The 283,192-nt window shown below is 35.6% G+C and overlaps 3 protein-coding genes across 5 annotated transcripts; 2 read left to right on the forward strand and 1 right to left on the reverse strand.

Annotated features, from left to right (window-relative positions):
* Positions 1-49,343: 49,343 nt before the first annotated feature.
* LOC142349520 (cell division cycle protein 27 homolog) lies at positions 49,344-216,640 on the reverse strand. 2 transcript variants are annotated; one of them, XM_075401138.1, is made up of 17 exons: positions 216,511-216,640; positions 198,159-198,234; positions 197,657-197,807; positions 181,223-181,354; positions 165,447-165,705; positions 149,957-150,335; positions 132,329-132,569; positions 128,569-128,659; positions 127,981-128,251; positions 119,766-119,923; positions 119,095-119,467; positions 113,425-113,606; positions 98,924-99,148; positions 98,347-98,592; positions 97,723-97,851; positions 62,153-62,384; positions 49,344-49,949 (listed from the first exon to the last, which is right to left on the reverse strand). In XM_075401138.1, exons 1-17 carry the CDS (start codon positions 216,541-216,543, stop codon positions 49,891-49,893), a joined length of 3,237 nt encoding a protein of 1,078 aa, XP_075257253.1. In that variant the 5' UTR covers positions 216,544-216,640; the 3' UTR covers positions 49,344-49,890. The 2 variants fall into 2 exon arrangements, with proteins under 2 accessions (XP_075257253.1, XP_075257252.1); XM_075401137.1 differs by having other exon boundaries at positions 119,766-119,938.
* On the forward strand, positions 182,023-192,802 carry LOC142349522 (uncharacterized). Of its 2 annotated transcripts, none has more exons than XM_075401140.1 (9): positions 182,023-182,304; positions 188,938-189,100; positions 189,580-189,703; positions 189,965-190,140; positions 190,509-190,734; positions 191,163-191,264; positions 191,486-191,636; positions 191,941-192,061; positions 192,340-192,802. In XM_075401140.1, exons 1-9 carry the CDS (start codon positions 182,170-182,172, stop codon positions 192,567-192,569), a joined length of 1,428 nt encoding a protein of 475 aa, XP_075257255.1. In that variant the 5' UTR covers positions 182,023-182,169; the 3' UTR covers positions 192,570-192,802. The 2 variants fall into 2 exon arrangements, with proteins under 2 accessions (XP_075257255.1, XP_075257254.1); XM_075401139.1 differs by having other exon boundaries at positions 182,024-182,304; positions 191,163-191,288.
* Positions 216,641-238,413: 21,773 nt separating the features above from the next.
* On the forward strand, positions 238,414-268,340 carry LOC142349523 (uncharacterized). The gene is made up of 9 exons (XM_075401141.1): positions 238,414-238,449; positions 240,421-240,549; positions 240,798-240,864; positions 241,243-241,366; positions 241,685-241,844; positions 257,363-257,526; positions 257,806-257,957; positions 267,024-267,460; positions 267,984-268,340. The coding sequence occupies exons 2-9, from the start codon at positions 240,433-240,435 to the stop codon at positions 267,987-267,989; spliced, it is 1,227 nt and encodes a 408-aa protein (XP_075257256.1). The 5' UTR covers positions 238,414-238,449; positions 240,421-240,432; the 3' UTR covers positions 267,990-268,340.
* Positions 268,341-283,192: the final 14,852 nt, after the last annotated feature.

Raw genomic sequence — 283,192 nt, forward strand, 5'->3', positions numbered from 1 at the left:
GTTGATGTTTTTCTGATTGAGCATAACCAACATTGCCTAATCAAGTACATACATAGTTTATGTAATTGTTGTCGTAAAAGTTTTCGGTTGCTTAGTGAAGTTTTGATACCATATTTTGCGGCCTTGACATCCAAGTTTTTCACTACAACAAAGAACGGTGCAACAGTTTTTAATTGTAATTAAAAGCAAGTGTTTTTGAAAAACAATAAATTGGAGAAAGCTATAATTTGCCCGAAAAGTTTTCATTCTTTGAAATCATAAATAATTAATTTGCTTTTGGTCTCCGGCTTGATGCGTATGTTAAAATGAACTTTTGCCTCTTTTGTTTGTATTAGAATCCATAACTTGATTAAAAAAAATTGCTTTAGAATTGAGTTGTAACTTTTGAGAAAAAGTTCGTAATAGAGATGTAAAAATTTTCGCAAATGGTACCTCCGATGAGTGTATTCGGCTTGTTTGGATGACTTCCTTAAAAAACGGCACCCCTCTTCTGCTCCATTGATTAGAAAAGAGCTTTATTGGAATTTTGTTTAATTTTAAAATTTTCGTTTCTATTTTATTCTAACTCTTTGATGGCAAAATAATTCTCATTTAAATGATTCAAAGTAGCAACCACAAACTCTCAAAGGAATAGTAGACTCAAACAGTTCAATATCTGTCCAAAATGGTCGAATTAGCAAGGGCTGAAAATGTGATCCTTCCAAGTCAATTAGTTCAAACTGTTTTATTTTTTTAGTTAGCAAATTAAATTGAAAAATTAAATTACTGAAACATGTTCAACACAATTTAATGTTTCCTCACTTTTCCTTATGCGTATTAGTAGTTGCAGTGCGATTCGTGAGAATTTATACAGCAGACACAATCTTTCTGAAAAAGGTAATGATGCGGTGGTAATACACGCACACATAGCAGAAAAAATAATTCCAACTTAAGGGCCTTAAGAAAACAAAATTTTTCTTTTCAGAAAGTAGTAAGGCATTCCTCATTCCTGGCAGCATTAATTGTTGCCAGTATTTGTGTTTCAGTTTTAGTCATACGATTGATTCGGAATTTCGCATTGAAAGCAAAAATACAAAAAACAACATTTAACAGCTCATCAGAAAAATGGTAAGCATGCTTAATTTCTGTTCCAATTCTTTGTAAGCACAGTAAGTATAGACAGAAGCAAAAAAATCAAAATCAAAAAGCTCTGCCTAAAATTTTTACAACAATAAAATTGTTCACCTCAACCAGCCATCTTAGAGGTAGTATAATACAAAATTTAGAAGCAAAGCAATATGGTAATGAACAATAATTGAAGACAAGAGACAGACAACGTTACAAAAAAAACGAAAAGCAAATGAACCGAAAAATTATTTGATGAAAAAAGGGATCAACTAAAGTATGCATGAGTCACAATTGCAGTACTTACATTATTGACATTGGTGCTAGACCTCAATCAGCAGTTAGATGAGGTTTCAAATGGCATGGTGAGTACTTTGCCTACTGTGTTTTCTGCCGAAGTGAACACAATTGTTGTCGTCGTATTTTGCTATAACATAACCAATTTTTTGCTTGAACTTTTACTTGTTTGATGCTTTTGTTCCGGAAATCAATTAAATTTTTTAAACCTCGGACATCCAAAAGGGTCAATATTTCACTAACAACTAGTCATCTGCTTACATGCAAAAAAATAGAATGCATTGAAACAGAAACAGCTCTTTTTATTTTTTTTGTTTCAATTACAGAGCTGGTTTGATTTTTTTCATTTTATTTAAGTTTTAATTACTTTCTACCAAGAGTACCAAAAACTGATAATATATTATGGTAGGTAGTATTGAAAGCAAACAGCCTATAATAGATACTAAAGATCGTGACTTTAAGAGAATTGAGAATTAACTTTGATCCAATATAGACTCGATAGCTTAACGATAGCTTCTCGCAAAAAATTCTAATGAAACAATTGCGGTTCTATATTGGAATATTATTAAACTTTACTGTAAACTAAGAAGCAGTATAACGTAAATAAAAGTTGCATTTCAATTATTAAATGCTATCATATATAATATTTTGATGACGTCTTGGTATGGTTAGAATCTATTTTAGGAAATGAGACATCAATAACAACCACAACCCTGACTGCTGCGGCCACCACTACTGACCCACTTCTCGTTTGGCCAGTTGGTAAGATAAATCAAAATTTTGTCGAAAATGCATCTCGTGTATTTCTGCATGCGAAAGTTTTTCTCGTGTGACGATCAATAACACAATCTTTCGTGCGATTCAACGTATGAGGAAAACAACCAGTTTTATTCGGAAATTTTATCTGCATCTTAATTTTTAGTTGTTCTCAAAAACAATTAAATCAAAACCAGCAAAAACAATTCTATTAAGGCTTATACGGTTTGAGTCTAGACACTCAAGGTACGTAACTCGAGATTAGGTTTGTCCTTTTTTCTCTTAAGATCAGCTATTATTTCAAAAATTTTTTTGTTTCGTTACTTAAGAAATATGAATTATAGAATAATAAATAAACATTTTAGAACAGTTTTTGCGAGTTGTAGAAAATTTTGCAACTTGCGTATTTTGCTCATTAATTTTTGACAGTTGTTTTACAGTTATTCGTACCAGATATTCGTACTTACGAGAAATTTTGTGCATATAAATTAGACATTTGTGCGTTCATGTCCAGACTTTCGTGTTTTGAAGTTAGACAAACTGAAATAACTACACATAACTTGTGTAATTGATTAGCATCAAGTATTAATCTCGCATAACTGTCCTCAAAACAATTAACTGGTCATTACGTTTTTAAAAAAACAATTTATTTGGAAGTAAATTATTTAAACCAATTATAGATTGCAGATTGTTTTTTAAATATGATATACCTCAGCATGTAAAGCATAAATTGAATTTTTGTCATTTTCGTCTCTTTCTCATATTTAAAAAGGTAATAATTTTAAATACAACCCAAAATACTGAGTATAATTCTTTCTACATTTGACAATGTGCTATTTATTTTGATCTCAAATGAGTTTCGATGTTCTGCTTTGAAAGCTGTCAATTGGGTGGGCGCTCTGGAGTAAGAGTGACATAACTCAACCGACAGGTATTAGTCTGTTATGAAGGCTGGAAAAAATGAATAATGCCTTCATGACACAACTATTTCAAACAAAAAATGTTAGCGCGTCGGTTTCGAGACTTTTGTGTGCGTTTATGTCCAGAGTTATGTACGATCATTTCAAGACTTTCGTTGAATCATGTTCAGATTTTCTTGCATATTTTGGTGTTCCCAAACAATGTTCTTTGAACGCACGACGACTTCGTTATGTTTGGGCTATCCTTGATTCCACCTGTGACCTCAACCTTGGCATTTCTTTTATATTGACTATAAGGATATTCCCGTTTATCAACACTCCACCAAATAAAAAAACTAGTGTAGTTGAAATTCAGTTAACGCCATATTGTCTCATGGTAACGCAAGAAGTTAGAAACGAGTGCTTGCAATATAATTTGTGAAAAACAAAATGGGACGTTACTGGTATTCTTTTAGTTTAATAAATATTCAAAAAAGTAAAATTTTCCGGTTCACTTTTCGCGAAGGCGAAAAAAGCAGATGTATAATTTTGAACTAAAGAACGATATTTCTTTATAATTTATCCGACACGGCGAAAATTTAATTAGGCGAATCGAATTGTAGTAGCTAGCACGAAAACGTTTTAAAATAAAATATTGTGGAACATAGACAAAAATCAGATCAAACACTTGAATTTGGTACTGCAATACTACATTGTCTTCAAGTTATTGTAAATTTCACTAGCAAGATTCGATTATCTTAATATCAGCAATTATTTCGAACTTTTTTGTTTCGTTACTTAAGAAATATGAATTACAGAATAATAAACAAACATTATAGAACAGTTCTTGCGAGTTAAGGAAAGTTTTGCAACTTGATTTTTTTGTTCTTTAATTTTTGACGGTTGTTTTCCAGATATTCGTACTTACGAGAAATTTTGCGCATTTAAATTAGACTTTTCTGCGTTCATAACCAGACTTTCGTGTTTTAAAGTTAGAGAAATTGAAACAACTACACACAACTTGTTTAATTTATTAGCATCAAGTATTAATCTCGCATAACTGTCCTCAAAACAATTAACTGGTCATTACGGATTTAAAAAACAATTTCAACGGAAGTAAATTATTTAAACCAATTATAGATTGCAGATTGTTTTTTAAACAATATGATATACCTCAGCATGTAAAGCATAAATTGAATATTTGTCATTTTGATCTCTTTCTCATACTCAAAGAAGTAATAATTTTAAATACAACCCAAGATACTGAGTACAATTTTTTGTACATTCGACAATGTGCTATTTATTTTGATCTCAAATGAGTTTCGATGTTCTGCTTTGAAAGCTGTCAATTGGGTGGGCGCTCTAGATTAAGAGTGACATTACTCAACTAACAGGTATTAGTTTCTTTTGAAGGCTGAAAAAATGAATGCCTTCATGACACAACTTTTTAAATTAAAAAATGTTAGCGCGTCCGTTTCGAGATTTTTGTGTGCGTTTATGTCCAGACTTATGTAAGATCATTTCAAGACTTTCGCGGAATCATGTTCAGATTTTCTTTCATTTTTTGGTGTTCCCAAACAAAGTTTTTTGAACGCAGCACGACTTCTTCATTTTTGGGCTATCCTTGATTCCGCCTGGGACCCCAACCTGGCATTTATTTTAAATTGATAATAAGGATATTTCCGTTTGTCAACAATCCACCAAATCGAAAATATTAGTGTAGTTAAAATTCAAGTAACACCATATTGTCTCATGGTAACGCAGGAAGTTAGAAACGTGTGCTTGCAAAATAATTTGTGAAAAAAATGGGACGTTACTGGTTTTCTTGTTTATTAACAAATTTTCAAACAAGTCAAAGTTTCCGGTTCTTTTTTCGCGGAGGCGAAAAAAAAACAGTTGTATAAAATTGAATTTAAGAACGAAATTTCATTCTAATTTATCCGCCACGGCGGAAACTTAATTAGGCGAATCGAATTGTAGTAGCCAGCAGGAAAACATCAAAAAAAATTTTGTGGAAAATAAACAAAAATGAGATCAAACACTGAAAGTAGGTACTGCAATATTACATTGTATTTCAGTTATTGTAAATTTTATTAGCAAGATTCGGTCAACTTAAGATCAGCAATTATTTCAAACTTTTTGTTTCGTTACGTAAGAAATATGAATTACAGAATAATAAATAAACAATTTAGAACAGTTTTTGCGAGTTGGGGAAAGTTTTGCAACTTGGTTAATATTTGACAGTTGTTTTCCAGATTTTCTTACTTACGAGAAATTTTGGGCTTTTAATTTAGACTTTTGTGCGTTCATGTCCAGACTTTCGTGTTTCAAAGTTAGACAAACTGAAATAACTACACATAACTTGTGTAATTGATTAGCATCAAGTATTAATCTCGCATAACTGTACTCAAAACAATTAACTGGTCATTACGGATTTAAAAAACAATTTCAATGGAAGTAAATTATTTACACCAATTATAGATTGCAGATTGTTTTGTAAACAATATGATATACCTCAGCATGTAAAACATAAATTGAATTTTTGTCATTTTGATCTCTTTCTCATACTTAAAGAAGTAATAATTTTAAATACAACCCAAGATACTGAGTACATTTCTTTGTACATTCGAAATTGTGCTATTTATTGTGATCTTAAATGAGTTTCGATGTTCTGCTATGAAACTTGTCAATTGGTTTGGCGCTCTGGCGTAAGAGTGACATAACTCAACTGACAGGTATTAGTTTTTTTTGAAGGCTGAAAAAAATGAACGCTTTTATGACACAACTTTTTAAAATAAAAAAAAAGCGCGTCCGTTTGGAGGTTTTTGTGTGCGTTTATGTCCAGACTTATGTAAGATCATTTCAAGACTTTCGTTAAATCATGTTCCGATTTTCTTGCATTTTTTGGTGTTCCCAAACAATGTTCTTTGAACGCAGCACGACTTGTTTATTTTTGGGCTATCCTTGATTCCGCCTGGGACCTCAACCTGGCAATTCTTTTAAATTGATTATAAGGATATTCCCGTTTATCAACACTCCACCAATTAAAAAAACTAGTGTAGTTGAAATTCAGGTAACGCCATATTGTCTCATTGTAACGCAGGAAGTTAGAAACGTGTGCTTGCAATATAATTTGTGAAAAACAGAATGGGACGTTACTGGTATTCTTGTATAATAACAAATTTTCAAACAAGTGAAAGTTTCCGGTTCATTTTTCGCGGAGGCGAAAAAAAACAGTTGTATAAATTTGAATTTAAGAACGAAATTTCATTCTAATTTATCCGCCATGGCGGAAACTTAATTAGGCGGATCGAATTGTAGTAGCCAGCAGGAAAACATTTAAAAAAATATTTTGGAACATAGACAAAAATCAGATCAATCACTGAAAGTAGGTACTGCAATAGTACAATGTATTTCAATTATTGTAAATTTCATTAGCAAGATTCGGTTATCTTAAGATCAGCAATTATTTCAAACTTTTTTTTGTTTCGTTACGTAAGAAATATGAATTACAGAATAATAAATATACATTTTAGAACAGTTTTTGCGAGTTGGGGAAAGTTTTGCAATTTGGTTAATATTTGACAGTTGTTTTCCAGATTTTCGTACTTACGAGAATTTTTGAGCTTTTAATTTAGAATTTTGTGCATTCATGTCCAGAATTTCTTGTTTTAAAGATAGACATACTGAAATAACTACGCATAACTTGTGTAATTGATTAGCATCAAGTATTAATCTCGCATAACTGTCCTCAAAACAATTAACTGGTCATTACGGATTTAAAAAGAAATTTCAACGGAAGTAAATTATTTAAACCAATTATAGATTGCAGATTCTTTTATAAACAATATGATATACCTCAGCATGTAAAGCATAAATTGAAATTTTGTCATTTTGATCTCTTTCTCATACTTAAAGAAGTAATAATTTTAAATACAACCCAAGATACTGAGTACAATTCTTTGTACATTCGACATTGTGCTATTTATTCTGATCTCAAATGAGTTTCGGTGTTCTGCTTGGAAAGCTGTCAATTGGGTGGGCGCTCTGGCGTAAGAGTGACATAACTCAAATAACAGGTATTAGTTTCTTTTGAAGGCTGAAAAAATGAACGCTTTTATGACACAATTTTTTAAAATAAAAAATAATAGCGCGTCCGTTTGGAGGTTTTTGTGTGCGTTTATGACCAGACTTATGTAAGATCATTTCAAGACTTTCGATAAATCATGTTCCAATTTTCTTGCATTTTTTGGTGTTCCCAAACAATGTTCTTTGAACACAGCACGACTTCTTTATTTTTGGGCTATCCTTGATTCCACCTGGGACCTCAACCTGGCAATTCTTTTAAATTGATTATAAGGATATTCCCGTTTATCAACACTCCACCAATTAAAAAAACTAGTGTAGTTGAAATTCAGGTAACGCCATATTGTCTCATGGTAACGCAGGAAGTTAGAAACGTGTGCTTGCAAAATAATTTGTGAAAAACAAAATGGGACGTTACTGGTGTTCTTGTATATTAACAAATTTTCAAACAAGTGAAAGTTTCCGGTTCACTTTTCGCGGAGGCGAAAAAAACAGTTGTATAATTTTGAATTTAAGAACCAAGTTTCATTCTAATTTATCCGCCACGGTGGTAACTTATTTAGGCGAATCGAATTGTAGTAGCCAGCAGGAAATCATTTTAAAAAATATTGTGGAACATAGACAAAAGTCAGATCAAACACTGAAAGTAGGTACTGCAATATTACATTGTATTTCAATTATTGTAAATTTCTTGAGGAAGATTCGGTTATCTTGAGATCAGCAATTATTTCGTTGCAATTCTTTCGTCTTTTTTTGTTTCGTTACTTAAGAAATATGAATTACAGAATATTAGATAAACATTTTAGAACAGGTTTTGCGAGTTGGGGAAAGTTCTGCAACTTGAGTATTTTGTTCGTTAATTTTTGACAGTTGTTTTCCGGACTTTCGTACTTTCGAGAAATTTTGCGCATTTAATTCAGACATTTGTGCGTTCATGTCCAGACTTTCGTGTTTTAAAGTTAGACAAACTGAAATAACTACACATAACTTGTGTAATTGATTAGCATCAAGTACTAATCTCGCATAACTGTCCTCAAAACAATTAACTTGTCATTACGGTTTTAAAAAACAATTTAAGCGGAAGTAAATTATTTAAACCAATTCTAGATTGCAGATTATTTTGTAAACAATATGATATACCTCAGCATGTAAAGCATAAACTGAATATTTGTCATTTTGATCTCTTTCTCATACTTAAAGAAGTAATAATTTTAAATACAACCCAAGATACTGAGTAGAATTCTTTGTACATTCAACATTGTTCTATTTATTGTGATCTCAAATGAGTTTCGATGTTCTGCTTTGAAAGCTGTCAATTGGTTGGGGGCTCTGGAGTGAGAGCGAGATAACTCAACTGACAGGTATTAGTTTCTTTTGAAGGCTGAAAAAAAATGAATGCCTTCATGACACAACTTTTTAAAATAAAAAATGTTAGCGCGTCCGTTTCGAGATTTTTGTGTGCGTTTATGTCCAGAGTTATGTAAGATCATTTCGAGACTTTCGCTGAATCATGTTTAGATTTTCTTGCGTTTTTGGTGTTCCCAAACAATGCTCTTTGAACGCAGCACGACTTCTTTATTTTTGGGCTATCCTTGATTCCGCCTGGGACCTCAACCTGGCATTTCTCTTGAACTGATAATAAGGATATTTCCGTTTATCAACACCCCACCAAATCGAAATTATTAGTGTAGTTGAAATTCAGGTAACACCATATTGTCTCATAGTAACGCAGGAAGTTAGAAACGTGTGCTTGCAATATAATTTGTGAAAAACAGAATGGGACGTCACTGGTGTTCTTGTATATTAACAAATTTTCAATCAAGTGAAAGTTTCCGGTTCACTTTTCTCGGAGGCAAAAAAAAACAGTTGTATAATTTTGAATTAAAGAACGAAATTTCATTTTAATTTATCCGCCACGGCGGAAACTTAATTAGGCGGATCGAATTGTAGTAGCCAGCAGGAAAACATTTAAAAAAATATTGTGGAACATAGACAAAAATTAGATCAATCACTGAAAGTAAGTACTGCAATAGTACATTGTATTTCAATTATTGTAAACTTCAATAGCAAGATTCGGTTATCTTCAGATCAGCAATTATTTCAAACTTTTTTTGTTTCGTTACTTAAGAAATATGAATTACAGAATAATAAATAAACATTCTAGAACAGGTTTTGCGAGTTGGGGAAAATTTTGCAACTTGAGTATTTTGTTAATTTTTGACAGTTGTTTTCCCGATTTTCGTACTTACGAGAAATTTTGCGCATCTAATTTAGACATTTGTGCGTGCATGTTCAGACTTTCGGGTTTTAAAGTTATACAAACTGAAATAACTACACATAACTTGTGTAATTGATTAGCATCAAGTACTAATCTCGCATGACTGTCCTCAAAACAATTAATTGTCATTACGGTTTTAAAAAACAATTTAAACGGAACTAAATTATTTAAACCAATTCTAGATTGCATATTGTTTTTTTAAAAATATGATATACCTCAGCATGTAAAGCATAAAATGAATTTTTGTCATTTTCATCTCTTTCTCATACTTAAAGAAGTAATAATTTTAAATACAACCCAAGATACTGAGTACAATTCTTTGTATATTTGACATTGTGCTATTTATTCTGATCTCAAATGAGTTTCGATGTTCTGCTTTGAAAGCTGTCAATTGGTTGGGGGCTCTGGAGTAAGAGCGACATAACTCAACTGACAGGTATTATCTTTTTTTGAAGGCTGAAAAAAATGAACGCCTTCATGACCCAATTTTTTAAAATGAAAAATATTAGCGCGTCCGATTGGAGGTTTTTGTGTGCGTTTATGTCCAGACTTATGTAAGGTCATTTCAAGACTTTCGCTGAATCATGTTCAGATTTTCTTGCAATTTTTGGTGTTCCCAAACAATGTTCTTTGAACGCAGGACAACTTCTTTATTTTTGGGCTATCCTTGATTCCACCTGGGACCTCAACCTGGCAATTCTTTTAAATTGATTATAAGGATATTCCCGTTTATCAACACTCCACCAATTAAAAAAACTAGTGTAGTTGAAATTCAGGTAACGCCATATTGTCTCATGGTAACGCAGGAAATTAGAAACGTGTGCTTGCAATATAATTTGTGAAAAACAAAATGGGACGTTACTGGTGTTCTTGTATGTTAACAAATTTTCAAACAAGTGAAAGTTTCCGGTTCACTTTTTGCGGAGGCGAAAAAAACAGTTGTATAATTTTGAATTTAAGAACGAAGTTTCATTCTAATTTATCCGCCACGGTGGTAACTTATTTAGGCGAATCGAATTGTAGTAGCCAGCAGGAAATCATTTTAAAAAATATTATGGAACATAGACAAAAGTCAGATCAAACACTGAAAGTAGGTACTGCAATATTACATTGTATTTCAATTATTGTAAATTTCTTGAGCAAGATTCGGTTATCTTGAGATCAGCAATTATTTCGTTGCAATTATTTCGTCTTTTTTTGTTTCGTTACTTAAGAAATATGAATTACAGAATATTAGATAAACATTTTAGAACAGGTTTTGCGAGTTGGGGAAAGTTTTGCAACTTGAGTATTCTTTTCGTTAATTTTTGACAGTTGTTTTCCAGATATTTGTACTTACGGGAAATTTTGCGCATTTAAATTAGACTTTCATGCGTTCAAGTCCAGACTTTCGTGTTTTATAGTCAGATAAACTGAAATAACTAAACATAATTTGTGTAACTGATTAGCATCAAGTATTAATTTTGCATAATTGTCCTCAAAACTATTAACCGGTTTTTACGGTTTTAAAAGACGGTTTAAGCGGAAGTAAATTATTTAGACCAATTGAAGACTGCAGGTTATTTTTTAAAAAATATAGTATACCTCGGCATGTAAAGCATAAAATGAATGTTTGTCATTTTCATCTCTTTCTCGTACTCAAAGAAGTAATAATTTTAAATACAACCTAAGATATTGAGTACAATTATTTCTGCATTCGACATTCTGCTATTTACTTTGATCTCAAATGAGTTTCGATGTTCTGCTTTGAAAGCTGTCAATTGGGTGAGGCTCTGGAGTAAGAGTGACATGTCTCAACTGACAGGTATTAGTTTCTTGTCAAGACTGATGCCTTCAGGACATAAATTTTTAAAATAAAAAATGTTAGCGCCTCCGTTTCGAGACTTTTGTTTGCGTTTGTGTCCAGACTTAAGTACGATCATTTCAAGACTTTCATTGATTTATGTTCAGATTTTCTTGCATTTTTTGGTGTTCCCAAACAATGCATTTTGAACGCACGACGACTTCTTTATGTTTGGGCTATCCTTGGTTCCGTCTGGGACCTCAATCTGGGATTTTTTTTAAATTGGTTATAAGGATATTTCCGTTTATCACCACTCCACCAAATCAAAAAAACTAGTGTAATTGAAATTCAGGTAACGCCATATGGTCTCATGGTAACGCAAGAAGTTAGAAACGAGTGCTTGCAATATAATTTGTGAAAAACGTAATGGGACGTTACTGGTATTCTTGTATCTTAACAATTTTTCAAACAAGTGAAATTTTCCGGTTCACTTTTTGCGGAGGCAAAAAAAACAGTAGTGTAATTTTGAATTTAAGAACGAAATTTCATTCTAATTTATCCGCCACAGCGAAAACTTAATTAGTCGAATCGAATTGTAGTAGCCAGCAGGAAAAAATTTTTAAATAAATTAATGTGGAACATAGGCAAAAATCACATCAAACCCTTAAGGTAGTTACTGCAAAATCTGCATGGTATCATAATGAATTCAAGTGATTTTAAAATTTGACTCGATAAACAAATAGCTTACAAAAACAAAGAAAATACTGAACTTTCTATATTTGAGTTTTTACGATATTGTATAGCAACAACTTCACAATATTTTTAAACTGGTTGTTCTAAATTATTCATATAATTATTAATGATAAGTATTATTAAGCATTCACAATTAATTTCCAGTTACTTTTGTGAATCAAAATTAATGGTCATGATGATTCTGAGTAAATCAGATGCAAAATTTTGAAAAAAAGAACGATACAAATGGTTTGTAATTTTAGTAACTCTTTTTGAATTTTTAGTTTTGGATTTTTGAGTTTTAGTTTAGGATTTTTGCCCAACGGCTACAAAGATTCCAAGATTCCGTTCACCTTATACTGTCCAAAATCAATCCTCTCAAATAATGCTAGCAATCTTACTTCAAGGCATCTTCAGCGTTGGGATTGTTGGGAAAAATTAAAAAGATTGCCTAACAAAAACATGAAATAATGAGTCTGGAAAGCAGGCACTTGTGTTTTGGGTTGGAATACATCCAGATAGATAGAATTTGCTTGTTAGATGACCAAGGAAGCTAAACGCTTTAATGCACTTGAAAATTTGAAACAAAAACTTTACTTTCATGACGTTTTTTCAAGATAATACTCCTGATCAAAAATCAAGGATTGCGAGCAGTTTTTCTAAAAGAGAAAGACTGGGAGGTACTGAAATTGCTGGCAAATAATAGAGATGTGAATACCTTTTGAAATATTGTGGGCGATTTTAAGCTGTAGTCAGGAAAACACAAAGTTTTTCTGGAAAAGTTTGAGGAAAAATGTCTACGTGTTACTAGAGAAGTGAACTGCCGTGAACTTAATATGGTATTCTATTTGATGTTTGTAGCGCTCTTTAAACATTTTTTGATTTACGTAACTTTTTGGTACCATAGTGTATCATTCGACGAGAAGAGTAGAAAAAAACGAAATACACTCATGGTTCTTGCAGAAAAGATATAGAAATGATAACCGGAAAATGGCTCGAGGAGTCACGGCTGGATTCATATAAATCTTTGCTATTAAAATTTTAGTGGTCTAGTGATATGCTATTGCGACGATTAAGCATTTTCATAATGAGCTCGAGATTACTCTTAAGGCAGTTAATAAACTTACCAAATATTTGCGCGAAATGTGCATAATAGTTAATGCAAAAAATATGTTCTTGAGAGCGGTATTAATTTCATAACGGAAATTGAAGATGTTAGTTTTGCAAAATGAAAAATTAACAATGGCCGTATGATGCTTCAACGGTGATTTTTTGTCGGAGCATTTCTCCAAACAGACTGTAAATGTGCTCAACGCCCAATAGGCTGAAAAGCCCTAACTTTTTTTTAACGAATAGTTTATTACTCCTTTACCATTATCTTTTGGGCCTTTTCCAGTAAAGAGCTCTCAAACACGAGTCGGGGGATTTCCGCGTCATCAAAGACCCTCCGAAATTGTCTGTCAGCTACAGTGCAAACTATCACCTAGTGGATGCATGTATGATGAGGCTTTATGGGAATATATTATCAAATTTGGCTGGGCTGCTACAGATCACACAATACGGGATCTCTTTATGTATGCCAGTCAAACTTGACAAAAGATATAACAAATCGAAGGCAAAGATATATGCCTAAGACCTGTCTGTGCTATAAGTCTCAATTTAAAGTAGTTGGGGGGCTGAAAAGTTCAATTAATTAAATAGATAGTTTAAATGAACAAGCTTACACTGAGTAGTATTAAACCGGGTTGAGCTGTTACTCGATTGTGTTGTTGTTAAATGATTGTGTCGTTGAAAACTTCTTCCAGTTGATTTCTCACAAGTATGTTCTGTTGGAAAATTTGCTAAGTTGGAAATCTTTACTAAAATTTCTGTTTAAATTTAGGAATTTATTTTGCTAGAAAAATGAAGCAGTTGTCTGCTGCTCGTCGCTGGCTCTGTTATTTGTCTCTCTAATTTTATTCCGTCCCACTTCGCTGAGAGAAACAATTAATTCCTCTCAGCTCCGTTTGGGCCGATAGGGAGCGAATCACAAACTCACGTTCATAGTGAGGTGCTTCTTAATTTTCCTATTGGCCGAGAAGGCAAGAGAATTAACTCTTTTTTATCTCACGGAAAAATTATTGAAACTCCAAAAAATAATAAAAATCTAAAAAGCTGAGAGCATCAATTATTGATTTCGTAGGCGCCTGTTTTCTGCTTTTCCCCTCTTCTAAAACCGCAACAATTATGGTTTTCTTGGGGGCTTTTTATGAGACTCTATTGTCTTTTCCCCTGAAGCAATCTGCTTCATCTTTATTGAACTTGGGGGGAAAGATCTGCATTGCAACTGTCAAAAGCAGAAGTAATTTAAATCAAAAGAAACTGTGGTTTTACAGGCCGCCTACGTTCAACAATGTACATTTTCTATCCTGGATATAAGCGAGGAGATCCAGGCCTAAAGTTGTGTTATTTAAATAAGTCGAACTGAGTTGTTTAAATACTTGTGTACTGGTAGTCTTAATAAGCGTTAGCTTGTTTAGCGCGCGGCGAAAGAATGGTTAATTAGCGCCTAAATACGTTCGCTCTAATGCGGGATTAATTATCCGCTCTTTTGTAACGGCTCTCGTAATACTACAGCTCACCCCGATTTTTAAGATAAAAGAAAATGATAAAAAAAAGAATTATATTGCATCGTATATAATTTTATTGCGTTTGGAACATATAAATGAGTTACTACAAGTTCAGATAGTTATGAAATTAATCGCAAAGGGCGATAATGGTATGCTATAAAATTAATCGCAAAGGGCGATAATGTTGTGCTGTATTATTCGAAAAATTCTGGGGGCAAAATGACTGGGCTTGGCACTGGACTGTTTCCGTCGTCCATGATATCAACCACTTCCACTACTTCATCTCCGTCTTCATGCTTTTCGGTATTTGATAGTTCCTTGATTATCCTTTTTTGTTTTCGATTCTTCTTCTTGAGTTTCGTCAATTCAGAGTTGAGTTGTTGTACTTTTTTAACTAGTTTTTTGTTCTCCACTCCTAAATTTTGATTGGCTGTAGTAATTTCTAAATGCTTTCTTGCATACACTTTGTTAATTTCTTTAATATTACTTTCCTCCGTTTTTTTTACTTGCTGGGAGACGATGTACTGCCTCCGCCAATAGTCATCGCTTGTTATTTTCTCCTTTTCACTGTTCTGCATTTGTAATTTTTCAAATCTAATTTGTAGCTCCTGCAATTCGGTTTCTTTAACAAATAACTCCTGTCGGAACTTGGAATTCTCCGAAATTAGTGAAGCTTGGGTGACTTCTTCGATGGCGTCCGCAGTCGTCGGGAAGGCAGTTAAGTGGGTATAGGGGAAGTTGACATACGAGTCCAGCTGATTGTTTCTGGCGAGGTAAGTGTTCTTTTGGGTATCTCTGTCTTTTATTCTCCAGACGTTTGTTGTTTCTGGTAATGAGAACTCTTTCAAAATAGGCAGGTTTTCAGTTTTCGCAAGAAATTCTTCGCCGGTTGAAATGTTCTGAACCTTAACTTTGTCAGAGATTCTGAACTTATTGGCTTGCATTTTCAAGGTATACCGCAAGTTCGTCACAAATCTGGGGTTCATGGGATTTACAACGTTTTCCCTAATTTTCTGAATTTTCAAGCAATAGGGGATGTCCTTTCGCTCTTTGTCACTAATGAGGTCATCTATATTTGCCATTTTTCTGATCTTCTCCGCGTGACTGCTTTGTTGATTTCCTGGTGCTGGTCTCTTTCGATCGACTATCCAATTGTTTTGCGGATCATATTGACTGGAAGTTGATGGAGGTGCAATGGTTGTAAATGGAGGCTTTGAGAAGATAGGAGGCTGGGAAGAGTGGGTTTGTGTTTGTTCTTGTTGTGTTGTCACTTGTTGATGTTGATTGGGGATTTCCACGCTTGCGAGTGTGGGTCTGGTAGTCATTCTGAGTGTTTCTTTGTTAATGATCTAAAATATTTTGATTTTGGTTAGCCTGTGTCATCAATATCACACATTATGGCTTCTTTTCAAGTTTGCAATTGTATTGCTAATATAAAATGTATTCTATTGTAAAAATGTTTTTGTAAGGTTTTGTTGCTAACTGCTTTACTTAAAAATTATAATGCTAAATGCATTTGTTATTAAAGTTTGGTAGAAAAGTTTTTGTTTTGCTAAATGCAAAGTTAACTTTAATAAAAGGAGGGGGGCAATAATAAAAAAAATTTTTATACTTATGCCAGGCGGGCAGCCCTGGCACAAGTACGTCTTTCTCCGCTGCCCGGAGGTGTGAGTCTTGGGGCGTGCGTCACACTAACACGGCTGCAACGACCCGTGCAGCTGGGGAGACAACCTTGCTTTAGCTGAAAGAAGGAAATTTTTCGGGTCGTTTTTGGAACTTTCAGTTATCGTGTTAGTGTTCTGAATTATTTAGGTTCAAAAGCCAGGGGGGCAGGCTGGAGAAAGCTGAGGTAACCCCTTCCCGAGGAAAAGTTAAAAGAGAGAAAAAAAGATCGTTTGTACTTGAGTTGTTTTTGGTTTATTAGACAACGTCGTCTAAAAAATTTTTGCAAATGGGACATTTTTTCTGCTTATTTATGCACACTCGACAGAATCGGTGTTCGTCATGTTGGGAAAAATGTGGGTGTTTTGTTACTCCTAATTCTGTTTTCATTTTTTTGCATAAATTGCATCGGAAGTAGGATGTTATCAGGACGGGAAGACAAGGTCGAAGACAGATGGGACATTTAGGGTTTGGGTATCTTTTAAAAAGTGCTTTTCTGCAAGGAATACATACATAGTGGGGGTTTTCTTTGGGGAATTGCTTGTGTAGTTTTTCTACAATAACGGTTTTTCGTGAACATATAGGGCAGATAATGTCCTTATGGGGATAGAACCAACGGAAACCGTCGAATAGGGATTGTGAAAGACCCATCGAGTGACTGTTATTTTATTTTCCTTATACAAAAACAGGAAAACCTCTGAGAAACTGCAGTAGGATGAGGTTAATAAGGAACGATATTGCAAGCAAGGTAATTAGGATTAAGATAAATATTTTTGTGGATAGGTCTAGATTGGTCATTTTCCGTATCTGGAGAAAATGGAAAGGAGGTAGTGATTAATAAAAAGGGATATTGCCAATGCGCATAAGAGGACAAAAAGAAGAATAAACAGTGTTACGGGATGCATTTTGTCAATTCAATGAGTAGTGTAGAACTAGGGTGAAGGAGGTGATTTGCTCCTGGTAAAAACTGAATTGAATTAGGGATATCGAGTGGATCAAAAGTGAAAGCAGGAAAAGAAGTAAAATTTTGGATGTTCTTGAACGCATTTTAGATTATGTGGTTGTTTTTTCGCAATGAGGGCATAATTTATAATCTTCTACGCAAAATTTACAAAAGTTGACGGGCTTATGATCACTGTGATGAAACGTTTTTGCAACAGAGTATTGAAATCTTGTTTGTTTGCAAACATCACATTGAAACCAGTTAAAGATTGAAAAGATAACATTAAATTTAGAGCATTTAGGACAAAAATCGTAGCCCATATCGTTTATAACATATTGGTAACAGAGCAGACACATTACGTGGGGTAGTTCGTTAGGGGGGTTTTCGTGTAATTTCTTGAAAACAATTGTTTCACGTCTGCAGCATAAACAAATTAATGAGACCGGTTTGGATTCTATAGTATTGGTTTCTTTGTCAGTTGTATTCATTTTTGGAAGATTGTTATTGGAGGGAATTATGGGACTGGTATGGTTGGGGGATTTGGTTGTTGATTATTTTGGGATTTTATTGCTTGGTCTATTACTAATATAACTACTAACATCAAAAAATTGAAAGGAATACTTACAACAACGAGGAAAACGGTTAAAACGAAGGAGAAGGCTGCTGCAATAATCATGAGGGCCATTAATAAAAAATCAAGTACTTTGGGGATAAACATTTTGGATAATTTGTGAAGGTAGTTTTGAATCAAGGATTTTACCACGGGTTGTTTGGGTCAATTGTTTGTTTGCATAAGGGGCATTTAGTAGTGGTGAAGGTCATACACTGCAAACAAATTGATTGTTTTGGGTGAAAATCTCTGAAGTGACTGTGGCAGGTGGATAACTTTTTGACTTCTTGACAAGAATCACACTGGAAATAATGGCAATGACTGATTGTATAAATGGGAGTTACGCAAATGGGGCATTTAGGTTGGTTCCAATATTTAAATAATTCGTTTCTACAAGGAATGCAAGCAAAATGGGGGGGGGCTGACCATTTGGGTTTTTGTGCAATTTTTTGAATTGACGGCAAGGGAGATAACAAACAGGGCATTCAACTTTAGGGGTTGTATCAATTTGAGGTTGCTGAGACGATATCTTCAGAATGTTTCCCATTATAAGGACAAATTAGAAAGATCCGGGTATACGAGTTCTAATCCATGGTGTTCAAGTTCGTTGGGGATAGTTACATTTAAATCTGCAATAGCAAAAAAGAAATTCCAGTGTTTCTCGTTTGGATAAATGTAATAATGATTAATGGTACCGGTGCTTAAAAACATATAAGTTATCCTGATACATGCTTTATACTGTGTGAAACAAATATTGAACCATCTTTCTACTTTAACAATTTTAATTTTTTCCTTACCAATAAACAAAATCATTTTAGTTTTAACAATTTGGAAAGAAATGAGGGGAAAAGAACAAATTGATCAGAAAAAAAAGGATAGAATAAAATGAAGAAGAGGAAAGGAGAAAAAAAAATTTTTTGGGGAGCAAATTATGTAAAACAAATTACTTTACTGAAGAGCGCCCAAGTTGACTGGGAAGTGCTCTTCGATATCGATGAGTGCGAGAAAGAATTCCCAGTGCATCATTCCCATGGTGACTCGAGTAGAACCCTCACATCCACGTTCGTAGTCAGTATAATGTATGATTATACAGGGCTTTATTTCTGCAGTGGGAGTTTCAATGAATGATTTCTCGAGGGATTCTACTTTGACTAGTCGCTCACCAAAGTGGAACAGCATTATAGGAGATCTAAATTACAAGGGATCTTGGAACCATTTAAAGCTTGGGATACATTTATGAAGAATGTCCAATAGGGGGAAGATGGTGTTAAGATGGTGGTTCCATCAGTCCAAGTGTTTAAATATTCGAAATGGAGTATTAGTTGTGGTATAACTCTGTTACTTTTTGTTGTCACAAATGATTTTTCAAAAAATTGAATTTGTATAAGGCAATTTTGGTATGAGAATATCATTGCTGTTTTTTAATTGTTAATTGTTTCCAATTCTTTAGTAATGAAATCGTTTTGAGAAGAATCACTTTTCGGCAATTCAAAATAAAGATTGTGAGGTACACAGTTTGGGTTTTCTAGAATAAAGAGGAAGAATTTCCAATGAACTGAAAGAGGATTAATACTTATTAAACAAATTTTTTCACTTTGGATTTCTTTGAGCGTTACTAGCATAGTAGGTACAGGAGTTGGGTATGCATCAAAAGATCGTTGAATTTTTTGTAACTCTACAAATTTATTGTTAACTGCAAATATCATAGTTTAGAATGATACCTAAGCAATGTAGATTGGATGTTGTACTTGAAATACCGAGTTCTCTTTGAATGCTAGAAAAATGGTGAATTCGGCGAACTGAGGATGAGTAATGAAAATAGTTAAAAGTCTGTAAATATTTGTCATGGGTTTTTTTGCGAAAGTCATTATACTTATAGCGGAAACATAGTATACGGCTAATAGCTCAAAATTTTGGTTTCCGATTCTGATTTGTAAGTTTCTATTAGTTAAATGAATCATGTTGCTGATCTAGCTCATTTGGCAGACTATTAGGGTCGAATTGTGCTAAATACACGAAATAATTCCAATACAACGAATGAGGGGTTAAAATCACAGTATCGTTTTCCCAAGTGTCCCAAAACTCAAAATTTATAACGATTTGAGGGAAAATGTCTCCGTGATTTTCTTCAAAAGTTTTCTTTATTTGATAAATTGTAACGAGTCTATCTTGAAACAAAAAGTACATTAATGGAAGCGTTTTAGTTGTTAATTAACTTATTGTTCTTCATTTCAAAACTATGTATAAAAGTATGTAAATGTAAAAAAAGGATAAAAAAAGGGTGTGTCAATTATTTCTGAAAAGAGGATTATTGACAACGATTGATAATTATAGTTAATATATCAATCGGATTCACTGCAGCAAAATCGGAGTAGGGGAAGAGTGCAGGCAATAGCTAGATAGACATAGTTGCGATTACATAGTTGAAAATGGATTATAAGAATTAAAAAGCAAGGAAGGAATCCACACATGTCTCTTACAGGAAAAGTCAAAGTCTAATAATATTTTTCTTCAGACGCTTTGAAACAATTTCGTATTCGACTCCAATGTTTACAAAAGTAATTGTGTCATCAATCAGGGCTCTTAACAATGAGAAGTATTGAAAATTTGAATGCGGTACGTCCAAGTCTATAATGTCACTGAAGTAGAAAGATGCAACTCTAATAGTTACAGTAGATTTTAAATCGGAAAGACTAGAGGATAATATCTGTCCGGTGTATTGTCCAAATCGAATGAATAAAGCGTTAGGCTGTTTTATGAATTTGGGTTGCATAGCATAGCATCCTTGAGGTGTATCTAAACAAGATATTAATTAACTTATAGGGTCTAATACAAATAATGTTTTTTATTTTTGAGACAAATTATTTTTTTATGAAAAAGATGATTTTTTTAACAGCTTTAAGGAGGTGCCACCACACTTCGAATGGTTGCATCATTTTGTGGTTGTGGTTGATGTGACGCCAGATTTGGGTATTCTACTTTATTATTTTCTGTATGACAATGCTCATCAATTTTATTTTCTCTTGGTTGATCCTCAACGCATTTGTAAGTTTTTTCTATTGTGCTGTAAGGTTGGTAATTACTAAGCGGTAAAAAATGATTGTTGTTCTGCGGGGCCGACGGTTTGGTTTCGTTAGAGAATACCGGTGTAAAGAACGATAAGATACAAAGATTATATGTTGCTCCTAATAGAATTTTCCAAAAACCCATTGTTTTGTTGGATATTTTGTGGATTTCGAACGCTCTTATGATTGTTACGATTACATCAGTTAAGAATTTTATGCACAAGAAACAAGCAAAATAAACTCCAACTTTTTCCAGATAAAAAGTGATGATTCCAAAAGTGCCTTTGAACTGGTCTGTAAAAAATGTAGGTGAAAGAAGAGAATCTAGATAAATTTGTCTGTTAATTCCCATTGCCGACGCATAGATATCTTTTTGAGAATAGTCTATGCTTCTTCCTTCTAGAACTTCTCTTGAAATTTTTGTCAAAACAGATTTTGAAGCTTCCGAATGCAAGATATTGTCCCAAAACGATTTAAGTTGATTTGGTGTGTAAATTCCGGCACGTTGCGATTCGTAACCGGTAAATTTTGGAATAGAACTAATAACTCTTGAAGAGAATATTTTTGGCGGTTGTAAAGGAACAGGTGCTGGCATCAAATGGTACCATGAATTTTCATTATCAATATCTAATTGGTAGGCATTTTTGTAGCCTCCAACACAATCTACTTCGTTTGCAAAAGGGTAGGTTTGTCGAGTAATTGGGTCGACGAACATTGTCCTACCATCATAATGAATAGGAATCCTATCATAACACTGTTCAAGAACCTGAAGTGGTGAGTTTCGTTTTGGACAGTGGTACAGCCAACCTATGCTACCATCTGTGTCTAAGAACATCGAGCGGTTGCCGGTTAACATATATCCAGCTAAACGATTGTTTTGGATAGCCTGCATTAGTATCATTTGTTTTTGAGTTCGATCAAGTTCGCATTGCTCTATGACCAAACCTTTCCATGCTTGTTTTATTTGCATGTAATTATGATATATGACAAAATCCATTTTTACCGCAAGGTTAAGATCATAGTCTAACTTGTCTTTGTCTAAGTGTTCCCATGCAACAAAACCGTTGTCGGATGTTCGGATCTGTTCATCTGAAGGCTTCCTATTAAACCCATTTACACTTAGGCTATTGTCAGGTTCAACACGAAGTTTATGAAAAAATTGTTGAGTTTTTGTTTTATAAGGTTTGCCAGTCTTCATATTAAATCCGCCTTTATAAGAAACATATAAAGAATCTAAATTTGTTCTGTAAATAAATTCTGGTTTTCCACACACCTTTTCTTTTTCATCAATTACTCTAATTTTTATGTCCATTTCAGCAGGAGAATACGTTCCTGGTCCTTCATAGGGCGTCTCCGGTTTTTCATCACTCACTATGAAATACTGTACGTTACCAAGTTCGTTTTCATGTTTTAGCATTTTTGCGTTTTGTGAAAATCTTTTAGTAACTATACAATTTTCCGGTGCCTCCCAATTGTATGCAAAGGGGTCGAGTGATGTCGAATGACAACCTCCTTCTGAGAGGGCACAAGGAAGTTTTAGTCCTTGACTGTTATAGACAGTTCTGTCATTAAGATCAATATCGAGTACAGTTTCTTGCATCAGGGTTTCAAAAGAGAAGTGTTTAATTTGACCACGATTATCACAAGATGTTGATGATTCACCTTCAAGATCAACTCCCTGGTTTTTATAGGAGACAGTTTTTATTCCATGTTTTATGTCAATTTCCATGTCATCATCGTCAAATTCAGTAACAGTAATTTTTCCAGTTTTATTGGCATTTAGGCATTGTTCGGGTGAAACAATAATATCGTATGTTATTATTGGAGCGTTGTGTACAATTGACGAATGGGAAAACATACCACAATTATAACGAATGAGCATTGCAGTGACTTTGCACATAAGAGCTTTAACAAAGGTCCGATAGGACCGTTGATAAAGTGTTACATGTGTATCAACCATCTGAATGTTTTCGGGTGTAATTTTGCAAGGAGAAACTTGTGTTAAAGCATACATTTTATTTTCTTTCATTTTAGAGCAGTCATAATGAATGACCCTAAGTTTGTTAGACACGTCATTAATATCCTCAAAAGGAGGTCCAGTAGCGTTAATAACTATAGAAAGAGTACAAAAGTAGAAAAGACTTATAAGTAAATAAGAAAAATAGAGTTTTTCAAAACAAGGATATCTTTTCATCCTGTTCTTTTTTAGCGCTTCAAGTCGGGAATTAAGGCTATGAGTTGTAGTAATAGGCACTGCCAGTAAATGTTGACTGGATTTATTGCTACCTAAAACAAAGTTAAGTAAATCCGGCTTGATAGCGTGATGGCGGCTTGGCCGAGCGACTAGAAGTTCGCCTATTATTATTATTATTTTCTAAAGTTTGTAAATTAGAAGGTCCTTGTTCCGATGTATTAGGGCGGAGAGGACTTAAATTAGGGTCTAGAGGTATTCTAGAATTGTGCTGTGGGCAAGGAGTTGAACTTCTTGTTCGACTACCGCTAGGTAAGTGTGTTTGGACTGGAGGTGGGTTATTACGACCACCTGAACTTGCTTCGTTGAATCCAGAATCGAAATTGGTAGGTGTTCGGTCAGGGTCGAAGTTCTGCACAGGGGAGTCTCTTCGTATGAAATTATCCACGGGGAAATATTCGGTGTTAGTGGGGCTTTGGAAGGAGAATTTAGTCAAAGGACTATTGAGTTTATTCATCTGACTTGTCATTAGATTATTATAAAATGTGTCACAATTATTTTTATCTATACCATACTCTAGGGTTAACTCTGGTATAGTTTCAGTAGCTGGGTAGTACTCGACTAGGTGATTTCTATGAGCGACCTTCCTGGTGGCCGGGTTGCTATCTAGAGTTAATTCATAGTTAACATTGGTTAGTTTTTTTTCTACAGTATAAGGACCTGATCTTAGTTCATGTAGTTTTTTTGACTTTCCTAACTCAATTTGATGGTTTTCCATTAGAACTTTTTGTCCAACCTCAAGTGGCTTGCCTAATTTGTGTTTGTTTCTATGTTTATGTGCGCGGTTATTGTTTTCTAAGCTCTTTTTATAAGCGTTATTGTATATTTGTTTGAATTGGTTTTCTCGCATAAGCAACGAATTGTTAATAGTCGGTTTTAGAAGTTTGTCAATTTCGGTGTTTTTTGAAGTTTGCAAGGTATGCCTGTGAAGAGGCAGGTCTTTGCAAAACTCGGAAGAGCATGTGAGTTGTGAATTTCGTAGGAGTCCTAACTTAAGTGACAGAGGTATCTGTGGTTTTTGTCCGAACACAATTTCATAAGGTGAGATTCCAGTACTAGCATTTGGAACCGTGTTATGAGAAAAAGCAAATTTTGGTGCCAGTTCGTCCCATTTACCTCGAGCTTGTTCTAGAAAAATTCGGAAATGTGCTCCTAGATGTTTGTTTTGGATCTCGACTTTACCATTAGTCCAAGGCGCATAAGCAGTTCGAGGTGCGGGTGTTATACCTAATTCATGAATGTAACTCGCAAAATCTTGGTTCATGAATGCCGAACCCTTATCATAAACAAGTTTTTGTGGTATTCCAAAAGACAAGATGAAATTTTCTAAAGCTTTTATGGTGTCTACTGCGTCTGTGGAACGTACAGGGTATACTTGAATGAAACGCGAAAATGAATCGACAATAACTAAACAATGGTGTTTACCGTTTGATGGAGGATTTAAAGGTCCTTTCTGATCAATGTGGACCGTATGAAAGGGGAATGGGACTGTATCAGTCCACTTTTCGAGAGGTGCTTCGTGGAGGTCTCTCCGTTTTTGCTTATTTTTCTGGCATTCAAGGCAATCAGCAATTAGGTTTTCAATCCATTTATACATTCCGGGCCAATAAAAAAATCGTTTTACGTTAGCAAGTGTTTTATCTAAACCTACGTGACCTGACAGTTCACAATGAGCTAACTGAAAAACTTTAAAGAACAATGACAGTGGTACGCAAATTTTTAAGTATTCAATATCTGGCTCGTCTGTTTGTTGTTGAATACATAAGATGTTGCCTACGAAACTCAGTTTTTCAAAGTTATTAATGTATGACATTATGGCTTTAGATTGTCGGAATTCAATTTTCTTTTCATCTTTGTTATTGTTCGTCCTTAATTGGCGAATTTGTTGTATCACTGGGTCTTTTAATTGTTCTTGACAAATTACCGATGTATTTAAATCAACTTCTTTAGAGAAGATTGTCAGTTTATCGATGAGTTCTCTTGCATCTTGTATTTTTGTATTTTCGGGAAATTTTTTTGCTAATTCGGTTTTGTCTATACAAGTGCTATTTTTTACGAGAAAAACTTTATCGTATTCTAGAGGGAATCTGTACTCCGAGTCTGTGGTATTAGTTTGATCAATGTAGAGTTTGTCAAAATCTAATTCCGGTGACTGGTTCTCATTGAACAATTCAAATTCCGAAATTGGGTCAAAATTTTGTTCGGTTATCCCTTCATCAGGGTAGGAATCAATTTCTGTATAATGATCAGACGTTTCGTCTTCCTCCTGTTCTGATACAGGGGTTATTTCATGTTTGCGGTGACGCCTATAGTGGTTAATTGATGAACCATACGAGAAATCTTCCGAAATATTGTTTATTGAGCAAAGTCTGTTTTGATTATTGTCGTACTTTTGCTTTACCATTTTGTCATTTTTGAAAATGAATTTGTCGATACCCGTTATGCTTTGTTTTAGGATTGGAAAAAAATCATCTGCTGGTCCCTTTTCATTATCACGCAAAATGAAGTATTTTTCCTCATTGCCATGCTCGTCGTAAAAACTAATGTCTTTTGGTATCTTTTTGTGTTTAAGTTGATACTTGTCCAGATCTTTAAGTTTTACATTGCGACTTAGGATGTCGGGAAAAGCTAAGTTTTTTCCTTCAGTCCAAATAATTTTCAAGTTCTGAAATTGAGATATTACTAACTGGTATCTAAAAAACCTGTGAGAGAGTTTTCCTCTTCTACCCCATAGATACATTAAAGCCTTATGGTCGGTGTACACATATACTGGATGGGGAGAACCAATTAGGTAATGCTCATAAGTTTGTAGTGCAGATATTACACCGCAAAGTTCGCGTGCTGTGGTGCTCATTTTTTGTTCCTCTTTAGTGTAAATTCTAGAGTTAAAAGACACTATTCGTTTCCCTTCTGGAAATTCTTGAACGAGAATTGAGCCTACTCCTATAGAAGAAGCTTCTACATGCACGTGGAAAGGGTATTTAGTATCCGGTATTGCTAAGATAGTATCTTCGCTAATTCTGTTTTTAATGTCGTTAAACAGTTTTTCGTGTTCCGTTGTCCAGACAAATTTAGTTTCTGTGCGGGTTAGGTCATAAAATGGTTTGCAGTCAACATGCAAATTTTTGATGTACATGCTGTAGAATCCTAAGCAACCTAGAACTCTCATGACATCACGTTTGTTTTCGGGCGACTTAAGTGCTTTTAAATCTGCTACTCGCTTCTTGACTGGTTGTATCCCATCTTTACCTACTACATGTCCCAAGAACTGTACTTTCCTAAGGAAAAATTTAGTCTTTTCAGGTTGAGCTTTCAACCCAGATTTCCTTAAAAGTTCATGGTACTTGTCAATTATTTCAAACATTTCGGTTTCATCTTGCGCTTGCATGATGGTGTCATCAATGTAGGTTATAGCTTGTTTTTTTCTAATTAATGGTGCAAAATGGATAGTCATTATACGACTGAAGAAGTTAGGTAGACCGCATAGGCCGTAAAATCCGCGTTCAAATGTGTATTGCTTCGGACCAATTACAAAACTTACTAGCTGTTTGGTTTCCTCAGTTAGAGGGACTTGGTAATAGGCTGAACAAAGATCACTGGTTGTGAAGAAATTACCTTTTAATCTAGTTAATAGACTTCCGATTGGTTCGAGTGGCCATGAATATCGACTAAGGTCTGTTATTGAATTCAGATATCGGGCACCTATAACCAGTTTTACTGTGTTCCCCTTGGGTAGGATTATGATTGGATTACTAAATTCTGATCCCATTTCTTTATCATTACCCATTTCCCGGATTATACCTGTTTTACACAGTTGTTCCAAAAGGTTTTCTAGTTTTTCCTGATAATGTAATGGTACTTTGGAAGGTCTCTGTTTGGTTAGAGTTGAATTTGGTAAAAGTTTGACATGAAATTTTTGCTTTATCTTTCCAACATCGTATTTGTGTTGGGAGTAAACGTCTTTATTTTTAGTTAAAGTCCTCAGTAACTTGTCTAAGTTTTCGTCATTGATATCAGCTTGACTGAAATCAAATTCTTTGAGAAACGCTTGATCGGTTTTCTCAAATCTGTTAAGTTTTTCTTTGGGAAGTTCAACGGGTCTGATGTTCTCATCAGTTGTTTCTAATTGTGGCCTAAGATCCTTGAGGTCGTCGCTAAAGTCTGTTTCTAATTCGTAGTTGTTGATAAAATCTTGTTGCCTTTTTCGCTTTTCTGTTTTCTTTTGTTTTTCAGGAGTTTTGCCTGCAAAGAAATTTTGAATTTTTGAAATTTTTGGACCTTGTTTTTCACTAACATGGAATATTTGATCCCAATTAGTGTCACTATTCATTAGGTGGTTTATGAATGCAACGTTGTCAACTACAGAAAATTCTGGGTCTTGTCGAATTTCAATGTCTTCTAAAGTGTGCCCAATAGGACCCTTTTGGATGACAACCTTGTTGTTTTGAGGATTGTTTAGCATTATTGGTAATTCCTTTTCTTTTCTAAAACACTGAACATTGTAAGTATAAATTCCTTGAGCTTGCAGTTCACTTCCAATTACGAAGGAGGTTCCCTTTCTGAAGAATTCATTCGGAGGTCTAATTGATATTACTCGAGTTGATTTTGGTGCTAATGGTAGTTGCTGGTCAAGAGTTACAATTTTGTAAGAGCTAATGTATGGATAGCTTTTCGTTTGGTATCTAGATAATGTGACGGCTACTCCTGGGTAAGTTTTTAAATCAATTTTTGGAGTGGTTAGGTCAATAGATTTTACTGTAGATTCAAGGAAATCCATTCCCAACAAATTCGGCTTGCAACCATCTTTGGCTGAAACCCATGTGGTAACTTCCACTTGATACTTTCCTTCAATGTCGAAAGAAGTTTTGAAAGTAATTTGACCTAGAAGTTTTAGTTTCTCACCATTAACCGCTAAAGTATGATTTTTTGAAGCTTTCATCTCAATGTGTTGTAATTTACATAGTTCAAGATAAGTGTGGTAATTAATTATAGAGCTTGATGCTCCTGTGTCCAATAAAAACTGTGTTTCTAAGCCGTTATTTTTATTTTTGTCTCCGACGGATTGGTATAAATTAATATAAATATGTGAGTAACTTGCTTTGTTATCAGTAGTGTTTATGAACGGAGACCTGTCTAGTTTAAATACTCGTCGTTGTGATTCTCATTATTGTAATAGTCTCTGGAAGTTTCACTGGTAAAGTGAACTCGAGGGCTTCGCCCTTCACTGTTATCTCTTGAATGAGTATTATGGTTTTGTCTAGTAGGTGTCCTATCTCGGTCATGGTCTCTACTCCTATCACGATATCGATTATCTGATCTTGGAGGACCGTTGCTTTGTCTATCCCTACTATTTTGCCTATTGTTATCTCTGTAAGAAATGTTTCGATGGTTATTTTGTCGTTCCTGTGATCGGTTATCGTAGGAAGATGATCGATAATTGTTTGAAGAGTTTGATGGGTACGGTGATCGATGTCGGTAGTCTGATCTCGAGTTGTTTTGATAATTGGATTGATTTTGGTTATAACTATTTCTCTGTCTGTCCCTAGAATTTCGATTGTCATAATTGTTTGATTTGTAATTTTGTTGACCTGGTGAATGGCTCCTACTACGTTTATAATTATCTGTGAACTTTTCTCGTTGTTAAGGTGGGTTTCGGTTTTCGTTTTTAAAGTCCTTGTACTTAAAGCAGAAAGCTATTGTGTGACCTGAACGTTTGCAAAACTTGCAGAATCTAGTCTGGTTTTGTTTGAATCTGGGATTGTCGTTGTTGTATGTGGCGTTTATTTTATGATCTTTCATTAAATTTGCAATTTCTGTGAGTTGGTTTTTTAACCCTTCTATTTCTATTTTATTGTCGATACTACTTGAGGCAGTACCCGTGAATTCACTGCTAACAGAAAAACTTAAGTCTTTAGTTGCTACATGATCCTGTAATTGTTGCCAAGTTGTAGCTGGGTTTTCTATTAACCGCTGATGTGCCTTTTGCTTGAGTGTAGGTGGCGTTAATCCTCTTACAAAGTACTCCATACACTTAGCGTTACGCTGGTCGTTGTTAAAATCTGGATCTGGCCATCCTTTTTCAACTGCTTTTGTTACTCGGTGTGTATAGCTTTTTATCAACTCATCTGGTTGCCTTTTAATACTCTCGACTTCAATTCTTTTCCTATACTTGTCCTTTGCATCAGTAAAACGGGTAATGAACTGATTTCTAACTTCGTTCCATGCTAAACCTGGTGCTAAGGTTTCAAACCATTGAGCTGCGGGCCCACGCAAAACCGAACCAAACAACGCTTTTTGTCTAGCGTCGTATGCTGCTTGCAAATCAGCATCCGCAGGGTCTCTTGTTCCTAGTGAGAATTGGATTTTTCTTTGTATTAAACTAAAGAATTCCTGGGCATCTTCAGATGGGTCTAAACCTGTAAATTTCTCTAACGCTATGTCGGGGTACGCAACAACGTTCGCTGCCATGTTTTATTTTAGTGTACGAAAAGAATATTTTATACGAATGTATTATTAGTTTGGGTAATTAGTGTAGAAAATATTTTTGTTATAACAATTATGTAATAAAACGCTAATACTAAGGTAGAAAGTTGAACTGTTTGTTTTGTGTTATGAATTTTATTTGTTTAGGACCGTTTAATGATTGTATTTTAAATTCAAAGTTTTTGCCGTTATCAGTACTAAAAATTTCAACCCAAGAGTAAATATCGGTTTGCTCAACGGTAAAATTGAATAGCCAAGGATAAGTGCTTTCAGAGTGTCTAAATTCAACAGAGTATTGGTGAAATCTGTTTATTTTTGAAAATCTAATTTGTGTGACAAATTCTGTTTTTATAAGTAATTTAACTCTATCTGGTAAACTCGGATCGTCGGGAGAAACGTTGATGTATTTGGGTTTAATGATTTTTAAGATTTGTAAACCAAACGGAGGAATTTTATTTTGGTGGCTCATCCACACACAAGATGATAACGTTTATGCTAATTCTATCACACTGTTCTGATTTCTTAGAGCACACAAAAGTTCCTTAAAGTTTGGGTTGGTCCACTTGTAAGTTATGTAGATTTCAGTCTCTGTTTCGCTAGAAGAGTGATGGTAAATGCATAAGAAGTTTCTGTTCTGATCAGTTAAATAATATGAAACTTTGCCTATTTTGTTATGTACTTTAATACTTATATTTAGATCTTGAACGTTTACTTTAATATATGACATATAAATAACATAGAACAATTGTTTTTGTTGTTTTATTAATGTATTTTTGTATGAAATTACACAGAAGACAGTATAAAAACGTTTAGTACGGGATGTTTAGTACATCAGTAGTAGTATTTTTGTAGCTATTATTGTGTTTAAATATTGTTTCTTAAGTGCTTGAGTCTGTTAATGACCGTATTTTAACATGAGACAACAACTTTTCTATGATAAATTTGTGTACAAATTGGGTTAAAAAGGCTAGTTTACGCTCTTTTATTTAATTATTGGCTAAATTTTCTGCGGGAATCTCGATCACACTGTTTTTAGTTTTTAACAAAGTTAGTAAATTCTGAAAATTTGGGTTCTCAGATGCATAAGTTATACAAAAATCAGCGGGAGAATTATGTTCAAGCACGTAGAAAATAGCTAAGAAAGTAATTCCGTCAGTAATAAACCGTGTTATTTTACCCCTTCTAGTGTTTTCTATTGCTGTTAGATTAAGATGTTCTACAATAACTATTCCAGTTTGGTCCATGCACTGTTTAAAACCTCTATTGGTGAAATTGTACTTGTGAAACCAGTTAAAATGGGGGAATTTTCATCAATTTATGTTATTTTCAGGCTAAAAATCTATGTTGGGGGGATAAAATTTAGTTTAAAACCCGTTATTCTTTGTTAAATGTGAGCCTTATTGAGATTTATGTGGTCAAAACTTGGTTAATATTTACTAATTTTGTGTAAAAATGACGTTAATATGGCTATTTTCTTGAGTAATATTGGTTAAAATTGGATAAGAATGATGTTTTTAAGGCTTAAATGTGATTAGTATCCGTTAAATTATGATAAAAGTAACGTTAATTTTGTTAAAGTCTGGTTAATATTTTGAGAATTTAGGCCAAAATGATGTTTATTTGGTTAAAATTTGATTAATATTACCCCACCCGGGTCAAGGAATTGATAAAACAGAGTGAATATTCAACTAGGGAAGGCTTAAATTTAACCAAAATTGGGTTAGTTAATGTGAAAATGCAACAACATGCGCTTAAATGTGTAGAAAATTAGATATAAATTACACTAAACACGTATTGGGGGGATGAATTCTGGTTAAATTTACGTTAAATTGTTTGAAAATGCTATATTTTGGTCAAAAATTCAGTAAAAATTAGACATATGTTACTCTAAATATGATTTGGGGGGATGATTTCTGGTTAAAAATCGGCTATTTAGTGTGAAAATGCTAAAATTCTGCTGTGAATTTGGCGAAAATCGGCTAAAGTTTAGTTTAATTAGGTGTTGGGGCGGTGAAATTTGGATAATTTTTGGTAATTTGGAGTGTATATGCTAAAATTTAACCATAAATTTGGTCCAAATTGGATCAGAAATAGTCTAAACAAGTTTTGGGGGGGTGAATTCTGTATAAATTTCGATTATTTAGTGTGAAAATACTAAAATTTAAGCATAAATTTGGTCAAAATCGGGTTAGAAATAGACTAAACAGGTTCTGGGGGAATGAATTTTGTATAATTTTCATTTATTTAGAGTGAAAATACTAAAATTCAACCATAAATTTGGTGAAAATTGGGTTAAAATCAAATTAAATATGTTTTGGGGGGATAGAATCTGGTTGAATTTCGGTTATTTAAGGTGTAAATACTAAAATTTAACCATAAATTTGATGAAAATTGGGTGAAAATTAGGCTAAATAGGTTTTGGGGGGATGATTTTTGGTTAAATTTTGACTATAAAATGTAAAAGTACTTCAATTGTTATATAAATAAACTAAAAATCGGACATAGATTACCCCCACCCGGGTCAGAACAATTTTACAAGAGCAAAGAATCAGTTGCCTGTTACTATTTTAATGTAAATTTACTGTATTTCGGCCGTAAATTTGATATAAATTACTCTATTTGTTTGTCTATTAGTGTGCTTTCACTTCTGTGGTAGTGGTTATTTTACTATTTTAATCCGATCGGATAGAAAAACAAAAATTCAGGCGTGATTCTTTCCTCTGGTCGCACCAGTTATCAAATTTGGCTGGGCTGCTACAGATCACACAATACGGGATCTCTTTATGTATGCCAGTCAAACTTGACAAAAGATATAACAAATCGAAGGCAAAGATATATGCCTAAGACCTGTCTGTGCTATAAGTCTCAATTTAAAGTAGTTGGGGGGCTGAAAAGTTCAATTAATTAAATAGATAGTTTAAATGAACAAGCTTACACTGAGTAGAATTAAACCGGGTTGAGCTGTTACTCGATTGTGTTGTTGTTAAATAATTGTGTCGTTGAAAACTTCTTCCAGTTGATTTATCACCAGTATGTTCTGTTGGAAAATTTGCTAAGTTGGAAATCTTTACTAAAATTTCTGTTTAAATTTAGGAATTTATTTTGCAAGAAAAATGAAGCAGTTGTCTGCTGCTCGTCGCTGGCTCTGTTATTTGTCTCTCTAATTTTATTCCGTCCCACTTCGCTGAGAGAAACAATTAATTCCTCTCAGCTCCGTTTGGGCCGATAGGGAGCGAATCACAAACTCACGTTCATAGTGAGGTGCTTCTTAATTTTCCTATTGGCCGAGAAGGCAAGAGAATTAACTCTTTTTTATCTCACGGAAAAATTATTGAAACACCAAAAAATAATAAAAATCTAAAAAGCTGAGAGCATCAATTATTGATTTCGTAGGCGCCTGTTTTCTGCTTTTCCCCTCTTCTAAAACCGCAACAATTATGGTTTTCTTGGGGGCTTTTTATGAGACTCTATTGTCTTTTCCCCTGAAGCAATCTGCTTCATCTTTATTGAACTTGGGGGGAAAGATCTGCATTGCAACTGTCAAAAGCAGAAGTAATTTAAATCAAAAGAAACTGTGGTTTTACAGGCCGCCTACGTTCAACAACGTACATTTTCTATCCTGGATATAAGCGAGGAGATCCAGGCCTAAAGTTGTGTTATTTAAATAAGTCGAACTGAGTTGTTTAAATACTTGTGTACTGGTAGTCTTAATAAGCGTTAGTTTGTTTAGCGCGCGGCGAAAGAATGGTTAATTAGCGCCTAAATACGTTCGCTCTAATGCGGGATTAATTATCCGTTCATTTGTAACGGCTCTCGTAATACTACAGTATGATCGGACATATTTGGGTAAACAGAGCCAAAATTTGGCCTATGGTGTATACATTTCTTACTACTTGCATAGACTCTCCTCATTATTCCCTGCATTGCATTCCACTTTCTGATTAAAAAACAGACGACAGAGGAAAGTTTAATCTTACAACTTTTTAAATTTTAGTTTTCCTAAGTAGATGTTGTTAATTGATGATTTAGAAACAAAATTTATTGAAGACAACTATTTTTTTTGAATAGTTTAAGACAATTATTTTTCAGAATATTGAAGATAACTATTTTTTTTTCTCTGCTTCCAATTTTAAATTTTAATTTTATACTTTGATTGAAAGCTTGACTCCGCGTTTGGCCTGATTGCCAATTTGGATCTCTTTAACTAGCTTATTCTATTCTTTTGATCGTTTTGTGCTTATTATCCGGCTATAATTTTTTGCTAATTGTATTTGTGTGCAATTTTTGAGGACATTGTGCGCTTTAGAAATGGGATGAAAGGTTAAAACCCGAGGGCTTTAAGTTGCAATGTTTAGTTGGCTAGTTTAGTAGTCTCATCTTTTTTTCTCTTCTTTCATGAGAAGTTGATATGAAGGCCTGATTTTAAGATAAAAGATGAGTTTTGTGAAGTTCTGGAACACACATTCTCATAATTGGTTGTCACTTCATGACTGTCAAAGTTCAATAAAATCTTGTTCAATTACGAACTTCTCTTGATAACTACTTATATGCAATGGCATGTGAAGTTCACCAAAGAGAAAACAACTGTGTTTTTATTTCATTAAAACTGTCCAGTTTTCATGCTTAGAAAAATTTAGAAAATTTATTGCTCTGAAAGTAAACCAGGACCGAAAATAGTTTAATCTTTAATTCTGAAACCCAGGCACAATATAAAAAAATCTGACAAAACAATTATAATAAGTCAAACATGCGGAAAAGGAGCCAGTTAAGGTTCAAAAATTCATCCGTTATTATCAAAATTTTTATTGAAACAAATTTAAATCTGATTGAAAAGTAGGCTGGAATGATTTAAATGAAAGTGGCCGAGACCAATTTTAAGGCCTACGCAGAATTCAAGAAAGCCTATAGAATTCAAGAAAATAATTGCTTTAGTTCGTGGAATTCAAGAAAAAAAAGAGTAAAAACAGATGAATAAATAAGGTGATCTATGGGCGTTTCCAAAAGCTTCCACCTTACCAGATAAAAAGACAAATAGGTCAAACAAAAGCACAAAAAAAATTTAAAAAATAGTAACTCGAAAAAATGGACAACAGATGTTGGCATTAAAATTCAAACTGTCAAAGGATTCGCTCCAAAAGTGTTCAAAACTTAAACAAAATCAGACGTATCCATTACAATGATAGACCCCAGCCGCAATTGAATCCATCATCGGAGTGATGAAACAAAAAATGGAGCATAGAACCCAGGTTGAGGTCCAGACCCAAATTTGCTTCTGATCAGACTTTCCAGACCGAAATTATCTCTGATCAGAATTTCCAGACGGAAATTCACCCTGATCAGACTTTCCAGACCCAAGTGACCTCTGATCAGACTTTCCAGACACAGAAGGTCTCTGACCAGACTCTTCAGACCGAAGGTGTTCTGATCAGACCATCTTCAGACCATGGTCCAGACACAAATTCAGACCATTGCCCAGACCTTAATCAGACTATGATCAGACTCAAATGCGCTCGAAGAGGTTATGGTCAGACCCAGTTGCGCTCGAAGCAGTTATGATCAGACTCAGTTGCGCTTGCAGCTATTTTTGATCAGACTGAAGTGCGCTCCAAACCAGTTCTGATCAGACTCAAGTGCGCTCGAAATAGTCTGATCAGAGACAGATTTTAGTTATGAAAAAATCTTCTAATTTTGCTATAATATATTCATTTCATAAAAAATGATGTTTGCAGTATTTAAAAGTAAAGATCAATTTTAAAAGTGTTGCTAAAGAAAACAAAACCCAACTGTTGAGAATAACTTTTATTTAGTGTACCGATTAGTTTATAATTCTGACTCAATGGATGAGTTAAGACAGCTTTCTATAAGAAACGTCGTGGTCTCCAGCTGATCAAAATTTCTTCTATAGGGGACCAACCTCAGCTATCTGCTGACTCTTTTTTTCTGATCAGTGCTATCGGACTTTAGATGAGTCTCTGATCAGAAAGCTGCTTTTTGGCTGCCTCTTGGCAGAGCCAACATCTTTCAGTAAAAAACAAAAAAAATGAAAAAAATAATGCGCTCGAAATGGTAACTGATCAGACCCAATTGCGTTTGAAGACATTTATTATCAGATCCAATTGCGCTCGAAGTCGCCTCTGATCAGACAAAAGTGCGCTCGAATCCGCCTATGATCAGACCCAATTGCGCTCGAAATTGCCTCTGATCAGACCCAAGTGCGCTCGAATCCGCCTATGATCAGACTTTTCAGACCAAAATGACCTCTGATCAGACCATCTCCAGACCATGATCAGACCGTAGTGCGCTCGAACTTCCGAAAAGACCCTGTAATTTCGGTCTGGGAACACACGGGTGTGCGCTCGACTGGGTCTGATCAGGAGTCAATTTGGGTCTGGACCTCAACCTGGGAAGCCAATGTTTTGGGGCATGCAATATTCTTACTGTACTCTTCAACTAGAGTGGAAAAATAGTTCTTATGAAGAAAATTGTTATCTCGATAGATTTTTTTGTGCACGTGCGGCAATGTAATTTTCATTCTTACTGAGATGTCTTTTCATCTTTACACTTGATTGTCCTGCTGTTTTTTGTTTCACTTCTGTTAGGCTAAAATCACGACGTCAGTTTGAGTTTTGATTAATATCAAAAAGTCGGAGAAAATCGATAGCGTTGGCAGATTGCAAGAAATTAGCTGCGATAGCTTTGCATACCTGCAGTCTCGGGAAGCCAATGGAAAAACATAGCAGAAGAAGTCCTCAAATACAATCCAATAAACTATAGGAAATAGAGACCTAAACACCAACAGTTTTCCGCCCATATCAGACGTTGACTATCAACAAAGAAACGATCCCAACTGATAGTCTTGGGAGAACCGGACAAAAGGGGGCTCAAATTGCCAGGTGAAGGAGCGTAGACGGGGGAGTGTTGGGGGTTGAGAGGTAGGGGGAGTGGTGGCTGAGGGGATCATTGTTAAAGATTAACAGCCGCCCTTCACAACAATAAATTGTATCCTCAAAACAGTTTCAGTGAATCGCTTAAACAGTGACGACGTAAGGAGTCTTTAAGAGAGCTGCTCAGCCACTTACTGCCCTCCTGGATAAACATATTTATCGTTGTGAGGACGAAATGTTAAAGGGGTCAACGAAATTCCATAAAAAAGGAATGCATGACTAATTACTACTTGCTACGAACTTCGTTTGAAAGTAACTAAAAACTGGACTGACCAAGATTACAAATAAAAAGAAGACCAATGAGAACTTTTGATATTGAAAATAACAAGAAAGTTATGAAAAACGGAACAAACAAGATAATGTTCCCGGGATGAAGTCCGCGACCCAAGACAAGAATGGGCCAGACAGATCTAGGTCGCGGACAGGGAGGTCCGGTTCGACCAAGCTCATAACCTGGACAAATTTTCGGTTGCGCCGCTCCGCCTGGCCCATACCGAAATTGGGTCTGTTCTGTCTGGCCCATACTTTAATTGGATATGTTCGGTCTGGCCAATACCCAAACATCGGTCTGTTTCGTCTGGTCCATACCCAATCTTCGGTCTGTTCGGTCTGGCCAATACCCAAACATCGGTCTGTTTCGTCTGGTCCATACCCAATCTTCAGTCTGTTCGGTCTGGCCAATACCCAAACATCGGTCTGTTTCGTCTGGTCCATACCCAATCTTCGGTCTGTTCGGTCTGGCCAATACCCAAACATCGGTCTGTTTTGTCTGGTCCATACCCAATCGTCTGTCTGTTCGGTCTGGCCAATACCCAAACATCGGTCTGTTTGGTCTGGTCCATACCCAATCTTCGGTCTGTTCGGTCTTGCCAATACCCAACCATCGTTCTGTTTCTTCTGGTCCATACCCAATCTTCGGTCTGTTCGGTCAGGCCAATACCCAAACATCGGTCTGTTTCGTCTGGTCCATACCCAATCTTCGGTCTGTTTGGTCTGGCCAATACCCAAACATCGGTCTGTTTCGTCTGGTCCATACCCAATCTTCGGTCTGTTTGGTCTGGCCAATACCCAAACATCGGTCGGTTTCGTCTGGTCCATACCCAATTTTCGGTCTGTTCGGTCTGGCCAATACCCAAACATCGGTCTGTTTCGTCTGGCCCTTATCCAATCTTCGGTCTGTTTCGTCTGGCCCATAACCAGTCGCGGGTCTGTTTGCTCTGGTCCATACCCAATCTTCGGTCTGTTCGGTCTGCCCAATACCCAAACATCGGTCTGTTTCGTCTGGTCCATATCCAATCTTCGGTCTGTTTCGTCTGGCCCATAACCAGTCGCGGGTCTGTTTGCTCTGGCCCATATCCAATCTTCTGTCTGTTTCGTCTAGCCCATACAAAGTCGCCGGTCTGTTCGCTCTGGCCCATTCCCAATCGTCGGTCTGTTGCGTCTGGTCCATACACAGGCTTCGGTCTGTTTGGTCTGGTCCATACCCAATCCTCGGTCTCCTCGGTATGGCCCATACCCGGTCTTCAGTCTTGAACACAAACAGACCGAAAATTAGGTTAGTTAAACGAAAAGTGCTTTCAGTACAACAACTGCCATGACTTCAAGCCATTTATTAGAGTCACTTATGTCTCTATAGCAACAGCTGACACCTGTGATTATTGAGACGAAATGAGCAACAGAATGGGGAAACTAAAAATTCGCTATTGTTTTGAAAACAATTGATCACAGAGTCAACAAATTTTCTACTTCTAAACAGAAGCGACTAATTTCAATTATTTTTGCTCCATTAGCAACCGATGAGAACTGTAATTGATAAATGAGACTAAGTGAGAATACAAATTGAAAAAAATCAACAAAACTGTAAAAACTTAAAAAATTAACATTTTCTGAAAACGATGATTAACAAAGACATAGAAATGATTAGTTCTGAAGTGAAACAATTAATTTTTTGCACATTTGAGTCAAAAGCAAGCGATGAGACCTGTCCTTGAGGCGAGTCCCGAATAAGACAACAGATTTTTTAAACTGAGGAAAAGTGGAAAATTGGTATTTTATTTTAACAAATTTCGTCAAAGTCGTAGAAAGGTTTAGTTGCCCAATGACGGATCAAAAATTGCAAATGCGCACAACTAGAAAGCATGTGCTAAATTTCGATAGCACCCCGGAAGAAAACCAGTCAAAATGCCGCATATGAAAAAAAAGTCTTAACGGAACTCCAAACACACCATGAAACTTTCGCCTGAACATAACATTGGTGAATCCAACTGTTAGACACTGATTAGGCGTACGGCTCTAAGAGAACTTAATGCCCTCCTAGCGTTAGCTGTTCATCCCATTTTTGAAGACAAAAATTCAACTGGGTCGGACGAAATATAGGTCTTGCGAAAAATTGACTGAAAATACGACTGAAAGGCTATTACAATTGCTACCAATTTTGTTTGAGAGCAATAAAAAAAGAAATAATGATTTCTCATTTTTTTAGAGAGAATCGTATGCCATGTGTTTTGTTTCTATTAACTGTATTCAAAAATTAGGAGGAGAAAAGCCGGTTTAAGAGCGCGGTGAATCACCTGAGAACCAAAATTTGAGCGTGCCAATAACAACAAATAGCATACTTGAAGTAAGCGTGACGTCATGTGGCCGTAATAAAAATCTTGATGACGAAAAAAATTAGTGGGACAAGTACTGAGCCACAATCGAAAAGAATTCAAAAAAAAGAATAAATGAAACCTCACTATCAATCGCATCAGAGGGAAAAATCTCGATGGTAATCAAAAAACATAACCGAAGTTGGATAACAAGTTCTATATTCCAGCTCAAAACACGAGTTTTTGAGACACCAATTAGAGCAAAGACAAATTGGCAGGATAAACATAACCGACTGCTGTCGGGCGAATTGCTCTCCAACGACCGGTGAGCAGTTGGCTTCGATAGTTTGGAGATGAAAGCATTGGGAAGGTGTCAGATGATTAGGAGAGTGGTAGGGTCCGGAGAGCTCCAAATCACCAGGTGGAGGAGGTTGAACTCTGGGTTGTGGGGGTGAGTGTTATTGGCCGGATGGTGAGTGGGGAGGGGGTTCAAGATTAAGAACCGCCCTTCAAACCATGAAATGCTTGTCTCAAAACAACATTGGTAAAACGAATTGTTAGACACTGGTTAGGCGTATGTCTCTCAGAGAACTTAAAGCCCCCAAGCGTTATCTGTTTATCCCGTTTCTGTTGGGTGGGGCGGGGTGTTCAAGTTTAAGATCCACCCCTCACACCATGAAACTTTCGCCTGAACATAACATTGGTGAATCGAACTGTTAGACACTGATTAGGCGTACGGCTCTAAAAGAACTTAATGCCCTCAGAGCGTTAGCTGTTTATCCCATTTTTGAAGACGAAAACTTAACTGGGTCGGACGAAATATCGGTCATGCAAAAAATTGACTGAAAGGACGACTGAAAGACTATTAAAATTGCTAGCAAAATTGAGAGCAAAAAAAAAGGAAAATAAAAAATTTGAATTTCGTTAAAACACGTACCATTAAATTATTGAATATCAAATGCAACATTGGAAAACAGATGGGATCTGTAATTTTTGAGTAAACGCGACAAACCCAGAACAAGTAAGTGCTGGGATCTGTGCCCGTCTGAAAACAGATAAAATACATTATTAATGTCATTAAGTGGCAAGACAAAGAGGACCACAAATATTGTCAAAACTGAAAATATCACCTATAATTTTTCAAGAAAAGTAAGGTTAAATTGATTCAAACCAACAGATATTATCTGAGACTTTTTACTTCTTTCCTTTATGTTTAATTAGACAGCCTATACAACTATTCAAAATTGAGTCAAATGACAATAATTAGCTTAGTAGTCATTAAAAACGACTGATTAAAACACCTGCCTAAAGTATAGGGTAACGAAAAACAAAAAATGTTTACTATTTTCTTTTTCCCAGCTCGAATGTCATTAAAAATACTACTGCGATTTGTTCTTTAAATCACAAAAGGATTATTTCATCAGGGGGAACAATCTCGAAGGTAATCAAAACCTATAACCGAACTCGTAGTTCGACAACAAGTTTTACATTCCAGTACACAACACGAGTTTTCAAAACAACAACTAGACCAAAGACAATTTTGAAGGATAAACATAACCGACTGTTGTCGGGCGAAATGCTCTCACGACCAGTGAGTGGTTGGTTTTGGTAGTACCCAGCTGGGGCTCGGAGATGCAAGCATTGGGAAGGGGGTCAACTTATTAGGGAGGGGGTAGGGTCCGAAGAGCTGAACGAGAAGAGCGTCCAAAACACCAGTTGGAGGAAGTTGGACAGTGGGGTGTGGGGAGGAGGTGAGTTTTGGCCGGGTGGTGAGTTGGGTGGGGATTCAAGATTAAGAACCACCCTTCACATCATGAAATATTTGCCTAAAAACAACGTTGGTAAATCGAAATGTTAGACACTGGTTAGGCGTACGGCTCTAAAACGTTTTTGAAGACGAAAACTCAACTGGGTTGGGCGAAATATCCGTCATGCAAATAATTGACTAAAGAAACGACTAAAAGAGTATTATAATTGCTAGAAATTTAGTTTGAGAGGAATGAGAAAATGACAAATGAAGAAACTGAATTTCATTAAAACACGTACCATTAATTTATTGATTATCAAATACATCATTGGAAACCATATGAGACCTGAAATTTTTGAGTCAACGCTACAAAACCAGAACAGGTAAGTGCTGGGATCTGTGCCCGTTTGAAAACAGATAAAATACATTATTAAAGTCATTAAGTGGCAAAACAAAGAGGACCACAAATATTGTCAAAACAGAAAATATCACCTATATTTTCTCAAGAAAAGTAAGGTTAAATTGATTCGAACCAACAGATATTAGCTGAGACTTTTTACTTCTTTCCTTTATGTTTAATTAGACAGCCTATACAACTATTCAAAATTGAGGCAAATGCCAATAATTAGCTTAGTAGTCATGAAAAACTACTTATTAAAACACCTGCCTAAAGTATAGGGTAACGAAAGTTGAAAAAGTGTTTACTATTTTCCTTTTCCCCATCTCGAATATCACTATAATTACTACTGCGATTTGTTCTTTAAATCACAAAAGGATTATCTCATCAGGGGGAACAATCTCGAAGGTAATTAAAACCTATAACCGAACTCGTAGTTGTATAAAAAGTTTTACATTCCAGTACACAACACGAGTCTTCAAAACAACAAATAGACCAAAGACAAATTTGAAGGAAAAACGTAACCGACTGTTGTCGGGCGAAATGCTCTCACAACCAGTGAGTGGTTGGCTTTGGTAGTGCCCAGCTGGGGCTGGGAGATGCAAGCATTGGGAAGGGGGTCAACTGATTAGGGAGGGGGTAGGGTCCGAAGAGCTGAACGATAAGAGCGTCCAAAACACCAGCTGGAGGAAGTTGGACTGTGGGGTGTGGGGGAGGAGATGAGTTTTTGCCGGGTGGTGATATGTGTGGGGATTCAAGATTAAGAACCACCCTTCACATCATGAAATATTTGCCTCAAAACAACATTGGTAAATAGAATTGTTAGACACTGGTTAGGCGTACGGCTCTAAAACGTCTTTGAAGACGAAAACTCAACTGGGTTGGACGAAATATCCTTCATGCAAAAAATTGACTAAAAAGACGACTAAAAGAGTATTATAATTGCTAGAAATTTAGTTTGAGAGTAATAAAAAAATGACAAATGAAGAAACTGAATTTCATTAAAACACGTACCATTAAATTATTGATTATCAAATACAACATTGGAAAACATATGAGACTTGAAATTTTTGAGTCGACGCTACAAAACTAGTTAGTGCTGTGATCTGTGCCCCGTTTGAAAAATGATAAGATATGTCATTAATGACAGACTGACAAGACAAAGAGAACCACAAATACGGTTAAAACTGAAAAAATTCACCTATTTTTTTCAAAGAGAAGTGTTAAAGTCATCCAAACCAACAGATATTAGCCAAAACTATTTATGTCTTTCCTTTATGTTTAATTCACAGCCTATAAGACTAATCAATAATGAGTCAAATGCCAACAAATGCCATTAAAAACTACTGCTTAAAAACTACTGCCTAAAGTATAGGGTAGAAAAAGTTGAAAATCTATTTGCTATTTGTTTTCCCTGCTGGAATGTCACTACAATTACTACAACAATTTGTTCTTTCAAAGACAAAAAGATTATAAAGAATCTGCACAAACCTTTAAAACAAAGCATCCCAAAGTGTTTAGTTCCTTTTGATTAAAACAAAGAGAACGCCAGTAACAGCTCCGTTTAGCTATTGCAATTATTGAACAGATTCCAGGAAAATTGATAACATGAAAGACAGAAGCCAAAACAATATAAAAATTCAGAAATCTGAAAAATAGTAAAAATTACTAATAGTTGCTAAAGTTCTCGACGCTGTCTTCAAAAGCAGATTGCACTGCTAAAAAGATCCATTAAATTACACACAAGCTTCAAAAATTTTTGTTGGGCCACGAATGGACCAATAAGTGGAAATAGCTGGCAGATTGCCAGAAAAAATCTACCACAGCTTTGTAGACCTGGTCTCAAAAAGATAAAAAAAAACGCTGACAAAACGAGAAATTTCTATTCTTTTTTATTAACTTCTTACATGTGATTTTTGTTTATAATCTGTAAAATTTATTGCTGTTTCTGTTATCCTCTCTAATAACCTTCAATTAGTGTGACACACATTGAGTAGACCTTGCCTCCTTGAATTGAGTTGGAGAAACGCAATTTCGATTGTGAGGAAAAAGAGTTACGGCAAGATTTTTGATAGAGACTTAAGGCATGCGTGACCAAAACTCACGCATTTGAAGACAAGCTGCTGAGACCTGAGAGTGCAAAACTCAGTCACGCACGCAGTTCAGTCACAATTGCATTAATGAACAAAAAACAGATTTGGATCTTTTCCGTGTGCCCCCCCCCCCCAGCTTAGTGGGCGCATTTTATCTGCACCCCCCAGACGCACGTGCCATTTTTTTACATTATTGTTTACTATGTAATGACACGTGCTCTATAACTGTGGGGCGGGCGCATAACGTACTGGGGGGCACAAACGGAAAAGATCCGCAGATTTAAACCAATCGCCTCCTCATATGGCTGTAACAAAAATTTTGACACAACAAAAAACCGAGAAGGCCAATAATAGCCCCAACTACTGCTTTGCGGTTGTTCAAAAAATTTGCTTTGTCCTGGACATTAATGATGATATTGTTTTCATGACCTTGATTTGCGACCTCAAATAACCGAATAGTATGTTTTCAGAATTTTTACTTGATAATTCTGAAGTATCACTTCGAGTCCTGAAGATCAACACAATCACAATATAAGAACTTTCTGAATAGCTTCAAAACTACAAAGGTAGTGAAAAAGGGGAAAGTTTTCAGACGGGAAAAAGAAGTCTTTTTAATATGAAAATAATATGATTTTTTTACAAGTGACTGTTGACTTTTCAATCAAATGTTCTTTTTCCTGCTACTGAAGCTCAAAAAACATATCAGAAAAAGAATACAGATACTTTCACCTTGCCAGAGCGTACTAACAACCGTACAATTGCACAAAAAGCTAACTACGCTAAATTTATCAATTTCCAACAATTCGAAACAGAAGTCAGTGCTCGGAAAGAGGTCAAAATTCAAGTCGTGAAAAAACGTGCTTCAGCTCAAGTACCTAATCTGCAGACTCCGTAACCGCAATAAAGTTTTGCACTTTCAAAGAAACATGGCAGGACAGGTCTTGAATTACAATCAAAATGATTTATTGGAAATGTTGAAAACTCTGCACTTGACGAACAGAAGAATTGGATAACACAACCCAAACCAACAAAAAATTTTACACAAATTAAGAAAACATTTTACACAAATTTATCAAAACAGAAATATTTTGTAGAAAATCTGGTTGTTAAAGTTACGAGAAACGATAATAATAATACAGATATCTTTCTGCACAAATGACAAGCAAAAGCGAAAACCAGCGAGTGATGTTTTTGTAAAAGCAAGTTTATAATTATTTTTTTGTATTATTAGTGTTATTGTCCTCAGAATCGTCTTTGTGTTGTTAAATATGCCTCCAGAAATCAGCAGCAAGATACACTTCTGAATTACTGGCAATTAGTACTAAAAACACCTTGACAAATTGCAGTTAAAAACCAAAATGATACAGAAATCTCTAAATTATTATTGAAATCAGTTGAGCCTTTAGTTACGCTCAGAGACACCAATTTCATCAATCAAAACCGACATTCTCGTACCAAAAGTAACCAAATTTCAATCCTGTTGGCTACAGTAAAAGTTAGGGTTATATACGAGCCAAACAGAGGGCAGAAACCGATCCAAAAACAGACAAACTATTCAAAAATAGAAAAAGTGCTACAAAAGAGAGAACAATTTCAATAGACTTTGTAATGATTAGATCTATTCACTACCATAGTTTTAAGTTTTTACAAGATTCTGTTTCCTCCTTGAAATAAAGTAAATTGAAAATGAACAAAAAGTTCTTGAAAAATTGCAAAACTAGTCAGAGTCGCTGAAAATTGTGATGTCTGTATCCTAAAAAAAATAATTGTGGTCATTCAATGTTATCTATTCACCCAAAATTAATCTTGATATTGTTTCATTGTTCACGAAGTAAATAAAACCCGAAAAATTTCGAAATTTAAAAAAATGCGAACAAAAATAGTGGAAATTAATTGAAACTTACAAAAAAATTCTATCCAGAATGTCAAAATCAGTTTTAATTGTTAAAAACATTCCATCAACCCATTCAACCCGTTTGAAAAAAATTGAATAGTAATCAAAATTTTCAAAAACTTGAAAACATTAGCAAAGATATCCGTGACTTTGGTGTTAAAGTTGGCATAAACAACAAAACTAAACCAAAAACAAGTACATTAACAGAAAAATCGCATAGCATAACAGCTATGCTAACTATGACCAACCTTTAAAATAACCAACCAAAAAACAAAAAAAAATCAGAAAATTGACAAACGAGGAAAAATTGCTGCTTTCAGGGCTCAAAAACAGCAAAGCTGACTTTTCACCTTGAATTTAGGCCTCCAAGCAATTTAAGTACACTAAACACCTAAAAAGCTAAGAACTCCAGCCGAGTTCCTCTATAGCAAATTAATGCCCGCCGAGCTTTACCTGTTTATCCCATTTTAAAAGCTCAACGTCATGGAGAAAGGAGTGCAATCATCTTACAAAAAAAAGACAGAGCACCAATAAAATCCAAATTCTTTGATTTGTAACAAGCCTCTTTTACATAATGGTTAAGTAACTCTGTTTGAAGTCACTGAGAACTTCTGGCGCTTATCGAGATCCGCGAAGCGGTTCGATAAAATAAGTAAGAATTTCGAAGTGACTTCTGCTGAGTCACTTAACCATGCTTAAAACACGAAAATCGCACGTTTTAAAAGTCAATGGAAGTCAACATTTTTGCTAAGTAGCAACTTCTGGCATTTTGGCTTCTGGCACTGCAGACTTTCGGCATTTTAAAATGTGCACGTGAGTGTTTTGATGACACTTAAAACACTAAAAAATTTTTTTTTTCACAAATCCAAGATTGTTAGTATCTTTTGCAGAGCCAGTTATTTAAAACAGAAAATTGTACAATACAATTTGTCCTTGGAATAAGCTCATCAACTTCTGCTTTGGTGATCTTCAGACATGTTGAATTTATGACTAATTAATATGGGACTAAACAAAGTTGACGTAATGCTTTTCGATAGAGGTAAGCCACAATGAGACTCATTTGATTTTAACGTCATATACTTGGATAATATGAAAAAAACATACCGGGAAGAACTCGGAAACTAACTTAAGCTTTGTACTCTCTAGAACTTAATTTAATTTTTACGCTAACATTTAAGAAAACTTTGATAGGAAAAATATAATCGCTCACGAAATAAAACGGTCGAAAAATTTCCTGAAAAAACCGTCGAGCCGATTACTCCTGAAATCCATAAGAAAAGAAAAAGCATAAGCATAAATTGACAGCTAATTTTTTGAAGTCAGAAACTGCTAATTCGCATGCACTTGAATGGTCAAAATGAACACCGTGAAATAATCTGAAATAGTGAATCGGAAGCCACATGTTAAAAAGTGATTTTTGTAATTCAAAACATTGCCGGTAGAATACTGGAAACGCGTAGAGGAGTCATGCAATAAAAACTTGTATCTAAGTCAGCCTATTTCAGAAATATGATAGAAACAAAAAAGCATGAGTGAGAAAACGAATCAGTTTTTAGTGAGAAATGTGGGTAGCTATGTGGGGGTTGTGAGGTGGGGGAATTGTGTGTGTTGGGGGGGGGGGGGGGGGGGGGTGGTAGGTGTATGGGGCTAGTTGGGGGAGGGGGTAGGTTAAATAGGTTGTAGAGGAACTTATATGAGAACAAAAATTTTAAAACTGACCTTTTCACCTTGAATATTAGAATCAGTTCGTAATTACTATACATAAAACACTAGGCTATTTTTAAAGTTCATTAATCGAAAACAGAAATCAACGCTCTAAAACAGAAGTCAATGTTCAAAAACAAAAGTCAAAATTTCAAGTCCTGACTTCAGCCTAAAAAAATAGCCGCTAGAATACCGGAAACGACTCGAAGCGTCGTGCAATATAATCTCTAACCTTAACTTGCCAAAATCAGAACATCAAAATAGACACGAGAAAAAAACGAAGTAGCTCAATAAAACACATTAGATGTTTAAAAAACGCAGACATTATTCTAGTTCAGGTGTATGGGTAGGTAAGGGAAGCGGGTAGATAAGCGGGGGGTGAGGTGTGTGTGTGTGTGTGTGTGTGTGTGTGGAAGGGTGCAGGTAGGTAGCGCGGGGGGCATGCAGGTAGGATGGGGGGGTCTGTAGTTTAGATAAGTGGGGTAACTTATAAAGGATCAAAAATCTCAAAATGACTTCTTCACCTTCCATTATTGCCCCTAGCAGCCATTTAACAACATCAAACCCTGGATCAGGTTAACTGGCTACTGAGGCCAGAAAAAAATAAAAGACAAAACATGAAAAAAAATTGCAAATTTTATCAAAAAACTTCTAAAAGTCGAAAAGTTAAATTGTTGAAAACAAATACATTGAAACTAAAAACCATGCAGTAACTTTTTGTCGGAACGTGGAATATGTTTTCTCGCACTTCAGAACGGACGAATATCAAAAATTGACAAAAAATTTAGGAAGCCTTCAAAAAATTGCAGATTTTATCAAAAAATACTTAAATTTGAGACATTAAAATGTTCAAAACCATTTCATTGTTACTAAAAACTATGCAGTGCCCTATTAACAAACCTCAAAAATATTGCCTGGTCCCTGAAGCTGGAAAAACTGAGACGAAAATTTTCAAAAACCTGAAAAATGCGAATTTTGTCAAAATGAAATGCTAAAGTTTGTGATATTCAAAAGTTGAAACCCAATCCACGGCAACTAAAAATTAATCAATAAATTATTATCCAACCCCTGATGAGGGTTTCTGGCCCCTGGGACTCAAACAACTTGAATAATGACAAAAAATTTCAAAAAAATTGCAAGTTTTGTCAAAAAATGCTAAATTTCATGATGGCAAAAACATGAAAACCATTCCATTACCACTAGGAACTCTGCAGTAACCTATCATCAAACCCTAGAGGAGGTTTCTTGACACCTAGGGCAAAAAAACTCAAAAAAGACAAAAATTTTCAAAAACCCTGATAAAAATAGAAAACATTAGTATCATTTTGCGTGTTTGTGTTTGTATTACCAAAACATATAGCTCATAAAATGGTCATAACAAGCAATTTTGTCTCGCGAAAAGGCCTTCATCAAATTTTAAAAACTTCAACCTAAGACTAATCAAAACAAAAATCACAAAAAACATGAAAAATTGCACCATTTTGAGTCCAAAAAGCTTCACCTGTTTATCCCGTTTTGAAAGATCAAAGTCACTGCAAAATGTGTGAACAAATCTTAAAAAAAACACAGCGCACCAATACAATTCAAATTCTTTGAATTGTAAAAAAATAGGAGAGCTATAATAGCCGGCTGAGAAGATGAGGGCGGCTATTAATAACTATACATTACAAACTAAGCTACTCTTCAAAAACAGAAGTCAACAAACAAAAACAGAGGTCACGAACAAACTTGCTCAAGCTAAGAAATCTAGAATACCAATACTCCTTTTTGAGTCTTAAAAAACATGCGCAAAGGGAAATAAAATGGAGAGCGAAAATATAATAGCGGCTATTATCAGCCTTAGAAAATTATAAACGGTACGCAGACTCAATTAGAGAACCCAGGGTACAATTTCATCGGTCACTAAAACTTTGAGGCTGAGAGCTGTTTGAGTTAAAGAAGTGAAAGTCCTATTGGACACTAAGTTCAGGACAAAAAATGAGACTTTCACTTCTGGAATCAAACCGCTATAAATAATCGGCTGCTTTGCTATCAGAGAGGGAATAGTTATGTTTATTTCAACTCCCGTATATTTTTAAGAACATTTTTCTTTCACTTATCTGCAAAATTGTACTCAGTTTCAAATGAAATTCAACATTTCCGTACTCGTTGGTTCGCTAAATACGTTACAAAATTTTGGCGCCCCTCGGGCCTTGTGCCCAGCACTCGGACACATTTTGTTCTAATATATATAAAGAGGTACACAGGACAGTTAATATCTTCGGTCTTTACCAGTTTATCCCAATTCTTATTACGAAAAGTCAAATAGCTCAAGCGAACGAATGAATGTTCTAGAATTATCAAAAATATCAAGCAAAAATTTGCGTAACAATACACAACACGACCAGCGAAACACACTTCCTTGGGGAAAACACGCTTGATTTGAAGTATCAATTAAAACTGGCCGAACATGATCATCAAAGATAACTTTATTAACCATAACAGAGTTCACAAGATCCGTTTCTCATCAGAGGTCTTCGCTCTTCAAAATTGCGAAATGATTCGACAAATGAAAGTTTAGAACGCACCGCAAATTTAATGAAGAGGTTGGGGTCGAATTTTTCAAGGAATAGGTTGGTTTTGATCAATTTCATAGGAGGAAATACAATACAAAATATTAACTAGAGAAAGACAACTGAATACATATACAAGACAAGTGGTAGGGCGGGATTATACTAGTATAAGCAAAATATCTCCAATAATTTACATATAAATTTAAGTTTTCGATTTATGTATAACAATAGTCTAAGATGAACAAAGATACAAAATGAAGTTACAATAGTTTAATTAATTAATTAATTAATTAATTAATTACCTAATCACTTGGATGAAAACAGTACAGTTTGTTGAAAACAATTCTTGTAGAGTTCAGTGTAAGAATGATTTAAGCGAAAAGCAGTTTCTCGAACAAAGCGACACAGTTATTTTAGAACAAGTCTTCGAGAGTTGTGTCGATGTCATTGAACAAGCCATCACCAGGAGTACCTAAACAAAATGATATAACTAATGGAAAATTAAACTAATATTAGAGATAAAACATTGAAGTGCATCAATATGGATATCACAAGGCAGAAATTTAGTTTAATGTAGTTCAGATAACTGAAAAAATATAGCAAGTATTTTTCTTAAAAAAACAACCGACTAATGTCGAAAAGATTTCTCTCTCACGACAGGCACAACTTGATTTTATTTTTTGCAGCTTGAGAAACAAAAGAAGTCGATTTTAGAAAAATTTAGCGTGAGTAGAGGCACTAACTTCACTAAGAGGCAACAACTACTTCACTTAGAATTTAATGTAGACAACACCTATTACGAATTGAAGTGAAAACATAGCTGGCAGATTGCCAGCAAAAAGCTGTGATAACACCAACGAATAGATGCATTCAGACGTTAAAAAACTTTTAAAAAAATTAGTTTCACTATTATTAGGTCTTTAATTGACTAAGATTTGTGCGGTTGAAATGCCCTCAAATAACCTCCAATCAGAGTAAAAATCATTTTAAGCGTTAGCGTCAAGAACTCTCGCAGATATTTTTTAAGCGAATGAACAAAACAAATCAAGGCAGAAATGGGGGAAAAATGTCAAGTAAAAATTCAGACAAAAACATAAAGCGACTAACGTCGGAGGAATTACTCTGGAATGACTGGCGAGGAAAGCAACTTAGAAGGGGCGTATGCTATAGAAACATTTGTGGCGCAACAACTTGCAACTTGGACGAGGTTCGAACCCTCAACCTCTCGGATTAAAGTCATGGACATTACTCACTACGCTACACGTGCTATGTACAGTCTTGGCTCACAATCGTTTGTATTAGCAAAAGACTTAATTTCTGAATGCGCGCAATTGAAATCACTCAAAAATCAAAAAGTCAAACGTGAAAAAGTCAACCGAGCAGTGAAATCGAAAGAATGTTCTAGAATAAAACAATCCAGCAAAATTTTGTGTAAAACATACGTTTACAATAATTGCGTCAAACTTTGTTCGCGAGCAATTACGGATGGTATGAACAAACAAACGCTGATTTGAAATAAGCTGCGATACCTGAGCTCTACTCAGCAATCGCAACTTTCAAAAACAAACGCATGAAGGTTGGACCAATTGCTAATAAAAGTATTAACTGTCCTATCCTACATTCAAACTTGTTTTTGTAACAATTTTTCTGAATAGGAGAAACTAATATCACTCAAAAATCAAGAAATCAAGCGTGAAGAAGTCACCCGAGAAGTGAAAAAGAAATGTTGCTTTAAAAATACACACTTTTATAACTGTTCAAGAGCAATTGAAAACAATCATTGAGCAATTATAAATCAAAAATTGAGACATTTAATTTCAACTTCTTCAACATGTTCCGAAAAGGTTAGAAAATGAATCTAATTCTTTAAATTGTCTCAAAAGTATATCTTGGCCATTCATTAAATTGAAAAAACTCTGACAAAATTTGAAAAAACTTTAAAATTATTTCTCTTGCACTGGCGTTTATGTCCCACTAATATTTCTCAGACTCTTGGCTGCTGTGGTTATTCGCTGTACGACTTGAACTGATGAGCAACATAAAACATCCCAAACTGCACGATACTATGACTAAGGCTAGCAGGGGGTTCGTAGATGTGTGTGTGGGGGGGGGTGCGTAAGTAGTGGGTGGATATAAGTAGGTGAAGCGTGCAAGGTAGGTAGGTGAAGGGTGGTAAGGTAATTAGGAGGAGGAGGAGTGGGGGGGGGGGAAGACAGGGGTTAGTTAGGAGGTAAGGGAGGCGGATGTTGGCAGGTAGAGGTGGAGGGGAGGTAGGTAGGTAAACTGAGGCGAGTCTGTAGTTTAGACAAATAGGAGACTTATGGGATCAACAATTCGCAAAATGACCTATTTTGCTGGAATGTTACCAGCAGTTCCCAAAAACTATATATTACAAATTGAGCTACTGCTAAAATCCTATTTTCAAACAGAGAAGTCAACGTTCAAAAAACGAGGAAAATGGTCAAATAAAGTCAATTTCAGGTACGAACAAACTTGCTTCAGCTAAAAAAACCTGTGTAATACTAACACTCTTTTTCGAGTCATAAAAACACACGCATTTACAAAAATTCCAGAAGCATTCAGGAGCAATTAAAAATCCTAAACCAACAAAAAACAGCAAATACGGTTAAACACGGCAAAATTTTACAAAAGCATTGTGTAAGCATAAAAAATCAATTATCTATAAGCTTTTTTAACCATTAAAAAAGTTTAACTAATTCTCACTAGAAACCCAATAGAGCTTGTCATCAATTGAACTGTAATCAGAGAAGAAGAACAGAAAATACGGCACAACATAGTTTCTTTGAAAATTATAAACATACCCGGCAGATTGCCGGAAAATAGCCGCCGTTGGTACCATAACGACGATGGCGATTGAAAGGGAAAATAATGAAAAAAGATTTTTGTAGGAAAACAATTTTAAAGTGCAAACTATTTTGATGTCATTTTGTAGTTGAACATACTCCTGTTTCATAGTGAGGCAATACAGGAGCTAGTATCAATAGCAAAAAGCATTAAAGATGATAACTAAGACTTATGAGATTAAAGTTCGAGTAGCGGGCATCTAAAACTGGGCTTTGTGGGTTTATTCCGTTTCTATTTATGATTTCGTTGTTTGATACTGTCTAATTGCTTTGCTGCGCAACTGCTGTCTTAAGCACTTTGAGTAGAATGAGCGATGAGTGAAACTAGGCTAGCGAAGTCAAAAAAGATTTCACGCAAAATGTTGAACAAGCTGTGAACTAAGGTAAAGCGAAAATTTTTTGTTCAGCGAAGTAGAAAAACAGGAGCGCTCTAATAGCCTGCTGAGAAGCTGAGGCGGCTATTTTTTACCAACAAAAACCATAAACTACTTTAAGCCCCATTAGAAAAATGAAGAGACTTGTGTTTTCTCATAGTGCCATTTTTGAACAAAATGAAAAACTTAACCTGCGGATTTTACACGAAAAGCCACATTTGACCCGAAAAAAGCCGCCGTTGGGACCAAAACAAAAAATGAAAAAATTAACAACACCCTAAATTTTTCAAAAGAGTCTTCTATCTTAGAACGCATTTTCATTAGATTCGATAAATATGATTAATCAAGCTTCCCAATTGGAGGACAATAAGCTTAATACTTATACCTGTTATCAGCATAAACGAAGGTGTTTAGATAACTCAATGCACTCAGTCTTTTAACATTGTCTTAGTTTAGTGCCCAGGTTTTTTTGGTTCTCCAGTTTCTTTTGATTGTGATTTCTGATCCTGAGCATATTTGCGAAAATTTGATGAAAGAGCTCTAAATTCCAGCCGTTGAAACAGTGAGTTAGGTAAGTCACTCAACCGTGAAATTCGTGAGTGAAGAAAAGGTTTGCAGTTGTTATAGCCCCAAAGGAACCCCAAACAAAACCCAAAAAGTTTCTGAAAAACTTAATAATGTTGAAGTCAGAAACATAGCCGGAAGACAGCCGTCGTTGATGAGCTTGATACAAATTGCGATTGAAAAAGAAAAGAGGCACAAATGGACAGAGTTTTTATCTGAGTGTCAAAAAGTTCGAATCTGGTGTGCAGTTTCAGTTTGATTCTAAAACTATAGTTTACTCAGCTTCTAAAACCAAAGCCATTAAGCTTAAAACTAATGTCAGCTAGCAATCACCCAAATAGCCTTAGATAACCTAATGCGCTATGACATAATGAACACGATTTATCGGTTTATCACGTTTCTTCTGATTTTGCTATTTTGACATTGACCGTTTCAACTACATTGCGTAATTCAACGAGTTGAATAAGTTCAATGAGTCAACCGTGACAAATGTAACTTGTGTAAAACAAAAAACGTTATCAAAAGGTATAGCGAATAAAAAAAGCACAGCACCTAAACAATAGCCGTTGAGAGGCTGATGGAGGCTATCAAAAAACCATTAGCTGTAAATTGAAATTTATTTCTGCCGATGAGACTTGCCATTAACGATACAGTTAACTTTTTTGAAACAGATTGATATTAGAGTGAAAAAAAATATTAGCTGCCAATTGAGGGAACGTAGATGCATCTGTACACTATTAGATCACAGGTATAAACAATGGAAGCATTCAGGGAGAAATATCAGAAAAGAAAGTTCTTTGCAACCAAAACTTCATTGCATTTCTACTAAAAGTGACTATGAGAGTTAGGATTCGATTCAGTCAATATTAAATGCAATTAAAAATGCAGTGGGTAAAATATCGCCTAGAGTCCAAAAAAGAGCAAAACTCCGTCAATTACCAGTAAGCATCGCGGCACTATCAAAACAACCCATTTTTCACTTTACTCTAGAGTAACCTTTAAACAACATTAGAAAATTAAAAATATACCCGGCAGATTAACGAAAAATAGCCGCCGTTTATTCCGATAACCAAGATTGGGATTCAAAAAATACTAATAAAAATGATTTCTGTACACAAAGCTTGTGTCATTTTGGAGCTGAACATACTCCTGTTTCGTAGTGGCAGAGGCGCTAGTATCCATACCAGTAACCATTAGAGATGGCAACTAAGAACAAAGTTCGAGTAACAGGTATCTATAATTGGGCTTTATCCCGCTTCTATTTCAGTTTTGTTTTTTGATACTCACTGTGTTTATTTTGGATTGCTTTGCTGAGCAACTGCTTTCTAAAAATACTTTTAGCAGAATGAGAGAAGAGTGAAACTCGCCTAGAGAAGTAAAAATGATTTCACGCAAAATGATGAATAAGCTGTGAACTAAGTTAAAGCGAAATTTTTATTCGACGAAGTAAAAAAAACATAACAGGACAAATCCTGAAATACAATCCAACGAATTGAATGAGAAACGGAGAACTGATGCACCAACAGAGAACTGCAGCAGACCAACAGAAAAAGTCAACAAACTAAACAAAAAAATAATCATTGCTAAAACTTGAAGCTTTTACACTGCCAAAATGTTAGAATTCAGAATACTCAGACTCACGCACAAGCCTTGAAAAAGGTTTATTTGCCACTAGAAGTAAAAATTTGACAAATGCTTCCAAAAATTGGAAAGTGTAAAATTTAAAGAAATTTTCCAAATTTCGCAAAAAAAAATCCAGAACATTTTTTGTCTCTGAAGTTCCCTCATGCAAGCCATCCACATGACATAAAAAAGATTCGTTGGCCAGTAAAGATTGTTAAACTCAGAAAAGGACTAAAAATTTTTAAAAAATTAAAACAATTGCAAATTTTAACAAAAAGTTGCGAAAATTCGTAATATTAAGACCTTCAGAACCATTTCATTATCTCCAAAAACAATCTAGTTCCCTGTTTCAAGCGTTAAATAATTTCAATGGCTCATAAAGATCGACAAACTTGAAACATGATAATAATTTTCAGAAAAATTGAAAAAAGTTTTTTTTAAAAAAAATGGCTGAAGTTCGTGATTTAAAATCTTGATAAACATTCCATTACATTTATAAACCATGCAATAACCTATTAAAAAACTTAGATGAGGTTCCTTGGCCCTTTAGGATGGCGAAACCTAAAAAATGACAAAAAATGTTCATAAAACTCAAAAAAAAATGGTAAGTTTTATCAAAAATTGCAAACATTTGTGATATTAAAATGTTGAAAACCATTCCATGCCCAGTTAAAATTTTTCAGTAATCTATTTCAATTTCCTAGAGGAGGTTTCGTTGCCCCTGGGGGCCGGAAAAACAATGACAATATATGTCAAAAAATTTGAAAAAAATTGCAAGTTTTATCAAAATAATGTGATTCGTGATATTAAAATGTTAAAACCATTTATGCAGTAGCCTATTTTCAAACCGTAAAGGATGTTCCTTGATACCTAGGGCTGAAAAACTCAAAGAATAACAAAAAATTTTTAAAAAAAATGTAAAAATTAGTATAAATTTGCGCGTTTATGTTGGGTACCAAAACATATAGCTCTTAAAATGGTCATAAGAAGTATTTATATTTTACAAAAGACCTTTATCAACTTTTACAAACCTCAACTTTAGACTGATCCAACAAAAATTTCGAACAAATGACGAAAAGCCGCGAACAATTGCAGCATTTTGGGCTCAAAGCCTCCTAAAAATGACCTTTTAACTTTGAATTGAGGCCCTCCCAGCAGCTTCACCACTCTAACAACTTGAAGCACAACTAAATGTGGCTAAGGGCCTCTAATTAAAATCGATGCCGGCTGAGCTTTACCTGTTTATCCCGTTTTGAAAGCTTAAAGTCATGAAAAGAAGTGAAAACAATTCTTGGATTGTAAAAAATAGGAGCGCTATGATAGCCAGCTGAGAAGCTGAGGTGTCTATTAACTTAGGGAAAAACAGCTTGAAGAAGACGCACTTGAACAAAAAAGTAGATCATTTATCGAAGAAATTCAATTTTTCAACTACATTTCTCGCTCTGTCTTAAAACAAAAAAAAGAAAAACCACTCACTCTTCTCTCCGCTCTTCGAACTTTATCACTAAATCTTTCGTTGTTTGATACTGTCTAATTGCTTTGCTGCGCAACTGCTGTCTTAAGCACTTTGAGTAGAATGAGCGATGAGTGAAACTAGGCTAGCGAAGTCAAAAAAGATTTCACGCAAAATGTTGAACAAGCTGTGAACTAAGGTAAAGCGAAAATTTTTTGTTCAGCGAAGTAGAAAAACAGGAGCGCTCTAATAGCCTGCTGAGAAGCTGAGGCGGCTATTTTTTACCAACAAAAACCATAAACTACTTTAAGCCCCATTAGAAAAATGAAGAGACTTGTGTTTTCTCATAGTGCCATTTTTGAACAAAATGAAAAACTTAACCTGCGGATTTTACACGAAAAGCCACATTTGACCCGAAAAAAGCCGCCGTTGGGACCAAAACAAAAAATGAAAAAATTAACAACACCCTAAATTTTTCAAAAGAGTCTTCTATCTTAGAACGCATTTTCATTAGATTCGATAAATATGATTAATCAAGCTTCCCAATTGGAGGACAATAAGCTTAATACTTATACCTGTTATCAGCATAAACGAAGGTGTTTAGATAACTCAATGCACTCAGTCTTTTAACATTGTCTTAGTTTAGTGCCCAGGTTTTTTTGGTTCTCCAGTTTCTTTTGATTGTGATTTCTGATCCTGAGCATATTTGCGAAAATTTGATGAAAGAGCTCTAAATTCCAGCCGTTGAAACAGTGAGTTAGGTAAGTCACTCAACCGTGAAATTCGTGAGTGAAGAAAAGGTTTGCAGTTGTTATAGCCCCAAAGGAACCCCAAACAAAACCCAAAAAGTTTCTGAAAAACTTAATAATGTTGAAGTCAGAAACATAGCCGGAAGACAGCCGTCGTTGATGAGCTTGATACAAATTGCGATTGAAAAAGAAAAGAGGCACAAATGGACAGAGTTTTTATCTGAGTGTCAAAAAGTTCGAATCTGGTGTGCAGTTTCAGTTTGATTCTAAAACTATAGTTTACTCAGCTTCTAAAACCAAAGCCATTAAGCTTAAAACTAATGTCAGCTAGCAATCACCCAAATAGCCTTAGATAACCTAATGCGCTATGACATAATGAACACGATTTATCGGTTTATCACGTTTCTTCTGATTTTGCTATTTTGACATTGACCGTTTCAACTACATTGCGTAATTCAACGAGTTGAACAAGTTCAATGAGTCAACCGTGACAAATGTAACTTGTGTAAAACAAAAAACGTTATCAAAAGGTATAGCGAATAAAAAAAGCACAGCACCTAAACAATAGCCGTTGAGAGGCTGATGGAGGCTATCAAAAAACCATTAGCTGTAAATTGAAATTTATTTCTGCCGATGAGACTTGCCATTAACGATACAGTTAACTTTTTTGAAACAGATTGATATTAGAGTGAAAAAAAATATTAGCTGCCAATTGAGGGAACGTAGATGCATCTGTACACTATTAGATCACAGGTATAAACAATGGAAGCATTCAGGGAGAAATATCAGAAAAGAAAGTTCTTTGCAACCAAAACTTCATTGCATTTCTACTAAAAGTGACTATGAGAGTTAGGATTCGATTCAGTCAATATTAAATGCAATTAAAAATGCAGTGGGTAAAATATCGCCTAGAGTCCAAAAAAGAGCAAAACTCCGTCAATTACCAGTAAGCATCGCGGCACTATCAAAACAACCCATTTTTCACTTTACTCTAGAGTAACCTTTAAACAACATTAGAAAATTAAAAATATACCCGGCAGATTAACGAAAAATAGCCGCCGTTTATTCCGATAACCAAGATTGGGATTCAAAAAATACTAATAAAAATGATTTCTGTACACAAAGCTTGTGTCATTTTGGAGCTGAACATACTCCTGTTTCGTAGTGGCAGAGGCGCTAGTATCCATACCAGTAACCATTAGAGATGGCAACTAAGAACAAAGTTCGAGTAACAGGTATCTATAATTGGGCTTTATCCCGCTTCTATTTCAGTTTTGTTTTTTGATACTCACTGTGTTTATTTTGGATTGCTTTGCTGAGCAACTGCTTTCTAAAAATACTTTTAGCAGAATGAGAGAAGAGTGAAACTCGCCTAGAGAAGTAAAAATGATTTCACGCAAAATGATGAATAAGCTGTGAACTAAGTTAAAGCGAAATTTTTATTCGACGAAGTAAAAAAAACATAACAGGACAAATCCTGAAATACAATCCAACGAATTGAATGAGAAACGGAGAACTGATGCACCAACAGAGAACTGCAGCAGACCAACAGAAAAAGTCAACAAACTAAACAAAAAAATAATCATTGCTAAAACTTGAAGCTTTTACACTGCCAAAATGTTAGAATTCAGAATACTCAGACTCACGCACAAGCCTTGAAAAAGGTTTATTTGCCACTAGAAGTAAAAATTTGACAAATGCTTCCAAAAATTGGAAAGTGTAAAATTTAAAGAAATTTTCCAAATTTCGCAAAAAAAAATCCAGAACATTTTTTGTCTCTGAAGTTCCCTCATGCAAGCCATCCACATGACATAAAAAAGATTCGTTGGCCAGTAAAGATTGTTAAACTCAGAAAAGGACTAAAAATTTTTAAAAAATTAAAACAATTGCAAATTTTAACAAAAAGTTGCGAAAATTCGTAATATTAAGACCTTCAGAACCATTTCATTATCTCCAAAAACAATCTAGTTCCCTGTTTCAAGCGTTAAATAATTTCAATGGCTCATAAAGATCGACAAACTTGAAACATGATAATAATTTTCAGAAAAATTGAAAAAAGTTTTTTTTAAAAAAAATGGCTGAAGTTCGTGATTTAAAATCTTGATAAACATTCCATTACATTTATAAACCATGCAATAACCTATTAAAAAACTTAGATGAGGTTCCTTGGCCCTTTAGGATGGCGAAACCTAAAAAATGACAAAAAATGTTCATAAAACTCAAAAAAAAATGGTAAGTTTTATCAAAAATTGCAAACATTTGTGATATTAAAATGTTGAAAACCATTCCATGCCCAGTTAAAATTTTTCAGTAATCTATTTCAATTTCCTAGAGGAGGTTTCGTTGCCCCTGGGGGCCGGAAAAACAATGACAATATATGTCAAAAAATTTGAAAAAAATTGCAAGTTTTATCAAAATAATGTGATTCGTGATATTAAAATGTTAAAACCATTTATGCAGTAGCCTATTTTCAAACCGTAAAGGATGTTCCTTGATACCTAGGGCTGAAAAACTCAAAGAATAACAAAAAATTTTTAAAAAAAATGTAAAAATTAGTATAAATTTGCGCGTTTATGTTGGGTACCAAAACATATAGCTCTTAAAATGGTCATAAGAAGTATTTATATTTTACAAAAGACCTTTATCAACTTTTACAAACCTCAACTTTAGACTGATCCAACAAAAATTTCGAACAAATGACGAAAAGCCGCGAACAATTGCAGCATTTTGGGCTCAAAGCCTCCTAAAAATGACCTTTTAACTTTGAATTGAGGCCCTCCCAGCAGCTTCACCACTCTAACAACTTGAAGCACAACTAAATGTGGCTAAGGGCCTCTAATTAAAATCGATGCCGGCTGAGCTTTACCTGTTTATCCCGTTTTGAAAGCTTAAAGTCATGAAAAGAAGTGAAAACAATTCTTGGATTGTAAAAAATAGGAGCGCTATGATAGCCAGCTGAGAAGCTGAGGTGTCTATTAACTTAGGGAAAAACAGCTTGAAGAAGACGCACTTGAACAAAAAAGTAGATCATTTATCGAAGAAATTCAATTTTTCAACTACATTTCTCGCTCTGTCTTAAAACAAAAAAAAGAAAAACCACTCACTCTTCTCTCCGCTCTTCGAACTTTATCACTAAATCTTTCCGCTCTTCGAATTTTATCACTAAAACAAACTTAATTCCCTAAACTTTTGGTTTATGCTCACTCACTTATCAAAAAAAAACAGAACGGAAGAATAGTCGAAAAGAGACAACTCGAAGTCGTCTCCGCCAAATCAAGTTTTCTTTCAAATATCTAGCATGAAAAAAGAGAGAAAGTTACATACGTCAAATAAGGCTAGAAAAATGTCAAAAATTATTAAATCTAAAGATAGGAAAATTTAAAATTTTTATGTCAAAAACACAGAATACTATATCGCCTCCTCGAGTCGTAAAAACAAAACCACAGCGCCTCTTCTAGTCTTAAAAAGACAACGCCTCAATATAATCAAAATCTTTTAGATTGTAAAAATTATAGAGGGCCTAAATATTAGCTTTTGAGAGGCTGACAGCGGCTATTAAAAAAGCCGGCAATTGAAAATACCTTCAAAACAACCATGCTAGTAAAAACATGAAACAGCTTCATCACAAAACGCTTAACACATTGCCGTAAGTTTGCCAAAAAAATGGCTGCTGTTTATAAACTTGAGGCTAACCGGGATTGAAACAGAAAAAGAAAACATAGCCAGCAGATTGCCGGAAAATAGCCGCCGTTGACGCGCTTGATGCACATCGGGATTGAAACAAAAAAAGAATTTTTTTCTATTTTTTTTCCAGTATCAAAAAGTGTTCTAATTTGGAGTGCAGTTTCAGTTGGATTCTAAAATTATACTTAATTCAGCTTCTAAACTGAAAGCCAACAAGCTTAATATCAATGTCAGCTAGCAAACACTCGAATGAACTTTGATAACCTAATTCTCAATGATGACAGGGCTTTATCGGTTTATCCCGTCTCTTTTGATTTTGCTCTTTCGACCTTGACTGTATTCACTATCTTGCGTAATTCATTGCGTGAGTGGATTTAAAAACCATTCAGTTGAAACAGTGAGTGAGGTAAGTCAGAAGTCAAACGTGAAAGTCGTGACTTATGTAAAACGAAAAACGTGATCAAAAGGTAAAGAAAGCGAATTAAAAAAGGAGAGCGCCTAAATAATAGCCGTTTGAGAGGCTGACGGCGGCTATTAAAAAGAACCGAAATGACAAGCACTTCTCTCTAAAAGCCAATCAAAAGTGTTCCAATCTGATGAGCACTTTAACACAGATTACACAATTATACTTATGTTCGGCTTCTCCACTGAGGGCTATCAAGCTTAACAATACGCATGCAAGCTATAAATTATGTCTTATCGGTCAATCCCGTTTCTTTTGATTTTCCTCTTGACAGCATTCAGTATATTTCTAACTTTATTTAAATTAATGCTTGAATGCTAAAATCAGGAAAATAAGCTTAATATTACCAGTTTGCAGTACACTCTAAAATTATCCCGTTTCTTTTTGATTTTGCTCTTTTGACCTTGACCGTATTCACTACATTGGGTAAATCAACGAAGAAATAATTTCAATACCGCTCAGTTGAAACGGCAAGTGAAGTTAGTCAGGAGTGAGAAAAAGGTGTTCGGAGAAAATAAGTTTAAAAAAGCCTAAAAACAAACAACTAAATATCAGTTTTGCGCACTCCCGAAAACCGTGGTATCAACAAAAAATCACTCTCCAACTTTGTTCTACAATCAACCTAATCTATTTTTTTAAGTATTACATTTCCAGATTCAAATTTACTCCGATTATAGTTCGTCTATCATAAGCACTATTTTCAAGTGGGGTTACTGAAACGAATGCGGGCATTTACGTATTGAGCTAATTTTTCCAAAACAGGTTTTTGAACATGGAACCTTTTCTGCACTTAAAGATTCGCAGTATAGATTGACGAGCACGTAAACAAACAATATTGCGTAACGCAAAGCAACCACGATCTGGCAGTGTGTTTTGACATCATACGATACAAAATTCTCACCTATTCTTCCCATAGTATTATTGAGTTCTTTGTCTCTGGGTAAGAAGTTCTTCTCGATAGCCTGTTTGATGAGAGAGGAAGAGCCCTTGGGATCCAGATCCATCGCCCATGCTAAGTTCATCAGTTCCAAATGAGGCTCACCTAGCTTCTTGTAAACCTGTCCTATTGAGAAGTAGAGAAGGCTTTCATTTGGTATTTGCAATTCCAGCTCTTGCAGAAGTTTCAGCGCCTCCTGAAAAAACTTTGAACTGTTGTGATGTTGCGACTCACAGTCACGCATGTCAGGTCATTGCCTCAAATCTCAATTTTCCTCTCGTTCGGCTTATTGAGTCTTCGAATTCTAACAAAACGAAGGTAATTGGAACAAAAAACAATAGCATAATGGTAAACATAGCCGGCAGATTGCCGGAATAGCTGCGGAAAAATAGACCTGTGTGACATATAATAGAGATAGAATCAGATACAGATCTAAATTAAAAAAAAATCGACGCCGCTCGAAAAACTAGGTAAAAAACATTCACCGATAAATTAATAAAGCTCATTAAAATTTATTCCTCAGAAGCCTCTTATAAGGGACCTTTACTGCACAAATGAGTTCCTTTGACCTTAAACAAATTCAAATTAAACTTAAGTTTTAAAGTGCAAAAGTCATTTTATTGAGTGATGTAAGTCACGTAAGATCAAAATCTAATCACGCAATTAACCTAAAAACTTTTGCTAAAGCGAGTGAGAAATGACGTCACGCGCGCAAATGCCGTTAGTGAGAGGAAGAAGTCATTCAGAAAATTTGACTTTTTCAGTTTTGCTGCGTGAACAAATGTAAAACGAAAAAAATGAGCGTCAGACGACGAAACAAAAAAAACCAAGAGCACCGCAATATAGCTTCGCTCAGCTTACAGCTTCGCAGCTATAATAAGCATTACAGATGGGAACGAAGAACAAAGTTCGAGTAACGGGCATCTAAGATTAGACATTATCCCGTTTCTATTTTGACTTCGATTTTTGATACTGACTCTGTTCAATTTGAATTGATTTGCTGAGTAACAGCTATCTAAAGACACTTACTTCTAGCAGAATGAGAGAAGAGTGAAATTAACCTAGAGAAGTCAAAAAGATTTCACGCAACATGTTCAACAAGCTGTGAACTAATTTTTTCTCGAATATATCTCCAAGATGCTAGAACAAATCAATTAGTCTTAACAGACCTTGTGATACAGATTCTGTTCGATGAATGAGCTCCTACACAAGAGACAAACTGAAAAAGCATACGTAGTGAGAAAATTAAACATAGCCGGCAAATCGCAGGAAAATAGCCGCCTTTGACGCAAATCGGGGTTAAAACAAAATGAGAAATTGACAGCATTGTTTTCTTAGTCAAAAATTGTTGCGAAGATTTGAGTCTAAATTTAATATTAATTCAGCTTTTATACTGAAAGCTATAACGATCAAAACTAATATCAGCTAGCAATGGCTCTAAAGAGCGTTCATAACCAAATGCACTATAACTTAATTACTGGGCATTAACAGTTAATCGCGTTTTGTTCGATTATGCTTGACATTGACCGTATTCACTAATTCAATGAGTGAAAGAATTTAAAATCCATTCAGTTGAAACAGCGAGTGAAGTAAGTCAAAAGTCAAGCGTGAAAATCGTGACTTATGTAAAAACGAAAAACGTGATCAAAAGGTGAACCGAATTTAAAACATAGATGGACAAGTCCTGACGTACAATTCAAAGAATTTTCATTGACTAGACAGAAAAACTAGACCTGAAATGGACTATGAGTGAATTGAGAAAACCATTTTAAAAAAATCAGATCAAAAAATAAGAAAAAAACAAAAAATTAATGTCAAAACGCCGCATGTGAACAAAAGAACCACTAGCGCGAAATGAAAATTTAATTCAAACAAAAAACTAGGCCTAGAATGAGCTGTGAATGGATTGGCAAAACCATTTAGAAAAAATCCTATCCAGAAAATCGAAAAAACAGTAAAAATCAGAGTGAAATTGCCGCATGTGAACAAAAAACCACTACCGAGAAACCGAATTTTTGTTCAAACACCATTTTCGCACTCTACTTTAAACTTAGAGCGAGAAAAATTCACGCCGCAAGGCCACTAGCTTTTTTGCTCCAATTCCTGTTTCGGCGTGACCAAAATCACTACTCCAATTTGACTTCAAAAATATTGAAAATGTGTGAACAGATCTTTCAAAAAAGACAGCGCCCCAATACAATTCAAATTCTTTGAATTGTAAAAAACCAAGAGCACCGCAATATAGCTTTGCTCAGCTTACAGCTTCGCAGCTATAAAAACAATATAAGAAATAAACTAAGCAAGACCGAGCAGATTGCCAGAAAATAGCTGCAATAGCTTCATAGACCTGTAGTCTCAACAGTAGTCTCAAAAAACAAAAACGATAACTGTTACGCACTAACTTTTAGAGTGTTCCTCGTAGTGTTATTGAGGTCAATTTTCAGTGTAATTAACTTGATTTATTGGCATTGTACAAGGACTTATTATAGTTGTTTCATAGTGCAAATTTTAGCAGATATATTTCGAATAAAGTGAGCTTGTAATAGCCTTTTACTGAGCGGTTCGATTGCGTGATATATCCACTAGTTGCCTTGTATTTTAATAGTTTTCACGGAGTTATTTTAGCTCTATGGAAGCCTGTTATAACTGAGCGTTATATAAAGATTTTACAGTTCAATCTTTAATTATTTTAACGAAAATTTATTAATAATAATCAATAAGTTTTACATGTTTTAGCAAAGTTTCAAGAGATTGTAATCAACTAATTATCAGGCTGGTTCTCCGGTGTTCTGGTGATCGTAGGTTCCGCAGGGCTCTACCTACAGTTGTACTGGTTTCGCAAATATTTAATGATCTTCAAGTGGGGCAATTTCTGGCTTTTGTAAGTCTCTCGATGTTTGTTAAGTACATATAAAATTTCCGTATTAGCACCTACTTTAACAGAATAATTTTTGCACCAGGTACATACTTTCTCATTAAGTTATTTACCAATTATACAAATTCATCGTGAGGAAACTTAAAGAGGTAAATATTGAGGCTTTTAGGTACTTAATGTTTATATGTAAACTGTCAACCTGCGGTTGTTTTTAGTAAACATAAACAAATAAGGGGTAACATGCCTAGATGACCATACTGGCTAGATATAACCTTGAGATCTATCTGAAAATGACCGAAATTATAGCACTTTATATGGATACTTATAGGAAAAACATCACCTATGAGGCCTGAAATAGGGGCGTGACACGACCGGACTTAATGAAAATTCTCCATGAAAATTTTGAGAAAGAACTGAATTTCACAATTTTTCTATAATACATATATAATCTGCACCCAATTTGCGTTTTCTTAGAAAAGTGGTTTGAACGAAAGCATTTAAGTTATAGACAAATAAAAGAAATAAATTTAAGTTAAGACAAATTAAAATAAAGGTTAAGATGAACAAAGTTTAGACAAGATTTAAGGCTGTTAAGGAACATGAAAGACACTAAGATGGGTTAATTCTTGAGAAGAAGGATAAAACATAAATTAAAGTTAGAAGTGAGAGAAGAGGTTGGAATTAGCACTAGAAATATCAAGGATATTTTTACTGAATGAAGGCTCTAAACTTGAATAGAACATAAGTGTACCGGTTGAATGAATAGGTTAAAGCACTGGTTAGTTTCATGGATTTGAGCACTGGTTACTGTGCTGAAAGCACTTGTAAATCAAACTTAATGAGTGAAATGAAACTTAATTGGGTATAAGATTAATACTTAATTAAAACATAATACTTGTCGAACTATTTCAGACTTTCAAGAACATAAAGTATACTTTCCTCTAGAGCTGAAGCTCCGTGGTCCTTTTCATCTTCCGTATCAAAGCGTTCAATTGTGGCGAGTGCCATGGTGGAGGTTGCTGGCATTGAATTTCGTCTGTGTTGTCGTTTTAGAGTTCCCATGTCTTCTGGTGATATAACTGTTGGAGGCTTCCTGAGTTGTTTTGTAAGGTTGGCCACTACGTCTGCTTTGAGGTGCTTTGGCACGGAAATTATTGGACTGATTGGTGCATTCGTTCCGCCTAATTTCATGAAGTTTGGCACCATTCGTCGTACAAAGGCTACTTTATAAGTAGATGAAGATGATATGTAAGGCTAAATTTCCGATGAAGACAATGATAGTTAGTTAGAGGGAAAGCTTGATTGGTACGTAAGACTCGAGTTCATGAATTAGTGCTGGCTTGAATGATTTCATTTCTGTGGTAATGGGTTTCGCTATTTCGTCAAGTGAATCTGTTGACAACTTTCGATTGGAATAAATGAAACCTGTTTTACCTTTCTTCAATAAATCAAGGTTTGCTTCAGTGCTCGTTGCATATTTTGGTAGTTCGTCAAAGTTGGGTACTGAATCAATTAATTGTGCAAGTGGATCAGGCAATTTAACGTTGATTCTCTTTGCTGGAAGGTACTGACAACTTTGTAAATCAGCTCTAATTTTAATGTGGTCGCTGAACATGGTATGTCCACATTTTAATGTGATCAAACAGATGTTACAACCTTTATCAGGAATGCTGGGTCGACCATTTTTGTCCATACCAATCTCACTAAAATTAGAATCACTTGAAGCTGATGTTAGTAGCCAAATTCCGTATCCGAGATTCTGTGCTCGTTCTGGGTTGGGTAACACAACCTTCTCTGTTTCACACTTTCAGTGCTGTAATTGCATGATGAAACCTGACGGTTGCTAGACACAAGGAGAATCTAAGGTGGGTTTCCATTGTCTCGTGACAGATTCGGTATCGTGGCGATCCAAGGCAGTTGTCATACTGAGACTTCGTCAGTACTGTTGTTTCCATTTGTCCTTCTGAGATTGCTAGGTATTCTCCCTCAACTACTCATTATAAGGCGTCCACAGAGTCCTTCCGGGTCATAGGGATTTCATTTGCACGATTGAATTCGAACCCTGTCGGGCTAGAGGCTAGGGGAAAGGCTAGTGTCAGTTAAAGTCCGTCTTCTACTGTTGAAATCTCTTGTACAAGTTTTGCATCGTAATACGAAAGTATGTCAGTCATGGGTATTGCCAAAGTTCTGGGGCGTTCTTTTGGCTATCATGGACTAAGTCTAGGATCTTTATCAAAGATTTTCTCGGTAATAAAGGAATGGAAGACGTTTATCAAGCAAAGTTGGAATTGCATTTATAGCATTAATTCTGAATGAAGATAAGGCAGCTCGATAAGTCTCGATGTCTGCGTAAAGTGTAAGAAGCAAAGATGCTTCTTTGTGAAAGTTGAAATTGTTTTGTTGAGTTGCTTGTATTTCCATGCATGTTGCTACACCGTTTGAGTTATGGTTTATAATTGCAAGTTGTTCAACTAGTTTCCAGGTCCTGTCCTGGTTTTCTTGTATTTCGTTTTCAACTTTTAAACTTTTGCAAGTTCGTCAGCAACTTGAAAGAATTTCTCATCTGATTGAAAGCTGATTTCCGTGACATAGTCGTTTAGGTTGTTGAAACTATTGGCTAATCTATCGATGTTTTCAAGAATTTCGAGACGTTCGTTGACAAGAGCCGAAAATTCTTGTGATTCCTCCGCTGCTCATAGCAATTCCGGGGCCGAAGAGTCAAATTCCGGCTACTGCTGCTGCTGTTGCGAGGGCACGGCTCTCTTTTGTCGATTTTTTACGTCTTCTGGAGTTTTTCGGTTCCATTACTCAGTTTGTACAACTCGATTTCTGCTTCAACTGTTTCATTGAGGATTTTCGCAAAGAGCCAGTCAACATTGAAGACATCTGTTTTATTCATGTATGTCGTAGTGTACGTAGAGTTACAAAAACATGTATGTAGTAGTGTACGTAGAGAATGTAATCCATTTGGTTGTTGATCCGGTAAGTAGCGTCTCTATTTATTGTCGAACCGTAAAGTTTTAACGGGGAAACGGGACTAAGAACTCAGAACATTTATGATTTTCTCTGTAATGATGATCTTGCCTTCCTTATGGAAGATTATTCCTTGGACTAACGCTTCTTCAGTGTTGATCGATGTCTCAGAAGTAGGGCCAAAAAGTACGAGATTTACAACAAATGTAAGTAAAATTTTCGTGTTTCAATAAAAACAACTGTGTTTCACGACAATCTTCTGCTGATGTGGCTGGCTAATCTGGGCGTTCTACTTGATTCTACTAGGATTTCCGGTAACTATTTGCTCATTTATTTGATGTACTCAGGCTTCTGGTTCTAATATTCTCAATTTGGCGCTTGTTTATGTGATATTTACTTGTTTCAGGTGTACTCTACTTTTAGGTCAGGTGTGTTGATGTGTTGTGTTTATTGATATTACTACCAAATATGGTGTTTCACAGTGTTTGGGTATGTTTGTTTGGTTGCATGGTAGGTCTATGGTTATGGTGGTAGTGGTTGGGGGGTCAAATTATGAAGTGTTTACATATTTTTTTGAGTTTTTCAGATATTCTTCTTAACAATATATGTTTTAATATCACTGTCAGCCCGTTTTATATCACTCTGGATTGCTGCAGGAAAAGGGTTCAGGTATGTATCAAGGGACCAGGTTCACTGGTCCCGGTTAATACACCCCGAGTGTAATATTCATAACAGTACAGTTGCAGTTAATAGTGTAAAGATAGAGGAGAAGGTTGGGACTGGGACACAAAATTATTATCAGTATTCATATTATTATCCATATTATTCGGGATTTTTGGTAAGTGGATGAAGAGAAGGAGAGGAAAATGTTTGAGAAGGAGGGAAGAGAGGGAAGAGATTGAGGGGGAAGAGGAAGACGTTGAAATGATTGAGACGACAGTGTATCTATTTATGTATATTCTATTGATATTTAACTCATTGATTAACTGTAGTTGTAGATGCTTAGTTGTACTACAGGGTAGTTTGTTTTAATATACAGACTAATATACTTGATGCTATTAAAATTTAATAAGGTGCTACTAATATCATAGTATTTACTATCTGGCAAAATTGTTTTTGGAGAGGTATGAGGGCGTAAGTAGGTGATAAAAGGAAGAGTTGAGGCTTAATGAATAAATAAATGTCAGTGAAGGGACTGATTGTTTGTTCACGGCTTTGTTGTGTGTTTTATTGCATTCAAAATTTTCAGACAATGGCATTGAATCAGGGATTTTGCTCAGTATGAAGATTTTCTGTGTTTCGTGCGAAGTTTGCCGTTGCCTCAGACTTAATGGGCGCATCCAGCGTTTGTTAAGTCTGCTGAAGCTCGGAAGGCTTGTCGTGCGAAGGCAGAATTCATGGGACTGGGGACAAAGAACGGGAGGACCTCAGAGCTGGTTGTCAATCGTGAGGTATTTATGTATTTTGGTGGAAGTGAAGATGGATGGCGTGATGGAAGTGCAGGAGAAGGAAATTCCAACTCAGCCGATGGTGAGTCAGGAGTTGGCTCCTCTTCATGTCAGATTCAGTGCTTCTGCACAGCAAACAACTCGTGTGAGTACTCATGTCGATCGCCTGAAGGCTGCTGAGTTTTTCGTTCCTCGCTCTCTGGGTGGTTTGCAGGCCGCTGTTGAAAGGTAAATGTAAAAATAGTCAATAAAAAGATAATTTGTTGTAATAATTGTGATAATTTGTTTGGGTATGTTTGTCGTAGGTTATTGCCATTGCTATCAGTTGTAAAGCTACTGTTGTTTGCTATTTAGATCCAATCGTGAGTGTGTTTCATATTTCGTGAAGAAGATGGGCGGAAAAGAGGTGCATTATACCTTTTTCCGTGCGAATCTTCGCGCAGATGTGTGTGCCGATTTGGGGTACGAGTTTTTCAACGATATTTACGCTGAGCAGGGGGACGTTGTGTCGTTTAAAACTCCGAAGCGGCTTGGTGTGGCTGGTGTGAGGGCCGAAATTGTTGGTCTGTGCTCTCTCAGTGCGTTGTACTACACTAACTGGTCGGAAGTCAGGTATACATCATATTTTATGGCAATTTTCATCATTTCTGAAGCTCTAATTCATGTCTATTGGCTGAATTCAAGATAAGAAGGTGCCCTAGCATAACGTTCGTGCCTTGCGCTTGGCTATCGCGGCCAAGATGCGTTTGCTTTGGTACACTGAGCTGGCTAAAGATCAGTTAGGCTACGTTGAGTACGAAATTGCAGAGAGTGAAGATAATGGATTTTTGGCCAAGTTCTGGGTAAATCTTGACTTTAATACTTGATAAATCTGTTATACTCATGTGTAGCGAGATGTTATCTGAGGTTTTATTGCTTAGTTTGTCGGTATGGCTTATTTCCCCGGATGCAATGTACACATCTATTGGCAGTATGATGGGAAAATGGGGGTGGCTGGACGTGTTACAGGCATTCACTTAATGCTTAAGCCTCCTTTGTTTTTGATGGTGAAACTAATAGCAGTGATGCATTTGACCATATGGTATTGTTTTCGTGAAGGTTCATTGCTGTCTAATGGCTAATTTTCACATGTAATTTTGTCGCAATTTTGGTCATTTTTCCACATCAAGACAGGTAGTACATGTAAATTTTTTAATTTTTATTCAATTTTGAGCAAATTTTTTGGCTTGGCCCACTCGGTAGTCACCGCTGGGAACGTTTATGCTATAAATTCAGGTTTGTGAACGCTTTTTGATTTCGACGTTCGTTTCTGAGGAATTGAAAAATGCGAAATTTCGGGGTGCTCGCCGCCACTCAATTTTTAATTGCTCCAATCGGGCTCAGAATTTGCAGATCGCTTCAGCGGCTCAAAAAACCGTGCAGCGCAAAAATTTGGCATGAAATGAGCATTTTCCATTAAGTCGACTACTTTCGTGATCCGAACCTGGCTATTTTTGAATCGTCAAATTTGAAGTTGAATAAGTTCATCACTGTTCATACAACATCGGTACTGGATGGTTAAAAGGTTACTGTCTGTGCCTAGTACTAATGTATATTACTGAATTATAGGATTTGGAACGGTTTGTCGTGTCAGAAGATTGATTTTTATGTCCAAAATGCTAATTTTTAGGCATGATCTTTCCACTAATCGATCTTTTTCAAGACATGTGTCGGCCTGGTGTGACGCACTAGTGGCCTAAATTGGGTTCTATCAGCTAAGACGGATGTTTGGAGCTATTAGAAGTAGCCTTTGGTAACTTTGAAGATGATTAGCACGTTTTGTTCCGCTTTTTCTGCAAAATTTACTGGAATTTTGATTGTGGCTCGTCATGTTTGACGCATAAGTTGACATAGGTTGCAGAAAATTGACTTTTGGTGATAATTGTGGCTCATTCTAGTGACTACTATGTTGGTGGCAGCTATTGGTGCGTTCCAACATTTTTGAATTTCTAAGGGATTCTATGGGTTTATTAGGCTGGGACAACTACTAGAGAGACTGAATATTGGATATACGCTCATAAATATACGCGGCTATTTGATACTATTTTTCTGGACAAAATCTGGCACTATTTTGGCTAAATTGGGAAGAGTTTGGTAGGCTTCAGTTTTTTTTGCTATTATTTCAATTTTGATAAACTTTCTATTTTTTTTATATTAATTTTCAATATTTTTAAAATGAGCGTGTAGAGCTTGAGCATGCGGATGTTTTGAGCTAATAATATCAGGGTTTTGACCATTATTGTGGATTTTATGGACATGTTCGTGAAATTTCAAAAAGGCTTCAAAATCAGGGTGCTCACCGTCACTCGATTTTCAAAATGCTTAGATCGAGCTCAAACTTTGCCAATCGCTTTATCGGCTCAAAAGACACTGCAGCGCAAAAACTTGGGTGGTTTCAACTATTTTTTGAGAGTTCTAATGTTTTTGCTGCGGTGAACGTGGGTTTTTCGGAAAGGCTCAGCTAGAGGATAGGTTATTGGCTATAGAGCTATGTTAAACTCAGGCAAAATGGTTCGAATGGCTATGGTTGGACTGCTAAAGAGTAGGGCCAACTGAATCAACAATAACATTGGGCATATTACGGTTGTATGACGCATTTTTGATCAATTTTTTTTATTGAACAAAAACTTTCTCAAGTTTTGGTACTTTGACAGTCTTTTCTCAGCTTGTATTGGCAGTAGGGGGCTGGGAGTGGTATATTCAGAGACACATACTCGTGGGAGGACTGATGGTATGGTTAATTTCTGTCAGAAGTCAAAATTTTTGATTCTAGAGGTAAATAACTAAATTTTTGTTGGAAGAATTGGTACAGTTTTTGGGCGTTTTTGAGCTTAAGTCATCATAGCTGGTGGCGTAGGCTAGAGGGGGGTTGTACTAGATTAGTACGGGGTATAGGTGGCATCAATTGGGTCAGGTGGGACATAAAAAGACAAAATTTTTGAGGCAATGAAATGAGGTTGAAGCGCGATTTTTGTTATTTCGTTATTTTTCAACATATACATGGAGCTAACGGGTTCTAATGGTTGTTTGAGGTTGTACTATGTGTGTGGCAGATGGAATTAGCAGTAGGATGCATTTGGGGCAGATCTGGCATGCTTTTGGGGTATCGTTTATACTATATTTTTGATACATTTTGGTAGGGCTCGGTATTTATGTCATAACTCAACTTTTATTATACTAGGATATCAAGCGTGAGCAGTAGAATCGTCTAGGGCTATAAAATGGGTCAACATTGTGGGAGTTGGTGGTGAATTCGAGCGGATTGGAAAAGTCAAATTTCAGGGTGCTCGCCGTCACTCAACTTTCAAAATGCTCCAAATTGCTTCAAAATTTGCAGGTCGAGTCCTCTGCTCAAAAATTTGGAGTGATCGGGGCACCTTTGACAATTTTATGACTGTTTTTCTGAGGTGATACTGGGATTTTTTGAAAGGTCAACTTTGGGCTAAGTATATGGTACCTGGAAGGGTTTTGAATGTGTCGATTATAGCTGGGTTTGAATAGGTCTTTTAGCAATATAATCGCTTCTACTGAGGCTTTTCAGAACACTAGGTTGATCTAGATTTGGACACCTGGTTCTCGAGATATAATAAGTAAATTTATTTTGAGGTAGAAATTTTCCGAATTTTCGGCGATTTTTGGACTTAGGGCCATGTTGCTGGCGCTTGTTGGGCTTTTGGGGCGGATAAAGGGTACTACAAGACTGAATTGGGTCTGTACGTGCTAATGGATGTAGATAATTATGGGTAGAGGGTCGATGACCTACATATAAGCTCAAAAACGATGTTAAAGACCAAGTTATCAAGGCCACTGGCGAGTTTAGGAAGACTAAAGTGTTGAATTCCTGCATTTATAACTATTTCATTCGGGTCATAAAAGCTTGCTAGCACATATTTTTATGTTGGCTTGTTGTAGGATTTAATTTTGGTAACTAGACTGAACACATAACGCTCAAAATAAGGGTCAAAGTATATTAAAACTGAGCTAATATATGGTGGACAACTAAATTTGTTGTAACTTGGTGCTGCTGGGTACCAGCTTTTTGACTTGTCTGGCTAGACCTTTTGCCATTACAATGTCTGCTGATATACAGTATGCAAACAGTGTGAAGATTGAAAGATATCTGTTGGTGAGCTGAGATATGTGGCAATTATTTCTTGCTATCGATATGATTTAAATTTTGATTAGATGGACCTGGTGAAGAGTTTTTTGTTTGTGATCCGGTAACTGGTCTATTTAATGGAATGCTGCCCTTTTTTTGAATACTGTGCTATGCTTGCTCTAACTTGATCCAATTTTGCCTCTACTTTGTATATTCGAATGTTTTGCTGCTTGTGATGATGCTTTTATTGCTTCTCGTTTTTCTTCTTGTTCCAATCTGGCTTGTGCATTTCGCGGTATTGGGCTGCCTGATCTTCTAACTCGGCCAAATTGGTACGGATTTCTTTTGTCTTCTTAATGCAATGAGATTTCTTTTCAATCTGAAGTCACGTACGAGTTTTTATTTTTGCTGCCGGTTGTTCTCCTGTGGTTTAAATAAACTTTTCTGAGGTTTTCGTTTTGGGTGGAACGGTCGAGCTCTTATTTTTCTTTCGTCCAATGCATATTGTTGTTCATATGTTTCTGGAGGTGGCTCAAAATCGAATGGTGCTATTGTTGGCTGGGGCTGTTGAAGAGGTGGAAAAAGATCGTCATCTGATGAGGAGGTTGATACCAGAGGTACACGAACTTCTGGTTGTTGTTGCCGAGTTTTATCAGCAATCAGGGGATCAACCGGTATTCTGACTATTTGTTCTGCATCTAGGTTCAAGTAGGCTAGATTTTCGAACTACTATTTTCTTCAAACAAGTTTGGGACTGATTCGTCTGAACTTGAAGAGTCGTACTTGTAGATGTACTGGAGCTGTTCGTGGTCTAACTGCTGGTACTGCTATGGGCGGAGGTGGTGCAGGTATGTGGAGGTGGTGCTTCTGGTCCTGCTAATGGTCCATCAAGATGAACGTTTATAGTCACTCTGACTGGGTCTGGCATCACTGTTTTTGTTTTCTCTATTTCTTTTTCACTTTCATTAATTAATTCAGAGATGTGTTTATCAAAGAGATCTGGTTCCATGTGCTGTCGTCTTGATGAATCGGGAAGAAAATTTGCTGGGTTGATGACTTGAGGGGTTTCACTTGGTTTAATCGGTTTCGATCTGATACGATGGACACATTGCGTATAATTTGTATTTGGTTTTCTGATGATGTAATTTGAGTCAGTAAGGACTTTTTCCACTTTATAAAGTGGTAGCCATTTCTGAACTTAGAGGCAATTACTGTTGACTGTTCTAACAGCTTAGGGTTCAAAAGTAGACAGAATGATTTTTCTGGAATGGGTTCTGCTTAAGCTTTTGGTCATACTTTTTGAACTTCAAATATGCTGTTGTCAGTTTTTCTTTGCTTTCCCCTAACTTTTGCATCATGGCATCTTGCAGTTCATTTACAAAGTCTGAGTTTACTGCCACAGCATCCATTACTTTTCTTGAGAACCTGATATCGAGGGTTTTATTGGTTTTCTGCCATGGAATAAAGTTGAAGGACAACAATTTATCGCCGAATGATATGACGTATTATGACTGCCGAATGATATGACGTATTACGACTGAATGTTGCTAGAGGAACGTATTTGTGCCAGTCTTTCCATTGTTGTTCAGCATTGAGTTTTAGAATACGTTTTAATGGTCCATGTGATCTTTCTACTGCTCCAATAGTTTGAGGGTAATTTAGTGAGGCATGTTTCAACTTTACTTCTAGTAAACTTGCTAATTCGGATATAAATTCTGAGGTAAAGTTTGTTCCTAAGTCACTACGTATTGTTTGAGGAATGTATCTGTTTTGGAAGAACACCTTTACTAGTTCTCAAGCTACTGTGTCGGCATACCCATTTGTCAATGGGACTGCGAATAGGTATTTTGTAAAAACATCTATTCCACTCAAAACATACTTAAATTGTGTGGACTTAGGGGGGGCTACTAAGTCAATTTGGAGCATATATCCTGTATTTCATTGTAGTGAACTAACTGTTTGTAATTTTGGCGTGATGTGGCTTTTTGGAACTCTGCATACTTGAAGGCAAGTAAGGCAGTTTTTGATGAAACTGATGAAAAACTCAGTGAAGACTGGGTACTAGAATCCCTTTCTAAATTCTTGAATTGTTGTTTTGATGCCTAAATTTCCTGCTATTTGTGAATTATGGAGCCTATATATTGTCTCTGTCAACATATGCTTAGGTACACAGAACTGTTTATGAAGTAATTTTCCTGTATCATCAAAAAATTCTGGTATAAGACATTTCCTTCAACTATTTAAGTGCTTGTGATACTTTTCTAAGTTTGTTGAAGCGTACTTTAAGTCTGTTTGTTGAATGTTTTGCTTAATGCAGTCTATTACTGTTCTACTATCTGCATCTTTTTGTTGCTCTTCTGCTAAATTAAGGCTAATTAAATTGTCTGCGAGCTCCGGAAACTCATCTAATGTATTTGGGTACTGAATTGAATTTATTTCTTGCTTGCGTTTAAGTTTAAATAGCCCATGAACTTATGTTATGGGACATTACTTTGCCGTTTTTTGTAGTCGTCGTAGTATACGAGTTTTTTTAAAGAAAGTTAACTTCATCTTTGTTTATTTCTTCAAGGACACAGTTGCTGTTTTGTCATTCTTCATTCTAGAGAGAAAATCTGTGTGAGGCATTTGTTGTCAGTGAGTATAATTACTTGTTTGATCCCCAAATGTAAAGTGAAAGGTAGTCCAGCGCATAGTACAAAGCTACGAAGCTAGTAAGTTGAGAACTTTAATTGCGTTGGATTAAACAAATGCGAACCAAACGATACGGCCGCGTATGTTTTCTTTTCTTTCTTTCCAGTTTCATTTACATAGTACAAAACCTGCACCGTGGTAACCAGAGTCACAAAAAGTTACATACTGTAGATCGTGTTTTGGTAGTCGCAACGTTACATTTGTTGCTTCCATTGTCCTACTTTATAACTCCTAATGCTATTAAGTATTCTCCTGTAGTTTCTATTACTGCATCCTTCTTCAGCAGCTTGTAAAAGGACATTAGTTTCCCACCTAGATTAGGGATGTCATTACAAAAGAATTGCGTGAAACCTATTAATCGCTTCACTTGCTTTGTTCTTTTCGGCTTTTTGAATTTATCTATGAATTTGGTTATTTTCGACTTTTCTGGCAATATTCCCTCTGCACTAAAGTTATTTTCAAGGAATTTCATTGTATCGGTTGCTATTTCACATTTTTCAGGTGACAGTTTCAGTCACGATTGGCGTATACAAAGATTTCTTGTAAAGATGGTACCAATTGTTCAAAAGTTGTTACTGCATTTCAAATATCATCCATAGACTCGGTACAATTTCCTGAGGCAAAGCACGGGTCAAAATAATGTCTAATCAAAGAACTGAATCCGGTTACTTATTTAGTCCCCGGGCAAGAGATTTATACGCATAGGTACTCGAAGCAAAGTTAAATGCTAGCAGTTGCACTGATAGATCTGAATTCTTTCGTAGTGCAAGAGGGCTGCTATATCTTGATTGGGACAAAGTCGTTATCAGTCTGTAGTAATGCATTAAAGCGAGTTCTACTTGCAGCTCAGTTCTCAAATGGATAGGCGTTGGGGGGCCTTGATTATAAACTGGTATGCTTCTTTCTGGAGATAACTTAATTTTCAAATCTATTGTATCCGACGTCAGATCTGTGCTTTGCAAAGATATCACTAAATCCAACTAAAAGTTCGCCAACTACAGCTGTTTGTTCATCATTGAGGGCCAATTTTCCCACGGAAATTTGCTCAGAAAGGTGATTTTGTCCTGCTGGTTACCTTTTGGATCTAATTTCTCCATTTCTTGCAGTTTTAGCAATTGCTCAATAATTTCTCTCTGCAATGCCGACAAATTTTTCGCATCAGGGCACGTTTCAGGCGTTGGGAACCACAATTTTTCATATTCTGGGGCCGGTTTTGCTGGTTACGCTTTTCTCTTTGGGGTATCTGTAACTTGGCGTATCTATCAGTTATTACAAGTTAAGTAATTTTCGCTCATTTGGGCAACACTTATTAATTGAGGATCTACTTCTAGCAACTTTTCAGCTTGGTCAGACGTTACGAATGAGAATTTGGCTATTTCTTCGCCTTTATTTATGGTGACTGGTTGTTCATTATGTTCAGGACACAGATATAAAGAATATTTCAGCAATTTTACTTATAGAGGAAGTTAATATTACTTCGGTAACTTTTTCAAAGATTTCATTCGGAAATATTACTCCATAAAGATCGGTGAATGATTCTAGTGTCTCCTGGAGCTTGCATTCTAACATTGCTTGTTGATTTGTTTGTAATAATTGCTTTTTCTGGGTGTGAACTTTTTCCGTTTAATTAACCCTTCTGGGCTGCTTTTCTGGCTTTATTTCATTTATTTGTAGGCTTTGATCAGGGAATTTAATGTAGCTTTGTCCGGGGCAGATGCTAACTTTATGTTTAACAAAGAATGCGTTGCCTAATATTCCATGAGTTGTGACAATTAAAACAAGGAAATCTTCAGTGAATGTTTGTGCCCAATTTAAATGTAACTTTAATTGCTTTATCAATTTTAACTATATTTCCGTTTGCCATCTTAACTTTATCTAGATTAGGCTTTTCTAGTTCGGTTTTTGAAATAATAATGGTGTTAATAAGTTCCTTGTAAAAGTCGCGGCTTATCACGTTTGCAAATGCTCCTGTGACAATTAGTGCGCGTCTGTCTAATTCTTTTTTAAATTTAACTTTAATATAGGATAATGTTCTGCCTAAAAGTGGAACAATGCTGAATAATTGCTGAACATGTGCTACTGGCATTGGTGCGGGCTGAGGTACTTGTTTTGCGAAGTGTACAAATTTATTCACTTTGATTTTGTTACTATTTCTTTTGCGTTTTCTACTTTCGTTATAAACTGGTTCTATTACTTTATTTAAACTAGGACTAGACGTGCTTTCTTTATAATAATTAACTGAGTTTTGTGGCTTTTTATAATTTTTGTTTCGGTTTTTACGATTGGGTGGCTGTATTAGTTTTTCTGTTGATTAAATGGGTAATTCATACCTCTCATATTTCTGTTCTGAGGTACACTTGCGAGATTAAACTGATTTGCTTGTTGATTAACACATCGGTTTTGAGCTGGCATTGGGCTATCATAAACTATTCCCTCTCGAAGGAGGTTTGTAGGGGTATTTTTTGTTGGGAACCGGTAAATAGGTCTATTAACATAAGTTGGGTGAACAAATAGGGGCTATCTGAAGGTTCATTCCAATAACTCCGAGTTTGTGGCTGCTCATTATAGTAGAACAGTCTAGGAGCGTTAAATTGAGGTCTAAACTCTCGATATTTATTAGAACGTATATAATGTTGCTGGGGCCGATAGTTTGGTTGAAATTGACGATAATTTGGCTGATATTGACGGTAATTTGGCTGAAAGTTTTGATATTGTGGGCGAAAATTTGGTCAATAACTTTGTCTGTATACTTGTTTGTTGAGGCTAATGTGGTGTGAAAATATTTACTGGGCCTTGTTCTGATGTCTCGTTTTAGGTGCTACTTTCTGGTCTAGTTTCTGCTCAAGTTCTTTTTGATTAGAGATAACATTTATCGCTTTTAACATTTTATCAGTATTTGATTCTGTTATTTCATTAAATCCGTCGTCAAAGTGCTTTTTTCTGTTACAGATCTCCCTAATTGCGATCTGTTTTGTCTGGCTAAGGTACATAACTGATAAATTGTGTCAGTATCTGGCCTTTATAACAACTTAGGCTTGAGCCAATTTGGCATGGACTTATTGAAGAAGCGCTTTATTTGCTCATTTTTACGGTTTTCTGACATTTCAAGGGCAAAATCTCAAGCTACTGTCTCTTTCGAATCTACGGGCTTCAGGGTCACCTGCTCCTGCTGGTGCTACAAATATTTCAGGCGCTGGATATGCTTTATTTGCTTCAGTTGTTAACTTTACAAAGAAATTTTTCACTGCATCCGTCTTTGGATTGAACTTTTGGCTCTGTTACTTTAATATTCTGATCTCTCTCAAGTCGTCTTGCGTGAATCTATTTCTTAGAGCTGCTATACTGTCTGCAGAAACTAATCTAGTAGCCTCTGCTAAGGTTAGGAAGTACTCCTTTCAAGTGTAACTGCAGAGATTTATACGCATAGGTACTCGAAGCAAAGTTAAATGCTAGCAGTTGCACTGATAGATCTGAATTCTTTCGTAGTGCAAGAGGGCTGCTATATCTTGATTGGGACAAAGTCGTTATCAGTCTGTAGTAATGCATTAAAGCGAGTTCTACTTGCAGCTCAGTTCTCAAATGGATAGGCGTTGGGGGGCCTTGATTATAAACTGGTATGCTTCTTTCTGGAGATAACTTAATTTTCAAATCTATTGTATCCGACGTCAGATCTGTGCTTTGCAAAGATATCACTAAATCCAACTAAAAGTTCGCCAACTACAGCTGTTTGTTCATCATTGAGGGCCAATTTTCCCACGGAAATTTGCTCAGAAAGGTGATTTTGTCCTGCTGGTTACCTTTTGGATCTAATTTCTCCATTTCTTGCGGTTTTAGCAATTGCTCAATAATTTCTCTCTGCAATGCCGACAAATTTTTCGCATCAGGGCACGTTTCAGGCGTTGGGAACCACAATTTTTCATATTCTGGGGCCGGTTTTGCTGGTTACGCTTTTCTCTTTGGGGTATCTGTAACTTGGCGTATCTATCAGTTATTACAAGTTAAGTAATTTTCGCTCATTTGGGCAACACTTATTAATTGAGGATCTACTTCTAGCAACTTTTCAGCTTGGTCAGACGTTACGAATGAGAATTTGGCTATTTCTTCGCCTTTATTTATGGTGACTGGTTGTTCATTATGTTCAGGACACAGATATAAAGAATATTTCAGCAATTTTACTTATAGAGGAAGTTAATATTACTTCGGTAACTTTTTCAAAGATTTCATTCGGAATTATTACTCCATAAAGATCGGTGAATGATTCTAGTGTCTCCTGGAGCTTGCATTCTAACATTGCTTGTTGATTTGTTTGTAATAATTGCTTTTTCTGGGTGTGAACTTTTTCCGTTTAATTAACCCTTCTGGGCTGCTTTTCTGGCTTTATTTCATTTATTTGTAGGCTTTGATCAGAGAATTTAATGTAGCTTTGTCCGGGGCAGATGCTAACTTTATGTTTAACAAAGAATGCGTTGCCTAATATTCCATGAGTTGTGACAATTAAAACAAGGAAATCTTCAGTGAATGTTTGTGCCCAATTTAAATGTAACTTTAATTGCTTTATCAATTTTAACTATATTTCCGTTTGCCATTTTAACTTTATCTAGATTAGGCTTTTCTACTTCGATTTTTGAAATAATAATGGTGTTAATAAGTTCCTTGTAAAAGTCGCGGCTTATCACGTTTGCAAATGCTCCTGTGACAATTAGTGCGCGTCTGTCTAATTCTTTTTTAAATTTAACTTTAATATAGGATAATGTTCTGCCTAAAAGTGGGACAATGCTGAATAATTGCTGAACATGTGCTACTGGCATTGGTGCGGGCTGAGGTACTTGTTTTGCGAAGTGTACAAATTTATTCACTTTGATTTTGTTACTATTTCTTTTGCGTTTTCTACTTTCGTTATAAACTGGTTCTATTACTTTATTTAAACTAGGACTAGACGTGCTTTCTTTATAATAATTAACTGAGTTTTGTGGCTTTTTATAATTTTTGTTTCGGTTTTTACGATTGGGTGGCTGTATTAGTTTTTCTGTTGATTAAATGGGTAATTCATACCTCTCATATTTCTGTTCTGAGGTACACTTGCGAGATTAAACTGATTTGCTTGTTGATTAACACATCGGTTTTGAGCTGGCATTGGGCTATCATAAACTATTCCCTCTCGAAGGAGGTTTGTAGAGGTATTTTTTGTTGGGAACCGGTAAATAGGTCTATTAACATAAGTTGGGTGAACAAATAGGGGCTATCTGAAGGTTCATTCCAATAACTCCGAGTTTGAGGCTGCTCATTATAGTAGAACGGTCTAGGAGCGTTAAATTGAGGTCTAAACTCTCGATATTTATTAGAACGTATATAATGTTGCTGGGGCCGATAGCTTGGTTGAAATTGACGATAATTTGGCTGATATTGACGGTAATTTGGCTGAAAGTTTTGATATTGTGGGCGAAAATTTGGTCAATAACTTTGTCTGTATACTTGTTTGTTGAGGCTAATGTGGTGTGAAAATATTTACTGGGCCTTGTTCTGATGTCTCGTTTTTAGGTGCTACTTTCTGGTCTAGTTTCTGCTCAAGTTCTTTTTGATTAGAGATAACATTTATCGCATTTAACATTTTATCAGTATTTGATTCTGTTATTTCATTAAATCCGTCGTCAAAGTGCTTTTTTCTGTTACAGATCTCCCTAATTGCGATCTGTTTTGTCTGGCTAAGGTACATAACTGATAAATTGTGTCAGTATCTGGCCTTTATAACAACTTAGGCTTGAGCCAATTTGGCATGGACTTATTGAAGAAGCGCTTTATTTGCTCATTTTTACGGTTTTCTGACATTTCAAGGGCAAAATCTCAAGCTACTGTCTTTTTCGAATCTACGGGCTTCAGGGTCATCTGCTCCTGCTGGTGCTACAAATATTTCAGGCGCTGGATATGCTTTATTTGCTTCAGTTGTTAACTTTACAAAGAAATTTTTCACTGCATCCGTCTTTGGATTGAACTTTTGGCTCTGTTACTTTAATATTCTGATCTCTCTCAAGTCGTCTTGCGTGAATCTATTTCTTAGAGCTGCTATACTGTCTGCAGAAACTAATCTAGTAGCCTCTGCTAAGGTTAGGAAGTACTCCTTTCAAGTGTAACTGCAGAGATTTATACGCATAGGTACTCGAAGCAAAGTTAAATGCTAGCAGTTGCACTGATAGATCTGAATTCTTTCGTAGTGCAAGAGGGCTGCTATATCTTGATTGGGACAAAGTCGTTATCAGTCTGTAGTAATGCATTAAAGCGAGTTCTACTTGCAGCTCAGTTCTCAAATGGATAGGCGTTGGGGGGCCTTGATTATAAACTGGTATGCTTCTTTCTGGAGATAACTTAATTTTCAAATCTATTGTATCCGACGTCAGATCTGTGCTTTGCAAAGATATCACTAAATCCAACTAAAAGTTCGCCAACTACAGCTGTTTGTTCATCATTGAGGGCCAATTTTCCCACGGAAATTTGCTCAGAAAGGTGATTTTGTCCTGCTGGTTACCTTTTGGATCTAATTTCTCCATTTCTTGCAGTTTTAGCAATTGCTCAATAATTTCTCTCTGCAATGCCGACAAATTTTTCGCATCAGGGCACGTTTCAGGCGTTGGGAACCACAATTTTTCATATTCTGGGGCCGGTTTTGCTGGTTACGCTTTTCTCTTTGGGGTATCTGTAACTTGGCGTATCTATCAGTTATTACAAGTTAAGTAATTTTCGCTCATTTGGGCAACACTTATTAATTGAGGATCTACTTCTAGCAACTTTTCAGCTTGGTCAGACGTTACGAATGAGAATTTGGCTATTTCTTCGCCTTTATTTATGGTGACTGGTTGTTCATTATGTTCAGGACACAGATATAAAGAATATTTCAGCAATTTTACTTATAGAGGAAGTTAATATTGCTTCGGTAACTTTTTCAAAGATTTCATTCGGAATTGTTACTCCATAAAGATCGGTGAATGATTCTAGTGTCTCCTGGAGCTTGCATTCTAACATTGCTTGTTGATTTGTTTGTAATAATTGCTTTTTCTGGGTGTGAACTTTTTCCGTTTAACTAACCCTTCTGGGCTGCTTTTCTGGCTTTATTTCATTTATTTGTAGGCTTTGATCAGGGAATTTAATGTAGCTTTGTCCGGGGCAGATGCTAACTTTATGTTTAACAAAGAATGCGTTGCCTAATATTCCATGAGTTGTGACAATTAAAACAAGGAAATCTTCAGTGAATGTTTGTGCCCAATTTAAATGTAACTTTAATTGCTTTATCAATTTTAACTATATTTCCGTTTGCCATTTTAACTTTATCTAGATTAGGCTTTTCTACTTCGGTTTTTGAAATAATAATGGTGTTAATACGTTCCTTGTAAAAGTCGCGGCTTATCACGTTTGCAAATGCTCCTGTGACAATTAGTGCGCGTCTGTCTAATTCTTTTTTAAATTTAACTTTAATATAGGATAATGTTCTGCCTAAAAGTGGGACAATGCTGAATAATTGCTGAACATGTGCTACTGGCATTGGTGCGGGCTGAGGTACTTGTTTTGCGAAGTGTACAAATTTATTCACTTTGATTTTGTTACTATTTCTTTTGCGTTTTCTACTTTCGTTATAAACTGGTTCTATTACTTTATTTAAACTAGGACTAGACGTGCTTTCTTTATAATAATTAACTGAGTTTTGTGGCTTTTTATAATTTTTGTTTCGGTTTTTACGATTGGGTGGCTGTATTAGTTTTTCTGTTGATTAAATGGGTAATTCATACCTCTCATATTTTTGTTCTGAGGTACACTTGCGAGATTAAACTGATTTGCTTGTTGATTAACACATCGGTTTTGAGCTGGCATTGGGCTATCATAAACTATTCCCTCTCGAAGGAGGTTTGTAGGGGTATTTTTTGTTGGGAACCGGTAAATAGGTCTATTAACATAAGTTGGGTGAACAAATAGGGGCTATCTGAAGGTTCATTCCAATAACTCCGAGTTTGTGGCTGCTCATTATAGTAGAACGGTCTAGGAGCGTTAAATTGAGGTCTAAACTCTCGATATTTATTAGAACGTATATAATGTTGCTGGGGCCGATAGTTTGGTTGAAATTGACGATAATTTGGCTGATATTGACGGTAATTTGGCTGAAAGTTTTGATATTGTGGGCGAAAATTTGGTCAATAACTTTGTCTGTATACTTGTTTGTTGAGGCTAATGTGGTGTGAAAATATTTACTGGGCCTTGTTCTGATGTCTCATTTTTAGGTGCTACTTTCTGGTCTAGTTTCTGCTCAAGTTCTTTTTGATTAGAGATAATAGTTATCGCTTTTAACATTTTATCAGTGTTTGATTCTGTTATTTCATTAAATCCGTCGTCAAAGTGCTCTTTTCTGTTACAGATCTCCCTAATTGCGATCTGTTTTGTCTGGCTAAGGTACATAACTGATAAATTGTGTCAGTATCTGGCCTTTATAACAACTTAGGCTTGAGCCAATTTGGCATGGACTTACTGAAGAAGCGCTTTATTTGCTCATTTTTACGGTTTTCTGACATTTCAAGGGCAACATCTAAAGCTACTGTCTCTTTCGAATCTACGGGCTTCAGGGTCACCTGCTCCTGCTGGTGCTACAAATATTTCAGGCGCTGGATATGCTTTATTTGCTTCAGTTGTTAACTTTACAAAGAAATTTTTCACTGCATCCGTCTTTGGATTGAACTTTTGGCTCTGTTACTTTAATATTCTGATCTCTCTCAAGTCGTCTTGCGTGAATCTATTTTTTAGAGCTGCTATACTGTCTGCAGAAACTAATCTAGTAGCCTCTGCTAAGGTTAGGAAGTACTCCTTTCAAGTGTAACTGCAGAAAATTCAATTTTGGCGCGGCTGCCATTCCTGCAACTCCGATTGCTTCCGTTATTAACTGATTAAACTCGTTAAAATTCTCCGTTTCTGATCCAGAGAAGGGCGTGATGTTGATTTGAGCGAAGGTCATTTTGCTTTTTACCCGTTTAGATTATATGCTTATTGTTCAATCGGTCTTATTTTGTTCTAAAGTATTAAAAAGCACAATTAACTTAACTGAATGAGGAGGTTAATTGGTTTGCACAGATAAATGAAGTGAAAAAAATGTCCTGATTGATTAATGAGTAGTAACAGAAGTCAGAAAAAGAAACTACTTAAACAACTTGCTCGAAAAAGAATAAAGATGGGCTGCTTAAGAAACGAGCGCCTAAAGCTCCGGTCGAATCGTCAGACTGTTAACGTTGAAGCCGTAAGGGCCGCCGAAGTCTCACCATTAAAGAGTGCCCCTTAGTTTAGGAAAGTTCGTGGGGACCACAACCGCACAGGCCTTGTGGAAGCTGCACTCAGATAGGCAACAGCATCGATTAACCTCCAGAGCTGATTTAACAATTTTGGTTTGTTCAACAATTTAGCTTATTCTGAGGTTATCTGATAATCAGTGATGATGTCATCAAGGTTAATATCGATGTTTGATTGCAGTTTGTTTCGAATAAGGCCAAATTTGCGTACCTTTTGATTTAGACTTTTTGCTATCCAATAAATTACAACACGTTTATCGTCATTATCTAGCACATAAATTACAATAGACTTGTGGATTAAAGATGATAAAGCGGTAACAAAATTGACTCACGCTTTATTAGAGAGCTAATGGGAACTGTATTTGATAATCTTTTTCGATAGTCGAAAAAATCTACGAAGACTAAAAAAATTCAGTTAATTTGTTGTACACCAATACGTAAAAAATATAACGATTTTAATCCATTTTTGCTCAAAGGAAAGCCGAGGAGAGTTTTTAACGACACAAAGTGATAGGACAGAATAACAGCAAAATTGGGCAAAACTCAAAAAGTAACTAACAATTTTTGAAAGTACTGTTAACTCACAAAGACCAATAGCCATAAACTAGAGTAAAAAACAGTCGACTAACGTCGCGCGAATAGTTCTCAAACAACCGGCGAGCTGTTGGCTTCGTCAGTAGCTAGCTCCGGTTTAGTGAGGCTAGCTTTAGATTAAATGAAGGGATGTGACGTGAGCGCAGTGGGGCTGAGGGCGTGCAGCGGGGGGTACAGATCGGGGGATTCCATGCAGCAAAATCGGTCAAACGAAAACTCGCATAACATAGCTGGCAGATCTGCAGTCTCAAAAAAACAGTAAGAAAGACAGACCAATAAAATTCGTCTTTTCATTGAAGGGTGATATGTTATAATTTGATTAAAAATCTGTATGAGTTTTTGCTGCCTCTATTAGCTGATCTCAAATAACCTTCATTTAGAGTGACACACACCCATTTGACATTGTCTCTTTGTATTGAAGTTTAGAAGTCATTTTCATAGCGAGAAAGTCATTTTTGTGAGTGAGGTAAGTCAAGTGTGACCAAAAATTTAATCACGCAAAGGAACACAAAAAAACTCACTCCAATAAGAGCGAAAATTACGTCACGCACGCACTTCAGGGGTTGTGACGTCATAGGGTCGTAACAAAAATCGCAACATCGAAAAAAAAATAGCCGGAAGAATTCCGGAAGCCACTCGAAGCTTCAAAACTTCACAAGGAAATCAAAACTGCAGCTGAAGCCGTTAACTTTTGTATTAAACCATTAACTCATTACCTCCCCAGGTCTGATCTAAAAATTGGTGATATTTAAACCACTGTCACCAAGAGAAACAAAATGCAGCAAAATTTTAAACTATTGAAAATGTTTGGTAACGTTAAAGTCCGAAACAATTTGGATGGTCAAAATACTGATAGGTTGAAAAACTGACAGGGCTATCAACTGCCCTAAAATAAATCATGATTCTTATCTCAAAAAGATTGCGAAAGCAAGTGGCAGATAAATCTTAGAAACTGAATTAAACTTTTCAAAAAGAATGCTCAAATTCAAGAATCAGAAAACCACTACAATTAGATTTCTAATCACCGCAATTAACACAAAAACAACACATACTTCTTCCTTGTTGTATAAACTCTAGACATGATTTCATACTAATTCAAAAAATAAATTATTCATAGAAGACATAAGCAACAGAATAAAATTCAAAGGCAAAAAATCGTTTGAAAACAATACCAAGACCGGGAAAAATATTGCAATAAATAGTAAAAAAGGGAAATAACGGAAAAGGCTTTCTAAAAAACTCTCAGTACTAGCCTTATGTTGAATGAAATCAATTGCAAACCAAAGAAATGACAAAAATCTAAAAAAAGTTCAATTTTTAACAACTGAAAAAATCAATATAACGAAAAAAAGTAGGTGCGCCAGGACAAAGCTAGATTGATAGAAACTAGAATGTGAAGAATATGGACACAATGTAAGGAACACCGTACCAAAAAGACTAACTCTCGATATTTGAAAGTTACAAATCAAATTAAAAACTCAAGAAACATAAACCGCCTAATCTCGGAAGAATTGCTCTCGAATGAGCGCGTGTGGAAAAACATTTCACCCCACCGGGATTCGAACCATTAACCTCCCTCTTCATACCCACATGCACTGCCGACTCTGCTATTTGTCCCTTATTTTTGCTATGCTGCAACCGGCTTTATATTAGCAACAAGCTTTATTTCGGCGTGAGAGCAATAGAGATTACTCAAAAATGAAGAACACAAGCGTGAAAAAGTCACTTGAGAAGTCAACGAATGTTCTAGAAGAAAAGTGCAAAATGGTCAAGCGAAAGATTTGCATAAAAAAGACCGAGACGTTTACAATAATTGCTATGAACCTCGTTCAAGAGCAATTAAAAACTAATAATTTCATTGTTCAGCATTCGAGAAATAGAAAAGACGACGATTCATCTGAGACGGCTAAAAGATTGAAAAATGAAGAAATTAATAGAAAAAAAGCCAAAAATTAACTAACATAACCAACTAACGTTGGGCGAATTGCTCTCAAACGACCGGCGAGAAGTTGGTTTTGTCAGTAGCTAGCCACGGTTTAGTGAGGTTGGCTTTAGCTTGATTCGACTCTACTACTTTTAGTTTCTAGCCTTGTTAGTAAATAAATAAAAAAAAAACTGATATTCTAAAACTTGATTATTGCAAAATTTAAAAGAAAAACCTCCAGATTTCGCAGTGAAAACGTTCAAAACTAATTTTAGTCTCTGCAGTTATTTCAAGTAACCCATTTGAAAGAATTGAAGAGCTTCGTTGGCCAGTAATGATCGTTAAACTCGGAAAAGGACCAAAAATATTCATAAATTTTAAAAATAGTCACAAATTTTAATAAAATCTTGCTTAAATTCAAGATATTAAAATCTTCAAAAACATTTCATTGTCTAAAGAGACTATCCATTATCCATATTTCGAGTTTTAAATAGTTTCACTGACTCAAAGTTTCATAATCTTGGAACACGATATTAATTTTCAGAAAATTTGAATTAAAACTTATCAAAAATTCCTAAACCATATCATTAACCCTAGAAACTATGCAACAGCTTATCATCAAACCTTGGAGGAGGTCCCTAAGACCCTGTTGCCGGAAAAATGATAAAATATTCATTTTTAAGAAAGATTCAAAAAACTTGAAAAACTGCAATCATTTTAAAAAATGCTGATATTAAATTCTTGCAAAACATTCCATTACAACTAGAAGCTATGCAGTAAACTATGATTAAACCATACAGGAGGTCTGTTGGCTCTTGAGACTAGATACACCTAGAAAAAGAAAAAATTTCAAAAACTTAAAATTGCCAATTTATCAAAAAATTGCTAAAATTCGTGATATTAAAAAGTTGTAAACTATTTCATGGTCCATAAAAATTTTTCAGTAACTTATTTTTAAACCCTTCACGAGGTTTTTCGTGCCCCTGGGTCTGGAAAGACTTGAATAAAGAAAAATAAATGTCAAAAAATTGAAAAACTTCCAAATTTTGTCAAAAAAATGCTAAAACTTGTAAAGGAAAAATCTTGAAAAAGAATCCATTACATCTAAAAATTTTAAAATCACCTACTATCAAACCGTAGAGGAGTTTTGTTGGCTCTTGAGGCTAGACACACCCAAAAACGACAAAATTTTCAAAAAACATGAAAAAATTGCCAATTTCATCAAAAAATTGCTGAAATTTGTTATATTAAAAAGTTGAAAGTTATTTCTTGGCCTATAAAAATTTTTCAGTAACTTATTTTAAAACCCTAGGGAAGTTTTCTGGCCCCTGGGTCTGGAAAAACTTAGAAAAAAATTGAAAAAAATTGCACATTTTGTCAAAAAAGTGCTAAAAGTCGTGATGTTAAAATGTTGAAACCATTCCACTTTAGAAACTATGCAGTAACCTATTATAAAACCCTAGAGGGGGGGGGGGGGGTTGGACCGGGGTGCTTATAGGGAGGGAGGAGGGTGGGTAACAGTGGCGTGAGGGGTGGGTGGGGGGGGTGGAGCAATATTGGGGGGGGAGGGGGGTCAACAGAGGGGGTGTCTTCCTTCAACCTCTAAGAACCGCCCTTTGCATCATAAGTATAAGTCTCCAAAACAGTTTGAGCTGAAACAGAGCTGAAAGGCTCTAAGAGCACTTAATGCCCGCTGGGCGCTACCTGTTTATCCCGTTTTTGAGGACGAAATTCAGAAGCATCAGACGAAAAATCGGTCAAGCGAAAAATCGCATAAAAAAGACCGACAGGACTAACATATTGCTACAAACTTCGTTGGAGAGCAATTAAAAAATCAGGAAATATGTGCCAATTTTGAACTTCAAACGCTTTTTCAGGCTCTGCAAAGCACTGTTTTATTAATTTCCGAGATTAACATTTCAATATAGCATCGGATAAAAATTATTTCTACAAAAAACGAAATTACAAGCAAAAAAACTAGGCCACTTAGACGAAAAAACGGCTAAAAAGGGTTATCTATATGTACCATTCAGTCAAAAGCAACTTTTCAAAGTCAAAAAAGTCATTCACTAAACGCAGCGCATGATCAAAAAATTTCTCTCGCTCAGAAAAAATTAGTTCACACTGCAATTCTACTCACTTTCGCTTTTAGGTCAAAACATCGTCTGAACGAATAGTACTTCCGGTAAAAAAAAAACCTTAAGAAAACCAATACTCCTCTTCGAGTCGTAAAAAACCAAGAGACGGCCAATAATAGCCCCAGCTATCGCTGTGCGGCTATTAAAAAGAAGACGACAGGACTAATATAATTACTACAAACTTCGTTTGAGAGCAACTAAACGCATCAAAATTTTCAAGTTTACTGAGTACAAATTTTTAGTGCAATTTGTGATGCAAAACAGTGTTTTAAATTTGGACGCACTCACAACACGCCTGAATAAAAAACTTTTCGTTTCCTATATTAAATTTAATGTTATAGATTCAAGATATATATTCGGCTGAATACTAAGTGAATGATTTCAGAAAAGCTACAGTAATCAATCTACAGTCAATAGCACACTACGACAACGGCCAGAGTTGACCCCAATGACAGGCATTGGGATTGAAAGTTGAAAGCGACGACTATCTAATTTTATTTTCTTCTAAGTCAAGTGTTTCAATTTCTTCATATTCATTAGAATAGATCACCTTAATACTAAACATAACCCGCATATTACCGGAAAATAGCCGCCGTTGATTCCCATAAGAAAGATTTGGGTTGAAAGAGAAAAAACTAGAAAAAAATGATTTTTGTACAAACAATTTTAAAGTGTGAACTATTTTGATGTCATTTTGGAGCTGAACTGTTTCGTAGTGAGACGACACAGGGGCTAGTATCAATACCAAACATAGCCGGCAGATTGCCGGAATAGCTGCGAAAGAATAGACCTGCGGGCCATATAATAGAAATAGAAACAGATCTAAATTGAAAAAAAAATCGACGCCGCTCAAAAAACTAGGCTAAAAATCATTCAGCGATAAATTAATAAAGCTTGTTAAAATTCATTCCTCAGAAGCCTCTTATTAGGGACCTTTACAGCACAAATGAGTTCCTTTGACCTTAAACAAAATCAAATTAAACTTAAGTTTTAAAGTGCAAAAGTCATTTTATTGAGTGATGTAAGTCACGTATGATCAAAATCTAATCACGCAATTAACCTAAAAACTTTTGCTAAAGCGAGTGAGAAATGACGTCACGCGTTTTCTATTTTGATTTCGGTTTTTGATACAGACTCTGTTCAATTTGAATTGATTTGCTGAGCAACTGCTGTCTAAAGACACTTCTAACAGAATGAGAGAAGAGTGAAATTAACCGAAAGAAGTCAAAAAGATTTCACGCAACATGTTGAACAAGCTGTGAACTAAGGTAAAGCGAAAATTTTTTATTCGACGAAGCAAAAAAACATAGCAGTACCAGTCCAGACGTACCATTCAAAAAATTTTTTATTGAATTAACAAAAACTAGACCTATAACGGACTATCAGTGAATTGGAAAACCATTTCCAAGAAAATCAGATAAAAACTAAAAAAAAAAAAACTGAAAACCAATGTCAAAATGCCGCATGTGCACAAAAAACCAGATGAGAAGTTTGGTTCAAACAAAAAACTAGTCCTAGAATGAACTATCAATGGATTGGGAAAACCATTTAGAAAAAAATCCAGTCCAGAAAATAAAAAAACGAGAAAAAATCAAAGAGAAATTGCCGCATGTGAAAAAAAATCACTAGCGAGAAAGCAGAATTTTTGTTCAAACAACGTTTTCACACTACTTTAAAATTAGAGTGAAAAAATTCCACGCCGCAAAACCACTCGCCTTTTTTGCTCCACCTCCTGTTTCGGCGCGACCAAAATCTACTCTAACTTGAATTCAAAAATCGTAAAAATGTGTGAACAGATCTTAAAAAAGACATCGCCCCAATACAATTCAAATTCTTTTAATTATAAAAATAGGAGCGCTATAAAAGCCAGCTGAGCTGAGGCGGCTATTAAGAACAGTCAGGAGTATAATCTTAGGAACCTTGATAACTTTAAACTCCCTTTAAACTTTAACTTTTAATAACCGGGTTTTATTGGTTTATCCAGTTTTGTTTGATTTGGCTTTCTGACTTGAAGGTTTTCACAAAAATTTACTGGATGAGTTCTAAATTCGATTCAGTTGAAATAGTGAGTGAGGTAACCCCCCCCCCCCCATTGTTTGATTTGGCTTTTTGACTTGAAGATTTCCAAAAATTTGCTGGATGAGTTCTAAATTCGATTTAGTTGAAATAGTGAGTGACGTAACCCCCCATTGTTTGATTTGGCTTTTTGACTTGAAGATTTACACAAAAATTTGCTGGATTAATTCTAAATTCGATTCAGTTGAAGTCATGGCTTGTGTAAAACCAAAAACGTGATCAAAAGGTAAAACTAATTGAAACATAGATAATCAGAAGACTCCAGTACCGACTCGAAATCAAAAGCGACTTCGAACGCTGCTAACTAACAATTGGAAACAACTATTCATTTAATTAAACCACCTAATTAAACATAGCCGGCAGACTGCCGGAAAATAGCCGCCGTTGACGCGCTTGATGTACATCGGGATTTAAACAGAAAGAAAAAAAGGAGATACATTGACAAAATTTTCTTCTATTTTTTTTCAGTGTCAAAGTGTTCTAATTCGGCGTGCAGTTTCGGTTGGATTCTAAAACTATACTTAATTCGGCTTCTAAAGGTACAGCTAATAAGCTTATTACCGATATCAGCTAACAAACACTCTAATGAATTTTGATAACCTAATTTTCAATGACTTAATAACGGGGCTTTATCGGTTTATCCCGTCTCTTTTGATTTTGCTCTTTTGGCTTTGACTGTATTCAATATCTTGCGTAATTCATTGAGTGAAGGGATTTAAAAACCATTCAGTTGAAACAATGAGTGAGGTAAGTCAGAAGTCAAACGTGAAAGTCGTGACTTTGTAAAACGAAAAACGTGATCAAAAGGTAAAGCGAATTTAAAAAAAACAGAGCAGGACAAGTCCTGAAATACAATTGAAAGAATTGAATGAAAAACTTAGAAAAACTCTACCCGACCAGCAGATCAAATGAACAATGCCAGTCAAAAAACAAATAAATTCATCTCACAACAAACAAAATTGAGAAATTAAAACAATTAAATAAACCAAACAAAAATATATTGCTAAAACTCTTGAAGCTTTCACCCCGAAGGCAAAATTTGATCCCTTTAAATATACCTATTTCAAACAAACATTCAAAACCAATTTTTGCTTCTGAAATCGGTCCAGTATAATATCTGCAAAACCTGAAAAAATTTCATTGGCCCTTGAAGATCGATTAACTCGAAAATGACCACAAAATTTAAAAATGACATCAATTAGAAATTCTAATGAAATGTTGCTAAATATTGTGAAACTAATATCTTCAGAATCATTTCTGTGTCTCTGAAGGCTATCCAATAACCCAATTCGAAGCCTTAAAAAATTCATTGGCTCAAAGATCGATAGGCAATAATTTTTAGAACAAATTTCAAAAAATAGAAATTCGTTCTATTAAAATGTTGAAAACCATTCAATTGCCCCCTAGCAACTATTTAATAATATATTATCGAACCTTGAATGAGGTTACCTGGCTACTGAGGCAAGAAAACTGAATAAAGACAAATGTTTTGAAAAAACATAAAATTGCAAATTTTATCAAAAAATGTCATAAAAATCGAAAGGTTTAATTGTTGAAAACAAATCCATTGAAAACAACCATGCAGTAACTTTTAATCAGATCGTGGAATAGGTTTTCTGGTATTTGAAAATGGACAAATATCAAAAATTGACAAAAAATTGCAGATTTTATCAAAAAAATGCTAAAATTCGAGACATTAAAATGTTGAAAAGCAATCAATTGTTACTAGAAACTATTCAGTGCCCTATTATCAAACCTTAAAGGAGATTCCCTGGCCCCTGAAGCTGGAAAAGCTTTTCATAAAACTTGCAAAAGTAAGTATCAATCTGCGTTTTAGTGTTTGTAGTACCAAAACATATAGATCATAAAATGGTCATAACAAGTAACCTAATACTAATAAAATCTAAGACTAAACAAACAAAAAATCACAAAACATGAAAAATTGCACCATTTTTAGCCCAAAAACTCCTAAAAATGACCTTTTAACCTTAAATTAAGATCATCCCAGCAGCTGCACCACTCTAAGCATTTGAAGGTCTACTAAAGCCCACTTTGGTCCTCTAATGAAACTTAATGTCCGCTGGGTTTTACCTGTTTATATCTTTTTGAAAGATCAAAGTCATTGAAAAAATGTGTGAACACATCTTAAAAAACAGCGCCCCAATACAATTCAAATTCTTTGAATTGTAAAAAGGAGAGCCGCTAAATAATAGCCGTTTGAGAGGCTGACGGCGGCTATTAAAAAAAAAAAACGAAACATAGCTAGTGAAAACCCGCCATTGCGACGCTTGACAGATATCGGGATTGAAACAGAAAAGAGAATGAGATTGACCAATTTTTCAAATTGACCGATCAAGTGTCAAAAAAGTTCTTATTGGTGTGCAGTTTCAGCTAGTTTCTCAAACCATACTTATTTCAACTTCTCTTAGACTAAAAGCTCTTAATTTTAATACTATCTCAGCGAGAAATTGCTGTAATGAACTTTGAGAACTTGACTATGACGTAATGACCGGGCCTAATCGGTTTATCCCGTTTCTTTTTGCTTTTGACAATTCCATTGACACAGTGAGCGAGGCAAGTCACGAGTCAAACGTGAAAATTGTGACTTTAGTAAAAACTGAAAACGATCAAAAAGTAAAGCGAATTTAAAAAAGAAGAGCGCCAATATAATAGCCGTTGAGAGGCTCACAGCGGCCGTTAATATCAAATTCTGAAATTTTTTCTCGAATATATCTCCAAGATGCTAGAACAAATCAATTATTCTCAACAGACCTTGTGATACAGATTCTGTTCGATGAATGACCTCCTACACAATAGACATACTGAAAAAGCACACGTAGCGAGAAAACTAAACATAGGCGGCAAATCGCAGGAAAATAGCCGCCTTTGACGCAAATCGGGGTTAAAACAAAATGAAAAATTGACAGCATTGTTTTCTTAGTCAAAAATTGCTGTGAAGATTTGATTCTAAATTTAATATTAATTCAGCTTTTATACTCAAAGCTATAACGCTCAAAACTAATATCAGCTAGCAATGGCTCTAAAGAGCGTTGATAACCAAATGCACTATAACTTAATTACTGGGCATTACCAGTTCATCGCGTTTTGTTCGATTATGCTTGACATTGACCGTATTCACTAATTCAATGAGTGAAAGAATTTAAAATCCATTCAATTGAAACAGTGAGTGAGGCAAGCCAAGTCAAGCGTGAAAATCTAGAATTATGTAAAACGAAGAACGTGATCAAAAGGTAAGGCGAATTAAAAAAAAGGAGAGCGCCTAAATAATAGCCGAGAGACTGGTGGCAGCTACACACGAGGAAGAATCATCTTGGAAGACAATTTGAAATCTGATTAATTCTTTTTTTTCCTTACCAAACTCTTCACAGAGAGATATAATATAGGGTTTGAAAAGATGTGACATCCCAAAAGTTTTCTTCAAACAATTTCGGATACCATGAGTTCTCAATAGGTGAATAACAACCCAGGACACACTAAACAGCAAAAACAAACATAGCTGGCAGATTGCCAGAAAATAGCCGCAACAGATTCGTAGATCAGCAGTCAGAGACAGAACAGCAGTAAGAAGACAGACCAAAAAAATCGTCTTTTCATTGAAGGCTGATCTGTTATATTTTGATTAAAAATCTGTATAAGTTATTGCTGCCTCTATTAGCTGATCTCAAATAACCTTCATTTAGAGTGACACACACCCATTTGACCTTTTCTCTTTTAATTAAAGTAAATAAAAGACAATTTCAAATTGAGGAAGTCATTTTTGAGAGTGAGGTAAGTCAAGTGTGACCAAAAATTTAATCACGCGCATGAACAAAAAAACTCCCTCCACTAAGAGCGAAAAATGATGTCACACATGCAATTCAAATGAAATTGCATGAACGAATGAACAAAAAGTGGCCGTGACGTCATATGGTCGTAACAAAAATCATGACGAAATAAAAAACATAGCAGGACAAGTCCTGACGTACCATTCAAAGAATTTTCATTGACTTAACAAACAACTAGACCTAGAACGGACAATGAGTGAATTGGGAAAACCATTTCTAAAAAAATCACATGAAAAAAAAACAAAACAAAACAGAAAATCAATGTCAAAATGCCGCATTGGAACAAAAAAACCACTAACGAGAAATGAAAATTTAATTCAAACAAAAAACTAGGCCTAGAATGAGCTGTGAATGGATTGGGAAAACCATTTAGAAAAAAAATCCGATCTAAAAAATTGAAAAAACAGTAAAAATCAGAGTGAAATTGCCGCATGTGAACAAAAAACCACTACCGAGAAACCGAATTTTTGTTCAAACACCATTTTCGCACTCTACTTTAAAATTAGAGCGAAAAAAATTCACGCCGCAAAACCACTCGCTTTTTCGCTCCATTTCCTGTTTCGTCGTGACCAAAATCACCACTCCAATTTGACTTCAAAAATCATGAAAATGTGTAAAAAGATCTTAAAAAAAGACAGCGCCCCAATACAATTCAAATTCTTTGAATTGTAAAAAACCAAGAGAAGGCCAATAATAGCCCCAGCTATCGCTGTGCGGCTATTAAAAAATTCAGAATAAATAGTGCCACCTACCAAATAATCAGGAGTCTCCTCTTAGTAACATCTCCCGTAGAATATTTCCAAATAATTAATTGCGAACAAAGTTCTGAAAACAACAAAAACTAGAAAAAAATAGGGAGAAAGATCAAAAATCGACAAAACAGGCCACAATTAGAACTAAAATAAGGCCAAAACTACAGGCCATCAATTATGCAGAATCAAAACGACATATAAAGGTCACTTTAACTACCGTACAGGCTAACAGCTACCAGGAAACCTTCTATAGACTGCAGGAAACTCAAAAATAATGCAAAAATAATGCAAATGTCCAAAATGACAAATAGGTAAAAAATTTGACTTCGAGTTTAATAAACGCTGAATATGGTCAAAAATGATCCAAAGCATACAATTAGACGCTAACAATTATGAGAAAATCAATTTGGGATGACAAGTAACTGTTAAAACTAACTTAACGCTCGCTGATCAAGAAAAAATTTTACACCTTTTCCCGCTCTCTCAAAACATTCTATGAGCAAAAATCACTCAAAACTTCTCTCTTTTAACTTTCGTTCAGCGCCTCGACCTACACATTTGTATTCACGTGATGCATTGGACTTCACAAAAAGAAGTCACGCATTAAAAACACGTCATCATCACCCCTCTGCGAGTCGTAACAAATGAGAGCGCCTAAATAATAGGCATTGAGAAGCTGAAGGCGGCTATTAAAGACCATTTGAAAACAAATTCTGCTTTGTTAATATTCGGTTTAGAAAGAAAAGCATATAAAAGATGGCCATACCTGACACTGGTTGAGTGATGAGAGGATCATTGCCTTGTGGTATTTGCACAGAGGGTTCTTGGGATCTATGGCCAGCGCTTCGTTCAAGTGATCCAACGCGCACTGTGATTTGTTCAACTTATGCTTCACCTGGATAAAGGAACACAACAGTTTCTTCATGAAGAGCTTTCATTATGTACATTCAATCGAGATATATGTAGCCTCGGTTTCGACGATTGCTGACAATAACAGGTAAATATTAGACTTTGCGATCTATTCTGTTCCCCCGGCCCCCAGCTTAGTGAGCATAAATTTTTTATGACCCCCAGGCACACGTCCTATTTTCTTACATAGTAACGTACTATATAACAACATATAATTTGTAACTGGGGGTCATGAAAAACACTGGGGGGGAGAGAATAGATCCCACTTTCCATAGATTTCCACAAACTTTGTTTGCCTAGGCTTCAGTAGGCAATGAAGTCAAAAGAGTTACACTTCGCACAAGTTGTCGCTTTTCTCATTTATTACAAACTGCTCAACCACATTAACTACGTATCAAATTTTCAGCTGCATTTCACCAGATGGCAGGCCTTTTGCAGAGTAGAATTTGTGCACGTACGATTTAAGGATGACTGGACTTACCACCGCCAAGTAACACATGAGTAGAGGGCTTTTCTTCTTGATAGTGAGAGCCTTGCTGTAGTGTATTTCTGCCTCCGTGTACTTTTCCTGCTGGAAGTAGAGTTGTCCAAGCCCACACCAGGCAGGATAGTGTCTCTCGTTGATTCTGAGAGCATTTCGAAAACAATTCTCGGCTTTGGCCTTCATCGCCACTTCCAGGTATTCCAGGCCAAGTAGAATGTAGGCATACGCGTAGTTAGGGTCCACCTGTACAACAAGCAAGTTAACCGCCTCGGCAAAATCGAAAAAACTTTTACCGTCACCCGGTAAGTTATGACCGAAAACCCCATTTCTACACCTTTATAATTATATCAGTTATCTGCAAAGACTACGGTTGAATCTTATTTGGCTATGCAATTGTCCGTGTCAAAACACCCATAGATTTAAGCATGTAGTTATATGCTCAATATTCGAACGAAACTTGCATTCTACCGCAAGTATGCCTTGACAATAACCATAGACGTTGCAGAATTAGTTCTTTTCAATTTTTTACTTTAATACGAGGAGCTCTCCTCCCCTCACCCATCTCTCATCTAACCTGCACAGCTCTGGACAGAAACTGTATGGCATGTTCGTGTTCCTTCTGTAGAGCGAAGCAGTTGCCAACTACACACCACACTTGGGGTCTGTCTTTAGTCATGGTAACTGCCTCTTGGGCCAAGTAGGACAATTGTTCCGATTGCTTCAAGTGCCACAGGGCAGAGGAATAGACGTCCAGGCCCGATACACGATGAGGCTCAACGTCCCAAAGCTGTTTGAAAACCTTATAAACGAAAGCAAAGCTCAACGATAGCTCAGTTTTACTTCGTTAACATGTTTCACAGCAGATAGAGCGAAGACAGTAGAAAAATAGATTACTCTAATTAAACTCGGAAATGGTGGTGTAAAGGTGAGAATGTTCTTATTCAAAAAAAAAAATTCTACATTTAATATATCTAAAAAATTGATAAAGCTTGGTCTTTTGGACAGCGCAATAAAAAACATAGCTGGCAGATTGCCGGAAAATAGCCGCCGTTGACAAGATTGACGCACATCGGGATTGATACAGAAGAGAAATTGACAGAATGTTTTCCCAAGTTTCAAGTGTTCTAATTCGGTGTGCAATTTGTTAGATTCTAAAAACTCATTCTTTAAACTAAAAGCTGTTAAGCTTAACATTGATGTCAGCTAGCAAACCTCTAATGAACTTTGATAACCTAATGCACTATGATTTAATGACAGGCTTTATCGGTTTATCCCGTTTCTTTTGATTTTGCTCTTTCAGCGTTGACCGTATTCCCTAGATTGCGTAATGCAATTGCGTGAAAGAATTTATAACCCATTCAGCGATAAGTCAGAAGTCAAGCGTGACAATCGTGACTTTTGTAAAACTAAAAACGTGCTCAAAAGGTAATAGCTGAACAAGTTGATATACAATCCAAAAAATTGAAAGAAAAACAAAAAAATCCTGTATCTGACCAGCAGACAAATTGAAAAATGCCAGCCAAAAACACAAGGAGTCTGAAAAGTTTACATAAACTAAAATAGTCAAACAAACTAATTATAGAAACAAAACACTATCATTGCTAATACTCTTGAAGCCTTCACCCTGAAGGCCAAATTTGATCTAATTAAATCTACCTATTATTCCACGCAGAAGCCACGAAAGAGGCTAATTGGTTTCCTGGCCCCTGTAGATGGAAAAACTCTAATGATCCAAATTTTGAAATTGCAAGTTTTATTTGAAAAAAATGCTAAAATTTGTAACATTAAAATGTTAAAACCATACCAGAGAAAATAGAAAATTCGCAGTAACCTATTATCAACCCTAGAGGAGGTTTCATAGCATCTAGGGCTAGAAAAAACTTAGCAAAAATGACAAACATTAGCTAAAAAACTTAAAAAAATTGTTAAAACATCCAAAAAACGACAGCAACCCAACACAATCTTAAATCTTTGGATTTCAAAAAAGGAGAGCGTCTTAGAAAGCTATTGAGAGGCTATCGTTGTCAAAAAAAGTGAAGTAACCCAACTTCGTGAATGAGAAAAAGTTGATTTTGACAACTTCTCATTCACTTATTATTAAAAAAACTCAATTTCATTTTTTAAAAACATGCTAAACCTTATAAAAAATCAGCTACACGAAATAAATATCGAAACACCGAAAATTGTTTGGTCACTGTTTAGAGAAGATTTAACTATTGGAGAAAACAATAAAGAAAAGTTACAAGGAAAACCACAATCACTGTGCAAAACACATTCCTACATTTCATCAGAGAATAGATGTAATATTTAAGTGTCATACTTAATCAATAAAAGTCAAAGAAACACTCTCCACGCGAAACCAACAACCCAAACAAGATTTTACTTCATCAAGGTAAATTCATCAGATAAGACTACGGACGGTAACAGTCGATAAATGTAAAAAGAAGGACACCCAATGTTGACATTAACAAAGTTGCTGGAAAAAAACCACCGTTGACCCGCTTGAAGCATATTGGGAGTGAAACAGAAAACATTAAGAGAAATTGACAGAAGTTTTCCCCGAGATCAAAGCCTTCTTATTTGGTGTGCGAATTCCGCAGATTTTGTTAGATTCTATAACTACATAAAACTGGACGCTATTAAGCGTAGTACTAATGCCACCTAGCAATCGCTTTGATGAACTTTGATAACCTAATACACTATGGCTTAATGACTGGGCTTTACATGTTTATCCCGTTTATTTTGATTTTGCTCTTTTGATTTTGACAGTATTCACTACACTACATAATTCACTGAGTTAAAGAATTTAAAATCCATTCAGTTGAAACCGTGAGTCAAACGTAAAAATCGTGACCTATGTAAAACGAAAAACGCGATCAAAAGGAACAGCAAATTAAAAAACATAGCAGGACGCGTCCTGACATATAAGTCGAAGAGGTTTCATTGACTAAACAAAATAACTATACCTAGAATGGATGGACAATCATTGGCTTAGAGAAACCATCCAAAAGATCCAAAAAAAATTTAAAAAAGTAGAAGTGCCGCATGTGAAAACCATTGGCGAGACAGCGAATCTTTGTTCAAAAACCATTATTCGCTCTGCTTTAACATTAGAGCAAAAATTCACACCGTAAAACCACTTGCTTTTCGCTCTTCAAGTTTCAGAGTGACCGAAATCATCAATTCAATTTGACCTCCAAGAAAAAGAAAATGTGTTAACAGATCTTGAAAAACAGCCGGAATACTTGACACCGAGTAGAAATTTAAAAACCGTAATGGACATAATGATCATCCTTATTAGTTATGCTAATCATTTTGAAACAATAACAGGCAAATTAAGAATGGTAAAGAAACAAGGCAACGTAGCGACAAGAATTGATAAAGAATATGATGAAACTTCATTTCAGAATTGCGATTCCAGAACAACTAATGGCAAAAACCTTTTGATAAAATTAGTTTTCGATCAATAAATGCCTGCCAATTAAAAGAAAAGGCGTCAAAATAGTTCATTTGGAATACCGTGGAAATGAACAAATAAAGAACAACGTAGAAAGTATTTTCGAAAAACACTTGGACAAAAGTTATCCACAAAAAGGTTAAAAGATTTTTCCCATCAATTAATTGGATCAATTATTGGGTTTCAGACCAGTTAGAATCCTATGTCCCAAACAAGCTCTCCCTTGCCCTAACCATATCTTTTTATTGAAAACTTATTTCTGCATATATTAGTTATGTATCTCTATCAAACGAATTTTTCCAACGAATAACCCCCAATATCATGAAGTTCTCCGACGTTAAAATTTCCCTCAAACCAATGGTTTTGGTTGCCAAAAACGAACCTGCCAAAATATAATCTCTTGACCACAAGATGAAGAACCTGATGACAATCGTTAGAGAAACGAACATCGACGATACTGTAGAAGCTCGCCTATCGAAGATTCAAATCCTTGAAAGTGAACTATGCATCTTTGAACCGACAAAGATGAATGTATATATATAGTTGATTTACCTGCAACTAAACCAAGGGCTCAAAAACAAATTATGCGAACTAAATCAACAATTTCCTTGCGATCCGACAAAATCGCGCAACTCACAACACCTTAATGATTCGATTGTAACTGACCGAAACCCGACAAAAATTTAAAAGCGGCTCCCTATTAACATCTTTTTTCAATCAAACTTTCAAAATTATCGCAAAAGGTTTATCAAACGTGGGTAGTGTAACGTCCTTAAAAACGTTTCTTATTATGATGAATATGTATCCCCCCTTCTTTTTTACTGATCCTTTTATTTAGTGCAATATTTTCAAGGCCATATACAGACTTGACTTTATTACCTTATTAAGCTGAGAAACTAAACTTTTATTTTATTGATAATCTTTAAACTTTGTCAAGTATATTTGTAATTAAAACTACTTAGCTATCTTTTAGGCCTTTCATCACTCATAACAGAGGACTTTATGATACCGCTAACCGGTGTTTATTAATTACAATGTACACTTTTCTATGTTAACTTTATTTGTCCGGCAGGTGCCAGCACTCGCCAGAAACGTTATTTATTCTGATTTAATCGTGAAGTGTTTGTTCCATGATTATTCAAATGTAAGTGCGGCCCCGGGTCTTTAAGAAAAGTACTCAGCTGAAAAAACACAAAGCAGGAAATTCAGTCTTAGATTGAAATCTCTCTATAACAAGAGAATCTATTTAGCTGTCGGCCCTGCTCCGTTTTTGTTCTAATTACTCAGGCTCTGTACAACAAAACAACCTGAAACAATAATTTCGGTGACAAAAGAAACGCAACTTATATGTTAATTAACTCGACGCAAAACATTATTTTAACAAATCTATAGTACTAATATAACTAGCCAAAAAGTCACATTAAACCCTCAGTGACCTTCAATAATACTTTTTAGGAGTCAAACCTATGAAACATTGCCATATTAATGATTGAACAAGAAAAACTATAGCCAGAAGCTTAAACTGGGCAAACATTAAAAAAAACACAAAAATCGGAACAATTTGATTAAATTTACTCAATTGTCTTTTTTTTAAAAAAAAGACATCTCAAAATCATTAACAACGATATCGGAAATCAAACAAAACCACTGAAACAACTTTATTGCACCACAAAACTTCCCAAACGCTGTAAGAATTTGAAGAAAATTAAAAACTCCAAAAAAAAACGTACAAAATAGCAAAATGGTAAAAATAGCTCTTATTTGAATCGAAAAAATGACTTCTTGATTCAAATAGTCAAACATAGCCGGCAGATTGGCGGAAAACAGCCCCGATAGACGTTTTTGGCCTTCCATGAATTGAAACAACTAATGAAATAAGACAGACAGATCGACCACCAGTCCTTTAATAGACCACTAGACTTTTTGGGTTAGATTCGTACTTTCAATTTTATGACACATACGGTCTATAATCAATACGTATCATCAAGAATTAGGGCATATAAATTTGGCACTACTTAAATGCATACTATTGATCTTTAATTAGTAAATGTTCATAAAAATTAAAGTTCCATAAGTGAGTTCAGAAGTCATTTTTTTAGTGAGGTAAGTCACGCATTTGACCTAAAAGCAGAAATGACGTCACGCAAACAAATTTCCACTGCAAAGCAGAAGTCACTGAAGTCATTGAAAAAGTCAATTCCAAGAAGTCAGGTGGTAAGACGGAACAAAAATCTGTTAGACGAAGTAAAAAAAACATAGGACAAGTTCTGACATACAATTCAAAGAATTTTCATTGACTAAACAAAAAACTACACCTAGAACAGACGATGAGTGAATTGTGAAAACCACTTCCAAACAAAAATAGATAAAAATATTAAAACAAAAAACAAAATCAATGTCAAAATGTCGCATGTGAACAAGAAACCACTAGCAAGAAATGAAAATATGGTTCAAACAGAAAAAACTAGGCCTAGAATGAACTATGGATGGATTGGTAAAACGCTTTAGAAAAAATTCAATCCAAAAAATCGAAAAATCAGTAACAATCAGAGTGAAATTGCCGCACGTGAACAAAAAAAACCAACAGCAAAAATGAGAAATTTGGTTCAAGCAAAAAAAACTAGGCCTAGAATGAACTATGAAGATTGGGAAAACCAATTAGGAAAAAATCCGACAAAAAAATAAAAACATAACCAACTAACGTCGGGCGAATTGCTCTCAAACGACCGGCGAACGGTTGGCTTTGTCAGTAGCTAGCCACGGGGGGGGGGGGTTGCACCGGGGGCTGATGAGGGGCAACACTGGGTTGGGGGGGGGGCAACAGCGCGGTGGCGGGTGGAGGCAGTAGTGGGGGTGGGGGTCAACAGTGTGGAGGTGCCAACAGTTTTGAGCAATTAACAATGGTTTCCTTAAAATTAGCTGTTAGATCATTTATGATAAAAACTATTTCAACTACAACTCATTGATAATGAGGATCAGAGATGATGACATAACGCCACATAACAGCAGCTGAAGTGCGGCATCAACAAAGAGAGAGAGAGAGAGAGAAAGAGAGAGAGAGAGCGCGCGTGAGAGAGATAAAAAGTGAACAAGAGAAGGAAATAAACATTAACCGAACGAGAGAAAGACAGGAATATCTTCCATGATTGGATTCGACACTGCAACTTCTAGTTTTCTAACCTTGTTAATAAAACATATAGAAAAAAATTGAAAGGCGAAATTAAATAATAACTATCAAATTCGCAATAAAAGTTTAAAACTATTTTTTGTCTCAAAAATTCTGTCAAGTAACACATCTCCAAGACATAAAAAGTTTTGTTGGCCGGTTATGGTCGTTAAACTCAGAAAAGGACAAATATTGAAAAGTTTTGGGAAAAATTGCAAATTTTAATCTTGCAAAAATTCAAGACATTAATATCTTAAGAACCAGTTCATTGTCTCAAGAGACCAAAGAGAGACCAAGAGAGGTTTCATTGTCTAAACAAAATAACTATACCTAGAATGGATGCACAATCATTGGATTAGAGAAACCATCCAAAAGATCAAAAAAAAATTTAAAAAAGTAGAAGTGCCGCATTTGAACAAAAAACCATTAGCGAGAAAGCGAATCTTTGTTCAAAAACCATTATTCGCTCTGCTTAGAGCAAAAATTCACACCGTAAAATTCAAACCGCAAAAATTCACACCGTAAAACCACTTGCTTTTCGCTCTTCAAGTTTCAGAGTGACCAAAATCATCAATTCAATTTGACCTCCAAGAAAAAGAAAATGTGTTAACAGATCTTGAAAAACAGCCGGAATACTTGACACCGAGTAGAAATTTAAAAACCGTAATGGACATAATGATCATCCTTATTAGTTATGCTAATCATTTTGAAACAATAACAGGCAAATTAAGAATGGTAAAGAAACAAGGCAACGTAGCGACAAGAATTGATAAATAATCTGATGAAACTTCATTTAAGAATTGCGACTCCAGAACAACTAATGGCAAAAACCTTTTGATAAAATTAGTTTTCAATCGAGAAATGCCTGCCAATTAAAAGAAAAGGCGTCATAATAGTTTTTTTTGGATTACCGTGGAAAGGAACAAATAAAGATTAACGTAGAAAGTATTTTCGAAAAAAGTTATCCACAAAAAGGGTAAAAGATATTTCCCATCAATTAATTGGATCAATTATTAGGATTCAGACCAGTTAGAATCCTATGTCCCAATCAAGCTCTCCCTTGCCCTAACCATAACTTTTTACTGAAAACTTTTTCTGCATAAATTAGTTTGTATCTTTATCAAACGAATTTTTCCAACGAATAACCCCCAATATCCGACGTTTAAGTTCTCCGACGTTAAAATTCCCCTCAATCCAATGGTTTTGGTTGCCAAAAACGAACCTGCCAAAATATAATCTCTTGACCACAATATGAAGAACCTGATGACAATCGTTGGAGAAACGAACCTCGACGATACTGTAGAAGCTCGCCTATCGAAGGTTCAAATCCTTGAAAGTGAACTATGCATCTTTGAACCGACAAAGATGAATGTATATATATAGTTGATTTACCTGCAACTAAACCACGGGCTCAAAAACAAATTTTGCGAACTAAATCAACAATTTCCCTGCGATCCGACAAAATCGCGCAACTCACAACACCTTAATGATTCGATTGTAACTGACCAAAACCCGACAAATATTTAAGAGTGGCTCCCCATTAACACCTTTTTTCATTTAAACTTTCCAATTTCTCGCAAAAGGTTTATCAAACGTGGGTAGTGTAACGTCCTTAAAAACGTTTCTTATTATGATGAATATGTATTCCCCCTTCTTTTTTACTGATCCTTTTAGTTAGTGCCATATTTTCAACGCCATATACAGACTTGACTTTATTACCTTATTAAGCTGAGAAACTGTATGTTTATTTTATTGATATTCTGTAAACTTTGCCAAGTATAATTGTAATTAAAACTACTTAGCTATCTTTTAAGCATCTCATCACTCATCACTGAGGATTTTATGATAGCGCTAACCGGTGTTTATTAATTACAATGTACAATTTTCCATGTTAGCTTTATTTGTCCGGCAAGTGCCAGAGAGAGAGAGAGAGAGAGAGAGAGCGCGTGAGAGAGATAAAAAGTGAACAAGAGAAGGAAATAAACATTAACCGAACGAGAGAAAGACAGGAATATCTTCCATGATTGGATTCGACACTGCAACATCTAGTTTTCTAACCTTGTTAATAAAACATATAGAAAAAAATTGAAAGGCGAAATTAAATAATAAGTCAAGTAACACAGTCAAGTAAATTCTGTCAAGTAACACATCTCCAAGACATAAAAAGTTTTGTTGGCCGGTTATGGTCGTTTAACTCAGAAAAGGACAAATATTGAAAAGTTTTGGGAAAAATTGCAAATTTTAATCTTGCAAAAATTCAAGACATTAATATCTTAAGAACCAGTTCATTGTCTCAAGAGACCAAAGAGAGACCAAGAGAGGTTTCATTGTCTAAACAAAATAACTATACCTAGAATGGATGCACAATCATTGGATTAGAGAAACCATCCAAAAGATCAAAAAAAAAACTTAAAAAAGTAGAAGTGCCGCATTTGAACAAAAACCATTAGCGAGAAAGCGAATCTTTGTTCAAAAACCATTATTCGCTCTGCTTAGAGCAAAAATTCACACCGTAAAATTCACACCGCAAAAATTCACACCGTAAAACCACTTGCTTTTCGCTCTTCAAGTTTCAGAGTGACCGAAATCATCAATTCAATTTGACCTCCAAGAAAAAGAAAATGTGTTAACAGATCTTGAAAAACAGCCGGAATACTTGACACCGAGTAGAAATTTAAAAACCGTAATGGACATAATGATCATCCTTATTAGTTATGCTAATCATTTTGAAACAATAACAGGCAAATTAAGAATGGTAAAGAAACAAGGCAACGTAGCGACAAGAATTGATAAATAATCTGATGAAACTTCATTTAAGAATTGCGACTCCAGAACAACTAATGGCAAAAACCTTTTGATAAAATTAGTTTTCAATCGAGAAATGCCTGCCAATTAAAAGAAAAGGCGTCATAATAGTTTTTTTTTAGAACACCGTGGAGAGGAACAAATAAAGAACAACGTAGAAAGTATTTTCGAAAAACATTTCGAAAAAAGTTATCCACAAAAAGGGTAAAAGATATTTCCCATCAATTAATTGGATCAATTATTAGGATTCAGACCAGTTAGAATCCTATGTCCCAATCAAGCTCTCCCTTGCCCTAACCATAACTTTTTACTGAAAACTTTTTCTGCATAAATTAGTTTGTATCTTTATCAAACGAATTTTTCCAACGAATAACCCCCAATATCCGACGTTAAAAATCCGACGTTTAAGTTCTCCGACGTTAAAATTCCCCTCAAACCAATGGTTTTGGTTGCCAAAAACGAACCTGCCAAAATATAATCTCTTGACCACAATATGAAGAACCTGATGACAATCGTTGGAGAAACGAACATCGACGATACTGTAGAAGCTCGCCTATCGAAGGTTCAAATCCTTGAAAGTGAACTATGCATCTTTGAACCGACAAAGATGAATGTATATATATAGTTGATTTACCTGCAACTAAACCACGGGCTCAAAAACAAATTTTGCGAACTAAATCAACAATTTCCCTGCGATCCGACAAAATCGCGCAACTCACAACACCTTAATGATTCGATTGTAACTGACCAAAACCCGACAAATATTTAAGAGTGGCTCCCCATTAACACCTTTTTTCATTTAAACTTTTAAATTTATCGCAAAAGGTTTATCAAACGTGGGTAGTGTAACGTCCTTAAAAACGTTTCTTATTATGATGAATATGTATTCCCCCTTCTTTTTTACTGATCCTTTTAATTAGTGCCATATTTTCAAGGCCATATACAGACTTGACTTTATTACCTTATTAAGCTGAGAAACTGTATGTTTATTTTATTGATATTCTGTAAACTTTGCCAAGTATAATTGTAATTAAAACTACTTAGCTATCTTTTAAGCATCTCATCACTCATCACTGAGGATTTTATGATAGCGCTAACCGGTGTTTATTAATTACAATGTACAATTTTCCATGTTAGCTTTATTTGTCCGGCAGGTGCCAGAACTTGCCAGAATTGTTATTTATCCTGATCTAATCCTGAAGTGTTTGTTCCATGATTATTCAAATGTAAGTGCAGCCCCGGGTCTAAGAAAAGTACTCAGCTGAAAAATCACAAAGAAAATTCAGTCTTAGATTGAAATCTTTCTATAACAAGAGAATCTATTTAGCTGTCGGCCCTGCTCCGTTTTTGTTCCAATCACTGAGGCTCTGTACAACAAAACAACCTGAAACAATAATTTCGGTGACAAAAGAAACGCAACCTGTATGTTAATTAACTCGACGCAAAACATTATTTTAACAAATCTATAGTACTAATATAACTAGACAAAAAGTCACATTAAACCCTCAGTGACCTTCACTAATACTTTTTAGGAGTCAAACCTATGAAACATTGCCATATTAATGATTGAACAAAACTATAGCCAGAAGCTTAAACTGGGCAAACATTAAAAAAAACCACAAAAATCGGAACAACTTGATTAAATTTACTCAATTGTCTTTTTTTAAAAAAAAAGACATCTCAAAATCATTAACAAAGACATCGGAAATCAAACAAAACCACTGAAACAACTTTATTGCACCACAAAACTTCCCAAACGCTGTAAGAATTTGAAGAAAATTAAAAACTCCAAACAAAACGTACAATATAGCAAAATGGTAAAAAATAGCTCTTATTTGAATCGAAAAAATGACTTCTTGATTCAAATAGTCAAACATAGCCGGCAGATTGGCGGAAAACAGCCCCGATAGACGTTTTTGGCCTTCCATGAATTGAAACAACTAATGAAATAAGACAGACAGATCGACCACCAGTCCTTCAATAGACCACTAGACTTTTTGGGTTAGATGCGGACTGTCATTTTGTATGTCACATACGGTCTATAATCAAGACGTATCATCAAGAATTAGGGCATATAAATTTGGCACTACTTAAATGCATACTATTGATCTTTAATTAGTAAATGTTCATAAAAATTAAAGTTCTATAAGTGAGTTCAGAAGTCATTTTTTTTTAGTGAGGTAAGTCACGCAATTGACCTAAGAGTGGAAATGACGTCATGCAAACAAATTTCCACTGCAAAGCAGTAGAAGTCAATGAAGTCATTGAAAAAGTCAATTCCAAGAAGTCAGGTGGTAAGACGGAACAAAAATCTGTTAGACGAAGTAAAAAAACATAGAAGGACAAGTTCTGACATACAATTCAAAGAATTTTCATTGACTAAACAAGAAACTACACCTAGAACAGACGATGAGTGAATTGTGAAAACCACTTCCAAACAAAAACAGATAAAAATATTAAAACAAAAAACAAAATCAATGTCAAAATGTCGCATGTGAACAAGAAACCACTAGCGAGAAATGAAAACATGGTTCAAACAGAAAAAACTAGGCCTAGAATGAACTATGAATGGATTGGTAAAACGCTTTAGAAAAAATCCACTCCAAAAAATCGAAAATTCAGTAACAATCAGAGTGAAATTGCCGCATGTGAACAAAAAAACCGCCAGCAAAAAGAAATTTGGTTCAAGCAAAAAGAAAAACTAGGCCTAGAACGAACAATGAACAGATTGGGAAAACCAATTAGGAAAAAATCCGACAAAAAAATAAAAACATAACCAACTAACGTCGGGCAAATTGCTCTCAAACGACCGGCGAACGGTTGGCTTTGTCAGTAGCTAGCCACGGGGGGGGGGGGGGGGTCGCACCGGGGGCCGATGGGGGGCAACACTGGGTTGGGGGGCAACAGCGCGGTTGCGGGTGGAGGCAGTAGTGGGGGTGGGGGGTCAACAGTGTGGAGGTGTCAACAGTTTTGAGAGCAATTAACAATGGTTACCTAAAAATTGACTGTTATCATTTATGATAAAAACATTTCAACTATAACTCATTGATAATGAGAATCAGAGATGATGACGTAACGCCACATAACAGCAGCTGAAGTGCGGCATCAACAAAGAGAGAGAGAGAGAGAGAGAGAGAGAGAGAGAGAGAGGGAGAGAGAAAGACAGAGAGCGTGAGAGAGAGATAAAACGTGATCGAAAAAGAGAAGCAAATGAACCCTAACCGAAAGAGAGAGAAAGACAGGAATATCCTCCATGATTGGATTCGACACTGCAACTTCTAGTTTTCTAACCTTGTTAAAAAAATCATATAGAAAACTAAAAGTCGAAATTAAACAAAAAGTTTACAACATCGCAATAAAAAAGTTCAAAACCATTTTTTGTCTCGAAAGTTCTGTCAAGTAACCCATCTCCGAGACTTGAAAAGTTTTGTTGGCCAGTTAATGTCGTTAAACTCAGAAAATGACAAATATTGAAAAGTTTTGGGAAAAATTGCAAATTTTAACAAAATCTTGCAGAAATTCAAGACACTAATATCTTAAAAACCAATTCATTGCCTCAAGAGACCATCCGGTATTCCTGTTTCAAGCCTGAAATAGTTTCACAGGCTCATAAAGATCCATACACTTGGAAGAAAAAGTTTTCCAAAAATTTGATAAGTTTAAAATTTATCCAAAAAATGTTAAAACTGGAGTCCTTAAAATGTTGATCACCATCCCATTAACTCTACATACCATGCAGCAGCTTATTATCAAACCCTGGAGGAGGTCCCAGGGCCTCTGTTGTCGGAAAAATTGAAAAACATGAAAAATTGCAACTAATTTAAAAAATTGCTCAAATTGATGATATTAAAATGTTGAAGAACATTCCATTACATCTATTAACTATGCAGTAATACATTACTGCATAGGGCCACAGGGAGTTCTTTTGCCCTTGAAGCTAGAAAAACCTAAATCATGGCAAAAATTCTAAAAAAAATTGCTAAAACTTGTGATATTAAAGTTGAAAATTAATCCATGCCCAACAAAAATTTTCCAGTAACTTACTATAAGAACCTAACGGAGGCTTTCTGACCATTGAGGCTCAAAAAATCTGAATAATGACTATAAATGTCAAAAAGTTGGAAACAGATGACAAAAACTATCGAAAATATGCTGAAATTCGTGATGTTAAAATCTTGCAGGACATCCCTAGAGGAGGTTCCTTGTTCTTGAGGCTGAAAAAATCTAAAAAAAACAAAGTTTCAAAAAAACTTGAAAAAAGCAATTTTTGTCAACAAATTGCTAAAATTCGTGATGTTTAAATCTGAAACCATTCCATTACCACTAAAAACCAATGCAGTACACTATTATAAAACCCTAGAGGAGGTTCTTTGACACCTAGGGCTGATAAAAATCAAAAAATGTCAAAAATTTTCAAAAAGCTTGAAAAAAAATGCAAAAAAGTAATGGGGGGGGGCAAAACTGGGGTGGGGGGGGGGCAACAGCGCAGGGGTGGGGCAATAGGTGGGTCAACAGTGGAGGTGTCTTCAACCTCTAAGAACCGCCCTTCACACCATAAGTATAAGTCTCCAAAACAGTTTGAGCTGAAACAGAGCTGAAAGGCTCTAAGAGCACTTAATGCCCGCTGGGCGCTACCTGTTTATCCCGTTTTTGCGGACGAAAAGTCAAAAGCCTCAGACGAAAAATCGGTCAAGCGAAAAATCGCATAAAAAAGACCGACAGGACAAATATAATTGCTACAAACTTTGTTTGAGAGCAATTAAAAAGCAAAATTCAAAATGAAATTGCCGCATGTGAACAAAAAACACTAGCGAGAAAGCGAACTTTTGTCCAAACACCGTTTTCTCACTCTACTTTGAAATTAGAGCGCGAAAAATTCACGCCAAAAAACCACTCGCTTTTTCGCTCCACTTCCTGTTTCGGCGTGACCAATATCACCACTCCAATTTTACTTCAAAAATCATGAAAATGCGTGAACAGATCTTAAAAAAAGAAAACGCCCCAATACAATTCAAATTTTTTGAATTGAAAGTAAAAATTAGGAGCGCAATTTAGCCACCTGAAATTGCTGACGCGGCTATTAAAAAGCTTTCAAACGAACTATTGCTAGTTTGGGTAAACGATACAAACATCTTTGGCAGAAAAAATGAAAAAATGATTTCAAAATGCCGCACGATCAAAAAAATTTGCTCGCTTAGCGAAGGTTTTTTCACACCTACTTTTCTCGCTTACTCTCATAAATTATAGCCTGAACAGAAAAACCACTCTCTTCTCTCTGCTCTTCAGCCAATTGACCAAAACACTTTGTCTTCACGCATTTCGCTTCGTGTTTCAAATACTTTACAGTAAAATTACTGATCACGGCGCGCTTTTCATTTGATTTTCAGTAGTAAACTTCCGCCAATTGAGTTCAGATTTAGTAGTCACAAAACCAAGAAGTGATAAAAGTTTCCGAAAAGTCAAAACTGTCGACCAACATTTTGCATAAGATCACGCACACGAGAACATTCAATTAAAAATTTTCAGCATAAAGCAATTTAAATCAAAAAGACCAGAATTTATTTTAGATAGGGCCCAAAAACCAAAACAAGATAAAGAGAGCCAAAAATTAAAGGAGGACGTAGGATATCCGAATTAGCTTGCTAACCTCTATGGCCAACTTGTACTCTGATTTCTCACAATGGGCTCTTCCGATGCACTCGAGGACAAATCCAGTCTCAAAGTGTGCCAGAGGGAGTGACTGTAGAGTCTTAATGACTTCTTCACTCTCAAACTGACTCAGAAGACTGAATGATTTGCCCAACAGTCTGAAGATTTGATGTAACGTCTCTGAAGTATTTATGTAACATAACCGACATCCATTACACAAATAAGTTGTTCTCATACTGAAAACTTTACTGAACGTCAAAACTAAGTTAGCACTCCACATTTTTTCGAAGTGAACTTCAGTCACTGATGTGACATTACACCACTTTTTGGTGTCATCAAATTGCAAAAAACATACCCGGCAGATTGCCGGAAAATAGCCGCCGTTGATTCCAATAAGCATGATTGGGATTGAAAGAATAGAAGATATTGAAAAAAAAAGATTTTTGTACAAAAACACTTTTGAAGACCGATTTATTTTGATGGCATTTCGTAGTTGAACATAACGTACTTCTGTTTCTTAGAGAGGCTACATTTGGGCTACTATCAATACCAATAAGCATTAGAGATGGTAACTAAGACTTATAGGAACGACGTTCAAATAGCGGGCATCTAAAATTGGGCTTCATGGGTTTATCCCGTTTCTACTTCTGACTTCAATTTTTTATACTGACACTGTTCATTTTGAATTGCTTTGCTGAGCAACTGATGTTCAAAATCACTTTTAGCAGAATGAGAGAAGAGAGAAGCTAGCCTAGAGAAGTCAAAAAGATATCACGCAAAATGTTGAAAAAGCAGCAAAATGAAGTAAAGCGAAACATTTTTTATTCGACGAAGTAAAAAAACATAGCAGGACAAGTCCTGAAATACAATTCAAAGAACTGAATGAAAAACTCAGACGTACTCTACCTGACAGGAGATCAATTGAACAATGCTAGCCAGAACACAAAAATCATCAAAGGATTGAGAAACTAAAAGAATCAAAACTAAACAAAAACAAACTCAGTGTTAAAACTCTTGAAGCTTTTAAACCTAAGGCAAAATTTTTTCCCCTCAAAAGCACCTATTACAAAAATCTCTTCAAAACCATTTTTTTCTGAAATCGGTCCAGTATTATATCTGCAAGATCTGAAAAATATTCATTGGCCCTTGAAGATCGATTAACTCGAAAATGACCAAAAAATTTTTTAAAATCAATTGCAAATTATAAGGAAATGTTGCTGAAAGTTGTGATATAAATATCTTCAAAATCATTTCTGTGTCTCCAGAAGCTATCCAGTAACCCAATTCCAAGCTTTAAAAAACTCATTGGCTCATAGATCGATAGGTAATAACTTTTAGAAAAAAATTCAAACTTCAAAAAATAGAAATTCGTTCTTTTGAAATGTTGAAAGCCATTGAGTTGCCCCCTAGCAACAATTTAAAAACATACTGTCAAACTCTAAATGCGGTTACTGAGGCAAGAAAAAATATAAAAAACACAAATGTTTTAAAAAAAACTTAAAAAAAATTGCAAATTCTATCAAAAAACTTCTAAAAGTCGAAAGGTTAAATTGTTCAAAACAAATCCATTAAAACCAAAACCATTGAGTAACTTTTTTTATCAGAACGTGGAATAGGTTTTCTTGCATTTGAGAATGGACGAATATCAAAAACTGACAAAAACTTAAGCAAACATTAAAAAAATTGCAGATCTTATCAAAATGCTAAAATTAAAAAGACATTAAAAAGCATTCCATTGTTACTAGAAACTATGCAGTGCCCTAATAACAAACCTCAAAGGAGATTGCCTGGTCCCTGAAACTGGAAAAACTGAAAAAATGAAAAAAGTTTTCAAAAAAACCTGAAAAAATGCAAATTTATTCAAAAATTGCTAAAACTTGTGATATTCAAAAGTTGAAACCTATTCCATGGCAACTAAACATTTTTCAGTTTTTTATTATCCAACCCCTAATGAGGTTTTCTCGACCCTGGGACTCAAAGAACTTGAATGATGACAATAAATATGTCAAAAATTATGAAAAATTTGCAACTTTTATCAAAAAATGCTAAAATTCATGATGTCAAAAAGTTGAAAACCGTTCCATTACCACTAGAAACTGTGCATTACCATTGTGCATTACCACATTACTACTAGCAATCTATCATCAAACCCTAGAGGAGGTTTCGTGACACCAAGGCTAAAAAACTAAAAAAAAGACAAAAATTTTCAAAAACCCTGATAAAAATAGAAAACATACCCGGAAGATTGCCGGAAAATAGCCGCCGTTGATTCCAATAAGCATGATTGGGATTGAAAGAATAGAAGATATTGAAAAAAAAAGATTTTTGTACAAAAATATTTTTTAAGTCCGATTTATTTTGATGGCATTTCGTAGTTGAACACACTTCTGTTTCTTAGAGAGAGGCTACAGGGGCTACTATCAACACCAATAAGCATTAGAGGTGGTAACTAAGACTTATAGGAACGACGTTCAAATAGCGGGCATCTAAAATTGGGCTTTATGGATTTATCCCGTTTCTATTTCTGACTTCAATTTTTTATACCGACTCTGTTCATTTTGAATTGCTTTGCTTAGCAACTGATGTTCAAATTCACTTTTAGCAGAATGAGAGAAGAGAGAAACTAGCCTAGAGAAGTCAAAAAGATTTCACGCAAAATGTCGAAAAAGCGGCAAAATGGTAAAGCGAAAAAAAACGAAGTAAAAAAAAAATACGAGCGCAATAATAGCCGGCTGAGAAGATGAGGGCGGCTATTAAACATTAGTATCATTTTGCGTGTTTGTGTTTGTATTACAAAAACATATAGCTCATAAAATGGTCATAACAAGCAATTTTGTCTCGCGAAAAGGCCTTCATCAAATTTTAAAAACTTCAACCTAAGACTAATCAAAACAAAAATCTCAAAAAAATTAGAAAAAACATGAAAAATTGCACCATTTTGAGCCGAAAAACTCCTATAAATGACCTTTTAACCTTAAATTATGGCCATCCCAGCAGCTGCACCACTATACGCACTTGAAGGACTACTAAATCTCACTTTGGAGCTCTAATGAAACTTAATGCCCGCTGGGCTTTACCTGTTTATCCCGTTTTGAAAGATCAAAGTCATTGAAAAATGTGTAAACACATCTTAAAAAAAACACAGCACACCAATACAATTCAAATTCTTTGAATTGTAAAAAAATAGGAGCGCTATAATAGCCGGCTGAGAAGATGAGGGCGGCTATTAAAAAACATTTTTGAACCATTATTCTCCTTCACTATGAAGGTCTTGCCTAATTACAAATTTGAGGTAATGGTAATTTATCAGATACCCCAACATAAAGTTAATGAATTCCATACAAGTTCCATAGAAAAATTTTCGAAAGCTTATGTTTTCTTGTTTGTCCAACTATGATTGAGGTCGCATTCGTGATAACAAGGGCATGAACTGCATTGGATTGCATATAGAAATCAAAAATATAATACTGAAAAACAGCTGCTTAATGTAGAGAAATTAAAAGAAAACCAAGAAAAACTGTCAAAACCAGTCAACTTTCCTTAAAAACCAACCAATTTGTAGCAAATCACCAAAACTAAGCAGGCCGCTCAATCCCAATTAGATACAGAGCAACAAAATTATGGGCCTAAAAATATTAAAACACGAAAAAAATTCCACACAGATTAACCGAGGAAATCAATCACAATGTCTCCTTAGAACAGAATATGGTCAAAACTTCAAACAAATTCGGAAATATATCCTACTAGAAAAATGATTTCAGTAATTGTAGAACATAGCAGGATAAGTCTTGCAATGAAATTCAAAGAATTGAATGCAAACATTAGAACTACTGTATTTCACCAGCAGATCAATTGAACACTGCCAGTCAAAAGGTAAGTCTCAAAAGTTGAGAAATGAAAATAATCTAACTAAACAAAAAAAAGTAATCATTGCTAAAAACTTTGACGCTCGTATCCTGAAGAGCAAGAATCAGTAAGAAGGCAGCAACCTATTATTAAACCCTAGAGGAGGTTAACTGGCCTCTGAGTCTGGGAAAAAATGACAAAAATTTGCAAAAAACTTGAAATTGCAAATTTTATATAAAAATTGCAGAAATTTGTCATATTAACATGTTCAAAATTATTACATTGTCACAAAAAACTATCTAGTAACACAGTTACAAGCTCTAAAAACTTTAAAAAAAAACAAATCATTGGCTCGCGGAGACCAAAAAACTCAAAAATGAAGAAAAATGACAAAAAACTTGAAACAATTGCAACAATTACAACTTCAAGTAATTAAGTTTTTGCACTCACTTTTCTCGCTCTCTCTTACATTACTGCATGAACCAAAACAACTTTCTTTTTCGCTCAGCTTTTGAATTCTGCTCAGGAGATTGAACAGAACACTTATTTTCACGTTCTGAATTTGACTTTGCTTCCGTAGAAAAAAGAATTCACCGATTTAAAACATAACCGACTAAAAGTCGGAAGAATAGCTCTGGAACGACTATTGGGAGCTCTAATCAATTGCAACCTGCTTCAGTTGGAGGGGGAGGGGGAGCCTAAATGGGACTAAGAAGATCACTGGTGGGCTTCAAATGACCACATTAGAGGTTAAGATATACCACTATTAAGATTTAAAGTGAAAAATGGCACCAGTTTCGGCGCACTTTTCATTTGACTTTTAGTATTAAATTGCCGCCAATTGAAATAAGCTACTCAAAATTGTGATTAAGAGAGAATTTTAGAACACGCGAAACGCAAAAAGTCAAGGGCATAAAAGTCACTCGAAAACTCAACACCGTCAAGCAAAAATTTTCCATAAAAAGGACACACACGTTTACAATAATTGCTATGAACTTTGTTCAAGAGCAATTAAAAAACTCACCATAAAAACCAGCAAAATAGCTGCTCATGTAAAATTAATTTAAATTTAGGACGAAATAGCGATCGGACTGCGTGAAAAGGCTAGAAAAGTGAAAAATTTGAGAAACATGAACATAAACTGACTAACATCGCAAAAATTGCTCTCGAATGCGTAAATTTTTCATTAGGGGTGCAAAAACAACAGACCAAGGTAGGGCTCGGACCCCGACCTCCTGATTCTGATTCCCTCACCTCAACAGAGGCATTAACCACCCGGCTATCAGGGCCTTGTGTTGGTATCTCTAACAATAGGTTTTGTTTCAACAACAAACTCAAAAATCAAGAAGTGCGTGAAAAATAACTTGAGAAGTCTTTAACTTGAGAAGTCAAAGATTATTCGAGAAGAAAAGCACAAAAAAATTCGAGCGAAAAATCTGCATAAAAAAGACACATGTTTATAATAATTGCTTCTCATTCGAGAGCAATTAAAAATTTCTCTTCAATGGGTTGTTTTTCGGGGGCTTTTCAATCACCACTTTTTATCTCTCCGTAAAATATAACGATCGGACAAAATTGACTTTATAAAAACAAAAGTATGCCAGAACAAACACCCAACAAATTTCCTAACATCCAAACAAATTTGAGGGTTGGGACATTTATTTGGGGAAAGACAAAAATGCCAAATATGAGAAAAACTTCAAATATGAAAATTTTAAGCCAGGAATCATTCACATCTTCGTACCATCAATTGTTATCAAAAGTAGTTATTTGGATGAATCACGTGTTCTACCTATGAGGTGCCAAATGGGTGCCAACTAACCTAAATCTTGCCAGGAAATCTCGGAAACAGTTTCACATTCATAACATTCAATAGCTGCCGATTTTGAGCCCAATGCATTATGTTGCATGACTTTCAATGCTTTCATCTGCTGTGGCTCCAAATTGGGTCCAGAGCTTTCTGTTGAGGCGACAGTTTGAGTTCCTACGGTCACGGTTACAGTTTCGCTAATAGGCTCAATCTTAATATTTGGAAATGGCTTCGAATTGGCATTGTGATCTTCGCTGCTCATTTTAGCGGCAAATTTTTCCTCCTCTGCGTTGAGCACATTTGTGATTGAATTCGACTTGTTGGGGGCTCTTTCCATTCTTTGCCTACGGGATATGGAAGATTTGGTGTGTACTTTGGTATTCTCCTGAAAGAAAGAACTCAATTCATCTTGCAGTTCCAATTTTTATTACAGTCAGGTCCATTTCAGTCCACATTCCACGGCTCAAACGTACATTTTAGTCTTCTGTAGACAACAGTGGCAAACATTGTCACATGGACACACATAAATCGTGCTCTACTCCATGATACAGCTATATATAAGCTGACAAGGGACAATAGTGATGAAAAATGAATCCAGTATGTCGTCAATATTTGAACTCAATCGCTGCTCATCCCAAAGAACGTGGAACTTATTTCGCCCGATAACTGTTACCATGTCCTACCTTGAGTTGATTGCTTCCATTGTACAACCTTGAGCTCCTCCTCAGCCCACCAGGCGCATTGGATGGTGGTGCTCCTTGGAGTGGAGTGACGGACACATTGGAGATACTGCTACTGTTGTTAGTTTGTTGACTCGTAACTAGCCCCCCATTCACACTACCTGTTGCAGTTGCCACTGAAATACTCTCACATTGTTCCCAGAAGACACCACTTATACTATATTGGCATTTTATTAAATACCATAAAACAAAATCAGACAAATTGCTTAAAATTGAGTCAATCAAGAAATCTTAATATGTTGCTACATAACTTTTTAAATTAAAGCTGGCACGTAGCTGTTAGGAGCCAACATAGCTTTGTTGCAGATTGTGAAACTTTTTCTCCATTTCATTAGTGCTCAAACTTCAAATTTAGTGCTCAATGAATATTACCAAACGGTTGTTATTGCCACCGAGAAGTTATCAAACTCCGAGGCGAAGCCGAGGTGTTATGATAACTTCGAGGGCGATAACCACCGTGTTATAATTTTTTTTTTCAATCAACACCTGTTGCGATCATTTCAAAATTGAACACAGTTTTATTGGTTTTTCAATTTTATTTTTTGTGGACAATTACATTTTCAAAGGTAAGTGATTTTTCTTCGGATCTGTTCTTCGTTTTGTCCTCATGCGCCCCCCATACACATGCACACACACACGCAAGGACACGCACGCACACACACACACACACGCATACACACGACACACAAAAACATACAAACGCACCCACTCGCACGCACACACAAACACACACAAATACTTACATACACACACACACTTACAAACACACACACACACACACACACACACACGCACGCCCAAACACACACACACGCACACACACACACACACCACACCACACCACACCACACACAACACACCCACACACACACCACCCACACAACACAGCACAAAATATTTTTTAGACTACAAGTTTATCAAACTGTTTCCATCATTAGACTACGAGGTTTATCACCACTCTTTTATCGCCACTGTTTGTTTAGCTACAGTGGCGATAAAAGAGTGTGATCAATTCGTAGTCTAATGCTGAAGTGTTTTTCCAGTTTTTATCACGTAGACGTAGTGACATAAAAATGGTACCATCAGTGGCAACTCCAATTTTCCCTTATTTGTACGCCTAAATTAAGTAAATATAACCGACTAACGAAAAAGTTTGGCGAGCAACCGGTCAAGCGAAAAATCCCATTAAAAACCACAGGACCATTATAATTGCCACCAACTTCGTTTGAGAGCAATAAAAGATACTTAAGTTACACTGATATGGTTATGTCAAAAAAGCAGCAAATGTTTTGACTGCCATGTTTTTCTGTGTAACTTGATTCCAATATTGAAAAAACAAGACAAAAAGCTGCTATATATTTAGACTGGAATGCGAAACGGAAAGCAGGGCGGTCCAGAATTTTTGCTGAAATTGAAGCAAGGAGGCTCGGTACTGTGCGTTTGCACATAATGTTTCCATCCCTTCCTCAAAGTTTTGGCATAACTGTGTACTAAACGAAACCGGGACAGGAACCTTTCAAATTAGCGAAGAGTAGCTCATGTTTTGTAATTTGATGGACTTCGAAAGAATGACAAGCATGCATACCAGTGATGTTAACACCAAGGAAGTATTTTTCTCCAATTCATTTGATAAGACAAACATACCCGTCAGATTGCCAGAAAATAGACAGCATTGATTCCCCTAACAAAAATGGGATAGGAACAAAAAAACAATGAAAAAGATTGATTGTTGTACAAAACCAATATTAAAGTGCAAACTATATAGATTGCATTTCGCATTTAGACATAGTCCTGTCTCTTAATCAGCGGATACAAAGAGTAATAGAGCATTGGAGCAATAGAGCATTGGAGCATATCGTTTTCCGATAAAGAATCTGTTCATTTCAGATTGATTTGCTGAGCAATTGTAGTTTAAAAGCACTTTGGACAGAATGAGCGAAGAATGAAACTAGCCTAGAGAAGACGCAGATTTAATGCAAAATGTCAAAAAAGCGGCAATTGAGTTAAAGCGAAACAAATATGTATTTGACGAAGTAGAATATCAAAAAATTGGAGCGCTATTGCTATAATGGCCAGCTGAGAAGATGAGGGCGGCCATTAAAAAATTAAATGATAAAAATGTTTGGTTCAAAAATGATATCAACTCTAATGCGATTCCTCATATGAAAAACACATTTTAGAGAAACATCTATGCAAACTGTCGTACATTGAGCTATGTGAGAGGACAACAGAAAGAGTTACAATAGCGTGCAAAACTAAAACAAAATAAAACAAAATTTTTATAGGAATAAAATGATAAAGTCATAAACATAGCCGGCAGATTGCCGGAATAGCTGCGAAAGAATAGACCTGCGTGCCATATAATAGAGATAGAAACAGATACGGATCTAAATTGAAAAAAAATCGACGCCGCTCAAAAAACTAGGCTAAAAAACATTCAGCGATAAATTAGTAAAGCTTGTTAAAATTCATTCCACAGACGCCTCTTATTAGGGACCTTTACTGCACATATGAGTTCCTTTGACCTTAAACAAATTCAAATAAAACTCAAGTTTTAAAGTGCAAAAGTTATTGAGTGAGGTAAGTCACGTATGATCAAAATCTAATCACGCAAATAACCTAAAAACTTTCGCTAAAGCTAGTGAGAAATGACGTCACGCGCGCAAATGCCGTTAGTGAGAGGAAGAAGTCATTCAGAAAATTTGACTTTCAGCTTTGCTGTGTGAACAAATGTAAAACAAAAAAAGAGCATCAGACGACGAAACAAAAAAAAAACCAAGAGCACCGCAATATAGCTACGCTCAGCTTACAGCTTCGCAGCTATAAAAACAAAAACTATATACAGTGAATATTGAATAGGTTTGTTTATGTCTTATTGTAAAATCATTGGGACTTTTAAATGATCAGACTAAGGAACAAGAAACATAAACCGACTAATAACGGATGAATTGCTCTCGAATGACAGTCCGGGGCATTTAATTAGCGTGGATGAAGTGGGGTTGTAAAAAGCGCTGACCCAACAGGGTGTCGAAGCCCGACCTCTAGGACAATAGTCCAATATCTTAACCACTAAGCTACAAATGCTTTGACTCTGGCAAGCTCACTATCTCTATTATAATTGCAAGTTGATAAACAGCAACTTAGATCGCTCAAAAATGAAGAACTCAAGCGTGAAAAAGTCGGTGAAGAAATCAAAGAATGTTCTCGAACAAAACCGAAAAACAGTAAAGCGAAAAATTTACTTACAAAAACATGTTTACAATAATTGCTTCAAACTTCTTTCGAGAGCAATTAAAAATAAATTAAAAATAAAAAGCCTTAAATCTTAAAAGACTTAAAACTTGGTAGGAATCAAAGCGTATTTTACAAGACTACATGGTGATAAAGTCATACAATACAAAAGCTACCGATTGGAAACATTAAAAAGATTTCCAGTTATCATTTAGAAAAAACAATGGCACCTGTCAATAATGACAATAAATTTGCAGATGAAAAATTAACTAATGCACGTCAAAAATTAAAAAACATAGCCGGCAGATTGCCGGCACAGCTGCATTTTAGACTTACGTGCAATACGTAAAATAAAAACAGAAAGAGATAAAGATACAAGTTGAAAACGTTATTGGCGCCGCAAATGCGTTCCTTTGATCTTAAATTACTTAAAACATACCCGGCAGATTGCCGGAAAATAGCCGCCGTTGATTCCAATGAGCATGATTGGGATTGAAAGAATAGAAGATATCGAAAAAAAAAGATTTTTGTACAAAAACATTTTTAAGTTCGATTTATTTTGATGGCATTTCGTAGTTGAACATATTTCTGTTTCTTAGAGAGAGGCTACAGGGGCTACTATCAATACCAATAAGCATTAGAGATGGTAACTAAGACTTATAGGAACGACGTTCAAATAGCGGGCATCTAAAATTGGGCTTTATGGGTTTATCCCATTTCTATTTCTGACTTCAATTTTAATACCGACTCTGTTCATTTTGAATTGCTTTGCTAAGCAACTGATGTTTAAAATCACTTTTAGCATAATGAGAGAAGAGAGAAAATAGCCTAGAGAAGTCAAAAAGATTTCACGCAAAATGCTGAAAAAGCGGCAAAATGTTAAAGCGAAAAAAAGTTCGACGAAGTAAAAAAAATAGGAGCGCTATAATAGTCGGCTGAGAAGAAGAGGGCGGCTATTAATTAAACTGATGTCAATTTATCAATTGAGGTAAGTCGCGTACGATCAAAATTTAATCACGAATGACCTAAAAACGAAAAAAAACGTCACACGACGAAAAAACTACAGCCGGAAAAATCACTGACCTAATGCACATCCTACAATATATTAAATATTTCGAAACACAATAATATGAGAAAAGTAAACGAAAAAAAACTGATTTAGTATCTGATAAAACTTAATTTAAATCGACTCCAAAAAATTATTGTCAAAAGATCTCTTATTACAGGTAGTTTGCAACAGAACGATTAAAAATTGGCAGACTATCCAACAAAAAGTTTCAATAAAAGAGAAAACCGCGGAGAAGGAACGGAGATGACGAGGAACAAAATCGAAAAAAATATTATTCTCTATAAAATTTTCTAACAAATTCTCCAAAGAATGAGAAAATGCAAATGCACCTTCGCTAACATTACTGTTAGAAAATTGTTTCTAACATTTTTTTTACTGGGATAAACACTCACCCAAAATACGGCAGAGAAAAATTAAACTGCAATTAAAAAAATGCAAATAACAAAAAATCAGAGGAAATAAAAATGTGCAATGTTTATTGCAACAAAAAATTTCATGTCTAGACTTCAAGTAACTTGATAGTATCAAAACTTATAAAATAGCTTTTAATTAAGGTCCCTACACCGACAGAATAACTAAATCCAACCTCAACACTTCAGAAATGCTATAAGAAATTCAAGAAAACAAACATAGACGGCGGATTGCCGGAATAGCTGCGAAAGAATAGACCTGCGTGCAATATAATAGAAATAGAAACAGATACAGATCTAAATTGAAAGAAAAATCGACGCCGCTCAAAAAACTAGGCTAAAAATCATTCAGCGATAAATTAATAAAGCTTGTTAAAATTCATTACGCAGAAGCTTCTTATTAGGGACCTTTACTGCACAAATGAGTTCTTTTGACCTTAAACAAATTCAAATTAAACTTAAGTTTTAAAGTGCAAAAGTCATTTTATTGAGTGAGGTAAGTCACGTATGATCAAAATCTAATCACGCCAATAACCTAAAAAACTTTTGCAAAAGCGAGTGAGAAATGACGTCACGAGCGCAAATGCCGTTAGTGAGAGGAAGAAGTCATTCAGAAAATTTGACTTTTTCAGCTTTGCTGTGTGAACAAATGTAAAACAAAAAAAGAGCATCAGACGACGAAACAAAAAAAAACCAAGAGCACCGCAATATAGATTCGCTCAGCTTACAGCTTGGCAGCTATAAAAACTGCTAAAAAGATTCAAACAATGCAAAATCGTAAAAAAAACAAGGCAAAAATAGCTGAAAATTGAATATAAAAGTGTAGTAGTTGATTCAGAGCGTTTGAAATGATTCCAGATGCACTATTACTAGTTTAGATAACTTAGAGAAACACTTTTTAATGAAAAATTGGGAAGTTAAAGATAAACTGCTTTGAGAACAAAAACATAACCGGCAGATTGCCGAAAAATAGCCGCCGTTAATTCCAATAAGAATGATTGGGATTGAAAGATTAGACATTAAAAAAAAAAGATTTTTGTACAAAAACATTTTTTAAGTCCAATTTATTTTGATGGCATTTCGCAGTTGAACACACTTCTGTTTCTTAGAGAGAGGCTACAGGGGCTACTATAATACCAATAAGCATTAGAGAGAGGTAACATACTTATAGGAACTACGTTCAAATAGCGGGCATCTAAAATCGGGCTTTATGGGTTTATCCCGTTTCTATTTCTGACTTCAATTTATACACTGACTCTGTTCATTTTGAATTGCTTTGCTGAGCAACTGATGTTCAAAGTCACTTTTAGCAGAATGAGAGAAGAGACAAACTAGCCTAGAGAAGTCAAAAAGATTTCACGCAAAATGTTGAAAAAGCGGCAAAATGAGGTAAAGCGAAACATTTTTTTGTTTGACGAAGTAAAAAAAAAAATAGGAGCGCTATAATAGCCGGCTGAGAAGATGAGGGCGGCTATTAAAACGTAATATTCTCGCTTTCACTCAAAAAACGACCTGAACAGAACACCGCTCTCTCTTCTCTTTGCTCTTCAGTTCGTTTGGCCTTATGACCTCAACACTTAATTTTAAGCGCTGCATCCTTTTTTAAATACACTCCAAAAATATCAAACATAGCTGGCAGATTGCCAGAGAATAGCCGCAATAGCTTCGTAGATCTGCAGTCTCAAAAATAAATAAAAAACACAGACAAAAATTTACTTTTTTCATTAAAGGATGAGATGTTTTATTTAGATTAGGGATCTGTATAAGTTCTTGCTGCTTCTATCAGCTGCTCTTGAATTACCTTATTTAGAGTAACACACACTCACTTGAGCTTATCTCTTTGAATTAGAGTCTAAAGACAAGTCAATTTCATGGTGCGTTAGTCATTTTTGAGAGTGAGGTAAGTCACGCGTGACCAAAAACCTAATCACGCGAACAAAATTGCATGAACGAATGAACAAAAAGGAGATTGTGACGTCATTCGGTCGTAGCAAACATTTTGACGAAGAAATAAAAAAAACATAGCGGGACGAGTCCTGACCTACAATTCAAAGAACTTTCATTGACTAAACAAAAAAACTAGACCTAGAGCGGACTACGAGTGAATTGGGATAACCAATTCTAAAAAAAATCAGATAAAAAATCGAAGAAAATCAATGTCAAAATGGCGCTAGCGAGAACAGAAAACCACTAAAGAGAAAAGTAAATTTGATTTTAACAAAAAACTAGGCCTAGAATGAACTATTAAAGGATTGGGAAAACCATTTAGAAAAAAATCCAATCCGAAAAATTGAAAAAAAAACAGTATAAACCAAAGTGAAATTACCGCATGTGAACAAAAAACCACTAGAACGCGGATTTTTGTTCAAACACCGTTTTTTCACTCTGCTTTAAAACTTGAGCAAAACATTTCACGCCACAAAACCACTCGCTTTTTCAGCTCCATTTCCTGTTTCGGCGTGACCAAAATCATTACTCCAATTTGACTTCTAAAATCATGAAAATGTGTGAAAACATCTTAAAAAATACAATCGCTGTGCGGCTATTAATAAAGAGACGCTCTACAATACTCCTCTTCGAGTGGTAAAAAACTACGATTACCGCAATATAGATCCGCTCAGCTTACAGCTTCGCAGCTATAAACATACCCGGCAGATTGCCGGAAAATAGCCGCCGTTGATTCCAATAAGCATGATTCGGATTGACAGAATAGAAGATTTTGAAAAAAAAAGATTTTTGTACAAAAACATTTTTTAAGTCCGATTTAATTTGATGGCATTTCGTAGTTGAACATAACGTACTTCTGTTTCTTAGAGAGGCTACATTTGGGCTACTATCAATACCAATAAGCATTAGAGATGGCAACTAAGACTTATAGGAACGACGTTCAAATAGCGGGCATCTAAAATTGGGCTTTATGGGTTTATCCCATTTCTATTTCTGACTTCAATTTTAATACCGACTCTGTTCATTTTGAATTGCTTTGCTAAGCAACTGATGTTTAAAATCACTTTTAGCATAATGAGAGAAGAGAGAAGCTAGCCTAGAGAAGTCAAAAAGATTTCACGCAAAATGTTGAAAAGGCGGCAAATGAGGTAAAGCGAAACATTTTTTTATTCGACGAAGTAAAAAAAAATAGGAGCGCTATAATAGCCGGCTGAGAAGATGAGGCGGCTATTAATTAACTGAGATCTTATAGACAGATAGCGTAAATCCAGAAACCATCAGCTGCCCATCTACCTTCGACTGGAAATTTTCAAACTTTTAACTAGTCTCTTTTCTGTTCTCATTTCGACTTCGCAGTGACTAAAACCACAACTACAAATTGACTCCTAATTGACATCAAAAGGTTGAAAAAAAAACTGCGATCAGACTTCTCAAAAAGACAGCACCGCGATGTAATTCGAAGTTTTCGTTTCTTAAAACGTCCATAAACTATATCACTCACCCAAAGCTGAAGATTTCACGTTATTAGCACCAGCAACTGGTTTGTGAGGATTGACTGGAGGTTTAGTGTCGGGGGTAGAATTGTTACTACTTGTAGGTGTACTTCTGGTAGAGTTCAATGGATGCTGTGTGTTGGTATTGCTGTTTGTGGGGGCTAATGGCACAGTTGCGTGTGGCACACCACTGCCTCCTTGAGGCACTCCACTTCTCTGATTCTGGTTTGAAAGAGACACTAGAGCCTTGTCCACAGGCAGTCGTTTGCTGTGTTTTCCCTTCAGTCAAATAGCACATTAATAATTCCCGCCAAAATTTGATATAACGGGCCAAAACAAGCCATAACGCGAGAAAAGAAATGATGACGAAATTTAGCATCAAAATTGTTGCCACTCTTCTTCACATAGCTACATTTTTCAGTCAAAAACCCGCTGCATAAATCACATTTTCAAATTTACGCAACCAATTTGAAATGTTAACCCGATGACCACACTAAATTTTGAAACAAAAAAGCCAGATTAGACAGGGCTAATTTACTTGCGTAAAAAATGTCGAAGCAAAAGTGAGACGAAATTCCTATTTGTAGAAAACTGACCTTGAATCTGGGGGGTGCTTTAGGCGACTGTATCATGACCAGGTCTTCTGGGGTCTCATAGGCGTCCGGTTGGAAGTTAGCCGGCGTGTCCCTTAAACATCATTGCAGTCTATTTCTAGATCATGTGAACAGGCATGAAGGCACATCAGATCACTTTCGTATTCTTTTTAAATCAAGCTTTCAAAAACCCTCCAACCGGAGAAGATACTACCCCATAAATGATTTCCCATTGAGGTGTATTTCCGTTTCGTTCAGATAGATTATTTGATCTAACGAGAAAGCCAGCAAAAATAATTATCATTTACTCTAATTCACCCTACTTGAACTTTAAACAATGAGAAAAAGAGCTTGGAAACCGAGAAAAGTTCTAGCTTGAAACCCAGTCCCTAGAACATACCCGGTAGATTGCCGGAAAATAGCCGCCGTTGATTCCCATATCTCTAATGGGATTGAAAGAAAAGAACATAACCGATTAACTTCGGGCGAATTGCTCTCAAACGACCGGCGAGCGGTTGGCTCCCAGCTAGCCTCAAGGCACTACCTCTTTATCCCATTTCTGAAGACGAAAGTCAAATAGGTCAGACGAAAAATCGGCCGAGTGAAAAATTGCATAAAAGACAAACAGGATTAATATATTTGCCACAATTTGCTTTTGAGAGCAATTAACAATGGTTTCCTAAAAAGTGCCTGTTAGATCATTTATGATAAAAACTATTTCAACTATAACTCATTGATAATGAGGATCAGAGATGATGAAATTACGCTACATAACAGCAGCTGAGTGCGGCATAAACAGAGAGAGAGAGAGAGAGAGAGAGAGAGAGAGAGAGAGAGTGGGAGAGAGAGAGAGAGAGAGAGATAAAACGTGAACGAGAAAGAGAAGGAAAGGGACCCTAACCGAAAGAGAGAGAAAGAGACAGGAATATCTTCCATGATTGGATTCGACACTGCAACTTCTTGTTTTTTTTAACCTTGTTAATAAATAAATCATATAGAAAATGACTGAAAAACGCAAAATTAAAGAAAACTTTTCAACTTCGCAATATAAAAATTCAAAACCATTTTTTGTCTCGAAAGTTCTGTCAAGAAGCCCATCTGCAAGACTTGAAAAAATTTGTTGGCCAGTAACGGTCGTTAAAGAAAAGCAAAAATATTCAAAAATTTGCAAATTTTAACAAAATCTTTCAATAATTCAAGACATTAAAATTTTAAGAACAAATTCATTGTCTCAAAAGACTATCCTCTATCCCCGTTTCAAGCCTGAAATAGTTTCACAGGCTCATAAAGATTCATACACTTGGAACATAAAAATTTTCCAAAAAATTGAAAGTTTAAATTTTATCCAAAAATTACTAAAACTGGAGTAATAAAAATGTTGATCACCATCCCATTAACTCTAGAAACTATGCAGCAGCTTATTATCAAACCCTGGAGGAGGTCCCAGGGCCTCTGTTGCCGGAAAAAAATCAAAAACATCAAAACAAAAATTGCAAATTTGCGATATTAAATTTGTGATATTAAAATCTTGAAGAACATTCCAATTAATCTATAGACTATGAAGTAATATATTATCAAACCCTAGAGGAAGTTCCGTGGCCCTTGAGGCTAGAAAAACCTAAAAAATGACAATATTCGAAAAGTTTCAAAAAAATTGCCAGTTTTACAAAAAAAATTGCTAAAACTTTTAATATTAAAAAGTTGAAAATTAATCCATGACAAACAAAAAATTTCCAGTAACTTATTATCAAACTCTAACAGAGGTTTTCTGACCCTTGAGGCTCAAAAAATCGGGAAAAAATGGCAAAAAATATCAAAAATATGCTAAAATTCGTGATGTTAAAATCTTGCAAGACATTCTATTTAATCTAGAAATTATTCAGTAACCTATTTTCAAAGACTAGAGGAGGTTCCTTGGCTCTTGAGGCTGAAAAATTGTGAACAAACAAAAAATTTCAAAAAGACTTGAAAAAAAGCAAGTTTTATCAAAAAATTGCTAAAATTTGTGACATTAAAAAGCTAAAAAACTATTCCATGGCCATTGAAAATTTGTCAGTAACTTATTATCGAACCCCTTAGGATGTTTCCTGGCCCTTAAGGACAAAAAATATTTGAAAAAAAAAAATTTGAAAAAAAATTGCACGTTTTTTCAAAAATTTGCTAAAATTCTTGATGTTAAATGTTGAAACCATTCCATTACAACTAGAAACAATGCAGTAACATATTATAGAACCCTAGAGGAGTTTCTTCGACACCTAGGGCTGATAAAACTCAAAAAATGTCAAAAATTTTCAAAAGGCTTGAAAAAAATTGCAAAATAGTAAAAGTTCGCGTTTTTAGCAAGCGGTTGTTCGTCAGTAGCTAGCGACGGGAGGGGGGAGGGGGGTCACTGGGGGTTGATTGGGGGTATCACTGGGGTGGTCGGCGCATTAGCGCTGTGGGGGGCAAGAGGGGGCTACAGTGGGGGGTGTCTTCAACCTCTAAGAACCGCCCTTCACACCATAAGTATAAGTACAAGTCTCCAAAAGAGTTTGAGCTGAAACAGAGCTGAAAGGCTCTAAGAGCACTTAATGCCCGCTGGGCACTAACTGTTTATCTCGTTTTTCAGGACGAAAAGTCGAAAGCGTCAGACGAAAAATCGGTCAAGCGAAAAATCGCATAAAAAAGACCGACAGGACTAAAATAATTGCTACAAACTTCGTTTGAGAGCAATTAAAAATATCAACAAAAAATGATTTTTGTATAAAACAATTTTAGGTGCAATTTATTCTGATGTCATTTCGTAATTGAACAAACTCCTGTCTCTCAGTGAGGAGTTACGGGGTCTAGTATCAAAACCAATAAGCATTATAGATAGTAGCTAAAACTTATGAGAACAAAGTTCAAGTACCGGGCATCTAAAAATGGGCTTTATGGGTTTATCACGTTTCTATTTGACTTTGATTTTTTTATACTGACTCTCTTCATTTTGAATTGCTTTGCTGAGCAGCTGCTGTTTAAAAGGACTTTGAGCAGAATGACGGAAGAGCGAAACTAGCCTAGAGAAGTCAAAAAGATTTCACGCAAAATGTCGAAACATACCCGGCAGATTGCCGGAAAATAGCCGCCGTTGATTCCATTAAGCATGATTGGGATTGAAATAACAGAAGATATTGAAAAAAAAACTTTTGTACAAAAACATTTTTTTAAGTCCGATTTATTTTGATGGCATTTCGTAGTTGAACATACTTCTGTTTCTTAGAGAGAGGCTACAGGGGCTCCTATCAATAACAATAAGCATTAGAGATGGTAAATAAGACTTATAGGAACGACGTTCAAATATCGGGCATCTAAAATTGGGCTTTATGGGTTTATCCCGTTTCTATTTCTGACATCCATTTTTGTACTAACTCTGTTCATTTTGAATTGCTTTGCTGAGCAACTGATGTTCAAAATCACTTTTAGCAGAATGAGAGAAGAGAGAAACTAGCCTAGAGAAGTCAAAAAGATTTCACGCAAAATGTTGAAAAGGCGGCAAATGAGGTAAAGCGAAACATTTTTTTATTCGACGAAGTAAAAAAAAATAGGAGCGCTATAATAGCCGGCTGAGAAGATGAGGGCGGCTATTAAAAAGCCGAAAAATGGGTAAAGCGAAAAAAGTTCGACGAAGTAAAAAAAATAGGAGCGCTATAATAGCCGACTGAGAAGATGAGGGCGGCTATTAAAAACAGATAGTTACAACATTTTGGGACATCAACTCCCCTAATGTTAAATTCGTTTTTACCCGAAAGCAGGCGATGTCTCATTTGAACTGCCTTGCGCTGCCATCAGTTTGCTCTGGCGTCTGGTTAGTCGTCTCCCTGGTTCCCCTCCAGACTCTCCAACTGCAGATGTGGTATCTGCACCTGGTTGCAGTCCGTCATCTGTAGACTCTCCGGCACCACATGAACTGGCACCTCGTTTGGGGTTGAAACAAGGCGAGACTTCTTGATCGTCTGAGAGAACGTCCATTGACTCTTCTCCTCCTGAAGAACAAAACAAATAGCAGCAGATCGAATGAACAGATCCAATGAATCCTGCCCAACACCGTTTTACGAAATGCTTTCTTTACTGCTATTTTAATTTAAACATCGAAAAAGCACAGCTTTTCGGCAAAAAGAGCATTAGCTTCATTAGAGCCACACTATTAACAACCGGGGGTTAGGAAGTGGGGTGGGGCGCTGAAGTTTTGATAGGGAACATTATACATTAACACAAGCAAAATATCCAAAATTCTTATGATGGCATCCTATAAATGGCGTTAAAAAGAAACGAGGTATACATAGAGCCGTTAGAAATGTCAAATTTGTCAGAAAGAAACCTTGCATGAGACAGGACAAATAAATGAATCAAAATTTTTTGCGACAAAATGTACAGACAAGAAATCGTGCTCTTGAAGAGAAAAGTCTGTCCATACCCGTACAATAAAAAAGTTTTGACTAACGGCGTTCTCATGTGGCGGTCTTCACCATTTGACGTTCATCAGCTGTTCGTTTAACGTATTTCATTAACAGTACAACATTTCTGTTGTATAAAACTATTCGTGTGACATCGATTAGAATCTAGCATCAGGTATTTGCTCCGAGTTGATGTGTCAATAGTTTTTTTCTTGCAGACGATACTTCTTTTTTTACTCTTTTTGTCAAAAAGTGGGGAAAGTGATGGTGGCTACCATTACGTTGAAGATTAATTTTCTGCAAGGATATGCGAAACTGTCGAAAAAGTGACAAACTTCAACAGTATTTTGAACAATGTAGAATTTTCGCGGAGAAAAGTAAATTTGCAAATTTTGGATTTGTTAAGTTTCGAGTTAAGAATTCGCAACTTTTTGAATTTTTCAAGAATAATAAAAGTTTTCGTCTTTAAATTCACTTAAACATTTCAAAACAAACGGTAGCTCGAACTGAAGACACCGCACTAATAGCCCAGAAGCCCAGAAAGAATTGTTATTGTGAGATTAAGCGATAAGACCACACGGTAAGCCACCAAAAGATGCAAGACTCAAAAATCAACAACTATCTAGTGTCAAAACTATAAAAACAATTATAGTATGTGTTATGTACTCAAGCAGTACTCTTGAGTTATGTACTCAAGCAAAAAAACAGATTCGCTTATGTCCGATTAGTATACGATGAAACCTATCAAATGAAAATTCAACCGTAACTTGCGAAAACTCAAAAGTTCCCTATAACTTTTAGAAACGATTAGAGTAAAAGAGACAAAGCTTCAGATAGGAACTTAGAACATTTCAATCAACTAAATTTTTTCGAAACCAATGAGACCTGTCAATAATGAGATTAAGTGACGGGACAGCAATAATTAAATTAAATTCTATCAAAACTCAAAAATTGGCGAAAGTTATTAAAAACGAAAAGTTTGAAAAGCGAAAAATGGAAAGCGTAAAATTCTTTAAAATGAAAAACGTGAAAAATGTAATGAACTGAAGCTATTACTTCGATGAATTTAAGCCTCCTTCGTAAACAATTAGACATGTCACTAATGACACTAAGAGACAAGTTGATAAAGTGAACAAAAACCCGAAAAATTGATGATATTTGCGTAGCTATTGGTTTTCATGTCTTTGAATGATTTCAAAAAGACTACTGAGCTGAAAGGCTCTGAGAGCACTTAATGCCCACTGGGCGCCACCTGTTTATCCCATTTAGACAAAAAATTGGTCAGGCGAAAAATTGCATTAAAGAAGACCGACAGGATAAAAAAAATGCTACAAACTTCGTTTGAGGGCAATTAAAAAATAAATCTCCGAATGTATTAATTTCTTCAAACAGTCGGAAATACTTCGTTTACTCAAACAGTCCGAAAAACTTTTCTCGCTTTTCCAAAAACTGATCATGAAGAGAAAAGAAACATCTCTCTGTTCTCGTTGATCTTGATTTGTTCAACACTTTTGACACAAAAACTTATTTTCATGCATATCACTTTGTTTTACAGTTTAAAATGAACAGATTTCCGGAAATGATTGCGTCTCAAAAAAATTCGTCTAAAAAACTAATCCCTACTAAAGCACTCATGAGGAAAAAATATTTGAAGACAATTCAAGCAAAAATAAGCTCTTATAATGAACTTATAACTAAAAAAAACTAGAAAAATTGAAATATTTTATTTATATTACAAGAGCACAAAAACAAATGGAAAACTTCTACTTCTACAAAGAGTAATTAGATGCTCGTAAATCAAAACAAAAGCAAGTCAATAATAGGCTAAAAACATCTTTAGAGTTATAGGAAAAAAGGAACCGAAAAAAAAATAGAATTCCATATCATAAACAAAGCTGGCAAATTGACAGAAAAGTGCCACCTTTGACCCGATTGACGCACATTCGGATTGGAACAGAAAAAGATAAACATAGCCCGCAGATTGCCGGATAACAGCCGCGATACACGCTTGTGGCCTTACATGGAATTGAAACAACTAAAGAAACAACAGACAGATTGACCACCAGTCCTTTTATAGAGCACTAAACTTTTTGGTTAGATTCGGACAGTCATTTTTATGAGACGCACACGCTATATAAGGAAAAAAACCCTGAAAACTTTTTCAAAATCAAAATTGGAAATCAAAACTCTAATACTCAAGAATTAGGGCATATACATTTGGCACTACTTAGATGCAGACTTTTGATCTTTGACTAGTAAATTTTCAAAAATTTAAAGTTCATTAAAAAAATTCAGAAGTCATTTTTTCAGTGAGGTAAGTCACGCAATCGACATAAAAGCAGAAATGACGTCACGCACACAAAATTTTAACAGCAAAGCCGTAGAAGTCACTGAAGTTGAAATAGTCAATGGTCGCAAGAATAATCGGTGGAGACGTCGAATTGGAAAAATAGCAGGACAAGTCCTGAAGTACAATCCAAGGAATTGAAGGAAAAACAGAACTAAGACACCTGAACAGCAGATCAATTGAACAATCCCATCAAAAAAAAAACAAAATCCACAGTCAAACAAACTAAAAGAAATAATCATTGACAAAAATCTTGAACCTTTTACTTTGAGGATATACTCATTCAATCAAGCACAATATTTTAAAGAGAATTATTTGCCACTGAAGGTAATTATGACAAATGCTTAAAAAAATTGAAAAGTGCAAATTTTTAAAAAGTTTCCAAATTGTGCAGGAAAAAAACTGTTCAAAACCAACAACAAATACTCACAAGACTGAAAATTTCCCTCAAAATGTTATACAAAAAGTAGTGAAAAAGTCATGAAAACCAGCTATTAACTCGTAACTAAGCTCTTTTATACCTCATTAGCAACCAATCAGACTAGTCATTGATGATACTTAGTGATAAGAAAACAGAATTTTTTAAAAAAGTGGGCAACATAAAATATCCACTAATATTTTATGAGAACAAATAGTGAAAGTCATAAAAAATTTCAGCTGCCCCTTTATGAAATCATGCAATTGCAAATAAACGCCATTAGAACACATATATATCATCATATTAAAAGCTCAAAGAAAAAACACGCTTAACAGGAGTCAAATGGAGGCACGTGAAAAAACAATCCGAACTATCAATTTTTCAGAGAAACTTTCAAACACCAATTTCTAACTCCACTTGAAACGTAGTTGAGAAAGTATGACACCTTGAACCTAATCCAATTTTCGCTCCCTTTACTGCTCCAGCGTGACTAAAATCGCTACTCTAAAATGACCTCTAACTGACGTAAAAAAAACCGAAAAAAGCTCAAACAGATCTTAAAAAAAACGAGCTAGAAGAGATTAGGAACCGACTTGAAGTCGCATTCCGCAAAATAACCGAATTTTTGCCTAACTAATATCTCATCGCAGCACGCATAAATGCAGAGAAAATAACAATCTTAATACAAACTAAAAAGAAAACCATACACCGACTAATGTCGGAAGAATTGCTCTTGAACGTCAGGCAAGGCAATTTAATTCAGGGGCTGTAGCATAGATAAATTTTTCTTTAAGGGTGATAAAATAGTTTATCACGCCCGGATTCAAACCTTCCGCTCCCTGACCAGAAGCACTGCTCACTCGGCTAATAGGCTCACTGCTCACTCGGCTAATAGGCTCTCCTTCTTGCTATTCTGCAATCAATTTTCTTTTAGCAACAAGGTTTAATTCGGAGTGAGCGCAATATAGATCACTCAAAATGAAGTACGAAAGCGTGAAAAAGTCACTTGAGAAGTCAACAACCGATGAAAAGCGCAAAAAGCTCAAGCAAAAAATCTGCCTAAAAAGGACCAACACATTTACAATAAATTCAATTGTTAAAGAGCAATTAACATAGCCGGCAGATTGCCGGAAAATAGCCGCTGTTGACGCGCTTGATGCACATCTCAATTGAAACAAAAAATTGACAGAAATACTAAATTTGTTCTGTTTTGTTTTTAGTGTCAAAAATTTGTTCTAATTTGGCGTCAAGTTTCATTTAGATTCTAAAACTATCCTTAATTCCGCTTCTAAACTGAAAGCTAATAAGCTTAAAACCGATATCAGCTAGCAAACATTAATTAATTTTGTTAACTTAATTCTCAATAACTTTATGACCGGGCTTTATCGGTTTATCCCGTCTCTTTTGATTTTGATCTTTTGACTTTGACCGCATTCACTGTATTGCGTAATTCAATGCGTTAAAATTGAAATCCATTCAGTTGAATGAGAGTGAATTAAAACAGAAGTCACGCGAGAAAATGGTGACTTGTGTAAAACAAAACACGTGGCCAAAAGGTAAAGCAAATAAAAAGGAGAGCGCCTAAATAATAACTTATGAGAGGCTGACGGCGGCTAATAAAAATATTTTAAAATATCAACTTCTTTGTGATAATTCTCAACAAAAATAAAGCTTTACACCAACAATGTAAGTGAAGGAGTTCCTCGTAAAAATAAGGAATAATCCCTGCCCTGGCGTCTATTCGAAAGATAAAAATCTTCTTGTGAAAATTATCGTCTTGATCTTTACCTAGTACCTTTTGGCGAGTAAATCAAGCATGGTAAGCTAGTGAATATTACAAAGCAATTTTTGGAACAATCAATTGTTCAAATGGTAACTGAGCGAATTATTTTTTTTCTGTTCAAATCTGTATATATCTTGATATTTACAATTGATGGCATTTACAAAGGAATATCAACGGATATTGCATAATTGTTGAATACATATAATGTGAAAATTAAAGGCCTAAGTTTTCCATATCTTTTCAATGGCACACGCAATGCTACAGAATAAAAAATTTAAATATATGAATATGGAATTACCATAACATTAACAAAGTGTTTATCTAAACATTGAAACAAATTATTAAGTATCATGTAAACAAAAGCTCAATCCGAATATCCAAGCATTCAATATTGCATTAACAGCAATCTAATAGCAATGTGATTATGTATCAAAGCTTATAACAAGGTTATTATAACGAATTTGAGTGATCATTTATGAATTATGAACAATGATTAACTTTATCTCTAATCATAATACATGAGGAAGTTTACTTTTTCCTGTTTTAGGGTTAATAGGTACATCACGCTAATGAAACTTTATGTGGGGTACTGTGGGGTTACACGCTCATGGCCCAAAAAGTTATGGCTCAATTGGACAAAAGGCTCAAAGAAAGTTATTAAAAAACTTCTATACGTGATCTTAATACACGGAGATTTTTCGAAAAACTGTATAAAACAACAAATATTTATTATTGGATGAGCATTTCTTGGTGCGATGTTTCGAGGATTAGTTTATTAAATTATATAGAGTTACAGCAAATTTTGAACAGTATTTCCCTAGAGGTACCAAATTAACGTTTATAACCAATCTTAATACATGGGGGAAAAAGATAAAATAGCATCAATTCACGGCAAAAACTTTTTATGATAGAAGATTTTTGCAGAGATGTTCTTTGGCTTATTACCCATCCGTTAGAATGTTTAAACAGTCATCTGAAGAGTTTGATCAAGTTTTAATAATTTTTCTAATTGGCGCCAACATCGCCGGCCCGGTTTTCTGAAAACAATTAACTGGCGCTATATTAACACAAGGTCTCTTCAGCACACTGCCATCTCTTGACTTGATTAGAGCTGACCGCACAATGCCGTCACTGCCTGAATATACTTCTAAAACGCCTCCCATCTTGTAGTCCCAACGTTTTGCTTGATCGTCTATAATCCAAACCAAATCGTCCTTCTTCAAACTTTGATTTTTACTCTTTGTCAATTTTGAGCGAATGTTGAGCTGAGGAATATACTCCTTTAACCATCGCCTCCAATTGCAGTCAGTGTATGCTTGTGCTTTCTTGAAAAATTGTTCGGAATCAACGAAATTTTCTGCATCTCTTATTTACGGCGAAGCATTTGATGGTCTTCCAAGAAGAAAGTGATTTGGTGTCAGTGCCTCAAAATCCTGAGGATCACTGCTCAAAGGCAACATAGGCCGAGAATTTAACGTTTGTTCTACTATGCACATTGTTATCTGTAGCAACTCATCACTTAGGCTTCTTTCTTCGAGGACAATGAGCATTGTTTTTTTTGCAGCTTCGGACAAGCCTTTCCCAGACACTCCAAAATGAGGAGCACTTGGAGGGTTGAATTTCCCATTGATATGCTTCAACGCAAAATTGGATTCCATTTCACCTGCATTCCATTTTTCAATGTACTCCCTCATTTCACGAGCAGCACCAACAAAGTTCGAACCATTGTCACTCAAAATGGTCCTTGGTTTGCCGCATCTTGCTGTAAATCTCATTACTGCTGCCATGCAAGACTCTGCATCTAGACTGTGTGCCACCTCAAAGTGAACGGCTCTTGTACTGAGACTGGTAAAGAGACAGCACCAGCGTTTCATTTTACGTCGAAGTAGGCTAACTTCAAAAAGTCGAAAGTAGTCCCTACACCAGTTTGCGTAAAAGGATACGGTCCACCAACTCTTTCAAGTGGCAAGTCTGCCATCTCTGGTATAAGATTTTTAGCAGCAAGCTCGGCACTTGAAGCAATTATTCCGCTTATTTCGACGACCACTTTGCAAACCAATTATCCAACAATTTTGCTGAAGGACCTTTCAAACGTGTTCAACTCCTTCGTGATTTTGCAGTTTGTGTTCATGTTCAACAAGAAGTCTGACGGCTGGATGTTTAAAATTGAGAACTATTGGATGCTTTTGGTCATATATAAAATATGATTTGTTCAGTCTCCCTTATAGACGAATGAATCCTTCTTCATCAATGAAGGCTGATAAGTTAGAAATTGGATTACGATTTTTGACTCTTTTCAAGTCAGATGCGCTGATAATGTCAATAAATGATTCACATTGAACAAGTTTTATCAGCGCTTTCTTTGCAATCTGTGATTCACGATAGCTAACAATTGAAGATTTGATTTTTGTTTTAAAATGCAAACAGTATGAAATCGTATCTAGAAGCTTTGAGAAACTACTAAAACGATCCCAGTTAATGATGTATGCATGATTCTTATCATGATCTGCGACTGCCGTTGGCAATGACGTCTTATAGTCTGGCTCTTCTTCTACGGTAAGCAAAATTGATTGTTCTGGCCACAGAGATTCATCGACTATCCATGCCGGCCCAGTTATCCACATACTTCGCTGAAGCTCTTCCACGGTGACTCCTATGGTGCCAACATCTGCAGGGTTGTCTTTTCCTCTCACATGCTTCCCTTCGTCAATGGTTGATTCTTCTATCATTTCCGCAAACCAATTGGCGACGAAAATAGGTTGCCTTTTGCTGGCCGATCAGAGCCATTGGAGCACTGTAACCAAATCTGTTCAGTGGTAAACTTTACCGATTGTGATTTCGTGCACCCGTATTATCATACTTCGCACTTTCGCCGAATACAAAGCCGGTTGAAGCTCCAATTTTGATATCGAAAGTTGTCGCATGGGTGCAATTCAACTTTTGCCGACTACAAAAAACACTTCCGCTACTCCAGTTTTGTTATCTGTAGCTGTATAAGCGACTATGCACATTGCATCAAGTGAAGCATCCGAAAAACATTAAGACAGTATTGGATGGAGTCCCTTTTAAGGTACTGTCTGTGCATTTTAGTTTCATTAACGAATTTGAGTTCGTCGAGCCAAGTGAGGAAAACTGCTTGGTCTGCGTCGTTTACTTCTACGTCCCATTGTTGCCCAATTCGGCTCCAAATTAATTTCAGAAGCATTCTCATTCTCTTGTGAACGGTGCAAACAGTCCCAATGGATCAAACACAGATGGTACGAATGATAAAACAACTCTTTGGGTTACCATTTTGGGAACTTCGCGTTCTGTTCATCTACAAACCTCAAGTGATTCACCAATAACATTCCACTGTAATCCTAGTATGGATGAAGTTTGTGGTTCAAGCTCAATTGTTTTGATTTCACAATTTGATCTGTGAGTTGACAGAATAGACTGATTTACATTATTGTAATTAGTTATCCTTTTTTTCAATTCGAAACCTCCACGTTCCAAAACTTCCGTATTGTCTTTTCTGATATCAATAGCTTCATCGATGGTCTTCACTGATTTTTTGAAGTCGTCCATGTAAAAATTTTGTACAATCACTGCCGAAACGTTGGGAAAAGTGTTTCTATTGTCTCTTCCTGCTTGCTGAACGGCAAAATTTCCACAAGTTGGAGAACTTTTGGCTCCAAAAATGTGTCGTGTATTCAAACTTGAATAGGATCACTGATGTTATCTCTCCGGAAAAATCTCAGAAAACGGCAATCATCTGAAGGCACTAGAACCTGAAGGAAATTGCCTCAACATCCGCTGTCATCGCTATTGAGTGCTCTCTCAATCGAAAAATTATTCCAATCAAATTCTGCACGAGATCTGGAACCGACAACATCATGTCATTTAATGAAACACCACTGAATTTCAATTTAGCGTTCCAAACCCTACGAACTTTCTCGGGTTTATTGGGATTGATAACTGTATGGTGTGGCAAATACCACTGTTGCTTTTTTCTTGTTTTTTCGAGCTCAATTATCAATTTTCCGAACAAAGCCTTTTTCTCAACCAACGTCGATTGTTTCCTGATATCGTTTCCTGAGGTCTTTATCTTTCTCCAGACGTTTCTCAAGCGATCGGAGCTGTGCGGCAACCGAGATGCAATTGTTTGGCATTTCCTCAAGCTTATCAGACCAAAGGAGGCCAATTTCATACCTTCCTTCCGTAAACTCGATTGTGTTTTTAACGTTTCAAAAGCTTTCCTTTTGTCTTTCGATTTACCGTCTGTATTATATCTTGATGCGTATGACTCTATATCCCACCAATACCTCAACTGACCTGCCAGTGTATCTGACTATAGAGCTACGTATGAATTCAAACAGCTAGTTACTTGACTTGGATTTGGCCCGCTAATAGACCAACAGAGATTGTTTCTAATTGCAATAGGATGCTTTCAGTTGAGGCTTTGACAAAACTCGATTGGTTTTTGATAATATGCATCCTGTCCTATGCTGATTTTAACATCAGTTTAGGAAAATGAGGCATCAGGCAAATCGCGTAGGTGAGAAAATTTTGCTTTTCGGTCTCTGAAATTGTACTCGTTTGAACCAAGACTGATCTTGGGATGAGAATGGAAGAAAACTTTGAACTTTTCACTCCCTTCCACATCTGCTTTGATTTTAGCAAAAGTTTCACTTGGAATTTCTCCAGGACCATGAGCTCTGGAAACGTTTAATGACAATTTGTGTCTTCAGTTTTAAATCTGATTTATCTTTGGCATCCATATACGAAATATTTGATCCACTGTCTGAAAGTGCTAGTGTTGTTTGTGTTTACTTCCCGTTGGATATTGACACTTTTACAATTCGAAGGAAACCATTTTTAGATGGTTCATCGCCATTTGCGAGCACCGTTGATTTATCAATGAATGATGTTAACGATATGGACGTTGCGTTGTCTTGATTTATTGGCTCACGTTTCTTTGGCGAATCGGTAGAAGCACTTTGTTGCTTCTGCTTTGAAATATCATAATGAAGAAGTCGGTGATGTTTTTTGGTACAACCGTTCACACCACACGTTCTCTCTGCTTTGCAGTCTTTGATGAGATAAGGACCACAGACAAGAGAAACAAAACTCATTCCTTTTGGCAGCTTCGTATCTTTCTGTTGTAGTTAGAGATTTAAGTATTGCGCAAGAGTAAATTTCTCCGTCAAAGAGTAAATGATCTCCGTCTTTCATTGGGCACGGGGTATGTATTTGTTTTCCAGGCTTTGAAATGCTCAATGACATTGTGCTCGTTTTCGTCTTTTCTCGTGTGAAGTTCGTTTGCTTCGATCTATCACAGCTTGGAAACTGTGAGACTAAGCCATCATGCACAAACGCTACATCATTTAGCAAGTGACTGAATTCAATAAAACTTGCTTGGTAATGGCTATCTCGACTCAGCTTGAAGAGCCACTTGGTTCTTAACTCCGGGGGGGGGGGGGAGTTTTCGCAAAGCACTATTGAGTAGTGATTCAGATGACAAGCCTCCATCGTATTCAAACTGTTGTAGCACGTTGACACAATTTGAGCGAATTTTATGATGGCACTAAACATGAGGCTTGATAAATGGATGTGAGTGAATCAGTTTTAACTGACTATTAACTTTTATTTGAGGGCGCCCAGAGTTTCACTCAAGCGCTTCCCAAGGCTTGTGACACATCTCTCCGGAGAATCCCATTCTAGAAACAACTGCCTTTGCCTTTCCTGTTAGCCATGATTTTAAGTTACTCATTTTCTGGCTATCTGAAATTTGTGCACTGTGAACCGTTGCTGAAAAGGCGCCTGGCTATTCAATTGGATCGCCGGAGAATTCTGTTAATTTCAGCTGAGGAAAGTGGAATGGCTGATAATAACCGTACTTGAATGGATCATCAGCAGCTTTGTTTCAGGGTATGAATAGTTTTGCGCTTAGATCCAAATCTTCGTCCTTTCTCAACTTATGTTCATTAGAACTCTTTGGAAACTCCTTTTCACACCAGTGGTTGCCGGAAAAGGTGTTGAACGTTTGGCTGTCATCACTGGTTTCTTTGTCTCATGCATTGTATTAGTGAGCTTAAAAGTGTCTAGAAATGAGTCTGCATCTTCTTGTGAATGTTTATCAACCCACTCTTCGACTTTCAGCTTCGACTTCTCTTCAACAAAATTGAAGGAGTTGACGCTAGAAACTGTTGAATTAGACCGTTTTGAAGATAAGGATGCCAGCCTAGACTTTAACCTTAGATCTTCTATTTGACGCTCATGTTCGTGTTCCAATTGTAGAAACTCTACCTGTTGTTTCAACGACTTTATTTCTGATTCCCTTTGGTTTTGATTGTTCTCAATGTTATTAGCTATTTCGTTCTCTATTCGTTTTCGTTCTAATTTTCTCGAACTGCTTCGGCTAGATGAGTGATGAGATGTTCAAGATGAAGATGTTTTCACTTTTTTCAATAGGCTATCATCTAATGTTTTCATTGGTGAAAAACACTCATTGAAAATTTGGAATCATCTTTGAGGAGGTTCTCAGACACATATTGTTTAGCGCCAGATTCACTCTCACCAACTGCTCCATCAGCATCATCAGCGCTATCACAACCGTCGTGTTGTAAATCACCGTCACTTGTCTTCAAATTGTTATGGTCGTGTTGTACTTGACTGGATCTACCAGCAACGTCATTTGTAGTACTTGCTTCCGCTTCTTGATCTTTGTGATTCAATTTTTCTGCAGTATGGGATTCGACAGTTGGAAATTGTTTCTCGTCATTGTTCCCAGAAGCCTCCTCGTCCTCAAAATGAACTGAGGGAAACCTTTCGGCGTATTCAGATGTCTTCTCTTGCCCATCCAGATATTCAAACCATTTTGACTGCTCGTTGGCGAACAGGTTGACAACGTTTTTTGAACTTTCTTTCACGTACTGTCTGTAACTGCTGATTACAAGTTTTGCACGAGACTGGCTGTTTTCATTCAATTCATCTTTCAGCTGACGTAATTTCTTGATTATTGGTCTCAACTTAGCCCCTCGAGCCTTCTGCTCAATGAGTTTGTTGATATCGTCAATTTCGGATTTGAGAATTTCCGACATCCTGTTCCGCTTGTCTATTGATTTGCAGTATTTGAGCAGATCCTTCCGATTCACTAATTTCGTTTCGTAGCTCAAAATTGTCACAAGCGCCAAGTGTTCGTTCTTCCATTTTTCGAGGTTCTCTTTGAAACTGGTTTTACGATGTTGTAAGTCTCATTGTCTATCAGTATGATATTTGTCTTTCAAGAGATCGGTCTGTTGGCCGCTTTTCTCGATAAAGGCTGAGTAAATGTCACTGTATTGCAAATGAAACTTACACAGCTCTGCGCATTTCCTTTCAGCAAACCAATCTGTACCTCTGTGACTAGAGAATTGAAAGGTTAGAAAGCTGAGTTGACTAAGTAAGTCCTTTTCATCTGCTTCGTATTGATCCCACTTGTCTTGGGAAGATGAGTCTTGAAAAGCAATCCAAATCTTTTTGTAGTCGATTTTCTTGGATGTAGCTCCCATGTTGATTCGCTTCCAGTTTCCCGGGTCGCGGCACCAAAATGTAGGTGAAGGGGTTCCTCATCAAAATAAGGAATAATATCTGCCCTGGCGTCTATTCGGAAGATAAAAATCTTCTTGTGAAAATTATCGTCTTGATCTTTACTTAGTACATTTTGACGAGTAAATCAAGCATGGTAAGCTAGCCAAAATTACAAAACGATTTTTGGAACAATCAATTGTTCAACTGGTAACTGAGCTAATTAATTTTGTTCTGTTCAAATCTGTATATATCTTGATACTTACAATTGATGGCATTCATAAAGGAATATTAACGGATATTGCATAATTGTTGAATACATATTATGTGAAAATTAAAGGCCTAAGTTTTCCATATCATTTCGATGGCACACGCAATGCTACAGAAAAAAATGTTAAAACATATGAATATGGAATTACCATTAGCAAAGTGTTTATCTAAACATAGAAAAAAATTAGTAAATAATATGTTAACAAAAGCTCAATCCGAATATCCAAGCATTCAATATTGCATGAACATTAATCTAATAGCAATGTGATTATGTATCGAAAATTATAATAAGGTTATTCTAAAGAATTTGAGTGATCTCAATTATGAACTATGATTAACTTTATCTCTAATCATAATACATAATGAAGTTTAATTTTTCCTGTTTCATGGGTTATAGGTATATCACGCTGATGAAACTTTCTGTGGGGTACTCTGGGGTTACACGGTCATGACTCATTAAGTTAGGGCTCAACTTGACAAAAGGCTCAAAGAAAGTTTAAAAAATTTCTACGTAACATTAATACATGGAGATCTTTAGAAAAACTATAAAACAACAAATATTTATTATTGGCGAAGCATTTTTTGCTGGGATGTTTCGAGGATTAGGATATTAAATTATGTAGAGTTACAGCACATTTTGAACAGTATTTCCCTAGCGGTTCCAAATTAACGTTTATAACCAATCTTAATACATGGGGGAAAAAGATGAAATAGCATCAATTCACGGCAAAATTTATTTAGGCTAGAAGATTTTGAAGAGATGTTCTTTGGGTTATTACCCATCCGTTAGAATGTTTGAACAGTCATCTGAAGAGCTGGTCAAGTTTTACTAATTTTTGTAATTGGCGCCAACAAACAAAACTAAAATCACTTGATGTATTGAACCTCCCCAATTATGGGGCGTTGCGTGAAATTTCGCCTGAAAGTAAGCAAAATATCTGAACGACAGGCTCTGACCAATTTAACTGAGGAGTATAGGTTAGAAATGTTGTAGGTGCAAAAACTAGGACTTGATAGGGGTTCAAACCATAGACCTCCAGGATAGAAGTCATGCATCTTTACAACTAGACCACAACAACGTTACTCCCGCTAGCAATAAATTTCATATCAGTAACAAACTTCATTTCAGGATGAAAGCAACACAAAATGAAGCTCGGAAAAAGGCAACTGCCGAAGGCACTGCCGAAGCATTGGGAAAGGTTTCTTTTGTCTCTTCCGGCTTTTTGAAGAGCAAAATTTGCACACGTTGGAGAACTTTTGGCTCCAGAAATGTGTCTCGTATTCATAGACTTGAATAGGATCACTGATGTTATCTCTCCAGAAAAATATCAGAAATCGTTTCTGAAAAGCGCAAAACTGGTCAAGCGAAATTTTGAAAACAATTAGCATGAAAGCCATAGAATGCTTAATCTTTTAACAGAAACGATTAAACTGATTAAATTGACCCCTGGTAGCAATCGATGGTACATGTCCCTATTGAAATTAAAGGATAAGATATCAAAAAAACAACAAATACTCGCAAAACTGAGAACTTCCCTCAAAGTGTTAAAGAAAAAGTAGTGAAAAAGTAATGAAAACCAGCTATTAACTCGTAATTAAGTTCTTTTATGCCTCATTAGCAACCATTCAGACCAGTCACTGATGATATTTAGTGGTAAGACAAAGGAATTTTTTTAAAAAGTGGGCAGCATCAAATATCCACTGATATTTTATGAGAACAAATAGTGAAAGTCATAAAAAGTTTCAGCTGCCGCTCAAAGAATTCAAGCAATTGGAAATAAACGAAATTAGAACACATATGTATCATCATATTAAAAGCTCTAGAGAAGAAACACGCTTAACAGGAGTCAAATTGAGGCACGTGAAAAAAATTCCCTCGGAAAAATTGATAGTTTGATCAAGCACCAATTTCTACTCCACATGAATAGTTGAAAAAATATCACACCTTGAACCTAATCCAATTTTCGCTCCCTTTAGTGCTTCAGCGTGACTCTGAAATGACCTCTCTGACGTGAAGAAAAACGAAAAAAGCTCGAACACATCTTAAAAAACATAGCTGGAAGAGTTCCGGAACCGACTCGATGTCGTATTCCGCAAAAAACCTAATTGTACTAATATCTCTTCGCAGCACGCATCAATGTGATCTTAATAACATAACAAAGAAAATAACAACATAACAATCTTAACACAAGCAGCAAAAGAAAACCATAAACCGACTAATGCCAGAAGAATTGATCTTGAACGTCAGGCCAGGCAGTTTAATTCAGGGGCTGTAGCCTAGATAAATTTTTCTTTAAGTGTGCAAAAATAGTTTATCACGCTCGGATCCGAACTCTCCACTCCCTGACCAGAAGCACTGCCCACTCGGCTAATATGCCCTCCTTCTTGCTATGCTGCAATCAATTTTATTTTAGCAACAAGTTTTACTTAGGAGAGAGCGCAATAGAGATCACTAAAAATGAAGTACGAAAGCGTAAAAAATTTACTTGAGAAATCAACAAATGTTCTAGATGAAAAACGCAAAATCGTCAAGCGAAAAATTTGCCTAAAAAAGACCAACACATTTACAATAATTTCTATGAACTTCGTTAAAAGCAATTAACAACATAGCCGGCAGATTGCCGAAAAATAGCCCCTGATGACGCGCTTGATGCACATCGCAATTGAAACAAAGTGACATAATTACTAAATTTTTTCTGTTTTGTTTTCAGTGTCAAAAATTTGTTCTAATTTGGCGTGCAGTTTCATTTAGATTCCAAAACTTTACTTTATTCCGCTTCTAAACTGAAAGCTAATAAGCTTAATACCGATATCAGGTAGCAACCACTCTAATGAACTTCGATAACCTAATTCTCAATGACCTAATGAACGGGCGTTACCGTTTTCTCCCGTCTCTTTTGATTTTGCGCTTTTGACTTTGACCGCATTCACTATATTGCGTAGTTCAATGCATGAAGAATTTAAAATCCATTCAGTTGAAACAGTGGGTTAAGTCAGTGAGTGAAGTAAGTCGTAAGTCAAACGTGAACATTGTGACATGTAAAACGAAAAACGTGATCAAAAGGTAAAGCAAATTAAAAAAAGGAAAGCGCCTCAAAAATAGCCGTTTGAGAGCCTGACAGAAATGAAAAAAAAATCCGATGCAAAAATTGCATAAGCAGTAAAACATGATTGTCAAAATGCCGCATGTGAACAAAAAACCACAACCGAGAAAGCCAATTTTTGTTCAAACACCCTTTTCTCTCTTTAAAATTACAGCAAAAAAATTCATACCGCAAAACAACTTGCTTTTTCGCTCCACTTCCTGTTTCGGCGTGACAAAAATCACTACTCCAATTTGACTTCAAAAATCATGAAAATGTGTGAACAGATCTTAAAAAAAAAGACAGCTACCCATTACAAACCAATTTCTTGGATTTTAAAGAAGACAGAGCACCAATACAATTCAAACCCGTTGAATTGTAAAGACAGAAAACCATAACGACTATCCGAGTCGTATAGAAACACCCCAATACTCCCAATTCTCTTCTTCGAGTCGTAATAAAAACAGTGCACCAATAAAATCCAAATACTTGAGATTTTAAAAAGGCGAGATCCTAAATATTAGCCGCTGATTGAAACATACCCAGCAGATTGCCGGAAAACAGCCGCCATTGATTCCCACAATTCTATTGGGATTGAAAGAAAAGAAAATATCAACAAAAATTGATTTTTGTATAAAAACAATCTAAGTGCGATTTATTTTGATGTCATTTCGTAATTGAACACAATCCTGTCTCTCAGTGAGAAGCTACAGGGTCTAGTATCAATAACAATAAGCATTATAAGTAGTAACTAAACATTATGAGAACAAAGTTGAAGTACCGGGCATCTAAAAATGGGCTTTATGGTTTTATCCCGTTTCTAATTCTGACTTTGATTTTTTTATACTGACTCTCTTCAATTTCAATTGCTTTGCTGAGCAGCTGCTGTTTAAAAGGACTTTGAGCAGAATGACAGAAGAGTGACACTAGCCTAGAGAAGTCAAAATGATTTCTCGCAAAATGTCGAAAAAGCGGCAAAACGGGTAAAGCGAAAAAAAAGTTCGACGAAGTAAAAAAACATAGCAGGACAAGTCCTGACGTACAACTCAAAGAATTTTCGTTGACTAAACAAAAATTAGACCTAGAACGGACTATGAGTGAATTGGGGAAACGGTTTCCAAAAAATCAGATGTGAACAAAACCACAAGCTAAAAATGGAGATTTGGTTCAAACAAAAAACTAGGCCTGGAATGAACTAGGAATGAATTTGGTAAACCATTTAGAAAAAAAAGCCGAACCAAAAAATCGAAAAAAAATTAAAGTGAAATTGCCGCATGTGAACAAAAAACCACTAGCGAATTTTTGTTCAAACACCGTTTTCTCATTTTTCTTTAAAATAAGAGTGAAAGAATTGCACGTCGCAAAACCACTCGCTTTTTCACTCCACTTCCTGTTTGCGCGAGACAAAATCATTACTCCAATTTAACTTCAAAAATCATGAAAATGTGTGATCAGCGCCCCAATACAATTCCAATTCTTTGAATTGTAAAAATGGTGATAGTACTATGGTGGTCGGGCATTGTCTACCTGTGGTGCATCCCGGAGCTGTCACGTTCAGAAACATGGGCTGGGTTGAACCATCCCCGCCATCAACAGTTGCTGCATTCATTTGTCCCCCAGAGTTTGCATTAACACTGGTAGTCGACATACTCATCGATAGACTGCTAATTGAATTCAGATTAAGTCCTCCCTTCGAGGCTCCACAGAGTGACGTATGATGATGGTGAGTGTTGTTCGCGCCTCCTGTGGTTGACATAAGAGGTTGCTGAGTGGCGATGGTGTGACAAGAGGATGGGAGGATGACGGATGATTTTGAAAATGGTGAAGAAGTGGAAGAGGAGAGATCTGATTGATTCACTATGTTCGGGAACCAGGGAGTTGATACTTCCCTCGGAGCACCAATGTTCTGTAAATTAAAACTCACAGATAACTCGAAACAATGGACTGATTTCTCTGAACAATGGGAAATCATTTGCAGTAAAAGAAACAATTTTTTTATTACGAAATTGATTTGAATGTCGTAGATCATCAAAAGAAAGAGATACATAAATGAGCTGGCATTACGGATGCCGCTTCCAAAACAATGAAGCTGGCCGCCAGACGGGCGGAATAGCTGCGAAATATATTTGCGTGCCAGTATATTTAGAAATAGACACAAATATAGGTTGGAAAGTTGAGGACGACGCTCAAAAAACTGTAAAAACATGTGGCGATATATTAACAAAGTATGTTAAAAATGACTCCGTTGAACCCTTTTTATACGGGACCGTTATTACGATTTCCTTTGACTTAAAAAAAATTCAAATAAAACTTTAAGTTTCAATGTGCAGAAGTCATTTTATTAAGTGAGATGGGTCACGTGAGATCAAAAATCTAATCACGCAAATCACAGAGGTGAGTGGAGAAAAAAAGGTGAAGTGCTGCGCGCAAATGCCGTTGATAAGAGGAAGAAGTCATTCTGAACATTTGAATTTTCAGCTTTTCTCTGTGAATCAACGTAAAACGAAAAAGACCGCCAAACGACGAATCAGAAAACATGTAGATCGAAATAGCATCGAAATTTCAACAGTGGTTTATTAACAATATGGATTACCTCGAAAAAGACTGCATAACTCTACAAACTGAAAAATTTGAAATTGGTTTTTATTTCAAAAGATTCCTACAAAATACTAGGGATTCAGAAATCCATTTAAAAAACGATTAAAAAATTCGAAAACAGCAAAACATAAGTCACATTGCAAGTAAACAAAAAATCGCTCGAAAAACCCAATTTTTGTGTTCAAAGTTTTCTCCCGCTACTTTTAAGTTACGGCAAAAATTTGCGAGTCGCAAAGCCAAATAAAATTTTCACTCCATTCCGTGTTTCAGCGTGACGAAAATCACGACTCGAAATTTGACTTCCATAATAATGAAAAAGTGTGAACAGATCTTTGGAAAAAAGGCGCACCAATACAATTCAAATCATTAGAATTGTAAAAAGAGACAGAACAGCAACACAATCCAAAATTGATTGTGAAAGACAGCGCCCCAATACAATCCAAACATATTGGATTCTACAAAGGGAGAGCGCCTAAATGCTAGCCTTGAGGCCACCGGCAGCTATTAAATAAATCAAAGTTTTGGCGGCTATCAAATAAGTCATAACGCCTGGATGTTTCGCTCGATAAAATTAAATTGCCCCTAACGCCATTAACAAAACTGACCCCAAAGTCTGTATATTTTACTCGGTTAAATTAAAATAATTTAGCAGAATCCATTTCACTGGCATTTGAATAAATAAGATTTTAACTTAAACTATCTGCAAAAAATAAGTTATAAAAGTACAAAAACCATTTTGTTGAGCGACCTATAATCAAAATCTAGTCACGCAATTAACCTAGAAAGTCTTGACAGAGAGAATGTACAATGAAGAGACATAGTTTGAAGATTGCCGAAAAAGATTGCCGAAAAAGATGCCAAACAGACTTACGTGATGTAGAATATAGACGGCGACAGAGACAAAATTGAAATTATACAGATGGCAAATTTTTTGAAGACTTAAGTAATTGGCAAAAAAATTCCACTTTGTTTTCTTACTTTTGGTCGCCAAGCTCTGTTACTTACATTGCTCATTATATAGGAGTCCAATGACATTTAAGGTGGTTAGAGTGACCTTAACAAAATTAGAAGCCATTTAGAGAGCAAGAAAAGTCACTTATGATAAAAAAAAACTGCACACACAAATTAGCTAACGACCAGTGGCATTTAGTTTAGTAAAAAAAAAGCAAAAACATAATTAGCAAATATCGGGGACAAAAGGATCGACAAAATGATCAACAAAATTGCTCTTTTTAACTTTGCGGCGTAAAAAAATTTAAAACAAAAAAGAAAAAGCGTCAGAGGACGAAATCAATGCAATATAGCTACGTTCACCGTACAGCTTCGCATCTATAGTAAAGAACTCGAAAAAGAAAATCAAGTTTCCACTAAAAATTCTCGCGATAACAAAAAATTTGCTGATTGTTTTCTCTGTGAATCAACGTAAAACGAAAAAGACCGCCAAACGACGAATCAGAGAACATGTAGAAAATTTAAATAGCAGCGGAATTAAAGTTCAACAGTGGTTTGTTAACAATGTTGATTACCTCAAAAAAGACTGCATAACTCAACAAACTGAAAAAAATGAACTTGGTTTTTATTTCAAAAGATTCCTACAAAATACTAGGAAGGGATTAAGATCTGCATTTAAAATACAATTAAAAAATTCGAAAACAGCAAAACATAAGTCACATTGCAAGTAAACAAAAAATCGCCCGAAAAAGCCAATTTTTGTGTTCAAAGTTTTCTCCCGCTACTTTTAAGTTACGGCAAAAATTTGCGAGTCGCAAAGCCAAATAAAACTTTCACTCCACTCCGTGTTTCAGCGTGACGAAAATCACGACTCTTGACTTCCATAATAATGAAAAAGTGTGAACAGATCTTTGGAAAAAAGGCTCACCAATACAATTCAAATCATTAGAATTGTAAAAATAGACAGACCAGCAACACAATCCAAATTTGATTGTGAAAGACAGAGCCCCAATACAATCCAAACATTTTGGATTCTACAAAGGGAGAGCGCCTAAATGCTAGCCTTGAGGCCACCGGCAGCTATTAAATAAATCAACGTTTTGGCGGCTATCAAATAAGTCACAACGCCTGGATGTTTCGCTCGATAAAATTAAATTGCCCCTAACGCCATTAACAAAACTGACCCCAAAGTCTGTATATTTTACTCGGTTAAATTAAAATAATTTAGCAGAATCCATTTCACTGGCATTTGAATAAATAAGATTTTAACTTATACTATCTGCAAAAAAATAAGTTATAAAGTACAAAAACCATTTTGTTGAGCGACCTATAATCAAAATCTAGTCACGCAATTAACCTAGAAAGTCTTGACAGAGATAAAGTACAATGAAGATTGCCAAAATAGTTGGAAGATTGCCGAAAAAGATGCTAAACAGACTTACGTGATGTAGAATATAGACGGCGACAGAGACAAAATTGAAATTACACAGATGGCAACCTTTTTGAAGACTTAAGTTATTGCCAAAAAAATTCCACTTTGTTTTCTTACTTTTGTTCGCCAAGCTCTGTTACTTACATGGCTCATTATATAGGAGTCCAATGACATTTAAAGTGGTTAAAGTGACCTTAACAAAATTAGAAGCCATTTAGAGAGCAAGAAAAGTCACTTATGATAAAAAAAACTGCACCCACAAAACATACCCGGCAGATTGCCGGAAAATAGCCGCCGTTGATTCCAATAAGCATGATTCGGATTGACAGAATAGAACATTTTGAAAAAAAAGATTTTTGTACAAAAACATTTTTTAAGTCCGATTTAATTTGATGGCATTTCGTAGTTGAACATAACGTACTTTTGTTTCTTAGAGAGAGGCTACAGGGGCTACTATCAATACCAATAAGCATTAGAGATGGTAACTAAGACTTATAGGAACGATGTTCAAATAGCGGGCATCTAAAATTGGGCTTTATGGGTTTATCCCGTTTCTATTTCTGACTTCAATTTTTTATACTGACTTTGTTCATTTTGAATTGCTTTGCTGAGCAACTGATGCTCAAAATCACTTTTAGCAGAATGAGAGAAGAGAGAAACTAGCCTAGAGAAGTCAAAAAGATTTCACGCAAAATGTTGAAAAAGCTGCAAAATGAGGTAAAGCGAAACATTTTTTTATTCGACGAAGTAAAAAAAAAAATAGGAGCGCTATAATAGCCGGCTGAGAAGATGAGGCGGCTATTAATTAGCTAAAGACCAGTGGCATTTAGTTTAGTAAAAAAAGCAAAAACATAATTAGCAAATATCGCGGACAAAAGGATCAACAAAATTGCTCTTTTGAACTTTGCGGCGTGAAAAAATTTAAAACAAAAAAGAAAAAGCGTCAGAGGACGAAATCAATGCAATATAGCTAAGTTCACCGTACAGCTTCGCAGCTATAGTAAAGAACTCGAAAAAGAAAATCAAGTTTCCACAAAAAATTCTCGCGATAACAAAAAAATTGCTGATTGTTTTCTCACTCGACTTTAAAAAGGGGAAAAAAGAATTTACCTCCCGAAAATAACCCGCTTTTTCGCTCCACTTTGTTTTGGCGTGAACAAAATCACGAGAACCCGACGAATTCAAAATCCGCGCGAACAGATTAACATAGCCAATGGCTCTGGAAGACCCGCATATAAGATCAAATTAGACATCAGCAGCTCTTATTTGATTTGATATGCGGGTCTTTTCCAGAGTCATGGGCCATGCTTATCTGCTTAAGCATTTTTATTTTGTCGAAATGTAGTCGTGATTTTGATCACGTCAAAACGGAAAGTGGAGCGAAAAAGCGGGCTGTTTTAGGGCGGGAAATATCTGAACTCCTTTTTTAAAGTAGAATGAGCAAACTCTGCTTGAATTTTGTTTTCGGGAGTATTTTTGAGTAGAAAAAGGCATTTATAGCTATGAAGCAATAGTCTGAGCGGTGATCTTGATTATTTTGTTCCGTCGTTTCACACGTTTTTTCGTTTTACATACTATCACGCCGCCAACTTCAAAAGAGCGAGATTCAGTTACATTCTAAAGCTATACTTAATTCAGTTTCTAAACTGCGGACTAATAAGCTTAATGCTAATATCAGCTATTAATCGCTCAATGAACTCAATAATCTATTGCACTATGACTTGATGACAGATAATAAAATACATAAATTCATTTAAGTCCTCAAACAATAGAAGCGCAAAGCTGCGAAATTTTCTTTAATCCAATTGGTATAATTAAAATCTTCACGCAACAATCAAAATTAATGTATTACGCCATAATGTCCAACTTTGAAGTTTCAAATTTCTCGTTTTTTTAATACACTTATCACAAAAATTAAGTTCTATACGATAAAACCGAAAATGAAATCTCAAATATCATTCGAGCAACAGGCGCGCAGCCGCACCCAAAAAATCTCTCGCACTCTATGAACAGCGTTATAAACAAACTTTTCGCTCTGCTCTTCAATTTTTCAGCAGTCTAATCACTAGAATTTCTCTTCCGGTCGCAAAGAGAGGCTGAAGGCGGCTATTAAAAATGAAAATGGAATGTTCTGAAAACTTCAGAGCCATTTTATTCGAAGCAAAATTTCACCAGTTGCCCTTGAATAAGTTTTCTGTGCTCAGCAGAAATCTATGTCCACTAAGGTTTGGAGGTATGACATGTAAAAGAACGAAGTTCCTTTATAATTTCTCTCCCCCACAGACATTTTCCTCCCCCCACGTACATTTCCGTTCACACAAATCCTTTCATTTCCTAATTTCAATTCCCCCAACCTACATCCATTGATGCGCTTTATATTTGTTGATTTTTGAAGAATTCAGAAGTGGTTGACATTCACTTTCAATGTTATTTATTGTAGGGGATTTCCCGTTTTGAACATAATTTGTGTGCCCATGGCGCGAATTGTAATGTATATATAGAGCTTGATTTGCTACCATGACCGCGGCTTTTAGAAAAACAAATATTGTTGAAAAGTTGTCTCCGTATGCAAGACTTACGCCGAAGAGCATAAACATTCATGGCGTATCCTAAGGTCAAAAACGGAGCTTGAAACTCGCTCGACTCAAACGAGGGAAATTTTTAATTTTATATAGGGGGAACTAAAACATTCAAAACTTTATCAATTTTCAGCTCTGGTTTTGATAACCACATATCTTTAATCAAAAACATCACAGTCACAAAAGATATAACTGATGTTTAATCTGTCCCTTGGATTAAGACTGAAGTGAGAGTTCTCCTGAGAAGGATGCTTGCGAGGGATCCCTGGTCACGAAAGATGGGCTAGCCTTAATTGCAGATTTGAATGTCTCATTTCGAAATCTGGATTTTAATAGGCGTCCAGGCATCCTTGGATCAATATAGTTAACGTTTAATTCCGCATTAGCTTTGAGAAAAGGCGTAGGTCCTCCTATAGGTTCAAATTTAGAGCAAAAAAAACACACTTTGGCTTAGGATTAGTTGCAAGTCCAGGTAGGTCCTTGCTAGAGTAAGGTTTATAGTAAAATGAAGTTATCCGGCCAGCAGTGTCAGTAGACAAACACATTAATCAAAAAATAATCACCACAGGTTCTTTCTGTCGCAATCGAAAAACAAATAGGCAACGGGACACACAACACTTATTAATGTAAGATTTAACAAAGTTCACTGATTAATAAAAAAGGTAACTCTTTAGAACTTCTGCTTAGTGAAACATCACATCTGTATCAAACATCACTGATTAGTGACAGTGACAAGCAAAAACACCGCAAACAAGCATTAAACAAATCGTTAGGTAAGCATAATAAGCAACAGCCTCATTATAATAGGTTGATTATAACAAAATTAAGAATAGGGCTGTTACAAGGAAACAGCCATAACAGTTCAGTGTAAACTTTGCAAACCAAAACAGTTTTTTAACACACAGACATTTTGATCCCCCCACGTACATCTCCGTCCTCACAAACCCTTTCATTCCCTGATTTCCATTTCCCCAACCTCCATTGATGCACTTTATATTTGTTGATTTTTGAAGAATTCAGAAGTGGTTGACATTCACTTTCAATGTTATTTATTGTAGGGGATTTCCCGTTTTGACCATAATTTGTGTGCCCATGGCGCGAATTGTAATGGATATATAGAGCTTGATTTGCTACCATGACCGCGGCTTTTAGAAAAACAAATATTGTTGAAAAGTTGTTGCGGTATGCAAGACTTACGCCGAAGAGCATAAACATTTATGGCGTATCCTAAGGTCAAAAACGGAGTTTGAAACTCGCTCGACTCAGACAGGGGAATTTATAATTTTATATAGGGAACTAAAACATTCAAAACTTTATCAATTTTCAGCTATGGTTTTGATAACCACATTTTTAATCAAAAACATCACAGTCACAAAAGATATAACTGATGTTTAATCTGTCCCTTGGATTAAGACTGAAGTGAGAGTTCTCCTGAGAAGGATGCTTGCGAGGGATCCCTGGTCACGAAAGATGGGCTAGCCTTAATTGCAGATTTGAATGTCTCATTTCGAAATCTGGATTTTAATAGGCGTCCAGGCATCCTTGGATCAATATAGTTAACGTTTAATTCCGCATTAGCTTTGAGAAAAGGCGTAGGTCCTCCTATAGGTTCAAATTTAGAGCACAAAAAACAAACTTTGGCTTAGGATTAGTTGCAAGTCCAGGTAGGTCCTTGCTAGAGTAAGGTTTATAGTAAAATGAAGTTAGCGGCCAGCAGTGTCAGTAGACAAACACATTAATCAAAAAATAATCACCACAGGTTCTTTCTGTCGCAATCGAAAAACAAATCGGCAACGGGACACACAACACTTATTAATGTAAGATTTAACAAAGTTCACTGATTAGTAAAAAAGGTAACTCTTTAGAACTTCTGCTTAGTGAAACATCACATCTGTATCAAACATCACTGATTAGTGACAGTGACAAGCAAAAACACCGCAAACAAGCATTAAACAAATCGTTAGGTAAGCATAATAAGCAACAGCCTCATTATAATAGGTTGATTATAACAAAATTAAAAATAGGGCTGTTACAAGCAAACAGCCATAACAGTTCAGTGTAAACTTTGTAAAACAAAACAGTTTTTTAACACACAGACATTTTGCTCCCCCCACGTACATTTCCGTCCCCACAAACCCTTTCATTTCCTGATTTCCATTCCCCCAACCTCCATTGATGCACTTTATATTTGTTGATTTTTGAAGAATTCAGAAGTGGTTGACATTCACTTTCAATGTTATTTATTGTAGGGGATTTCCCGTTTTGACCATAATTTGTGTGCCCATGGCGCGAATTGTAATGGATATATAGAGCTTGATTCGCAACCATGACCGCGGCTTTTAGAAAAACAAAGATTGTTGAAAAGTTGTTGCGGTATGCAAGACTTACGCCGAAGAGCATAAACATTTACGGCGTATCCTAAGGTCAAAAACGGAGCTTTAAACTTGCTCGACTCAAACGAGGGAAATTTTTAATTTTATATAGGGGGAACTAAAACACTCAAAACTTTATCAAATTTTCAGCTATGGTTTTGATAACCACATTTTTAATCAAAAACATCACAGTCACAAAAGATATAACTGATGTTTAATCTGTCCCTTGAATTGAGACTGAAGTGAGAGTTCTCCTGAGAAGGATGCTTGCGAGGGATCCCTGGTCACGAAAGATGGGCTAGCCTTAATAGCAGATTTGAATGTCTCATTTCGAAATCTGGATAAACGAAAGGCGCAGGAGTCCTATAGGTTCAAATTTAAAGCACCAAAAACACATACATTGACTTAGAATTAGTTGCAAGGCCTGGTAGGCCCTTGCTAGAGTAAAGTTTACAGTAAAATGAAGTTATCCGGCCAGCAGTGTCAGTAGACAAACACAAAAATCAAAAAATAGCCACCACAGGTTAGGGTTTTTTCTGTCGCAATCGAAAAACAAATAAGCAACCGGACACACATCACTTATTAATGTAAGATTTAACAAAGTTCACTGATTAGTAAAAGAAATTAACTCTATAGAACTTCTGCTTAGTGAAGCATCACATCTGTATCAAACATCACTGATTAGTGACAGCAACAATCAAAAACATAGCAAACAAGCATTAAACAAATCGATAGGTAAGCATAATAAGCAACAGCCTCATTATAAAAAGTTGATAACAAAATTAAGAATAGGGCTGTTACAAGGAAACTAACAGTTCAGTGTAAACTTTGTAAAACAAGACAGTTTTTTAACACACAGACATTTTGATCCCCCCACGTACATTTCCGTCCTCACAAACCCCTTCATTTCCTGATTTCCATTCCCCAAACCTCCATTGATGCACTTTACATTTGTTGATTTTTGAAGAATTCAGAAGTGGTTGACATTCACTTTCAATGTTATTTATTGTAGGGGATTTCCCGTTTTGACCATAATTTGTGTGCCCATGGCGCGAATTGTAATGTATATATAGAGCTTGATTTGCTACCATGACAGCGGCTTTTAGAAAAACAAACATTGTTGAAAAGTTGTCTCCGTATGCAAGACTTACGCCGAAGAGCATAAACATTTATGGCGTATCCTAAGGTCAAAAACGGAGCTTGAAACTCGCTCGACTCAGACAGGGGAATTTATAATTTTATATAGGGGGAACTATAACACTCAAAACTTTATCAAATTTTCAGCTATGGTTTTGATAACCACATTTTTAATCAAAAACATCACAGTCACAAAAGATATAACTGATGTTTAATCTGTCCCTTGAATTGATACTGAAGTGAGAGTTCTCCTGAGAAGGATGCTTGCGAGGGATCCCTGGTCACGAAGGATGGGCTAGCCTTAATTGCAGATTTGAATGTCTCATTTCGAAATCTGGATTTTAATAGGCGTCCAGGCATCCTTGGATCAATATAGTTAACGTTTAATTCCGCATTAGCTTTGAGAAAAGGCGTAGGTCCTCCTATAGGTTCAAATTTAGAGCACAAAAAACAAACTTTGGCTTAGGATTAGTTGCAAGTCCAGGTAGGTCCTTGCTAGAGTAAGGTTTATAGTAAAATGAAGTTAGCGGCCAGCAGTGTCAGTAGACAAACACATTAATCAAAAAATAATCACCACAGGTTCTTTCTGTCGCAATCGAAAAACAAATCGGCAACGGGACACACAACACTTATTAATGTAAGATTTAACAAAGTTCACTGATTAGTAAAAAAAAGGTAACTCTTTAGAACTTCTGCTTAGTGAAACATCACATCTGTATCAAACATCACTGATTAGTGACAGTGACAAGCAAAAACACCGCAAACAAGCATTAAACAAATCGTTAGGTAAGCATAATAAGCCACAGCCTCATTATAATAGGTTGATTATAACAAAATTAAAAATAGGGCTGTTACAAGGAAACAGCCATAACAGTTCAGTGTAAACTTTGTAAAACAAAACAGTTTTTTAACACAGACATTTTGCTCCCCCCACGTACATTTCCGTCCCCACAAACCCTTTCATTTCCTGATTTCCATTCTCCCAACCTCCATTGATGCACTTTATATTTGTTGATTTTTGAAGAATTCAGAAGTGCTTGACATTCACTTTCAATGTTATTTATCGTAGGGGATTTCCCGTTTTGACCATAATTTGTGTGCCCATGGCGCGAATTGTAATTTATCTATAGAGCTTGATTCGCAACCATGACCGCGGCTTTTAGAAAAACAAAGATTGTTGAAAAGTTGTTGCGGTATGCAAGACTTACGCCGAAGAGCATAAACATTTACGGCGTATCCTAAGGTCAAAAACGGAGCTTTAAACTTGCTCGACTCAAACGAGGGAAATTTTTAATTTTATATAGGGGGAACTAAAACACTCAAAACTTTATCAAATTTTCAGCTATGGTTTTGATAACCACATTTTTAATCAAAAACATCACAGTCACAAAAGATATAACTGATGTTTAATCTGTCCCTTGAATTGAGACTGAAGTGAGAGTTCTCCTGAGAAGGATGCTTGCGAGGGATCCCTGGTCACGAAAGATGGGCAAGCCTTAATCGCAGATTTGAATGTCTCATTTCGAAATCTGGATAAACGAAAGGCGTAGGAGTCCTATAGGTTCAAATTTAAAGCACCAAAAACACATACATTGACTTAGAATTAGTTGCAAGGCCTGGTAGGCCCTTGCTAGAGTAAGGTTTATGGTAAAATGAAGTTATCCGGCCCGCAGTTTTAGTAAACAAAAACATTAATCAAAAAATAGCCACCAAATGTTAGGTTTCTTACTGTCGCAATCGAAAAACAAATAAGCAACCGGACACAAATCACTTATTAAAGTAAGATTTAACAAAGTTCACTGATTAGTAAAAGAAATTAACTCTATAGAACTTCTGCTTAGTGAAGCATCACATCTGTATCAAACGTCACTGATTAGTGGCAGCGACAAGCAAAAACATAGCAAACAAGCATTAAACAAATCGATATGTAAGCACAATAAGCAACATCCTCATTATAATAGGTTGATCATAACAAAATTAAGAATAGGGCTGTTACAAGGAAACAGAGCCATAAAAGTTCAGTGCAAACTTTGTAAAACAAAAGTTTTTAAACACAGACATTTTGCTCTCCCCACGTACATTTCCGTCCTCACAAAGCCTTTCATTTCCTGATTTCAATTCCCCCAACCTACATCCATTCATGCGCTTTATATTTTGTGATTTTTGAAGAAGTCAGAAATGGTTGACATTCACTTTCAATAATATTATAGTAGGTGATTTCCCGTTTTGACCATAAACTGTATTGTGTGCCAATGGCGCGAACTGTAATGTATATATAGAGCTCGATTCGCTACCATGCGCGCGACTAAAACAAATACAAATATTGTTGAAAAGTTGTCTCGGTACGCAAGACTTACGCCGAAGAGCATAAACATTTATGGCGTATCCTAAGGTCAAAAACAGTGTTTGAAACTCGCTCGACTCAGACAGGGGAATTTATAATTTTATATAGGGGAACTAAAACATTCGAAAGTTTATCAAATTTTCAGCTCTGGTTTTGATAACCACATATTTTTAATCAAAAACATCACAGTCACAAAAGATATAACTGAAGTTTAATCTGTCCCTTGAATTGATACTGAAGTGAGAGTTCTCCTGAGAAGGATGCTTGCGAGGGATCCCTGGTCACGAAGGATGGGCTAGCCTTAATTGCAGATTTGAATGTCTCATTTCGAAATCTGGATTTTAAAAGGCGTCCAGGCATCCTTGGATCAATATAGTTAACGCTTAATTCCGCATTAGCTTTGAAAAAGGGCGTAGGTCCTCCTATAGGTTCAAATTTAGAGCACAAAAAACACACTTTGACTTAGGATTAGTTGCAAGTCCTGGTAGGTCCTTGCTAGTGTAAGGTTTATAGTAAAATGAAGTTATCCGGCCAGCAGTGTCAGTAGACAAACACATTAATTAAAAAAAAATAATCACCACAGGTTCTTTCTGTCGCAATCGAAAAACAAATAGGCAACGGGACACACAACACTTATTAATGTAAGATTTAACAAAGTTCACTGATTAGTAAAAAAAAAAGTTAACTCTTTAGAACTTCTGCTTAGTGAAACATCACATCTGTATCAAACATCACTGATTAGTGACAGTGACAAGCAAAAACACCGCAAACAAGCATTAAACAAATCGTTAGGTAAGCACAAAAAGCAACAGCCTCATTATAATAGGTTGATTAGCACAAAATTAAGAAGTGGGCTGTTACAAAGAAACAGAGCAGTAACAGTGAGGTATAAACTTTGTAATACAAGACAGTCTTCTAACACAGTCAACATTCCAAACAAGTCCAAAGCTTCCTTAACAGCAACGAACAACCTCAAGCAAAAACTTCAGCTGAAGGTGCTAGAGTGGAACGCAGTAGACTTCTTCGACCAACGAAGCTATAAAAACCAAGGTCTAAGCATACTACGCAAAACTTACGAACTTTTGCGGTCACAGAAAGATCACTTGGACAGAAGTTGCAGTGAACTCATGAAGCAAGAGCTAATAAGTAAAAAGTTGACAACAATTGCTAATGAAACTGCGCGAACGAAACACAATCATGCTGAAATGTAAACAGAGCAAAAGCATATAGAACGGACACAGGTGACACTGAATCGGCTCTTAAGACATCAGCAGCTCCCTTCCCTAACCTACAGAGGAGACAATACCCCCTTAAGCAATAGAGCAATGAAATCTGTCTGCAAGCCGCAACAGTCAGGAGACTATCACTGCTGTCTCATCCGACTCGGAAATCCCTGACAATTCCCAAACCCTTCTGAACATTAAAGCGCTTTATACTTGTTGAATTTATTAAGAATGCAGAAGTGGTTGACATTCGCTTTCAAAATTATTTATAGCAATGGATTTTCCGTTTTCACCATAATTTGTGTGCCCAGGGCGCGAAGTGTAAAGTATATAAAGAGCTTGATTTTCTAAGTTGTCTCATGTTGAAAAGTTGTCTCGGAATGCAAGTCTTAGAGAAATTTTAGCCGAAGAGCATAAACATGACACTTGGAAACTAACAAAGCTCTGAGAGAGAGAGAGAGAGAGAGAGAGAGAGAGAGAGAGAGAGAGAGAGAGAGAGAGAGAGAGAGCAGAAAGACTTAATGCTCTTGGGCATCATCAATTTTCTGATCACGAGATTTTAATTATTCAGATGAAGAATTGACAGATCAAAAAATGGCAGGGTAAGCCCACCAGGACCTCAAAAATTTGCTACCAACGTTGTTAAAGGGATATTAAATCAAAATATTAAGTTCTTTGACCCCGAAACTGTTTTATCAAACTTATACGCCGCAAAGATTTTCTATTCCCATTCAACACTTCACAAAAGCAAGTTAAAATCATTGATAGAAAATATAGTGGAGAACCATTGAGACTTAATGGAGCACCATGTAAACATCTATAAAATTTTTCGAGCACAGAAAGTACGCTTAATGTACGCACTGTTATCGTAGGCTCTTGGAACTTTCACTACGCCATAACATAACCGAATAACGTCGACCGAATTGCTCTCAAATGACCGGCGAGCGGTTGGCTTCGTCAGAAGCTAGGCACGGTTTAAGGAGGCTAGCTTCAGCTTAATTGAAGGGGTGTAAGTGAGCGCAGCGGGGAGGGGTCACCGGGAGCTGATGGGGTGAGAACAGTGGGGGGGGGGGGGGGAGAGTCAATCTCTAAGAACCGCCCTTCGAACCAGAAGTATAAGTCCACAAAACAGATTCTGTGAATCGCATACTTGAAGACTAGTGAGCTGAAAGGCTCCAAGAGCACTTAATACCCGCTTCTACCTGTTGATCTCGTTTTTGAGGACGAAATGTCAAATTCGTCAGATAAAAAATTGTTCAAGCGAAAAATCGCCCAAAAAAGACTGACAGGACTAATAAAATTGCTGCAAACTTCGTTTGAGAGCAATTAATAAGTGACATGGAAACAATAGAATCGGCAGAATAAAAAACAACAATGATTTTCTAATACAAATAGTGCCAAAGTCGTTAAAACGTTAGACGCGGATTGAAGCCGTCAATTAGATGCAATTAGGCTTTATCAGAGAGCTAATGAGACCTGTAACTGACAGCACTAATAGAAAAGACATTAAGTGATAGAACAACAAAGAGAACTTCAAAAACGTGCAAAACTATTAATTGAAACTGTTAAATAGCTTCAATTATGCCTCTTTAGAGTGTCATTGAGAACAGTCATTAATGAGAATAATAGACATGACTACCAAAAGAACCACAAAAACAGCTGGCAGATTGCCTGCAAATAGCAGCAATAGCTTCGTAGATCTGCAGTCTATATAAAAACAGTAAAAAACCGACCAAAAATTAGTCTTTTCATTGAAGGCTGAGATGTTGAATTTTGAATAAGGATCTTTTTTGCATAAGTTATAGCTAACTCCATTAGCTGCTATTAAATAGCCTTCAATTAGAGTGACACACACTCAATTGACCTTGTCTCTTTGAATTAGAGTAAAGAATACTCAATTTCGGAGTGAGGATGCCATTTTCGGTCAACAGTGGAGGGGTCTTCAACCTCTAAGAACCGCCTTTCACACCATAAGTTTAAGTCTGCAAAACAGTTTGAGCTGAAACAGAGCTGAAAGGCTCTAAGAGTACTTAATGCCCACTATGCGCTACCTGTTTATCCCGTTTTTGAGGACGAAAAGTCAAATGCGTCAGACAGAAAATTGTTCAAGCGAAAAATCGCATACAAAAGACCGACAGGACTAATATAATTGCTACAAACTTCGTTTGAGAGCAATTAATAAATGCAGTACCTTTTTTGCAAATGTACCAGAATTCTTACTTCTCCCGTGGAATTTTTTTTATTAGTTTGCTTCCACAAACTAATGCCCGTTTTTGCGCTGTCTTTTCTGAATTTCCGATGATCACTCGACTCGAATTGGCCTTTTCATGTTACTAAGAATACTGCTCCAAAATGGTAGCAATCAGAGACGAAAGACTTACTTCGAAGGCAACAGATTGTCGTGACTTGACGGCATTCGTGGGCACCAATTGAGCACTGGCAACTACAGCACCGGGGTTCGGCTGCTTAAGACAGTGATCGAGTGACGCAGGCTTGCACATGAGTTTATCAGTGGAATCTTCTGGTCTGTCAAGAAGCAGTCCCATCTCAGAGAGGTGTTGGAACGAAGACCACAGGAAAGGATTCAGAGCGAGACTTTTCTTGTAGAACTCCTTTGCTTGTTGGTATCTGCATGAAAGTCTACAACACAAAAGCATAGCATGGTGGATTTAGGACGCGTGGATGAAGGTGTATACATTAAAATAAATGACAAAATTTAATTTATATTTCAAAAAGTTATAACATAGCCTACAGACTGCCGGAATAAAATAGCAGCGAAATAGACTTGCATGCCGAATAATACAGATAGAAAGAAACAGATACAGGAACGAGTTGAAAAAGTTGTCAACGCCGCTTGAAAAACAGTTTAAAAGATTCTGCGATAAATTATTATTGCTTGATAAATTCACTCCCGAAACCCTTTTATTAGGAATCTTTATTACAGGTATTCAGAAAATTTCAACTTTGCTCGTGTACAAATGTAAAACGAAACATGAGGTCAGCTGAAGAAACAAAAACATCCGGAATCTTACTTACAAGAAAACTATGATAACTCTTTTTAGTTTGCTTATACCTTTTTCGATCTTTTTAGAGGCGGCAATGCAGGTGCTAGTGCCAAATGCTATATTGTACGAAGACAGAGTTATCGTTACAATTTCCTTTCTAACAAAGGCTTTTAATTGCAAGGTTTTGCTAAGTGCTATTCGGAGCGCGGGTCCGGTAAAAACGCTCTTTTTCTGCTACAAGTTCTTTATTCAAGTATTCTGGTAAGCAACTGAACTGTAGTGAGCAAAATAGTCTGAGTGAATTTCAAGATAATAAATGCGTGCTGTAAAATTTTACAAAAGTCTTTTTCAATCAATCAAAATTCAGCATCGTCATTACGGCTCTTTAGAAAAAGCGGAGGCGATGGGTTTCGAACCTTTAATCTTATGATTATAAAGAGGGTTGCCTAGTGTGCTGTGCCAAGTGGGTCTTGATTAGTGGTGTTGTCAAAGTCAGGGGATTTACTCAGCTAATTAAGTATAAATGGAAAGCAACATCAATAGTGGTTTGTTCTAAGTTTTATTGAGTATTCCAGGTCAAAATGCTGAAAGTTTACTTTCTGTTTGCTCTTATCAGTCCTCTTGTTTTCTCATCTGATGTATGCGAAGAAATTGAGCTGGGGAACGTGACTGCTGTATGTTGTGAAAAGAAAACTACATTCTGCGTTGGCCAAGTTGATGTGAGTTTCGTGCCATATCGGAGCCGTATTTGTGCAGTTGGTGACGGTGGGATCAAAGATTTTTGTTCTCGATTTTGCCCAAAATTTCGCAACGATGTTCGTGTTGGTCGTGACAGGCATAGTACGCATGCAATAGAAAAACAAAGGCTTGTAGATTTGTGTAAACAAAAAAAAACAGAATAGAGAAAAAAATTTTCTGATGACAAGACAAAATGAATATTTAAATTTAGTGCCTCCTGACCGCCCGTAATTCTCCTGAGGTGAGGCATGAGGGAACTTCTTTGTGGGATACGGGCTGTCTTCAGCAGTATGTCCAGGTTCGTCGCCTCGCCCTGGAAAACGTAAGTCATTTGCACATTTGCACGTAAGTGCGGGTTCCGGGATTCCCATTTTGATTAGCAGGGCGAGCCTCACGTCGAATGAGAAGAGCTGTAGGGGGTCACGCTGGTAATTCATTTGAGTTGACTTGCTGCTTTTTTCTCTGCTGATAAATTTGAGACTGAATTTATAAAGTGATGAATGTTTTCTATTTTTGTTGAGTAAGGTTAGAGTGGTAGGCCGTTAATTAGATTTTCATCAGTGTGACAGTTGTTTGATAATCTCTTCCGGGTTTATTTGCATTTTTCCAAGGGAGATTAATGTAGTAGTGATCTGTCAAGTGTGACAGCTCCATTTGCTCCACGGTGTAAGGGGAGTGAAGTAATGAAGTAATTCCCTCGGCATCGCAGTAAATGACAGTCACTAATGGAGTTTTCGAAGTAATTCCCTCGGCGTGGCAGTAAATGACAGTCATTAATCGACTGTTCTATTGATAAAGTTACTCAGAAAACGTTTAAGGCGAAGAGATCAAACTTTAATAGCGGCGTTATTCTTCGACGGTTGGATTTTTTATCGAACCTTTGCAAAAACGAACAACAATTGCAATAACGAAGAGGCGGGATATTCTATTTTATCGAAGTATGGACAATAAAAAGTTCGCTAATTACTAATAAAAATTTAGGGTTTGATAGGCTAGCATTAATATTTTTTGTAATTAATTTATTTTAAGCAGAATTATCGTGTTTAGAACGACATCAGGCAGACAAAATCTAATCAAATTAAACGAATTCAAACATCAGTACAACGATCGGAAAAAAATAATAAGTCTCGGATGGAAAGAAGTGGAGACAGTCGATGGGCGGGGTATTAATAGTTGGAACTCCGTAAAGAATATGTTAACTATAGAAGGTAAATGGTGACTGGTTGGTGAGAAGGGTTGGCCGAAGGTAACATTAGCAATAAATAATGAAGAAATTGTTGGATTACAAGAATGTTTAATAGAAGGGTTCCGGGGCTGTAAAGATCAGGGTGATGTGTATAGTTATATTAAGAAATTAAAGTAGGGGAATGGTCATAGCAGGTTGTATCAAGAAGTTGGGTCGTGTAATTCAATAGGTTGGACGTTTTGTGTGGATGGTTTGATGAGTGGTGTTTTGCCTGATGGTTTTACTGGTGTAAGAAGAGATGCAATGGTACAATGTAATGGGTGGTGGACGGCGGCACATGTTGAAATTGGGGGGAATAATAGTGTTTCGAAAACGCCGCGTGGGGAAAAATTGTTTCTGATTTGTGGAAGTTATCAGACATCAAGGGATTTTAATAATGTTATGGGTACTCCGCAAAATTTTAAGGATTTAATTGCGAGGGGTCCTTCTGCAAGTGGTTTGGGAAAGGATGTCTGGTTTTTCATTCCGACGAAAGAATGTTTCGTGCCAGCCTTCGTTGAGTGCGCATGCTGTTTTAACTTTTACAAGAGGTTCGTCGTTAGTGACTGGCTGGGAAGAGCGTGATCAATTGAATCAAGTTGTTGTCGATCGGACTTTGTGATCTCTTGGTTATGGTGTGCGTAAAGGAGTGGCGAAAAGAATTGTAATATCAAATAAAAATAAAAAAGCAGTGTTAGACTGGGCGAAAGAAAGAAAAATCAACTGGTGGTGCTAGTGATGTGACTGAGCATGTGCAGAGTTTTGCTAATAGTGGTATAATTTTAAAAACAAATAATAAACGAGGTAATCGAAGAAAATGGGGTGTATATCGTGTATTCGATTTTTCCTCCAAAGGATCCTTCAAAGGAACAAGTGAGTTGTTTAACTTTTATTATTTTTTGTTAGGGTTGAAACTTTACTGCCAGGTTTTTTTTATATTTTTTGAGAATTTGTTGTTTCGAGTCCGTGCCCTTTCAACTTATGTTGAGAGGACAGTTTTTTGTTGGTATTGAGCAATCGGTAAGGGTCTCGTCTGTGTTAGTTTGGTTTGTTCTGGAAAAAATAAGATGTTTCGGGAGTTTTTCGTGTTGGGATCTTAAATTTTGTTGAAAATGGTTGGAAATAGTTTGGTTAATAATAGTTTGCTATGTTAGGGGTGCTTGCTCATTGTGCTCACGAGTTGACTCAAGAGTGATTTTTTGGATCAGAGAAGTTAAAATTTAATTTGGTAAGAAATTGAAAATAAAAAGAGGAGGCGTTACATTTGAATAATTTGCAGTATTTGTAAAATAAGAAGCACACTAAGTCAATTGCGACTCATGATAGAAATGCTGATAAGAAAAAAAATTATTTTGCAAAAAAAACAATTCTATGCAAATCTAAGCGAATACACGGATGCCAACAGGGTCAAACTCAATGTGGTCGTCATTGTCCATTCGAAAAAAATCCCTGTATTGGTGGATTAGTTTGGTACCTTGGGATGAAGTAATGAAGTGGTATACATAAAGGAAATACTCCCATGTTGTGTAAAAAAAACATTTAATCGTGAGAAGGCCTGTGTGGGATTGTGCCCAGACCACGATGGTTCCATATCGTAATATTACATATTCATTGAAAAAAACACTGCCTGCATTTGATTCTAACTTTCACGCAAACGTTGATGTTGTGTAGCTTCGGGGCGATGTCTTCTGAACGTATTTCCGGATTTGGTCCCAAATGCTTGTAGTCATGATTGACAGGAAAAGTAAAATTGGGGAGGTGCAAGATTCGGAAATATCAAGGAATGAATAAGTAATAAAAGTTTTAAAAAAAAATTAAGAGGTCCTATTCGCCTTTAAGAATTCTTTGCTGTTTTGCAAGAATTTCAAAAGGTATGAAAATTTGGACGATCTGATTCCAAAGTAATTTTTTTCTTGATTACTATCCAAAAAACTAATCCCGAAGCAGAAGGTATTACAGGGGAATATGAAGTATTCACAAAAGACTGCAAGTTTGACATCAAAATCAGTGAGAAAGTACGCATAAAGTGGAAATTGAATTGGAATTGGAGAAATGCAAGGAATAGTGTCTTCTGATTGGTCAATTGTGGTAAAGGTAAAAGTTGGGGCTGGCGGATAAAGCATCAGATAAAATTTTTAAAAGAAAAAAGATGCAAAGATTTGAGGAAATTTTCATAGAGTCATCTGAGAATGGAATTGGTGATGGAGAAATTGGAATATAATTTAATTCGGTAGAATCGTGGTCTGATAGAGGGTCAGGGCTTTCAGAAATGGTCGGTTGCAAATGGTTCTACTGCAACTGGTTCTCCTTCTGAGTTAAGATAGAAATTAACATTAATATAATTATTTCCCATTTTATGCATTGTAAGATTTGTTGCCATACGGCTGGTGTCTCATTCACTGTAAGGGGGATTAGAAATTGAATAAATATTATTGACAATATTGTCCTCCTGTTGCATGTTCATACTAATTATTGCTTCACAAACTGTAAGAAATGCTGTATTCTGTAATATAGGCTGGTTGGCCGTTGAATGAAGTGGTAATCCGCGGCTCAACTTTATTTCTGAAGTGATATACTGGATTCAATAGAGTGTTTGAAATAATGCAAAATGTAAAAAATTAGATGGAAGAAAAACGTTGAAGTTATTTGAAATAATTTCTAAGTTTCTATCCGCAAAGAATATTGTAATAGTTTTGAAGAGTAATCAGTGAGCAATAAACCGAGTTGCTGGCAGGTAGGAGGCGGAAAGTAGTTTCAATGATTGATAGTGTTGCGGGGGAAGTGGGGGGGGGGGGGTTTGATATATCGAATAAATTTAGGATTGTGGGGAATTTTCACTGCTTGGATTGATCAGTATTTCATTATAGGCTGTCATTGTGATTGATAGACAGTTCGCCTTCCGGTTTAATGGATTTCCTTCTTTTTCTCGCTTTGACAGATAATTGATCAGTTTCCTTTGGGAATTGCATTTTATTACTGTTGTTTAATGCGTCAGTGTAAATTCTTTTTAAAGATAAATTCTTTGCTGGATAAAAAGGTAGGGAGCAAATCCCCGCCTTTATCAATGGAGGTTTAAGAGGAATTGCTCTGCAAATCTTTTATTTTTTTCAAAGAGTAATTTTAGGTGAAGAAAATTTTGGTTTGATACTCAAGTAATATCAAAATTATGAAGTAAGTTTTCGCAAATATAAAGGTGCGGTACTATCCAGAGGAGGAAGGGGTCTCTGGTATATCTTGGGACTTTTAAAAAGGTAGGTAAATCAATTTTTTTTTAATTTTCAGTTTTAAATTTTTGTTTTTCCTTCCTCACTGGAGACACAAAAGTTCTAATTTGCGGCAGAGAAGAAATAAATGTAATTCATAACTTTTAACTGTCTGACCGTTGAGCTGGGGTTCCGGGTTCCAATCCAGGATTTTCCAGGTGCTTCTATAATGTGGGAAAAATCTGGGAAAGGGCTGTAAGTAAAATCGTTTTCTGAACTCAGCTATTGCCAGTGAGACTTATTTGTGCCCACTCCAAGCACTGTTATGAATTCTGCAGAGTACTTCCTTCTGTAAGCGCGACGGGACGCAATATTTTTTTAGTAAATTGGTTTCCAGTGTGGTTATAGAACTTCCGATGAAGGACGCCTTCTGTTATCGCTAGTCTTGGGAACTTCTTGAGAACCTTTTTTTGGTCACTGGATAGATATTGTCCTGTAGTCGGTGAACCTCACTCAGACCCGAGCAGTACCCGTTTGATATGTTCGTGTTGTTGTTCAGCACGCATGTCTAAAGGTCCCTGCCCATGAGTGATGAATTCATCCAATGGGTTTTGTTCATGCATGGCGTTTATTTGTTTCGTTGCACCTGCAAGAATTTGTAGTTAAACGTCAGCTCGATCAATCATAGGATCTTCTCCGCTGGTTTGTTTATTCTAAAGTAAGTATGTTTTCATAATTTTTGGGGTATCGTCATCTTCTGAGCAGCTCAGATGACTGATTGAGTTGTCAGGTGTATCTGCTGTTGTGTTGATTTCGATTTCGTGTATCGGTACGCGTGAGTTGATGCGCAGCTCGAGCTCCTCTTTCGGGTTTATGTGTATTCTCGACAGATAATCCGCTGCTAAATTAGGTTTTCCGGTTATATGTCCCAGTATGATGTCAAAGCTGAGTACAAGGTCGAGAGCATTCCAAAGCGTTGGCGGTATGATTTTTGTTTGGTAAAAACTGGTTACTGATCTGTTGGTTTGTTGGTTTTCTACATCCCCATATTATATTTGCATAGGTGTCTAGGGCAAAGTGAACTGCGAGGAATTCTTTCGCATACAACAAAAGTTTGAGTTGGTTTGGGTGGAAAATTCTAGATCCAAAACTGGCGGGTAAATAAACTTTCAAATCCTGATTATCTTCATTTGTGTAGTCATCTATCATGAGTACGTATACGGCTGAGTAAAAGGATGCGTCGGCCATTATTACAAATTGCTGGTCAACTTTGCGTACTCTGGAGTGAAAGGTCACAGGCTGTTCTTAGATCATTTGTGAGCTTTTCCAGCATAACTTGTTCTTCTTCTATCACGAAATTGGTGTCTTTCTTCAGTAGACGATAGAACGGTAATAGTTCTTCAGCGAGTTCGGGGATGAAAGCTTTGTAAAATTGAACAAATCCGATCATTCGTTTGACTTGTTTTGGGTTTCGCGGCATTCTGAATGTTTTCAGAAAAGTTGTAATATTCTGTTTTATTGGCGTGAGACCCTCAGAGGTTATTGTGTTACCAAGGAATTCTTCTTCTCTGAGTACAATTGCGCATTTGTCTGTTGCGAGTTTCATTCCTGACTCTCGGATGCATGTACAAACTGCTCGAAATTTTTCCAACATGTCGTTTGCGTCATGTGCTCCGATGCCAATGTCGTCGACGTACTGAAAGCATTTATCCACTGTTATCACTGGGTCCAGATTTTAACGCATGAATGAGCTAAAGGCGCTGAATTTTCTGCTCAGTCCTTAGGCCAGTCTTTGGAAAGCATATGTTCTTGATGCGAAGTTGAAGGTAACTGTACTGTACTGATTGTTCATCTGCCAGTTACTTGTTAAAGTAACTACTGATTGTTCATATGCCATTGGTACAGAGAAGTAGTCATGGCTGCCATCCATTTTGGAGAGTTTCTTGTCGACTAAGTGGGTGCCCGCATCTGCTAGGGTAGCTATCGGAAAGTTGTTGTTGTTGTAGTCGTTTCTAATGAGATGGTTTATTTTTCTGAGATCTACTATTATTCTGAGCTCCCCGTTTGGCTTGCGTTTAGCAAATATTGGAGATGAATAGTGGCTGAATGGGAGCGTTCTTATGACTCCGTAGAACTGGAGATGGACTAGTTCAACAAGCAAATCGTCTTTGAGATGGATTGAAATTCTCTGAAGTTTTGAGTATACTGGTCTGTCTGTTTGTGTCTGGTGTCAATTTGACTGAGAATTTGTGAGTGTAGCCAATTTCAAGTCTACCAAAGCTGTTCTGTTCCTTCTTTATCTTTGTCAGAGAGTACGCTGTCGCTCCATTTGAATAACGCGCCAGCTTTGAATGTCAGTTGGACTGTAAATAAAATAGGTGATTGATATAGGAAAGGCGTAGAAACGTTTATTTCAGCATTTGTTTTTCCTGGTTTTTGGTAGAGGTTTCTGCTTATTTTATCAAAATGTTTCTTAGACATGGCGCTGCTGAATGCTCCAGTGTCTGCAACTGCTTTCATTATTAATGTTTCGAACTGCAGAGGCATTATAAATACATTTTCGCTATAGTTTGTCATGCTATCTGTTACATGTTGTAGAAAAACACGCAGGTTATTTAGTTTTTTGATTGCTAATTAAATGGCATATTTCCATCGCGGTATGCTGGTTGACGTTCTGGACAATCTCGGGCAGTGTGAACATTGCTAGCACATGTTCTGGAAAATGTTCTCATTTGTGTAGGAGATCTTTCGGTACGTCCATTACTTCGGTCGTTTCGTTGGAAGTTTGACCTTCCTCACGAATAATTTCCTCGGCCTGTGAAAGCTTCCACGGTTACGTCCTCTGCTGTTGTAGTTGTTACTGTAACCTCGTCCATTCTGTTTTCCATTATACTGGTATGTTTGTCTGTTGTAGTTGTAACCTCTGTAGTTATTTCCTCTTCTGGGTAATTGTACTCTTTTAGCCTATTAGGGTACTGAGTACTCTCCACGCGGTGATGAGGTGACTGTGCTACTTGCGTTGATGATATTACTGCCAACATTATGCTTTCTATGGCTTGGGCCACTGTAGGGTTTCTTGATGCGTTTAGTGTATTGAATGCCGTGGTGTATTGTGGTTCGGAGATTATCTGATCAATTCTGAATTGTCTTTTGATGATAGCGCATAGTTCGTTCACTGTGATGTTGTCATTCTCTTTCAGCAACACTTTCTTGTACTTGAAGGGCATGCCTTGAATGAATTGCTCTTATTCGTCTTGTTCAATCGTCAGTGCGGTCTATGATAGCTGCAGGGTCCTCCACAATTGCGAGGTTGGCGAGGCGTTGAAGATCTGTGAGGAAGTCATCTGGTTGTTCTTTCAACGGATCAAACTTTCTCGATTGCAGATCGAGCTCAAAGTTTTTTTCTATGGTCTGCTCCAGCATACAGGTTGCGTAGTTGTTCAAGCCAATTGTCTAGGTCGTTTCTTGAGTTTTCGGCGAGTCAAAGGTAATAGTTGAGTGCATTACCGGCTAAGTGTAGGTGAAGATATCGTGCACGTTAATGATTCGCTTCAGGAATTCTAGAAACGGCGATGCTTGCTCTCCATAGTCCTTCAAATTCAGGCCAGTTTTTGTTTGTTAATCCTGAGAATCTTTTCAAATGTACGTGAGGCGGACTCGGATCTGCCATTTTCTTTTAATCAGTTCGTTAATGAAGTGTTTTTGTGGAACGACCAATTTGTGCGCTTCTCCAATGAAATTATGTCACAGAGTTTGCAGTTTAGGCTATTTGGTTGGTCTTTTTTGTTCTTCTCTGCAAGTTTTTGACTTAATTTTCTGTCATTGTTTTGTTGAAGAATACGAACGGATTTCTAGGTTGATAGCCTTCCAACAGTGTCATAGAAGTAGTGTTGTGACTTGTGTTGTATTTTCTCTTTGCCAGCAAAGCAAATAGATTGATTGCCCATATAATTTTTAATGGGTAAAGTTGGTTTGTGCTAGTGGTGTGCTTAATTTCTCGAATTCCATAATTTTGAAAGAAATTGTAAAGTTCTGAGTTTTTGTATTACGGATCCGTTTGACGTCGGTTTGATTGTCTTCTTGTGCGACAAAATTAGGGCTAATTTTCGTGTTTGTTTTTCTAATGATTCGAAGATGGTAAGTTTTTCCGTTAATGGCTATTTCCATGAGTTGAAAATTTTTCTTCTTTCTTTTTAACGGAAGCAAGCGTTCAACAACTCTGTCGCCATATGTAACTCTATTTAGTTTGCTAATACCTTTTTCTATCTTTTTGGAGGCGGCTATGTAGGTGCTAGTTCCAAGTGCTATAATCAAAGAAGACAAGGCTTTTAATTGCAAGTTTTTGCTAAGTGCTATTCGGAGTGCGGGTTCGGTAAAAACGCTCTTTTACTGCTACTAGTTTTTTATTCAGGTATTCTGGTAAGCAACTAAACTGTAGTGAGCAGAATCGACCGTGTGAGCTTCAAGAACATAACCGGCAGACTGCCGGAAAATAGCCTCCGTTGAATCCAATAAGCATGATTGGGATTGAAAGAAGAGAAAAAAACTAATGAAAAAAATGATTTTTGTACACAAACGATTTTTAAGTCCGATTTATTTTGATGGCATTTCGTAGTTGAACATAACGTACTTCTGTTTCTTAGAGAGAGGCTACAGGGGCTACTATCAATACCAATAAGCATTAGAGATGGTAACTAAGACTTATAGGAACGACGTTCAAATAGCGGGCATTTAAAATTGGCTTTATGGGTTTATCCCGTTTCTACTTCTGACTTCAATTTTTTATACTGACTCTGTTCATTTTGAATTGCTTTGCTGAGCAACTGATGTTCAAAATCACTTTTATCAGAATGAGAGAAGAGAGAAACTAGCCTAGAGAAGTCAAAAAGATATCACGCAAAATGTTGAAAAAGCGGCAAAATGAGGTAAAGCGAAACATTTTTTTATTCGACGAAGTAAAAAAACATAGCAAGACAAGTCCTGACGTACAATTCAAAGAATTTTCATTGACTAAACAGAAAACTAGACCAAGAACGGACTATGAATAGATTGGGAAAACCATTTAAAAAAAAATCCCATCCAAAAAATTGAAAAAACTAAAAATCAAAGTGAAATTGCCGCATGTGAACAAAAACCACTAGCGAGAAAGCGAATTTTTGTTCAAACACCGTTTTCTCACTCTACTTTAAATTCAGAGCGAAAAAATTTCAAGCCGCAAAACCACTCGCTTTTTCGCTCCACTTCGTGTTTCGGCGTGACCAAAATCACTACTCCAATTTGACTTTAAAAATCATGAAAAGGTGTGAACAGATCTTAAAAAAAAGACAGCGCCCCAATACAACTCAAATTCTTTGCATTGTAAAAAATAGGAGCGCTATAATAGCCGGCTGAGAAGATGAGGGCGGCTATTAATAATAAATGCGTGCTGTATAAAATTACAAAAGTCTTTTTCAACCAATCAAAATTCAGCATCGTCATAAAAGCTTATAGTGCAATCTAGCACTATCCAAATCGAAGGAAAAGCGCAACGAGTATTGACTAATGTCAGACAACCAGCTCTCGAAAGACAGGGAGAGGTTGGCCTTGCTTGTGCTAGCTTAAGCAAGGCTAGCCTCAGAGCAGTAGGCTAAAAACAGGAAGGCCTGGATAGTCCTTCGAAAGAAAAATTTATGCTTCCTCAAGCTTTTCTGTTCCTCAGCAGGCTTGCTGAACGGTACACTTAAAGCCGAGTAAATTTTCGAGAGAGCTGTTCACACAATTAAGGCCATCACTTTTTACAAAAAAAAACGTTTATTTTGACGAATATCAAACCATTCTAGCGCGCAAACAACATTCTAGAAGAGAAGGGTCAAAAGAAAACGTATATGAAACGAGCCACCAGTTTACATTAACTCCTGAAAATTTCGTTCGAAAACAAAAAAAAGTATTCTATCAATGATTCATCTGCTAATAGAACTAGGGTATTAAACAGAATAAACAATTTAATCGCTTGAAATTAAGTAAAAAAATGATTTCGAACATACACTCAAATTTAAAGTATTTCATAATTAAGAAATTGTTCTTGGCTTTGACAGCACAAACTCTCCAACAAGCAATTTTCTTTATGAAGGAAACGAAAACTGTAGCAAAGAACAGTAATCAAACTCATCTCGAAAGCAACCCAGCTCAGATTTCAGCTCAGAAAAATTTAAAAAGGAACATTCCGAAAACTTGAAAACGGAATTAATTGCATATTTGTCTTTCAAATTTTTGTCTTGAAAACCAATTTCATCTTTCTAAAAACTTACTTGCAGGCTAACAGCAAGCAGGCTGAACATAAAAGACAAACAGTAGCAAGAACCAGAAAATTATAAATTCGAAAAATTGGCCACAATCAGCCACGTTTCTAATTTTGATTTCGGTTTTTGACTCCGTTCATTTCAGATTGCTTTGTTGAGCAACTGCTGTTTAAAAACATTTTGCGCAGAATGAGCGAAAAGTGAAACTAGCCTGAAGAAGTAAAAAAAAATTCATGCAAAATGTTGAACAAGCTGTGAACTAAGTAAAAGGGAAATGAACTTTTATTCGACAAAGCAAAAAACATAGCAGGACGAGTCCTGACGTTCAATTCAAAGAATTGTCAAGGACTAAACAAAACATAGACCTAGAACGGATTATGAGTGAATTTGGCAAATCGTTTCCAAAAAAATCAGATAAAAGATTTAAAAAAAAACTGAAAACAAATGTCAAAATGCCGCTTGTGAACAAAAAAACCACAAGCTAGAAATGGAGATTTGGTTCAAACAAAAAACTAGGCCTCGACTGAACTAAGAATGAATTTGGTAAACCATTTAGAAAAAAAGCCGAACCAAAAAATCGAAAAAAAAATCAAAGTGAAATTGCCGCATGTGAACAAAAAACCACTAGCAAATTTTTCTTCAAACACCGTTTTCTCATTTTTCTTTAAAATAAGAGTGAAAGAATTGCACGTCGCAAATCCACTCGCTTTTTCGTTCCACTTCCTGTTTGCGCGAGAAAAAAATCATTACTCCAATTTGACTTCAAAAATCACAAAAATGTGTGATCAGATCTTCAAAAAAAAGACAGCGCCCCAATACAATTCAAATTCTTTGAATTGAAAAAAGCAGGAGCTCAATAAAAGCCTGCTGATAAGTTGAGGGCGGCCATTTCAAATAATTAGAAAATTGCTATGTCCAATATCCAAGTTCTAGCCCTTTAAATATCACTAATAATAACAACACTATTAAAAAAATTACTACTAATCTTTAGATTGAGTAATCAATACAAAAATCGCACAGGAATCAATGATAGACAAAGCAAAACGTAAGGGGACTAACGTCGGACGAAGTGCTCTCGAACGACCGGCGAGCGGTTGGCTTCGTCAGTAGCTAGCCTAGGTTTAGTGAGGCTAGCTTTAGCTGAATTGATGGGGGGTGGCAACAGTGGGCAACAGTCTTTGGCTGCAAGGAGCCCTTACGGTCTGAACGATGTGAAGGGGTGGGGATGAGGGGGTGAAGAGAGGGGGGCTGTTGTGGGTGGGGGTTAACCTAAGAACCCCCCATCACACCATAAGTATAAGTCTCCAAAACAGTTTCTGTGAATCTCATACTTGGAGACTAGAGAGCTGAAAGGCTCTAAGAGCACTTAATGCCGGCTGGGCGCTACCTGCATATCCCGTTTTTGAGGAAAAGTCAAATGGGTCTCAACTTTGTTTGAGAGCAATTAAAAAGACAAGGTAACCAAACCGATCAACTACATGCAGAAAAACTTAAACACAGCATGCAATAAAACTTTAGTAGAACTCATTTAAACACCTACAATTGATATACAAATGAAGGTTAGATTTTACAGATTCACTTAATGAATCTCAGTCAATAAAAAGTTGGAGCCAATAGAAGGACCAAAATTAAGCCGCACAAGAAGTCTAAAGAAAACTGTTAATTTCGAGAGACTTAGTGAGGCCAAAAGCAAAATCAGCAAAAACATGTCAAACATGCAAAAACACGTCAAACATGCATATCAACGTTTATTAATTGAAAAATCATTTTGTCAAAAACATAACTATTGCTATGCACTCAGGCAACCAAATATTCATTTCTTAGTCAATCAAAAGGTCGAGCCAATAGATTGACCAATTTTAGGCCGAACAGGAAGACTAAAGAAAACTGTTCATTTCGAGAGACTTAGTGATAAGACCAAAAGGAAAATCAGCAAAAACAAGTCAGACATGCGAGGCCTGCAAAAACATGCAAATCAACGGTTATTAATTGAAAAATCATTTTGTCAAAGACATAACGATTGCTGTCATTGATTTGCATGTCAACATGCAAATCAACGTTTATTAATAGAAAAATAATTTTGTCAAAAACATAACTAATGCTATACACTCAAGCAAAAAATTAGATTCACGTATTGCTCATCAGCAAACGATGTAATCAGTCATGAACGAGACAAAATGATAACTCAAAAATAGTCACTCAAAAACTCGCTTGTGCTTTTGTGAAAAGAAGTAATGGTGAACAAATAGTGTTAAAACTACGGACTCACACAAATAAATTACATGAGCTAACTCATCGTTAGCAACCGATGAGAGCTATCATTAAAGAGATTATATGATACGACAGAAGTACAACAATATAAGAAAAACTCAAACTCACTACAATTTTACACGAACACCGTACATATCAAAGAAAGCAGGAGTCAAGAACTGAAACAATCAATTCGATTATTTTAAGCATTATTAGCAACCGATGAGACTTGTCCTCAATGAGACTAAGAGGGACAGCAATGTGAACAAAAAACTACTTAAATTTAAAAATTCGGTAACACTTTTGAAAAAAAAACTCTAATCAATGTCAAAATGCCGCATTTGAACAAAAAAAAACACTAGAGAGAAATTTGATTCAGACAAAAAACTAGGCATAGAATGAACTATGAAATGATTGGGTTACACCATTTAGAAAAAACTCCGATCCGAAAAATCGGAAATACAGTTAAAATCAAAGTGAAATTGCCGCACGTGAACAAGAAACCACTAGCGGGAAAGCGAATTTTTGTTCAAACACCGTTTTATTACTTTACTTTAAAAGTAGAGCGAATAAACTCACGCCACAAAACCACTCGCTTTTTGGCTCAACTTCCTGTTTCGGCGTGACCAAAATCATTACTCCAATTTGACTTCAAAAATCATGAAAATGTGTGAACAGATTTTAAAAAAGAGCGCTCCAATACAATTCAAATTCGTTGAATTTTAAAAATAAAGATAAGATCAATAATAGTCCCAGCAATCGCTGTGCGGCTATCAACTATCAAAAACACTCAATTCTCTCCCTGCGTTTGACTTCTGTTGAGCAGATTGACCTGAACACTTATTTTCCCGATCGGCATTTGACATACCCTCTAATATAGAAGTAATCGATTACTGCTCTTCGAGTCGTACAAAGACAGGAGACCAATGCAATCCAATTTTTGGATCGTAGTAGAAAGCCAAAACTCCTATTCGAGTCGTAAAAATCTGTAGAATATACCATTACCAATAGAAAACCATAACCCCTGATCAAGGCGTCAAAACACCAGCCACGCCCAAATATACCTGATCGGCTTTGTAGGTATAATTAATAATTTGATACTACAAGTTGACCAATTCTTGTATTTGAGAACGAAGAGAAAAACAATTCTTTTATAGTTCTTGTAAAATGAACTCATCTTCACTAACCGACATATGTAATTCTACCTCAAGGACACAAATACAATATTTAAAAATGAAAACCTCCGCATATTCAACAAGACACGATAACAGCTAATTATCGTACTAAAACTATAAGAGCTCGATAAAATGCTCACAAGTTTTTCTTTCAGAAAGATCTCAAAAACTTGATACTTCTGGCTTTCAGAATACGCAAATTTGGTCTTTTGTCGGTTATATTAAGCAGAGTGATAACGCTTCGAAATTTCTAATCAATTCTATTGGGCAAAGGAATCAATACCTGTTTATATCTCCGACCATTGACAGCGCAAAAGCCGCGGAAGATCCAAACTCCCGGATGATTTCGTCCAATGGCACTGAGTCTTTTCGAAACAAACTGTTGCATGTCAAAATGCTCTCTGCCTCTGTATACCTAAAAGATGCCATATATAGAAAAAGATGAAAAAGGTCATAACATACTCTAGTTCGCTTCAAAACTTTGTGCTACCTTCCAGAAAATTTTCAGCGCAGTAGAATTTAGTTCACAAAGAGCATCAACAAAAAGAATCTCCAAATTAGGTTTACTACTGATTGGTTTGTATATGATGATGTTCCGAGAGTTAAAAGGCAATTGCGAGATTCTCTACGAATCACAATCTTACTCTTTTGGCCAACTGTTTATCGCAATTTAATACTCGACATTACAGAACATCTCCCAAAACTTATAAAAATCAATGCTCTCCCCTCCAGGGTTTTCCCCGCCGCTAAACAGCTAATTGGAAACTTCAATTAAATTTCACACTTCTTTCATATATCATCTTCAGCAATTAATATGTATCAAAATTAAATACCAACGTAAACAAGAAACAGGAAACAAATTTGGCAAAACGTGAACTACCAACTTTTCCAAATAATTCAAAAATTTTGAGTTCCTTTTTCAGCAACACTCGTAGCTTTCTTGTTAAGACTTCATTAATTTCCCCGATCACGCTAAACGCCTTTGATAATATTTTCTATTGATTACAAATAACCGCCAGGAAAATTAAGTTTCAATTATCAGCACTGGTGCACAATTCTCTTCCAATTATACAGTAGTATACAACAAATTTTTCCATAATAAATAGCAGCAGCAGTTATATTTCGAATTACATATTTCAACTAAATTTCTTTGGCAAATTCTTTAACTATAATCATTAGTCGCTTCAGATTTCAGTTTCTACCAAATCAGATCGAATTAAATCTGTCTAGATGGGGGAAGTAATCGAGGAAAAGAAAGTGAAATTTGAAGAGACCGATAATGAGACATCGGCAACTCTTGTTGCGCACCAACCACCAAGCTACGTATGGGACCCTTCAGCTAATCACTCTCACGTTATACAGCAGGTTGTCATTTTTTTCTAATAAAGTTATCTGTCGGCTAAATTATACGTAGCCGGCCAATTGCCGAAACTCAGACGCACTAAATTTATAGCTTTGATTGTAAACACGGAGAACTTCTCAAATGGTTCCACCGATATTCAAGTCACCATACATAAAAGATAATCTGTCTGAGGCAACAGCACTTTGATGAAAAACTTGCATATGCTTGCCGCCACTGTAATTACGATTTAGTTTTGTATGTACCCAGTTTAACAAAAAATATTAGGTTGGAATTGTCAGTTTTTTAATGATTCAAGACAAAAACTGAAATAAACAAAAACCGGTTAACGAATGATGAATTGCTCGGAACGACAACAACAGCCGGGGGGCAGTTTAATTTAGACGGGCGTAGCTTAGAAATGTTTTATGGGTGCAAAAAAGACCATCACACAGTGTTTCGAACCACTGAATCTCCAGGTTGGCAGTCTCCTATCTTAAACGTAGCCACTCAGCTACAATGGCCCAGAATTGCATTCGCTCACAATCGATTCTAACAAAAAAAATGGTTTCAGAACGAGAGCAACTTAGATTACTCAAAAATGAACTGAAGAGTGAAAAAGTCACTCAAGAAGTCAGAGAATGTTCTACAACAAAAACGCAAACACGTTCAAGCAAAAACTTTGCATAAAAAGACCAACAATTTTACAATAAATGTTTCAAATGGCGTTCAAGAGCAATTAATATTAACATTGAGGGTAACAATTGAATTAGTATGACCAAAGGAAATTTCGGTACTATTTTAATCACTTTTGTTTTCTAGAGAACATAACCACTAGGAACATTAATAGCATCGAAAGAATTGCCTTCGAATGACGAGTGGGGGCTCAAATCTATTGCAACCTTCTTCAGTGCGGGGGGGGGGGTAGTAACTACATTCCCTAGGTGGAGGGGGGTTAAGTGACGCCATTAGAGCTATACCACTATAACCACAATAAAATTTAAAATGGAAAAAAATACACAAATATCGGCGCACTTCCCATTTTACTTTTGGTAGTGAATTTCCGTCAGTTGAGTTCAGCTGCTGACACTTCTGAATGACAAAAAAATTAGATCACTAAAAAAGCCCACGGTTAAAAGTCACTCGAAAAGTCAAAACCGTGAAGCCAAAATTTTTCATAAAAAATCAGGACTTACAATAATTGCTTCAGAATTCGTTTGAAAACAATAAAAAATCGGGCTGTAGTTGAATTATAATTAAGAGCGCTCTAAAATGACTTGACACAATTCAGTGCAATTTTTGTTCAAAGCCACGCTGATTAGTAGTCTGGATGTGATATATTCATATCAAGTCTCACGGGCCGCTAAGGCATGACCATGATCCGCAATTATTATTGCTCGCTTGAAATAAATCTCGCACCACTTTTGCCCTGATCAAAATCAAATCTAAAATCTCACAATTTGATTGTGATTGGTTCAGAAAATTTGCGCTCATTTTATCTGATAGGTTGAAAATTATGGGGGTGAAAATGGAATATTTTTGGGGAGACGACCTTAGCTTAGAAATACTTTATGAGTGCAAAAGAGAGCACCACACAATGTTTCGAACCACTGAATCTACAGGTTGGCAGTCTCCTATCTTAATCTTAGCCACTCAGCTACAATGGCCCAGAATTGCATTCGCTCACAATCGACTCTAACAAAAAAATGATTTCAGAACGAGAGCAACTTAGATTACTCAAAAATGAACTGAAGAGTGAAAAAGTCACTCAAGAAGTCAGAGAATGTTCTACAACAAAAACGCAAACACGTTCAAGCAACAACTTTGCATAAAAAGACCAACACGTTTACAATAAATGTTTCAAATGGCGTTCAAGAGCAATTAATATTAACATTGAGGGTAACAATTGAATTAGTATGACCAAACGAAATTTCGGTAATATTTTAATCACTTTTGTTTTCTAGGGAACATTACCACTAGGGAACATTAATAGCATCGGAAGAATTTCTCTCGTACAAGTGGGGGCTCGAATCTATTGCAACCTGCTTTAGTGGGGGGGGGGGGTTGTAACTACATTCCCTAGGTGGAGGGGGTTAAGTGACGCCATTAGAGGTATACCACTAAAACCACAGTAAAATTTGAAACGAAAAAAATTACACAAAAATCGGCGCACGTTCCATTTTACTTTTAGTAGTGAACTTCCGTCAGTTGAGTTCAGCTGCTGACACTTATGAATGACAGAAAAATTAGATCACTAAAAAAGCCCACGGTTAAAAGTCTCTCGAAAAGTCAAAACCATGAAGCAAAAAATTTGCATAAAAAATCAGGACTTACAATAATTGCTTCAGAAATCGTTTGAGAGCTATACAAAATCGGGTTGTAGTTGAACTATAGATTAAGAGCGCTCTAAAATGATTTGACACAATTCAGCAGAATTTTTGTTCAAAACTACGCTGATTAGTAGTCTGGATATGATATATTCATATCAAGTCTCACGGGCCGCTAAGGCAGGACCATGATCCGCAATTAATATTGCTCGCTTGAAATAAATCTCAAACCACTTTTGCCCTGATCAAAATCAAATCTAAAATCTCACAATTTGATTGTGATTGGTTCAGAAAATTTGCGCTCATTTTACCTGATAGGTTGAAAATTATGGGGGTAAAAATGGAATATTTTTGGGGAGACGACCTTAGCTTAAAAATACTTTATGGGTGCAAAAAAGACCACCACACAATGTTTCGAACCACTGAATCTACAGGTTGGCAGTCTCCTATCTTAATCTTAGCCACTCAGCTACAATGGCCCAGAATTGCATTCGCTCACAATCGATTCTAACAAAAAAAATGATTTCAGAACGAGAGCAACTTAGATCACGCAAAAATGAACTGAAGAGTGAAAAACTCACTCAAGAAGTCAGAGAATGTTCTACAACAAAAATGCAAACACGGTCAAGCAAAAACTTTGCATAAAAAGACCAACATTTTTACAATAAATTTTTCAAATAGCGTTCAAGAGCAATTAATATTAACATTGAGGGTAACAATTGAATTAGTACGACCAAAGGAAATTTCGGTACTATTTTAATCACTTTTGTTTTCTAGAGAACATAACCACTAGGGAACATTAAAAGCATCGGAAGAATTGCCTTCGAACGACAAGTGGGGGCTCAAATCTATTGCAACCTGCTTCAGTGGGGGGGGGGGGGTAGTAACTACATTCCCTAGGTGAAGGGGGGATAAGTGACGCCATTAGGGGAAAACAACTATAGCCACAATATAATTTAAAATGAAACAAAATACACAAATATCGGCGCACTTTTCATTTTACTTTTAGTAGTGAACTTCCGCCAGTTGAGTTCAGCTGCTGACACTTATGAATGACAGAAAAAATTAGATCACGCAAAAAGCCCACGGTTAAAAGTCACCCAAAAAGTCAAAACCGTGAAGCAAAAATTTTGCATAAAAAAATCAGGACTTACAATAATTGCTTCAGTATTCGTTTGAGAACAATCTAAAATCGGTTTTTAGTTGAACTATAGGTTAAGAGCGCTCTAAAATTATTTGACAGTTCAGCGGAATTTTTGTTCAAAGCCACGCCGATTAGTTTGGATGTGATATATTCACATCAAGTCTCACGCGCCGCTAAGGCATGACCATGATCGGCAATTATTATTGCTCGCTTGAAGAAAATCTCGCACCACTTTTGCCCTGATCAAAATGAAATCTAAAATCTCACAATTTGATTGTGATTGGTTCAGAAAATTTGCGCTCATTTTATCTGATAGGTTGAAAATTATGGGGGTGAAAATGGAATATTTTTGGGGAGACGACCTTAGCTTAAAAATACTTTATGGGTGCAAAAAAGACCACCACACAATGTTTCGAACCACTGAATCTACAGGTTGGCAGTCTCCTATCTTAATCTTGGCCACTCAGCTACAATGGCCCAGAATTGCATTCGCTCACAATCGATTCTAACAAAAAAAATGATTTCAGAACGAGAGCAACTTAGATTACTCAAAAATGAACTGAAGAGTGAAAAAGTCACTCAAGAAGTCAGAGAATGTTCTACAACAAAAACGCAAACACGGTCAAGCAAAAACTTTGCATAAAAAGACCAACATTTTTACAATAAACTTTTCAAATAGCGTTCAAGAGCAATTAATAATAACATTGAGGGTAACAATTGAATTAGTACGACCAAAGGAAATTTCGGTACTATTTTAATCACTTTTGTTTTCTAGAGAACATAACCACTAGGGAACATTAAAAGCATCGGAAGAATTGCCTTCGAACGACAAGTGGGGGCTCAAATCTATTGCAACCTGCTTCAGTGGGGGGGGGGGGGGTAGTAACTACATTCCCTAGGTGAAGGGGGGTTAAGTGACGCCATTAGGGGAATACAACTATAGCCACAATATAATTTAAAATGAAACAAAATACACAAATATCGGCGCACTTTTCATTTTACTTTTAGTAGTGAACTTCCGCCAGTTGAGTTCAACTGCTGACACTTATGAATGACAGAAAAAATTAGATCACGCAAAAAGCTCACGGTTAAAAGTCACCCAAAAAGTCAAAACCGTGAAGCAAAAATTTTGCATAAAAAAATCAGGACTTACAATAATTGCTTCAGTATTCGTTTGAGAACAATCTAAAATCGGTTTTTAGTTGAACTATAGGTTAAGAGCGCTCTAAAATTATTTGACAGTTCAGCGGAATTTTTGTTCAAAGCCACGCCGATTAATAGTTTGGATGTGATATATTCACATCAAGTCTCACGCGCCGCTAAGGCATGACCATGATCGGCAATTATTATTGCTCGCTTGAAGAAAATCTCGCACCACTTTTGCCCTGATCAAAATGAAATCTAAAATCTCACAATTTGATTGTGATTGGTTCAGAAAATTTGCGCTCATTTTATCTGATAGGTTGAAAATTATGGGGGTGAAAATGGAATATTTTTGGGGAGACGACCTTAGCTTAAAAATACTATATGGGTGCAAAAAAGACCACCACACAATGTTTCGAACCACTGAATCTACAGGTTGGCAGTCTCCTATCTTAATCTTGGCCACTCAGCTACAATGGCCCAGAATTGCATTCGCTCACAATCGATTCTAACAAAAAAAAATGATTTCAGAACGAGAGCAACTTAGATTACTCAAAAATGAACTGAAGAGTGAAAAAGTCACTCAAGAAGTCAGAGAATGTTCTACAACAAAAACGCAAACACGTTCAAGCAACAACTTTGCATAAAAAGACCAACACGTTTACAATAAATGTTTCAAATGGCGTTCAAGAGCAATTAATATTAACATTGAGGGTAACAATTGACTGAGTATGACCAAACGAAATTTCGGTACAATTTTAATCACTTTGTTTTCTAGGGAACATTACCACTAGGGAACATTAATAGCATCGGAAGAAATGCTTTTGAACGACAAGTGGGGGCTCGAATCTATTGCAACCTGCTTCAGTGGGGGGTAGTAACTACATTCCCTAGTTGGAGGGGGTTAAGTGACGTCATTAGGGGAATACAACTATAGCAACAATATAATTTAAAATGAAGCAAATTACACAAATATCGGCGCACTTTTCATTTTACTTTAGTAGTGAACTTCCGTCAGTTGAGTTCAGCTGCTGACACTTATGAATGACAGAAAAAATAGATCACGCAAAAAGCCCACGGTTAAAAGTCAATCGAAAAGTCAAAACCGTGAAGCAAAAATTTTGCATAAAAAAATCAGGACTTACAATAATTGCATTAGAATTCGTTTGAGAGCAATATAAAATCGGTTTGTAGTTGAACTATAGGTTAAGAGCGCTCTAAAACTATTTGACACAATTCAGCGGAATTTTTGTTCAAAGCCACGCTGATTAGTAGTTTGGATGTGACATATTCACTTGAAGTCTCACGCGCCGCTAAGGCATGACCATGATCCGCAATTATTATTGCTCGCTTGAAATAAATCTCGCACCACTTTTGCCCTGATCAAAATCAAATCTAAAATCTCACAATTTAATTGTGATTGGTTCAGAAAATTTGCGCTCACTTTATCTGATAGTTTGAAATTTATGGGGGTGAAAATGGAATAATTTTGGGGACTCTTATAAACAGCACAATTATACGTCGGTATAGTTGTACGTCAGCTCCTTCATATAGTTGCGAATAAATACAAATAGGTATGAATAATACGCATAAGGGATCCGAGTATACGAAGAGCTGAAGCTTGCACCGCTTTAAAAATCCGATAAAAACAAAACTCATTCATTGTCGTTATTTACATCTGAGATTTCATGCCCGAGTTACTTGGTCTTCTTTCGATTGTGATAGATTCATGTAAAGTCTCTGGGGCCGCTGAGACATCGATGGGCATGGACGGTGTAATTATGGTTTACTAATTACATGATCGCTTTCTTTTTCTCGTGCTTATAAACAAATCGTTGTTTCCATAAACTTAATTATAACTGTTGAAAATTTTCCTGATATCATTTGATAGTTCATTTTAATCGACCATTTCATAGGGAATATTAAATCGTTAAGTAAATTGATTTTTCCATCCTTTAAAATAATTTTGACTCTTTCAATTCGCTCGTTTCACTTCGGATCCGACTGCGTAGCAAGCGATAAACCTAAAAACCAACACTTTTCAGCCTACTAATGTGTACGACAATGCACCGAAGAGCGGGGATGAGGAAAAGGTTCATGGACCTCTGAAGAAGGTCACCAAGAGCAGATCTGGGCTAATTGGGTTCTGCCTTGTTGTATTGTGCCTCACAGCTATTTTCATTTGCGCAATGCGGAACGGCTGGATAGGTAATTTCAAATTGATTTACTTTTTTGCGACAAGTAAATTAAAATATAACCAGAAGGTTAATTAAACTTGAAATAAACAAAACATTGCACATCTCAACAACAAAATCAAATCACGAAATGAATTATTTTTTAAAATATGTCATTTCTTCCAAATTCAAACTATCAATTGTTTTAATGAAATATCTACAAACAACGAGTTCCCTATTGAGACAGAAATTACTTTTTCTTACAACATTTGATTTCAGGGCAAATCGATGGTAAAAAATATATAAAAAAACAAATCATAATTCCTGTTGAATGGCACTTACGATTGAATGGCTAGCCTATGTTGTATATGTCAGTCAACCAAAAAAATCTCCAGCATACGTTTTGTAAATGTGAAAATTTGAAAGTGGTTAAACATTGTAAAATCTGGTTTTTCGATTACGTTTCTCAGTGTATGATAATTGTGCTCTTATTCATGGTGAGTGAATGTATAGGAGAAGACGCTAAGTGGCGTCACAAGGACACTGCTTATGATAAGAGAGGGTGCAGAGACGAGAATGGACATTGGAGGGACTTCGACCACAGAACCCACAGACAAGATCCACCCAGGGATAGAGGGTGTGTTTCATAGTCAGATTAAATGCTCCATTTGATTAACTGCACTTACCATATAATAAAAAACCCAGTTGATTATATAGTTCCTTCCCCCACAAGTGGGGTCGGTATAAAGTTGAACAAAAATTTCCTCGAGCTAAAAAATTCAGCTTCCTAAAACCTAAGCAGAGAAAGTAGTACAGCTGTATAATTCATGCAGTTGAATGCCGATTTAAAAAAAAAACGTGTAGAAAATTTATTTCGAGGTACTTAACAAATCTGTAGGTACATGACGAACAGTGTACCCAACTATGACCCAGTTGACGTGTGTGTCCACTCTCATGATGACCACATGATAACAGAATGGGACCAGTGGGACTATAATCACGATCAGATGCTCGGAAACCGATTTGCTGAGATCTACACGCAATCTGCCGTTTTTAACGTATACGACATACGAGGTAAGTTTTTTAAAATCAATTCACTGATTTCAAAGAATACTTATGAAAAACTATCATTTCACATCAAATCTTAACTCTAAATTTTTGCATAATTTATTATCAACCGCTGCTTTTTTTGGGTAAAAACAAAAAAGAACAAAATTACTTTGAATTAAAATGTGCCGTGGCTAATTTTAACTTGTTATAGAATTTTCCAATAACTTGGTTTATTTTTTGTTGTAAACAGAATCAGTACTTCTCATCACGACATCTAGAATCAACTTGCTACTTATATAGTTAATCGTGCCCGACTAAAATTACAAAATGCGTTATTTTTGTCAACAATTGTAAAATTATCAAAAATTTATGAAAATGGAATCTTGGTTCAGAACCGGGTAAGGTGCCCAAATGCTTCATCGAGTCGAGGGACTCCAACTTCTACACCACCAACTATGGCTACACCCCGTCCTATTCCGGGGGACAAGTGAACCCCCGCCAGTTGGGAGAGGCTCAGTTCAACGAATTGGAAAGCTTCTGGGCTGAATGGATCCTCCTTGCACAGGAAGAGGCTGTTTTAGCTCACATGTCAACATACTTTGCATACCTCGATGGAAGGTATGTTTACTACACAAAAGATATCTATCATCTTGTTACCTTCACTTTTTGTGCTAGGGTAAAATCAGAGTCTTCAAGCAATATATTAAATTCGTTCTGCTTTTCTAACTTTTGTTATTCTTAACCAGTTTTACTGCTGTTATTTTCTCAGTACGTATATCATTTACAGCACACATGGTCTCTTCCGCGGCAGTATATATCAAATTTTCAAGTGGGCTTTAATTTTGACCTAATTTTACATATAGGACGGCACATTTTTGTTTAAAGATACGTTTTCGCGAAAATATCGACTGATTGTAAATCATTCGCCGTCATATCAGTTTCACCTTAACAAACTGCTCCATTAGTTTTGCTAAATTTCAACAATTAACAGTCAAATTCTAGGAATTAATGTAGGCTTGTAATGCATAATTCAGTTTTTAAATAAGTGATGACGACGGACTGTCGACATCGACAACAACCCGATACAGATACGACCAGTACAGAACGGACAGTGGATGGTGGACCTCTAGCAGCACAAGTTCACCCAGGTGGAAATCATTCTCTGACTCCACGTGAGTCTAGCACATACAGTACATCTGTGATATATAATAAAAGTAATTCAAATTGGTTCCTTTCACCATGGGAGAATAATGAATGCCTAAAAACGGTATCCCTTTAGTGCCCTTGATTAAGTAGCCTTGCACACTGTTATGGTTCAAACTAATCAAAATATAAGACATCACACCACGACGCTATTTTTTGTTGCCAGGCCCTACATGTTAAGCCGAAGACAGAGATCCAGCTCTTCGACATTTTCTCCATTCTATTTTGCAGTTGAGTTCGACTTTTCTGCTCAAGTGACTGAGGTTCGCTACCGACCCACACGCGAGTATGATCTCAGCTATTACAGCCGCAACAATGTAAGTATTCCTCTCCTCCTATCAAGTTCTTCAGAACATTTTGAATTTTAATTAATGGCTGAATCAAGACCGAAATGATTTTTTTTTAAATTACCCGGTCTGGAAATATGGATGAAGCTAAAAAAATCTTGACAAAGCAACTGCGAAAGGACGTAAATGGTATACAACCCACCCCGAAGTCGCTACGTTAATACATAAGACAAAATAAGAAATTGGTAACAGTGGGTTCTATGCCGCATTTGGTGCATTACTGAAAAAGATCGAAAATTCATAAACATTTCTAGTAAGTTTTCTTTTGTGATAGATCGATGCAATCTGTGCTGAGAATGCGGAAGTCTACTCGCTCGAACGAATCCAGAGTCCCCCAGGTAGTGTTTATTGCTACCAGGAGTATGACATGACATTCGCCGATCCCGGATTCGGAGGCAAGTTTATTTTTTGTTCTAAAAATGTTACGATACGCATTGAACCTAAATGCCACTTTAAAAAGTAGAAGGTAATGAAGGATATGCTATAAAATCTCTTGCAAATAAATGAAATCGTTGCCGAAATATTCAGTTGTTGCCGGAAAAATCTAAGAGCTTTGATAAAAAAAACGGAGCACAGTTTGGGCTAGCACTGCGGTTAAAATCCGCTGTATTAATCAATAATAGTCACAAAAGATGTTAACATGGCACTAAATTGCTGTTAACCGCCTTTCCAGATGCGTACACTACTCACCGACCCTACTACTACGATCGCCGCAAGAGACGAGACGCGAATCACGATGAGTCGTACAGACCACGAGACAATGCGGGAAACATTGCCCGTCAGTTCCGGGACTGCCAGACAAACGACAATATCTTTGGCCTTAGTGGCGATGCTCAGCTACTCCAGCAGAGCATGCAATTGTCTTATGGCATCCAGCATCATCGCATTTTGATGTGCTACTAATAATAGGCACTATTACTTGACAACTGGAACTTACTTTCAAAACTATTGGAATGACCATTTTAAACACGATTTACCACAGCAATCTTTGCTAACCTATCATGACTAATGACTTAAAATGAGAGACATTTATTTCAATATACAACCTGCCGCTGAGCTTCTCTGCTGAACTATATTGTTTCCCCAAACAGCAAATGACTTTATTTTCCTAAGAATTTAACTAACTTTCCCAATTGTTTTCAGCCTTTTTCGGACGCAAAAGATAAAAATAATAAGCAAATAACAAATATAGCTACGAAAGACTTGCGTGCCGTATAATATAGATGGACAGACACAGATAAAAGTTGAAAATATCGACGCAAAAAGCAATGTAAAATTAAAAAGGCTTGTTAAAATTCATTGCGCAGCCTTTCCATTAGGTACCTTAAGTTTTAAGTGCAAAAGTCATTTTATTGAGTGAAGTAAGTCACGTATGATCAAAATCTAATCGTTAGTGAGAGGAAGAAGTCATTCAGAAAAAAATTGGCTTCGGTTTTGCTGTGTGAAAAAAAGCTTTGCTGTGTGCGTGTTAATCGAAGTACACAATCTTATAAGCCCCAACCAACCACTCACTGAATAAAACCAGCCTACCAGTTAAATCTGCACATTTTGAAACCAATAACAGGAAAGATAACATGAGAAAGCCCTAAAAGATATCTGGAAAGATTTCATCACATGTGGCTTCACCGATACTACAATCGCCATAACATCACATCGGGATTGAAACAGAAACAAAAATAAGGTAAAATTTACCGAAATTTTCTTAGTGTCAAAATATGTTCTTCTTGGGTCGGAAATTCGGTTAGATTTTAAAATTGTACTGACTTCAGATTCTAAAACGAAGACTATTAAGCTTAATACTAATGCCAGCTAGCAACTGCTATCATCAATTTGATAACATAATGCACGTTTACTTAATGACCGGGCTTTATTGCTTTATCCCGTTTCTTTTGAAATTGCTTTTTTGACTTTGACGGTATTCACTACTATTCACTTCCTGACGGTATTCACAAATAAGTTATACTACCATTCACTACACTGCATGAACCGTTTAATTATACAAATTAACACAAGCAAAAACCTTTTAAACGCTTCATGGCTCCAACAGATCGAAAAACCGAAGTTTGAAAAACAACTTTTTAAAACGTAAAAAAAAACGTTGCAAATTTATTGAAGTCTCCAAAATTTAGGAAAATATCATAAAAAGCATTTCATTGTCACTAAAACTAATCAATAATTCATCGACAAGTAAAAGTTAAATTGGTCAGTAAAGACTAAAAAACCTACAAAAAAGACAAATTTCAATGAACTTGATAAAGCTGCAAAATTTTTTGAAAAAACTCCAAAATTTGACTCTAGAAGCTATTCTCGAATCTTTTGACTCTACAAGCTATTCATAAACTAATGACAAGCTCTTTAAAACTTCATTGGCCACTGTGGAATAAGAACCTCTACAAATGACAAAAAATTTTCAAAGAACTTGATAAAAACTGTAAGTTTTATTGTAAAGACGCACAAAATTGTAACAATTTTTTTTAAAACACTTCCTTGTCTCTAACAACTATCTCGTAAACCATCTTAGAGCTCTTGCAAAAACGACAAAACTTTCAAATATTTTGACTGTTGCAAATTTTATTGAAACGCCGCTAAAGTTCTGGGCAATTATATTATGGAAACAATCCCATCGTTTCTAGAAACCATCCAGTAATCCATCTTCGAGCCTTTAATTTTATTGACACCTAAAGACAAAAATCAAAACACTACAAAATTTTGGAAAAAAACAGCAAATATCCTTATCATTCTTAGTGTTTAAGATTGCATTCTCAAACTACATTGCAAAAAACAGACATAAAGAAGAACTATGGCTTGCAATTCACATTTATCAAAATTTGAAAACGTCATTTTGATCCCCATCACCAAAAAACAGAAAAAGTAGACAAATTTGAACTCAAAAACTACAAAAAATTGGCCTTTTAACCTTAAATTTACGCCTAAGAGCAGGTTCGGCACTCTAAGCTCTTGAAAGACTACTAAAGCCAGCTTAGAGCTTCTATTAAAAAACTTTTTTTCACAGGACGCAACCTGTTATGCTGTTTGAAAGATCGAATATATTAAAATGTGTGAAAACATATTACCAAAAAAACATAGCACGAAAAGTCCTGAGATACAATCCAAAGAATTGAAAAAAAACACCTGTATCCAACCATCAGATCAATTGAACAAAGCCATCTAAAAAGACAAAACTAAAATAATCAAGAAAAGTAAACAAAGATATAATCATCACTATAAGACTTGAGGCTTTTACACTGAAGGCCAAATTGTATCCAATTAATTAAACACAATAAACTACGCATAAGCCTTGAACTAGGTTTATGGGCCACTAAAAATAGCAAAACAAGAAAAATGATATTTTTTTTAAAAAAAAAATTGAGATAGCAAAATTTATAGCACGTTTCTACACTTTGCGATATTACTATATACAAAACCACACTTTTTCTTCTGTTGAACCTGTCTAGTATTCAATCTACCAAGACCTGAAAAAGTATGAAACCAATCTCAAATTTTACTGAAATGGTGTAACTCGTGATATTAATATCTTTAGAACCATTTCAGTTCTTCAAGAAGCTGTCTACTGACCAAATATCAAGCCTTACTAAATTTCTTGATATTAAAAAACTGAAACCAATTCCATTGCCAACTAGAAACTAGGCAGTAAACTATTATTAAACCCTAGGGCAGGATATTTGGCCTCTGAGCTTGGAAAAAAATGACACAAATTTTAAACAATAGCTGAAATTCGTGATATTAACATGTTGAAAACCAGTCCCCTGCCACAAAAAGATATCCACTCACCCAGTTTCTAGCCCAAAATAGGAAACTCTCGAAACAAAATAGCTTTTCTAAAAAATATAAGCACTTCTAGCTTGCACAAGACTACTAACAAGATTACTAGTAGCTAAGGTAAATGTCAATTGAAGTCCTGATTTAAAAATCTTAAAAAAACAGACAAGAAGTAAGGAAAGCCACACAATTTTGAGGTCAAAAACTTCAAAACTGACCTTTTCATATTGAATTAAGACGTTTAATGCAACTTCAGTACATTAAGTACCATAAAGACTACTGAAGACAGCCTAGGGCATCAATTGCAACTTAATGCCTGCCACGCTTTACCTTTATCCAGTTTAGAAAGCTTAAAGCTATCAGATAATGCGCGAACACAACTTAAAAAAGACAGCACACCAATACAGTCAAAATCTTTGGACTGTAAAAAATAGGAGCTCAATAGTAGCCCGCTGAGATGAGAGCGGCTATTAAACAATGGGCCAAAAATAGCTAAATAGTTGAAAAACAATCGTTGAAAATAGTTTCAAATTAGTTGAAAAGCTATTGCAAAAAAGTGTAACTCAATTTGATCCCCAAAATGTTTCATGAGTTCAATCAAATAACAAACATGTTTATCTTTAGTTTAAAAGGCTTTCAGACATGAAAAAAGTAAAAGGCCAGAAAAGCTTAAAATGCTGCACCTGGACAAAAAATTTGCTTTTCAGCGATTTTTCACCTAAATTTCTATCTGTGTGTCAAAAGAAGGTACGAAGATGACAATCACTCTTTTCTCGCTCTTCAAATTTGTTCGCTGAAAAAATACTTTTCAAGCTTTATCCACTCCTAGAGCATCCGGTTTCAATGCCAGCTAACTTATAAGAATTTCGGAAACGACACGAGGAACAACAGTCTTCAACAAAAACTAGCCTTTCACATAACTATCATCTAATACAACAACCGTAAAAAACCAGAAAAAGCAATCCGAGGTTAAAAGAAACATTAAAAAAATTAGCCAAATTAATGAAATTCAATATGAGTTTCTAAATAATGTAAGTAAATAAAACAATGATACGCTTTCTCTCGTGGATTTGAAAACATTAGACAACCATTCGATACTGTTTAAGCTTTATTAGATGCTAAAACTATTCTAGTTCTGAAAATTCAGAAATCACATAATTAGTCAAACAATTACACTTTTCTCAACTTTTTGTCATTTCCATCAACATAAAACTGCTTTACACCAGCAAAATTCCAAGCGTTTGGCAATTTAAATGTCCATGAGCAAGGCATCTATTTAAATCCCAAAATTTTGCATAGAAAACAGACACATGTTTACAATAATTGCTTCTCATTTGAGAGCAATGAATAAATGAAAAAAAAGCGCTTGGCCCAAAATTGCTCAAACATCCACAGAACGCTAGGAAAAATTTCTAAACCTTATTAGATGAAAACTCCCTATTTGAAACTAACAAAAAACTTTAATACGCGTTCAAAACAACTCACTGTTACAAAAAAAGCGTGATGAAACTTTTTAAGCAAAAATTTTTGAAAAGCCTCGCGTGAACAACAAACTTCTCTCCGCGAAAAAAATGCACATCCCAATGTCTCGCTCTCTCAGATACGCGGTAGAAACAAATAGCCCACTTTCTTTTCTCTCCCCTCTCCTTTTTTCTTCAACCTTCAAACCATTCCAAATTTTTTCATGCGTTTTATTTGCTTCAAAATTCACTCCAATAAAATTGATCTGAAAAAAGGTACTTCTCCAATACGCCGGACGTTTTAAAAAAAAAGAAAACTATAACGTCTCTTTGAGTCATAAAAACCTCAAGAAAATCAATACTCCTCTTCGATTCATAGCCAAAACAAATCAAGATCACCGCAATATAGCTACGCTCACCTTACAGCTCCGCAGCTAAAATAAAATTCAGTTTCTTCCTATTGAAAATTAGATATTAGGTTGAATATCATGATGCGTAATTGCGATGTGATGCTTACCCTAATCTGAAAATGTACCATTACATATAGCGTTTATATAGAATGTGCCTTTACACGTTAACTATTTTCAGCTCCCCTCTTACTATCGCAGATAGTAAGAGGGGAGCTAAGAGGGGAGATAGTAAGAGGGGTTACAGTATGTCTTCATTCAAAGTTGTCAGGATAATTTGAAAGCTAAATAATGTCTATTACATCGAGTCACATGAAAATTCAAACTTTCTGTGTAGACTTACTTTTTCATTTGGAAACAACACTGAGCTAGAAGAAACTTGAGGGATGAGCTGCTGTGGTGGTCGTTGTTCTTCAGGAGGTGATAGGCTTTGAAGAACTCTCCATTGCGGTAGAAACACGAGGCCAACAGCTTCAGACTATCCTCGGAATTTACTAAATCAACGAAACAAAAAATGGCTGAATTGCCGACTACTTATTCGTGTGAACTAAATTAGGCAAATTTTTGAACTTGATGTTTTTCGAGGAAAAATGTTTGCACTGATATGTTTATGTTAACCATTATGCCTGCAACAACCGATATGAAAACGCATAAGGACACAAAAACTTCATTACAACTATTATTGATCTCAAAACCAGCATTTTCGGTTCTCAAATGCTCAGGTACAGTGAAGTATAAGATGACAGTTATCAGAAGAATAAATTCACTTCTCAGAAATGAGAAAGCAACTTTCGCTAATACATTTCAAACAATTTGTCGAGGCGTAAGGATAAGCTTGGACTTACTTTCAGCATGTACTCTTTCAGCTAGGAAACAAGCATTCTCGTGGTCAAAATTGTCCAGCATGAAGTTGACCACCGCCTGTAACCAAAAACAATGCAATGTCAAAAACAATTCGGAGAAAACCGTGAACAAATTTCAGATTTGATAAGATTGAAAGATAGCTTCATAACCGCCACCACCTTGCATTACAAAGTCTAAGTTCTTTGCAATGTTCTGTTCAGAGGGTAAATTGTTTCCGTTTGGATTGTTTTCGAGTATAAAATTACTGTTGCCACAAAGCATCAGGACCATTAGCGGGTGTGCAACGTGGAAATGTAGCTTCCACTGTTTGTAAATAGAGAACGTATGTCCTCTGTTGCGTCTTAGCAACAGATAGCAAGTAAAAAAGTGGACACTCGAACTGCATTTACATCACATTGAGTTCAGAACAAACGGTTGAAGCACTGACTTTCATTTTGGCATTAACTAACAAGGAGGATCGCTCATGAGCGCGTTCACTGAATAGGTTCCGACTTTCTCAACTAGATTTTATTGTGTTTCCATGTAAGAAAGACCAAAAATTCCTTCAGTACATGAGTACGGTACAATAAATTAGTGTCAAGAGTTCTTTGACAATTTATCCTTCTTCCGTAAGCCAATTCAACTTTTACAAATTCGTCACGCAAATTGCCCTCAAAAGACCTCCGAGCGGATGGCTTTGTTAGTAACCAGCTTGGGCTTAGTGAAGTTAGCAGTAGGGTTGGCTCAGGAGTGGCTTGGAGCGAGTGGTGGGTTGCTTTTGCAGGATGAGGATGGGGGTTGAAGAGGAGAGAAGCTGTTGAAGGCGCCTTTTTGCCCTCTGGGTTTTACTCGTTTTTTTTTTGCGTTTTGGGGACGAAAAGTTAGAAGCGACGAAAAATCGGTCAGGCCAAAAAAACGCAACAAAAACCGCAGGAGAATTATAATTGCTACGATCTTTGTTTGAGGCCAATTAATAAGCTTCGCCAGGACCAAATGAGCTTTTATAAAGCTGAAATTTGATCACCCATGATCCAAGCGAAAATGACATCTGGCAACCTCGATCTACCCACGTTTGAAAGTGTAAACAGAACCGACTAGCGTCGGGCAAATTCCAAACAACTGGCGTGCGGTTGGCTTCATCATAACTGACTGTGGCTTTAACTGGGAAAACTGGCTTTTACTTTTCTGAGGGGTGAGATGAGCCGAGCGCGAGTGTGGGGGATAGAGGGTGAGCGCTAGCGTGGGGGTTACGGATGGAATGAGATGGAGTCGGGGAGGGGGTTGATGTGAGGGGTCGAACTCATGTGATGTGAGGGGAAGAACCGCTAGAGACAGCATTAATTAATGTCTCCTAAACAGTTTTGGTAAATCGCGTGCATGGTTATAAGCAAGTAAACCGGCTCTAAGAGAGAAATCAAAACATCCAAAAAAAAACTATCAGCAGAAAAGTCAGCGATACAACAAATCGTATAAAAAGACCAGCAGGACAACCAAAAACTGCTGCAAATTTCGATTGACAGCGACTAAACACAAAAAAGCAGGGCAAGAGCAAAAGAAATGAACAAAAATTCAACAAATCTGATCAAGAGAGCAAAATATTGAACCAATATGCTCTCAAACGCGCAGTGGACTCAAAACTTGCTTAACCAGGGTAGAACTGATAATCTAAGAGACCTTAAATGCTACTATTAGAGCTAAATTTAAACATAACCGAAAACGTAGCCGACTAAAGTCGGGCGAATCGCTCTCAAACGACCGGTTGGTTTCGGTAGTAGCCATCTGGGGCTCAGTGATGCTAGCATTAGGGCGGGGGGGGGGGGGGGCGCAAGCGATGGGTGTAGGGTTGTGTGACAGCTGCAACAGGGGCCCAATCGCCAGGTTAGAGGATGGTTGGACGGGGTGTCGGTGGGGAGGTGACTGAGGGGGTCAAACTTAGGGAGGTGCTCTAAGATGCTCTCCGAGAGGTACCTGTTTATCAATCGAGTTTTTAGGACGAAATATCAAATGGGTCAGACGAAAAATCGGTCAACCGAAAAATCGCATAAAGACCACAGGATTAATATAATTCCTAAACTTCGCCTGAGAGCAATTGATCAAAAACTGCCAATTAGCATTTTACTAATGAGCTTTCCCCGACTAATTTAAGCGGCTTTCAACAATAAATGAGAGCAATTTAACACGCAAAAAACAAGTTTGAAAAAATCACTTGAAGGTGATCACCCGACCTTTTTGAGAGCAAGATAAATAATCAGCCGAAAATTTTGCGAGCAATTAGAAAGAGTAGTCTTTTGTTATCACTTAAAAACAGTTTCAACCCGAAAAAAAGCATACAATTATCAAACTTGGAAAAAACTAAAATAGTAAACGGAAAAAATTGTAGAAATTAGTATAAAATTGCGTGTTAATGTTTAGAGTACCATAACATAGCTCTTAAAGTGGCCGAAAAAGTAATTAAGTCTTCCAAAAAAAATTATCAGCTGTCACAAGCATCAATTTTAGACTGGTCCAACGAAAAATTCGAAAAATGACGAAAAATTGCGAAAAGTTTTTACATTTTGGACTCAAAAAAGATTACCTTGGATTACGGCCTTCCCAGTAGCTTCACCACTCTAAGCACTCTTGACGTAATATTAAACTGGTTAAGCGCCAATAAAACTGAAACTTGATGGCCGCCGAAACTTGATGCCCGCTGAGTTTTACCTGTTTATCCCGTTTTGAAAAAGGTGAGGTCTGAAAACGTCTTAGAAAAAAACATAGCAGGACAAGTCCTGAATCACAATGCACGGAAGTGACTGAAAAACTTGATGCCCGCTGAGCTTTACCTGTTTATCCCGTTTAGAAACCTCAAGTCATGAAAAAGGTGAGGTGTGAAAACATCTTATAAAAAAACCTAGAAAGACAAATCCTGAATCACAATGCAAAGAAGTGACTGAAAAACAGACCAGATGTACCTGACCAGCAGATCAATTGAACAATCGCAGCCAGAAAGACAACCTCAGAAGTTGTGAAACAAAGAATGAAACAAACTAAACAAAAAAACAATCATTGCTAAAACTCTTGAAGCTTTTAAAGGGTTATATACGAAGGCCATATAAGCCACGATTCAATACACTCATTGGTTAATGCACAAGCCTTGAAAGAGATTAAATTACCACTCTAAGTAGACAAACTCTAGAAATAAGACAACTGCTACAAAAACCACTGGAAAGTGCAAAATGAAAGTTTCTAAAATCTGCTGGAAAAAATATTCGAAACTATTTTATGTCTCTGGAGTTCTGTCATGTAACCCATCTGCAAGACTTTTAAATATTTTTTGATAGCCAGTAAAGATCGTTTAGCTGAGAAAATGATAAAATTAAAAACTTGTAAACAATCAAACATTTTTACAAAACTTGTAAAAAATTTGTGATATCAATATCCTTAGAACCATTTAAGTGTGTCCAGAGACTATACAGTATAATTATCTAAGCCTACAAACTTCGCATGAGAGCAAACATCTGCCCATTAACATTTTACTAATAAACTTCCACCGACTAATTTAAGCTGCTTTAAACAGTAAATGAGAGCAATTTTACACGCAAAAAACAAGTTTGCAAAAATCACTTGATAATGATCATCCGAAACCTTTTTGAGAGTAAGAAAAATGATTTGCCGAAAATTTGGAGAGCAATTAAAAAGAGTGGTCTTTGGTTATCACCTAAAAACAGTTTCAACCCGAAAAAAAGCATACAATTATCAAACTTGGAAAAAACTAAAATAGTAAACGGAAAAAATTGTAGAAATTAGTATAAAATTGCGTGTTAATGTTAAGAGTACCATAACATAGCTCTTAAAGTGGCCGAAAAAGTAATTAAGTCTTCCAAAAAAATTATCAGCTGTCACAAGCATCAATTTTAGACTGGTCCAACGAAAAATTCGAAAAATGACGAAAAATTGCGAAAAATTTTAACATTTTGGTCTCAAAAAAGATTACCTTGGATTACGGCCTTCCCAGTAGCTTCACCACTCTAAGCACTCTTGACGTAATATTAAACAGGCTAAGCGCCAATAAAACTGAAACTTGATGGCCGCCGAAACTTGATGCCCGCTGAGTTTTACCTGTTTATCCCGTTTTGAAAAAGGTGAGGTCTGAAAACGTCTTAGAAAAAAACATAGCAGGACAAGTCCTGAATCACAATGCACGGAAGTGACTGAAAAACTTGATGCCCGCTGAGCTTTACCTGTTTATCCCGTTTAGAAACCTCAAGTCATGAAAAAGGTGAGGTGTGAAAACATCTTATAAAAAACCTAGAAAGACAATTCCTGAATCACAATGCAAAGAAGTGACTGAAAAACAGACCAGATGTACCTGACCAGCAGATCAATTGAACAATCGCAGCCAGAAAGACAACCTCAGAAGTTGTGAAACAAAGAATGAAACAAACTAAACAAAAAAACAATCATTGCTAAAACTCTTGAAGCTTTTTAAAGGTTATATACGAAGGCCATATAAGCCACAATTCAATACACTCATTGGTTAATGCACAAGCCTTGAAAGAGATTAAATTACCACTCTAAGTAGACAAACTCTAGAAATAAGACAACTGCTACAAAAACCACTGGAAAGTGCAAAATGAAAGTTTCTAAAGTCTGCTGGAAAAAATATTCGAAACTATTTTATGTCTCTGGAGTTCTGCCATGTAACCCATCTGCAAGACTTTTAAATATTTTTTGATAGCCAGTAAAGATCGTTTAGCTGAGAAAATGATAAAATCAAAAACTTGTAAACAATCAAACATTTTTACAAAACTTGTAAAAAATTTGTGATATCAATATCCTTAGAACCATTTAAGTGTATCCAGAGACTATACAGTATAATTATCTAAGCCTACAAACTTCGCATGAGAGCAAACATCTGCCCATTAACATTTTACTAATAAACTTCCACCGACTAATTTAAGCTGCTTTAAACAGTAAATGAGAGCAATTTTACACGCAAAAAACAAGTTTGCAAAAATCACTTGATAATGATCTTCCGAAACCTTTTAGAGAGTAAGAAAAAAGATCAGCCAGAAAGTTTGAGAGCAATTAAAAAAGTACTCTTTTGGTATCATTTAAAAACAGTTTCAACCCGAAAAAACGATGTATTTCAAACATGGGAAAAAAATTGTAAAAATTGTAAAGAAAATAGTAAACGGAAAAAATTAAAATAAAATTGACTGTTTATGTTACCCAAGGATAGTACTTAAAATGGCCAGAAAAGTAATTATGTCTTGCAAAAAACTTTATCAGATGTCACAAACATCAATTTTAGACTGCTCCAACGAAAATTTCAAAAAATGACGAAAAAAGCCGAACAATTTCAACATTTTGGGCTAAAAAATGATCTTTTACCTTGGATTACGGCCTTTCCAGTAGCTTCACCACTCTAAGCACGACGTAAAATTAAACTCGGCTAAGGCCCTCTAAAACTGAATTGATGGCCCCCAAAACTTGATGCCCGCTGAGCTTTACCTGTTTATCCCGTTTAGAAACCTCAAAGTCATGAAAAAGGGAGGTGTGAAAACATCTTATAAAAAAACATCGAAAGACAATTCCTGAATCACAATGCAAAGAAGTGACTGAAAAACAGACCAGATGTACCCGACCAGCAGCTCAATTGAACAATCGCAGCCAAAAAGACAACCTCAGAAGTTGGGAAACAAAGAATGAAACAAACTAAACAAAAAACAATCATTGCTAAAACTCTTGAAGCTTTTAAAAGGTTATATACGAAGGCCATATATGGCACAATTCATACACTCATTGATTGATTGAAAGATATTAAATTACCACTATAATAGATAAACTCGAAATAAGACAACTGCTACAAAAACCACTAAAAAGTGCAAAATGAAAGTTTCTAAAATCTGCTGGAAAAAATATTCGAAACTATTTTTTGTCTCTGGAGTCCAGTCATGTAAACCATCTGCAAAACTTTTTAAAATTTTTTGATAGCCAGTAGAGATCGTTTAGCTCAGAAAATGACAAAATCAAAAACTTGTAAACGATCAAACATTTTTACAAAACTTGTAAAAAATTTGTGATATCAATATCCTTAAAAACACTTAAGTGTATCCAGAGACTATACAGTATAACTATTTAAGCCTACAAACTTCGCAAGAGAGCAAATAATCAATATCTGCCCATTAACATATTACTAATAAACTTCCACCGACTAATTTAAGCTGCTTTAAACAGTAAATGAGAGCAATTTTACACGCAAAAAACAAGTTTGCAAAAATCACTTGATAATGATCATCCGAAACCTTTTTGAGAGTAAGAAAAATGATTTGCCGAAAATTTGGAGAGCAATTAAAAAGAGTGGTCTTTGGTTATCACCTAAAAACAGTTTCAACCCGAAAAAAAGCATACAATTATCAAACTTGGAAAAAACTAAAATAGTAAACGGAAAAAATTGTAGAAATTAGTATAAAATTGCGTGTTAATGTTAAGAGTACCATAACATAGCTCTTAAAGTGGCCGAAAAAGTAATTAAGTCTTCCAAAAAAATTATCAGCTGTCACAAGCATCAATTTTAGACTGGTCCAACGAAAAATTCGAAAAATGACGAAAAATTGCGAAAAATTTTAACATTTTGGACTCAAAAAAGATTACCTTGGATTACGGCCTTCCCAGTAGCTTCACCACTCTAAGCACTCTTGACGTAATATTAAACAGGCTAAGCGCCAATAAAACTGAAACTTGATGGCCGCCGAAACTTGATGCCCGCTGAGTTTTACCTGTTTATCCCGTTTTGAAAAAGGTGAGGTCTGAAAACGTCTTAGAAAAAAACATAGCAGGACAAGTCCTGAATCACAATGCACGGAAGTGACTGAAAAACAGACCAGATCTACCTGGCCAGCAGATCAATTGAACAATCGCAGCCAAAAAGACAACCTCAGAAGTTGGGAAACAAAGAATGAAACAAACTAAACAAAAAACCATCATTGCTAAAACTCTTGAAGCTTTTAAAAGGTTAAATACGAAGGCCATATATGGCACAATTCATTACACTCATTGATTGATTGAAAGATATTAAATTACCACTATAAGTATATAAACTCGAAATAAGACAACTGCTACAAAAACCACTAAAAAGTGCAAAATGAAAGTTTCTAAAATCTGCTGGAAAAAATATTCGAAACTATTTTTTGTCTCTGAAGTCCAGTCATGTAAACCATCTGCAAAACTTTTGAAAATTTTTTGATAGCCAGTAGAGATCGTTTAGCTCAGAAAATGACAAAATCAAAAACTTGTAAACGATCAAACATTTTTACAAAACTTGTAAAAAATTTGTGATATCAATATCCTTAAAAACACTTAAGTGTATCCAGAGACTATACAGTATAACTATTTAAGCCTACAAACTTCGCAAGAGAGCAAATAATCAATATCTGCCCATTAACATATTACTAATAAACTTCCACCGACTAATTTAAGCTGCTTTAAACAGTAAATGAGAGCAATTTTACACGCAAAAAACAAGTTTGCAAAAATCACTTGATAATGATCATCCGAAACCTTTTTGAGAGTAAGAAAAATGATTAGCCGAAAATTTGGAGAGCAATTAAAAAGAGTGGTCTTTGGTTATCACCTAAAAACAGTTTCAACCCGAAAAAAAGCATACAATTATCAAACTTGGAAAAAACTAAAATAGTAAACGGAAAAAATTGTAGAAATTAGTATAAAATTGCGTGTTAATGTTAAGAGTACCATAACATAGCTCTTAAAGTGGCCGAAAAAGTAATTAAGTCTTCCAAAAAAATTATCAGCTGTCACAAGCATCAATTTTAGACTGGTCCAACGAAAAATTCGAAAAATGACGAAAAATTGCGAAAAATTTTAACATTTTGGACTCAAAAAAGATTACCTTGGATTACGGCCTTCCCAGTAGCTTCACCACTCAAAGCACTCTTGACGTAATATTAAACAGGCTAAGCGCCAATAAAACTGAAACTTGATGGCCGCCGAAACTTGATGCCCGCTGAGTTTTACCTGTTTATCCCGTTTTGAAAAAGGTGAGGTCTGAAAACGTCTTAGAAAAAAACATAGCAGGACAAGTCCTGAATCACAATGCACGGAAGTGACTGAAAAACAGACCAGATCTACCTGGCCAGCAGATCAATTGAACAATCGCAGCCAAAAAGACAACCTCAGAAGTTGGGAAACAAAGAATGAAACAAACTAAACAAAAAATCATCATTGCTAAAACTCTTGAAGCTTTTAAAAGGTTAAATACGAAGGCCATATATGGCACAATTCATTACACTCATTGGTTGATTGAAAGATATTAAATTACCACTATAAGTAGATAAACTCCAAATAAGACAACTGCTACAAAAACCACTAAAAAGTGCAAAATGAAAGTTTCTAAAATCTGCTGGAAAAAATATTCGAAACTATTTTTTGTCTCTGGAGTTCAGTCATGTAAACTATCTGCAAAACTTTTAAAAATTTTTTGATAGCCAGTAGAGATCGTTTAGCTCAGAAAATGACAAAATCAAAAACTTGTAAACGATCAAACATTTTTACAAAACTTGTAAAAAATTTGTGATATCAATATCCTTAAAAACACTTAAGTGTATCCAGAGACTATACAGTATAAATATTTAAGCCTACAAACTTCGCATGAGAGCAAATAATCAATATCTGCCCATTAACATTTTACTAATAAACTTCCACCGACTAATTTAAGCTGCTTTAAACAGTAAATGAGAGCAATTTAACACGCAAAAAACAAGTTTGCAAAAATCACATGAAAATGATCATCCGAAACCTTTTTGAGAGTAAGAAAAATGATTAGCCGAAAATTTGGAGAGCAATTAAAAAGAGTGGTCTTTGGTTATCACCTAAAAGAAGTTTCAACCCGAAAAAAAGCATACAATTATCAAACTTGGAAAAAACTAAAATAGTAAACGGAAAAAATTGTAGAAATTAGTATAAAATTGCGTGTTAATGTTTAGAGTACCATAACATAGCTCTTAAAGTGGCCGAAAAAGTAATTAAGTCTTCCAAAAAAATTATCAGCTGTCACAAGCATCAATTTTAGACTGGTCCAACGAAAAATTCGAAAAATGACGAAAAATTGCGAAAAATTTTAACATTTTGGACTCAAAAAAGATTACCTCGGATTACGGCCTTCCCAGTAGCTTCACCACTCTAAGCACTCTTGAAGTAATATTAAACAGGCTAAGCGCCAATAAAACTGAAACTTGATGGCCGCCGAAACTTTATGCCCGCTGAGTTTTACCTGTTTATCCCGTTTTGAAAAAGGTGAGGTCTGAAAACGTCTTAGAAAAAAACATAGCAGGACAAGTCCTGAATCACAATGCACGAAAGTGACTGAAAAACAGACCAGATGTACCTGGCCAGCAGATCAATTGAACAATCGCAGCCAAAAAGACAACCTCAGAAGATGTGAAACAAAGAATGAAACAAACTAAACAAAAAAACAATCATTGCTAAAACTCTTGAAGCTTTTAAAAGGTTATATACGAAGGCCATATATGCCACAATTCAATACACTCAATGGTTAAAGCACAAGCCTTGAAAGAGATTAAATTACCACTCTAAGTAGACAAACTCTAGAAATAAGACAACTGCTACAAAAACCACTGGAAAGTGCAAAATGAAAGTTTCTAAAATCTGCTGGAAAAAATATCGAAACTATTTTGTGTCTCTGGAGTTCTGTCATGTAACCCATCTGCAAGACTTTTAAATATTTTTTGATAGCCAGTAAAGATCGTTTAGCTGAGAAAATGATAAAATCAAAAACTTGTAAACGATCAAACATTTTTACAAAACTTGTAAAAAATTTGTGATATCAATATCCTTAAAAACACTTAAGTGTATCCAGAGACTATACAGTATAACTATTTAAGCCTACAAACTTCGCATGAGAGCAGATAATCAATATCTGCCCATTAACATTTTATAAATAAACTTCCACCGACTAATTTAAGCTGCTTTAAACAGTAAATGAGAGCAATTTAACACGCAAAAAACAAGTTTGCAAAAGTCACATGAAAATGATCATCCGAAACCTTTTTGAGAGTAAGAAAAATGATTAGCCGAAAATTTGGAGAGCAATTAAAAAGAGTCGTCTTTGGTTATCACCTAAAAACAGTTTCAACCCGAAAAAAAGCATACAATTATCAAACTTGGAAAAAACTAAAATAGTAAACGGAAAAAATTGTAGAAATTAGTATAGAATTGCGTGTTAATGTTTAGAGTACCATAACATAGCTCTTAAAGTGGCCGAAAAAGTAATTAAGTCTTCCAAAAAAATTATCAGCTGTCACAAGCATCAATTTTAGACTGGTCCAACGAAAAATTCGAAAAATGACGAAAAATTGCGAAAAATTTCAACATTTTGGACTCAAAAAAGATTACCTTGGATTACGGCCTTCCCAGTAGCTTCACCACTCTAAGCACTCTTGACGTAATATTAAACAGGCTAAGCGCCAATAAAACTGAAACTTGATGGCCGCCGAAACTTGATGCCCGCTGAGTTTTACCTGTTTATCCCGTTTTGAAAAAGGTGAGGTCTGAAAACGTCTTAGAAAAAAACATAGCAGGACAAGTCCTGAATCACAATGCACGGAAGTGACTGAAAAACAGACCAGATGTACCTGGCCAGCAGATCAATTGAACAATCGCAGCCAAAAAGACAACCTCAGAAGATGTGAAACAAAGAATGAAACAAACTAAACAAAAAAACAATCATTGCTAAAACTCTTGAAGCTTTTAAAAGGTTATATACGAAGGCCATATAATCCACAATTCAATACACTCATTGGTTAATGCACAAGCCTTGAAAGAGATTAAATTACCACTCTAAGTAGACAAACTCTAGAAATAAGACAACTGCTACAAAAACCACTGGAAAGTGCAAAATGAAAGTTTCTAAAATCTGCTGGAAAAAATATTCGAAACTAATTTGTGTCTCTGGAGTTCTGTCATGTAACCCATCTGCAAGACTTTTAAATATTTTTTGATAGCCAGTAAAGATCGTTTAGCTGAGAAAATGATAAAATCAAAAACTTGTAAACGATCAAACATTTTTACAAAACTTGTAAAAAATTTGTGATATCAATATCCTTAAAAACACTTAAGTGTATCCAGAGACCATACAGTATAACTATTTAAGCCTACAAACTTCGCATGAGAGCAAATAATCAATATCTGCCCATTAACATTTTACTAATAAACTTCCACCGACTAATTTAAGCTGCTTTAAACAGTAAATGAGAGCAATTTAACACGCAAAAAACAAGTTTGCAAAAATCACATAAAAATGATCATCCGAAACCTTTTTGAGAGTAAGAAAAATGATTAGCCGAAAATTTGGAGAGCAATTAAAAAGAGTGGTCTTTGGTTATCACCTAAAAACAGTTTCAACCCGAAAAAAAGCATACAGTTATCAAACTTGGAAAAAACTAAAATAGTAAACGGAAAAAATTGTAGAAATTAGTATAAAATTGCGCGTTAATGTTAAGAGTACCATAACATAGCTCTTAAAGTGGCCGAAAAAGTAATTAAGTCTTCCAAAAAAATTATCAGCTGTCACAAGCATCAATTTTAGACTGGTCCAACGAAAAATTCGAAAAATGACGAAAAATTGCGAAAAATTTTAACATTTTGGACTCAAAAAAGATTACCTTGGATTACGGCCTTCCCAGTAGCTTCACCACTCTAAGCACTCTTGACGTAATATTGAACAGGCTAAGCGCCAATAAAACTGAAACTTGATGGCCGCCGAAACTTGATGCCCGCTGAGTTTTACCTGTTTATCCCGTTTTGAAAAAGGTGAGGTCTGAAAACGTCTTAGAAAAAAACATAGCAGGACAAGTCCTGAATCACTTTGCAGAAGTGACTGAAAAACACACCAGATGTACCTGGCCAGCAGATCAATTGAACAATCGCAGCCAAAAAGACAACCTCAGAAGATGTGAAACAAAGAATGAAACAAACTAAACAAAAAAACAATCATTGCTAAAACTCTTGAAGCTTTTAAAAGGTTATATACGAAGGCCATATATGCCACAATTCAATACACTTATTGGTTAATGCACAAGCCTTGAAAGAGATTAAATTACCACTCTAAGTAGACAAACTCTAGAAATAAGACAACTGCTACAAAAACCACTGGAAAGTGCAAAATGAAAGTTTCTAAAATCTGCTGGAAAAAATATTCGAAACTATTTTGTGTCTCTGGAGTTCTGTCATGTAACCCATCTGCAAGACTTTTAAATATTTTTGATAGCCAGTAAAGATCGTTTAGCTGAGAAAATGATAAAATCAAAAACTTGTAAACGATCAAACATTTTTACAAAACTTGTAAAAAATTTGTGATATCAATATCCTTAGAACCATTAAAGTGTATCCAGAGACTATACAGTATAATTATCTAAGCCTACAAACTTCGCATGAGAGCAAATATCTGCCCATTAACATTTTACTAATAAACTTCCACCGACTAATTTAAGCTGCTTTAAACAGTCAATGAGAGCAATTTTACACGCAAAAAACAAGTTTGCAAAAATCACTTGAAAATGATCATCCGAAACCTTTTAGAGAGTAAGAAAAAAGATCAGCCAAAAAGTTTGAGAGCAATTAAAAAAGTACTCTTTTGGTATCATTTAAAAGCAGTTTCAACCCGAAAAAACGATATATTTCAAACATGGGAAAAAAATTGTAAAAATTGTAAAGAAAATAGTAAACGGAAAAAATTAAAATAAAATTGACTGTTTATGTTACCCAAGGATAGTACTTAAAATGGCCAGAAAAGTAATTATGTCTTGCAAAAAACTTTATCAGATGTCACAAACATCAATTTTAGACTGCTCCCACGAAAATTTCAAAAAATGACGAAAAAATCCGAACAATTTCAACATTTTGGGCTAAAAAATGATCTTTTACCTTGGATTATGGCCTTTCCAGTAGCTTCACCACTCTAAGCACGGCGTAAAATTAAACTCGACTAAGGCCCTCTAAAACTGAATTGATGGCCCCCAAAACTTGATGCCCGCTGAGCTTTACCTGTTTATCCCGTTTAGAAACCTCAAAGTCATGAAAAAGGTGAGGTGTGAAAACATCTTATAAAAAAACCTAGAAAGACAATTCCTGAATCACAATGCAAAGAAGTGACTGAAAAACAGACCAGATGTACCTGACCAGCAGCTCAATTGAACAATCGCAGCCAAAAAGACAACCTCAGAAGTTGGGAAACAAAGAATGAAACAAACTAACCAAAAAACAATCATTGCTAAAACTCTTGAAGCTTTTAAAAGGTTATATACGAAGGCCATATATGGCACAATTCATTACACTCATTGATTGATTGAAAGATATTAAATTACCACTATAAGTAGATAAACTCGAAATAACACAACTGCTACAAAAACCACTAAAAAGTGCAAAATGAAAGTTACTAAAATCTGCTGGAAAAAATATTCGAAACTATTTTTTGTCTCTGGAGTTCAGTCATGTAAACCATCTGCAAAACTTTTAAAAATTTTTTGATAGCCAATAGAGATCGTTTAGCTCAGAAAATGACAAAATCAAAAACTTATAAACGATCAAACAATTTTACAAAACTTGTAAAAAATTTGATATCAATATCCTTAGAACCATTTAAGTCTACCCAGAGACTATACAGTATAACTATTTAAGCCTACAAACTTCACATGAGAGCAAATAATCAATATCTGCCCATTAACATTTTACTAATAAACTTCCACCGACTAATTTAAGCTGCTTTAAACAGTAAATGAGAGCAATTTAACACGCTAAAAACAAGTTTGCAAAAATCACTTAAAATGATCATCCGAAACCTTTTTGAGAGTAATAACAATGATTAGCCGAAAATTTGGAGAGCAATTAAAAAGAGTAGTCTTTTGTTATCACTTAAAAACAGTTTCGACCCGAAAAAAACCGATACAAATTTCAAACATGGGAATAAAAAAATTAAAAATTGTAAAAAAAGTAAACGGAAAAAAAGTGAAAACTAGTATAAAATTGCGTGTTAATGTTTAGAGTACCCAAACATAGCTCTTAAAATGGCCAAAAAAGTAATTAGAACTTGCAAAACACAAACATCAATTTTAGACTGGTCCAACGAAAAATTCAAAAAATGACAAAAAAAATTGCAAAAAATTTCAACATTTTGGACTCAAAAAAGATTACCTTGGATTACGGCCTTTCCAGTAGCTCCACCACTCTAAGCACGACGTAAAATTGAACACGGTTAAGGGCCTCTAAAACTGAAACTTGATGGCCGCCGTAACTTGGATGCCCGCTGAGCTTTACCTGTTTATCCCGTTTTGAAAACTCAGTCATAAGAAAGGTGTGAAAACATCTTAGAAAAAACAAATCAGGACAAGTTCTGAATCACAATGCAAAAAAGTGTCTGAAAAACAGACCGGATGTACCCGACCAGCAGATCAATAGAACAATCGCAGACAAAAAGATAACCACAGGAGTTGGGAAACTAATAGAATGAAACAAACTAAACAAAAAACAATAATTGCTAAAATTCTTGAAGCTTTTGAAAGGTTTTATTACACAAACCTTGAAAGAGATTAAATTACCACTAAAAGTAGATAAACTATAAAAAATAAGACAAATGCTACAAAAATCAATGGGAAGTGCAAAAATAAAGTTTCTAAAATTTGCAGGATAAAATTTTCAGAAGCATTTTTTGTCTGTGGAGTTCTGTCATGTACCCCATCTGCAAGACTTTAAGAAAAGCTTTGATAGCCAGTAAAGATGTTAACCTCAGAAAATTACAAAATCAAAAAATTTATAAACGATCAAAAATTTTAAACAACATCTCGTTAAAAAAATGTGTTATCAATATCTTTTGCACCATTTAAGTGTATGCAGAGACTAAACAGTATCACTATTTCAAGCCTGAAACAGTTTCACTGGCTCAAAGATCCATAAATTTGGAACATGACAATTTTCAGAAAATTTAGGTTTTTTTTTAAAAAATTGCTAATACTCAGGTTATTAAAATATTGATAGCCATTCCATTATCTCTCGCAACTATGCAGTAACTATTTATTTATCAAACCCTGGCGGAGCTTCTTGGGGCCCCAGATGCAGGAAAACTAAAAAAAATTCACACAATTTATAAAAAAATGAAAATTTTGCGTTTTATTTATTTAACAAATGCTAAAAATAGTGGTATTAAAGAACTGAAAACCATTTCATTGTCACTAACAACTATGCAGTAACATACTAGCAAACCTTATAGGAGGTTCCATGGCCACTAGGGAAAAAAATGTTGAATTTTAAAAAATTCTTTAAACAGGCATTTTTTTGAAAATTGCTAAAACAAAATCTTGAAACACGTTCTCCTTTACCAATAGAAACTATGCAGTAAACTATAATCAAAACCTAGATGAGATTCCTTGGCCGTTGAGGTTAGAGAAACCTAAAAAGTGACATGACTTCAAAAACTTAAAAATAAAGATTTGAAAAAAATAATTACAAATGTTGAAAACAATTCCATGGCCAATAAAAATTGTTTAGCAACCTGATATAAAAACCTAGATGAGGTTTCTTGACCCCAGGGGCTGGAAAAAATTAATGAACGTTAATAATTCTCAGAAATCTTGATAAAAATTGCAAGTTTTATCAAAAAATTGCAAAAACTCGTAATGTTAAAATCTTGAAAATTATTGCATTACCTCTAGAAACCATTCAGTGCCCTGTTATTACTAAGCAGCAGGTTTTTTGACACCAAAGGCTGCAAACCCTCAAAAAATGACAAACATTCCAAAAAAAACTTGAAACAAATTGTAAAAATTAATATAAAGTTTGGGTGTTTATGTTAGTAATTAAAAATATAGCTCTTATAAAGGCCATTAAAAGTAACTGCTTCGTGCAAAAGATGTTTATCAGCTTTTACAAACCTCAATTTCAGACTGTTCCAACGAAAAATTCGAAAAATGACAAAAAAAAGCGAAAAATTGTCAAACATTGGGCTCAAAAACCCCTAAAATGATTTTTTAATCTTCAATTACGGCCTTCCCATTAGCTTCAATACTCTAAGTAATTGATGGACTACTAAACACGGCTAAGGGCCTCTAATGAAACTTGATGACCGCTGAACTTTACCTGTTTATCCCGTTTTGAAAGCTCGAATTCATGAAAACATCTTACGAAAAAAAAAATAACATAGCAGAACAAGTCCTGAAATACAATCCTAAGGACTGATTGAAGAACTTAAACGTACACTATCTGTCCAGCAGATCAATTGAACAATGCCAAACAAAACACAGAATCATCTCAAAAAGTTGAGAACCTCAAACAACCAAACGAATCAAAAATATACTCATTGCTAAAACTCTAGAAGTTTGTACCCCGAAGGCAATATTTGATCCCTTTAAAAAACCTATTTCAAACAAAGGTTCAAACAAAATTTTGTACTTGAAATCGGTTCAGTATTATATCTGCAACACCTGAAAAAAATTCATTGGCCCTTGAAGATCGATTAACTCAGAAAATGACCGAAGAATTCTTGTCATGTTGCTGAACGTGATATCAACATCTTGAGAACCAGTTCTGTATCTCTAGAGGATATCCAGTAACCCGGTTCCAAGCCTTAAAAAATTCATTGGCTCAAAGATCGATAAACGAGGTAGAAGACAATAATATTTAGAAAAATAATTTTTTATCGAAAAATAAAACTTCGTTTTATTAAGATCTGGAAAACTATCCCATTGCATAATCAACTATGCAATGACATACTATCAGAGCCTGGAGGAGGTTTCCTGGCTACTAACGCAAAAAAAATTGAGTGAAAAACAAATGTTTTCAAAACTTTGAAAATGTTTGCAAAAATTGCGAAATTTCTAGAATTGGAAAATTTATATCGTTCAAAGGAATTCCTTTGACACTAACAACAATAAAGTATCACACCATGGAATAGGTTTTCTGGCCCAGGAGGTTGGACAGATATCAAAAGTTGACAATTTTTAGGAAAACTTGAAAAAAGTGCAGATTTTATCCAAAAATGCAAAAATTCGAGACATTAAAACCAATATTGAAAACCATTCTTTTGTAACTAAAATCTATACAGTGTCCTATTGCCAAACCCTAAGGGAGATAACCGTGTCCCTGAGGCTGGAAAAATTGACATAAAATTCCAAAAAATGGTAAAAATTAGTATCATTTTGCGTGTTCGTAGTACCAAAACATAAAGGTCATAAAAAGGTTATAACAAGTAAATTTGTCTCGCACAAGACCTTCATCAACTTCTGAAAATTTCAACCTAAGACCAATCAAACAAAAAACTCAAAAAATCACAAAAAGAGACACGAAAAATTGCACCATTTTGAGCTCAAAAACATTTAAATGACATTTTAACCTTAAATTAGGGCCCTCCCAGCAGCTGCACAAATCTAAGCACATTAAAGACTACTAAAAACTACATTGCAAAAAGACAGCACCAATACAATCCAATTCTTGGATTGTAAAAAACCACGATATTCCCAATAATAGCCGCTATCGCTTCGCAGCTATTAATGAGAAAAAATCGCCGCTTGAAATTCTCGATGGTTGGAAAGCTTTGGGCAATCCTCAATCGTTAAACCTTTTATTACCAACTATTACTTGATAAGCTTCATATAACAATTTTATTGGATTACCCTTATCTAGCATTAAGCTAACAAATCATTTCGCAAACACGCAAAATATTTCAGCACGCAAAGCTGAAACGGTTTACCACCAAATTCGGCGCAATTTATCGGGTCATATTAAGATAATTGACCTCTCTTTGATTACAAAGTGAAACTTTGAACCTCTTTTGTGGTATCTGATAGTTAAATATATTTAACAGGTTGGATCAGTATCTATAAATACATATGCAAACGTGGATTCTCCCAAGCTATATTAGAACGCTTGTTTAAGAATAAAGAAATTGCTCCTATTCAACAGCATATACAGGGTTCATTACTTCTGTACTTCTGTGATTCACATTTGACCTGTTTACATATTTTAAAATACAAACAGGCGAACGTCGGATGAATTGCTCTTGAACGACTGGCGAGGCAATCAATTAGAAGGGGGATGGGCTAGACAAACGTGTATGATGCAAAAACTAGTGACTAGGGGAGGATTCGAACCAACGACCTCTCGGATTGAGTCTCTGACGTCAAACGTAAATTGGGTACTCTGATTCTAGCAACAAACCCGATAAATTACGTAAAATTAGCCAATAGATTATGGGAACAAGAACAGAAAAATGATTGTCAAAAAAATTAGTGATTTAGTTCAAAAACCGTGCATCTAAAACATCTGAAACAAACGTGAAAAAAATGTAACCTGAGATGCTATAAATGGGTCCACGGGGGCCATTGCTAGACAGTTGTTATAACAAATAACAGCTCTGAGATTTGGATATTCCAAGTGTTTAGTCAAGCATACCAGATATCTGAAAGAGCAATGACATTTTCTAAATTGGACAATTAGCAAATTTGATGACCACCAGCACAAAAAGTTATAATGAGCAACTGGTTTAAAACTCTGCCACTTCATCCGGAAAAATCCCAAACAGATTTGCATCTCGTACTATGGTCTGCTTGTATTTTTGGCTCAAATATGTTGAACTGCAATGCTGAACTGTTCGATTATGCGAACAAAAAAACGACCAACAACGATCGAAATGCTCTTAAACGACCAGCGAGCGGTTGGCTTTGGTAGTAGCCAGCGGGGGTTTAAGATGCCACCATTAGGGAAGATGCTAGCATTAGGGATGGTAGCGTGTGGGTTTCGGGTGGGTGGGGGAGGGAGAGAGTCAGCTGTAACTAGAAAGCGCAAGGCTCTAAGAGAGCTGCTCAGCCACTTTATGACTTGGGGATTCACATTTTCATCACGTTTTGAGGACAAGAAGTTAGGGGTCAGACGAGAAATCGGTGTGGTCTAATGGGGTTTTGGAGTTGGGGCCCGGGTGGCCGCCGTATTGGCCGACAGGGCGTTTAGCCTGCTACCAAAAAATGAGAAATTTACCCGACAATTTAAGTAACATGAGCAATAAAGCTGTGATGGACCAATTATGGACTTTTATTACCAATTATGATAAAATTGTCGGCTAAATTTCTCTTTTTTTCTTGTCTGCCAAACGCCCTGTCGGACAATTTTCCTAGCACCAGGGGCCCGTACGTTGAGAGAGAAACACTATCATTGTATATGGATAACTGCGCTAAATATACAATAAGTGTAAATGATTTATGCATACTCATAAATTGTTTTTCTCAAATACAACAGAGACCAAGTCACTTCATGCGGAAATCACGCGATGCGATGTCTAATTCAATAGAAACTGCTGTGGAGTTGGATATTAGATATTTTTAAACGACTTAAACACCTGTAAGTTTCAATTTGATACCTCAACCTCCAAAAGAGGGATACTTAGGGTTAGGGCAAATTTGGAATAACCCTAGAAATACAAAACATGGCCAAAATAGCAAAATCCGGAAGAGGAATGTTTTTAAAGAAATTGATAACAGATTTAAATATGAGTTGTAAATAGGCTAAATAATGTATACAGAAAAAAATTTCGAATCAATTTTTTAGAATAGTTCCTAGAATTGTTTTAATGGTGGTCTCAGACAAATGTAAATACATATTCATTTTATCCTTTAACAATTTGTGAAACAGTTTTAACCTGACGATGAACGTAAAGTTCGAAAAATCAGAACGTTTGTTTTAAATATCGGAACTAATTTTAATTTGACAAATGGTTCTTTTACTTCAATTTGATCTCGCAGGTAGATTGGGAGTGAGTTCCGTTTGAACGATACCAGATTAAAGAATAATTTAGAGGGGAATCAAGCCGGTGGAACATTCACTACATAAAATTTTCGGTTAGTACGCAAGTTAATCCTGTAATTGCACTTCAAAGCCCAATTCATCTGTTTCTCCAGAGAAAACACCAAAGGTGCTCTGATTTGCAGAGACAAATAAGAAAAACAATCTAAATTACGAAGACAAGTGCATCGAAGACCATGAGTAAAACTGTTAGAGGAAATCTATGCTGAACAGTACCAATGGTTCACGCCAGAGTTGAGACTGTTATTATATTCGCCCCAATTTATAATTCAAGTTTTTTGACATTCAAATTCAACCTGCTGATGCAAAAATGAGTTTGCAAAATTTTAGTGTTTTACTACAAACAATACACAGCAATATCAGAGTTTATTCGACTACAAAACAACAAACAAACATCGGCATACTACATCCTACAACTGTCCCTATAAATCTCACCTGTTTTACTTGCTCTGTGAGGTCATTTTTATATGAAATGAAAAAAAATCTTAGTTTCTTACTTTCGCTCAATTCATCTTGACACAACTCTATAAAAAAAACACAACTCTATAAAGAAGTTGTAATCGCGCCTTGAAAAGATTTTATGACCTGTATTGCAGAAGATGATAGGTATGGAGATTGTAATTTTCTCAATAGGAGTTGATGTGAAAGATGGTCCAAGGCTCTAGATGAATCGAGTAAAACGTCATGGAATGTATTACCATCACAATGTTATGTGTCTGATTGATTCATTGAAAAACTGGATGACAGTATTTGCTGAAACCTCACGTCAGAGAACAAATTGAGGCAGCAAAACTGAATTCATACTCTTGCAAAAGCGCGATTTGTTTGTGCAAGAATTGTCTGACTTTATAAAAATGAAAAAGGTTATCAAGTAGGGCGATAGTTTACAGGGTCCATATTGTCTTCATGAATTCGGATGGGGGTTATGGCAGCTCTTCTGACACTCGCAGGAAAGGCACAGTGTTCATCACATGGTCTGGGAGTTTAAAATTTGGGTTGGTTTTCTAAAATTTGGGTTCAATCAACAATTGCCAGCGCTGGAACTTCAAAACGACCAGTAGGCCTGTTGCGATTTAGCTCTCTGACGATATCAAAACAAAATTTAGCATATCGCTAGTGGCAAAACTTGATCTTTCTTCTTTTTCTCAAACAAATTTTCGACCTAGCTATGAGAACCAAATCAACAGGTTCCGCACATTTTTTGACTTCAACAATCGCTTCACAGGGGAATTTTTCACTAAGGAAAAGACTTCAGATTATTGTTCCCATGAGTTTTTACGTAATTTTGCTCCACAATTTTGCACTACTAAGTGAAAAAAAACAGTTCCAGGTTATCTTTTCCTGTTTTTGCTTTTTTATTCATGACAGTTCGTTTCGTTTCTCAATCTATGCAGAACAATTCTCTGGCGACCAATTCAGAAAAAAATTTTCGAGGAATGTTTAAAGTTCATGCATAGCTCCTCAAAGTTTCTTTTAACAGTTTCCGTTTTTGAGATTAAAATTTTGTATTATGATGCTTTTTTTGTTCTTCAAAGTTTATATCAGTAAACGAAGCAGTAGCAAACAGGACGGTTTTAAAAGAGCTATCGAAAACAAAACTTTAACCTTGAGCAACGTTCCGTGTGAAATTGTATTCCATATCCATTTTTTCATTGTCTTGCAAGTACGCGTGATAAGACTTCGCCTAGCTATTGTGAGACTGTAGGGTAGAACTACAGAATCTAAACATATGGACTATTATAATCATTGATACAGTCACGCAATGCAGTGATTGGAAAAGAATCGTATGATGAGTTTACTATAAACTCTCAAAGAAATTAATCTGATTTAGCTTAAGAGGATTGTATTTTAAATTTAAAAACATTTTGGAGGGCAGTTGCTAGAAAAATTGCACCGACAATCAAATCAAAATGAATCATCCTTTGAAAGATCGAACGTGTTTAAATCCTTAAGTTGGTTTCCCTATAGCTTTGGTTTGTGAATAAAACTGAATGCAAAAAAAAGAAAGTATCCAAAACAAATGTACCGCCTAGATTTTAAGAGATTTTGAAGTGAATTACAACAAGAGGTTACAGAGATCAAGCATCCGCCATTGCCGTATTATTCTAAACTGCAAGACTTACTAACGCTTATAACCTTATTGTAAGGCAATTACAACATCGAGTTGAAAATTAAGTTAACGGAAAATGCATTGAGCACACGACAAAATGAGCTCATAGCAATCAATAACTCTTGCACAAAAAACCAAGGCGAGTTTCTGGATAGAATTTTTGGTGAGCTTAATAAATATTATCAGGTAAAGAACCAATATTAAAGTCAAGTCAATTTATTTTGACGAACAGTTTTCAACCAAAGTTTACATAACTATTTCAAAAAGTTATACTCATAGGTCAATTCCAGTTGCCGGATCCTGTTCTACAACTGTGACAGCTAACACACAGTTCAGAAAGTGATTCACTTTACACTTCATTGCTGTATGCAAACCCTTACTTGTACGACACAGAATTCTAAAGTCTCGCTCTCTTTTTCTTTGTGCAGCGTGCTGGTGTAAACCCTCTTCGAAGTGTGGAGAGTTTGCGTTGATGTGAGTTTTTGCCCACAAGGTTAGCCTATAGGAGTTTTCATTGCTTCGAGACTGCACCAAATACATAAACGGTTACGGAATTCCAAACAGCACTATTTCAGTGACAAGTCACTGAGCCATTTTGAGGCTCCTTTTCCATATGCCAAGCCAACAAAGTGAGGTTTGACAGCATTATCTTGCGCAAAATATTGTCTTTGCGAGTTCTCATCTTGTTAAATTGAGCATTGTTTTCGTCTTCCGTATTCCTGTCCCGTATGAAGCCAATGTTTGTTAGACCTTGACTTCCGAAAGGATCGAAAACATCGAGCGACGCATCGTAGTCAGTGTCGTGTTCAGTTTGATTTGTGATGTTGTGTCAATCATCTCAAGTCAGTGGCAGTTACAAAAGGTCTGCGTTGTTGATGACGGGCAAGTAAAACAACGATGATAACAAAACATTTTTAATACATTTTCTGCGTCGGAGAAAAATATTTGATATCTAGAATGCATCTAAGTGAGAAAAACAATTTTTAACTGAACAGCTATCGTGGAACATGAGCAGGCGTTTTGCGACAATGATTTTTCTTTTTTTACTTGTTTCTCAAATGAATTGGAAACATTTTGCAAAGTTGTCGCTAAAAAGGAAGAAATCAAAAAAGTTTTCGCAGCCGGGGACTGACACCAACAGTAAACATAATAGATGTCAACTCCTCTAAAGTTGCACAATCTCTGCCTATCACGTTTTTCCCGTCAATCGGGGCAGTTTCAGCGCCTTCCTTATGTATCTAAAAACTCAAGCCTCCTACCGCTATTTAATCGTCCGGCGCATGAGCTCAATCAATGGGAGTACGTGGCAAAGGGATCTCCCTGTTTGGCGCCCCTTATAACTCCAAGCAAGTACCAGCTACAAACAAAACCGTTGAGCCTGTGTTTTGAATGTCTATTAAAAGTATTATCTCTCTCTTGGCAGCATCATAGGAGACAATTTAGGATAAACAGCCTTCTCACTCTCATAGTTTATGAAATAGACATAGCTGGTTTTTGCTTCAAAAACTCAATTTTTATGCCATTTTTGATGCTTATCCCAATAATAAGGGAAAAGTTTTCACGAATGCTCATAGAGAGCTTTCTTTCGCTCAAAAATAATTTGAAGCAAGAGAACTTTTTCCACTAAACTCAAAATATATAACTGGCATTGCTATTAAACTTTGACCTACAGGAGAGCTAACAATGATTTGCAAACCAAAATTTGTTTTCTATTTTTTGAGATCAAAATCTTGTATTATGATGCTTTTTTTGTTCTTCAAAGTTTATATCAGTAAACGAAGCAGTAGCAAACAGGACGGTTTTAAAAGAGCTATCGAAAACAAAACTTTAACCTTGAGCAACGTTCCGTGTGAAATTGTATTCCATATCCATTTTTTCATTGTCTTGCAAGTACGCGTGATAAGACTTCGCCTAGCTATTGTGAGACTGTAGGGTAGAACTACAGAATCTAAACATATGGACTATTATAATCATTGATACAGTCACGCAATGCAGTGATTGGAAAAGAATCGTATGATGAGTTTACTATAAACTCTCAAAGAAATTAATCTGATTTAGCTTAAGAGGATTGTATTTTAAATTTAAAAACATTTTGGAGGGCAGTTGCTAGAAAAATTGCACCGACAATCAAATCAAAATGAATCATCCTTTGAAAGATCGAACGTGTTTAAATCCTTAAGTTGGTTTCCCTATAGCTTTGGTTTGTGAATAAAACTGAATGCAAAAAAAAGAAAGTATCCAAAACAAATGTACCGCCTAGATTTTAAGAGATTTTGAAGTGAATTACAACAAGAGGTTACAGAGATCAAGCATCCGCCATTGCCGTATTATTCTAAACTGCAAGACTTACTAACGCTTATAACCTTATTGTAAGGCAATTACAACATCGAGTTGAAAATTAAGTTAACGGAAAATGCATTGAGCACACGACAAAATGAGCTCATAGCAATCAATAACTCTTGCACAAAAAACCAAGGCGAGTTTCTGGATAGAATTTTTGGTGAGCTTAATAAATATTATCAGGTAAAGAACCAATATTAAAGTCAAGTCAATTTATTTTGACGAACAGTTTTCAACCAAAGTTTACATAACTATTTCAAAAAGTTATACTCATAGGTCAATTCCAGTTGCCGGATCCTGTTCTACAACTGTGACAGCTAACACACAGTTCAGAAAGTGATTCACTTTACACTTCATTGCTGTATGCAAACCCTTACTTGTACGACACAGAATTCTAAAGTCTCGCTCTCTTTTTCTTTGTGCAGCGTGCTGGTGTAAACCCTCTTCGAAGTGTGGAGAGTTTGCGTTGATGTGAGTTTTTGCCCACAAGGTTAGCCTATAGGAGTTTTCATTGCTTCGAGACTGCACCAAATACATAAACGGTTACGGAATTCCAAACAGCACTATTTCAGTGACAAGTCACTGAGCCATTTTGAGGCTCCTTTTCCATATGCCAAGCCAACAAAGTGAGGTTTGACAGCATTATCTTGCGCAAAATATTGTCTTTGCGAGTTCTCATCTTGTTAAATTGAGCATTGTTTTCGTCTTCCGTATTCCTGTCCCGTATGAAGCCAATGTTTGTTAGACCTTGACTTCCGAAAGGATCGAAAACATCGAGCGACGCATCGTAGTCAGTGTCGTGTTCAGTTTGATTTGTGATGTTGTGTCAATCATCTCAAGTCAGTGGCAGTTACAAAAGGTCTGCGTTGTTGATGACGGGCAAGTAAAACAACGATGATAACAAAACATTTTTAATACATTTTCTGCGTCGGAGAAAAATATTTGATATCTAGAATGCATCTAAGTGAGAAAAACAATTTTTAACTGAACAGCTATCGTGGAACATGAGCAGGCGTTTTGCGACAATGATTTTTCTTTTTTTACTTGTTTCTCAAATGAATTGGAAACATTTTGCAAAGTTGTCGCTAAAAAGGAAGAAATCAAAAAAGTTTTCGCAGCCGGGGACTGACACCAACAGTAAACATAATAGATGTCAACTCCTCTAAAGTTGCACAATCTCTGCCTATCACGTTTTTCCCGTCAATCGGGGCAGTTTCAGCGCCTTCCTTATGTATCTAAAAACTCAAGCCTCCTACCGCTATTTAATCGTCCGGCGCATGAGCTCAATCAATGGGAGTACGTGGCAAAGGGATCTCCCTGTTTGGCGCCCCTTATAACTCCAAGCAAGTACCAGCTACAAACAAAACCGTTGAGCCTGTGTTTTGAATGTCTATTAAAAGTATTATCTCTCTCTTGGCAGCATCATAGGAGACAATTTAGGATAAACAGCCTTCTCACTCTCATAGTTTATGAAATAGACATAGCTGGTTTTTGCTTCAAAAACTCAATTTTTATGCCATTTTTGATGCTTATCCCAATAATAAGGGAAAAGTTTTCACGAATGCTCATAGAGAGCTTTCTTTCGCTCAAAAATAATTTGAAGCAAGAGAACTTTTTCCACTAAACTCAAAATATATAACTGGCATTGCTATTAAACTTTGACCTACAGGAGAGCTAACAATGATTTGCAAACCAAAATTTGTTTTCTATTTTTTGAGATCAAAATCTTGTATTATGATGCTTTTTTTGTTCTTCAAAGTTTATATCAGTAAACGAAGCAGTAGCAAACAGGACGGTTTTAAAAGAGCTATCGAAAACAAAACTTTAACCTTGAGCAACGTTCCGTGTGAAATTGTATTCCATATCCATTTTTTCATTGTCTTGCAAGTACGCGTGATAAGACTTCGCCTAGCTATTGTGAGACTGTAGGGTAGAACTACAGAATCTAAACATATGGACTATTATAATCATTGATACAGTCACGCAATGCAGTGATTGGAAAAGAATCGTATGATGAGTTTACTATAAACTCTCAAAGAAATTAATCTGATTTAGCTTAAGAGGATTGTATTTTAAATTTAAAAACATTTTGGAGGGCAGTTGCTAGAAAAATTGCACCGACAATCAAATCAAAATGAATCATCCTTTGAAAGATCGAACGTGTTTAAATCCTTAAGTTGGTTTCCCTATAGCTTTGGTTTGTGAATAAAACTGAATGCAAAAAAAAGAAAGTATCCAAAACAAATGTACCGCCTAGATTTTAAGAGATTTTGAAGTGAATTACAACAAGAGGTTACAGAGATCAAGCATCCGCCATTGCCGTATTATTCTAAACTGCAAGACTTACTAACGCTTATAACCTTATTGTAAGGCAATTACAACATCGAGTTGAAAATTAAGTTAACGGAAAATGCATTGAGCACACGACAAAATGAGCTCATAGCAATCAATAACTCTTGCACAAAAAACCAAGGCGAGTTTCTGGATAGAATTTTTGGTGAGCTTAATAAATATTATCAGGTAAAGAACCAATATTAAAGTCAAGTCAATTTATTTTGACGAACAGTTTTCAACCAAAGTTTACATAACTATTTCAAAAAGTTATACTCATAGGTCAATTCCAGTTGCCGGATCCTGTTCTACAACTGTGACAGCTAACACACAGTTCAGAAAGTGATTCACTTTACACTTCATTGCTGTATGCAAACCCTTACTTGTACGACACAGAATTCTAAAGTCTCGCTCTCTTTTTCTTTGTGCAGCGTGCTGGTGTAAACCCTCTTCGAAGTGTGGAGAGTTTGCGTTGATGTGAGTTTTTGCCCACAAGGTTAGCCTATAGGAGTTTTCATTGCTTCGAGACTGCACCAAATACATAAACGGTTACGGAATTCCAAACAGCACTATTTCAGTGACAAGTCACTGAGCCATTTTGAGGCTCCTTTTCCATATGCCAAGCCAACAAAGTGAGGTTTGACAGCATTATCTTGCGCAAAATATTGTCTTTGCGAGTTCTCATCTTGTTAAATTGAGCATTGTTTTCGTCTTCCGTATTCCTGTCCCGTATGAAGCCAATGTTTGTTAGACCTTGACTTCCGAAAGGATCGAAAACATCGAGCGACGCATCGTAGTCAGTGTCGTGTTCAGTTTGATTTGTGATGTTGTGTCAATCATCTCAAGTCAGTGGCAGTTACAAAAGGTCTGCGTTGTTGATGACGGGCAAGTAAAACAACGATGATAACAAAACATTTTTAATACATTTTCTGCGTCGGAGAAAAATATTTGATATCTAGAATGCATCTAAGTGAGAAAAACAATTTTTAACTGAACAGCTATCGTGGAACATGAGCAGGCGTTTTGCGACAATGATTTTTCTTTTTTTACTTGTTTCTCAAATGAATTGGAAACATTTTGCAAAGTTGTCGCTAAAAAGGAAGAAATCAAAAAAGTTTTCGCAGCCGGGGACTGACACCAACAGTAAACATAATAGATGTCAACTCCTCTAAAGTTGCACAATCTCTGCCTATCACGTTTTTCCCGTCAATCGGGGCAGTTTCAGCGCCTTCCTTATGTATCTAAAAACTCAAGCCTCCTACCGCTATTTAATCGTCCGGCGCATGAGCTCAATCAATGGGAGTACGTGGCAAAGGGATCTCCCTGTTTGGCGCCCCTTATAACTCCAAGCAAGTACCAGCTACAAACAAAACCGTTGAGCCTGTGTTTTGAATGTCTATTAAAAGTATTATCTCTCTCTTGGCAGCATCATAGGAGACAATTTAGGATAAACAGCCTTCTCACTCTCATAGTTTATGAAATAGACATAGCTGGTTTTTGCTTCAAAAACTCAATTTTTATGCCATTTTTGATGCTTATCCCAATAATAAGGGAAAAGTTTTCACGAATGCTCATAGAGAGCTTTCTTTCGCTCAAAAATAATTTGAAGCAAGAGAACTTTTTCCACTAAACTCAAAATATATAACTGGCATTGCTATTAAACTTTGACCTACAGGAGAGCTAACAATGATTTGCAAACCAAAATTTGTTTTCTATTTTTTGAGATCAAAATCTTGTATTATGATGCTTTTTTTGTTTTTCAATGTTTATAACAGTAAACGAAACAGAAGCAAACAGGAGGGTTTTGAAAGAGCTATCGAATAAAAACTTCAATCTTTAGCAACGTGTCGTGTGAAAGTGTTATCCATATCATTTTTTCCTTGTCTTGCGAGAACGCATGATTAGACTTCGCCTAGCTACTGTGACACCGTAGGGTAGAACTACAGAATCTAAACATACTGACTATGATAATCTTTGATATGGTAAAAAACCAGGATTGGAAAATAATTGCATGATGAGTTGACTATAACCTCACAAAGACATTAATCTGATTTAGCTTAGGGGGGTTGCTTTTTAAAATCAAAAACATTTGGAGGACAAATACTAGAAGAATTGCACCGACAATCAAACCACAATGAATCATGCTTTGAAAGATCGAACGTGTTTAAATCCTTAAGTTGGTTTCCCCAGATCTTTGGTTTGTAAAAAAGACTGAATGCAATAAAATGGAAGGTATCCAAAGGAAAAACACTGCCTAGATTTTAAGAAATTGTGAAGTTAATTACCAAAAGAAACTATCAGAGATCAACTTCCGCCTTTGTTGTTAATTTTTAAACTCCATGACATTCTAACGCTTATAACCTTATTGCAGGGCTATTACAACATCAAAGTGCCATTTAAGTTAACAGAAAATACAATGAGCACACGACAAAATGAGCTGGTTGCAATCAATTAATCTCGCAATAAAAACCAATGAGAGTTTTTAGATGAGATGCATCAAACTTAATAAATATTATCAGGAAAAGCACCAAAAATAAACTGATATAAAATTAAATTGAAAAACAGTTTTTAACAAAAGTTTACTTAACTGTTTCCAAAGTTATACTCTGAGATCAACTCCAGTTCCTGGACCCTGTTTTGCAACTGTGACAGATGATACACAGTTCAGAAAGTGATGCACTCTACACTTCAATGCTGTATGCACACCCTTACTTGTACGACTCAGAAATCTAAAGTCCTGCTCTTTTTTTTGTGCAGCGTGTTGGTATAAACCCTCTTCAAACTGTAGAGAGTGTGCGTTGGTGTGAGTTTTTGCTCACAAGGGAAGACTATATGAGTTTTCTTTTGCTTCGAGACTGTACCGAACACAGAAACGGTTACGGAATTCCAAAGTTTCTAACAGTACTGTTTCAGTGAAAAGTGAGTGAGCAATTTACAGGCTTCTTTTCCATATATCAAGCCAAAAATTTAGATCTTGCAAAAAATATCGTCCTAGCGAGCTTCCATCTTGTTAGGTTGAGCATTGTTTTTGTCTTCCGCATTCCTATCCCATATCAAGCCAATATTTGTGAGACATTGACTTCCAAGAGGGTCGAAAGCAGCGAGCGACGCATCGTAGTCAGTGTCGTGGTCAGTTTGCTTTTTGATGTTGTGTCAATTCTCTCAAGCCAGTGGCAGTTACAGATCGTCTGCGCTGTTGATGACAAGCGAGTAAAACAAGAAAAAAAGCAGAAAAATTTTAATACATTTTCTGCGTCGGAGAAAAAGATCTGATCGCTAGTATACATCTAAGTGAGAAAATTATGTTTTCACTGAACAGCTATCGTGAAACACGAGCAGGCGTTTTAACTGAACAACTAGCGTGAAACACGAGCACACAACAAGGATTTTCCATTTTTTTACTTGCTTCTCAAATGGATTGGAAAATTTTAGCAAAATTGTCTCTAAGAAGAAAGGAATCAAAAATTTTTTTGCTGCCGGCGACTTACACCAACAGTGAACAAAATAGATGTCAACTCCTCTAAAGTTGAACAATCTCTGCCTATCACTTTTCTTTCTGTCAATCGACATTTCAGCGCTTTCTTTGTGTACATAAAAACACAAGCTTCCTACCGCTTTGTAATTGTCCGGCGCAAGAGCTGAATCATCGGCAGTACGCGACAAAGTGATCTCCCTGGGTGGCGCCTCCTTTTAATTGCAGGCAAATACCGGCTACGAACAAAACTGTTGGGGCTGTGTTTAAACTTTGAGCCACGCAGCTTAAAATTTTTTGAAGTCTTCATGAGCTAACTGTAAAAAGAGGCAATTGAATGCTTTTTGAACGTCTATTAGAACTAAGAACTCATTCATGGCAGCATCATAGGAAGACAATTAAGGATAAATAGCCTTCTCAATCTTATATTTTATGAAAGACATACCTGGCTTTTGCTTCAAAAACGCATTTTCTATGCCAGTTTTGATACTTTTCACAACAAGAAAGCAAAAAGCATTCACCAATGCTGATAAGATTTTTCTTTTGCTCCAAAATAATTTCAAGCATGAGAACTTTTCCACAACACAACTCAGAAATCTAAAATCCCGCTCTCTTTTTTCTGTGCAGCGTGTTGGTGTAAACCCTCTTCGAACTGTAGAGAGTGTGCGTTTGTGTGAGTTTTTGCCGAAAAGGGCAGCCTATAGGAGTTTTCTTTGCTGCGAGACTGTACCGAATAAACAAACGGTAAAAGAATTCCTAAATTTCTAACAGTACTGTTTCAGTGAAAAGTGAGTGAGCCATTTAGAGGCTTCTTTTTCATATGTCAACAAATTGAGGTTTCGCAGGATTATCTTGCAAAAAAAAGCGTCCTAGCGAGCTTCCATTTTGTTAAGTTGAGCATTGCTTTCGTCTTCCGCATTCTTATCCCATATGAAGCCAATATTTGTGAGACCTTGACTTCCAAGAGGGTCGAAAGCAGCGAGCGACGCATGGTAGTCAGTGTCGTGTTCAGTTTGCTCTTTGATGTTGTGTTAATTCTCTCAAGCCAGTGGCAGTTACAGATCGTCTGCGCTGTTGATGACAAGCGAGTAAAACAACAAAAAAAGCAGAAAAATTTTAATACATTTTCTGCGTCGGAGAAAAAGTTCTGATCGCTAGTATACATCTAAGTGAGAAAATTGTGTTTTTACTGAACAGCTATCGTGAAACACGAGCAGGCGTTTTAACTGAACAACTAGCGTGAAACACGAGCACACAACAAGGATTTTCCATTTTTTTACTTGCTTCTCAAATGGATTGGAAAATTTTAGCAAAATTGTCTCTAAGAAGAAAGGAATCAAAAAATTTTTTGCTGCCGGCGACTTACACCAACAGTGAACAAAATAGATGTCAACTCCTCTAAAGTTGAACAATCTCTGCCTATCACTTTTTTTCCTGTCAATCGACATTTCAGCGCTTTCTTTGTGTACATAAAAACTCAAGCTTCCTACCGCTTTGTAATTGTCCGGCGCAAGAGCTGAATCATCGGCAGTACGTGACAAAGTGATCTCCCTGGGTGGCGCCGCCTTTTAATTGCAGGCAAATACCGGCTACCAACAAAACCGTTGGGGCTGTGTTTAAACTTTGTGCCACGCAGCTTAAAATTTTTTGAAGTCTTCATGAGCTAACTGTAAAAAGAGGCAATTGAATGCTTTTTGAACGTCTATTAGAACTAAGAACTCATTCTTGGCAGCATCATAGGAAGACAATTAAGGATAAATAGCCTTCTCAATCTTATAGTTTATGAAAGACATACCTGGCTTTTGCTTCAAAAACGCATTTTCTATGCCAGTTTTGATACTTTTCACAACAAGAAAGCAAAAAGCATTCACCAATGCTGATAAGATTTTTCTTCTGCTCCAAAATAATTTCAAGCATGAGAACTTTTCCACAACACAACTCAGAAATCTAAAATCCCGCTCTCTTTTTTCTGTGCAGCGTGTTGGTGTAAACCCTCTTCGAACTGTAGAGAGTGTGCGTTTGTGTGAGTTTTTGCCCACAAGGGCAGCCTATAGGAAATTTCTTTGCTGCGAGACTGTACCGAAAAAACAAACGGTAAAAAAATTCCTAAATTTCTAAGAGTACTGTTTCAGTGAAAAGTGAGTGAGCCATTTAGAGGCTTCTTTTTCATATGTCAACAAATTGAGGTTTCGCAGGATTATCTTGCAAAAAAAAATCGTCCTAGCGAGCTTCCATTTTGTTAAGTTGAGCATTGCTTTCGTCTTCCGCATTCTTATCCCATATGAAGCCAATATTTGTGAGACCTTGACTTCCAAGAGGGTCGAAAGCAGCGAGCGACGCATGGTAGTCAGTGTCGTGTTAAGTTTGCTCTTTGATGTTGTGTCAATTCTCTCAAGCCAGTGGCAGTTACAGATCGTCTGCGTTGTTGATGACGAGCGAGTAAAACAACGATAAAAGCAAAAAAATTTTAATACATTTTCTGCGTCGGAGAAAAAGATCTGATCGCTAGTATACATCTAAGTGAGAAAATTATGTCTTAACTGAACAGCTATCGTGAAACACGAGCAGGCATTTTAACTGAACTGCTAGCGTGAAACACGAGCACACTGCAATGATTTTCCATTTTTCTGCTTGCTTCTCAATTGGATTGGAAAATTTTAACAAAATAGTTTCTAAGAAGAAAGGAATCAGGAAATTTTTGTGCTGCTAGCAACTGACCCCAAATCACAACAACAGTGAACAAAATAGATGTCATTTCCTCTAAAGTTTAACAATCTCGTTTTTTCCTGTCAATCGATGTTTCAGCGCTTTCTTTGTGTACATAAAAACTCAACTTTCCTACCGCTATGTAATTGTCCGGCGCAAGAGCTGAATCATCGGCAGTACGTGGCAAAGTGATCTCCCTGGGTGGCGCCTCCTTATAATTGCAGGCAAATAACGGCTACGAATAAAACCGTTCGGGCTGTGTTTAAACATTGAGACACACAGCTTAAAACTTTTTGATGTCCTCATGAGATAACTGTAAAATGAGCAATTGAATATTTTTTGAACGTCTATTAGAACTAATATCTCATTCTTGGCAGCATCATAGGAAGACAATTAAGGATAAATAGCCTTCGCAATTTTATAGTTTATGAAATAGACATACCTGGCTTTTGCTTCAAAAACGCATTTTCTATGCCAGTTTTTATACTTTTCACAACAAGAAGGCAAAAGCATTCACCAATGCTGATAGAGATTTTTTTTGCTCAAAAATAATTTCAAGCAAGATAACTTTTCCACAACACTCAAAAAAACTTACAAAAAAAGCGTATAAAAAATTTAACTGTCATTTTTGTTACATTTTGACTTTTAGGAGAGCTAACAATGAATTGCTGATTAATATTTTTTCATATCTTTTGAGATCACAATTTTCTATTATGATGCTTTTTTGTTTTTCAAAATTTATATCAGTAAACGAAACAGAGGCAAACAGGACGTTTTTGAAAAAGAGCTATAAAAAAAATTTAATCTTCAGCAACGTTGCGTGTAAAATTGTTTTCCATATAATTTTTTCATTGTTTTGCAAATACGCGTGCTTAAATTTTGCCTAGCTATTGTAAAACCGTAGGGTAGAACAACAAAATCTAAACACACTAACTATCATAATCATTGATATAGTCACGCAATACAGTGATTGGAAAAGAATCGCATGATCAATTGACTATAAAATCTCACAAACATTAATCTGATTTAGCTTCAGAGGATTGTATCTTAAATCCAAAATCAATTTGGAGGGCATATGCTAGAAAAATTGCACCGACAATCAAATCAAAATGAATCATCCTTTGAAAGATCAAACATATTTAAATCCTTAAGTTGGTTTCCCCAGAGCTTTGGTTTTGAATAAAATTGAATGCCAAAGGAAAAAAGGTATCCAAAAAAACCACTACTTAGATTTTAAGAAGTTGTGATGTGAATTACAAAAAGAAGCTATAAGAGATCAAACTTCAACTTTTGTCATATTATTTTAATCTCCATGACTTACTAAAGCTAATAAGCTTATTGCAGCGCAATTGCAACAACAAATTGCTAATTATGTTAATTAATTAACAACAAAATGAGCTCATAGCAATCAATAAATCTCGCACAAATAACGAATGAGAATTTCTTGATGAGAGGCATCAAACCTAATAAAAATTATCAGGTAAACTAATATTAACCTTAAAAAAAGTTAAGTTGAAAAACAATTTTTAACAAAAGTTTTCTTAACTGTTTCAAAAAGTTATATTCTGAGCTCAACTACAGATCCTGGTCCCTGTTTTGCAACTATGACAGCTGATACACAGTTCAGAAAGTGATAGACTCTACACTTCAATGCCGTATGCAAACCCTTACTTGTACGACACAGAAATCTAAAGTCTCTCCTTTTTCTTTGTGCAGCGTGCGGTTGTAAACCCTCTGTTAACTGTGGAGAGTGTGCGTTGGTGTGAGTTTTTGCCCACAAGGGAAGCCTATATGAGTTTTCTTTTGCTTCGAGACTGTACCGAACACAGAAACCGCTACGGAATTCCAAAGTTTCTAACAGTACTGTATCAGTGACAAGTCAGTGAGCAATTTCGAGGCTTCTTTTCTTTGTCCCAAGTCAACTAGTTGAGCTTTGAAAGCTTTATCTTGTAAAAAATATCGTTTTTGCAAGATTCCATCATGTTAAGTTGAGATTTGCTTTAGTCTTCCGTATTTCGATCCCATATGAAGCGAATATTTGTAAGATCTTGACATCCGATAGGGTCTAAAGCAGCGAGTGTCGTGTTCAGTTTATTTTGTGATGTTTTGTCAATCCTCTCAAGTCAGTGGTAGTTACAAATCGTCTGCGTTGTTGATAACGAGCGAGTAAAACATCGATAATAGCAAAAATTTTAATACACTTTCTGCTTCGGAGAAAACCTGATCGCTGGTCTGCATCTAAATGAGAAAATCAAGTTCTAACTGAACAGCAACCATGAAACACGAGCAGGCATTTTGCGACAATGATTTTTCTATTTTTTACTTGTTTCTCAATTGGATGGGAAAAACTTTGCATAGTTGTTGCTAAGAAGAAAGGAATCAAAAACTTTTCGCTGCCGAGGACGGACCCCAATTCACAACAACCGTGAACATAATAGATGATAACTTCTCTAGAGTTTCGCAATTTCTGCCTATCACGTGGTTTTCTAACCTCAATGGGCATTTAAGCGCCTTCTTTATGTATCTATAAACTCAAGCTTCCAGCCGCTATGTAATCGTCTGGCGCATGAGATCAATCAATGGGAGTACGTGGCAATGTGATATCCCTGGCTGGCGCCTCCTTATAATTGCAGGCAAATACCGGCTACGAGCAAAACCGTTGGGGCTGTGTTTAAACTTTGAGCCACGCAGCTTAAAATTTTTTGAAGTCTTCATGAGTTAACTGTAAAATGAAGCAATTGAATGCATTTTGAACGTATATTAGAACTAATATCTCATTCTTGACAGCATCATATGATAGAGAGCATGCCAGGGTTTTTGATGAGTGGTATTTGGCGACAAACATCGTATATAGAAGTTTCATATTATATTTTGATGATTAATCTGATATGAGATCTGAACAACATTTTGACAGTATTGGCTGACAATTCTTGAAAGTATGCCTGATTTTGTTGCAATTCATTTGCGTCTAAAATTAACAAACGCGATGCCATGTGATCTCATGGACTCTTTTACAACTACATTTGCACTTGGGATCATTAAAATTGAGGGTTGGTAAGAATTCAAAAAAATTCTTGAGGAATCATAAATAAAATGCATTGGATGGAGTGTTATGGGTATTTTTCAAGGAATAGCTCAAAAGCAGTTTTTAATTTATTATTTGGTTCAGGGAGAGGATCTCTGATGAGAACTGAATGCTCTGTTGAAATGCGGCGACAAATTTTTGATGATCCTTTTGATATGAACTCTGAACAAATTTATGAATATTGGCTTACACTTCTTGGAAGCATGTCAAAATATGTTGCTATTCATTTGCGTCCAAAACTGACGGACATCAGCTGCCATGTGTTCTCTTGTAGTCATGTTCAACTAACTTCGTAGTTAAATTTATTAAAATACTGAAGGGTGGTAAGAAATCAAAGTTAATGCTTGAGGAGTCAACAAAAAAATTTGCATTGGCTCGAGTTTTGTAGCTATTTTTCAAGGAATATTTCAAGTACCGTTTTTTGAATTTATTTTGTGGTTCAGAAACAGGATCTCTGATGAGAGTTCTTGATTTAGAACATCATATGCGTTTGATATTTTTCTTGTTTCCACGAGCTTGCTTAAAAAGTTTCAAGTCGTTAAGCTTTCTTTTAGAATTCTTTTTGGAAAATTCATTTGTGCAGAGCTTTAGCTTCAGAAAAAGTGTGTCGAGTTGAACTTCCTTCGCACAACTTTTGAGAACGCCTAATTTGCGTTTTTGTCTCAGACCCATCGTTACCCCGTTCTCACGAATAGGATAAGTAATTGTGGAAAAACTGCTTCAAAATTGCACTGTCTATGCATTTTTTGATGCTTCTCTCGATAAAAAGGCGCAAAGTTTAGCCAATGCTGATAGATAGAATGCCAGGTTTTCTGATGAGTGGTAAGCGTCTACAAACTTTGAATGCAGAAACTTCATCGTATTTTTTTACGTTTATTCTGATATGAACAATGAACAACTTTTTGGCAATATTGGCTAACAATTGTCGCAAGCATGTCAAATTTTGTTGCTAGTCGTTTGCGTCTAAAAACAACTTACCGCAGCTTCCATGTGATCTCATGGACTCCTTTTCAACTACTTTTGCACTTGGGTTCACTAATATTGAAGGGTGGTAAGAAATCAAATTTAAAGCTTGAGTAGTCAACCAAAAAGTTTGCATTGGCTCGAGTGTTGAGGGTATTTTCCAAAGAAATGCTTTCCTTTTTATGTGGAAAGGATCACTAATGAGAATTCTTGTTTCAGATCCTGACTTGCATTTGATATTTTTCTGGTTTCCTTGAGCTTGTTTAAAAATTTTCAAGTCATTCTCCTTTCTGCTAGAATGTTTTCCCGAAATTTAATTGTGCAGAGCGTTAGTTTCAAAACAGAGTTTGTTTAGTTGATATTCGCACCATTGCTGGCAACACCTAATGTTTGTTTTTGTCACAGAACCATCGTTTCCCGTTTTCAAGCACAAGAAAAGTGATTGTGGAAAAATTTTACGACTTTAAACGATAAGCCTTCAAAATTTGCCTTCTCAACAGAAGCTAAAACAATTGTTCCATAACATTTAAAAAATTTTAGGTCCCGCTTTGTTTTTGTTGAGCCCAATGAAATTTGTTCACAAATTAAAATATTTGAACTTATTTTGTTCAATCTGTTATTTAATGCTGTGCTAGCTTTAATTGCATTTCTGTGGCATGTGTTTTATTCTGAAATTAGTTTACGTATTCCTTGGGTGTCCAATGATGTTTGTTCACAAAATAAAATATTCAAACTAATTTTGTTCAATCTGTTCTTTTATGCTGTGCTAGCTCTAATTGCGTTTATGGGGCATGTGTTTTATTCTGAAATTATTTTACGTATAATGAGTGTCCAAGTTAAAACGATTTTATCTGGTAATGCGCATAATTACAAATTTACAACTTACACAAGTTTTCCTTTTTTTGACTTTTCAATTAGACTGGTTTGAGTCACGGTCGCAGTTTTATCATCCGAGTTCACGAGTTCGCTCTGACGTTTTTTCTCAAAAAAATGGTACAAAAAGTGAGGTCCTTCTGGGATGTTTCATGCATTTCATTTCTAACTGCCCCTGACATAATATTGATAAGTAATGCGTTTCAAATGAACTCTTTTTGTGCAACCCGTTTTGATCAGTTTGTTTCGTGTTGTTCTAAATTGGTTGAAATAGGTCAAAATTAATGATGTTAAGGTTGCCTCTAACCATTGATATGAGGAAAGAATGTGATGCTTTTTAAAAACTTCTTGCATCTTTGTCAGCATTTGCATTCCAATTTAAATTAGATTTTAGTAATAAATCTACGTCCTTCTGAAAAAAAAACATTGTTTTTACTGGATTGCCGTTTATTTCTACGTTGAGTTTATGCTTGGGGCTGACTTGCGTCAATTTTCTTTCGTTTAGTCTCATGCAGTTTTGAGGTCATCACGATGCAGTCTCCGAAAAGGTGTTGCACAAAGTGTTGTGATCTGTTGAAACAACTTTGTAGTCTTCCGGAAAGTGGAAGTACAAATGTTTTTCATTTAGTGTCAGGGAGATGGTTTATGTAAATGGTGAAAAAGTGGACTCAGTAGAGAGCCATTGGGAGCAACAGTTGTAACAAAAAAATTTTGACATTTTTTTGTTATCTTTGACATATTGTCGCCTTTAGCTTAGACACGACTCAAATGAGATACGACTTTGTTCTCCCATTTTCTTGTTGGTAGTTTTTGATTACAAACAGCCAAAAACCTTTGGTGTAGATGTAACTTGTTGGTCGAGAAGTTTTTACATTCGGTGGTTACAATTCAATAACTGTAAGATAGCAAATTGTTTCTTGCGGAACGCGAATTGCGATTGATGTCATTAATCTTTGCTTTTTCCGTAGATATAATCAAATATTTTGCAAATACTTTGGGGAGGCAAGTTAACACACGTATGAGACTGTTGTTTTTTGGTATTTATTTCTGTCCGTCAAATGTAAGGACAATCTTGCATACCAGCCACAGAGGAGTTAAAGTCAAAGAAATCGTTAGAAAAACTGGTTTGTGTTCTCCTGTAGTCGTTCGAGGCGGTCTGGGTCAATGGAATTTCTTACAGCTAGGTACTTTATAAGATTATTGATTTGTAGCTCTGTCTTACTTATTGTTTTAAACAGAGAACTTGGATAATTTTCGGCTTTTCCCAATTAATGGAAATCTGAGAAAAAGGTACAAATAAAACTGTTAAACGATTTGCACTTTTAAAATCGGTTTCATCGTATCGCATTGGAGACGGAAGTGGCAGTATTTGACGTATAATTCTAAAATTTTTCCGTATCAGGTTGAATTTTCCTGCAAAAAAACGTCCAGTTTCAAAAAAAATATAGATCTTCTTGACATCTGAAAATTTGTGTACTGATACTGTTAAGTATGACACTTTTACTAACGTTTAATTATTTGTTGTTTTTGTGTTCAAGTTTGGCTTTTTGCTTCATCAGACGGCAATTTTCAGGACTAAACTAGGGTGGTAGAGACCTTATATGTCGTGCTACTTTAGACACAAAGTTATCGATTTTTTTCCATATCCTATCATTCCATTGCTGGAGAAGAACGTCCACATTACTGTAGCAATAGGGGAGCAATCGATAAATTTTTTGAATTCCATTCTGCTTTTGGAGACAATTTTTGACCGCCTTTTTCTTTGCTTTCGGAATTGATTGCGCTAGTTCATTTTCGGTTGCATAGGCCTTATAGTAATTCAACGCCTTGCCATCATTTGCGTATGATGTCGGAAATTTTTCATCATCACATTTTGAGTGTCATATTTTGTTGGGCAAGTTTGACAGCTTTACATCAAGTAAATTGTCGTGCTTGTAAAAGTGCTCAAAATTTATCGAGTAAGCATTCCAGAGGAGTTTCTTCAGATGTCATTTGGTTCCAGTTGGTGCTTTTCATGTGTAGATCTCAAGTGACTATCGTAATTTCGCTAATTTGTGGGATAAACTCACAACTACTATTGGTTTCATACTGTGAATCATCCACATTCGCACTTCAATTAACTATGGCACTGGTATTTGCAATGAGCAAATAAATGAACTCAATTTGAATAGACGGTTTTCCCATTTCAATAAGTTTTTTTTAGCAGATCATTGCTCCAATTAAACACATCTCCATATCATCTGGTAACAATAAAGGTAAACGTAATTCACTTTTTACTTTCAGATGTCATTCGGTTCCATTTGGTGTTTTTCATGTATAGATCTCAAGTGACTATCGTATTTTCGCTGATTTGTGGGATAGCCAAACAACTACTGTTTGTGTTATTATATGCATCATCCACATTTGCACTTTGACCAACTATATCACTTGTATTTGCAATGAGCAAATAATTGCATTCAATTTGAAAAGACGGTATTCCATTTTCAATAGGTATTTTTTATCAGATCATTGCCACAATTAAACACATCTCCATATCGTCTGGTAACAATAAAGGTAAACGTAATTTTCTTTTTTACTTTCAAATGTTATTGAAAATGTAAAAAATTTAGAACTCGAAACTTTTTGAAGCTTAGCTGGCTTAATATGTTCAGTAATATTTTTTATGTGTCGCAATCAATAAAGTTTATTTATTTCAGGCAAACATTTTGTACAATTTCACAAATTGAGTTTTTAAGTGCTCTAAAATGCTACTACGTTTGTTTCTCTACAAAAAAGAAAGTTATGGAAGAATATGATAGCCTAAGAGCAAAAACTTCTAATGGATTTAACCAAAAAACGGGGAGAAACAAAAACAATGACAAATCCATCATACCTAAGCATCTTTCATAACCAAGCAGTGTCCGAAAGTGTGTCCACAAGAAGTGCAGAACCCATGAGAAGAGAAAATGGCGAAATTTTGTTTCCCTGATGCCTTTTAATCTTGATGTTTGAAATTTTGCTTTTATTTATATAGTGATAACAAATAAAAATCAGGCCAACTGACGTCAGATGGATTGCTCTCAAACGACAAGCGAGGGCAATGTATATTTGAAGGGGTGTAGTTTTGAAAGGTTTTAAGGGATTTGAAAAAAATTTCCTACCAGAAAGTGGTTCCGAGACCGTACCTCCAGTACACCAGTCAAACATTTTAACTACTGAGTTTCAGTTGATTTGATTCTTTTTGCTCAAAATTGCTTTTTTAATGGCAACAATTTTAATTTTAGAAAGAGAGCGACTTAGATCACTCAAAAATGACCAACTCTAGCGTAAAAAAATCACTCAAGAAGTCACGGAATCCTCTAATGCAAAAGCGCAAACACGATTAAGCCAAAATTTTGCATAAAAAAGACACACATGGGTAGAATAAGTGCTCCGATTTTCATTAGAAATTAATAATGCCACTTGAAATTTGAAAGTAGAGAATATTGGAGCCGATTGCACATTCAAACACTTAAAATTTTAAATTCGATAACTTACTGAAGACTAATTTCAAAATCCTGTAAATTGAACCAAAATCCTGTAAAGTTCAATTTTTTATATTAATTTAGAAAAACTTTGCAAAAATCTGGCGAGATAACTCCTCATTTAGTAAGCAACGCTACTTTTGGACGGTAACAAATTTTGTAGTAATATCAAAACGAAGTATTTCGCCGATAAAATTTTGACAAAAGGATGTAATTTCTAGGCAGTTTTTTGATGATATCTGAAACTTGACCACCTAAAGTGAAACACGTGCTGAAATCGAAGGGCCAAGAAGCCATGGATTTGTGGATATCAAGTGGAACAAAATAACTTTTGATATACTTCGGGTAAAGTGTTCTCTTCTAAAGTGGACTCAGCTTTTATTTTAATCGTGAGTTAGATCTTTTAAAACTGTTCGGCACCCTCCCTTAAATAAGAAACTGCAAAAGGCGTTTATACTGCTTTTCATCTCCCCCTTCCCCCACAGCTTAGTGGGTATGCATATAGACGCACGTGCCATATTTTCACATAACGAATTAGTTCATCCTGGCACATGCCCTGAAACTGGAGTGCTAACGGGGGGGGGGGGCAGTGGATGCACAAACTGAAAAAGTATTATCATTCTAATATTCTATAGTAAAGGCTCTTTCTTATTATGGCGAAAACACCTGTAGTCCCCCAATCTGATGAACACAGTAACTATACCACAGTTGTTGACTAAGTTTTGGAGTGGCCTTATAATGGGGAAACAGCCTAAATAGCAAGATCTAAAGCTTGTGGGCATTTAACTTTTATGACCCCACCCCAACCCCCAACCCCCAGTGCGCTTTCTATTTATTTTTGGATAGTGAAGCGCTGTGCTAATAATCAACGCATAATTAGTAACTTGGGGCTTCTCTGGGGAAACTTTGGATTTCAAAAGGGATTTCAAATAGATCTGATCTTTGATACTGCCACTTTTTTTAAACGCAGAAGGAGAGGGATGGGAGGCGACCAGTTTTTAACATACTGTTCTTGTTGAAGCGCTGCTGCAGTATGACATACCCATGCGAGTGTGGAAACGATGGTTTCTACCGCATGGCTGCAATGCAATCTGAGGAAGAGAGAAGAGCACTTACACTGCAGTATGAAGCTATGCTACGAAACCAACAGATATGATTACACATTCTAAATGCGCAATTTAAGTGGCCTGGTTCTTGAAAAAAAACATTTTCACACTGAATGATCACATTTAAAATTTAGACTTTTCCCATTATAAATCTTCCAACTTAATAGCCAACTTATAAATAAATCTTCCAACTTAATAGGCTTATAAGGAGGGGGGTTTTCCTGTATCCTGAGAACAGTTGCTGGCTATACCTTAATAGCTTCGAAACCATTAGATTAGAAATGTGTTGCAAGCAATGCAAGACCAACGTCAACTACAACCAGATTTGCAATGGCACGTGAACAGTTGGGATCCACAAAGAACGTGTTTTCTCCTTACGAATCCTTCTAAGCGGTTGCTAGGAGGCATGTTGTTCCTGTTGAAGGCTCATTTCATATTTTTGAAATTTGGAATCTATTCTGTTCCCCCCAGTGTTTTTTATGACCCCCAGTTACAAATTATATGTTGTTATATAGCATGTTACTATGTAAGAAAATAGCACGTGCGCCTGGGGTTCATAAAAAGTTTATGCTCAATAAGCTCGGGGGGGGGGGGGGGGGCAAAACAGAATAGATCCGAAATCTGATAATCTTTTGACGCGCAGATTGCTAAAAACTGAGAGACCGCATGAATACTTAAGAAAATTAATTCATCAACTACTACCCACTAAAGTACATTTAGGAGGAAACACTTATCAGCCCAACAAAATTTCTACGACTTCTACACTGCAGAGATGAGGCAAAAAGATATGATAGCATTGCGTAATTTGGACGCCAACAGATATCAGCAAGAAAGATTTGATCGAGCAATGCAAATTCGACCAGGGATCTTGTCACTTGCATGAGTCTGCAATGTCATGACAAAATATCAATAGGAAATTCTAACATTAATTTTGTACCATTTAATTCAGGAGAAGACTGATATTTTTTCTATGCCACAAAATATTTGTAGGACAGCAAAAAGCCGGCTTGATAAGATAGATTCTGGTTTGGATCAGCACTGCTTTTAGAAATATTCAGTCAACATTTTGTACATTTTTGCTAAACGTATGATACAAAACTAATACCATTTACATTGTCAAAATTAAGACCATTATATTATAAAAATGCCAACCGATATAAAAAGGACAATATCCTAACAAGATTGCGCTCTGATGGCTGAATACCAGAGGATAATAGCAGAAATGAATAACAGATCACAACAGGAAAAGGACACAATGGAAAGAGAAAAATTGTCGAGTGATCAAATGTGCCTCAGGAATCAACTGCAGGACGAATGTCATAAAAATGAAAGCAAAATGGTTTGTTTGTTCTTGAATTAACTTCAAATAATTAAAAATAACGGAAGCGTAAACATTGCCTACAACGTGAAATCTCGCATGCTACTCTGACAGGCACGTACTATATTTTCTTTTTTTTTAAAAAAAAAAAAGATAAGAAAATACAAATTCAATTCATGAATAGGGATTTCAAGTGGTAAGAAAATTCCAATGATGTGAAAGATCATCATTCCAAAGCTACTTCTTGAATTAATGGCGAAGGTGTACCACATTATAAAAAACATCTTCAACTCTATTGGAGCCTCTTATTAGGCAAAAGAAACGAGAAAGTTAATATCAAAATTACCGTTCATCTAAGGCCAACAAAAAAAGTATTAGCAGCGGCGATGGGAACTGAAACACGGTTAAAGAGAAGTTCAGGAAGCTCAGTATAGAAAAAATCATGAGAGAAAAACCGGATAATTGTAACTAAAGGAAAGTTTGTTGTGAATTGAAACCTAAAAAAAGAACCAAAACAATTTCTTGATTATGGAGACTGAACAAAAAAAGAAAGACTGAGTTTACGTCGTGTCCAAATGACTCCTCTAGATAGTTAAAAAAGTTCTACTAATCAATCTTTGCTCCACAAAACTGACACCTGATAAACTTGGAATAAATCTCACAGTAGCGAAATGTTTGGTGAACTTCAAGCCATTAAACCATGTGAGAACTAAAACCAAGATCACAACCTTCTCCCGCCAAAATCTTTTAAGTCTTTTTCTCTGGGGACGATCACTTGCCAAATTTGCCAGGACTTGTGATTCGAGAACTCAGCAGCTTGAAGTCGGCATTATGAATGCAAGTCAACAACACATGCAAGAGATTTGAAAATACTGCTACAAGAGTACTTCCCCACACTGAACCATAGACTCATCAAAAGTGGTCATCAAACGAAGCTACTTTTGAGGTGGGGGATGTAATTTGGCTGCTGGAGTAGTGGACTACCAGAGGAATCTGGCTACTCGGATAGGCGACCTGGGTTTTCACCGGACCAGACACAACCGCTAGGTCACGCGAGTTAAAAACAGCTTGAAATACAACCGCAAGGTAAAGTTAGGGTTACCTTTCAGGACAAATGCACAGCATTATTTTCCTCATTTAAACAACGTAAACTGCATTAACTTTTGATGATTTATATAAAGCTCCAAGTTTATTGATTTCTAACCTTTTGTTAAAGGAAAAGTCATAAAACTCGAGAGAAAAGGAAACAGGAAGTTGTGTAAGCTATGGAAAGTTTGTTGTGAATCTGAAACAAAGACAAAGAAAGGAACTAAAACAATTTAGAGAATTTGAAGATTAAACAAAGAAAATATTGAACTTACGCCGTATTCACGATCAATACGCTGAGCCACAATACAACAGAGAAAACAAGTTGATTGCAGCAGCTTTTTCTCAGAATTTTGAGTAACAACCTCAGAAGCTGCAATTCTTTGAAACACCTAACTTAAGAACACATCAAAAACCCAATTTTTTACGGATTTGAAATTTGAAAAATGAATGAAGAGTCTCTCACTCACAAAAAACTCAACAGCACTACAACATAGTCAATTGTTATCTCATCTCAAAAACAAAATGTTGGCAACTCAAAGGCTACTTAGATTGACATGTAAACGTAGGTCGTTGTATTCTAGGACCAGTGATTAACCTAGATAATTAAGAGCTTTGATCGGAGAAGTTGATATGATGCCCAATAAATTGATCAATAAACTCGAGAAGTATGGAGATATAAGAGCAAAAGGAACATTTAGATATCTAAAAGTCCTTCTCAAACGGATAATAACATAAAAAGAAAAATAATTGCAATAACAACCCCTTGAAAGTTCCTCAGTGATCAGCAGATATAATTCATATAAATTTATAACAGAAATAATTAATCCAGTTTTCTTTAAAAAAAATTAGATCCGTTTGCGAAGATTCTTTTGCTACCAAAATGCTGTCTAAAACTTTATTTAATCTGAAAATAGGGCAAGATATTGCAATATAGCTGAGCAATTCGGTTCTTTCTCATTTGATCACAATATCTTGCACGCCGAGTAAAAACAGCAAAAGATATTTCAAGTATAAAAATAGGATCAAGCACGTCAGACGAAATTGCATATGAATTTTGGATCAGATTAGCTAAGAAGAGGCAGACTTCTGTTTTCTGTAGGAACAGAAAAAATTTTGTCCAGGCTGAAAGTTTTCAGCCAAAAAAAATCCAACTAACCAAAGCAGAATTTAAGTGATGAAACTGCGCTTTGACATGGTGGGGTTCATGCATAAATACCATATACAGAAGCCTTTTTGGAAGTCGTTAATTTAGTTCAGGCTCAAAACTGTACAAAAAAGTGGTACCTTCATGAAACACAATCACGCCCACCGAATCACGCCCACTTGTTCGATAAAGTTTGTGATGATAATTAAGTGGATTCCTGTCTTCAGACTTCGCAAAATGAAAAATTCGGAAACGAAATTATAACTACTGATGAGGATAATTGACTACATATCATAACCAGCGGACTCTTTGAATTGCGCTTTTCAGCATAGCAAAAAAATGAAGTACCAGCAGACAACAAAGAATTTACTTGTTTGTGAAAAAGAAAAGACCATTTTCTGTCAGTTGGTCTTTGCCTACAATGGATGCGCTGATTCGTCTGTTTCGAAAACCAATCTTCTTGGCAGTCCCATCTTTATTAATTTACTCTCTTTTACAGATACTACCACAAAATTTCTAAAATTAGCAATTTGTGCAAGAAAGTTTTAAACGTATTTACAGAAATAAAACAACACTTAACAGAGCAAAAGGATAACAAGCTGTCAGTAACAATAAATTTTCACGGGTTAAATCTTGTTTTGAGAACCAAGATAGAATTTGGTTCATTTGGTTTTCATTTGCAATTTTTTTTAATATACGCATTTCCATATCTCACAAGTGTCAAGAGAATACTGATAAGTCTCGTTCCGTGTTCTTTGCCCCCTCTCTAAGGCAAGGATCAGCAATAAAAACTCCAATTCTAAAAACCAAATTTAATTGGTAATGGATATAAAATAATCAATTAACCCATTGAATTTCTATTAGTTGACCATTCAAAAAACAATGTTTGTCGATAAACGAAGCCCAATCGTTACAATTTGTTTGGCTTCTTTCTCTAAATTTTCACTCTTGAAATGTAGGTAGGCACAACGCTTTTTATTCTTACCTTGTGATTTCCCACACGGCGACACTTGTTTGATTCGAAAAGGCCGAAGTAACCCAAAAGCTGTCTTTTTAAGGAAAAGAAGGTTTCCACCTTTTATTTTTCAAGTTTTATATTCAATTAATATTAATCAAATTGGCATTTTTCATCAGTTATTTGATAACTGATTTCGGACCAATCAATGAGTTGTTTCAACTGAGTGATATCATTACTTGAATATGCAATTATTAATTGGCAATCACTGCACCAAGACAATGCTGAGCAGGTACTAAAAGCAATCGGCAAAATTTTTTATCAAACTTTGCGTGTTTGCTAATCTTCAACAGCAGGTTAAAGAGACATTTCTTTAGTTGCCAATATCTAAATGGGTTAATGTTGGCCACATGTACTTTGTTTGAAGACCAACTGGATAATATAATATGACTACAACATAAAAGATTACCCCATTTCACTGACAGATTACGTTTCATCTGCACGAAAACTAATAGATTTTTAGACTGAAGTTTCAGTCACATTTCCTTTTTTAATAATACTAGCAGTAGTATTTTAGGACTTGAACGAAGCATTTTTCAGAGCAAATTAAAGAGCTTATGATCTACACGTATTACAACGACATCGTAATAACAATGTGCAACCATTGTTAAGATTATAATCTCAGTTCCGAAGAAAGATATTGAAATTACGTCAAGAGTGCTCGCATCGCTAATTCACTGAAAACATTTGCTACACAATAGAAAAAAACTTCATTGAAAAAATTCGCTACATTGTGGAAAATTTTTTGCCAGTTTAAAAAAGATTTTCCTAAACAGGAGTACGGGGACTTCACGCTCTTCAATTTAGAGATCTCAGTACGTAATCAGTAGAATTTTGTATCTGGATATTGATAGAAAGAAGGTTACTGATGACATTCAAGATATTCGGTAGCTTGCACGCGCATATAATAATACGATTTCCTCCAATCAGATTTTGCTTGCAGAAAACAGATGTTGATCGGCCGAGGCAAAAATTGTTTTCTTCAATTTTTGTAAATTGATTAGCTCGTGAAAAACAAAAATCCAAGTTATCCTCCGTGGCTGAGACTCAATGTTAATCTATTATTGGTTTAGTGTGGTTTTCACAATCCAAAAGACTTTGGCACGTTTTCGTTATTAATATCCTTTTCATACTTATCTGCATTTTTTAATGTCACGGAAAGCAAGAAATGGAGTTCTGGCTTTAGTTACGCAGGAGTTACAAAAACATCAAAAATTCTATTATACTGAAGGCAAAGTTCTACAATTTGCAAGTAAAGTGGAGTGAGAATTGCGTGCTTGAGCAGATATTTAAAGCCAAAATATTTCATGTTTGTTAAAAGATTTTCAGTTTTCTTTGTTTTTTTTCTTTTCATAATATTTTCCGGAATACTATTACAACATGGTATATGTGTTCAAGCGAAGCGTAGTTAAAACTGTGTGAAGCGCCAACACCCAGGTAAAAGATTTTTTTTAACTTAACCGCTGTTTTTATAGAATAATGGAGAAAATCTGAGTTTTGCTCGCAATTTTTGTATGTTCCCCTGTCTATTCACTTGCTTAGTCTGAATAATGACACGTTGATTCTCTAATGTAGCGTTTAAAAATCTTATTTTAAGTTTTCTAAAGATGCTTCAAGGTTTTTGTAAATTTAGTTCTTTATTATGAATTCTTTAGTTCTTCCCGTGTTTATTGTTCTGTTTGTCGTCTTATCAGTTAGTCTCACTAATTTTAGTTCCCACTGACTTTCTACGGACCTAAAAGAGAATTTAATTCTCCGTAAATCTAATTTCGGTGGTTGAAACTACTCTTTTTTAACAAATCATTGCAGCAAAACAGTTAAGATGATCGTTGTTGATAATTGTTGATAATTCTTCGAAACGGTTCATATCAACACAACAAATTCATTTGCAAACACTAGATGGAGAGTAACAAGTCGAACAGCTATTATGCGAGTCTTCCAAAAATTAGCTAAGGTTATCACAAAACGATCTGTTCATATCACAACACAATATTTTTTGAGGAAAATTTTAACAGCTTATATGAGCACTCAAAGAGTATTTTGAAAATCAAAACTATCTTGAGACAAAATAGAATTAATTAGATTTTGTTACGGCATTTGATCTGTTATAGCAATCATCTCAATAAAAGACTTACCAAATACTGAAAGTTACATTGAAAACTACGGTTTTGCTGAGATCATTGCTTAAGTTGAGCTCATACCAAAGCAAGCTAATTCTATATCCCTACATGGCTATGTCCTTCCTATCTTGTTAGCTCTCAAGTCTGTTTACCCAATAGAAACAAAACAACATTACAAACATAATAATAATAGAATGCAGTACACCAAAACATGATTTTTCTCAAGCTACTATCAAACTGCATCTACATTGAGATACATGACTTAATGACGCTCCTAACAATCATGAACAGAAAATGCGACATTAAATCTTAGTTAATTAAGCCATGATCCTATAAAAATAGGCAAAATCACAGGGGAGTGATTCAAATAGTCAATTGAAGACAGGGGGAAATGTTCAATAGAAAAATAACATTATACCAATTCTTTGTGGTGAAAACTTATGACCAGGAAAGGGAAACTTTTGACAAAAACAGCATCGAAAATATGCTCTGTTTTTTTTTTGAACGATTCCACATCAAAAAATGCACGTGGAGGATAATATGTAACGCACTTACAATAAACTAGAACAAAACAGTGAGGCTTGGTAATGTGTGTTTCCACATAAAGTTCCGACACCACTCATCCACATTTTTGGCTTAAATGTCTACCAAATGAGGAAAAGAAAGAAAAAGTTCAAAAACTCAAATAGTATTTAAAAATTGGTGTTTGAATAAAAAAATGCTTCCCACTCAAACTACATAGAAAATTAAATAATGTCTTATTAAAGGGGCGATGACAAATGCAATTTTTAAGACTTCAAGGCAAGACGAACCACAAAATCAACTAAGAACAACAAACATTTTTTTCAAATCTTTTGAAAAACAAAAGAACTATTAAGCCAGTTAAAATAACGTCAATTGAAACCTAAATTAATCAAATAATTCGATTTTTGCAAAAAAACATGGGACAACTCTTTAAAGAGACTCGGTATCAGTTAGACGAAAAAGAACAAATACGGCAAAGTTAAAAAGATAAGTTTTTGAAAACAAATCATTTTTAAGAATGAAAACCATTAGATGTTAACTGAAGTCCTTAAATACGTTTATGTTCATTCATGACCCTCAACGCCGTGGATATGTTGTACGTCGACAAAAAAACGCTGAATACAGACAAAAAACAAAAATTCAATTGAAGTTTGCGAGAGAACAGTGTAGAAACCATTTAAAAAAATCTATTCCTTGAAAAAATACCTAAAAAATAGTTTGCGCCTTCTTTGATCACCAATAGAGTGATATGTGACCTCTGAAAAATGAGACCAGGTAACAAGTAGACAGAAAAAAAATAGCAAAGTTAAGAGAAAACGTTCAAATACTAAGCAATGCTCTAAGAACATCCGATGTGTTCAAGCATTCCTTTCCTCAGCGTCAATATGATATACGGCCTTTAATAAATGACACTTGATAACAATAATTAGACAAAAAAGCAAAATGCAACTATAAAAAGGCATTCTTATGTTTATGTTCATTCATGACTCTCTACGCCGGGGATATGTTGTACGTCGACAGAAAAAAAACGCTAAATACAGACAAAAAACAAGAATTCAATTAAAGTTTGCAAGAGAACAGTGTAGAAACCGTTAAAAAAATCTATTCCTTGGAAAATACCTAAAAAAATTGCGCCTTCTTTGATCACCAATAGAGTGATATGTGACCTCTGAGCAATGAGACCAGGTAACAAGTGGACAAGAAAAAAAATCGCAAAGTTAAGATAAGCCGTTAAATACTATCAATGCTCTAAGAACATCCGATATGTTCAATCCTGCTATTCCTCAGCGCCAATATGATATACGGCCTTGAATAATGATAATAAATAATAATTGGACAAAAAAAAGAAATGCAAAGTGCAACGTTAAAAAGGCAATCTTCCAAAGCATTTGTTTTCAAAAATATGAAAAATATTAGTTATCAACTGAAAGCAGGAAAAAAGTTCTTTGGTTATCAATAGGAAGCAGCTTATTCTTTAGCAGTTATCCAGAAAATTGTCAACAATTACAGAGAAATTGACAATTAATGAAAAAAATCCCATTCAGTTTTGCTGGAAGGCGGTGTCCAAGCCGTTAAAACCATAATCTATTCAACGAAAAAAGGAAATGTACAATTGTGCTTTCCTAACAAATTCTCATAACGTTATACTTGACCTGTCACTATTGTGACGACCCAAGAAAAAGAAACACAAAAAAACGGAAAATCTACAAAAATGAAAAATGTTTGTGTGCAGACCTGCAGTTCGTGTTATCAGATTTAAAAAATGGTTAATTAAAACCTGAAACCACAATAAATATTATTTTTAATAGCTTACAGAGAAGATGTAACATGTCTTTGCTGACATTAAGCTACATATTGATTGAAAAAGAAAACAAAGTGGCCAAGCTCAATACCCTATTGTTTATCTTAAAAGTAAGTAATTTTAAAACTCAAAACGAGCATAAGCTTTCGACTAAAAAATTTAGATAGGTTTTCTTGAAACTCCTTAGGAAGCTAATTGGACTTGCCATCAGTAAGGTTCGATTTGAATTTTTATCCTCTTAGTTAAGATACAAAAGGAAAACCTGCGAAAAAAAAAATAAAAAAGGCAGCGAAAATTGTGTAATAAAATGGACTTAAGATGCTTATTTGGTGCCTATTTGATTAAAAACTTGCTTAATTTTGAGAAATTTAGCAATCATTTTGGCCAACAGATTATATCTGACAGTTCAAAAACTCAGCTCTTTCTTTAGAGGTATAACCATCGTCGCTGTAGCTATCAATTTAACATATTTTCCGCATAAATGGCAATAAAAAATGTGCAAAAATTTGGAAAATGAGAGCAAACAAAAAACGAAAATCATTCAGTTTTTCTTATAACTTTAAGAAATAAGGTTTAAAACTCGATAACTCTGTGATACGTATGGATACCTATTATATATCGAAACTCCTATGTGTACTAAATTATTTATCCTCTATATCTATAATTATATCATGTGTTTTATAACTAAAAGTTATGACTTCTATTTATTCACCTATATTAATATTCCCGTAAGTCTACGAAATTATTTCATATTTTGTTCATACTAGTTTATCATAAGTAATCATAATTTCATTTAGTTATCTGAATTCAAGTTACTCTGTAAACGCTCTTCATAATCTTAATCTAGATTTAACAACGGATTCGCGCCGCGTCTCCAAGAATCAGAATTCGTAATACACAAGTTATTGTGTATTCGCCTAGCAATTCCTATCGTAATCTCGACACCAGTATTCGCAACGCGAATCCTAAAGTATTCAATACGATTAAGTATAACATGGCGCAGTCAGCGACAAAGGACAGCGGCAAATCCCCACTTGGAATTCAACCCTTTTGGGAAAAGGCAACACTAGAACCTCCAATTCGCTGGGAGTTTTGGAGAATACAATTGAAACTCGCAATTCTCGCCCGAGAAGGAATTGAAGTAGATCTCCTCTTATTGGACCCCCCAGACCATGTCCTCTTACCTCCTGAACCAGCATATGAAGATGCAGTTGACAACCCGACGGCACAATCAGAGCGAGACCGACGTACCCGCAATGAACAAGCAAAAACAGCGTGGAAGAATCAGTGTCAACGAGTTACAGCAGTTGGTATACTTTGCGGTGATAAACCGCGGAAGTTGTGTGATCGGAAAGCATCCTCTTTGATGTACTTGAGCTTAGGCATGGAAGGTCGGCGCGTATTCAACTCAAAGAATTCGACCATCAATCTTGAAACAATTTCAACGAAAGATCTGTGGGATATTCTCAATACAACCTTCATTCGGATCCACAATATAACCTTCGATAGATACCTATTCCTCACCCGAAAACAGCAAAAGGGAGAACCTATTGAGAAATTCTATGGACATCTCAAAGAACTTTCGGAAAACTGTGACCTTGGAGATAAAGGAGACACGATCATCCGGGATGTCTTTATTGCAAACATGCAAAATGAAGACATTCAAAAGGAGCTCCTTAAGGAAACAGTTGACCCGGAAAAAGCATTGGCAATAGCGATCAATATCGAGATGGGTACGCTCAACCAATTAAAAATGAATGCAAGCAAAACCGAGTCACATTCAACTGTTAATCAAGTACAACGGATGCGCATCGCAAATGTTACCTTTTTCTCCAATATGAATACAACAGCACGAAAAAAGCCAACAACCTGTCATTTCTGTGGATCCAATTGGACCTCTGACCACCGAAATAAATGTCCCGCTCGGGGAAAAAGATGCAATAACTGTGGTATTGAGAACCACTTCGCAAAAGTTTGCCAAAAACCTAAAGATCCCAATTGCTACCCAAAACCTAAACCGCGGGTCAATAACGTAGAGAAGGACGATCAAAATGAAGATGTCAATCAGATTTCGACTAATTTTGATCCTGATTTGGAATCAAACTATTCTTCAGATGAAGATAATTGTGTAGCAGCAGTATCCTCAACAGATTCCTCAACTTCAGTGGATGCAATCAATCTTCCCGTCATCTTTGGTAAAACATCAACAAATGTTTTGGTGGATTCGGGCAGCGTATGCACAATAATAAACGAATCCTTGGCAAACTCCATCATTTCACATGATTCAAAATCGAAGTGGATACGCGAAGCGAATCCTAAACAATTGAAAACATTTTCAAACGAACCTATTAATACGGTGGGCATTCTTCAAACTTCAATTCAAAGCAGTAATTGGTACGCAAATCCAATAGAAATTCAAGTAGTGGCAGACGGACATCGTTCTCTATTGGGTAGAGATTTGTTTCCAGCTCTTGGACTCTCAATACATCAATCAAGTAACAATGTAACAATTAATCAGGTAGATCAAGAATATTGCCCAATCAAAAAACAGATCGCTATTGATTATCCCGATCTCATCTCCAGAATTGGTAAGTCCAAAGTACATACAGTTCGTTCGAAATTCCACAAACACTATACTCCATCCCACCAAAAGGGCCGTCGTGTTCCTATAAATTTACTAGACAAAGTATCTGCTGAGCTGAAGAAACTTTCTGAACAAGGACACATCGAAAAATTACAAGAATGTTCGGATAAAAACTACATTTCCCCCATTGTAATCACGGTTAAAAAGGACAAATCTGTAAAGTTAGCTCTTGATTCAAAAATATTAAATAAAGCGATCCAAAAAAACAAGTACCAAATGCCAAATATAGATAGTCTTATCGATTCAATCTCACAACATATTAATAATTCAAACTTAGGAGATCATGTCTACTTTTCAACGATTGATTTAAAATACGCCTATAGTCAATTAAAACTGCATCCGGATACCGCACGTCATTGCAATTTTAATATCATTTGCGGCGATGCAACTGGCACATATCGTTTTAAAACGGGATTTTACGGCCTTACGGATATGCCGGCTGAGTTTCAAAAGGCAATGGATTACACATTGGTTGGACTAACTAACACATATTGTTTTCTGGATGACATAATTGTAGTTAGCAAAGGTACCAAGGAATCGCACCTCAAATACGTGTACAAATGTCTCCAAAAACTCGAATCCGATAACCTCCGAATTAATTTGAGTAAATGTCATTTCGCAAAACATCAAATAAATTGGCTTGGCTTCACATTCTCACAAAGTGGTGTTAAACCTATAGAATCTAAAACAGCGGCAATTGCGGAAATCAAAGCTCCAAAAACATTGAAACAATTACGATCCTTCCTAGGTAGTGTTCATCATTTAAGCAAATTTATACCCAATCTTGCCAAAATATGCCATCCCCTTCGGCCATTATTAAAGAAAAACGAAAAATTTATTTGGAATGAAACTCATCAATTACATTTTGAACACATCAAAACTGTTATTGCAAATGCTACGGAAAATACTCATTTTAATCCAACACTCGAAACGCGAATCAAATGCGATGCATCTCGCCAAGGTTTAGGCGCTGCGCCTGAACAATTAGATTGTGACGGGTGGAAAACAGTAGCTTTTGCATCTCGTTTTCTTAATAGCAACGAAGAACGCTATAGTGTAAATGAACTCGAATTACTTGGGGTGGTGTGGGCCATCGAATATTTTAAATATTATTTATTTGGGAAGACTTTCACAGTTTTAACAGACCATAGAGCACTTCTTTCAGTTCTAAAATCACACCGTTCTAATAAATCCTACAACAGTAGATTAACACGATGGATTGATCGTTTGTTACCATTTGATTTTAATATCGAACATATTCCTGGTACCAGAATGGGTTTAGTTGATTATATTTCGCGTCAACCAAATCAAAACGCTAAAAGTGTCAATCAATACGATGAGGAATTCATGGTAGCAACAATTTCCCGTATTCGCGACGCAATTACATCTTTATTTAGTCACGCGAATAAAATTCCTTTCCAAAAGCGGCACATAACCAGTAATTATAACCAACAAGTAAACAAGACGCGCGTCCACGGTTGCAAACCTGCTAACATTAACACGAATAACTCAAATACCTCAATTAATCCACTCATTCCTCGAGCACAAGTAAACAATTACAATTCTGAATTCATTTCCAACTTTAATTGCCTTGCAAATCAATTGATTAAAAACACTACTGCATCCGCATCACGAATCCAGTCAAATAAATTTAATTGTAATTCAGCCGCAAAAACAGAAAATAAAGTGAACCACATAACAATGTCCGCAAAAGAAGTGCCTCAATCTAACCCCCCAACCCCTACTACTGCTCCCAAAGTAACCTTCCGCACTCAATCAACCCCTATAGCGACAACCAGTACAAGCCCTAACATCCACACCCCAATTTCATCATCACCCGAAATACAAGACATTGAATTATCCAAAGAGGAAATTTTTGAAAGTAACTTAAATCAACTATTTACAAAATCCTTCTTAGCCGTCCTAACAAGTAAGGACGCAGTATTAAAAGAAATTAGAGATTGTGTCCTCCAAGACGACGAGAACCGCTGTAAGGAAGTTAGCCCCTATATTTATTCATTCTGGAAGGACCTTCATGTGAGGTCCGGTTGTTTGTGTGTGGATGAGCGCGTCGCCATACCTAACTCGATAAAGGACGCGGTACTGGAATCCATACACATGACCCACCCTGGTAGTTGGGGCAAGATTTCATTATCTCAGTATGCATGGTGGCCATATATGCATAGAGAGATTCTCGCCAAAGCATCAGACTGCGGTCCGTGTACCGATATTGGTAAGAATTTGAAACCTATTATATCAAAATCTAAATGGTATCCTCACAAGGCTTGTCAAGAACCAAATGAAGAAATTCAAATTGACTTTGGGGGCCCGATAACAAATGATAAAGATAAAGATATTTACTTTCTGACATGTATAGATAGTTATTCAAAGTATCCAACAGCTCGAATTTTTGAACATGCAAATGGGACAAATGTAGTAAAATTTCTCCGCGATTATGCTTATACTCATGGAATCCCGCGAACAATCCGCCTAGATCAAGCTACTTGTTTAGTAGGTAAACAAGTTACAAACTATTGTAATGAAAATAACATTAACATTCTCGATGCGCCAGTCGGAGACCATAGAGCAATTGGATTAGTGGAGCGAATGGTACAGATAATTAAACGGCGGTTATCCTGTATGAAAACTGAAAATAAAGATTCATTTTCTACATCTAAAGCAATTAAACAGATAGTTTTTGACTTACGAATAACAAGACAGAAAACAACACAGATAACTCCATTCGAAGCTCATTTTGGTCGTCTGGTGAATACTCCGTTACGTAATATTAGCACATGTCCATCAAGTTTAAATTTAACATATGAAAAAATTATTAATCACTATTTAGATGCTGATACAGTTCCTGTAGCCAAATACCTCGATGATGCTGGATGGGTCAACCCGGAGAGAAGCGATCTAGAAATTGAGACGGCTATGAATAAAGAACAACAAGACGCAGGCCTCCGGTACCGTGACTCAGACGACAAGGAATCGCGGTTCATAATCCATCCCAAACTTACGAACCCCATTCCGAGAACAGAAAAATCATTGAGTGTAAAGCTGGCCAGAAAGATACCAAACAAAAAGAGGGCGAAGCGACAACTTGCTGGGCTTTATGAAGTTTTAAAACCCGGTTCATTCGGCACCAAATCCTCCCCCACGACAACCATAATTAATGAACCGGGGCGAATGCCAGTCAAAGTCAGAGACAGTGATCTGGCAAAGTTTGGCACCAAGGCTGAAAGATCTACGAATCTCTGGACGTACGCACAAAGGCGTCCTGCGCCTTATGAACAGACAACTGAGATAAAGATTGCCAAGCACAGCAACGACATCAAAAAACAAAAGCGAGGGGAAATCAAAATTCGACATCGGCATCGAGACACCACCTCAGTTGTTTCCTCAGTCAATTCAAACGTATCTAGAGCCCTCACTGTACGCAAACCCACAAAACCACAGCCCAAACGTCGTCGAAATGCAGCCCCAATCAACGACAATGATAACGCAACAGTTCAGGAACAACAATCAATATCAATAGTACCCGCTCCGCAAACGTCTTCCTCCCAAAATCAACAGTCTCAAGACGCACATCCTGAACCACAAAAACAACAAGGAACCCGAAAACGAAATCGACCCCAATTCTACGGTTTCACGGACGCGGACATTTCGCCTACAAGTTCCTTGACTTCTACCAGTTCCGGTAAACAGAAAAAACGTAAATCGAAGAAAGAGAAGCAAGAGGCAGCAACCGCAAATACAGTAGTAGCCATGATTCAAAATGCGGAAAATTCAAGAATCCCATCTCCCCCAAGACCGGAAATTCAAATCGGCCAAGTTTCGCCACCAGATTCTAGAGTTCGATGCCATGAATACGAACAAGAGAGAGAACTATCTGTTTGGGATGCAGAAAATGAGATTTAAGTTAAAAAACTCAACAAAACTGTCAAAAACTCAATTCACTTATTTAAACTTGTTTCCATTTTAATCTAAAATTAATGTTAACTTTGCTTTATTTTACAACATTTGCTTTCCTATTGTCAGTTTTACATTTATTCAAGTATTTGCCCTGCGAATCCATTCATTATTGTATGTGCGCTAAATTTATTTCAGTTCATGTATTCAGTTTCCGTGATCAGAATTTTGAAGCGTATTCGCTTTGCAATTCCAAAATTATTAAAACATTGAGAATGCTATGTGCTACAATTATTCGTCAAGTGATGATAATTTATATGCATTAACTCACACAGCTTATGTGCAATTGAATGTTCTTAGAGGTATAAGCCTCGCATATGCAAAAATTTTCATTGTCAATTATTCTTAAATTTCACATTCGTAGTACTTCTACAACTTTGAGTTTAGTTTTGTTCACCCAACTCGGTTACATGTTTTGTGTTAATCTAAAAAATTGTAAATACATAAAAATTTTTTTTTGTCACGAGGGAAATGTGATACGTATGGATACCTATTATATATCGAAACTCCTATGTGTACTAAATTATTTATCCTCTATATCTATAATTATATCATGCGTTTTATAACTAAAAGTTATGACTTCTATTTATTCACCTATATTAATATTCCCGTAAGTCTACTAAATTATTTCATATTTTGTTCATACTAGTTTATCATAAGTAATCATAATTTCATTTAGTTATCTGAATTCAAGTTACTCTGTAAACGCTCTTCATAATCTTAATCTAGATTTAACAACGGATTCGCGCCGCGTCTCCAAGAATCAGAATTCGTAATACACAAGTTATTGTGTATTCGCCTAGCAATTCCTATCGTAATCTCGACACCAGTATTCGCAACGCGAATCCTAAAGTATTCAATACGATTAAGTATAACAAACTCCGTGGAAAAACAAAATATAAAAAATCTTTTCAATGGTAGATTCTAATCTGGACGGGCTTTGTAATGATAATCCAGGCACAACCCTCTATCGATCGGCCAAAATTGATTGAACAAAAAACCCATTTGAATATATAGATCCTCCCCGCTGAAGTGGGTCGGAATGAAGTGTGAAAACAAGGGTGCGGAAGCACTCCTGAACGTTCCCCTGAAGCCTGGTCTATAGCTCCTATAACTAAAGCTGAAAACCTTGTACGGAAAACAACGGAAGACAAATATAAATATGTTTTATCTGCCCAGAGCTGAATAATTTCTGCTGTTAAAGCAATTTACAAAAAGATATATTTCAGAATTGGCAATTGTTGGAGAGTATGGCGAGACTGCACAACGAGCGCGAAAGACAGGAAAAGGAATCTCAAGAGAGAGCAGCTGATTTACTCAGGCTGAAAGTCAGAGAGACATTTTATTCAGCTTGTGACTGCCTAGAGAAAGAAGACACAGACACAACTGATAGGTTAAAAGTTGCGGTCGTACCTATTGAAACAATTTCAGAACCTTGCCAAACATTGAAAGTTGCGCCCTTTTAATGACCTTTCAGTATAAATTGAAGCCCCAATTTTTGTTCGCGAAAAGATTTACTGCTTTTAACGCAAACCAAGAATATGAGTTTTTTGTCAAAAATGAGGCGCAAGATAATATGATTCTGAGTAAAAATTATACAGAACTATTGCTTCCGCTCTCAAATCAAGCACATATTGTCATCGAACAGACTAGATCTTTTGTGACTGTACAGGGGAACGCAGACTCCAAGAGGCAACAAGAGCGGTTCGGAAGGAGGCAGATGCTTGTGCAAACAATCTGCTCAAACAACTAGCGATTTAGGAACGATCACTGTCAAAATATGCAACTGCTGTGGATCCCCTACAGATAGAGGTACCATTTCAGGTAATTATTGTTCCGACCCCACTTGTGGGGGGGAGGAACTATATACTCAAAAGGGTTTTTTTTGTTCAGTCAATTTTGGCCGATCGATATATTCATCGTAGGGAAATGTGAGTGTTATCATTAAAAAGCTCGTCCAGCGTAGAATTCGAAACCAAAGAGATTTTTTTGAAATTCGTTTTTTTCGAGGAGTTATCGAGGATTGAAAACGGGATAATTAGCATGATTTTGCTCACAATTAGTGAAATTTTTCTTCAAATTAAGATATTCTTTTAATAAAAAATATTAATGCAAAAATTGATTTCGTGCCACAAAATTAATCGTTTTCGAGTCCCTAATGGACGATAGGCGATAAAAAGTCTAGTTATGGTCTCATAGGGAAGTTAACTATAAAAAAAATCAAATTATATTTGCGAGCTCTTTTTTTAAGAACTTTTTCATATCTTTTTTGTTTTCTTAAGTCACCTCTAGACTAGTCAATTCTCGTAGCGAGTTTCCGTTAATGAGAAACCTCATTTACAGTCTAATGAAGCCCAATGAACAAAAAATTCGTTTTCAAGGAGTAGCTCGTGTTTTTTTTTTGGCTTCGACTCATAGTTTTCGTAATTTTAAATGAAATTTTGATTTCTTTTTGAGGTTTTCCTAATTTATTGGAGTCCTATGGCAGAAAATCGTTGACTATAAGTGCAATAAGTTTTGTAATGAGCAACAATTGAACATATCTAGAGCTTTGAGTGGGCAGCTAACGGCTGTCAAGACTTTAAAAGTGATTTTTCGAGAATTGTTTTTAATATTAACCGATCCTAAGCTTCTTTTCGTGAACAGTAAGTCAGTCAGAGTAATGACAGGACCCACCCCCTTCATTTCTACTGCAACCAAAATTATTCTCGTTAGTGGTTCTATTCTCTAACTATTTTATATGACTTCAATGCCACAAGATTTCAAAATTAAAAAAAAAAATTTGGATTTGTTCTTATAATTGGTAGCTCTTGAAATCTTATCATATTATCCTGATACTGATTTATCCCATTGGCTTACAGAAAACATTCAATGGATCAAGGTTAAAGTTCTCAGAGAAAAGCTTATGGTTTAAATGGCTCCGACACTTTCTTCTCGCTCTTTTATTGAATTTTTGCCTGTATTTGTTGTTGTTTCCATAGTCATAAGAATTATTGTAATGTCATATTGATTAACTATGCACGACAATTATCCTTGGAGTTTAAACGAGGCACAACTGAGTGTATTTATTGACTTCCGTTCAAAGCTATTGAATTTAATGGCTGTTAAGACTTTAAAAAAGATATTTCGTTAACATTAATTTTTTGTAACATTAACCGAACCTAAACTCATTTTCGTGATCATGAGCTGTAAGTAAGTCTCAGTAGTGACAGAACCCCCTTACTTTCTACTGAGGCCAAAAATAATCTGGTTAGCGGTTCTATCTTCTAACTATTTGTTATATGACTTCAATGCCACAAGACTTCAAAATTTAAAAAAGAATATTTTCTTATTATTGTTTCCTCTTGAAATGTTTTCACATTACCTTGATACTGATATCTCCCATACGCTTAGAGTAGACGTTTTCAGAGGGAAGTTTATGGTTCAAATTTCTTCGAGACTTTCTTGCACTTTTCTATTGAGATTTTGATTTTGCCCTATTCGTTCTTGCTTCCATAGCTATAAGACGTATTGTGATTTCTTATTGATCACCTACGCACGACAAATATTTTTTTCCCAAATCGAAGCATAACTGAGCGTATTTATTGAGTTTTTTAAAGCTCTTGAATTTAATAGCTGTTAAGACTTTATAAATGATTATTCGGGAATTTTTTTTAACACTAACCGATCCTAATCTTATTTTCGTGAATTGTAAGTCAGTCTCAGTAATGACCGAAACCCCTTACTTTTAACATGAACACAAATTAATCTATTTAGCGGTTTTATCTGCTAATTATTGGGGTTATGACTTCGATGCACAAGTTTTCCTTGTTTTTTTTATTTTTGGAAATTTTTTCTCATAATTTTGGTTCCTTTTGGAATTTTACCACACTATCCTATTATTGATTGTTGCGTTGGCTTAGAGAAGACGTTGAGTGGATCATGTTTTTTTTCAGAGAAAAGCTTTCTTCTCGCATTCTTCTCACTTTCTTCTCGCATTATTCTAATTAATTTTTCTATTTTGCCTGTTTTTGTTGGTTTTCATAGTCAATGTTTTATTGTAATGTCTTTTTGATGACGTATGAATGACAAACATCATTTTTGTCTCCTCGAAGTTTAACATAGCGTGTTTTTTAGCTGCCGTTGAAAGCCATTGAAATTAATGGCGTTCATACTACGGGTTTTCTCAAAAATTTCGTTGTTTCAATGTATTTGTTCATGTTTGTTGATTCATTGGAGTCAAATTGTTAAAAAGAGAATCCCATTGCTCTTAAAAAATTAATTGAAAGTAGAAAAATTATCACTAAAAAATTTATTTCTTAATAGCTTCGAAAATTTTTTTGCTCTTTTTCTTTGAATTTGCTCTTTTGGCCTGTGCTCTTTATTCTTTAGGTAGTCGTAAAGTGTTGACCAGTCTCAGAAGCTTGTATTTAAGGATCGAATGAATTATTTTACCCGAAGCAGTTACTTTATAAAGAATTTTTTTGAAGTGTATAATATTATACATATTTAAGATTTTTCAGGATTTTTCATTTTTTCAATTTTTGTGGTTCTTTTCGTCAACTTATTACTCTTCGTCCTTTATTCATCATTGAGAAGTGCCATACAATTACTTGTTTTTTAAAAATTAACATGGTGACCGATCTTATGACGTAATTGATGTTTTATTTGTTGAACACTATGCGTTTTCATAAAAATTTATGTGAGTGGTGTTTTTGTGTTTCTTCTTCTCTTCCATTAGCACAATCTCGTAATAACAGATCCAAATGATATTCAAATATGGCCCAATTGAACTTATTTATTCATTCAGAATAATTTTGACTGAATTGGTGTAATTAGAAATTGGATTAGAATACATAATTTTCACAGACATTAGCTAATTATTTTAATGGCACCAATAATTTGTGTTTTCCAAATGTTTGTTAACTGCTCTTCGTATTTTTTTGAGTTTTTCTGCTTCTTTAGTCCATTCCGATGGCTTAGTCTAACCGAAGTCAGATCCTACTGGTTTCATTATGACTTTTTAGTAAATTTATCAAGAATTATTTCGTTAAAAGGTAATGATTTTTAAGACTTTTGAAATTATTTGATTTGATAAATGTTAATTGATTTTTGAATATCGCCTCTTTATTTCTTCTGTTTGTGGACTTGTTACCTAGACTTATTGAGGAAAATTACTATCTTCAGTTTTTGTGTAGTTAGGGTTTTTTCTGATTGTAATTTGACGTTGATACTAGGTGCTTTTTATTTTAGATTTTGAGTTTATGCCATGCAATTTTCGTTTTTGCTTTTTTGTTGTTGTTGTTTTTTTCTCGTAGTCTTTTTAATGGCAGAGTTCCTTGTAATGAGGCATGGCATTACTTCGTTCAATGATTAGTTTGGCTGCGTAACTTTTTTTTAAACTCAAACATTTATTTTTGTTTATCTCTTTGCCAAAAAATTAAGTCAAAAGACAGTTAAGTCAAAATGTAGATTAGCGCGGGTCGGAACATCATGTGCGAACGCACATTAGTGAGCCTCCTTGTTTAAATCATTCAATCTAAACTGCAAAAAGCCTTCATCCATCTCGTCGATTGGCCAAGTTTATGGATTATTTGTGCCGTTAACAAAACGTTTATGGACTAATTTTACCCGCCCGTTAACATAGCGCTGTTTATAACAGATATTTCTTCTGTTAAGCACTCTCTAATAAAACGGACAGTAAAACAATGTCTACGGGAATGTCTTTTTAGTTGATCTTTTTTTAAAGATTTTCAAAAAATAATAATATCATTGACACTGGTTTCTGCTATTTTTATAGCATTTTAAACAAGTAATATGTTATATGCAAAGTTGTGATGATTTCGAAAGAACATCATGAACCTTAAAAAGTTATTCTTCGTTAAAGTTTCAGAAAACAAAAGAAGAACATACCCGACAAACTTTATTGCTATGTCGGTAGGTAACGAGAACAAAACTAAATTGGATTCTAATTTTGTCGCGGTGCTATTACTATCTCTATGAACAATCAATCAGATGTCAGAGGTTAAATTTTCCCACACATAGGATTTTAACATCCACTGATCTTCAACTTTTACATCCACTGACTTTCGACTTATGAACTCCATTGTATCAAGGCCATGTATATACCTATCAATCAGATGTCCGAAGTTAAGTTCTGCCGTCTATACAAATTTGATTCTAACATCCACTGACCTCAAACTGATGAACTTGAAAAGTAACGAAAACAGAAAACCATGTCTTGGATTCGGAGATAAGATCAATTCTTAATCGAGTAACAAAACTTTAGCTAATCTCAATTTCTGCATTAATATAAGCTAATTTCTGTATTTTCTCAGTTCCAAACTTAATTTAAAATTCAACTTATTGAATTCTTTGACCCGTGTTGCCGACAACGATAGATTTTTTAGTTTGTGTGGTATCGTTGGGGCACGACATGTCTCATTAGCTTCCTATCCATATTTCTAGATAGGTTTCTAGATTCCTATCCTAGATTCCTATCCTCTATTTACAAAAACTTTCATAGTTGGCTCTTTCTTTTTTTTCTCCTCTCAGCGTTTTCACTCTACAAAAATTTATTTGCAAATTATCGGCTTCTCTCATTAGTGGTATTAGCAATAATTTAGCTTCAGTTGAGTAGTTTTAAAAAATTGAATATCTGCATTTTATCTCCAAATATCATTTTCCCCGTTCAGAGGGGATATAAAGCAGTGTACTAATAGTTAATAGATCTTGACTCAGTGTACTAATAGCTCAGTGTATTAATAGCTCTTGAAGTTATGAAGAGAAACCTATGATGACATCATGAGAGAAAATGGACTTTATGAAAGAAAATTATTGACCCATCTTTTGAGTGAGTAGAAATTTTCAGGCTTGCCAGAACAAAAAAAAATGTGCTGGCAAGTAGAAAAACTTGAGATCTTATCCATTGGAATTTTTGACGCATTAATAACCTTCAAAATTAAATCTCAAATTGGAATAAGATCTGACTACTTTTTAAATTATATTCTATCACAAAGACGGCATCCAATCAAAAAGAACTGAGAACAAAATGAGGATTGCGTACATGGAAGGACGCATTGATCCACGTTTCTCAAAGATATATGAGGCTCGTTCAATCATTGATGTTATTTATGTCAACCGGGGGGTTTAGTTTCAAGATCCCGTCATTGGATAGCAACTCAGGTTGAGGTGGTATAGACATGTATATCTAACTCTATGGTGATCACCAACTTTGCTTATTTCTTAACACCTCTTTTTTGAATTGAACTTGAACAACGCTTAATATTCTTTGCAATTTCCTTTTGCCCGGGCCGAGTTGTCCACCCGTATTCCACACTTATTAAGCGAGGATCCTCTATCCGCGTTTTGTATAAAAAATAGATCGCGAAGTTTGTATGGTATGCTCACGATGAGGAAAAATATTCTTCGTGAGGTTTCTCTTAGAAGTCTTTTGACTCTTCGCGTATTTTATGTTTTGCCGTACAATGGTGTCAGCTTAGTTTGATACACTTCTTATGATAAATTATGATAAAAAAGTGCTTAATTTTTCTATTTGGCTTTCTATGTCCATTTATTTTTCTCCACATTGCAGGTGGTTCAATTTATTTCTCTCACAAAATAGGGCTGACCTTTACGGGACTAAATGATGTCACTTGCTGCACCATGTAAATTGCGCGTACCAGTGAATGAAATATTCGAGATATCAAAAAAAATAATCCAGGTATACCTCGCATATCAGAGTATCCCATACGGTAACGACCTCTGGTCAGACTAGTGTGCACTCGAATCCGTGTCTGGTCGGACAATGCCAGACAGAAGTGACAACTGATCAGACAAGTTCCAGTCCATAGTACGCTTCAAGAATTTTCCCTTCTATACAATTTGAGCGATGGATGCTCAGCTGTATAGATCAAACAATAGCCTGGATTTGAGGAAACAAAATGTGTTAAATCTGTCCACGGCCATAAAAAACACTTCCTTAACCGTAGCAGTCCCATAATTGTTGCAAAACGGCCTGGAGTGTAGTTAGTTAGTTAAGTGAAATTAACGTATTTAATTCTTAGCTCCTCCAAATAATAATGAGTTATCCCTAAATCATGACGATTTTTTTTTGAATATGATAGATTTCCAGCTAACAGACCCATAAGTTGTATAATGTATGAGATACAAGTAAAACATAAACATTTTGCATTGCGTTCGGGAATATTTTTTTCGTTTCCAGATTCTTCAATTTTTCAGGAAGTGGATTGCAATCCTTTGATGCTGTTAACGTTCTAACTGAGTCTGATATATATATATATATATATATATATACATATATATATATATATATATATATATATATATATATCAAGAGAACAAATTTATATTGAGATTTCTACTTTAGACCATCCTATTTTTAGAGTAGCATGCCTCACTGACCCATTTTAGTCGCTTTCAGAGCGATTTAAGCAATTTTCTGTCAACTTATCGATTTAAGAGTAAGGAATAATGGATAAGTGGCTCAAAACAAATGCGTTCAGAACTGTTTTTTATTAGAAGAATTGATATCGGATTACAAAGTGTATCGAAAGTTTTGATTCCTGGCGCCATTTTTGTTTCAAAACATGATTCTATTTGTCTTGCAAACTGAGATTTATGTCAATATGTACGCCTCGGTACTTGGTTCATTTCGAATCTCAAACAAATTCGTTGCTCAATTTGATTGATTCGGATACGTTGATTTTTCTATTGCCTCTGAATTGAACAAATTTTTGATGAATGCAGTTGGGATTTAGACTACGGAAATGTTTATTGTACTAATTACACTTTTTTGATCGGACCACACAATTTTTTTATAAAACAATTGTACAATTTTTAATTAAATTGATTTTCTTTATGTTGTATCAGAGATAAGGCTAGTAGTATTGAGCGCTCTGAATACTTTTCATCCTGCAGTTCTAATCAATTTGAGATCTTTTATTTATTGATTAGATATTGTAAAAAAACAAGCATTGTCGCTTGAAGCACACCACATTCTAGAATTATCTCATCTGCAGTACCGTTATCATTTAAAACTCAATTTTTTTCTCTACGTGATAACGCTTGGAAATAGTTTTTTGTTGTACAGTCAAAAATAATCTTCTCAACTTTTGCAACAGGCTAAATTGGTCAACTGAGTCAAATGTTTTCGAAATGTCTAAGAAAGCAGCTGTTAGCATTTTATTTCGGTCTGTTTTGTGTTTTCTTAACTCTTTCTGTAGCAGAAAGTTGTTGCCTAAATTCGTACTGGGAGTGGCCTGGCAGAGTGTTTTCGTTTAAGTGTTCACTCTATTGATCAATGATTAGAATTTCAACAAAAATTTGAAAAGCAAGGTAAAATTGATGTAGGACGGTAGTTATCTGGTTCTTCGGGGTTGCTTTTTTTGAAAAAAAATGGTGTTGCATCAGAGAGTGTTAAAGATCTCAAGAAAAGTAGAGATATGAACCCATTTGTGGTGAAAGATAACTGTATTTTGACTACAGAAACTGCAGCTCTTAAAGTCCAGGGCGGCAGCGTTTGGGTGTCCTGTGGTTCGTGTTTACACAGTTTTTCAGAGCATTGTAAGCGTTCAAGCTCTGTTTTTTTGTCTGAACGAAAATGTTTTCGATGTTCCCGTTGCGCCATCAACACATTAATGGGATCCGTTTGATAATATGATTTTTTCTAACTTCAAAAACCTGTAATTGTGATAATTTGGCTCCGTGATAAAACCATAGAAAACATTTTTTTCTAAAAATAGATTAAGGTGTTTGTTCCTGCTGAGTTTCTTTTATCATAAATGAGGTCTCAACGTTTTCTGCTGTTTATTGATGACAGGACAAAAGAATGATAGAAGCTTTTGAAATCATTATTAGATGAGCACGACAATTTATGTTTGAGTTCAGAGAAAGTTATATCATTAATTCTATTTGAAACTAGAGACACATTCTTTTTGTAATTCTTGATTTTTCTCGCACAGGAAAGTTTGCGAACGAGCAAGGCATGATTTTTCTTTTCTATTATACACATTTTGTACGGTGACGCGTGTCTCAGGAGAACTTCAAGAAAAAAATAGCATTTTTTGTTGGTATGTGACTGATCAGTTTGGTTTGTTCAGATCTTCATTAAATTTTTCTTGGATGCAATAAGGTTGGTCCTAAAATATTTTCTGTACGAGTTTTACCGGGTTTATTTCTTCCTCAATAAAATATTTTGGGCAAAATAACCTTATAGATTTCTCTTGGGAAATAAAGTAATCGATTACCGTTGCAATGTTGTTCGTCATACACATACGAGGTGTTTCAGTTTTGTTATGTTTTTGTAGGTGGTATGGTAATAGTATTGAGTCTGACTTCTTCTATTTTTTTCCCAGTAAATTTATGTTATAGCCACCCATGAGTTTTATTTTATGACCTTTGACTATTGCATTATCAAAGTTGCTAGCCAATTGTTCAAGAAAGATATTGGTTTTGTTTTTGCTGTGGGAGTAAGTGACATTTAGTAACATTGATGTGTTTCGAGTTTTCCTGTGGCTTTCAAATTTTTTTGGGAATTTGCTTAGATGCGGACTCAGTTTTGGAGAGCAGATTTTGTTATAAGCAACATTACAGCACTACCCTTTCTTGAAACGCCCTCATTCACATCTGAAACACGCTTACTGGTCTTTCTTAAGAAAATAAAAGTAATCATGATCATTGCTTGTGAGCCAGGTTTTTGTGAAACAAAAAGTAATGTATTTTGGTAGTTCTCCAACAATTGAAAATAATAACCGCCTATTAATGCTTCGACAGTTAAGCTGGAAAATTTTAAGGTTCTTTTTTGTCCGGCTTCTCTATGATAAGTTTCTCTATGATTAGCCATCTAATTTATATCATCCAGGATCGCCTGCATCAAATTGAATTTTTCAGCAGGAATGAATTCCATTTCAAGTGGAAGCAACAACTGCTATTGTCAACTCCAACAACACCAACAGCAATCTCAACAACTGCAGCATTATCAACAACAACAACAGCAACAACAACAACCAATGCCCATTGTCATCTGTCTACCTTCTAATCAGACCGCAGCTCCGGCTGCTGAACCCAATAAGAGTTGCTGTAATTGCAAGCCCAATAACAACAACAGCAGCAACACACCTGAACCACCGAAAGGGCAGCAATATGCTTCAACCTGTTATTGCAAACAGTCAGAGCGTATTGCTACAGGAAACAACGCGGGAAAATGTCTCTGCTCAGGGAATCAGCCCACAAGTGATAGTGAAGGGAGGTGTTATTGTTCCAGCAACATTCACGGTTCCTCTTCTGGCGATGGGAGGTGTTTATGTTCATCTAACAACACAGAGGGGGTAGAGTGAAGCAAATCAACAAAATAGCCAAACCCCTTTTTTGAATTCCATTGTTTGGTAGAGCAAAATGCAAGCTTGACAATACTATGGGTTAAACAAAACTCCACATTGAAGTATTGGGTCAAGCTGAAATCCAGCTACAATTCAAAGAAAATTTAACATGAAGTTACCTTAATATGAGTTTAAATCAATTTCTTGGCAAGAAATTTTATTTATGGTTTTTCTGTGTAACTGCCGTTGCTTTCCTTGTAGAAAACAAATTAGGACCAGCTTTCTGTGTCAAAACTTCTCAATTCACTCAAATGCAGCTAACAGTTAAAAATACGTACAAATTTGTACCATGTATTTTCCATCAAATGTTTTGAAGCCTGGATTATTTTATCAATTTCTCCCGACGATTGTAACCCCAAAAATAGCATATTATACGTTGCATTATGCCATAAATTGCTGAAGCTTTTTCCGGAAAAATTTGCTTTTCTTTATCATCGACTTGTTATCCGTCTGCAAATGATGGCGTCTGTAGATGTAAGCAGACAGCGTCTAATAGGACTTCTAATCATCAGCAAAACGAACAGACGGCAGGGGCTTGTTTTTGCTCTACTAATATACAGAGAGAAAATGACAACGTAACCGATGGCTTGAATGGCGACATGGCTGTGAATGGTGGAAATAAAACAAAGTGTTGCTACATTTCTGGAGGCAATTTTTTATGTGGCAGTCAAGGCAATCAAAACCAACAAGTTTCATCTGGTCAAGCTTCCGGTGTGCAGCAATCGCCGTGAGATGCAGAAAACTAGTTTCGATTGAGCATAGACCTTCCCTTAGTAATCTTTTATTTTTGAAGTTATAAACAAGCAGGTTATAAAGTTAGCATTTGGAACATAAACTTATCTGCTCGGGAAATGTTTAGTTTAGTTGAGTTAAGCGACAAATTCTTAGCTTAGTTTGATTTAATACAAAACTAGATGAGCCAACTGAGACCAAATCTTAACCATATTCTCCCAATATTACCCGAAGCTTTTCGGGTAACTAATTATTCATAGATCCTTGATGGTCTCTCAGAAGGGTCTTAAAGTAGAATATTATACGTTTGTTGACCCTATAAGTCGTTTTGCATGCAGTCTGAGCCTCTTTTCAGGCATTTGTTTTTTCTTCAGCTTCGCTTAAATGTGTGCCAGTTCAAAAAAATTTATACGTCTGACACTAATTGTTTCTTTTTTAGACAAAAAGTCGACAATCTACTCAATGTGGCCATATTTGCTAAACAGAATATTAAAAATAAAAGTAAAAATAAACAAATTTGACTTCTTAATTATTTCTACTTCTTGATTATGATTATTAGTTCTTGTTTTATTGAAAACTTGAATGAGCGTCATCACTCTTATTCAATAACTCTTCAAGACATGAATTTTTTTTTCACAAAAACTAAAAAGTCAAACTGATGACTTCCGATTCAAAGTTATCTGTTTTTCGTATTCTCTGATTGTCTCAGCATGAACGTTTTATTCAGAAACATTGGTAAATGTGGCTGTAGAGGTTACAGTTATTCTCTACTTTTTTTCTTGCAACGTCATCTAAACGGTGCTTTGGTAAATTGATGAAATTGTACAGCATATAGCACAATAATTTAAGCAGTTTCATAAGCAAGCGTCAAAATGAGATGATTGGATTCATCTGTTTAAAAAATTCATATCCATAGCAATACAATTCTTAAAAAAACAAATCAAGCAAAGAAAAACAACAAAGAAAAAGCAATGCGGACAATCTGACTGATTTCATGACGAATGACGTATTTTTTAAAGGAAAAAGCAATCGGGGTTATACAATTGAGAATGAAATGTTGAATATACTATTTGAAACCTGTGGTTTCAAGTCATCATAACAATGCTCAGATTGTGCTGAAAACTCCTACAACGCACCCTTATCGCATCATAATTTTTTTAAAACTAAAAACGTGGAAAAAATAAGCAGATCAGAATTTGCTTTTCAAAATAGCGGGGGTTTCACTTATTCAGCATCAAATATAATAAACTTAAATTCTCCCTAAATTAATTTTGAGTCTATAGAACCATTAGCTTTCGGAAAGAAGCGTCAAAGGACGCAAATACAGTTTTCTAGGGAGCATTTCAAAACTTTTAGTTGTTTTTATGTAGGACAGAAAGTCCTACACAAATATTCATCAATAATGATTAAAGATTAAACTTCTTTTAAATATGGTTATAAAATTTGTTTCCAGAAAAAAAGACGTTGAGATTTTTAAAAACATCGAAAGACGGAATAATGGAGTGCAAATTCTTTTGAACTGCTTTTTGACCTCGCTCATCCACAATTTTAGCATAATTGTCTACCAATTGAGGAACAGATAAAAAAAACACAAAAATTCAACTAGTTTTCAAAAAAACTGGCGCATGAACAAAAAGATAGCCTCCAAAGCAAATAACTCAGTGGAATAAAAAAAATGATGCATTAGATTGATTAGATATGCCGATATTAAGAAGGCGAGCGAAGACAATTAAAGTTCGAAATCTAAGTCCGCGACTAATAGTGTAAATATCAAGCTCCTCGAAAATATTTGGATTTTTGTCCGAATTGAAATTAACAGTCAGTTGCTTTTCAAGTCAACCATACTACAATCATGTGAAAAAATCTGCATTTTGTCAGAAACTTCCAACGAAGATTGCCTCATCTTAATAAAACGCTGCAAATCACCAAGATGAGATCACACGTCAATTTTTATACTGAATAAGGTACCGATAAATAAAATCCGCCAACGCCCTCCTCAATGACTAGAACTGCTAAAGCCTTTTATTCGCCCACCAGAAATCCCAGTCAATTCCTACACGTAACTTATCAAACCCTCTCTACGATTACTCCTTTTCCCTGGCAAACTTTAAAGTGCTCACTCGAACCCTCCTCACAGAGCAGGCAAGCAGAAAACTGGCTTGTTTGTCCATATATGAACAAGGAGGCTCGGTAATGTGCGATCGCACATAAGGTTTTGACGCCACTCATCCACAATTTTGGCATAGAAAAACCCAAAAATAATTTTTGGGAATCCCAATAAAACCGAAAAAAAAACCAAAAAACCCAAAAAAACCCTAGTATTTTTCAAAAAAATAATGTACGAACGAAGAGATATTCTCCAGAGCAAGCAACTCAGAACTCAGTGGAGTAATGATGCATTGGATTGATGAGATATGCCGATATTAAGAAGGCGAGCGAAGAAGAACGGCCAAATCAAACAACAACAACAACAAACATTAATTACATCAAAAAATTTGTGTCCGTTTCAAAAAACCAAACTTAATAACAAAGTCAAAATAGCGTCACACAAAAATGATATTAAACAAAATGGTTGTAATTCAGCAGAAGAAATGGTTATTCACCAGTTCATAATAAGTCTTGATAACAGTTAGACAAAAAAGAACAGAAACTTTAAAGTTAGAAAATTCAATGAATTTTTTAAAAAAGACAATTAATTTCAAAAATGAAAACCATTAGGAATCGCCTAAAAAATTCCATATGTTGACCAATACCACAACTTCTATAGAAGGGAATTGAGAACTCCCGGTATTCAATTTTTTACGCAGTTACAAAAAGAACAACAAATAGACAACAAACAAAAAATCAGTTAAAACTTGCCAGAAAACGCTTTGGAAGCCGTAAAGTCATACTTTGGCCACCAAAATATGTTCAATTGCACAGTCCTCGAGCACCAATAATATTGAATTTTGCAACTGCTCTTTAATTAAACTAAGTAACAATTAGACAAAAAAGAAAAAATGCAAAATTATGTAATTCTTGTTTTTTTTTTCGAAGACATATCACCATTAATTACAAAATGAAAAATTTGAATAGGTTTGTCCATTCTTCCAAAAGAAACCCTTGACACCTGCAATTATCCAGATTATGTCTAACGTCTGCAAAAAGAACGTCAAATGTGACAAAAATCAAAGTTTCATTTACTTTTTTTTGTGAAAAACCGGTGTGGAAGCCAGTGAAGTCATAACGAATTCTCTGAAAACATTAGATTTTGTGACACCAATCCCCTTTAACACCTTCTTTTGATAAAAATAATGTCATCTGTGAACTTTAATTAACGAGACCAGGTAACAAACAGACAATAAAAGGAACAAAATTGCGAAGTTGATTTTTTTTTTGATTTTGGAAAACAGTTGATTTCAAAGTCATGAAAGCCATTATCTATCTTCTAATATCAGAACATCGGCTGGCTCATCTACTCTTCCAGGAAAAACCAGTCAAACAAGATCATTGTACAGGAAATTAAATACGACTAAAAAGACTAAGTAAAAATGACAAATAAAGACAAAATTAAAAATTCCAGTTAAATTTTTCGAGAAAGTATTGTCGAAGTGGTAAAGAATCACAATTTATATCTTTAAAAATTTAAATAATGTCAAATGTGCTTTATTTTGAATGCAAAGAATGTGATATATGAACTAACAATAATGTGATAATTTGACAAAATTAGAAAACATAAAAAATGGGCCAATACCTAAAAATTAAAATTTTTGTGAAATCTAGTAGTATCAAAGCCAGAACACCATAGCTTACGACAAAATGGTCCACAACCAATCAACAACTGAATTTGACATGTAAACCCACGGGACTAGCAGCATAAAAGGAGCTTGAAAGCTATCAAAAATCAGTTGAAAGTTGCATTTTTTGGTATTTTGAAGTTGACATACAGTGCGTACTGACGCACACGTTCTTGAGCGATAAATTACCTGTTATCGTGTTTTGTTTCTGTAGATCATATTAGTGCTTGTACAGTTTTTAAATAACTTTGACTTGTGAAAAGAAAATTAACTTTGATATTCTTCATTTTTCCTTCTGCGGAACAAAATTCCTAATTTGTTATACAGCAAAGCTGAGCAATTAGTTATCAGGACTAATTGAGCAACAACTAATGCAACGGTAATCTATAGTAGAGCGGATGATAAAAGAATTTCCGGACACATTTGAAACCTCTGAAACAAACTGGGCGGTGTAATGTTTTCCTAGACTTTGATAGGAGAGCAGCCGTTACAGAGCAGCCGTTTGATGTTGACAATCCATAAATTAATATCAAGTGAATTGACTCGAAAATGGTTCTAACTTGTATTCTATACATTGTTAGAAAATTTGTTTCAAGTTGTTTTTCAAGACTGCCTTTTGATCAAGTTATCTAGCTCGTTTCATGTGATGTCATTTGAAAAGCACTTTTTTTGTGAAAAGTGTTAATTTTTAATTCTTTTTCAGTATTCATTTATCTTCGTCTCGTCTGCTCAATAGTTTTTCCCCGTTCACTGATAGTCATCGAAAGCATAACAAGTAGTTGCTACACTAAACAGCTTTTGTTTTCAGCTATATCTGTTTTGAGTCTGCAGATAACATGAACGCTTGGCAATGTGCGACCGCACATATGGTTCCAACCCCGATCACCTACAATTTTGGCATAATTGTCTACCAAATGAGGAACAGGTAAAAAAACACAAAAATTCAATTTTTAAAAAAAAAAATTCGTGGATGAACAAAAAGATAGCATCCAAAGCAGAAAACAAAGTGGAGTAAAAACTGATGCATTAGATTGATGAGATATGCCAATGATAAGAAAGCGAGTCAAGACGAACAGCAAAATCAAACATTAATTACATCAAACAATTTGTGTCCGTTTCAAAAAACAAAACTTAATAACAAAGTCAAAATAGCGTCACACAAAAATGAAGATAAACAAAATGGTTGTAATTCATCAGAAGAAATGGTTATTCACCAGTTCATAATAAGTCTTGATAAAAATTAGACAAAAAAGAACAGAAACTTTAAAGTTAGAAATTTCACTGAATTTTTTTAAAAAGACAATTAATTTCAAAGCAATGAAAACCATTATGAATCGCCTAAAATATCCCATATGTTAACCAATACCAAAACTTCCATAGAAGGGAATTGAGAACTCTCGGTATTCAATTTTTTACGCAGTTACAAAAAGAACAAAAAAAAGACAACAAACAAAAAATCAGTTAAAACTTGCCAGAAAACGCTTTGGAAGCCGTAAAGTCATACTTTGGCCCCCAAAATATGTTCAATTGCACAGTCCTCGAGCACCAATAATATTGAATTTTGCGACTGCTCTTTAATTAAACTAAGTAACAATTAGACAAAAAAAATGCAAAATTATGTAATACTTGTCTTTTTTTCGAAAAAATAATATTTCCAAAGACATATCAGCCATTAATTACAAAATGAAAAATTTGAATAGATTCGTCCATTCTTCTAAAAGAAATCCTTGACACCTGCAATTATCCAGATTATGTCTAACGTCTGCAAAAAGAACGTCAAATATGGCAAAATCAAAGTTTCATTTACTTTTTTTGTGAAAAACCGGTGTGGAAGCCAGTGAAGTCATAACGAATTGTCTGAAAATATTAGATTTTGTGACACCAATCCCCTTTAACACCTTCTTTTGATAAAAATAATGTCATCTAGAATCTAGAATCATCTAGAAAAATTAATTTGGAGCTATTTAGGAAGCCAATAGTTCCTATTACTAGTGAGCTTTGATTTGAAATGTTGTGTTATTTAATTAAAATAAAAGAGATCTAATTTTTTATATAAAAAACCGACTGATGACAATCCGAACTATATTTGGATTGTAACGGTCCAAGATTGGTACAAAACTAGTCCTGCTATTGATGATTGTCCAGCAAGAATGTTTAATTTTTCGAATGTCATTGATATAGATATTTTGTTAGTTAAAGAATTAAAAACAAATCCTGTGACTTGATGATAATCAACGAATTACGTTAGCAAAAAACGGCAAAGTTTTAATTACAGAGCACTCTCAATGGAAGTTAAAAAGGAATTAACCCGCTTTTTAGTTTACAAAGGTTGTGGTAGTGGTGTTTGGGTGTGCACTTCCTGCAAATTTAATCAGAGTGGACTAAAGAAACTTATTTGGTGCTGTTTTTGATGAAAAAGTCTGATTTTTGTGAAATATTTGGCCGGAATTTGTGACAAAAAAATCAATATCAATTGCGGACAATATTTTTTGTCTTTAAACGTAAAATCAACATCGTTTCCTGAAAAAGCTTATTAAATTTTATCACAATTGGCAAAATTTTGGTCAAAAACTCCGAAAAAAAGCTTTCAAGCAATCAACTAGATAAATCAAATTTGCGTTAATTAGGAAGCCAATAGGATCTATCACTAGTGAGCCCTGATTTGAAATGTTCTGTTATTTAAGAAAGAAATATAAGAAAGATCAAATTTTTTTTATAAAAAACCGACTGACGACAATCCGAAATATTTTTGGATTGTAACGGTCCAAGATTGGTACAGAATTAGTCCTGCTAATATTGATTGTCCATTAGGAATATCTAATTTTTGAATATCATTGATATAAATATTTTGTTAGTCAAAAAATCAAAAATAAATGCTGCGTTTTTGATAATCAACTAATAAAGTTAGCAAAAAACGGCAAAGTTTTCTTTACAGAGCACTCTCAACGGAAGTTGAAGTAGAATTAGCCCCCTTGTCAGTCTAAAAAGATTGTGTTAGTGGTGTTTGGTTGTGCACTTCCTGCAAATTTAATCAGAGTGGACTAAAGTAATTTATTTCGTGCTGTTTTTGATGAAGTTTTGTGAAATATTTAGCCGGAATTTGTGACAAAACAAAATTCAATGAAAACAGCTGACAATATATATTGTCTTTAAACGTAAAATCGACATTTTCTTGAAAATTTTGATTAAATTTTATCAAAATTGGCGAAATTTTAGTCAAAGATCCCGAAAAAAGGTGAGTGATATCAATGAAATTCACTCTTTTTTCTCGATAGTTTAAACCTCGATGTCTCCCTGTGAAAAACGAAAATCAAAAAAGCTTTTTAATTCCATATTCTACGCTGGAGACGCTTTCTCATGATACTAGTGTCAACTCTCTACGATGAATATATCGATCGGCCAAAATTGACTGAACACGAAAACCCAATTGAGTATATAGTTCCCCCCACACCCCACAAGAAGGGTCGGAACAAAAAGCTGTGAACTGTGAGAACAAAATTATAGCAAAATAGATGGAAGACTTTTCAGAACAAAATGTAAAAAGTGAAATTTATTTCAGAAAAATCTGTCGTTTCTAAGCAGGTAATATCCTCGAATATGAAAGAGACAGAATAAAAAAACAGAAGTGTTTTCAATACAAATTAGCATCAATATAATAGGCAGGCAAAATATCAAAAAACTACAATGAGGAAGTAATGAAATGAGTAATATCGACATTTATCTCAGAACAATTTATGTTTTGAAATCAAAAACTGATCAAAATCTCAAAAATTGACCCCTTTTCAACAATTGACCTCTTATCAACAATGAATATTTCCAAATGGAATGCTGCAACGAATAAAAGTCTACATTAAAAAAAAATGGAACCCAAAAATAGCTGACTGAGTTTTTGGAGCTGCTCCTAACAACTCATATTTAACGTTTTTTAATGAACGACAACAATTTGAGAAAAAAATTCAGCAGTGTTAGAAAATTTGATCAAAATTGAAAAACGTCACAAAAGTATCTGAATTTCTCTCAAACCTCATTGTATAGCAGATTATTCAAATCGGAGAATGATTAATTCTGAATTGGTGTTCAGTCAATTGTGATTGCAGACAAAGTGCATGCTACCACTTTAACTTGAATTTCTTTTTGTTTTTTAGTTTCGATATCAACAAGCTTTACATATTTTTTTTTGATTTTGCAAAAAAATTTTAAAGAATTATTCATTAATAGGTAAATCTGAAATAATTTTTCCATGTTTACCAAGAATTAAACAAAGATTAAACCCAAGCAGAATATATGATAAAAATTTAGGTTAACCCATGTGAGGGTTTAAAAATTATAAAAACGTCTAACATTTGATAAAAAAAGAGCTAAAGTTTAGTCTCATTTTTTTCTCAGCAAACAAAACTCTTTTTTAAAGTTTCTGTGATGTATGGAGACAATGACAAACTATAGGACACGTGCATTTCAACGACACTCACGAAATAACCGCTGATTGTCGTAAACGATTGAATTTCGACCAAAATTTGATCAAATAATAGGTCAAATTGCCTGAATTTGTGGGCTAAAATTGTTTAAAAAATCCAAAAAAGCAGGGTTTATAACATTACTGTTTTTACTGAGATTCAAGGCGAAGAGAACTTTAATTTTTTATTGCATATGCTAACCTGGGATGCCCTCTAAAAAAATCATAAACTGTCTGAACAAAAAAAGTGTGGTGGCATAGAGCGACAAAAATGAACGTGCACAATTGAGAAAATGGGGCAGACAAAGCCGAGCAGATAATTGGGGACAAACAAAATTAGTGTTACTCTATATATACCAAAAACACTTGAGTATTATTGATACCGAAAAAAACTAAAATGACAAAATTATAACTTTAGCTAGAAAATTATATACCTAAACAATTGCTTACTTTCCTTGTTCTAAATGCCCTATTTGATTTTGAGTAATGCCGGTATCGTTTTCCAGGTAACCATAACTGTAATTATATCTAATAATTGTTATGTTTGGTTTCATAGGTATTGGTATTAAATCAGATCAAATTGGTGGCCTATAAGATACTTAGATCAAGATCTTTTTAAATTTAGGCTATATTGATTTGCTTGTTCAGTTTCTGCCTGTATGCCCAACATGCAGAGCAATTGGATGCACTCTCTAATGTTTGAAAGCTCAAAGGTTAATAGAAAAAGTTTTCCAGAGGATTATTTATCTTCTTCAAAAAAAGTGACTCAAACATTTGATCTGATACTCAAACATTCAGGCCAAAATTGTTGACAAGATTATCTTCAAAATTGCAAAGTAATTAAAGTTTTATCTCCGTGGCTCTAATCAGATCATTTTATTTCGTAGTGAACAGCGGTCTAATTAATATTGGTTTTTTTAGTTAATGAAGTTGCATAGAGCTAGAATTCAAATACATATTTCAATTTCTGCTGAATAATGTATAATTTAGTTAGAAAAATTAAACGGATGCGTGAAAAAGAAACTGTTAATTTGTTGCTAGTTATGGGAAACCTCTAGTTTTCATTTGTTTTTTTTATACGGTCTGAAAAAAGTTTCTGGGACTTTATTATTTCCGGTCATTGCTTTATGAGGATCGAGATCAAAAACTTTCACTGTAGCCCAAAAAGCAACATCTTTCCACATTACATTGCTAAGGCTATCGGATTTTTTTGCTTAGAGCACAACAGTGACACCATTTCGTCATATATATATATATATATATATATATATATATATATATATAAACTTTATTAATGCAAATTTTAAAATATAGCACCAAATAAAATATTAACAAATATAGTACTTTGTTGATGCAAATATTAAAAAATATTAATTTTGCACGGTCAAAGGCGATTCAAAAATCGAAGCTGTTAGTTTGCAACAGACAGTATCAGCCTTTGGTCTGTTATCAAATTAACAGTCAGGATTTAAACTCGACAAACGTTGAGGACCGCAGAAAGCCACAAACCTTTCAAATGTCAGCATCAAATGACCCAAATCATCAGCAGAACACAGCAATGTGTTTATGCCGTGAAACCACAACGAGCAGTCAACCAAATTTTATCATTTGCAATAACAGTGAAAACTATTCAAGGATGGCAAAAACTAAGAATGTTTATCACAGAAATGGAGATAGCAGATTAGGGAAGGAATGTCGATGTAGCAGATCTGAACAATATCCCATGATAGAGGGATACAATGGGGTGAATGAACAAAATGGGTAATGCGCTGTTCTTGACTCTTTTTCTTATTATTTCAGGTTCTTAACTTAAAAACCCAATTAATAATACTTGTGATATTAATTATAAAAAATGTTTTCAGATTTTCAGACTGTTTACACAATATTGCCCCCCCCCAAAAAAAAAATTACACAATATTCTCTTTATTTCTCATGAGTCTGTGTGAACAGTTGTTACGTTTCTTGTAAACTGGTTGAGTTTGTTTAGCCTGTTGAGAGGCGGGACCGCCTATTACAATTAAGGTAAAAAAAATTTCAATTTCGGATTTATTTCGGATCTTTTCTATCGGGGAAAAAGAAAAGATTCCCAAACCCCAAAAATCAATCTACAGACACAAAATTCAAAATGCTAAATTTTCTGACCTATTCAGCACAATACCCTTCAATTGCTTATAGAATAAAAGCAACCGTTTGCGACAATAATTCATGCGTCGTGCAAAATAGAGGTCAAAGCATTCGAGACAATTTTCAAGACGCAAAACGGTCCAAAGTATGCTGCGGTAACGGTCATTCAGAACAAGTAACAAAAGAACTTATTTGCGTGAGAGTCAATGACGACCAAAATGGACAAAGTCACCCAAAAACGTTACCAAGAAACAGACAAACTCCAACCAAACGTAGACACCAAAACACACGCAAACGAGTTGCATGCAGCTCAATAGAGTATGACCAGTATTGTACTACAGCAGAAGTCGAGAACATGTTAATAAAGTCTGAAAATGCAATTTTGAGGCAATTTATTCAACAGCAAATGATGTCTAAAAATGGGACAACAGATCTAAGTCATGACAATGCTAATGGCGCCGTAGGTATAGCGAACCAAACTCCCCCAACCAATCACTTAATGGCAAGATCTTTACCTCACATTGGTCAAAATAGTCAGCAAATCCAATCAAAAAGGAGCGTTTTCGACGGAATAGATCAATTAACAATGCCAAGAAATTTCGGCGCGTATGGGGACAATTCATTCAGGTTAAATTATTTGGTCCAATTGAATGGCTCGCAAGGTGAAAATCAGGATAGTAAAATGATATCTGCAGCATCGTTGCTCAATGGGTTAGATTTCTTGAACAAATTTTGCGGTCAGACAAGTTCAAAGTCGGGAGTCGATGGAGAAGACAAGACAAAATGTTTATGTGGGCCGAAAGGCGACCATCCAACTATTTCTGGGCGGAACCGACCATGTTATCGAATCTTTTTTAGGTGTCCTATAGTTTTTTTGCTGATTCTACAAACAGTAATTTGACTATAAATTATGCATTAGCAACACAAACTTTACAAGCTCAAATAACAAAAACCTGCCCTCTAGAAAAACCTATACATTGTACTACTTCATGAACTTCTGTCAAGATAATAATCAACGCTGGACCTCAATATGTCATCCAGTTTGCGATGACCTATTCTTTAAGGAAATGAATTCCCCGATAACCTTTAATGGTTCAGCAATGAATCAAAATGCCAGAAATTGCTTTGATAGTTTGAATATTAATTTCATATCCAAATGTTTCTAGATAAAGCCAGCAGGTATACAACTGTACAACACAATGCGAAGAAAAAAAATCGATAACATGGATCCGTATTAGTGATTTGCAAATGTTTGGGACGTCGCAACAACAAAGACTCAGAAACAACAGAAGGAAAATCCCAATCACAGATAGAAAACCCTAACGAAACAAGTCGACAATCGAGCACCAACTTTGAAAATCGTCGGAGTGAAAAAGCGAGATGCCTTTGCAAAGATGGTTCTGATATAGATAGTGAGATAGATATCGGATCAGCCACCCCAAAAAAGAGCAACAAAAAGTTCCAGACGGTTGCCGAGACGAATTCTGTTGGGTGCGAATGTAAGAGAGACGGCAGGAAAAATGGTACAAAATGCTGTCCAAATTGCTCATGTGGAGGTGAGTGGAATCAACTTGATAACTGCACAATCTTTCTTCTGCAGTGTTGCAAGATTTTGCATTTTTGGGGTTTGTTGAATTTTGTAGCTATCATGACGCTGGATGAGGTGTTGCTTCAGAGGTGAGTTAGCAAAAAATGATTTGACATTGACTGAGATTGGGCATCCTCCCAAACGTTAAAAAGAGGGCCTGAAAATATTTTTTGTGACGCTATTTGGAATCATAACCCACTATTTGTAACCATAAGCTCGCTAGTTTTAGTCATTGACTCAGCGAATTCAAAGAAAAAAGTATTGTTTTTAGAGCAAAGACGCTTTAATTTAATTCATAGAAATAAAAAAAACGAACATGCCCAATTTTTGTATAGAGCAATTGTTTCACATTTCTACCACCTTCGCACTGGCCAAAAGAAAGATTCAGCTGATCAGCTGTCAGAAATTTTGTCTCAAAATTTCTCCAACAGAGTTGCACGACATGTGTCGTAAATCCTTTTTCTCTGTTCCAAACAGAGGGACACAATGTATATTCATAGCAAGGCAGATAACAGGACCGAGGCAGTGATAAACATAATTATTATGATCAGCAGTTGCTCGGAAATGTTTGCCAGTCATATTGGTTGCACGCAAAACTTTTCTTGCATCATTGTTGTTTTAGGTTCCCCAGTCAAAATCGAATGGTTATCTCGCAAGATCTTGCAAGATTCTTGCAAGATCTTGAGAGACAGCCATCGTCTTGCAAGAATCTTGCAAGATAACCATTCAACTTGCAAGAATCTTGCAAGATAACCATTCGGTTTGCAATATCTTGCAAGATAACCATTTTTAGCGGCAAAAACATCCTACATCCTAGAGACCTAGTCTTAGACTGAAAACTCTTAAAAAGTTGAAATATTTGAATGTACAAATAATCTGCGCATCGACAAATTTAATTTAATAGAAGAACATCAGAAATTTAATTAAAAATAGCATCAGAAAAGGTGTTCTTTCATCTTCTTTTTTCATTTCCTCTTTTTCTGTGTTCTTTTTTTCTTTCAAATTTCTTGATTTTCTGTTTTCTTGGGCTGAGACGGGTTGCCAATGGGCTGAAGACGGGTTGAGGATGGGCTGAAGATTCCCGGGTTGAACTACTGGCTACAGCAATGAGACATTTTTCATACGCACACACACACACACACACACACACACACACACACACACACACACACACACACACACACACACACACACACACACACACATACACACACACACCACACGCACACACACATGTGCAGCACACACACACACACATACACACACACACACACACACACACACACACACACACACACACACACACACACACACACACACACGCACACACACGTGCACAAACGCACACACACACACAGTCACCACCCGGCCCTCACTCGCCCCTCCCCACCCACCCCACAGTCCATCCCCCTCCACCTGGTGATTTGGGAGCCTTTCTAGTCCAGCCCTACCAACTCTACACCCATTCCCAAACAGTTGACCTCTCCCCCCATTGCGTGCAGGGTTCGTGGTCGTGGCTTTGGAAGAGAATGCGCAGTCCAGATCAAGTAAGTCGACCCACTAACCCGCACGCACACGCACATACACACTCACATATACCTACAAAACCACACCTACACATACACATACACACACATGCTCACACACAAGCACACATGCATACCACTCACACACTTTACTTTTTTGATTGATCTCGGAATGAACACAAAGACAGTATTGAGCGAAAAATAAAAAACGTAGGAAGTTTGAGAGAGAAAAAAGTATTATCACTACCACCTAAAAATTATTAAGAAAATGTTTCTTAGAGTTTGCTTATTTGAATTTTGTTCACAAGAAGTTGTCAAATTGAAAAATCAATTTTGCAATATTATTAATCGTGGTTTCAGAAATCATGGCATGTTTATGTGTAGAATTTTGCAAGAGTCTTGCTTACAAAATAAGGACCGGAGAAGCTAGGAAGAACATATTAACACAAATGTTTACACTCCGCTTGTGTTTCGAGAACTTGAACGTAGTGCAAAATCTTTGTCAACTGATTTTCGTAGACGGTAAAAAATAAGATTGAATATATGTTCGGCGATTTGTTTCTGTTATGTAACTGCAGTTTTTACCACCAGGCTCGTTGTTGAAAAAAATGTGCGTTCTGGATAAAAGAAAATTTGAATTTGAAGTTGTGAGCATCATTTACTATATATTAAAGGTGCGTTGCAAGTTTATTTAGATCAAAAATGTCTCATTTTTCTGCAGTTTTTGCAATTGTGTAAACAATTTGACGAATTTTAGAAGCTTCTTATTTATGATATCTTATATTTATGATATTTGCCATGATTTGCTTGAATACTGGAGTGGAATTAGCATTTTTGTAGTAGGAAATAGCAATTATATTAGTTCTGATAATTTAGTTTGAGAAGCAGACCTGCGCAGTTCTCAATTTAGATTGACAGGGACATAAAGATCTCGTTCTGTTTTTTCGTCAGTTCAATTATCATTTTTTTTCTGAAATTTTTGCTGTTGCTTCTGCCATTGGACTGCTATATTTTGAGTTTGAGAAGGGATTACACAGAAGCCATCAAAATTAAGCCTAAACCTACCCTCGTTGAGCTGGTGTAGAAATTTTGGACCAAATTGGTGAAGTTTTGTTTTTGAAAGCAGAGGAAGATGTGAGCAAAAAACCTGAAATTTATCACAATTTGCTTTGGTTTTTGTTTTAAGAGGAATTTTGTGGAGATTTTAACAATATTACAAAATTGTTGCAAATTATCTGTTTTTTGGAGTCTAATATCTGATTGCTGGTTGGTAATTTTTGCACGCGCAAAAGATTTCCGACATATAAATGCAAAAAAACTTTTTAAATTTTTGACGCGATATCAAAGTTTCTTGTTTAGATCGTTTATGAATCTGAAGAATTTTGTCATGGTTATAAATTTTTGCTACACACAGTGAAAGTAACTCATGTTCAGGTGAAGGCCAGAAAAATGACCAATCTTCTGACATTGATGGTATTGGTG

This window comes from Convolutriloba macropyga, chromosome 11 (assembly GCF_964194025.1).
Source record: "Convolutriloba macropyga chromosome 11, txConMacr16.3, whole genome shotgun sequence".
NCBI lineage: Eukaryota > Metazoa > Xenacoelomorpha > Acoela > Convolutidae > Convolutriloba > Convolutriloba macropyga.

Excerpts from the sequence above, each read along its gene's own strand:
- LOC142349520 (XM_075401137.1), bottom strand. The coding sequence starts at position 216,543 with ATGGCCCCCGTGGACCCATTTATAGCATCTCAG. Across the intron at positions 150,336-165,446 it reads GACAATCTGTTGCCTTCGAA|AACATTGGTGCTCCGAGGGA; the intron begins GTAAGTCTTTCG and ends TTTAATTTACAG. Across the intron at positions 49,950-62,152 it reads TAATACTATGGGAAGAATAG|GTACTCCTGGTGATGGCTTG; the intron begins GTGAGAATTTTG and ends CATTTTGTTTAG.
- LOC142349522 (XM_075401139.1), top strand. The coding sequence starts at position 182,170 with ATGGGGGAAGTAATCGAGGAAAAGAAAGTGAAATTTGAAGAGACCGAT. Across the intron at positions 189,101-189,579 it reads AATGCGGAACGGCTGGATAG|GAGAAGACGCTAAGTGGCGT; the intron begins GTAATTTCAAAT and ends GTGAATGTATAG. Across the intron at positions 190,735-191,162 it reads TTTGCATACCTCGATGGAAG|TGATGACGACGGACTGTCGA; the intron begins GTATGTTTACTA and ends TTTTTAAATAAG.
- LOC142349523 (XM_075401141.1), top strand. The coding sequence starts at position 240,433 with ATGACATACCCATGCGAGTGTGGAAACGATGGTTTCTACCGCATGGCT. Across the intron at positions 241,845-257,362 it reads ATAAAAATGAAAGCAAAATG|AATTGGCAATTGTTGGAGAG; the intron begins GTTTGTTTGTTC and ends GATATATTTCAG. Across the intron at positions 257,958-267,023 it reads AGATAGAGGTACCATTTCAG|CAGGAATGAATTCCATTTCA; the intron begins GTAATTATTGTT and ends TGAATTTTTCAG.